At 38.0% G+C, this 288,358-nt stretch overlaps 2 protein-coding genes across 3 annotated transcripts; both read left to right on the top strand.

The window, feature by feature from the left end:
- Positions 1–15,745: 15,745 nt before the first annotated feature.
- Positions 15,746–17,749, top strand: LOC118893883 (putative RNA-binding protein Luc7-like 2). Its single transcript, XM_036849509.1, has 2 exons — positions 15,746–15,806; positions 16,054–17,749. The coding sequence occupies exons 1-2, from the start codon at positions 15,746–15,748 to the stop codon at positions 17,169–17,171; spliced, it is 1,179 nt and encodes a 392-aa protein (XP_036705404.1). The 3' UTR covers positions 17,172–17,749.
- A 36,282-nt stretch (positions 17,750–54,031) lies between these two features.
- On the top strand, positions 54,032–184,997 carry NECTIN3 (nectin cell adhesion molecule 3). 2 transcript variants are annotated; one of them, XM_036850016.1, is made up of 9 exons: positions 54,032–54,208; positions 100,031–100,372; positions 108,851–109,147; positions 112,274–112,391; positions 116,231–116,382; positions 135,287–135,425; positions 137,583–137,667; positions 183,856–183,918; positions 184,703–184,997. In XM_036850016.1, exons 1-9 carry the CDS (start codon positions 54,049–54,051, stop codon positions 184,880–184,882), a joined length of 1,536 nt encoding a protein of 511 aa, XP_036705911.1. In that variant the 5' UTR covers positions 54,032–54,048; the 3' UTR covers positions 184,883–184,997. The 2 variants fall into 2 exon arrangements, with proteins under 2 accessions (XP_036705911.1, XP_036705910.1); XM_036850015.1 differs by lacking the exons at positions 135,287–135,425; positions 137,583–137,667; positions 183,856–183,918; positions 184,703–184,997 and adding an exon at positions 123,089–124,047.
- Positions 184,998–288,358: the final 103,361 nt, after the last annotated feature.

Here is a 288,358-nt window from a genome sequence, read left to right as displayed (position 1 = left end):
TAGAACACTACATTCAACAATGGGAGAATATACATTCTTTACAAATAAACGTAAAGTATTCACCAAGATAGGGCATCTGCTAGACCTTATAGACTGCCACAGTTTCAAGGATGCTGGCAGAAGACATAACAGTCCAAAGTCAGAGATAAAGGACTTTATTACTCATGGCAATAGCTAAAGCTAGAGTATCCCACAGGATATCACAAAAAGGGTCAGATGATAATTGTATACACGGTAGAGTGCATTTACAGGAGAGGAACCCTGAGTTTAGGGAACCCAAATCTTTTTATAATAGGCAGTAAGCCTGCCTGACCTTTGCCTAGGAGGGAGACATTACTTTTATTATATTTATTGTACTAGGCAATAAACAAGCCTGCCTTTTATTCTAGAGGGAGACACTATCTCTTATCCTTGAAAAGATATTCCAGAGCAAAGGCCATCAGTACTTCTGCTCACAAGACATACAGAAATGCAAGGGACCATACAGATATCTTTTCTAACAGTGTATTGGCATAAATTTAGGCAAACAGATGAATGTAATAGAATAAAGCATCCATAAAGAGATACACACATTTGATCAATTGATTTTCCATACAGGTGCCAAAATAATTCAATAGGGGCAGAAACATCTTTTCAACAGATGATGGCAAAACAACTAGGTACATGGAAAAAAAGGACCTTTTGCCCTACTTCACACAATACACAATGATTAATTAGAGATGGATTTCTGACCTATATGTAAAAGCTAAACTTCCAATGAAAATGTATGAGAAATTCTTTGTTATTGATACTATGGAATAGGCAAAGATTTCTTAGGACACAGAAAGCACTAACCACATGCAAAAATTTGATAGAATGACTTCATAATTTTAAACTTCTGCCCATCAAAAGACACTATTTAAGAAAATGAATAGGCAGGACATAGATTGAGAGAAAATACTTTCAACGAGTATATGTGTTAAAGGACTTGTATGAACAGAAAAGCTAGTTTGTACATAGATCAGGAATTTTGGGAGTGGATACCTTAGAAGGACAACGGGCAAGACAGAAGAGAGTACTGCATGAGTGTTTGAAGTCTTGGATCACCAGGTGTAGACTGGATAGGAAAAAAGTAAGGAAAAGAACTTGATATATTGGAAGACAATTAAGCAGTTATTTGACTAGAGATATTAATGCTTTCTGAAAGCAAATATAGATACAAGAAAAGAATGAGGATGGAGGAAAAGGAGGCAATAATCAGAAAGAGCATTACTTGGAATTTAAAATTTCAGATGTAGAGCAGACCTAGGAAATAGTGAAATAAAACGGATATTACTGATACCAAGGCACAAGTCAACACCTGACAACATGATGCTGAAAATCAGTGAAGTAATAATGGCATGGGGATATTGACTGGATGATGTCAAGCCCTGAGGAGGAAAGGAAGCCAGTGAGCCAGGAGACAAAGCTTTCCATGATTACGGAATAATCAGAAAGTCAGCAGTTAAGAGTGACCAGAGGAGAGTGAGGCTAACTTGTTTATAATGGCATAATGGACACATATGCTATGCATGGTTAGACATTTTCATATTAAATTTTCACAGTACCCCTATAATATTATTACCTTATCCTCATTTCACAGATGATTAAACTGGAGTTCACAGATGTTAAGTAATTTGCTCCAGGTTATAGAGTTTGTGAATAACAGAGCTTGATTCAAAACCATATCTGCTTGAATCAAAAGTTAGTATCCTTTCTACCATGTCATACTAACAGCAGATAACCTGGGCTATAAGTGAGAGGGTATGTGAGGGAACAATGGTGCTGGTCAGGGAGGGACTAGAGCGTCAAAAATGTGGACAATTTACTCTCGGCTTGAGTAGGACCAAAAAGTGCCTACTACTGAGAGGGTTGAGAGAGCTTGGAAGAGATCTTTTACCTTCAAAAAACAGCAAGGTAGCAGTTAATTTAATCTGGGTGATGAATTGTTCTACAAATACCTTGGGTGTATAAGAGAGGTTTTTGTGATTCTTAGGGTCTACCATGGACCACTCAAGGACTTATTACTCCAAACCTAAATCGAAATTTTTTTAATAATTAGGTCTGTTATTTATAATTTTTTTAATTCTCTTTTCTTTTCTTCAAGCTCACAGTTCTTACTTCTTACAGTTGCCAATATCTCTGCGGGTAGAAGCTCCTCTCTCCTCTCCTAACGTGTTTCTTCTAACCTAGGAAAGAGTTATAAGCCAGATAGCCAAGCTTATTAAAACCGTAGGCTATATAAAGCTTAGTAAAACTATGTGCTACATAAGAACAAATTGTTTCTGACAGAGGCCCTGAGAAAGCCTTCTATAAATGAGGAGCAAGAGCTTTTGTTTAAGTGATCTATTTTTGTTTATTTTTAGTTTCAAGCTATGTTACAGGTGGGTAAGGTTGCTGGCTAACTAAATTCCAGTAGGTAAGGTCTTGCTATGCAGAAGCAGAATAATAAAATTATTAAATATAATTTGTTTAAATTTTATTTAATTAACCTTTAGTAAATGTTAAATGAATGATATTAAACTAAAACTTTTTCAATTATAAGTCTTCTTTTTGGCCTATATATTTGTTCATCATTTGGAAGGTAAAGATATCTTTAATGAGCCAAGATCTAATTCAAACAAAATGAATTTGTTTTGGGCAACTGCTGACAGCATCATTGGATCTTTGAGCTGAGCCTGGAGCTCACTGGATTGAAAATGGATTGAAAATGGTGGTATCATAAAAACAAATATCATATATTAACGCATATATGTGGAACCTAGAAAAATGGTACAGATGAACTGGTTTGCAGGGCAGAAATAGAGACACAGATGCAGAGAACAAACGTATGGACACCAAAGGGGGAAAGTGGCGGAGTGGTGGTGGTGTGATGAATTGGGAGATTGGGATTGACATGTATACACTAATATGTATAAAATGGATAACTAATAAGAACCTGCTGTATAAAAAAATACATAAAATAAAATTCAAAAATTCAAAAAAAAATACTTAATAAGTTTTCCTGAATATGTAAAACAAGCACTTTCACCTATTTCTGGAAAGCTTACAGCATTGCAGAAAGCAAAATCAGGAGACAATAAGCATACACCGGTGGTAAAAAAAAAAAAAGAAAGAAAATGGTGGTATCATAATTTATAATGTGAGAATAGACTCAGAATGAGGCATAAGAAGGATAGAAGAGATTTATTAAACTTTACAGCCACATATCTTGTGGTAACTTCTGAGAAACCAGAAATTCTATTTGTCCATATGTATTATCTTTCTGCATAACACAGACTGTCATCAGACCATTTTAAGCTGCACAGTAAAAGTCCACTGGCCTAAACTATTCATGTCTTTGGGAAAACTTATACGAGACATATTTCTGTAATGTTTGGGTTTTATATAATGAACATGTATTATTCCTGTGCTCAGAAAAAACAAAGTATGATAAAAATTTTTTTAAAACTATGAAAAATTTATATAGAATTTGCTAGTTGTTCAAATTACACTGGAATAAAATTGAAGTCCTACTAATCCAGAAGTGTTTAACAAACTAATTCTTGAAGCAAGTAGTGTTTATCACAAGAGCTAACTCTAAACTACTGTGTGGGCTCCAGCAAATCAATCTAAGTGCCTGCTGTATTTTTCTACATATATCTTAAAAAGAGGATCCAGAAAAATTAAATCCCTCTCAACACATGGGCGAGAAGTTGATCTGTGTACTTAGTTCCCGCTTCTCCATTCTGTGGCCACTGAATAAAGCTGTACTGTGTCAATCTCAAAAAAAAAAGAAGAAGAAGAAGATCCAAGGCTATTTTAAAAAGAAAAAAAAAAAAATCGACATAAAAAAAGACCATCCCTGCCCTGTCTGTGGAGGACATAAGAAAGGCAAGGTTTATAATCCCACCAACTTTTGTTTGGTAAAAGCTTGTATATGAAGGTAGGAGGACAGAGAGAATGGATGCCATGGGCTTTCCTTTTTTCCTCTCTTTTATCCTTCTGACTGTTCCCTGGCATACTAACAAATCATGAGATTCTTCCATCAAAGTTCTAATATAGATAGCATTTGCCCTTATTTTTAAGACCATCATCACCTACAAATGAAAGAACTGTTAACTTGCTTATGTTATCTTTTTTCCAGCGCCTCAAGAATATGAAGGAAATTGAGTTAAGACAGGCATTTTCCCCTACATTTCATAGAACAAGCCTATATAATTTATAAACAAACCAAACTGTCAGTTGCTTTTAACTCATTATGTAGGTAGAAAACAGTTGTTTGAGGTGGTTGCTGCTTTTTATTTTTTTAAATCGCATCTGTAACAAGTTCAAGGTAATCTTGAATTCCAGGTTTGATTCAGTAATCAGCTGAATCAATTTTCAGTTGAAATTCTGAAGAACTGTATGAATAAATGTTACTGTTTTTTTTCTCTTTTGAATATGTGTTATATTTAAATTTGAAGTTGAAATCTTGGGCACTTCATACGTGAAGTTATAGAAATTATATGGTAATCAACATATTCAAGTTTGTATTTCCTAACTGTGTGCAGTTATGTTTACATGCAGAATATAAAGTAGAGGGCCTTCTAAGAAGGCGTTATAAGTAAATTTAACCTTGAAAAATGAATTGTCTCTTCAACTATGCTATATCCTCTCGTTAATGTTTACAGTATTCATAGAAGAATTGATAGAGAATGTGCTGGAGAATCTAGGGAAATGTCGTTTAAAAAAATAAGCTTAACGTTTACCATTGCCTATGTTATATTGATTTTCTTAGTGGAAGTTTCATAAAGCCAAATTGCCTGTCCATGTTTTCCAGCATGTAGTATTTGAAAAAAATTGTCCCACTGGAAACAATAATAAATGAATTTTCCTATAATTACCCTGGCCACAACCACTTAGTCTAGCTGCACTAGCATGAATGTTGGTGCAAGGCCCAGGAGGTCGGTACAAAATCAAACCTCAACAACCATAGCAACAGGCAGGAGCAGGCATAGGACTCCTAAAATTAGATTCTTTCTTTCACAAAGGCAGAATAACTGCTCACAAAGTTTGACTTAGAATCATGGAATGTTACAGCTTATGGTAAATCTGAGGACCAAACAGATGAGTGCAGCGGTTAATTATTAATTGCTCCTCTCACACTCTGTTTTCCTACTCACCATCTCGCCACTTGGGCCACTCTCTGGAAGGGCCCTCACTGCTTTTGGATTACCAACAGTGGAGTAACTGAAACTCTCAAACGCTCATTTTGTTAAGATCAAAAGCCTTGAGCCAAGAGTAAGGCAGGAAAGATCGAAAAGGTGTATCATAAGATGTGTGCTTTCTCAACCCTTCTACAACCCATCTAAAAGGCCTGTTTGACCTTTATTGTTGCTATCGTTATCTCAGTGCACCACAGTCTTCATATCCCTCCAGTGGTGGTTTGTGCTGAGCGTGAGGCCTGGGGTGCTGGAGGGCTTCTCTCCGTGTTCCCGTTCCACCCTCAGCTTTCATCAGTCCCTGCACACCTGCACCTCAGAGGACACTTCTCTCCAAGCATTGGCCCCCTGCCTCAGCAGGAGACTGCTGTTGCTTATTGGGGGTGGTTCTTGATTCTCCTAGTCTAGCCCCAAAATTAGGCATTCTGTGCACCTGGGCCTTGGGGATGGGGCCTTTTCAGTGCTCCTGCTTCTCTCCCCATGGCAACCAGACCTTCCCTTGTTTCTGAGGCTCCAAGAACAGCTCTCTCTGGTCTCCTGCCCTACCCTAATCTTGTGAGCATCCAGGGTAAGCCTATGGAGAAGAGTTTGGAAAAGACAGTGAATTCCCCTCGTGAACCAGGCTCCCAGTTATCCTAAACTGATATGCTAGCCCACACATGGCCTATAGGAATTTACTGGCATTTTAGATGATTTCTTCTTAGCTGCTTCCCTGAAGGCCACCTCTTCCTCCCTTGCTCTGCTAAAAGTAAAAGAGTTTGTATGTCCCATTCCTCCTCAAAGGGGTTTATTACTCTTTGAGATTCAGTTGCCTTAGCTGCCTTGCAACTTGGTTCTCTGATAGGTTTAAGAAAAGATAGGCTCTTTTAGACTATCTGGATTATTCCTGTTGTTAGTACAGAGGCAACATTTTTTTGTGTGTGGCTTTCCCTGTCCTAAACAAAAGTAGAACCTGTAGTCTCTCATTACTGTCCAAAACAAAATATCCTTTAAAATTCCTTAAACTTTTAAAAAGTCAATAGTCTCAGTGAAATGAAAGAAAATGAGAAACAACAGTGCTTTTGCCTACAGCAATTTCTCTGGCTTTCTCCTCCAAGGGTTGGGAAAAAAGATTGCCTTAGGCCAAATATCTGCCTGGTGAGCTCTGAAAGAATGGTATGGGATGTGTTCCCTAAAGCTTCTCACACATAGGGCTACAGAACTCAGGGTCCCGATCACTCAGTGTTATGGACTGAATGTTTATGTTGCCCTACAATTTTTGAAGATGGGGGTTTTACGTTGGTAATTAGGGTTAGATGAGGTCATGAGGGTAAGGCCTTCATGATGGAATTAGTGCCCTTACAGGAAGAGACACCAGAGAAGCTTGCTCCCCCATTTCAAGCACACAAAGAAGAGGTAATGTGAGCACACAGCAAGATGGCAACCACCTACAAGCCAAGAGAAGAGACTTCAGAATGAAGCCTACCTTGCCAGCACCTTGATCTTGGACTTCACAACATCCAGAACTGTGAAAAATACATGTCTGTATCAAAGCCACATAGTCTACAGTACTTTATTATAGCAGCCTGAGCACAGACACCTAGTACTGAACAGTCTAGAATTATCTGAGAGATATTATTAGACCAGTGAAAACTGTTATGGTTTGTCACTGGAGTGTGGAGATCTCTAATCCAGAGAGGTTTTAGTTATGGAGTGGCTTTTTTTTATAGCCCCAGCATGGGTTTGTGTGGGTGAACCAAGCCATGTGAAGAGTTACAAAGGATGGACCTGTGTGATCTGAAGATCCAAAGTCACTGCTATAGGATGAACAAGAAAGAGGGCAGCAACATCTTCCAAAGGCTCTGAATAAAACACACGTTTTTCCAGATAGAGTACCCTAGTAGGGACTTCCCTTTTCTGTATCTTTCCTTTGCATACCTGAAGGTCTTCTTTTTAACTTAATTCATTCATCTAACAAATATTAGTGTTTACCGTGTGCCAGGCACTGCCCTGGAAGGTTGGAATACATCAGAACACAAAACAAACGAAGAGCCCTATATCTAGTATGCAGTTTTCATTCTAGCAATGGGAGACAGAATTAAACAATATATGAGATACATAAGTAGATGATACAAAATAAGGAAATTTATAGGTGCTACAGAAAAAAAAAAGTAAAGGGAGTCAGAAGTGGTGTGGGTGATAAGTTACAGTTTTAAGTAGGGTAATCAGTGTGGACTCCAGTGCAAAGGTGGCATCTGGGCAAAGAATTCACTGAGGTAAGGGAGCTATCCAGGCAGATAACTGGGGAAAGAATGTTCCCAGCAGAGGGTGCAGCCCACAGAATGGCCCTGGGTGGGAACGTGCTCAGTGTGTTCCAAGAACAGTACCAAGACCAGCAAAGAGGAGAGCAGTGGGAGTGGATGTTAGAGAGGCGAGGGAAGAGGTGGCAGGTTATAAAACTACAAGTAGCAGGGCTCATCTGGACATATTTTTTCTAAGCTCCATGCTGAATGCCCCTCCTATTGCTGAATGATCCCTCTCCTTTTGTATCTGGCTTCTTAAATAAAGAAGACTCTTATAATGTTCATGCTGGGCGTCACCAGACAGGGGTTGATTGGAGGGACGCAATAGTTCAGTCCCAGGTTAATAATACAGCAGTGAATAGAACAGTTGTTACCAGATCATTGAAACAGGTCCCAGTCTAGATGATCAATAAGTAAAATGATTTAAAAAAATCAGTATCATTAGTAATCACCAAGATATAATTTCCTACTATTAATATAGATTATTTCTATAAAATCTAGTTGGACATACTGTTATTTAGTATCATCAAAGGTGGGGAAATAGAAACTCTCCGATCAGGTAATGGGAAGCATAAATAGGTTACAACTTTACTGAATGGCAATTTGGCAATACATCAGCAGCTCCCTTAACTGGCCTCTTCTTAACCAGTTTTCTGAGTTAACCACCACCCACTGTTCTCTCTACAAAGCACACTGTCTAATACCATTTGCACACTGAATGCTTGAAGCTAGGGGGCTTCTCTCAAAACTACCTAAGTACTGCTGCTTTCTCAATGTTTAGTAACCAAAGGGGTTTATCAAGAGGATTATGTCTTCTCTAAACTTATCATTTCAGTTCTAGTCATTATTATAATTGTTATTTATTAAATATTATATAATCTGATGAAATGAAAATGATTTGTTTTTTCAGTGGGAACCATGTGCTTTGAAATGACTCAATGAATATACAGTTTTTAAAGAAAAAAAATTGCTATCAAATCAGATGTGGGTGAATCAAATGCAAAAGAAATTGTAAAAATTTTGAAAAGCTGCTTTTCAAGTGTTTTAAGTTCTCTCTCCATTTTAAGCAAAGTGAAACTAGAATCATAAATGATTTATTAATTATAGTTGTGATTTATGGAAAAAAGGTGGTTCAGAGTTCCAATCAATAAAATATACTATAAACAGAAAACAAAACAAACAGACAAAACTTTGGCCCAAAATTAAAATGCTGGCACATGAGAGTACATAAAGCAAGTAAAATAAATAAGGTATGTATGTATCATTTTAATAGATTTCCTGCCTTCAACAACTTCTTTCAACTAGCCTATCACTCATAGGCAACAGGGCTTCAAATGTATAGGTCAAAACCTTAAAATCATATGGTCACATTCGCAGTCTAATAATGAGAAAACATCAGACAAATACAAACTGAGGGACATTCTACAAAATAGCTAACTTGTACAGTTCAAAATTGTCAAGGTCATGGAAAACAATTTGAAAAAGATGAGACATAGTAACTAAATACAACATAGTTATATGGATTGGAATCTGGAACAGAAAAAGAAAGATGTTAATGCTGAAGCTCAGTTTAATATTTACCAATGTTAATTTCTTAGTATTGGTAAATGTGCCATGGTTATGTAAGATGTACGTTAGGGGAAGCTGGCTGAACGGTATATAGGAATTTTCTGTACTATCTTTGCAACTCCTCTGTAAATCTAAAATTATTCAAAATAAAAATCTTTTTAACTATATGGGAAAAATCCCCTTTACCCAGTTCTAGAAATTCTACTGCTGATAGTTTACTCTAAGGAAATAATTTAAGATGTATGCAAAGGTTTAGCCATAAGCTGTTAATTGAAAATAACTTATATGTACAAAATAGGTGATTGGTTAAATATAATTATGTATTACAATCAATAGCATATTTCCTAGCTATTAAAATACTATTTTAGAAGTATTTTTAATTATATGGAAAAATATTTATTATATAATATTAAGTGAAAAAAAAGGAGATTTGAAACTAGGCTGTAGAGTATGAACTCATTTGTATGTGTGATTATATATACACTCCCACAGAATGCACAAACACACACACACACACACACACACACACAAGCATGCACAGAAAAAATATTTGGAGGGACAAAGATTTTAATAAGGGTTATTGCTAGATTTTGAGATCAATGTTGCTTTATTTTCCCCAAATTTAAAAATGTATTGCATTTTATGATTTAACTATGTCCAATGAACTTCAATTTTTTTTCTTTCTTCCTTTTTTTAATGCCCAGTGCGGAGGTAGAACTTTCTATTTTTTCTTTCTCTTCTTCTTCCCTTTCTCTCTCTCTCTCCTTCCCTCCTTCTCCCCCTCTCTTACTCTTCCTTCCCTTCTCCCCTCCTTCCTTCTTAAGATAAACTACTGATATTATCAATATCTTTGAAACTGCCTGAGGGAACCACACTTGCATAAGATTAGTGGCTTCCTGGGATACAAGAGTACAGGAGCTCAAACCACTTTGCCCCAAGATTCAAGATTACTGAAATTTGTTAGAATAGATTAGGATAACCCCAACAGAAGCCCAGTGACAAGGAAAGGCAAAAAAAAAAGCCATGGAAATAAAGTCACCACAGAGGCAGGAAAAGATAGTACCAGATGACATGTCTGACAGAAGAGAGGTTCTACATAGAGGAACCTATCCCAAATCAGTCTTGCCACAGGCAGGCTGTGTCTTCCTGAAGTAATTATGTGAATGAATCTAAAACGCTAGAATATAAGGGCCCCGGGGTAATTTTACCATGAAAACACCTTTGTCCTAGTGCAGCACTGAGGAAGGTGTTGGGGAGTAAGAGGATCCTTCTTTGAAATCTTAAACCATCAGTGGACGATAAATGATCTGCACTGACTGATGCAGAAGCTGCTGGAGGATAAAGTTCATCCTAAACTTCATCTTCGCAGACACCAGCCGTTCTAAATGATTACCGGACTTCTGGTTGTCTCCAGCTTCAGCGGCAACATCACAAGGCAGCAGCACAGCACTGGAGCAGGTAGTGGCTTTTTAACAAGCAACCAACATCTGTTGGCAGTTTTGAAGTCTGCCAGCTCAAGGGGTGGCGTTGCCAGATTTAGCAAACTAAAATATGGGACTCCCAGTTAAATGTGAATTTCAGAGAAACAATAAATAATATTTTAGTACAAGGTTTCCCAAATGTTGCTTGGGACCTACTTATAATAAAAAGATATATATATATATATATATATATATATATATTATTGTTTATCTGAAACTTCATTTAATTGGAAATCCTGTATTTTATCTGACAACCCCATCAAAATGATGAGTCCAAATCCCCTCTGTAACAAGATAAGCATATATTACTTCTCATTTTTCTAACTTAATATGTTACTAAATAAAATAATATAATGAGAAACATTTTTGTTAGATTTTGTTTGTAGTAGCTCTAATGCCTTAGCAGGATGATATTACTAAATAAAATAATATAATGGGAAACATTTTTGTTAGATTTTGTTTGTAGTAGCTCTAATTCCTTAGTAGGCTGACATTATAAAGAAGAGAAAACAAGGGAGGAGGCAGCTGACCTCAGGCACTCTTCTAGTAAGTGGCGTCCTATTACCCTTGAGCTAGAAGTCTCTACAGATTGGATTGAAGGAAGAATTTTTAGCCACAGGAATTATTTATTTATTTTTGGCTGTGTTGGGTCTTCATTGTGACGCGCGGGCTTTCTCTAGTTGCGGTGAGCGGGGGCTACTCTTCGTTGCGGTGCCCGAGCTTCTCATTGCAGTGGCTTCTTTTGTTGAGGAGCACGGGCTCTAGGCGCACGGACTTCAGTAGTTGTGGCACGCAGGCTCAGTAGTTGTGCAGGCTCAGTAGTTGTGGTGCACGGGCTTAGTTTCTCCGCGACATGTGGGATCTTCCTGGACCAGGCTCGAACCCGTGTCCCCTGCATTGGCAGGCGGATTCTTAACCACTGCACCACCAGGGAAGCCTCTAGCCATAGGAATTATGTTAGGCATTGTTTGCAAGAAATATAAAAGCAATAAAGCTGGCAAGAAGACAGGAACAAGCAGGACTGGTCCTTGGAATATGAAAGGGAGTTTGGGAGGGAGATGAGTGTCAGGGAAAGAAATTGGATTTCTTGCTAACCTGCTATCTAAGTAGGTAAAGTCAAATATAACACTTGGAAACGTGGTTCACTGCTGGGGGAAGTTATTCACACCTCAACTGTAATTTGGGACACCTGGAACTGCATCTGCAAGAATCATTTGTCACTTCAGCAGTAAAGAATAATGATTATTAAGAAACAAAAGAAATAAGCCAAGCTTTTGAAGTCAGGAACTCAGGCAAGAAAAGTGACAGAAATCAGATAGGTTACTGATGTCAATCAAGGCAAGCAAATCTGGAATCTACAAAACTGTTATGATCAACACCCCTGCCATAAGGGACATGGAAGAGCCTAATTCCAAGGCCGGAAGTACTTGACCTCTTAATATTTCCTGCCAAAGGCGGAAGATGGTGGGCAAACTCAGGGCTCCCTGGGGCTGCAGGTGACTGCAGGGACATTAGAATAGTTACCCTTGTGTTCCTACCGTCTAGGCCTTTCTTGCATATAAATCATTCAAACTGTTTGGAAAGAACTGATATTACAACTAGAGTCCTAACATAAGATATAGGTTAAACAACATAAGATATAGGTTAAGTCCTTTCTTCAGTAACAAAAAGATACAGCCCTTTTGCACTAATCCACTTTGCAACCATGATTCCATTTGCAATACAGTGAATAACTAAGTGCTTAATAAATGCTTTTTGTTGGGAATGAGAATGTTTTGAATGGTAACAGAAGGGCCAGAAGGAGACTTGAAGGGAAAACTGACTGCCACCCATACAGAGACCAACTTGACAGAAAAAGTCAGCTGGGCAAATATTTGACTTACTGTACTTGTTTCTATCTGTCTTTGTCCCAAAAAGTTTTAAGAGGGCTTAGCTGGGCAAATGTGTTCTTGCTTGGTAGCCTAGCAAAGAACACACATGATGGGAATGAGTTATCCCTTTCTAGTTGTGCTGCGTTTTCTTCAGCAAGGGTTCAGTTCCTTCTGGGATGGGTAAATCCAATTAAACAATTACTAAGTCTCCACGTTACATTCCATCTACAAATATGTTCTTCATATTTGTTCCTCAGCACATATTTGCTAGGAAATATTAAAAAGACTTCAAATCAACTGTTAAATTATAGAAATTAACTCGCTTAAGCATTTCTCAGGTCCTACTATGTACAAGGACCTTTGCTTTGTGTTAAAAAAATATTTTTTGTTGGAACCAAGCAGTCCATCTTCTAGGCAAATAATTAAGAAGTTCATGAACATTCTCAAAAGCGGCAAAAAATGGAAGCAACCCAAAAATTCATCAATAGTAAAATTGATAAATAAATTGTCGAATATTCATACAACGAAATATTATTCATCAATGAAATGAATAAGTGCAACCTGTTCTCATCAACATGAGTGAATCTGAAAATCATTTGGCTGAAATCATGGACAAATTCATGCAGTATGACTCAACTGGTATAAAGTTTAAGATTTGGGGAAACTAAACAATATAATAATGTCAAAGGATAGATATCTAGGTGGCAAAATTATAAAGAAAATCAAGGGGAATAAAAATTTAGGATAGAGGCTACTTCTGTTTCAGAGGTAAAAGAGATACATTTGGCAAGGTGTCTCTGAAGGGCTGATACCATCCTATTTCCTAAGGCTGGATGGTGGGTACAGAGATATTTATTTTACTATTATTTAAACATTACATATAGGTTTTACACACTTCTTTGTATGTATGATATATTTCAAAGATTATTTTTAAAACAGAGGTTTAAAAAATAATTGAAGGGGAAGCCCCTAAGGGATATTTTTTCTATTTGGATATCTCAGAAATACCAAGTCTATAAAACATATTTTAATTAACTACTATGTGTAAAATAGATAGCTAGTGGGCACATGCTATATAGCACAGGGAGCTCAGGTCTGTGCTCCGTGATGACCTAGATGGGTGGGATGGTGCGGGGGAGGGAGGTCCAAGAGGGAGGGGATATATGTATACATATAGCTAATTCACATCACTGTACAGCAGAAACTAACACAACATTGTTAAAGCAATTATACTCCAAGAAAAAAAATTTTTTTAATTAAAAAAAAGAGCTTTCTCTAGGTTTTTATAAGTATTCAGATGTTGATGTACAATGGGTAATTTAGATGATCACTATTATGGAAGGAATGTGGAGAAATGAAGAATATCTCTAAGAATATATGTTCTCCATCTTTGGCTTTAAGATAGTCACATCTTGTTAAATAAGAAACCGTATTTATATTTAGGATAAATTTAAATAGAGACAATGAATTAACTGAGATGACATCATACTATACATGACTATGATATCTATTAGCTGAGAGTAATCAGTTGAATGCCAAACAAAATTAAGCCTCAAAACCAACTGGATAAGTCAACCATCCTATTATACAGATGGTGAGACTTTGATACAGAGCTAGCCAGTATTAAAAATATAATATTCGTGTTTTTTAAAAATTTTTATTAGAGCACTTAATTCAGAGACCAGTTTTTCTTTTGTAGTGAGAAAAAGAAAAAATAATTTTTAAACATATTTACCAAAGAAAAGGTAATGGAATTGGAATTGTTTTACCTGGAGAAAAACAAACTAAAAAGCAATTGATGGCTGGCCTCAGACCCATGAAGGGTTTATACAGGAGACCCTGAGCAGATGTTTCCTGTGTCTGGAGAAGAATAAACAAGAGACATTGTATCTAAGTTGAACAGGAGCAGATAGATAGATAGATAGATACATACATACACACACAGACATATATATATGTACGTTAATGTATGTTTGTTGTTCGTAAATACATAGATCTGGAAGGATATGTAACAATGGTTAACCGGAATTTACTTCTGAGGAATAGCATCAGGAGAGAGTCAGACTTAGGATATGAATCTTTAACTTTCTATACTTCTGTATTATATGATTTTTTTTAATTAACAAAGTATTACTTTTTACTTTTCTAATTTAAATTGTTAATAAAGAAAAAATTGTGATTGGGTTGGACAGCATGGTAGCTCTGATACTGAGTCTGTTATCCTTGTTACCCTATTATCCCTCCAACTGGAAATAAAGGACTCTTAACCATAAGCATTGTCTTAGTCAAGCATAATTTAGTTGTAGGAAATAGAAATTCACTTGAGCACTCTTAAGTAAAATTATTCCAGAGGACAGGAGTATATCTGGGATGGTCAGGAAATGGAAAGCTGACAGGAACTCTCCAGCTCAAATGTTATCTTTTCCCTGCTCCTCTGTGCTTATTTGCTTTACTCTTCTCTTTTTCTACATGTATAGATATGGTGTCCTCCATCTCTGAATCTACATTATTTTCCAAGACTAGCTTCTACAACCAACTACCTAAAAATCCTAAATCATGTTTTCAAGTCCCATATTGTCTCCTAAAGTCAATCATTTGTACCAGAGTGTTAGATTTACATGTCCATTTTGCCAGTTCACAGGGATGGAACATGAGCTCTGAGAATGAGAAATGGGCAGGTTTTCTGAGATTGAATGTGGGACAGGAAGGGAAGAATAGCATCTTTTCTAAAGGGTCCTAAACGATTGTAATGGCCTGCTAAGGTTTAACTTTTGGGAATATGCTATCTACTCCATATAGTCCAAGGTTTAATACTGTATATATTTATAATACTATACTTATATATGATTTTTTTTTAGTAATATTATCTTTGAATTTTCATCAGACTACTTTATCCATGAAATTTTATATCAAAATTATTCAGAAAAGATGCACTTAAAAGGATATGGGGGAGCGTGCGCGCTCACGTCGCGGCGACGGTGGCGGCGAGTGGCGTCAGCGCTTGAAGCGGGGGCTGACGTCTTCCGGCGGGTGGCGGTGTTGGAGACGAGAGCTTGGTTAGCCGCCATTGCTTCTGTCCCAGGAACCCGACGGAGAGTGAGGGAACGAGGGTCGCTTTCGGGGGCTGCTGCCTTCCACGTACGCTTCGTCGTGAGGAGCGCAGCCCGGACTCTCCTGCAACCCCTCCCGCTCCCTTTTCCGCACGCCTCCAGGCAGCGGCGGCAACCGAGACAGCGTCTCACCTTCCGCCACCCCTTCCCCTTGTCCCCCCGCCCGAGAGGGCCCGGGCTGCGCCCCACACCCGTCCGTCCGTCCGTCCGTCCGTCCGCTACGCCGCCGCCATGTCGGCGCAGGCCCAGATGCGCGCGATGCTGGACCAGTTGATGGGCACCTCCCGGGACGACTAAGAGGATTTACAAATGAACCCATGTTTACAAGTCCACGATATTATTTAGCTGAAATGACTGGATTTTCACTGCTGTGTTGGGGCAGAAGGCCCTGGTGGTGGCAACCGCCTGTGTGCCACTGAAAATCGTGCCGATGCCTGGCATACTGCATAAATGGAAGCAGGGTACCGCGTTCAATGTATCTATGCCTGCCTACTTCAGTCTGCAAGGGAGTGTCAGAAAGGCCCTGCATTCGCCGAGTCGAGGTACTACTCGTCAACGGATCAAATTCAGTGATGACAGAGTATGCAAGAGTCACCTTCTGAATTGTTGCCCCCATGATGTCCTGTCTGGAACTAGAATGGATCTTGGAGAATGTCTGAAAGTCCATGACCTGGCTTTAAGAGCAGATTATGAAATTGCATCCAAAGAACAAGATTTTTTCTTTGAACTCGACGCTATGGATCATCTAAAGTCATTCATTGCAGATTGTGATCGAAGAACAGAAGTGGCTAAGAAAAGATTAGCAGAAACTCAGGAAGAGATTAGTGCTGAAGTTGCAGCAAAGGCAGAACGTGTTCATGAGTTAAATGAAGAAATCGGTAAATTGTTGGCTAAGGTGGAACAGCTAGGAGCTGAAGGGAATGTGGAGGAATCCCGGAAAGTAATGGATGAAGTAGAGAAAGCACGGGCAAAGAAAAGAGAAGCAGAGGAAGTTTATCGGAATTCTATGCCAGCTTCCAGTTTCCAGCAGGAGAAACTTCGAGTCTGTGAAGTTTGCTCTGCCTATTTAGGTCTTCATGATAATGACAGACGACTGGCTGATCATTTTGGGGGTAAACTGCACCTGGGATTTATTGAAATAAGAGAGAAGCTTGAAGAATTAAAGAGAGTTGTAGCTGAGAAGCAGGAGAAAAGAAACCAGGAACGCCTGAAAAGAAGAGAAGAAAGGGAGAGAGAAGAAAGGGAGAAGCTGAGGAGGTCTCGATCACATAGCAAGAATCCTAAAAGATCCAGGTCCAGAGAGCATCGCAGACATAGGTCTCGCTCCATGTCACGGGAACGGAAAAGGAGAACTCGATCCAAATCCCGGGAGAAACGCCATCGCCAGAGGTCCCGCTCCAGCAGCCGTAGTCGCAGCCGCAGCCACCAGAGAAGTGGGCACAGTTCTAGAGACAGGAGCAGAGAGCGATCCAGGAGGAGATCCTCAAAAGAGAGATTCAGAGAACACGACTTAGCATCACGTGACAGAGACAGGAATTCAAGAGACAGATCACCTCGTGACAGAGATCGAAAAGATAAGAAGCGGTCCTATGAGAGCGCTAATGGCAGATCAGAAGACAGGCGGAGCTCTGAAGAGCGCGAAGCAGGGGAGATATAATTAGCTGTGTACATATCCTCAATCCTTAAGCTTCCTCTGGAGTTACATACTATTGTTTAGTTTACAGCTGTTCAGGGTGACACAGTGAGCAGTTCCAGACACCGATCCAGCTAGGCTAGGTGTACAGCATCTAACTTGATCTGAACTTGTTTTCTTTGATGAAGCCTAAAACTACATCCATAGTTTCTGGTGAACTTGTAATACACTCCTGAAGGTACAGTTTTATATAATAAGATGCTGATGTCTTTATTCTTTCTAGTAGGAGTGATAGTGAATGAATTGTGTTACTTGCCTTGGGATTTTTTGAACATTTGTAAAATGCTGTCTTCCTTTCTCGTCCAAAAAACAGCAACTTTGGGAATTTCTTTTTAATCCTTCTTCCTTTGACTCTGTATCCCCTGATACCTCTACCCTCTAATTGTAAGAGAAAGGGGTGCAGGGAAGCAATATAACTTCTGTTCTAAGGTTCTATTCCCATTATTAATTACTAGCTGATTACAGTTCAGAACATTTATACTGGAATGTGTGCTGGAGAAATTTAAAATACTGGGAGTTTTGTCTGTCTGATGGTGCCTATTTTAGAGTGGGAAGTTGAACAGCTGTTGTATTACATGCTTTGCTTTTTTATTGAAATTTTGAAATCAAACATGTCTTGATTTTTCTGTTCTATTGAATAGCTACGTTCAGGATGTTTTGAGATGGGGGGTGGGGGCAGGGACTCTTTCATAAGCACTTCTTGTTTTATTTTGTGTGTGTGAAGTATAAAGATTACACCCTTATTGTAAAAAATAATAAAATGAAAATCACCACCACCATCAAAAAAAAAAAAGGATATGGGGGACTTCCCTGGTGGCACAGTGGTTAAGAATCCGCCTGCCAATGCAGGGCACACGGGTTCGAGCCCTGGTCCGGGAAGATCCCACATGCCGCGGAGCAACTAAGCCCGTGCGCCACAACTACTGAGCATGCGCTCTAGAGCCCACGAGCCACAACTACTGAGCCCATGTGCTGCAGCTACTGAAGCCCGCGCGTCTAGAGCCAATGCTCTGCAACAAGAGAAGCCACCACAATGAGAAACCCACGCACTGCAACGAAGAGTAGCCCCCGCTCGCTGCAACTAGAGAAGCCCGTGCGCAGCAACGAAGACCCAACGCAGCCAAAAATAAATATAAAATAAATAATTTAAAAAAAAAAAAAAGGATATGGCCTGCTTTATAAATCAGAAGCATCTCTGCAAATTCCAAAACCTGGGAGAAGCCTCGTGAACATAAAATACCAGTTCTAGGGCTTCTCTGGTAGCGCAGTGGTTGAGAATCTGCCTGCCAATGCAGGGGACACGGGTTCGAGCCCTGGTCTGGGAAGATCCCACATGCTGCGGAGCGACTAGGCCCGTGAGCCACAATTGCTGAGCCTGCACGTCTGGAGCCTGTGCTCTGCAACAAGAGAGGCCGCGATAGTGAGAGGCCCGCGCACCGCAATGAAGAGTGGCCCCCACTTGCCACAAATAGAGAAAGTCCTCGCACAGAAACGAAGACACAACACAGCCATAAATAAATAAATAAATAAATAAAATAAAATACCAGTTTCAACAGGAAAGGTGCAAATAGCAAAAGTCACCTTGGGACGATAGAGGAAGACAGCAGGTCATCAGTTCCAAATAACTTTAATGGTAGTATGTCCATGGAAATGATGTCAGTTTCCTCTAGACAAGACAGACCATCTCTGGTGTTTTGGTGAATGTCTGAGGTGGAGAGACAGGCTGAAAACAAGTCATAACATCAGTTATATTGGTGAAGATAATGTGTGCAAAATGAGCAAAAGAACATAAAATTGAAAAGTTCCTATATTAGGTATAGACAGACAACGGCAATCAGGTCAAATTAAGGAAAAAACCTTTTGAGGGGATAATTTTTACTGCTATGACCCTGGAAGTGAATTTTCTACTCCTTTGTTTCTCATCTTTATTTCAATAGTACCTTCCTTCAAACTGGACATGTAACTGAGCAAAAGATAATTGAGATGTGAGGAATTTATTTACAATGAGAATATATCCATTGGGAATCATATCTTAACAGCTTGGCATTGTACATTTGATCATGCAAATTTTTTTTCAGGCAAGAAAGATAAGAAAAAGTACAGCCTAGATCAAGGACTCTTTCAAAGTAAGCTAGCTTCAATGTATTAATAAAGAGTTCCAGAAATTGGTTCAGTGTAAATAAAGTATTAGATAATGAATGAATATAATCTAAACTAGAAGATTTTTATTTAATATTATCTATTCTTAAGTCCATTCATTTGATTGGTATTAGGAGATGGAAGTAATGTGCCAATAGTTTTCTAAATGTATAGATTCTTCGCTACAGCTAGAACTTTAAACTTTGCTTAGGTATGCAATCTTGAGGATGTGTGCTATTGGTAAGCTCCAAATAAGATTCATTAAGACACAGTAGAGAGCTCAGTGCATTTTAAAAATCATATCTGAACAATCTATTTTAAACATTTTTCCTTGCATGATAAAAACATCTTTCCAATTAAAAAATAGACATAAATTCAAAGAAAATGATTTGTGGGGTAACCACTTGCCTTAATTTAAACTAGCAGTTCACTGTTCTCAGAGTATAATTCCCAGACCATCAGCATAAGCTCCACCTAGAGACTTCTTGGAAATACAAAATGTTGGGCCCCACCCAGACCTACTGACTCAGAAACTCTGGGGGTAGGGCCCAGCAATTTTAAAAAGCCTTCCAGATGACTCACATGCACACTAAAGTTTGAGAATCACAGCTTTTTATTACCATTCTACTCTGATGACCTTTACTGAAAAAAGGGAAAATAATCTAGGCCATTTATAGAAATGAATTCCCCATCAAAATGCCTGCAAATGTATTTTTAAGCCTTGATGGATTAATCATTCAGCCTGGGACATAAAGATTAACCAAAATAATTGCAATTCAGCAGCCTTTAAGCATTACATTATTTTAGATAAAAGAAGGCAAGTTTCCATTTTTCAGGTGAAAAGTATTACAATAGTATTAAATAATTTTTCTTTTGCTATTGAAGATTCTAATTATGGCATTCTCTGTAATCACAGCACTGCAGAAATGATAATCTGATAATGAGAATGTTTGTTTAATGAGGTTGTCTAATTCAGAACTTAAATTGAAATTTTTGGAGTAAGTTTCCCCTGGCCTGAAGATTTTTATACTGGTGTTTCATGTTCCAAAAGATCATTCTTTATTCATATCTCATTTTTCTCACCTTCATATTTTTCCCAGGCATGAAACTTCTAAGGACTTCAAAGGATGTTGTAAATGCTAGTTAACATAGGGAAGTGATTACTATCTATTTTATGGCCTAATTACTCTGTTTCTTTTTCCTACATCTCTCTCCATGCTTTGCAGATCACCCGTGTTGGTCTACAAGAGCCCTTAGAGGCTAGAAATATTGTCCAGGGATTAAGGAAGCTAATTATAGGTTGGGAAGCCAATTTGAGTTACTGAAGATATTAACAAAAATTTTACAAGACTTTCAAAAAAATCTCTTTGGATAGATTTTTAGGCCTAATCAAGCTTTCCTGCAGACAAATAGCCCATTTTAAAATAGCCTCATTTAAATTACATTATTCTGAAGGAAGGTTTTAAATTCACTGTCATTTATACAGAAAATAAATTATTACTTTGATCAGAAAGGAGAAAGACATTGTAGACAAAGGCAGGAAAACAAATCCACACTTACATTTTTTTTAAAAACTATGTAAGTTATGTAAAAAAAAAAATTAGTCCTGTTCATTCACAAATTTTTTTCCCTTTTGGGTTTACAAATAGAATAAGAAATTTTCTTTTTTTAGATCTCTGTTTCTCTTGAGTATATATTATCAGTTATTTAACTTTGAAAGAAAATGTATATAAAGTATAACTTGAGAAAAACCTTAGATATTATTGAATTAAAAGTTGATAACTAAAAATTATCCTTTATATAAGTTTTATGATGAATATAATTTAGATATAACACATCTTAAGATATTCTCATTACAGCTACCCAGACTTGCAGCCAAACCTTCCCTAAAAGGTAGCCAAACATTTGAGGCCACTCATTCAGTACCAAATATAGATTTCTTAATCACTGGTGGTAGTATTATTATTGGATATAATAGCTTGGAGTTATAGCAGGATATAATGTTACTACTATAATATTTAGTCAAAGATCCAGGAATACCAGAATTTTGTCCCAGTAGCATATCCACTTATTTAGTCGATACATATTTATTGAGCACCTACTACTTGCCAGGTTCTAGGGATATAGTTATGAACAAAACACAGCACATTGCTACTTTCATGGAACTGATGTTCTATGTGGAGTGACAGACCATAAACAAATATATTGAATAAATATTTAATGTATCAGATGTCAAAAAGTGCTGAGATGAAAAAGTCAGTTAAGGGACAAGAAAGTGGGTGGGATATAAGTGGACAGGGAAAGCTATTCTTTTTTTATAAGGGAGTCATATTAGGAAAGGCTTCCTGAGAAGGTGACAGTTGCAGAGAGCAGAAAATTAAGGAAGGGAAGAAGCTTTATGAACATATGGGTTAAGAGTGAGTGATGAGTTAGTGAGGGGGAGTTGAAGATGATGAAGTATTAGGTTAGCAAGCCCAATATCACTAAGGGCTGTGTAAAATAAGGTACATCCTTTGGGTTTCATTCTGAGTCAGAGAGAAAACATTGAAGTGTTTAGAGCAGAAGTGTGACATGGGTTTTTTAATAATCACTCTCGCTGCTGTATGAGTGGCAAAGCTGAAAGCAAGGGCATACATTGGAGACTATTATAATAGCCCAGGCAAGAGATGATAGAGACTTGGAGTAAGATGGTAGAGGTAGATGGAATGAAAACTGGTCACATTTTGGATATATTTAAAGGTAGAGCCAAGAGGGTTTACTTATGAATTGGTGTGGGATATGAAAAAAAAAAAGAGAAGAATCAAGGATGATTCAGGGTTTGAGACTTGAGCACTAGAAGGAATGAAGCTCAGCAGAAAATATACGTATGGCAGGAGCAAGAGAAGTTTCTTTACTATTAGTGGAAATTTTGACTTCTTAGAAGACTTAGCACATCAATTGAAGGAGAACCTAGTAGGAAAAGGAAATAATCTGACAAGAGAGAACAGTGTCCAGACAAAATGAGGGCCATTCCCAACAGAGCAGCCTGTAAGAGGTGAGCAGGACATTTGTGGGAGACAGAGACACTTGTGGACCATCTTCACGTGCCTTATAGACAACTGACCCCTCAGCATTGAGCATCCTCAGATTCAGGTCAGAGTTGGAGATAAGGAAAATGGATGACACCATATAATAATATGCAATGGAACTTAGCAATTATGATAAAACATCCCCAGGGATCCTTCAGAAATAACTGTAGGAAATTTTGCAGGAGGCTGGAGGTTCTGCAATAGCAGACGTGAAGAAGAGCCATCAAACAAAGGTTAAATTTAGTTTCACATTTATTTCATTTAAATAGAGTATGGCTAATCTAGACTTTCTTACATGTTTCTTTGGTTTTAGAGATTTTTATAAGCAAGAAATGAGAAATTGCTTTCATGCTGCCATTTTTCGCTAGTGGAAAGTTTTGCAATTATTTTTCTATATTATATAGAAAACAAAAATTCTAAAGTGGCATAAAATGTCATTTAAAATGCCTAAAACCTTTCTTTCCATATGATTTTATCAATAAAAGATATATACAACTATCAATACAATTTTCAACACTAAAAGAAACAAAGCGGATTTATATGTGATGTTACTTATGTTGATATTTCTTATGTATGCTATTTGTGCTCTTCTAGAATCAGATGTATAAAGATAGTTTACCAACAGCTTCATTTAAGATAGGTATGTTCTAAGATATATTACATCTTTATGTGGACAGGATACACAGTGCATGCTGCAACTGATATTTTAAATCACTATAAATATAGTGAAAGAGATATGATACTTTTCATATCATATCTAGGAATATAAACACCTCTTTTCTAAATATACAATAACAACTGTCAATAAGAGCTGATCATTATTTATGTAATAGAAAAGATGCATTTGGCTTTTGTGATACACACAGCTATTTTTCTCAATTATTCTTGCCACTTCACTCACCATACCAAGAACTACCTCAGAGATAAGAAACAATGACCATTTTCTTCCAGGAACAAAGTGAGAATTATTTTGTTTCATGATGCGATTTTTCTTTCACAGTTCTGAAAACCTTGCTGGTGTTGAGGAGTTATTTCTTAAAATCTTCTTCACACCAAAGATAGAGTAAAAAAGAGAGAGAAACCATCAATATAGTGCTATTTTCATATTTTAATGGGGCACTGAAGAGAAATTAAGATCCAAATGTCTAGGAACAGTTTTAAGATCATAATTGATGGAGTCCCAAATAGAAGACTGAGCTTCTGGCTTAATTCACTTTGATAGAAAAAGTGAACCCAATGAGTTAGGTGGGAAGTACAGATCTATTACAAAGCTTTGCTTTTTAGAGCAACCTTATGACAATTAGGAACAATTGGGAACCAAAGTATATTAAAAACCACTGCTTATGTGTTTATCCTGGATCATATGCTGGTGAGCTTGTCATTGTGAAAAGGAATATAAGGAACTATTTCTACAAAATCTCTAATTAACCCAGGGGACTTTCCACAGAATTTATAGCCTAACAAGGATTCTAAATGGATTTAAACATAGGCAAATATAGCTGTTGCATTTTCATGAATAACTCTCAAGGGATACAATTGACATGAAATAAGGATATCACTTCTCCTTTCCAAATACCAGCACCACTTCCAAGATGTGGGGAGAATTTCAGTGGGATACAAGAAGATTCCTTGAGTGCAACTTGGAACATAAACTCCATTAGAGTAGGGAGTCTATTGGTCTTGTTCATCACTATATCTTTAGCAGCTGCCACAGTGTCTGGTCCATAATAGGAGCTCAATAAATATATTCAGTACATGATTGAGCCTGTTCAGGAAACCATACATATTAGATGTATGATAATTATGAGTTGCTGTGATGTATGCATTCCCTGACGTGTGGGAGTGAGCCAAAAGGAAAGATTATCTGCAAGTGTTGGAGTAACTCTCTTCAGGGCCAATTAAAGAACTTCCTATGGGCTTCCCTGGTGGTGCAGTGGTTAAGAATCCGCCTGCCCATGCAGGGGACACAGGTTCGAGCCCTGGTCCGGGAAGATCCCACATGCCAGAGCAGCTAAGCCCATGTGCCACAACTACTGAGCCTGTGCTCTAGAGTCCGTGAGCCACAACTACTGAAGCCCACGCACCTAGAGCCCCTGCTCCACAACAAGAGAAGCCACCGCAATGAGAAGCCTGCACGCCGCAATGAAGAGTAGCCCCCACTCGCCACAACTAGAGTAAAGCCTGCGCACAGCAACGAAGACCCAATGAAGCCAAAAATAAATAAATAAAGTTATTTAAAAAAAAAAAAAAACCTTCCTATGATCTCATTTGAAAGGTTAAATTAATTACAGGAAAAGCTATCTACAGGTTAAATCTTTGAGCCTGTAGTGTTGGTGTCCCACCCACATCCCCTTGAGCTTTCACCAGTATAGTCCCCTCTACTCTCCAGCTACCAGCATCTTTATCTCTTTGCCAGAGGGCTCACCTGGCTGACCATATCAGGGCTAGCTTCTTGGGGGTATGACCAATGCAGTCTTACAGGTTCCTGTATTCAGAAGGGGACCTCATGCTTGGGGTATAATTCTCTGCTGTTGCTATATTGAAATTCTTAGTAAGTTTATCTTTAACTGTGTTCTATAAGTGAAGTCCAATGGGACAGTAGAACATGTACAGGAGTTTGGAGGCTCCACTCATATGCACTCCCTCTTCTTGTTGCTTCCTGCCTCTCCCCTACCCTGACTCAGTGACTTCTGCCACCTTCTGCCTTTGCCCGAGGGTCTGGACACAAGTTGGGTGAAAGTCAGGGTCAGGCACATGCATACAGCACATCCCACGTGCCCAGTTGTGGGATGGATTGGGGGAGGGACCAGGCAACTGTGAGCCTCTGCATTTGCCCTGTGAGTATCCCTGTGCCAGAGCGATATATTAAATAAATAGCAAGCACTCACACAAACTCACTCATATACACACATATGCATGCACACATGTACCATGTGGGGTAGGGGGCCTTTTCCTGGCTTTTTGAGCAAGGAGCTCCACATTCTTATTTTGCTCTGGACCATGCAAGTCCAATAGGTGATTCAGTGGAACTCTCTCTGCCCACAGACATGGCAGACCAGCAATGCCAGAGAATGAATTTCTATCCCACCACAGCCTTAACTAATGGCTGACTGCTGGAATTGGTGGGAGAATTATGTGTTCTACAGTGGCTCCAGAGGTCTCCAGCAGGATTCAGCTCCTTTATTATATGGTAACTTGCTTAATAAAGTGCTCTTATTGGCCACCTTCCCTTCTCTGTCTCCCTTCCTCACTCCCTCACTGGTGCTTCCTAAGGTCATCTTCCAAATATACCACTTGGATTTAAATCCTTGAACATGTTTCTGGAGAAACCCAAAGTAAGAGATTCCCAAGCCAATATTTGAGACGTTTCTAATACCCTTGACTAATTGAAAAATAAATATCTCCAAAAGAGTGGGGTCCTTTCTCTCACAGACTTCTCTGTAATTCAGAGGCTTTGGGGTTTGTATTTTTGTATACCTTTTACTACTCAGGATGTATAACCAAACTTAATCATTTCTCCTTTGTTTACTTCCTCCTTCTCTGGTTTGAATGCAAAGGGTTCAAGTTTCCTAAGGGTTCCTCCGCATTCTATAATTCTGTAAATCTCCTGTCTTCTTTCTGAAAGAAAAAGAAAAGTTGTTCTATACTTATTACCACAAGAGACAATAATTTTCTGTGGATTTCTGAATTCTGCTATGGTGGTGTTTGATTTTGTTAAATATGACCCTCATATGACAAAAATTACACAGTGTATTTCTGATCATTTGTTCTAGAAAACAAATATATTCAACTGAATCTGAAAATGTAATTTCAACATTACTTTCCAGATTTGGGGGAGAAATTGGAAATGGTGGAAAGGTGTAGTGGGTATGGAATTCTTTTAAGACCAAAATGTATTTTATATTTAACTTATTTCTGTTTTAAATCTTTACTTTAAATTTTTATACGATGAAAGTTGGTTATTATTATTATTATTCTGCATCTTCAGGCACTGCTGCTTTCTGCTGACATGAAAGCAGCAGTTTAGAGAAGGTGCTATCAGCGTATTGGTCAAACTTCGCATTTTGGGAATGCCTTAGAGAAAAAAATATGACGCTGAAATTTAGTAGTTAATTTCCATCTGCACCCTCTTCCCTCCAATGACTCATGGATTCTTGGCTAAAACTAGCTGCAATCATTGATTTTTTAAAAAGTTCCCCTCCCTTGCCATGTCTCCTTGACAGATGCAGAATGGATAAAACCAAACTAGGGCTGCTGAAGGAAATTCCAGATTATCTCCCAATGTAAGTACCTTATGCAGACCTCATCCTCTCTAGGAATAACACTGACTAACAAGCCCCTTGACTTTGAGCTATCTGCTCCACCTATCTCCAGTGGTTCTTCAGTTCTAACTATCCTCTATACCTATCCACTTCCTTTTCCCAATTCCTTGTCCTGGTGAAAAGTTCATTCATTCATCCAGGTGTTCATTCTTTTAACAAAAATTAATTGGTAACATACAGTGAGGTTCGATGATCTGTAACTCAAGTACAGCTGTGGTCTGCAGAATGCCAGTATCAGTATCACCTAGGGGTTTGTTAGAAAGGCAAATTCCTCATCCCTGCCATAGACCAATTGAGTCAGAATTCCTGCATCCAGGATCCATGCCGTAACTACCTGTCCAGGTGATTCCTATGCACCCACAGTTGGAGAAGCATTGGTCTTTTTCTGGATTGGGACCCAATAACTGCAGTTCTAGTAAGTTTTCAGGTGATGTTGTTACAGCTAGTCCAGGGACCACATTTTCAGAAGCACTGATCTAGAATTTCAAGTTATTATTCCTGCTACCTAACGAAAGCCTGAGTCTAAATCTCCTCAAATTATAGAGCTTTAACCTCTGCTTTGTCCAAACTAAATCCAATTTTACTGTGAATGTTTCAGTCCCAGCTTGCCAACTCCTAGCTTTTTAAATTTGGTAGCAATTTGAGACAGCTGCCCCTGTACCCTGTTAATATTATTACTCTCATTATTTTTGTTTCACTTGCTTTATCTGAAAATCTCAAGGTATGTTCAACTAGGCACAAACTTAAAATTAGATTCTATGAGTTTGAACTATAGATTTACCATATTACCAGTCTAATTTTGAACAGTGACTTACCATTTCTGAAACCTATTTCTTTATCTGCACAATGGAGATGAAATGGACTGGAAGAGATTATGTAATTGAAAGAAGCTAGCAAAAGGTCTGGTATATAGTAGGTGCTCAATAAATGTTATTTAAATTTTTATATCACAGTACTCTTCTTCTCTAATACCATCTAACACCAGGTAATGACATGAGATATGTTAAAAATCATTCAATTTTTCAATCTTATTTATGTCTTCAGAATGCATTTAGTTTCACTTAAAAATTGATTCAACTTTATTGTCTATATTTTATTCCTCTTTCATTTTGGACCCCTAGGAAGTGTAAAAATGCTAATTTTCCTTTGATTTTTAAAATTACCTGGAGTTGGGCTTCCCTGGTGGTGCAGTGGTTGAGAGTCTGCCTGCCAATGCAGGGGACACGGGTTCGAGCCCTGGTCTGGGAAGATCCCACGTGCCGCGGAGCAGCTGGGCCCGTGAGCCACAGTTACTGAGCCTGCGCGTCTGGAGCCTGTGCTCTGCAACAAGAGAGGCCGCGATAGTGAGAGGCCCGTGCACCGCGATGAAGAGTGGTCCCCGCTTGCCACAACTAGAGAAAGCCCTCGCACAGAAACGAAGACCCAGCACAGCCATAAATAAATAAATAAAAACAAATACTTTAAAAAGTAAAAGTCTATAAAAAAAAAATTACCTAGAGTTTTAAAAGTAAAGCAGACTATAATAGAATGTTATGTGTATAATAGAATGTGGTAGTTCTAATGTTCAGTTTCCTATATTTCCTCGTCATTTGATGTCAGATAAAAGTCATAGCTAAATGTACCCTAAAATTTCTCATTAGAAAAAAATAGCTTCAACTTTGACGAAACCTTTCATCCAAGCACCTGAAATCCCTTTATAGGCATTAGCTAATTAAACTTTAAAACACCTCCATCAGGAGAGTAAGAATTAGAACACATGGGCTAGAACCACATAGGCTAGTTAAGAAATAGGGGCTCATCTATCAGAGTAAACTGCAAAGATTACAGCACGGTCTGTTCATTTCCATCATTTTAATGACTGATGCGGAACTCCAACTTTAAAATGGATTTTAAAATCCTATTTCCATAAAAGTAATGCATGCATATGCTTACAAAAATCAAGTAGGATTGAAAGGGTTATAAGGAATATCAACAATTTCTTTCTCCGTATCTCCCCAACCCTATTCCCTAGAGGCAACCTCTCTTTAGCTACTAGTTTCTGTATTTATAAATAGTATGTTTATTTTGCTATTCTTGATTTACCTATGTTAGATACTCTTTATGCCCTTCTATGATAGATGAGGATTTAGCTATCACAACACAACCACCACCACCCCTCCTCCATTCCTCCCACTAGAATTATGTCACTTTTAATTAAATAACCTAACCGTGTTGAGAGTATTTTGAGTACATATAAATGTTCACTGCAGAGTCAAGTAATTGTACTATCAGTCAAACTGTTGCACTATGGTTACATTTTCTGTCTTACTCACCTTTTAAGTTTTGTTCCTGGAATCCCTAATTATTTTACTTTGTTCTTGCAGGTTCTTCTTATAACCATTCAATCTTTTTTTTTTCTGAAGTCCCGTCATATCAGGTGTTTATCAAATGAGTTTCCCCTCTCTCTCCCATCCTGACCACAGCAAGTTTCCATCTCAACTTTCTGTTTCCTGTGGGGCTGCTGCTCTCTAGACCTGCTGCATCGCTATCCTGGGATGATCCTTGACTACTCTCCTGGGTTGCAGCCCCTGGATTTCATACCTTTCTATTTCCTAGTTTATTCCCTATATTGCTGGAGGCAAATTTTCTGAGTCTTTGCTGACTGAAAATATTTTTCTTCTACTTTCTACCCCACACTTGATAGATACTTTATCTAGGTATAGAATTCTAGGTAGAAAATCATTTTCCATCAGAATTTTGAAGGGATTTATTTGTTGTCTTATAAAGAAAATAAATGACTTACTATGAGTAAATGCAAAGGTAATCGATTAAATATGCCAAGGTCTAGGATGGTATATATATGAGCATATTTTATATATATATATATATATATATATATATATATATATATATATACACACACACACACACACATACACACACACACACACACACACACACACATATATATGAACAAAAGAAAAATATAGATTACATGGTAACAACATTTGGGTTTAAGGCAGGACTGGCTACATAATTTGAGGAGCCCAATGTAAAATGAAATTGTGAGGCCCTTTGTTAATAAATTAAAAATTTCAAAGCAACAAAAGTAGAGCATTAAACCAAGCATGAGGGTCTTCTAAGTGCAGAGTCCTGTACAGTTGCATAGGTAGCACACCTGTGAACCTGGCCCCAGTTTAAGATCTGGCTTTATAGACCATTTTCTTAATCTCCAATCCCTCACTTAACTTCATGGAGCCTTATAGTGCCACTTATAAAACAGGAATAATAATATCTGTCCTTCCAACTATCCAGGGTTGTGGAGAAGTTATGCATAACATGGTAAAAACAATATGTGTGTAAGTACTATGTAAATCACAGCAGTGTAAAGAAGAGTAGGTATATGTGGAATATTTTCTTATATCATTGATAAAAAGTGTTAGGTTGGTGTGTGCTTCACTGTGTCCTCACTTATGCATGGATAAATGATGTGCAGAAATTCACAGCTTCAAATATATATTTTAGAGCCAATCCAACACTAGAGTTTTGTACCAGAGAAGCTACAACTCATTGTTGATTATCACATCATTATCTGAAACTCTAAAATAATGGACTTTTAGTTGAAACTTTCTACTAATTTCACCTTACAGATAGCACTTTAGAGTCAGCGCTTAAATCTGTCTTAAGTTGTGAAACATGGGTGGTAACTGAGAGTGTGATTTATTATTAGTCTGCCCTGTGTTTTACCTGGTGTCCCTATTAAAACTATGGGCCTTTACCCAATTTCAAGCTATATTCATTGGTAAATGCATACAGATGCTTGTTTGGGTGTTTGAATCCTAGATTAGTTACTAATCAGCACCCACAGTTTTATCATAACCCAGCCACATCCATTCATTTACATATTGTCTGGGGCTGCCTTTATACTCCAACAGCCGTTGAGTAGTTGCAACAGAGACCCTATGGCCTGCAAAGCCTAAAATATTTATTATACAGATCTGAAAAGTTTGCTGACCCCCCTTAGACCATCAGTCCTGACTTCTCAACACATCACCACAACCCAATGAAACTGTCCTAGCACCCTCAGATTGTTGCCCCTCTATCTGGAATCAGATCGCCCTGCAGTACCTAGCACTCCACCAGTCAAACTATCCTGTCTCCCCAGCTCCTAATCCCTCCCCCATCTCCTGATATCTGCTGCTGCTCTGGTGGCTCTGACCTCAGCTTCTTGTTAAACCACAACTCACACTTAACCTCTGACATAACATCTGCTCCTGACAATCAGAAAGAAGAGACCTGCAAATCCCATTCAGGTGCAACACCCCACCTCAGCAGCTAATCTAGTAAGAATTTTCAAGTGTTTTCTGGATGCAATTTTGGAAAATTTGGTGCATTTCTTCACAGTGTATATTTTTCACTCCTATCCACTCTGGATATTAAACATCTACTTTATACCTAGCACTCTGTTGTCTAAGAGACAAAGGGCTAGAGGATGGAGAGAAAGCTGATTTAGGGAAGAGGGAAGGGAGAAAGGAGGGTGGATGAGAGAAAACAATCAAGAAAATGATCCAGTTTAGTGATGGACTGTAAGACACAGGGTGATTGACTGACTGACTGACTAAATATATTAATAGATAAATAAATGGGGGGTTAATGAGAGTGATTGCAAAAGACTTTGCTGAGAAGATAGGATCTGAGCTAGCTAGGCCTTAAAGGATGGTGTGGATTTGGAGAGTGCATATAAGGAGAGAGTAGAAAAAATAAATAGGTAGGTGAAATGAGTTCTGTGTCTGAACACCCGCCACCAGGGGTCACAAATTGTGGAGCTGACTCCCTTCCCCTCTCCCACCCTCTGTCACCACTGACCCAGTCTCTGTAGCAATAAACTGCAAAAAGGTACTTCTAATGAGTAAACTAGAAAATGGTGACTCTCTGGCTGAACCAATTACGTAAAGGCACTCTCCTCCAGCGAGGCAGGCAGGCCTGAAGGGCACAAACCTGGGCAGACAGGGATGACTTTGTCTCCATTTGCACGCTCAGGACCAGACACTATCATGCACACAGTACTACTTGACCAATAATACATTGCAGACCAGAAAAGGGTGGATCCCTAGCTGCATCTTTTGTTTAGACATACTTTGTTGGAAACTTCCAGTGTGTTAAAACGACTTAAATTAATATCTGACAATATGCTCTGTTTGTGAGACCACGGCTAAACAGTTATTCTCATACATTGCTGGTGAGACAGCAAAAATCACACAATCCTCACAGAGAGGAATTTGACTAATTCTAGTGCAGTTACTTATGCACTTACCCTGCCTGACACAGCAATTCCAATTCTAGGCATCTGTTGTAAAGATATACTGGCAAAAATACAAAATGACTTGTGTCTAAGGCTATACTTTAAGAATATACTTTAGAATAGCAGTAAACTGGAAAAAACAAAACTTCTGTTAATAGTAGAGTGGCTGAATAAACAAGGCTTGGCAAACGTTTTCTATAAAAGGCCAAATAGTAAATAGTTTACGCTTTGTGGGCATACGGTCTCTATTGCAATACTCAACTCTGCCATCACAGTACAAAAGCAGCTACAGACGATAAACGAATGAGTGTGTCTATGTTTCAATAAAACTTTATTTGTGGACACTGAAATTTGACTTTTGTATAATTTTTGTGCCACAAAATATTATTCTTTTGATTTTGTTTTCAGCCACTTAAAAACATGAAACTCATTCTAGGCTTGACGTCCATACAAAAACAGATGGCAGGGACTTCACTGGTGGCGCAGTGGTTAAGAATCCACCTGCCAATGCAGGGGACAGGGGTTCCATCCCTGGTCCGGGAAGATCCCACATGCCGCAGAGCAACTAAGCCCGTGCACCCCAACTACTGAGCATGCGCTCTAGAGCCCGCGAGCCACAGCTGCTGAGCCTGTGTGCTGCAACTACTGAAGCCCGCGCACCTAGAGCCCATATTCAGCAATAAGAGAAGCCACTGCAATGAGAAGCCCGCGAACTGCAACGAAGAGTAGCCCCTGCTTGCCACAACTAGAGAAAGCCGGCACACAGCAACAAAGACCCAATGTAGCCAAAAAAAAATCAGAAAAAAAAAACAGACGGCAGGCTAGATTTGGCCCTCAGACTGTAGTTTGTCAATACCTGGAAAAACTATAGTATATAACAATGTTATCTTATATAGTTAGATAAAGAAATGAGGAAGATATCTATATACGGATATGGATCCAAACTGTGTTAAGTGAAAAAAACAAGGGGCAGACCAGTGTTTATAGCGTGCTATTGTTTATGTAAGAAACTGAAAGAAATATGAGTACATATGTATAATGTTTATGTTTTCAAAAAGAAATGATGGAAGGATAAACCAAACACTAAGCAGTTACAAGAGGAGGGACCGAACAGGGTGATGTGAACAGAAATGGGAGCAAGACTTCTGTGAATATAACTTATATTGTTTGGACTTTGAAATATAGTTTCGACATAATTGACAAACAAAATGAAGTCACAAAGAAAAAAATTGATTTAGTAATCCACTTTTTAAAATGGAGATATTTTACAAAGAATCTACATTTCCTTTCTCTTGAAGTATTGAAAGATCTGTCTGGCATCACTGAGTCTACCTTCCCACATGGCAGCCCTCCAGAGGAAGCCACGTTTTAGCAACTTCCTTTTCAGTAAGACATATATTCTGTGTAGGTATTTAAGTTTGCAACTTCTGCCCCAGGAGAAGCAACTGAATTAATACTTGATGCTTAGTATGGTGCTAATAGAAAACTATTCAGTATTTTGAGCACAAGCATGAAATGATAGAAGTAGTATTTCAGGGAGATTAACCTGTCAGTGTTATGTGTAATGATTAGGAGTGGGGAAGAGCCTGATTCCAGGCGACAGAGACAAGTTTCCGAAGGGACTGTCCACGAGGCCTGCCCCACTCTCAGACGTACTTAACGCTGCCCTGGGCATGGATCCCACGGGCCTGCGGCGTCAGATACATCGCTACCATTCAGGTGAAGCTCGGCCTCAAATCCTGGACCCCGAGGGCCTGCTGAAGCCAGTGGCTTGACCACCTCCTCCGCAGGAGCCCCGGCCGAGCTTGGGAAGGGGCCACTCTGCTGGGACTGGGGAGCCGGTGTGCCCGCCACCCAGGCCATGCTTGTTAGGACTTGTGGGTGGCCACGTAGCTCCGGGACGGGCAATGCATCGTGGCCAAGTTGGGGCATGGGAGTGACCACCTCAGGCGCCCAGGCGGTCAGGAGGGAGCCCCCACCCATGCCTCACTTTTCCCCATCCTGCACCCAGTGCTTTGCGGAGATGAGAGCTGGGGTGGGAGGCAGGCTCGGGGTGGGGGACTGAGCCTGCGGCTGTGAAGCTGCCAGGGCATCGCCGCGCCCTTGCCTTCTGAGGCCACGCCCACTGCGCCGAAACCACAGCTCGAACGCTGGAGGTGCCTGGGAGTCGGGCGTCCATCCTCAGAGCCGGAAAACAGTCAGTGTGCAGCGAGCAGCCTCAGAAAACCTCCACAAGGTGCCTCAAGCCTGATGGCCGCCCACCGCTCCTCTGCCAGGCTCGGGCTCAGATCTTGAACTCAGGCCACGGGGTGTGGATGGAATTTTATTTTAATGAAAAGACCTGTGGTGTGGGCTTCCCTGGTGGCGCAGTGGTTAAGAATCCACCTGCCAATGCAGGGGACACAGGTTCGAGCCCTGGTCCGGGAAGATCCCACATGCCGCGGAGCAACTAAGCTCGTATGCCACAACTACTGAGCCTGCGCTCTAGAGCCCGCGAGCCACAACTACTGAGCCCGTGTGCCACGACTACTGAGCCTGCGTGCCTAGAGCCCGTGCTCTGCAACAAGAGAAGTTACCGCCATGAGAAGCCCGCGCACCACAACGAAGAGTAGCCCCCGCTCCCTGCAGCTAGAGAAAGCCCACGCGCCGCACTGAAGACCCAACGCAGCCAAAAATAAATAAATAAATAAACAAAAAATAAATAAATTTATTTAAATAAAAAAAGAAAAAGACCAGTGGTGTGTCTCTAGCAGGTGGCGCGAGAGCAACACCAAGGTGAGATAAAAACCAGCTTGCTTAAAAAATAAAAATAAAAAAAAATTGCCCAAGCTCTCTAGGTATAGGTCCTGGACTTGAATCCATTTCTCCTGTCCTGTACCGCCTCCTTCCTCTCACAGCACGTTAACGTAGGTCAATTGATTCAGTTCTGTGCATCCTTGGCCTGTGTCAACAAAAAAGCAAATATGTTAAAATGGGATGATTTCTGTAGTCCCTTCCAGATCTCAGATTCTGTCAGCCAGGGAACTGTGCTTCCATGTGTGGGAGTGGGTCTGGGGAAGAGGTAGTAGTATTTGGTTCCAATTCTCCCCACACCCCTTTCCTTTAACTGTAAAGCAAACAAGGAAGTAGAATATATTTGATCTGGCATGCCTATAGAAATTAGACTGTAGCTGGTCCCAAAAATGACTTCTAGGGTCACCTTGTATGTCACTGCAGACACTGGAAGGCTCTCATGATGTCTCATCTTTTGCGAGTAGACTAGCCTACCACCTTTCACCTTACACCCAACTACTTCCCTAGGAGAAGGGTTTTTAGTTAACAAAATACATACACTGGCATAAATACTCAATCTTGAAGCTCTGCTTGTTTCCAGAGCATTAAAGCTGTTAGTAGCTGTTGGAGCCATCATTCCTACTTCATGTGAGTATAGTTTTAGATAATTCCCTTTGTACAAATTAAATAGCTTCTTTATGGATGTCTTACTTCTCTCAATGGGGATAATTAGATCACATTTTCCTTTCAGCCCGGGAGAAAGATCCTGGAGAAGCTTTAGAAAAATTGGTACGTCACTCTTTCTTTTGTATTTCCTCAACTCCATGGCTTATATTCCCCCTCATATAAGGAAGACTCCTTTTCAATATATTCTCCAATTTTGAGAAAGACAAACTGCCAGGAGCTGAATTGCTGTCCTGTGGCCAACAGGCAATTCCTGGCTTCTAAACTCTGGCTCTAACTTCTCTGTGTACCTCTTTGAATTGTGAAGATTAGTGACATAGTGGATCACTGTGGGCTGTCCTGCCTTATGAGACGACCTTTGGGTACATGTACTTTCCTCTTTATTCCCTGAGCCAATGACTACACAGAGCAGGAATTCTTAAGATCAAAGACATGCCTCAAACATCAAGTATTATAATCTTTGTAGAGTGTAACACGATATCCAGTATCCTAAGGACAAAATAAAATGGGAGGTACCATCCTCGAATATCTAGAACTCATTTGTTAAACAGGATCCCAATAATGGTTAACATATCTGAGGTAGTTTATTTTAAACCTAGGAGAGTAACTCAGAGTATGGTTTATACAATTAGAAATCACATTTGCAAAAATATTACTAATTCTACTTACTCCACATGTTCCATATACATGTGCACACATGCATATGCTCTAAGAGGAAAAAAAATCAAAAAAATATTCCTTCAACTACACTTATTTTTTTTTAATATATTTCACGGTAATAACCACAGCTATCAGGACAGGCTACTCGGGAACCTCAGACGCATCAATCAGTTTCATAGTTAGCATCACCACCTTTCTCCGGGGACCACTTTGTATGAGGTAGAATGTGCCCCTGTTCTCACCAGGGCAGACAAAGGGAGCTGAATAGAGAGGATGAGAGCGAGCCAGCCTGTTCTCCATGGAAGAGCAGGGAGGGGAGAATTACTCAGCACTCACTCTTCCACCTGCTTCCCAGATGCCTCTTAAGACTGTTTTTGCATTCTGTGTCTTTTCCTTCTAAACTTGGACTGTTTGCATAGATCAGCAAAAAGATGTCTCTAACCTTACCACAAACACTGGATAATTAAGTTGGATTTTCAAGAACTCCTTGACACCACTTTCTCTGGACCAGATTTTCAGGTTTGGGATCTGAAACTTCGCTTTTTAATTTTTTTTTTTTTTCCTCATCTTTTGGCCACGTAGCGCGGCATGTGGGATCTTAGTTCCCCCACCAGATATTGACATTGGAAGCGCAGAGGCTTAACCACTGGACCGCCAGGGAAGTCCCTGAAACTTCGCTTTTTAAATTGCTCTTTTCCTCTTCTCTTTTTCCCTTCTCTCTGTACCATTTTTCTACCTCCCAATTTATAGAAGAGGGAAATATGTGAATAAATATGGAATATATTCACTAAAAGCATTATCTGTTCTTTGCTTTTATTCATTTGTTCATTTAACAAATATTCTTTGAATGCATCTTTATATTAGCTAAGTGCTGGGTATGTATGTAGTAGTCAACGAAATAGATAAGGTCATAATGAAGCTTATACTCTTATAACACTAAATCAAATAAATATTTGCTATGTAAAGAAATAACCAGGGGTAACTAATTTAGGATGGAGGGTCAGAGAAGGCTTCTCTGAGGGAGTAACACATATGAACATCATATAAACAGTAACATCATATGAAACATGAAAAATATTTGATGATGATTCTAGATATTCTGGACAAATTATTCTCCTAATTCTTATGATATTAAAAAATATCCCTGAGCATATCTACATATTTGCGAAATAAATGTCATGGAAAGTTGTGAACATTTATTTGTAAGTAGAGGTCTATTCATTTTTCTAGAATTTAAACTGGTTTCATCCAGCAAACTTGTATTTTTCTAGTATTATGAGAGAAGAGCCCAGATAAAAATAGTTATTTATTTGATGTCAGTGGGGCTTACTAAATAGAGTACTAAGGGTAAAAGCAGTGAACCAGATGTACTTAGATGTGTAAGGAAAGAATTTAAAATCTCAGTATGAATGAGAGAGGGAATCTGCTTAATACTATAAACAGACTCAAACCCTTCTCTGATTACACCCTTGCAATCAATTGCCAAGGAAAGAACATATAAACATGAAGGAGGAGTTTTTCTAGACACTATCTTGGTTAAACTTTAGAACTTTGTTATAAATCCATGAAATACAGTCTGCCTCAATGTAGGCCCACAATTGGACCCACCTTCAACGAAATTACTGAATTAACAAGATAACACATTTATAACTTGCTTTCTCATTTATAAAATGGTTAATTAACATACCACCTGATTCTCAAAACAGATCTTTGAAGAAAGTATTATTATCTCCATTTTAAAGAAGAAATGGAAGTTAGGTGATATGCATATAGTGAATTAGTCAGTGGGGAAAATGAGCTTCAAAACTTGATTTTTCTGACACCAAAGCCTGTGGTCTTGGTGCTGAATCACACTGCTAAGCCTTATTGTAAGTCACAGAGTCTCTGACTCTGTCCCGAGAGCAGTGACAGGCAGATTTCATACAGTAAAATGGCAGTTGGACAATCATACTTTCTGCCATGTCACTTCATGGAGAGCAAGGTGTCAAAACCTCATCTCATCCTAGTTTTCTTCAGAGACCCATTAAAGGATCTCGCATTCAAGAGCAAAGGGGCAGATATATCTTCACTGTTAACATGATTCTGAGGCACTTGTGACTGGCGCCTGCAGAAGCAAAGTTGGCTCAAATGAGATCCACACCTGAGATTCTTAGATTCATTTCTGCCATGAGTGTCTTTTGGAAAGAAGGATGCAAAAGAAAGAGGACAAAGGTCTCTGAGTAGAGTGAGAACTTGCAAGCATGCTGAGAACTTTTCCTCCCAGAACAATATTTAGTGGAAAGTGTTCTTCACAAGCCTGATTTGCTCTTTAGAGACCTAAAATCCTAAAAAGAGGTAGGTGTGTCCCAATAATTTCAATATTTAAAGAAAAGCAAGTTCCTGCCGTCAAGCAAGATGATAATAATTACAGTAATAGTAATATAATAATAGCGATGTGGAAAATAGGACACTTTTACTTATTTTGTCTCCATTATTCTGAAATAATTCCACTTTAGGAAACTTAAGCATCCTTGAATTATTTTTCATTCCAGAGTATTTAGGTAGAATATAGCCAATTTCTAATTTTACGAAAAATGATTTTCTAAAATCACAATAGCTATGCTTGACTGGCGTTGCTGGTTGACCAACCCTACAATCATTTCTAAAAATGATTCTTACAGAAGGCTAAAAGGCCCATCCCAAGAGTAGATATTATACATGACCCAGTCCTAGCCAAGGAAACATGAGGAAGGTCTCTTGGAAGGTTTTTGGAAGGGGTTTCAGTATACTGTTGAAGAGATGTTGTTCACTTCCAATTCTCTCTTCTTCTTGCCTTTAATTTGGCTGTAATGTCTGGAGCTGTTGCAGCCTTTTTGTGACCACAAGCATTGAGGTTATGAGGATGAAAAGGCAGAAATCTATGTAGACCATGGCAGAAAGACTGAAAGAACCTAGGCCTTAGATGTTGTTAATTAGCTGAACTAACATCAGCAATTGGCTACTTCAGCCTTTCCATTACATGAGAAAGTAAATCCCTCTTTGTTTGAGCTACTGTACCTGAGATTATCTGTAATGTGCAGCTGAAAGTATTCAACGGATAACACTGTGTAGCTTTGAGCTAGTTACTTAAAGCGTTTGAACCTAAGTTTCTTTGTGTATAAAACATAAGAAGGTTGAACACTTTTAGATCTAAGAATTCTCTGATTCAAAAAGTTCATTGGCCCTATTGTATTCAGAAACAAATTTTTTTGTTTGTTTGTTTGTTTTTTTTTTTATACTGCAGGTTCTTATAAGGCATCAATTTTATACACATCAGTGTATACATGTCAATCCCAATCGCCCAATTCAGCACACCACCATCCCCACCCCACCGCAGTTTTCCCCCTTGGTGTCCATATGTCCATTCTCTACATCTGTGTCTCAACTTCTGCCCTGCAAACCGGCTCATCTGTACCATTTTTCTAGGTTCCACATACATGCATTAATATACGATATTTGGTATTCAGAAACAAATTTTTATAAAAAGATACTGTACCCATTTCTCGCTTTGTTTTCAATTTTATAAATAGCATTATCTTTGTAGTGCTATGGAGATATGAAACAGTACATATTTTAAACATATTTTTCTGTTGTTTAGTGTTTAAATGGTTATATCATTTTAATGCAAAGTGTTTCGTGTTTTCATAATTCTTCACAAGTGTGGGTCCTAGTCGATGTAATGGGAATATTCCACTGGACTCATATGGAAGGCCAAAATGCATGATTTATACTTTCCGATACAGACACATAACTATTGGCCTATCACAGAAGAGTGTCTATTTTAAGAGGACTAAGACTTAATTACAAAAGGCCTATCAATTAGGGTCTTACTCTGAGCCCAGCACAAGGAAAATACCTTTTCCAATGACAACTTCAAAGACGTCTTTCTATTGTTGCTATTTAAAGATGACTGGGAGGTCACACTTGGTCATTGAAAAGGAACAATCTCCCTAAGCAAAAGAATGAAAGTAAGGGATTTTAAAAGCACTTTTGAAGTAGATTTGCAACAACACACTTGCAAGGAGTGAATGTTACCTTATTTTCAATAGGAGACTGTACTATCATAACAAAAACTATTGTGTCTTCTCACACATAATTTTAAGAGTTTTAAATGATATGGGACTTCCCTGGTGGCTCAGTGGTTAAGAATCTGCCTGCCAATGCAGGGGACACGGGTTCGAGCCCTGGTCCGGGAAGATCTCATATGCCGCGGAGCAACTAAGCCCGTGTGCCACAACTACTGAGCCTGCGCTCTAGAGCCCACGAGCCGCAGCTACTGAGCCCACATGCCACAACTACTGAAGCCCACGTGTCTAGAGCCCATGCTCCGCAACAAGAGAAGCCACTGCAATGAGAAGCCCACGCACCCCAATGAAGAGTAGCCCCGTCTCGCCACAACTAGAGAAGGCCCGCGCACAGCAACGAGGACCCACCGCAGCCAAAATATTAATTAATTAATTAATTATTTTTTAAAAAAGAGTTTTAAATGATAGAAGGGTCTTAGCTCCATCTGAAGATTATATTCCTGAGAAATTACATTTATTTTCAATCTTAAAAATTTGGATTTTAAAAAAACAATTCTAGTGAGCAGAATTTTTCAGAGTATAATATTTGGGCTGGAAAACTTCATGTGTTATTACTTTTGTGGGCTCAATTTTTTAACAGGTTAATATGTCAAAAATAGCTAATACAGTCTTTCTGCTCTTAAACAGTTCAATAGTTACAAATCAGCATGATTCAGGATGTAGTTCCACTACTAATTTTGGCTTAAATGGTGGTAGAATAAAGATTCGGTTTGGTATACTACTCCTTTTTAAGTTCCTTTTAAAAACCTCTCAAAACAGATTCATATTATACTGGATTTAACATGAGTAATAAATAAGTAAAAAAGAGTTTACACTAAGCTGACAACTTGTTTAGAGTTTTTTATAGACGGAGCTTAAAGCAGTCAGAATCTCACAAAATTTCTGAGAACCAAAGAAAATCAAATAGAATTTGTGCTGCTTCTGTGTAAGCAAGTCCTTGTAAATTTGTTCTTGTCTCTGTTTGACAGATGATGGCAAACAGTAAAATGGTACTTACCCCTACTGGGGTGGCATTTCCAGGCAGCTTAATTACCCATTCTTTTTTTAAAAAATATTTTATTTATTTATTTATTTGGTTGCACCGGGTCTTAGGTGCAGCAGGCAGGCTCCTTAGTTGCAGCACATGGACTCCTTTGGTGCGGCAGGCAGGCTCCTTAGTTGCGGCATGCATGTGGGATCTAGTTCCCTGACCAGGGATGGAACCTAGGCCCCCTGCATTGGGAGCACAGAGTCTTATCCACTGCATCAGCAGGGAAGTCCCCTAATTACCCATTCTTAGAGTGTCCTCCAACTCACAGAGATCATCTCTTTCTATTGAAACAGGAGGGAAGGGGGCAGGGCACAACCTTTAAAAGAATGACATAGCCCTTGAGGATCAGACATAAACTGGTTAGAACTGACTAGGCCCAAGATGGCGGAAGTTTCCAGTAGTCCTTGAGCCTCATTATACACTCACTGTAATACATTAGCATCTAAATGACACACCCACCAGCGCCATGACAGTTCTGAGGCTGACCATAAAAGGACAAAAAGTAGGCAGTAGTCCAATTCCTGGAAATCCCTGCCCCTTCCCCAAAATAGCTGGAATAATCCTCCCACTCATTAGCCTCTGAAATTACCCAGTCCATAAAAATTGTCTCTATAAGAATCTCTTTTACCTGGGCCCTTTCTATCTCTCTAACCTCTTATACCATTCTCCTATTCTGTATTAGTCAGTATACAGCCAGAGAAACAAAACCCAAGGATCATTATAGTGGTGAGATATTACCTGAAAATCAGGAAGCTGCTCTCTTCCCTGCTCTGGAGCCCACCAGTCTTCACTTCTCTTTGATACACTGGAGATATTATACCTGTTTCTACTGTGGTTGGAACTAAACAGGCACTTGTCTTTCTGTAGATGCTGCTAAAACCTTTACTGACTACTAGGGCCCAGAACCTACTACCACTTCTGTTGCTGCCACCAGAGGCTCCACCAGAAGCGGAAAAAATGGCTTCTTCATTTCTCCTACTCTAAATGTCCTACCAATGCTGCAGGGTGTCAGAAATTAACGGGAAATGTGCTGAAAAAGGAGTCTTCAAAATGTAGTTTTCTGGCTTCCAGCCCCTGTGATTTAGAGAACACAGAAGGTCAGGAATGGAGCCAAGAGCTACACACAAATAATTGGCACATGTGGGCTTTACACCGAACCCTTTCAAGACACACATACACATTCATATGGTTTTCATAAGGTTAATACCAATTTATTTTCTGGGTCTCAGCTTAAATAAGAGTTCACCAATCAAGCTCTTTTTCACCCCACATATTGATTTGGGTCCCCTATTATATACTCTCAGGCACCTCGTACTTTTCCTCACATTAAGAAAATTGTCACAAAAAAATTGCATAATTTTTCATTTAATATCTGTGTCTCCTATTAAACCAAAAAATCCTTGAAAAAAAAGGACTTCTATGTCTTCTTTATTGATACCTCTCCATTGCATGGAGTACAGATCATCTGAATAAATATTTACTGAATAAATGAAATGTATCTTCTATCATAGCATTTGAAAGGGTAGTTCCTTCACTCATTGTCAATAATCCCTCTAGGATAAAATATTTAATAGTTCTGAAAGATTATTTTATCATTAGGCAAAGGGTCAGTTTCTCAGGGATTTCTCTCATGTTGTTATACATACAGAGTTTGGCAGAAATGACATTTTAGTTTCTCTAGGTGAGTTGCAATAGAAGTATGAATGCCTAGATCTTTTTCAATAATGTAGTATATTTCACAGTAATTTAAGTAACCATGGAGATAGTTATGGAATTAGATTAAAAAAAGACAAATTAAGGAATTAAATAGATGGAATTTCTATGAAATGTACAAAAGACAGAGTAAAAAAAAACAAAGAAAATTATAAAGCAGCAGAAGGGAGGGAAGAAAAAAAAAAAGAAAATTATAAAGATTCCCCCTCCAATCTTGAGGTTCTAGCCATCTAGTTATAGAATCACATATGAAAACAACATCAAAACATTTATTTACCCAAATATTCACGTACATTTTATACCAAAATAATATTTTCAAACACTGAATTGGAACAGCTTAGAATTAAAGTATTTGATCATGAAAGGGATAGAGCTGATTTTTCTTGACAAACTGGCTTGTAGCTTTCTAATTTAGTTCCATTCATTAGGTCAACACTTTTGTTTGGCGTTTTATTCCCATAACAGAAAGACTGTAGGGTACAAAAGGGCAGCAGAGTTATCAGCAGTCTGTTGTCTTTAAAGCTGGATTCCTGATTCTGAAACTGGATTTTAAGAATTCTAATACTCAAAGTGTTTGATCTTTTTCTAAGAGGTGAGTCGTATTTACACTCTTCCATCCTCAGCTGCTTAGAGTATAACAATCCATAGGTTCCATTTGTGGGGGAGGGAGGACATGAGGTTACTGTCAACAGACTTTTAAATTATTGCTCTGGAGAGGAAAGGGTCACAAAACAAGTTAAACTGGAAGGTGACTGATACAATTCATCTAGGAGCACTTCAGTTTTTTTTTTCAGGGAAATAAGCAAAGTTATCCAATGACAATGCATAGGCTAAGGAAAGGGATGGAGGCCTGAGGATAAAGGAAAAACATTGGAGCAATCACTGTAAAGGTTTCAATAAGGATGGTTATAAGACTGTTGAACAGCTTTGAGAACCCAAGGGGCAGTTTGATACCATGAAATTTCAGGAATTGTATCTTGTGCCCTGTTGAGATTTTATCAAGGAACTCCTGATCTCTTGAAATGGAGCAGGACTCTCTGGGGCCCTCCTGAATACAAATCCTTTCCCTTTCCCCCATTTCTTGTTTGTAGGAGATAGGCTTCATTCAGCCTCCTTGACCTTCCCTGAGCTCCAAAGAGCAGATTCAAACAGTTGCTTATCAGGGAAGGGAGGGAATGCAGAAAGAATGGAAGAGCAGTCAAGAAACAATAGTGCAGGAATGGGACAGGGTCCTGGTTCCTCTTCAAGGGATATACATAACATTTATCTTTGAGTTCTGCAGGAACTAAGGCCCCCACCAATGTGGAGGATGGTAACTTCAGCCTGAGCACAAGATTCATGGAACACCGCCCTGTTACCTCACCACCACCCAATCAGAAGGAAGTCTGCACACAGTGGAAGATAATGAAGACTGTGACCTCCTCCCCAAATGATTCTCCCTTCAAAAACTTTCATGGTCGAACAGAATCTTCAGAGTTGGTTTTTGGACAGAAGTCCACCTTCTCCCCAGGTTGCTAGGCTCAATAAAACAACCTTTCCTTTTCCAACCAACAACTGTCTCTTGAGTACTGGCTTTCGAGTGGTGAGCAGCACTTCGGTAACACGATGGCAGGAATGCTGAGTGTTGTTAGTGAGGGCTAGCGAAGCAAACAAAGGCTGGTGAGTGCATTATTGAGAAGTTTACCATGGAGTCCAGTCTGGATAGGAAGGCAGAAAAGTCAGAATGAGAGTAATGGATTTGGAGATAAGTGTTAGAAAACAAAACTTGGAAGATGAAGAGTAAATTCAATAATGATGGTAAACTGGTAGGAAAACAGTAAGCTAGTTTAGTAAAAGCTCTTCAGTGAGAAATTCCCACTGAGACCAAAGGTCCACAGGAGGTTGGAAAGTATTGATGTTGTCAAGGTCCTCAAGTAGTAGAATGTAAAAAGTGTACACAGAAATTCAAAAGAAGACAGGTTGTTAAATGATGTCTATAGAACAATGATCTAGAAGTAGATACACCTAGCCCTGTTCCAGGCAGCACAGGTTGAAGAAGTAGGAAAAAAAAGAGCTTTCTATAGAAGAGGATGCAAAGATTCTTAAACTTTAGAGAAAAATTCATGTTTTATTTAGTTCAAGAAGGTAGAAGTATTAAAAGTAAGGATATGGGGATGTTAGTTCATGATGGAACAGGGGTCCTAAAGAGTCTCATGAAGAAAACAAACAGACTGGTCAGGAATGGAGTGGGCCTAGGGTGGTGTTAGGGAAAGCTAGGTAAGGTGGTTAGAAGTAATGCTGAGTTTTATGTTAAGGTCTTTGAGTGTTGGTCAAAAGAATTAAGGTAAGGTGAAGGGGAATTGTATTCATAAAAGAAAACTCTTTTTCCTCTCTGCTCTACTCACACCAATTTCTGACATCAAGTGTGGTGGTGGAGGAGGGGGGGTTCCCAGACAAAACAATTCTCCAACCTTCCAGACTAACTCCTACAATTCAATTATGACACTAACTACCTCGTGTTAGCATAGGTCCTAAGGATTAAGGACCCAGCCCCACAAGACGGCCCCCATTTCAGATGCCCATCACAAGTTCCAGGTTGTCAACTGTACTTCTGACCAATCAGCTATAAATTGAGCATTTCCATGACCCCCTCCTGAGGTTCAATAATTTGCTAGAAGGGCTCTCAGAACTCAGAAGAAACACTTAATAGAATTTACTACTTTAATATTAAGGATACAACTCAGGAATAGCCAAATGGAAAAGTTGTATAGGGCAAGATCTGTGGGAAGGGGGACAGAACTTCCATGCTGTCTCTGAGTACATTACCCTCCCAGCACCCTCACATGTTCACCAACATGGAAGCTCTCAGAGTTTAGAGTTTTAATAGAAGTTTCATTAAGTTTGTTACCAAGTCCAAGCTTGCTCTGCTTGCTGCACAACAGGCCAATAAATCAGGAGATAAGGTGTTGAGGCAAGGAATAGCGACTTTATTCAGAAAGGCAGTCATCTGAGAAGATGGAGGACTAATGTCCTAGAGTACCATCTTATGGGGTCTGGATGCCAGTTTCTTTTACAGAACAGAGATGGGGAAGAGGTGAGGAAGTAAAGTAAATAGGCCATATGTCTTGCAAAACATCTCCTGGTTTGGCCAGCCTCAGGGAGGGGATGTGTTAATTTCTTCTTTCTTGCAGCCATTCACAGGTGGGCAGGGTCAGAATGTTTCCCTGTGAGCTAAAAAGGGCACTTTAGTTTAACATTTAGGCAGAGGGGCAGCGTTCCCCGAGGGAGGCCATTATGTATGCTTATAGCTATAGACAGCAGTCCTTTAGTGATTATAGTAACAAAAAGCAACGGAGAGCAAAGGTTAAAGTAAGAGAAACAGATCCAACATGGAGTCAGATTTTGTTCTTCCCTGTTACAAGCTGACATAATTGATGCAATCCTTGGCCATTGATGATTAAGTCAGTCTCCAGCTTCTCTCCCCATCCTGGAGGTTGGGAATGGGGTGGGGCTGAAACTTCCAACCCTCTAATCACTGGGTTGGTTTCTCTGGCAACCAGCCCAAATCCCCCAGTCACCTCATTAGCATAAGCACACAAATGGTTGAAAGGGGCTTATTATAAATAACAAAAAGCACTCCTCTCACCCATGTCATTCAGGAAATTCCAAGCATTACAGGAGCTCTGTGCCAGGAACTGGAGAGTAGAAGATCAAATGTGTATTTCTCATTATGTCACAATTAGTTTTCTACTATTGCTGTAACAAATTACCACAGACTCAATGGTTTACAACAACACAAATTCATTATCTTTCAGTTCTCTACATCAGGAGTAGAGTACAGGTCTGGCTAAAATCAAGGCATGAGCATTCCTTTCTGGAGGCTCTAGGGGAGAATCCATGTCTTTATCTTTTCCATCTTCCAAGCACTGCCAAATGCCTTGTCTTATTGTCCCTTTCCTCTATCTATAAAGCCAGTAACTTTGCATCTCTCTGACCATTTTTGCCCACTATGCAGCAAAGCCAATCTGCTAACACCAGGTTGTGGTGAAGGAAAGTACAGGCTTTACTGCAGGGCACCAAGTAAGAAGAATGGGCAACTCATACCACTCAACTCTTTTCCCTCCCTTCCATTCAATAATTATTTATTGATTAATCATAATATAAAAGAAATGGTACCGGATATTTCAGAAACCTGAGACACATCCATAAGAATCAAAGGAATAATATAAAGTGGAAGTAAATTATAAAATTTGCCCAATAATTAAAAAACACATCAGTTATGTTATTTCAACCTTTGCCATTTGAGCTTCCCCCACCCATTTTCTGTCTTCTTTTAATATCCCTCTGCTTCTACCCATATTTTCATTACTTTTTTTGAGTGTTTCTCTTTCCATCCCTTTTCATCCTCTTACTCATGTGTCTTTTGCCTCCTGTTTCCCTCGGTTTCCTATATTACTATCTTTTAGCACACATTCAAACCACTGTGGGAAAAAACTATTTTGTTCTAAAATACTAAAATTCCCCTGAATTCATTTTCTCCTTTCCATCCACTTTATCACTGCTCAAGTTCACACTTTCATTCTCTCTTCTCCCTACAACTTCCTTACTAAACTTCTGCTTCTAACTCTCCTAAATCCCCTGACAATCCATCCATCCTCACCCTTACACTGTTCTCTGACTTTTCTAGCAAACCTAATCTTGTCATTCCCCTACTCAAAGTTCTTCAATTGTTCACATGACATACCAGATAAAATCCAAACTTCTTTATAAGGTTTAAAAAAATTCCTTCCTACCTATCTAACTTCATTTTTACCTTTTCCCCTAATTTCCCTTTGCATGTTACCCTCTGGCAGCACAGAAATACTTGTGGTTTCATCATTCTCTGTCATGCCTCTGTAACCTTCCATCTGCCATTCTTATATCCCCTCAGCTGCTTTTATGCCATCCATAAGGCAAACTCCTAGTCATTCTTTAAAACTGTTCAAATACTACTCAGCCATTAAAAAAGAATGAAATCTTGCCATTTGTGACAAAATGGAGAGACCTTGAGGGTATTACATTATGTGCAATAAATCAGATGGAGAAAGACAAATACCATATGATTTCACTCAAACATGGAATCTAAAAAAAAAAAAATTGTATGGTGATGGATGGTAATTAGACCTTTGGTGGTGATCAATTTATAGCATATACAGATGTCAAATTATAATGTGATACACCTGAAACTTATATAATGTTATACACCAATTTTACCTCAATTAAAAAAAAACAAGGGGGGGGCTTCCCTGGTGGCACAGTGGTTAAGAATCTGCCTGCCAATGCAGGAGACACGGGTTCAAGCCCTCGTCCGGGAAGATCCCACATGCCACGGAACAACTAAGCCCGTGCGCCACAACTACTGAGCCTGCATTCTAGAGCCCGCGAGCCACAACTACTGAAGCCCACGTGCCTAGAGCTGGTGCTCTGCAGCAAGAGAAGCCACCACAGTGAGAAGCCCGCGCACCACAACGAAGAGTAGCCCCCGCTCTCCGCAACTAGAGAAAGCCTGCGCACAGCAACAAAGACCCGACACAGACAAAAAAAAAAAATGACTGTTCAAGTGTTGCCTTTGCTGTTAGGGTTTCTCAGTCTCTTTTAGGCAGACCTGAGACTCATCCTCTGCTCTTTGCTATATTGTACATCCCTCCACTCTTTGCAAGAATACTATTATTGGTATTTGGGGTCAGGACTTGAGTTTTTCCATTCCCAACACCTAACATAAACTTCAGCACATAAGAGCTCAATCATCTTTGCTCGATTGCCCTACCCTTTTATTTAACCTACCTGAATATCAGTGCCTAAAACTGTATTCTTTGGAACTCTAGTGCCTCTACAAAAGAGTTGTATATTATAAATAGAGTTAGCCTTTAGATAGCTATGTGATGTATGTTTTCATTGTAGGTTTAAGAGAGAAGTCCAATTCTTCTTTTCCCAAGTAATCCTCTTATCTTTTAGTTTCATAATGATTCTCAAGGGCAATCAAGGTCTGTAAAATAAATCTCCTAAACAACCTAATATTTCAAATTTCTATTTGTCTTTACCATGATCTAGATCAGGAACATCAACCAAAAAAAACCAAATCATATGTATATATGACTAACACACCAGCCTAATTATCTCCAAATTTACTTCTTTCAAACCCGCCTCTGCTTAACTTGGATTATTTTCAATGAAATAGAACAAATTTTGCTCATTTGCCTTGTTGCTTTTATTTCTAGTAATTGACAGATTGATGTGGGCTCTGTGATTTTAAACAGTTTGACTTAGAGAAAAATAACTGTTATAAGGGAAAGTTTTGGGAAATAGTCACAGAAAAATAGAGCATCAGTCAAAGTTCAATCAGGAAAACAGAAACTATATTATGTCACCTAGGGAACTTAATAATAGGGTATTGTTACACAGGGCATGAAGGGGAGACTCCATGCCAAAAAGGGGAACACTGAGGTGATTCAGAGATATGTAACGTAGGAAGCCGTTACCACCTTAAAGCTGGGGAAACAAAGGGAAAATTTGGGGTTATTAGAACTAAGAAACTCAGAGGACAGATCTCGCTGGCTAGGGCATGGATCTTTGGGAAGTAGGCATAGCCTAGCTGGTGCTGGTAACTCTGAGGTGTTGTGATGAGTCTGGTTCTTACAATGTAAAGGTGGGAGGCTGGAGCCAACTGCTGATGACAGGAAGACGGGCTATTGCCGCTGAGGTGATGCTGATAACAGGAAGCAAACAGAAAGGAACAAACGTCTTCTCCCCAACTCCTACCTACCACCCTCCCTCTAATGACTTCTGTTGATTGAACCTATCGATAGCTGGCAAAGAAGACATATGTTTGCACAGCCCCAGCCCCAGTATTAAGAGTGAATATGGGGTGGAGAGATGATAGCTTAATAAGTAGCACTAACAGCAATTAAATCAAGAGTGTTAAGCCATGGTCAGTTAGAGTAACCATCTTGCAGCTTGAAAAATTCAACATGATCATATACTCAAGACCTTAAAAAATTAATATTCTTCTGTTGAGTCTGTCTGCCATTAGATATGCACTGGAGTATGCTATGTCACTACAGTTATCATTTAATCATCCAATCTGGGAGCTATATGGCAGATATGGTTCTAGGTGGTTAGGTTTCAACAGTGAAAAAGTAAATAGGTCCCTGCCCTATTCTTTGGGGAACTTTCCTTCTAGTGAAGGGAAAACAGACAATATATAAAGATATAATGTGTCACATGGTGAATGCAATGGAGATAATAAAGCAAGTTGTGTGTGGGGGAAATAGGGATTGGAGATGGGGGCAGCTCTTTCATATGGGGTGGTCATAGATGATCTCAATGATAGAAGGCAATTTGAGCAAAGATCCAAAGGAAGTAAGAGGGAGAAAGCAGTATGAATATATGGGGGAAGATCTTTTCAGTAGGAAATAGCTGTATTTGATAAAAGTGGGTGGACTTTTTTGTGGGTTTGCAGCTTGTTTTTAACTATTTGCATAGTTCTGCTATAAAAGACTGTGATTCTAGCTGGGTAACATCAACTTACTGTCAAATATAGTACCAATTCAAATATTCCACAAAGCATTGCTCATCTCTTCCACTGAGGGAAAAGCTATACTACTTCACGTAGCAGGTTATAAAAAAAATTGCTGATGGTAAAAGAACTAGCTGAAGTACATACATAATAGCCCACCTCTACTAAAAAAATACTTCTTTTAGAGTCAGCTATGAAATTCTAATAGCTTCAAACCTTTAATTTGGATTATTTGAGTAAATGTAAAATGCCCAAAACTGTACATAATTATGTCTTTTTTGAGATGTCGACCTTCATTTTTTAGTTAAGAGCTAATGAACCTCAATAATTGGTCAACAGTCTTTAAGGCAGAAAGTGGGATGGACACCATCAGTACTTTTAACCCAAAACAATGAAATCACTGTTGGCATTAGGATTATGTTGCTTTTTGTTCAGATAATTTTTTTTCTTGGAAAATACGTGCATACTTTGGGTTCAGTGGTGCCAGAAATATTAATGTTAGCTATGATTAAGTTTCCTTCAACCAATTTGTCACTCAAACAATAAAGGTAAACTTATCTGTAAAGTCAGACGCCTGAAAATGGTATAACCCAGTTATACTCTCATGTTAAAGCCTTTTTAAAAAAATAACAGTAATTCTGGCCCTTGAAAAAAGTGAGTTGTACCACGTAATATAAAATCTTTTCCCGTAGCTAGTAATAATTTTCTACAGGAAAGCTTGAGGTGGGTATGTCTTCATTTGAGGAGAATGCAATTTGAGACTGGACACTTAGAAAGTAGAAGTTTGAGTTAACTCAGTCAACTTGTTTTTAACTTTTTAAAAGGAATCTTGAGAGGTCAGTGGTGTCTACTGGAAGGCAAGAACTTGGTTCTGGCGGGGAGACCACCACACATGGCTTGTAGTGTTTGCACTTAACTTCTGTACCTAGGTTCCTCTGGCTGTCAAGTAGGGATAATAGTAATTTCCTGCTTTGACTTCTCTGGCTGAAGATGATATATTAACACAAACTATTATTATTATTAAAACATAATGCATGCATGCACGTAAAACACCAGCGTGGTGTTCTTTTCATGCTTATATAACATGTATAAATACTGCTCTTCCATGCACTCTTAACTTTAGGTCAGAGGAGAATAGCATGCCACTAATCCAATTCTCAAAATATGGAGGAAATATATTCTTTAAAGCTCCATATCATCCTTTTGAGAAGCACTAAACCTGCTAATCCCTCATGGTCTCTGTAGCAATTGCATGATGGCCCCCATATTAAGCCTTTGGCACCTTTTCAAATGTTGGCTAAATTACTTTTTTCCTGGAGACTAGAACCATCAGGGAAAGGCTAGGGTAATGAAATTTGCTAGCGACATTAAAATTTTGGTTGTTTAACATTTAACTGAGTATCAACAACGTGTTAAAGTGCTATCTAAACAGATAATTAGCTACTCGCTGCGCAGTGGGCTCTGTCTAAATTTAACTGTGAAATTAGGTTTAGGGAATGCGAAAATAGGAAAAGAAATTTTCTCAGGGGAAACGGTGGTGTCAGCACAGCTGAGGAATGTCACAATAGCTACATTTCGTCAATTATTATCATCATCAGGGCATCTCTCGGAGCGACGCAGGACAAGGTTTCTTCATAAGTGCATCTTGAGACTAGGTGATGGAAAGGAGTGGTTGCAGGAGACAGGCTTACAGGGGACGACAGAGGCAACAGGCATAGACTGCGAGAGAGAAAAGGGGTGGAGGAAAAGAGGTATTTAAACCCAGCGCTGGAAGAGAGGTTGGGAGGCGGAAGTTAAGAAAGAAAAAAGAGCGGCGGGCAGGGGGTAGAATTGTCTGTAGCCTTGGAGATGAGTAAAACATTGTAAGTCAGTGGGTGGAGGTCGGGGAGACCCTAGTGATTGAAGGGGGAGGACAGCGTGATCTTGGCGGCAGACAAGCATTAGTTCAGCTGCGACAGGCGGCTAAATCCTTGTTTGACTTTCTTCCTATTGGAGCACATTTGTGGCTCTTTGGAGGCGACGGCAGGACCAACATAAAATGCTGTCAGGACTGAGAACCTGTGTCCTCTGCCTCTAGCCCCCCTCAGGACAGTCGAAACTGTCCACCACCCCCGCAGAACCGCCGATGGCTGTGGCTCCAAGGTTAAGCCACCAGGGCTGTGCGTGGCGGGCAAATAAATAAAGAGGGCAAGGCGAGCAGCTGCCGGGGTGAAGGAGGGTCGTGGTGGATCACGGACGCTCCCTCTCACGGGCACGTGTTTAGCACTTCCCGAGGTCGCTTTCCCGCGATCAGTTAATAGGAAAACAGGCAGTGAAAATAAAATTACACGTGCGAACATGCAAATGAAACAAAACCAAAGGAAAACACCACCGCACTACAGGCGCTCCGATCGGGGAAATCCAGGCCTCCTGTTGCCAGTCGCTGGGGGAGAATAGCGGACAGCCCGGCGGTCAAAGAAGAGAGAGAGAGAAAAGCAAACCTTCTGGGGCCCCTCTCTTTTCCCGGCTCCGTTGACCCTTTCACCAAACTGCCCACCCAGAGAAAGGGGCAAGAAAAACGCCTGTGCAAACGTGCCTCGGCGGACTGGGGGGGAAGTGGGGCTGGGAAGAAAGGAGGGATTCGGAGAACTCAGCTGTCCCGGGAAGCAGGAAGGAGAAAGTCTCTTCTTTCAGCCCTCGGCGAGGAGGGAGATGACTAGTCCGGCACCCTATGTCCAGCTTCCCAGACAGGAACCTTTCGCATGGGCAACGGAAAGGCAGCCCCAACGTGCCTTCCCCTCCCCCGCCTCTCGTCCGGTCCCCGCCAGAGGGAGAGCGCCGCTCGGGGGAGCCTAGCTGTGAGCTGGACTATCCCACCGCCCTCCGCCTTGGTCTGAGCAGGGGCCGCGGTGGACCAGCTAGGGGCGGAGTGGGCGAGACCATTGGAAACGCTGGGAAGGGGGACGAGGCAGGAACGCGAGGGGCGGGGCCTACTAACCTATTCCAGATTTTCCTGTCCTCTTTAAAGCCCTGCTTTCGGAGAAACCCCGTTATCAAAGAGGAGAAAAGAGATTTTTGGTTTTTTTGAAAGGGGAGGGGCGTGTGTAGGAGGGCGGGGTGGGAGGAGTCGGGCTTGCACTCCCGGATCAGACGGGAGCGCGAGTTGCGCGGGCGAGTCCCTGCGCTCTGAGGGTCGGCTTCCTCTCCCCCTCCTGTGCGGGCGGGGTGGTGCGTTCCGAGTTCCCAGGAGTTCGAGGCGGGCGGGTGCCGGGGGGGAGGGGAGTGGCGGCGGCGGCGGCGGCGGCGGAGGCGGCGGGCGGCTCCCGCCTCAGCCTCGGCAGTGGCGTCGGCGACGGCGGAGTCGAAGCAGCCGCGAGTGCTCGGCTGAGTGTCAGCCGGCGGTGACGGCTCAAGAACTGGGAGTTAGGGACGCGCGCACCGGACCTTCCGCCGCCGCCGCCGCCGCCGCGCCTGCCGCCGCCGCCCACAGCCTGAGGCGCCGGGGCCGGGGGAGCCGGGGGGCCGGAGAGCGAGCGGGCCGGGGGGAGGGTGGGGGATGGCGCGGACCCCGGGGCCGGCTCCGCTGTGTCCCGGAGGCGGCAAAGCACAACTTTCCTCCGCTTCTCCCCCCGGGGCCGGGCTCCTGCTGCCGCCCCCGACGCCACCGCCGCTGCTGCTGCTGCTCTTCCCGCTGCTGCTCTTCTCCCGGCTCTGTGGTAGGTGAACCTCGGCGGCCGGTGCGGGCTGAGGGAGGCGCGACCGAGGGTCCCGGGGCCGCGGCCAGGCCGGCGTGGGCCGCTCTCCCGGGCGGGAAGCGGTTGTGTTTGGCGGTTGGCTGCGCGAGCGGGTGCCGCGGACTTTGTCTGGAAACTTTTCGCCGCGCCTGGGGCGAGGCCGGGGAAGGGCCGGGGCCGGCGAGTGCGGCGCCGTCCGCCCGCTCTCCTCGCCCGCGGCCGCGCCGCTCGCCACGCTGCGGGCTGGGGTTCGGCGACTGCGCTTTCCGCCCGGACGCCGAGTGCTTCGTGCGCGGGGCTCCTCCGTGTTTGCTCTGGGGACCGTTACTTCCTCGCCTGTTCGCGGAGGAAGCCAAGAGCGCGGACTTCTGTGCTGGGGCTAAGGTGACGGGATGCACGTTTGCCGCCTCCTTTTTTCCCGGGTGAAACTTGAGCTGTGAGCTAAGATACCTTTAGGGACCGGAGCTCGAAGGAATGAAGCCTTCGGGTTCCCACACCTCATCGCCTTCCACCCTGGAGAAGCACCATGTTAGCCCACCCTGCAGCATCCCCTACAGTTTTCTTCGGTCCTCCGGCCCCTTCTGCCCTGGCAGCCTCTGGATCGCTTTGCATTGAGCCGGTCGCTGCTTTCCAGTTTGTGGGACGTTTTTCTCACTGTCTGTGTTTATTTTAGCAAACCCTGTTTGTCCTCAGGACTTCGATGTATGTGTAAAATACCTGATTGCATTGACCGTGCCCCAGCTGTTCCGATCAAAACAAGCCCCACGCCTCTTCCCTTTCTTCCCACGTTATCTTATAGTTTTGTCATATTTGGAAGGTAGTCTCTTTGTAAGTTCACTTCCTAGGTATCAGAGACTAGAAGCCTACTTGTTAAGAATAGCTTTAAAAAAACAAAAAAAGAAGGATCTCCGTTTTATGCAAGAGAGGTGGACTTAAGTCATCCTTAATGGAAGGCGGCGATGTGGGAAAGGGACTAGCTCTGTCTTTTGGTAATACCGGAACACTGCAGGATGTTATTCATTCGATGACTCTTACTTGGTGAGGAAAGTGCAGAAGCAAAACTTAGGCTTGCTCAAAGCGTGTTTTACCTGAGACATTTTTACTGGTACATAAGTCTGCGTTGGATCTCAGTGTTTAATGAAATCTTAAATGAAACCAGGAGTTTTACCAGTATTTACTACAAGGAGAGATGTGTGCGGATTTATTGGATGGTGTGATTTAGAAGAAAGAGAATCCTGTACCCTTGTACCGTGTAGGTGTGTCAGGGTAGCTGGTTATGAGGGAGGCAAAATTTTCAAAAGATTGAGTGCCTCTTATAGGCTGAGAATTTCCACTACCAAATCACCGTCACGTTTCAAGCACTGTAATGACACGTTCTGATTTACAGAGTATAGTGTGATAAATGGCATGTTAACTAAGCCACATTGTTTCTGTAGTCCCACTCCCCAGATGTTTGGTTCCACTACACAAGTCTTAATGCTGTTACCGCTTTAGATTGATGCGAGATTCTAGATTGAATTTGTGTACCGTTCTTCTCCTTTCAGGAGGGTTGTGGATTACAATTAGGTGGGAGGAAAGTGGGAGCGGATGTTAACAGTTTACTGTTCTGACTTAGATTGTGGTAAGGACTGAGAGAATATTTGTATCTCCAGTAAAGTTTTATCTAGCTAGGCAAAGCCCCGTAGAAGACTGAAGCAAGGTAATATGTACAGTTAATACAAGGAAATTGAACCTGGGTAATAATTTCATAGTGAATGTGCAAGTGAAGTGTTGATTACTTTTTGAAGGAACACATTGGTTTTCACATGGAAGAAGAAAAGAGTTTAAAAAAAATCTCGTTAATAATGTGCTGTTGGAGGGATTTGATATTTTAGAGTCCTAAAAATTCAAGTAGTATAGGCAAATGGACTGTGGTTTAGAGAGGTGTAAATTAAAGTTTTCAGAGTCAACTCAGCTTGTAGTTGTAGAGACAGACACTAGTTTTGTGTCACTGTGCACTGCTCATTTAAAGAGCTTCCTTTCTTTTGGCTTATAGTGTTATAACACCCTAATTTGTGAACCCTTATGACAAGTTTTTAATGTCAAGTTGTATTTTAGAAATCAGTCTTTGAATATGGCACAGTTGTCCTGATTTATGGATACTTAGTAAGTATGGAAACGGAATTTTCTTGTAACCTGTTCGTTGATCTGATATTCATACTACTATTTAACAAGGTTTGGCACTTACTGATGTTTGAGTTGTTTATTTATTAAAAAAATTTTATTGAAGTATGGTTGATTTACAATGTTGTGGGAGTTGTTAGTCTTAGAGTTGAGAAGATTTTTAGGCTTTAAAGAGATGATTATATGATTTGTTAATCAGAATGCTTTACTTTTTTTTACCACATACAGATTTATTATTATTATTTTTTTGCTGCTGATATTTTGACATTATGCTTATGTTTAGCATGACCTTAACTATGCTACACTTCTGCAATATCATCTATTAGCACAAGGTAATTTTTATGTCATGTTAATTTTACTGCTGTAAAAACCCTTGCAGTCAAACTGGTAGACATGATATTCTGTAAGCTATACAAAACTAATGAGATTTGCTGTTTTGAGGGTGTACATTATTTGTCTTATTTGAAGACCTGAAATTTTAAAATGAGAATTTTACAGGTTAACCAACTGTCAGGGTTGGTTGGTTTTTTGTTTTTTCGTGTTTTTTTTTTTTAAAGCCTCAGAAAGTCCTAGGTGTAAAGGTCAAGAGGACTAGATTTTTCAACACTATCTGACTTGATATAAACCTCATTTATTTAATTATGGAAGCCCATATTTCTTTATAATGGCAATAATCAGTTCATAGGTGATCAGATTTATCTTACTTTCCCTTCCAACATTTTTTCTTGAGGAGTAGAGAATATTAGGATACGGTATTGATGAAAGAGAAGGTAGACTATTTGACCTAAGTTCCAACTTTTTCCATTTTCAACAGGGTTATATCTTAAATGGATATTTAGAAGGTGATGGAAAAAAGATCTAATATGATGATTGAACATTGAATAGCACTTTCAGAACTTCCTATATTCATGGCACTTGATAGGAACTTGAGAACATAAAACATGAATAAGGCAGAGTCCTGGCTTCAGGGAGCTTACAGCAGTATGATAGACATAAAGTAAACAGATGGTTATAGGACAGCTCAGTGTTTATGATAGAGATCTGCATGAGGTGTACTGTGGGTGACCCAGAAGAAGGATACCTAACCCATTAGGTAGAGATACTAGTGTAAACTGAGAAAAAAAATTACTTAAAAAAAATCAGTTGAGTTAGATTTTCTTATTGAGATTAGACATTGTGGTAGGTGGAATAAGTTTGCTCTCTCTCTGCAGTTTATGATTTAGATGCTAAATAAACAGTTTGATGCTGAAAAATGACTGCCACTTACTAGCTGTGTGAATCGTTGGCAAGTTATTTAACCTCAGTAAACTTAAGGTTTCTCGTCTTTTCAAAAAAAGGGTAATATCAGTTTGCCTATAGAGTTCTTGTCCTCTTGCCTGTAGAGGATTAAATGAAAGAATAAAATAAAACACTTAGAATGCATGGAATGTGCATTCAAATTTTAGCATTTATTTCATTGCACATTATAAACCAACCAACCTAATATTTGTCATTCTTAAATTCTACCCTGATGACTTGAATAATTGAGTTTTCAAGTTGATTGACTTGCTGTATTTGTACTTTACCTCTTTCAGTGTATAGCCCAGTCAGTGCTCTTTAAATATTTTTTAACTTTATCTCGGGTAAATATACAGATGACCAACTTTCAGAATGTTAGGATATGGTGAAATTAACTCAATGGTGTAGCTGTATGGAACCTAGTTGAATCGTCCCTTAATGATGTAGAATGCATTTTAGGACTGGGCAGTTCTATACGATCACTCAGAATGTTAGTGGTTATATTGAAAAATGTGGAGTTGAAGAGGGAGTCATGATTTCACTTCTACCTTATCAAGTTACTGGTAGTTTCAGGTTGGAGCCTGTAATACATATTGCCCATAAGAATCTTTCTGCATCCAAAACAGATATAATTAGAAAGTGAACCAAATTTAAAAGGAAGCAAAAAAGACCAAATTTTCCTTTTTGCATTTAGCTACAGAATCAGAAATAGGAATTGGAAAAAGCTGGGCAATTATGTATTTGTGGGTGTGTATGTATTTACCGTTTTACCTTATGTCACTTACGCTTATATATATATATTTAGTGATTTCAGCAACTGATGTACATTTTGCATCTGTATAGTTAAGGAATAGAACGTACAGCTTCTTGCCTATTATTTGAAAATTATTGAAGAGAAGCTGGCTGTGATACCCTTGTTAAAAAATAGTATTTTGGCATTCTGTAATTTACCCCTTAAAAAATTAGTGAGTTAATAATACATTGCTATAGCATATTCTGTAATCTCTTAAAGTCCTCATAAAATTGACAATACTGGCTGTATGGTTTGTGAAAGATGTGGCATTTGATTAATAATGGCTATTAATGTGTAAATGTAGGATAAAATCAAATAACCTTTAAGTAAGTAATGGAATTATTTTGTGTGCCAGGAACTCAGATCTAAAAATCTAAGCACCATTAATGTCATACTTTTGATTACCTTTTATATTTTTATCTAAAATTGTCTTACAGCCATATGCTTTCCTAAACTTATGATTTTTATTTCTGTAAGGCTCTGACATAGCTTAATTATTTATATAAATAAAATTTGTTGTGTATTTAAAATTTAAAATTTTAGTGAGGGCTGCCCCCTGTTAAGTCTAGATACAGCCATATTGCAGGTACTGTAGTTGTTTTGGAAAGGATATTGTATTGCATACTTACATTATGACTTTTACATGTTCTCTTTAATATAACATCCAAGGAGATTAGTTTTCTTGTAGCCCTAATTGCCCAACATTCATTCTGCTAATTAAGATCAGTAGGAAGGAAGTACCTTGTAGCGTTGTGAGTAGATATTCATAAACTGGAATTTGAGGCATGTGTAAAAACATACCAGCTCATAACTGGTTTAAATGACTGAGAGTTGATAGTATGCTTTTCAACGTTTCTGACGATTATTTTGTAGGTGTGAGATAGTAAATTATACATGTGACTCTATAGATAGAAGAGGTTGTAATAGTTTTTTCTTTTTTTTTAACTTTACTTGGTTTCTTTTAACTTTAATAGTTAAAAAAAAAAAAAGGGATTTCCCTGGCAGTCCCGTGGTGGTTAAGACTCTGAGCTCCCAGTGCCGGGGGCATAGTTGCAATCCCTGGTGGGGGAGCTAAGATCCTGCATGCCACAGGGTGCTGCCAAAAAAAAAGTAAAAAAAAAAAGTCAAACTTGCTCTTTTAGATAGGTTGGCTATTGTACCAGTAGAGGCTCTTTACTTTAAGCTCTCAGGTTTCTTCAGAAGAAGTAAAATTTTTAAAAGGGGGGTGTCTATAAATCACTATTCTCAGCTAGTCAGCAAATGTAGGGTATGTGGATAGGTTCAGATCCTAGTTTCTAGGAAATCTTTTTCAAAACAACATTCCAGGCCCCGCTATGGACTTATTGGATCAACATTTTTTGCAAGAGGTTTGGAGAGTGGAGCCTGATGATTGGGGCATTTGTATTTTGAGTGACATCTTCAGATGATTGTTTCTTCCCTGGATGGGTGCTATTTTTACAGCATTTTTATATATGATTTGACCAGATGTGGTCATTATTTTGTTCACTGTTGTACCCTCATGTGCTAGGCATGTAGTGGGCACTCAAATTTCTTTATTTCAAGAGCTTAATAGAAAAATAAAATTTAATCTAAACCAGGACTGTCCAATAGAAGTAATGTGAACTATGTACATAATTTTAAGTTATGGTGCCACATTAAAAAAGTAATAAAAGAAACAGGTGAAATTAATCTTAATATACTTTATTTAACACAATATAACCAAAATGTTATCATTTCAGCATGCAGTTTATATTAAAGAATTGAGATATTTTACCTTTTTTATTTTTGTAGGAAGTCTTCGAAATCTGATGTGTTGTACACTTACAGATTATTGTTTGGATAAGCTATATTTCATGTGCTCAGTAGTCAGGTATGGCTGGTGGCTACCATATTGGACAGTGCAGGTCTAAACTATTTGTGGTCTCCAAAGTAGGTTATGCCCTTCTCTAGCTCTTACTCATAAGGCCTAAAATGTTATTACTCTTCCTACCTACTCAAATTCTGAAGAGCCCAGTTTAAAATTAATTTTCTCTGTGAAGCCTTGCCTTACCACTTCTTTCATACAGTGAGCTTTTCTTCTTTATAAAGTAGTTACTCTTTTTATTCATTATCTAGTAATTTAATTGTAAGTTGTTTTGTGGTGTGTGCTCTTTGCAGTAAAAACTGTGCCTCAGGCTTCACTGTATGTCATCAGCATGTATCACAGAATAAACACAAGTTATTTTGTAAACTGTATAGGTTTTAACATGTCAGGGAGGAAGAAATTTTTCTCTACCTTTCTAGGTTCTTCTGGCTGGTCTAAGGGTTACATTGACATGAGACAGATTAACAGGAGAAATCAAACAAAAGTTTAAGGGCATGTATACATGGAAGAGACCCAGGAAAACTGCCAGAAACCCTCACCTTAAATACTAACTTCCGCTAAAGACAAAAGAGGGTACTGGGGGTGGCGATTTGGGACTTCAAAGGGGAGAAAGGCAATTCACATGAAGATGGAAAAGCAAATGTTGGGTAAACAAATTTTTGCTGGGCCTTGCAGAGACTATGGGACACAGAGTGGACTCTGATCTCTAGGCCCTGCTGAGTTTCCCCACCACACTTAGCCTGTACTTTTTGCAGATATCTCTGACGATAGCTCAATTCCAGGAATAGGCCCACTATCTAAATTTTTTTAAGCAGTTAGGGGGAAGGTCAAAATTTCTTCCTGAGTCTTTTGGGCCTTGATTGTTTTCAGCTCAAAATAATCGTGTGCCAAAGAGACATTGTGGGGTGGTAAGTTTTGCTCCCAAACATTTGCTTTTTTTCCCCCTGTTTATAACTTTAGGGAATTGACCAAATTTGCTATACAACAAAATGGTATCAAGAGAATACTCGGTTTATGATTTCATCTTCCATGTTGAAATAAAATAATAACACAGAATAATAGCTGTAATAAATAACTACAAAAACTTTTCTGGATTTGACTTCATTTCCTATCTGATCCTAGCTATCTTTCAAATCCTTAGTCCCTCGAGCAAATTCTGTTCATTTTTTCATGCTTTTAAGGTTAGGGCAATGTTTGCCAAAGTGTTTAATAGAACACTAGTCTCAGAAGATATGTTTTTGGAAGGAAGAACTGTGGTTGAATACATTTGGGAATGGGAAAAACTAACCATGTAACCCCCTCCCTCATGGAAAGTCACTATGTGCATTAGTTTATTAATGGTTTAAGAAATTCTTTAGTAAAATATTCTTTTTTGCAGTCTAATTAAACAACCTGTTATGTTGCAGAAGCTTTGTTGTACAGAACACACTATAGGAAATACATCCTTAGAGAGCTTTGTATATTTGATATTATGTTTACGTTGTTTCTATCCCTACCTTCCAAGATAGGAGAGGAATGAATATATATATATATGTATATAATATACATATAATTCATTTATTTAATAAACTAGAAAAGGTTGATAGGCTTTAAAGACGTTACTTGGTGAGAAAGTTCTTTGTTGGCTTTTCTTTTTTCCAGAAATTCTTTTTGCTTTCTTTATCTCTGTCTCTTTATTCCCCGTTGCGTTACCCATTTTGAATCTGAGGTATTTGCAAAATTGACCTAGGAGGAATACAATTCTTCCTCTTTGGTATTGCAAAATTAGCAGTATATTATTTACCCCAGGATATATGTAGTTTAAGCAGCTTCTGTGGGGTATACCTCACTTTATGTATAACACATCACACTCTGGGTCTGAGTTTTAGGAATAGAGTGGGTTTATTTAAGATAGCTATTCTGTTTTGTAATGGAAGTGTACCAGTGCTGTTATTGGGAAGGACATGAAAAAATCAAGAGGCAGATATAAAAATAGGTGTACACAGCTAGGACTCCAACTTAGCGTGTGAGAACATTATATATAATCAAGAGCATGCTGGACTCTTCTAATGGCTTCAGTTCAGAGGAAATACAGAAGTATTAATGAAATAAATGTTAGTACTGGGAAACTGTGGTAAGATGAATTTCATATAGTGACTCTTTCTATGAGTTATTCATGATAGACATGATTGTTATTACTAAAATATCTGAGGCCATGAGTTTCAAAACTTATTAATATGATATCTAATTTAGTCATAGCTACTGTGGGGTAGATTAAGATTTTATTTCACAAGTGTCCTTGTCATTCTGAACTCCAAACTCCCTTCTAATTTGATGTAGATTAGAGATAATCATTCATGGTTATAAGTTCAATTTAATGTTAACTAAGTCAGACAATAGTCTATCTTGTATTTAAATCTGCTTACTGATACCCTGGTTCCTTTACTTTAAATGCACAATTTTTAAAAAGCCTCTCTATTTATTTATTGTTTACTGAAGAGATTCAGATGGGAGAAGGTACATAGCTAACAGTTCTGTCCTTCTCATTGAGGGCACAGGGCTAAAACGTTATAGCATTTTTCACTAAACCATGAGTCTGCATATGTTAATTGCTGTAGCAGCTACTGTAAATCTAAATCTCTGATTTCTGCTTGTTAAACTTAAAGGAGGTAAAACATTGCCACCAACAAAAACTTTGAGGAACATATGCAAATAGTGCAGATGTATTGAACATCAACTTTTATGGTAGCTTTCCTATTCCTATAAGCAATTCTGAGGTTATAAATATATGATTATTTTGATGACATAGTTTCATTTGCCTAGTCCACATTAAAACCAGAGTGAACTTTAATATTGAAATAACAGTAAGAAACTCTTCTTAAATTGTTACCTTCTGTTTGTTGTACAGTGTCAAAGATTTCGTTATTTTTCTTTTAAAGCTGGTATAGCCTTTTCAGTTGAATGACAAAAAGAAGGTATATCAGGGCTAGAATTAGTAATACTAATGAAAACATCTTTCCTAGCAAGAAATAAGACTGTTTAGACTGTTGACACTCTTTTCTGTATTTAAGATAGATTATTTTTACATTTTTCAGTGAAAAACATTGTCGACTTTTATTTAGATTTTTAAAAGAGTTAGCAATTATGGTGGCTATTTTGAAACCGTGCATTGTTTATCAAACTTATTTTCCATGTGTGTATAAAAGGATCTGGGCTTTCATATATTTTTGTTATGTTTATAACTGATAGTGAAAATGTTTAAATATATAAGTAGCTGGTGAAACTTTTATACAGCATGTTAAAAAGTCTCTTGTAAAAGCTTTAATGCTAACAGCATCTGTTAAAATATAAAAACAAATCGAAGTTCCCTAAGAAAAATACATTATTTTTCTTTGAGGATACTACTGTTGCTTTGCTGCCCTCTACAGTCATCTAAAATAGTCACTCTTGACTTTTCGCCCATGAAATGATTAAAATACTTCCTTGACTTGTGTGCTTTAAATTTCAAGAGTGGGTTGAATAATATTTACTGTCAAAATATGACAACGTTTTAATTAGTCACAACAGTTGATCTATACCTGTAATGCAAAAAATAAAAGGTTTACAGATTGAAGCAGGGGATGGATTGGGGACTAGTTGCACATCAATCAGGGAACAGATGATAGAGCACCAACCAAGTGATAGGTAGTATAGAGGATATCACAGTGGAATAAGATGTGATGGCTGCTCCCACGCTTATAAACCCATTTGTAAGACTAACTGCGTGTTAGATATCTGTAATAACATACCAAGTAGTATGATACAGACTTAAAAAAAAAGATCAGTAAGGCTTGGAAGAGTCAGGGAATGCTAATTAGAGGAATTGAAACTTTTGAGCTATATCTTCAAGAATGATTCGAGTTCAGACAAGTAAAACAGGGTTATTTCAAACAGGGGAGAGAATATTTATTAGAACACAAAGCATCTGTTACACAGAAAGGGCTATGCTAGGAGCCTTGGGGTCTTTGCCCTTAAGAAATGTAAAATTTAATTGTTAGCAGATTTGGAATTAGAAAATTGTGTGTGTGTGTGTGTGTCTATTTTATACCCAGTTACTTAATTAAGCTTTCTGCCTGTTTCAGTCCTTATACACTTAGCTAAATAATAGCTCCTTTATAGAGTTGCTGTGAAAATTAAATGAAATCCTTATTAAACTGCAGTAAAGTGCTTTACAAATACAGCTATCCATAACGCAAGGGAAAATGAATTGTCTCATGTTAGAAATATAAAGTGTTGTGAGATTGCAGAAGAAGGAGCAGTTTAACTGGGAATGGAGGAAGACTTAATAGAAGACCTAATTTTCTAGCTGAACCTTGAAGGAAGAGTTTTCCATTTCTGAGGGAAGTCAGTGGAAAAGAGAGCATTCCAGGCTGAAAAGATCACTGGACTGAGGACTCTGCGGAAGGAATTAATGTTTCCATGTGGTTCAAGTATGAGCTTTATGGAGGGAAGTCATAGATTTTAAATACTTTGCTGATGCTGAGGAGATTAGACTTTGTGTGGGAGGCAGTGAGGAGCTTTTGAAGGCAGGTAACTACTTTCTGTCAGTGATTTGAGAATATTTTATAGCTCTGATAGCAAGGTAAAAGATATATGGGAGATATGAGAGACAAGCGAAAGGGAAAACCACTGCTGTTGTCCATAGTGTCCATAGTGTTGTCCATCCAAACATGGTGTTTGGATATCATAGGTGAGGATAGAAGAGTTGGATATGAACTTATGTTTCTCTCTTGAATGACTAGAAAAGGATAGTAGAAGGATCGATGAATCAATCTGGTAACTTTTTGGAGGCATTTTAATTGTGCCTCTGGGGCATATTTTAGAGCTGTAGTTGGAAATTTGTTATGAGAGGGTAGTGGGGGAGAACGTGGAATTGGGAACTATCAGGATCGAGGTTTTTGGATTAGATGAGCTGTTTAAAGGAGAGAGGAGGCAGAGGGGGAGAAGAGGAGAGAGAAAGGAAGGAAGGGGAAGTGGGGAGGGGACTGGAAAAAATTTTAAATGTTGAGGTACTTTGGGGACTTCCCTGGTGGTCCAGTGGTTAAGACTCTGTGCTCCCAATGCAGGGGGCCCGGGTTCGATCCCTGGTCAGGGAACTAGATCCCACATGCCACAACTAAGAGCCCGCATGCTGCAACTAAAAAAGATCCCGTGTGCTGCAGCCAAGACCTGGTGCAGCCAAACAAATAAATAAATACTAAAAAAAAAAAAAAAAGGTTGAGGTACTTTGATTAGATAAGAGGGAGGGAGGGGAGAAATAATCTGGGAACAAATTCTTACTTGATAAATAGACCAATACATTTAGTAGTTAAGAGAAGTGCATTGATGACTTAGTAATTTAGTACAAGTGGTTAGGAAAAGGGTCAAATTCCAAAAAATTAACTAATGAGGGGATAGTGAAGAAGTAGTAGGGTAGGGCCTGCTCTTGGGAAAGAGGAACATGAGCAAATAATTTGAGGGGGAAGAATAATGTATCAGTTATTGTGGGCTGAATGTGTTGTCCCAATATTCCTATGTTAGAGCCCTAACTCCCAATCTGGTGGTATTAGAAAGGGTTCTTTGGCAGGTGATTAGGTTCAGATGAGGTCATGAGGTTAGAGCCCCCATGATGGGATTGGTGCCCTTATAAGAAGAGAAAGACACCAGAGCTTCCTTCCTCCACCATTTTGAGGATACAGGAAAAAGGTAGCCATCTGCAAGCCAGGAAGAGAGTTCTCACCAGAACTCAAACCATGCTAACACCCTGATCTCGGACTTCCTATCCTCCAGAATTGTGAGAAATAAATGTTTGTTGTTTAAACCACCCAGTCTGTGGTATTTTGTTATAGCAGCCTGAGCTAAGACATCAGTGAAGGTTCTTAATTACGAACACTTCAAACTTAACTTTGATTAAAACAAAATTTATTGAAGGATATTGAGTGGTTCAGGTATGGAAATGAAGAACCAAAGGAGGCTAGGCATCTAGAAACATATCCAGAACCATAGCCAAGATAATGTCTAGGGGCAGTCTGTCAAGGTCATTGCTTTCTGCCCCTTGAAACACTGGACATTGTAGCTTTGCCTATTATACTGACATTGCTGCTCTTAGAAACTAGATACGGTTATTGCCATAGCCCAAGAGTATATATTTTCCATGGGTGTCCACTACAGAAAGTTGAAGAAAAGCTTTTTAATTTTTATGATGAGACTTCTCTGTCTTTGGGAGGGGGATGGGAAAAGAACATTGATATGGCAGGGTCCAGGAACAGAAAGTAAGTGGAAACATTAAAAACACAGATGAGAGAGGCTAGTCTTAGAAATGATGAGGGGCTCTTCTTTCTACTAGGCAGAGAAAAAGAAAATGATAGGTGAAAATACAGAGACATTTCCAGGTATAAGAGGGAAGTTCTGGAGAGGATTTCATCTTTATTGATTTACGTGATAAATTTTGAGAGTGCAGGGTGATGTTGGGACTTAGTAGTAGAACCTGTGGGCAGAAATGGAATAAGACATCAATTAAGAATGAATAAAATGAAGTTAGAAGTCAATTGTTATTACTAAGGAAGAGAGAAGGATTTGTGATTAGAAAGTAATGGGAGAGGGGCTTCTAGAGTGCTGGTAAAGATTTATTTCTTGACCAGGGTGATGGTTTTGTGGATATGCTTACTTTGTAATAGTTCTTACCACTACATACTTACTACTTATACTTTTCTGTTTGTGTATGTATATATACTTTGTTGAGTCTTTTGGATTTTCCATCTATACAGTCATGCAATCTATACATAATTAAAGCCTTATTTCTCTCCAATCCTTATACTTTTTTTTTTTTTTTCCTTTTCCTTTGCTTATTGCACTGGCTAGGACCTCCACTACTGATGTTGAATTAAAGTGGTGACCGCAGGCATCATTGTCTCATTCCTTATCTCAGAGGTAAAAAAGTGTTCCACATTTCAAAATTAAGTATGATGTTTGCTGTAGTTTTTTTTTTTTAATAAAACTTTTTTTTATCAGATTAGGAAAGTTTCTATTCCTAGTTTGCTTAAGAATTTTTATCATGAATGGAGTTTAATTTTATCAAGTGCTTTATCTTAATTTTGAGATGATCATATACTTTTTTTTAATAATGTGAATTACATTTAAAAAATGTTAAGCCATCTTTGTGTTTCTGGAATAATCCCAGTTTGGTTTTGATGAATGTATCCTTTATTATATTATAGGATTCAACTATTTTTTTTTAATTTTTTCTTCACCATCTATGTTTATCAATTAAATTGGCCTGTAATTTTCTTTCCTTATAATGCTTTTGCCAAGCTTTGGTATCAAAGTAATGCTAGACTCATTAAAAAATATGAGAATTGTTGCATCTTTTTCTATCCTGTGTAAGAGTTTAAGATAGGTACTTTTTTTTTTTTTTTTTTTTTTTTTTTGACTGGTAGAATTTGTTGTAAAGCCATCCTGGCGTGAAATAATTTTTTTATGGGAAGGATTTCTAGTTACAGTTCATTAAATAATCATGGTACTGTCTAGATTTTCATTCTTCTTGTGTCAGTTCTGGCACATTGAGTTTTTGTAGGAATTTGTCAATTTCATGTTTTCAAATCTTTTGACATGAAGTTGTTCATAATGTTCTCTTACTACCTTTTTAGTGCCTGGAGGATCTGTAGTAATGCCCCCCTTTCTCATTCCTCATGTTTGTATTTTGTTTTTTGGTTTTCTGGATCAGTCTTGCCAGGAGTTTATCAATTTTATTAGACTTTTCAAAGAACCCATCTATGACTCATTCTTGATGCTTTTTATGTTTGTTTTCTGTTTCATTATTATCTGTTCTACATTTTCTATTTTTGGAGGGTTTATTTCCTATTCTTCTTCTATTTCTTGAAATGAATGGTTAGATTATTGATTTTTAGCATTTCTCTTTTTCTTATATATGCATTTGAGTCTATAAGATTTCCAACTACGATCATATTCACAGGTTAACACCTCCTAATTGCTCTTTCTGCATCTTTATTTTTTCCACTGTAATATGTGAACTTCTGCTTCATTAATTTTTCTAGATAATGTTTTTGGCTTCCTGTATTTTCACTCTTCAGTATTACTTATTTTTTCCCTCTTGCTTATTTACACTTTCCCTGACTTGACTTTAAGCTCCTGGAGGGCAAGGAATGTGCCTCCTCTTTGTCCTTTCTCAGCATAAAGCCTGGTCAACAGAGGTAAGTGTTAAATAAGTGTTAGCGAGAAATACGGATGTGCAAACAAACTGAATTAAGAATTTACCTTTTTGACTTCATCTCTGTTATTTGTTACCAATACTTGGATTTTTCTTCTCCAAACTTCCCTTGCATTTTCTGTTTCTGTGAATCTGTTTACTTTTGTACTTCTTCCCATAGTGCCCATTCTCTGCTTGGAAAAACTCACCTTGCCTAAGATCCAGCTTAAATTCCACTATTTTTCCACAGATTACCAAACAAAATTAGGAATCACTAGTTTGGACTTAGCTGAAGGAAAATTTCACTTTCTAGATGCAACTTTTCTCACCCTACACGCTTCTCTCATTCCTTCTCCCAATTTTCTGTTTTCACCCTTAAATATGGTGACTTTCATAAAGGTGATATAACCCAGTTTGCCTTGGAATGTCTAGGCTTACAACTGTTTTTCTGGCATAATTATCAATAATACTCCTCTACTTCCTTTCACTCTAAAAAATGTTTTGGCTTAGATGACAAATTATATGATCGCTGTACCATACATCCATTGCCTTGCATGTCTTATTTTCTCTTCTAGATTCTCACATCTTGGAAATCTCAGGCTATACTGTTTTCTACCTTATAATACTTAGTACTTAATATTCAGTGAATGAAATGCAGTAAGTATTTGAGCTCTTGCTATGTTCCATACATACTTGTATTTTTTTCATATTGGCTCACTTATTTTTTCAACCTAGACTTGTAATATCTAATTCCTTGCCCCAGCGTTTTTCACTTACAGTGAAAAATCTTGCAAAATCTTCACTCTAAATCAGTTCAGCTGTACAAATTCTTTATGCTTACTTCTCAGCTACTAGTGGGACTTGGGGAGAAAAGAAAATCATATAACCATGCAGATTGGTGCCCCTATAGAATCAGGCTTTAGCTTCAACTGGACCTCAAACAGTTTTTCTAGCAATCCTCTTTTTGGTTTAGTCAGTGCATGCTCCCATGTTTGAATTTTTTCTTTTAAATTTTACTGAAACCTTGTTAATTAGGTGATAATAGTCCCATTTTATAGGTGATAAAACAGGCTCTCAAGTACCCAGGGTCACACTGGTAATAATTTAGAGGTCTCTGTGTTCTTAAATCTAGGTTAGTCTGGCTCCGAAGTTCTTGCTTTTTTATTCCATCCTGTTCCACCATTCGCAATTTTAATTCTCATTCTTAGGTCTGAAAAGTATTACACTACTTAGCCATAAGCTCCATATACTTGTTTAGAGGTACCTCTTTTAAAACAGTAAGTTTGAGATTTTTGGATTATTAATGTATGTTGTGTAAATGTGTGTAAAAATTTTTAGGTGTATCATTGTAGAAGGCTGTCATTTATGAGGATTGATAATACATCAGTGTCTTTAAAGCACTAGTTCTTTACAGTGTGTGCTTTATCTGAGAATATTAACATGTTCACAGGCCTTCTGTTTTTTATGTATCATTTATAATTAGATTAAAGTAAATTTAAGGATCAGAAGTAAATTCATCAGTATGGTTAAAAAACAATTCCCTTGGTTGAAAATTGTTTACGGTTGATTATAAGTTTTTACTGCTGGAATAACAGTAAGGCCTAAGATAATATAATTATTATAGTATTTTGGGGAATACATTTTATAATGGTGATTGAAACTCATAATTTCATTAGTGTTTCAAAATTGCTAAAATTTCACAATTTGAAATGGGAATTGCAAGAGCAGATTCTTAGTAATTGTTATGAAAACCCATCTCCCATGCATTTTACCTCTAGTGGAAGTAGTGCTTACTTAAGAACTACAGCCCCCCTCTACTTTTTATTTTGAAAATCACTGAGCTTTTGATTGTCTCCATTAATAGCCATTCTAGGTTTTCTTTCTGTGAAATGTTTAGGATTTATTCATAATGTGCTCAGCATGATGGAGTTGGAAAGATTACTTTTCAAAGCCAAGAGGCTTCTTGTCTGTGTTTTGTCACTAGCCATATGATAAGGGCAAATCACTTCACAGTCTCTGTAAAATGAGATTAGATCAGATGTCCTGTAAATTCTCTTGCTGATCTAAGATTTTGTGCTTCTGTTCTGAAAATGTAAAGGAGTTGTACTTAAAAGCATAAGGTAAATTCAACTAAAGAGAACCTTTATGTGGGTTGATTAAATCAAGGTATTTTCCTTATTTGAAATTAAAAGGTAGTGACTGAGAATAGATGATGGAAACAGCATTTTAGAAAGAGCATTTTAGAAAGGCTGAAATTGCTACTTAAAGATTGGTGAAGATGTTGTACAGTGGCATGAAATTTATCTTTAGTGTTAATGTATAGGATATACTGTAGTAGAAGTTTGCTGTTTCTTGAACCTGTTATTTCCTGTGTTGGTTACATATAAATCATTTTTGTAGAAATCTAAGCCTTAAAAAAATTAACTCTTTGAGGCTGATTTTTTTTTAGCTTTGTGGAAAACTCAGACCTGTAGTTAGAAGTTACCCTTTATTGAATTCCGCTCTAAAACTGTGCCATCTAGAACTTTCTGCAATGAAGCAAATGTTTTATAGCTGTCGTCTTCAGTATTATAGTCACTAGCCACATGAGGCAGCTGAGCACTTGAAATATGGCTAGTGTAACCGAAAACATGAATTTTAAATTTTATTTAATTTTAATTAATTTAAATTTAAATAGCCACATGTGGCTAGCTGCTGGGACAGAGCTGTTCTAGGAAATGCTAAGCACTGTGCCATAGCATAATTAGAAGACTTCAGTTCTAGTTCTCTACTGTGTCATTTCTGGTTACTGCCCTTTACCCATTTTGGACTTAGCCTTCCCTTCAGTCTTATTTTATTTATATTTTGGCCTCATACTGGATCTTTGCGTAGCCTGGAATGGTCTTCCTAGCCAATGAAAATCTTAGCCTCGAAGGCACAGCTTAAATGCCACCTCCTGCAAAGCTTTCCCTGATCCTCTGGACTATAGCAAAGGCACTCTTATTATTTACATGACCTGTGCTAAGTCTTTTAACCCTTTTGATTCTTAATCTGTCATATGAGGTACCTATGTACCTCACAGTGTGGGGTTTTTGTTTTTTTTTTGTGGGAGGGGTGATGAGGTGTGGGGGTCAGATGAAATGGTGTATGTAAAAGCTCTTTGATAATTTTCAAGAATACACAACTGTAAGCTGATGATGAGGTGTGAAAACTGAGTCTCAGAAAGATTGACTTTCCCACCGTCTCCCATTTTCTGCCTCACTTTACTTAATACTTCAATCCCAGTAATTATTTAGCTACATTGGTTTCTGTAGTCCTCTAATCGTAATTTCCTTCTTGACTAGTTTCAAGTCTGTAGTCTACCGCTGAAATCGTTTCTTTGCCTGCTCATCAACTGCTTGCTCATCTCTCTTCTAATTGTGCTAGCCTGGTGAAACTCGCAACCTAGCTGAAATCTTTACTCTCTGCCTTGTCAGTTTCTCCAGTCAGGCAGCTGAATGCTAATTGATGTCACTGTAATTCAAGATTAGTAAGTACAAGTGGCTCTTGGTACTATTCTGAAATCATACATTTTCCTAGCTAGCGGTTCTCAAACTGTTTGGTCTTGGAACGTTTTTGTGCCCTTAAAAATTATTGAGGGGACTTCCCTGGTGGTCCAGTGGTTAAGAATCCATCTTGCAATGCAGGGGGTGCTGGTTCGATCCCTGATCGATCGGGGAACTAAGATCCCACATGCCAGGGGCAACTAAGCCCACGCGCTGCAACTACAGAGCCCATGCTCTCTGGAGCCTGTGTGCGGCAACTAGAAAGAAGCCCATGCGCCACAACGAAGAGCCCGCGCGCTTCAACAAAAAGTCCCACATGCCTCAGCTAAGACCCGATGCAGCCAAAAAATAAAATAAATATTTAAAAAGATTTTTAAAACTTATTTAATTAAAATTTAATTATTTATTTAATTATTTTTAATTATTGAGGACTACAGTGAGCTTTTCTTAATGTGGGTTTTATCTGTCAATATTTATTTGGTTAAAAATTAAAACTGAGAGGGCTTCCCTGGTGGCGCAGTGGTTGAGAGTCTGCCTGCCAATGCAGAGGACACGGGTTCGAGCCCTGGTCTGGGAGGATCCCACATGCCACGGAGCAGCTGGGCCCGTGAGCCACAACCACTGAGCCTGCGCGTCTGGAGCCTGTGCTCCGCAACAAGAGAGGCTGCGATAGTGAGAGGCCCGCGCACCGTGATGAAGAGTGGCCCCCGCTCGCCACAACTAGAGAAAGCCCTCGCACAGAAACGAAGACCCAACACACCCAAAAATAATAAAATAAGTAAATAATTAAAAAAAAATTAAAACTGAGAAATTTAAAAATGCTTTAATTCCTTCAAAAATAATAAACCCATTACATATTAACATATTTTTATGAAAAATAGGTATTTCCTATAAAAATTTAGTGGTAAGAGTAGCATTGTGTTTTATTTTGTGAATGTCTTTAATGTCTATCTTAATTGACAACAACTGTATTTTCATACCTGCTTCTGCATTCAACCTGCTGAGTATCATGTTTTGTAGCCTCTGGAAAATCCACCATATACTCATGATAGAATGAGAAAGAAGAAGACAAATAAGATCTTAGTATGACTGTGAAAATAGTTTTGACTTCATTAACCACCAGAAAAGGTCTTAAGTAATCTAAAGGGTCTCACTTGAGTACTGTTACTTCAGTCTATCTACTCTTTCCCCACAATTGTTTCACACCTTATTTCTTTTTACGCCTCTAGAACCTCCTCTTATTCTCATATGAAATCCTTTCTGTTTTTTTTTTTTTTTTGAATATAACCTCTCATAGCACTTCTTACTATTCCTTCTAAGCACTGAGTGATATTATAGTTACTTCTGTGATTATTTACAGAATGTCTTTTTTTTTTAATTATATCTCAAAGCTCTTAATTTTTATTTTTATTTATATATATATTTTTGGCTGTGTTGGGTCTTCGTTTCTGTGCAAGGGCTTTCTCTAGTTGCGGCAAGCGGGGGCCGCTCTTCATCACGGTGCGCGGGCCTCTCACTGTCGCGGCCTCTCTTTGTTGCGGAGCACAAGCTCCAGACGCGCAGGCTCAGTGGTTGTGGCTCACGGGCCCAGTTGCTCCGCGGCATGTGGGATCCTCCCAGACCAGGGTTCGAACCCGTGTCCCCTGCATTGGCAGGCAGATTCTCAACCGCTGCGCCACTAGGGAAGCCCTCCTTTCTGTTTTAAAGAGAGAAGAGAAGTAGTCAGAAAAGAACTTTCACCACCATATCTACCAACCTATCTGTCTGTACTGGTAGTCTCTGCCTGCTATAGCTGATGCACAATGAAGGACCAACAGTATCTCTTCTAGTCCTGTCCCATACTGCCTCTTCTCAACAATTGACCCTTCTCTTGTCTCATAAATTTTTTTCAGTCATTTCAGTCAGCTTAAAAATATGCTATAACATCTCCCATTAAAAAAATACTCTCCCTGACCCATCATCTCTTTTGAGCTGCTGTCTGATCTCTTTCTCTGCCCTTATGGTAAAAATTCTCACAAAAGTTGCATGTATAATAAATGTTTTCCAGTCCCTCTCCTATTCTCATTTTTTTTTTATAAAAACAGCCTTACTGGGCATAAGTGACATATAATAAGCTTCACATATTTAAGGTGTACAGTTTGATAAGTTTTAACAAAGGTATATACACTGTTGAGTCATCACTACAATGAAGATAGTGAATGTTATCCATCACCCCCAAAAGTTTCTTAGTGTCCCCTATAAACCATCCATTTTATCCCTTCCTAACCCTCTTCCCCCAAGTAAGCACTGATCTGCTTTCTGTCACTATAAAGTAGTTGGCAATTTCTAGAGTTTTATATAAATTGAAACATACTCTATGTATGTTTTTTTCTGTCTTCTTCCAACATAATTATTTTGAAATTCATCCAGATTGTTGCATATATCAGTTTATTTCCTTTTATTGCTGAGTAGTATTTGGTTGTATGAGTATTCCTTTTAAAATTTTTTAAGGACTTTATTTTTTAATAGCAAAATTGAATAGGATGTACAGTTTCTGTATCCCCCCTGGTCCATGTGTGTCTCCCCTTCCTCCCTGCAACATCCCGTACCAGAGTGGTGTACTTGTTACAGTCAATGAACCTGCACTGACATAAACCAAAGGCTGTAGTTTATATTAGGGTTCACGCTTAGTAGTGTACATTCTGTGGGTTTTGGTAAGTGTATAATGACATGTATCTACCATGATAGTACACCAGGATAGTTTCACTGCCCTAAAAATTCTGTGTTTCACCTGTTCATTTCTCTATCCCCTCTAACCCCTGGCAACCACTGATCTTTTTAGTGTCTGCATAGTTTTACTTTTTCCAGAATACCATACAGTTGGAATCATTTAATATGTATCCTTTGCAGATTGGCTTTTTAAATTTAACAATATGCATTTAAGGTGTCTCCATGTCTTTTTGTGGTTTGGTAGCTCATTTCATTTTAGCACTGAATAATACTTCATTGTCTGGATGTACCACAATTTAGTAATCCATTCTCCTACTAAAGGACAACTTGGTTGCTTGTGTGTTTTGGCAGTTATGAATAAAGCTCTGTAAACACCCATGTGCAAGTTTCTGTGTGGGCGTAAGTTTTCTACTCATTTGGGTAAATACCAGGGAGCACAGTTGCTGGATTATATGGTAAGAGTATATTTCATTTTGTAAGAAACCACCAAACTGTCTTCCAAAGTGGCTGTACCATTTTTCATTCCCACCAGCAATGAATGGGAGTTCCTGTTGCTCCACAACTTTGTTAGCATTTGGTGTTGTCAGTGATTGGATTTTGGCCATTCTAATAGATGTGTAATGATATCTCATTGTTGCAATTTGCAATTCCTTAATGATATGATGTTGAGCATCTTTTCATATACTTATTTGCCATCTGTACATCTTCCTTGGTAAGGTGTTTGTTAAGGTCTTTGGTCCTTTTTGAATTGAGTTGTTTTCTTGTTGAGTTTTAAAAGTTCTTTGTGTATTTTGGTTAATAGTCCTTTATTACATATGTATTTTGCAAACATTTTCTCCTAGTCTGTGGCTTGTCTTCTCATTCTCTTGATAATGTCTTTTGCAGAGCAGAAGTTTTCAGTGTTGTTGATGGCCAGCTTATCATTACTTCTTTTATGGACCATGTCTTTGATGTTGTATCTAAAATGTCATCACCGTACTCAAGGTCATCTAGATTTTTCCTATGTTATCGTCCAGGAGTTTTCTGTTTTGTGTTTTACATTGAGGTCTGTAATCCATTTTTAGTTAATTTTTATGAAGGGTGTAAATTCTGTGTCTTGATTTATATTTTTGCATGTGGATGTCCAGTTGTTGCAGCACTACTTGTTGAAAAGACTCTCTTTGCTCCATTACGTTGCCTTTGTTTCTTTTAGAGATTAATTGACTATAGTAAAATTAATCTATTTCTGGGGTCTCTGTTCTATCAATCTGTTCTTTCACCAATGTCACTGTCTTGATTACTATATCTTTATAGTCAGTCTTGAAGTCATATGGCATGTCTTCTGACTTTGTTCTTTTCTGTCAGTATTGTGTTGGCTATTCTGTATCTTCTGTTATTCCATATACGTTTTAGAATCAGTTTGTGAATATCCACAAAGCAATTTGTTGGGAGCAAGGATTGTGTTGAATCTCTAGATCAAGATGGGAAGAACTGACATCTTGACAATATTGATTCAGTATTCTATGGAATATTCCATGGAATATTCTACATTTATTTAGTTCTTTAGTTTTCCTTATATAGATCTGGTACATATTTTGTTAGATTTATACCAAAATATTTTACTTTTTGGGTGCTAATGTAAATGATATTGTGTTTTTAATTTCAAATTCTACTTGTTTATCATTAATATTATAGGAAAGCAATTGTATCCTACAAACTTGCTATAATTGCTTATTAGTTTGAGGAGTTTTTTTGTCTTCAAAAATCAGTTCTTTCTGATTTTCTACATAGACGATCATGTGATTTGTGAACAATGTTTTATTTCTTCTTTTCTAATCAGTATTATTTATTTTCCTATTCTTATTGCACCAGTATTATGTTGAAAAGGTACAACAGTGGGAACCTTCTTGACTTGTTCCTGATCTTATGGTGAAAGCTTCTAGTTTCTCACCATTAAGTATGGTGTTAGCTGTAGGTTTTTTAAATAGATGTTCTTTATCAAGTTGAAGAAGATTCCTTCCTACTTGAGTATTCCTTTTTATTGCTGAGTAGTATTTCATTGTACAGGTATACCACAATTTGTTTATTCATTCACTTGTAGATGGACATTTGGGTTAGTTCCAGTTTCTGGCTGTTAAGAATGAAGCTGCTATGAACATTTGTGTACAAGTCTTTGTATAGGCACATGCTTTTTTTTTCCCCTGCTGAGTAAAGATAAAGGAGTGAACTTGGTGGATGATATGGTGCTTGTATGTTAAAGAAACTGCCAAATTATCTTCCAGTGAGGAGGTACTGTTTTACAGTTCAACCAGCAATGTAGGACAGTTCATTTTTCCACATTCTCTCCAACACTTGGTGGTGTCAGTCTTTTTAAATTTTAGCTACTCTAATAGATATGTAGTGGTGTCTTATCATGGCCTTAATTTGCATTTCCCAGATGATGTTGAACATCTTTTCATGTGCTATTTGGTGATGTGTCTGTTCCAATCTTTTGCCCATTTTTATTGACCTGTTTTGTATTTATGGAGTTTTGATAATTCTTTATGTATTTTGGATTCAAGTGCTTTATCACCTATAAATCCTTTATCAGATTTCATTTGCAAAAGACATTTTCGCAATAAGTGGCTTGTCTTAAGAAGTGTCTTTTGAAGAACAGAAAATTGTAAATTTTATGAAATCCACTGATTGTGCTTTTGGTAACATATCTAAGAAAATATTTGCCAAGCCAAGGTCACAAAAATTTACATTTGTACTTCCATATTAATTTTAGTAATAGCTTGTCAGTTTTTATAAAAAGGTTGATTAGATTTTGATTGGGATTGTGTTGAATCTGTAGATCAATTTACAGAGAATTATGTTTTAAAAATATTGAGCACTCTCTCTCGCAAGAGCAACGGAATCACCACTAACTGCTTTACAGTCATTGACAGGAAAACACTGGAACTTACCAAAAAAGATACCCCACATCCAGAGACAAACGAGAAGCTGCAATGAGACGGTAGGAAGGGTGCAATCACAATAAAATCAAATCCCAACTGCTGGGTGGATGACTCACAAACTGGAGAACACCTATACCACAGAAATCCAACCACTGGAGCGAAGGTTCTGAGCCCCACGTAAGGCTTCCCAACTAGTGGTCTGGCAACGGGAGGAGGAATTCCTAGAGAGTCAGATTTTGAAGGCTAGCGTGGTTTGATTGCACGACTTCGACAGGAGGTGGGGAAACAGAGACTCCACTCTTGGAGGGCACACACAAAGTAGTGTGCGCATCAGGACCCAGGGGAAGGAGCACTGACCCCATAGGAGACTGAACATGCTACTGTTGGAGGGTCTCTTGCAGAGGCAGGGGGTGGCCGTGGCTCACCACAGGGTCAGGGACACTGGGAGCAGAAGTTCTGGGAAGTACTCCTTGGTGTGAGCCCTTCCAGAGTCCACCATTAGCCGAAGAGCTGGGTAGGCTCCCGTGCTGGGGCGCCTTTGGTAAGCACCGAAGAGCTGGGTAGGCTCCAGTGCTGGGGCACCTCAGGCCAAACAACCAACAGGGAGGGAACCCAGCCCCACCCATCAGCAGACAAGCAGATTAAAGTTTTACTGAGCTCTGCCCACCAGAGCAACACCCAACTCTACCCACCGCAAGTTCCTCCCATCAGGAAGCTTGCACAGCCCTCTTAGATACCCTCATCCACCAGAGGGCAGACAGCAGAAGCAGGAAGAATTACAGTCCTGCAGCCTGTGGAATGAAAACAACATTCACAGAAAGATAGACAAAATGAAAAGGCGGAGGACTATGTACCAGATGAAAGAACAAGATAAAACCCGAGAAAAACAACTAAACGAAGTGGAGATAGGTAACCTTCCAGAAAAAGAATTCAGAATAATGATAGTGAAGATAATCCAGGATCTCGGAAAAAGAATGGAGGAAAAGATCAAGAAGATGCAAGAAATATTTAACAAAGACCTGGAAGAATTAAAAAACAAACACCTAGAAAACTTAAAGAACAAACAGAGATGAACAATACAATAACTGAAATGAAAACTACACTAGAAGGAATCAATAGCAGAATACCTGAGGCAGAAGAACGGATAAGTGACCTGGAAGACAGAATGGTGAAATTCACTGCCATGGAACAGAATAAACAAACAAAAAAAAAAAAAATGAAAAGAAATGAAGACAGCCTGAGAGACCTCTGGGACAAAATTAATTGCACCAACATTCATATTATATACGGTTCCCAGAAGGAGAAGAGAGAGAGAAAGGACCTGAGAAAATATTTCACTAGATTATAGTGGAAAGCTTCCCTAACATGGGAAAGGAAATAGCCACCCAGGCCCAGGAAGCACAGAGAGTCCCAGGCAGGATAAACCCAAGAAGAAACACGCTGAGACACATAGTAATCAAATTGACAAAAATTAAAGACAAGGAAAAATTATTGAAACCAACAAGGGAGAAATGACAAATATCATACAAGATAACTCCCATAAGGTTAACAGCTGATTTCTCAGCAGAAACTCTACAAGCCAGAAGGGAGTGGCATGATATACTTAAAGTGATGAAAGGGAAGAACCTACAACCAAGATTACTCTACCCGGCAAGGATCTCATTCAGATTCGATGGAGAAATCAAAAGCTTTACAGACAAGCAAAAGCTAAGAGAATTCAGCACCACCAAACCAGCTCTACAACAAATGCTAAAGGAACTTCTCTAAGTGGAAAGCACAAGAGAAGAAAAGGATCTACAAAAACAAACACAGAACAATTAAGAAAATGGTCATAGGAACATACATATCGCTAATTACCTTAAACGTGAATGGATTAAATGCTCCAACCAAAAGACACAGGCTTGCTGAATAGATACAAAAACAAGACCCATCTATATGCTGTGTACAAGAGACCCACTTCAGACCTAGGGACACATACAGACTGAAAGTGAGGGGATGGAAAAAGATATTGCATGCAAATGGAAATCAAAAGAAAGCTGGAGTAGCTATACTCATATCAGATAAAATAGACTTTAAAATAAAGAATGTTACAAGAGACAAAGAAGGACACTACATAATGATCAAGGGATCAATCCAAGAAGAAGATATAACAATTATAAATATATGTGCACCCAACATAGGAGCACCTCAATACATAAGGCAACTGCTAGCAGCTATAAAAGAGGAAATCGACAGTAACACAATAATAGTGGGGGACTTTAACACCTCACTTACACCAATGGACAGATCATCCAAAATGAAAATAAATAAGGAAACAGAAGCTTTAAATGACACAATAGACCAGATAGATTTTATTGATATTTATAGGACATTCCATCCAAAAACAGCAAGTTACAGTTCTTCTCAAGTGCACACGGAACATTCTTCAGGATAGATCACATCTTGGGTCACAAATCAAGCCTCAGTAAATTTAAGAAAATTGAAATCATATCAAGCATCTTTTCTAACCACAACGCTATGAGATTAGAAATGAATCACAGGGAAAAAAACGTAAAAAACACAAACACGTGGAGGTTAAACAATACATTACTAAATAACCAAGAGGTCACTGAAGAAATCAAAGAGGAAATCAAAAAATACCTAGAGACAAATGACAATGAAAACACGACGATCCAAAACCTATGGGATGCAGCAAAAGCAGTTCTAAGAGGGAAGTTTATAGCTACACAAGCCTACCTAAAGAAACAAGAAAAATCTCAAGTAAACAATCTATCCTTACACCTAAAGGAACTAGAGAAAGAAGAACAAACAAACCCCAGAGTTGGCAGAAGGAAAGAAATCATAAAGATCAGAGCAGAAGTAAATGAGATAGAAACAAAGAAAACAGTAGTAAAGATCAATAAAACTAAAAGCTGGTTCTTTGAGAAGATAAACTAAATTGATAAACCATTAGCCAGACTCATCAAGAAAAAGAGAGAGAGGACTCAAATCCATAAAATTAGAAATGAAAAAGGAGAAGTTACAATGGACACTGCAGAAATACAAAGCATCATAAGAGACTACTACGAACAACTGTATGCCAATAAAAGGGCCAACCTGGAAGAAATGGACAAATTCTTAGAAAGGTATAGCCTTCCAAGACTGAACCAGGAAGAAACAGAAAATATGAACAGACCAATCACAAGTAATGAAATTGTAACTGTGATTAAAAATCTTCCAACAAACAAAAGACCAGGACCAGATGGCTTCACAGGTGAATTCTATCAAACATTTAGAGAAGAGCTAACACCCATCCTTCTCAAACTCTTCCAAAAAATTGCAGAGGAAGGAACACTCCCAAACTCATTCTATGAGGCCACCATCACCCTGATATCAAAACAAGAAAAAGATACTACAAAAAAAGAAAATTACAGACCAATATCACTGATGACTATAGATGCAAAAATCCTCAACAAATTACTAGCAAACAGAATCCAACAACACATTAAAAAGATCATACAACATGATCAAGTGGGATTTATCCCAGGAATGCAAGGATTCTTCAATATACGCAAATCAATCAATGTGATACACCATATTAACAAATTGAAGAATAAAAACCATATGATCATCTCAATAGATGCAGCAAAAGCTTTTGACAAAATTCAGAACCCATTTATGATAAAAACTCTCCAGAAAGTGGGCATAGAGGGAACCTACCTCAACATAATAAAGGCCATATACAACAAAGCCACAACAAACATCATTCTCAATGGTGAAAAACTGAAAGCATTTCCTCTAAGATCAGGAAAGAGACAAGGATGTCCACTCTCACCACTGTTATTCAACATAGTTTTGGAAGTCCTAGCCAAGGCAATCAGAGAAGAAAAAGAAATAAAAGGAATACAAATTGGAAAAGAAGAAGTAAAACTGTCACTGTTTGCAGATGACATGATATTATACATAGAGAATCCTAAAAATGCCACCAGAAAACTACTAGAGCTAATCAATGAATTTGGTAAAGTTGCAGGATACAAGATTAATGCACAGAAGTCTCTTGCATTCCTATACACTAATGATGAAAAAGCTGAAAGAGAAATTATGGAAACACTCCCATTTACCATTGCAACAAAAAGAATCAAATACCTAGGAATAAACCTACCTAGGGAGACAAAAGAACTGTATGCAGAAAACTGTAAGACACTGATGAAAGAAATTAAAGATGATACCAACAGATGGAGAGATATACCGTGTTCTTGGATTGGAAGAATGAATATTGTGAAAATGACTATACTACCCAAAGCAATTTACAGATTCAGTGCAATCTCTATGAAATTACCAGTGACATTTTTTACAGAACTAGAACTAGAACAAATCATCTTAAAATTTGTATGGAGACACCAAAGACCCCGAATAGCCAAAGCAGTCTTGAGTGAAAAAAACGGAGCTGGAGGAATCAGACTCCCTGACTTCAGACTATACTACAAAGCTACAGTAATGAAGACAATATGGTACTGGCACAAAAACAGAAACATAGATAAATGGAACAATATAGAAAGCCCAGAGATAAACCCACGCACCTATGGTCAACTAATCTATGACAAAGGAGGCAAAGATATACAATGGAGAAAAGACAGTCTCTTCAATAAGTGGTGCTGGGAAAACTGGATAGCAACATGTAAAAGAATGAAATTAGAACACTCCCTAACACCATACACAAAAATAAACTCCAAATGGATTCGAGACCTAAATGTAAGACTGGGCACTTTAAAACTCTTAGAGGAAAACATAGGAAGAACACTCGTTGACATAAATCACAGCAAGATCTTTTTTGATCCACCTCCTAGAGTAATGGAAATAAAAACAAAAATAAACAAATGGGACCTAATGAAACTTCAAAGCTTTTGCACAGCAAAGGAAACCATAAACAAAATGAAAAGACAACCCTCAGAATGGGAGAAAATATTTGCAAAGGAATCAACGAAGGATTAATCTCCAAAATATATAAACAGCTCATGCAGCTCAATATTAAAGAAACAAACAACCCAATCCAAAAATGGGGAGAAGAACTAAATAGACATTTCTCCAAAGAAAACATACAGATGGCCAAAAAGCACATCAAAAGCTGCTCAACATCACTAATTATTAGAGAAATGCAAATCAAAACTACAATGAGGTATCACCTCACACCAGTTAGAATGGGCATCATCAGAAAATCTACAAACATCATATGCTGGAGAGGGTGTGGAGAAAAGAGAACCCTCTTGCACTGTTGGTGGGAATGTAAATTGATACAGCCACTATGGAGAAAAGTTTGGAGGTTCCTTCAAAAACTAAAAATAGAATTACCATATGATCCAGCAATCCCACTACTGGGCATATACCCAGAGAAAACCATAATTCAAAAAGACACATGCACCCCAATATGCATTGCAGCACTATTTACAATAGCCAGGTCATGGAAGCAACCTAAATGCCCATTGACAGACGAATGTATAAAGAAGATGTGGTACATATATACAATGGAACATTACTCAGCCATAAATAAGAACGAAATTGAGTCATTTGTTGAGACGTGGATGGATCTAGAGACTGTCATACAGAGTGAAGTAAGTCAGAAAGAGAAAAACAAATATTGTATATTAACGCATGTATGTGGAACCTAGAAAAATGGTACAGATGAACCAGTTTGAAGGGCAGAAGTTGAGACACAGATGTAGAGAACAAACGTATGGGCACCAAGGGGGGAAAACCGCGGTGGGGTGGTGATGGTGGTGTGCTGAATTGGGCGATTGGGATTGACATGTATACACTGATGTGTATAAAATTGATGACTAATAAGAACCTGCAGTATAAAAAAAAACAAACAAAAAACTAATACTAAACTTTCTTTGGGTTATTTGTATGGAAATATGTTAATATAAATGTTTCAGACATTACATGAAATTTTTAAAAATCTTATATGTTCTGGTATAATGTTGTAAGTCATAATTCTAGTTATTACTTTAAAATGTATATCTCAGAAATAACTAAATTTCCGTGTCAATTGCATTATTATGAACTTCAATCAAATCTTTAACCGTGGTCATTTTTAAGTCTTTTGTCATTTACAGACAGTTCTGGGTGTACTCTGATGCTTTTGCAAAAATGTTCCTATAAAAGGGTTTCATCTTCAAGGAATTCATGGAAAAGACTCTGACAAGTACAGGTTTCTGGTAACTGAGTATACTGCTGAACTGAATGAGTAAGCATTTTCAGAACTCTAATGGAAAACTGATGAATTCATAAAAGTGCTAATAAAAGATCAAGATGAAAAACAAATTAATTACATGGGACTGAGTGAACTGATGAGGATGATTATAATTTTTGTGACTTTCTGTTTGAATAAAAAAAAAAAAGAAAATGGTAATAGGTATATACATATTGATAATTACCTTAACTGTGAATGGATTAAATGCTCCAACCAAAAGACACAGGCTTGCTGAATGGATACAAGAACAAGACCCATCTATATGCTGTCTACAAGAGACCCAGTTCAGACGTAGGGACACATACAGACTGAAAGTGAGGGGATGGAAAAAGATATTCCATGCAAATGGAAATCAAAAGAGAGCTGGAGTAGCAATACTCATATCAGATGAAGTAGACTTTAAAATAAAGAATGTTATAAGAGACAAGGAAGGACACTAAGTAATGATCAAGGGATCAATCCAAAAAGATGGTAGAACAATTATAAATATTTATGCACCCAACATAGGAGCACCTCAATACATAAGGCTAACGCTAACACCTATAAAAGAGGAAATCGACAGTAACACAGTAATAGTGGGGGACTTTTAACACCTCACTTACACCAATGGACAGGTCATCCAGATAGAAAATTAATAAGGAAACACAAGCTTTAAATGACACAATAGAACAGATAGATTTAATTGATATTTATAGGACATTCCATCCAAAAACAGCAGATTACACTTTCTTCTCAAGTGCACATGGAACATTCTCCAGGATAAATCATATCTTGGGTCACAAATCAAGCCTTGGTAAATGTAAGACAATTGAAATCATATCAAGCATCTTTTCTGACCACAACGCTATGAGGTTAGAAATCCATTAAAGGGGAAAGAAACGTAAAAAACACAAACACATGGAGGGTAAACAGTATGTTACTAAATAACCAAGAGATCACTGAGGAAATCAAAAAATAGCTAGAGACAAATGACAATGAAAACACGATGATCCAAAACCAATGGGATGTAGCAAAAGCAGTTCTAAGAGGGAAGTTCATAGCAATAGAATCCTACCTCAAGAAACAAGAAAAATCTCAAATAAACAATCTAACCTTACACCTAAAAGAACTAGAGATCGAGGAACAAACAAAACCCAAAGTTAGTAGAAGGAAAGGAATCATAAAGATCAGAGCAGAAATAAATGAGATAGAAACAAAGAAAACAATAGCAGAGATCAATAAAACCAAAAGTTGGTTCTTTGAGAAGATAAACTAAATTGATAAACCATTAGGCAGACTCATCAAGAAAAAGAGGAAGAGGACTCAAATCCATAAAATTAGAAATGAAAAAGGAGAAGTTACAACAGACACCACAGAAATAGAAAGCATCCTAAGAGACTACTACAGGCAACATATGCCAATAAAATGGACAACCTGGAAGAAATGGACAAATTCTTAGAAAGGTATATAACCTTCCAATACTGAACCAGAAAGAAACAGAAAATATGAACAGACCAATCACAAGTAATGAAATTGAAACTGTGTTTAAAAATCTTCCAACACACAAAAGTCCAGGACCAGATGGCTTCACAGGTGAATTCTATCAAACATTTAGGGCAGAACTAACACCCATCCTTCTCAAACTCTTCCAAAAAATTACAGAGGAAGGAACACTCCCAAAGTCATTCTATGAGGCCACCATCACCCTGATACCAAAACCAGGCAAAGATACTACAAAAAAAATTACAGACCAGTATCACTGCTGAATATAGATGCAAAAATCCTCAACAAATTACTAGCAAGCAGAATCCAACAACACATTGAAAGGATCATACACCATGATCAAGTGGGATTTATCCCAGGGATGCAAGGATTCTTTAATATACACAAATCAACCAATGTGATACACCATATTAACAAATGGAAGAATAAAAACCATATGATCATCTCAATAGATGCAGAAAAAGCTTTTGACAATATTCAACACCCATTTATGATAAAAAGTCTCCAGAAACTGGGCATAGAGGGAACCTACCTCAAGATAATAAAGGACATATGACATACCCACAGCAAACATCATTCTCAATGGTGAAAAACTGAAACCATTTCCTCTAAGATGAGTAACAAGACAAGGATATCCATTCTCACCACTATTATTCAACATAGTTTTCGAAGTCCTAGCCACGACAATCAGAAAAGAAAAAGAAATAAAAGGAATACAAAGAGGAAAAAAAGTAAAACTGTCACTGTTTGCAGATGACATGATACTATACATAGAGAATCCTAAAGATGCCACCAGAAAACAACTAGAGCTAATCAATGAATTTGGTAAAGTTGCGGGATACAAAGTTAATGCACAGGAATCTCTTGCATTCCTAAACACTAACAACGAAAGATCAGAAACAGAAATTAAGGAAATAATCCCATTCACTATTGCAACTAAAAGAGTAAAATAGCTAGGAATAAACCTACCTATGGAGGTAAAAGACCTGTACTCAAAAAACTATGACACTGATGAAAGAAATCAAAGATGACACAAACAGATGGAGAGATATACCATGTTCTTGGATTGGAAGAATTAAAATTGTGAAAATGACTATACTACCCAAAGCAATCTACAGATTCAATGCAATCCCTATGAAATTACCAGTGACATTTTTTTTACAGAACTAGAACAAAAAATCTTAAAATTTGTATGGAGACACAAAAGACCCTGAATAGCAAAAGCAATCTTGTGGGGAAAAAAACGGAGCTGGAGGAATCAGACTCCCTTACTTCAGACTATACTACCAAGCTACAGTAATCAAGACAATATGGTACTGGCACAGAAACTGAAATATAGATCAATGGAACAGGATAGAAAGCCCAGAGATAAACCCACACACCTGTGGTCAACTAATCCATGACAAAGGAAGAAAGGGTATGCAATGGAGAAAAGACAGTCTCTTCAATAAGTGGTGCTGGGAAAACTGGACAGCTACATGTAAAAGAATGAAATTAGAACACTCCCTAACACCATACACAAAAATAAACTCAAAATGGATTAAAACCTAAATGTAAGGCCAGAACTCTTAGAGGAAAACATAGGAAGAACACTCTTTGACATAAATCACAGCAAGATCTTTTTTGATCCACCTCCTAGAGTAATGGAAATAAAAACAAAAATAAACAAATGGGACCTAATGAAACTTCAAAGCTTTTGCACAGCAAAGGAAACTATAAACAGAATGAAAAGACAACCCTCAGAATGGGAGAAAATATTTGCAAACCAATCAACGGACAAAGGATTCATCTCCAAAATATATAAACAGCTCATGCAGCTCAATATTAAAAAAAGAAACAACCCAGTCAAAAAATGGGCAGAAGACCAAAATAGACATCTCTCCAAAGAAGACATACAGATGGCCAAGAGGCACATGAAAAGCTGCTCAACATCACTAATTATTAGAGAAATGCAAATCAAAGCTACAATGAGGTATCCCCCCACACCAGTTAGAATGGGCATCATCAGAAAATCTACAAACAACCAATGCTGTAGAGGGTGTGGAGAAAAGGGAACCCTCTTGCACTTTTGTTGGGAATGTACATTGATACAGCCACTATGGAGAACAGTATGGAGGTTCCTTCAAAAACTAAAAATAGAATTACCATATGATCCAGCAATCCCACTACTGGGCATATACCCAGAGAAAACCATAATTCGAAAAGAGACATGCACCGCAATATTTATTGCAGCACTGTTTACAATAGCCAGATCATGGAAGCAACCTAAATGCCCACTGAGAGACGAATGGATAAAGAAGATGTGGTACATATACAATGGAATATTACTCAGCCATAAAAAGGAACAAAATTGGGTCATTTGTAGAGACGTGGATGGACCTAGAGGCTGTCATACAGAGTGAAGTAAGTCAGAAATAGAAAAACAAATATCATATATTAACGCATACGTGTGGAATCTAGAAAAATGGTACAGATGAACCAGTTTGTAGGGCAGAAATAGCGATACAGATATGGGGAACCAATGTATGGACACCAAGGGGGGAAAGTGGGGGGTCGGGTGGGGTGAATTGGAAGATTGGGATTGACATGTATACACTAATATGTATAAAATGGATGACTAATAAGAGCCTGTTGTATAAAAAAATAAATTAATTAAAGTAAATTCAAAAAATATTGAATCTTCTAATCTATGAACAAGTATGCCTTTCCATTTATTTTATTTAGGTCTTTCACTTCTCTCAGCCAATTTTGCAGCTTTTATCTTTACTAGTTTTTCATAGCTTTTGTCAGATCTGTCCTTAGCCTTTTTTTTTTAATGCTAAACAACAGTGTTGAAAATTTCTTCCCAATTTTTCATTGCTAATTCATAGAAATATAATTGATCTTTGTATATTGATCTTAGGTCGTACATAAGACTACTACCATCCTTGCTAATTACCCTTGTTATAGTAGCTTTTTTGTAGATTCCATCTGATAGTCTACACAGATGGTTGTATTTTCTGCAAGTAAAGACAGTTTCATTCTTTCCTAATCTGGATGCCTTTTATTTTGCTTTCTTGGCTGATTTTACTGGGTAGAATCTTCAGTATGAGGTTGCATAGGACTCAGGGAGACTGCCTGGCTCTTTAGGTTCTCTCTCCCTAGTTGTGGCTCTGGAATTCACTATGGGCGGTAAGCTGAGGCCAGTCATGTGGCTCATCTGTGTGTTTGCTGTCTCCCGGGGGTCATTATCTTTTGTTGCCTGCTGCTTATTGTCTTGATCTGGTTGTTTCAAGCAGGTGGGTACATGCTGTTACTCTTCTTTGGCTAGAGTCAGAAGTGTCCATAGTATTACAAATCTAGTCCAATCAGGTTTTTATCCTCACCACTCACTAAAGACAGTTGCCAAATTCATTAGTTACTTTTATCAGTCCTCTTTTTTGGCCTACACAGCATTTGGAGTAATTGATCACTCTCTTTCTAGGTACTTGCTAACTTATTGTGCAGGATACTTCTTGGTCCTCTTCTTTCTTCCCTGGCCACCCTTTGCCATCTTTTTTGAATTCTATTTAACTTCCAAACCTTTAAATGTTTGAATGCTCCATGGGTGCTTAGTCTTTGTGTTGTTAATACTCTTTAGTGGTTTCATTCAGCCTAATAACTTTATATACCTTTTTACAGGTTGATTACTCTAAATTTACATTCTCAGTCCATCACTTTCTCCAGAACAGCATACTTTTATGTATTCAGCTGCTTATAAATATATCCATTTGGTTGTGAAATAGGTATCACAAACTTAACAAGTTAAAAACTGCACTTCTGAACTCTACCCCTTAAAATGGCTCACTTCCTAATTCTCATTTTGGTAAATGGCAACTCCACCATCCCACTTACTCAGGCCATAGCTTTGGAGTAATTTTGGCTTCTCTGTTTATCTTAGACCCAATATTTGGTTCCATCACCAAAAATCCTATTTGGTCTGCTTTCAAAATACAGTATATCCAGAATCTGACCACTACTTAACACTGCCACTTTGATTAGTATGGTCCAGACCCCATCTTCTCTCTCCTTCTTTAACAAAATACATTCTTAACTGGAATCCTTGGTTTAGTCCTTTTAAAAGGTAAATTAGAATATGTCATGTTTCTGCTAAAAACTGTCTAATTTTTCATTTTATCAGGATTAATAAAAGCCAAGTCCTACAAATGTATAGTCTGGTCCCCTGCTGCCACTGTGGCCTCATTTCCTGCCATTCTTCCTCTCACTTCACTATAGGGACACTGAAAGGTTCTTTTTTCTCACTTTTTCACTTTTTTCCGATCTCTGCTCCAGTGTTATTTTAAAAAGGCCTTCTTTTATCACTCTTTGATCAAAAAGTTATGGTTCTACCGTAAAGTAATAACTGTCCCTTTTACCTTCCTTTATTTTCCTCCATAGTTCTTACTATCTGGTATCTTTTTATTTTCTTGTTAATTCTGTCTTTCCAATTAGAATGTAAACCCCATAAGGACAAGGACATCTATCTGTTCAGTACTATTCCCAGCACCTAGAACAGTGCCTGGAAACAAAGTACATACTTAATACATACTGATAGATTAATGCCCTGGATTCTCTCAACCATTTTTGATATGTGATCCAAGCTTTTCCTTAGAATATAGGATCTCCTATGATCCCAGAGTTAGAGATTCTTTCATACTCTAATAGTATTTGAGTTTTCAGCTTATAAATAGTTTTCACATTTTATTAGTCACTTGGCTCTACTCTGTCTGCACTTATCTCTGTTTTGAGTGTTGTTTGGGGATATTGTTGAAAAGATTCTTGTTAAATATTTGAAGTTGACATGGCAAACATTTATCAGTTTAAAACAATTCAGACTAATTACTGAATATACTGGTGTTATATTTAATTCCTCTAAAATGTTTTTAAGTGTGCTGAAACTGTTGAGGATACCTAGATTCTCTGATTTTACTAGTCTCTTGAAAATGTATACTTACTTCAGTCGTTGCTTCAAAAAATTATTCTAAATTTTGAGGAGTCTGAAAGGATCCCTACTTTAGAGATGTTTGGAAGTGTTGTTTGTAGTTGGACACAGTACAAGTACAATCAATAAATGTTTCATTTGTATACTATTTGCATATACTTATTCTGTAGATCCTAACATTTGGAAGATCCTGGGACCTAAAATGTCCAAGATGCCTGTCATTTCTTGTAGGGTGAAAAGTAAAATGTAGTAAATGATAATATTAAAATATCAAAAAGGATAGTATTAAAGATAGATTTGTGATGACTTCTTTTAGTTCTTGGTTCATTTCTTGGACAATTGCCACTTTACTCGTACTTCCATTTCAATCAGTGTTCTTTAATGTGATCTCTAATATGAATGTCAAGTCTTTCTGTTTGTTTTTGTTTTGAAAAAATCCATAGACGTTACATCAGTCCTATATATATTTTTTTCTGTTAGAAGCTTCTTGATCAATATATATATATTTCCTGATGACTTGAATGCTCTGGATACTCTAATTACTCACTGAATAGTCATTCAGTCAGTACAGTCAAATACAGATGAAAATTCCGAATAGTTGTTTATTCTTGGTTGTTGTGTTTTCATGGGAGCCACAGGTAGGGGAAAAGCAATCCTTTCTGTCTTTCTCTTTGAAAGAATGATAAGTTCAGTTGATTAACTACAAAACTTTTTATTTGATTTATATCAAATAGACACACAGAGCAGAAACAGAACATCGTATCTTATCATGTTTTTTCCTTGGCTTCTAGAGTGTACAGTAGCCAGGATATTACAAAGTTAAGGTCTTGCCAGACATGATAGGTTCAGTTCTTTGCTGTTCTTAGCGTCTTTATATTGTAGGCTTTACATCACCATTAATGAAGAACATACTTCAAATAACTTAGATTTTTAGTAATAAACAGTTGTTTCTCCAGTACACTTCTGCTCTCCAGTCAAACGCTCCAGTGAAGCTTCAGATGGGAAAGTTGGTGGAAGAAGGCTCAATGTTTGGGAGATCTTGAGTAGTGAGGCATTCTAATATTGACCTTGGTCTAAGAACCACAAAGGAAAATCTGTTTTTCCACGGTTTTAAGATTCCATGGGGGAAAATCTTATTCAGAAATGGCTTTTAACTTTTGGGTTTAGTCTAGGATTGGAAATGTAATAGACACTTTTGTTTGCAAGCAACAGAAACTAACTTTGGCTAACTGAAAAACAAGGAGATAGGTCATTAGAAACTCATGGAATCTAAGGGAGAGCCAAATTATCAATACTTAAAGGGTAGTATAAAGCCTTGAGTAAAGGTTTAAGGGTTGAAACAAACAAAAAAGTTTTACACCAGAATTGACTTTTGCAACAAGCAAAAACTACTCAGAATGTTTCTGTAGAAAAATTAGAAAGTAAAAAACCACTCATAACCTCCTAGAAATTAAAACAAAAAAAATCGAAAAGAAAAACCTGATAGTTTCATTAATATTTGTTTATGAGTAAAATTGAACACATTAAAAAAAGCCATTTATAGTTTTTTGGTAAATATCTGCTCAGGCTCTTCAGTTATTAGAGGGTTAATTTTTTTGGTCAAATCTATCAACTTTTTCCTTGGTGGTTTTTCTTTGTTGTTGTGCTGAGAGTGGTTTTCCCCATTTAAGTATTGTAAAATATTTTAAATACATTTTTGACTCAGTGGATCCATTTTTTCTTTTTCCTATCTCCAAATATTCTCTTTAGTAATGGTGGCCATTAGCCATGGTTCTTTTTTCTTTTTTTAAAAAAGTTTTTCTTTAATTAAAGTATAGATGACTTACAATATTATATTAGTTTCAGGTGGACAACATGGTAATTTGATATAGAATATACCACAAAGTTATTATACAATATTGATTATATTCGCTGTGCTGCACATTGTATCCTTGTAACTTTTTATTTTGTACCTAGTAGTTTGTACCTCTTAAACCCCTTCACCTGTTGGGCCCCTCTTCACAACTCTCTTCCCTTCTCTCCCCCCTTCATAACTCTCTCCCCTTCTCTCCCCTCCCCTCTCTCCCATTAGTTTATTCTATCTGTGAGGTGATATCTCATTGTGGTTTTGATTTGTATTTGTATATGATGATACAAATGAAGAGATTCTGTGTATAAGAGAAAACATATAGTATAATATTTGTCTCTCTCTGTCTTATTTCACTAAGCAAAATATCCTCCAGGTCTATCTATTTTGTTGCAAATGACAAAGTTTTATTCTTTTTTATAACTAATAGTCCATTTTGTATGTGTGTGTGTGTGTTTGTGTGTGTGTGTGTGTATTACATCTTCTTTATGGATATTTAAGTCGTTTCTATGTTTTGGCTATTGTAAATAATACTGCTTGAACATTGGCGTGCATATATCTTTTCAAATTAGTGCTCTTGTTTTTTCAGGTAAATACCCAGGAGTGGAATTGCTAGATCATATGGTAGTTCTATTTTTAATATTTTGAGGAACCTTCATACTGCTTTTCATAGTGGCTGTACCAATTTACATTTCTACCAGCTGTGCATGAGGGTTCCTTTTTCTCCACATCCTCATCAATACTTGTTATTTTTTGTTTTTTTGGATGATAGCCATTCTGAGTAGTGAGGTAATATCTCATTGTGGTTTTGATTTGCATTTGTATTTGATAATAGTGATGTTGACCATCTTTTCATGTACTTGTTGGCCATCTGTTTCTTCTTTGGAAAAATGCCTGTCCAGGTCCTCTGCCCATGTTTTAATTGGGTTGTTTAGTTTTTTGATATTGAGTTGTATGAGTTCTTTGTTTAGTTTGAATAGTAATCCCTTATTGGATATACCATTTGCAAATATCTTTCCCCACTCAGTAGGTTGTGTTTTCGTTTTGTTGGTTTCTTTCACTGTGAAAAAGTGTTTAAGTTTGATTTGGTCCCATTTGTTTATTTTTGCTTTTGTTTCCCTTGCCTGAGGAGACAGATCCAAAAAAATATTGCTAAGACTAATTTCAAAGAATGTATTGCCTATGCTCTCTTATAGGAGTTTTTTTTTAAATTTTTAATTTATTTATTTTTATTTATTTATGGCTATGTTGGGTCTTCGTTTCTGTGCAAGGGCTTTCTCTAGTTGTGGCAAGCGGGGGCCACTCTTCATCGCGGTGCGCGGGCCTCTCACTATCGCGGCCTCTCGTTGTGGAGCACAGGCTCCAGACGCGCAGGCTCAGTAATTGTGGCTCACAGGCCCAGTCGCTCCGTGGCATGTGGGATCCTCCCAGACCAGGGCTCAAACCCATGTCCCCTGCACTGGCAGGCAGACTCTCAACCACTGCGCCACCAGGGAAGCCCCTCTTACAGGAGTTTTATGTTTTCAGGTCTTGCATTTGGGTCTTTAATCCATTTTGAGTTTTTGTGTGTGGGTTTGTTTCTGGCCTCTCTATTCTGTTCCATTGATCATGTGTCTATTTTTTATACCAGTACCATAGTGTTCTGATTATTGTGGCTTTGTAGTATAGTCAGAAGTCAAGGAGTGTGATCCCTCCAGCTTTTTTTTTGTTTAATTGCTTAGGCTGTTAGGGTGCTTTTGTGGTTCCATATGAATTTTAAGATTATTTGTTCTAGTTCTGTGAAATATGCCGCTGGAATTTTGATAGGAATTGCATTGAGCCTGTAGATTGCTTTGGGTAGTATGGGTATTTTAACAATCCATGAACAGGGATATCTTTCCATTTATTTGTGTCTTTTTTTATTTCTTTTATCAGTGTCTTATAGCTTTCAACGTACAGGTCTTCACCTTCTAGGTTAAATTAATTTTTTAATTTTTTGGCCACACCATGCGGCTTGTGGGATCTTAGTTCCCTGACCAGGGATCGAATCCGGGCCCTTGGTAGCTCTAACCACTGGACTGCCAGGGAATTCCCGTCCTTGGTTAAATTTATTCCTAGGTGTTTTATTCTTTTTGGTGCAATTGTAAATGGAATTGTTTTCTTAATTTCTATCTCTGATAGTTTGTCATTGTGTATAGAAATCCGCCAGTTTTTGTATATTGATTATGTAACCTGCAACTTCACTGAATCTATTATTTCCAATTTTTTTTGGTGGAGACTTTAGTTTTTTCTATATATAGCAGCATGTCATCTGCAATGACAGTTTTACTTATTCCTTTCCAAATGGAATGCCTTTATTTCTTCTTCTTGTGTGATTGCTGTGGCTAGGACTTTCAATATTATGTTAAATAGAAGTGGCAAGAGTGTGCATGCTTGTTTTGTCCCTGATCTTAAAGGAAAAGCTTTTAGCTTTTCACCATTGAGTATGATATTAGCTGTGGGTTTGTCGTAAATGTCCTGTATTATGTTTAGGTATGTTCCCTCTATACCGAATTTGTTGAGAGTTTATCATAAATAGATGTTAAATGCTTTTTTTTTCTTTTTTTTTGTATCTGTTGAGATGATCATGTGCTTTTTTACCCTTTGCTTTGTTAATGTGGTGTATCACATTGATTGATTTACAGATATTGGACCATCCTTGCATCCTGAAATACTGCTTGATCATGATGTATGGTCCTTTTTATGTGTTGTTGAATTCTGTTTGCTAATATTTTGTTGAGGATTTTTGCATCTGTGTTCATCAGAGATACTGGTCTGCAGTTTTCTTTTTTTGTAGTGTCTTTTTCTGATTTTGGTATGAGAGTAAAGCTGGCCTTGCAGAATGAGTTTCAGAGTGTTCTCTGCTCTTTAGCTTTTTGGAATAGTTTGAGAAGGGTAGGTACTGACTCTTTAAAGGTTTGATAGAATTGCCCTGTGAAGCTGTCTGGTCCTGGGCTTTAGTTTTTTTTGGAGTTTTTTGATTACTGATTCAATTTCATTACTTGTAATTGGTTTGTTCAGATTTTCTATTTATTTGTTCCTGATTCAGTCTTAGAAGATTGTAATGTCTAGGAATTTATCCATTTTTGGGGGGTTGTTCAATTTGTTGGTGTATAACTGTTTGTGGTATTATGATTGTTTGTTGTACTTCTGTGATGTTGGCTGTAACTTTTCTTTTGTTTCTAATTTTATTTGGACTCTCTTTTTCTGGAAGATTGTGACTAAAGGTTTATAACTTTCGTTTCTCTGTTCAAAAACCCAGCTCTTGGTTTCATTGGTCTTTTCTGTTGGTGGGTTTTTTGGGGTTTTTTTTTGGTCTCTATTTTATTTATTTCTGCTCTGATCTTTATTATTTTCCTCCTTCTACTCTCTACCTTTGGGCTTTGTCTTCTTTTTAAATTCTGTTAGATGGAAAGTTAGGTTGTTTGAGATTTTTCTTGTTTCTTCAGGTTGGCTTGTATCTTCCTTCTTGGAACTGCTTTTACTGTGTCCCATAGATTTTGGAAAGTTGTGTTTGTTTTCATTTGTCTCAAGGTATTTTTTGATTTCCTCTTTGATTTGTTCATGGACGCATTGTGGGGTTTTTTTGTAATTTGTTTTTAGTAGCATGTTGTTCAGTCTCCACATGTTTGTATTTTTTCCATTTTTCTTTCTGTAATTAATTTCTAGTTTCATACCATTGTGGTCAGAAAGGATGCTTGATATAATTTCAGTCTGTTAAATTTACTGAGACCTTTTTTGTGGCCTAGCATGTGATCTTTCCTGGAGAAAGTTCTATGTGCAGTTGAAAAGAATGTGTATTCTGTGTTGGGATGAGATATCTATTCTGTAGATATCTATTAAGTTCATCTGGTCTAATATGTCATTTAAGACCACTGTTTCCTTATTGGTTTTCTGTCTGGATGATCTATTCACTGATGTAAGTAGGGTATTATAATCCCATACTGTTACCATATTTTGTCAATTTTTCCTTTGTGTCTATTATTATTTGCTTTATATATTTAGGTGCTCCTATTAGGTGCTCCTATATTAGTTGCATATATGTTTACAAATATTACATCTGCTTCTTGGATTGATCCCTTTATCATTATATGATGTCCTTCTTTGTCTTTTGCTCTGGATTTTCTTTTAAAGTCTGTTCTGCCTGATACGAGTATTGCTACCCCATAAGCCATTATTCTTGAGGTTGTAAGGAGATATCATTAGCACTACCCCTTCGAGTTAATTCTGATACTTAATGTCTTAGTAAGGTGGGATTGCTATAACAAAACACTATAGACTGGTTGGCTTAAACATCTGACATTTATTTCTCATAGTTCTGTGAGTTTAAGAAATCCAAGATCAAGGTGCAAGCAGATTCAGTTCCTGTTGAGGACCCTTTCCTGACTTGTAGACAGCCACCTTCTTGCTTTGTCCTCACAGAGAGGGAGAGAGAGCCCTACTCTCTCTTCCTTTTCTTATGAGGACACTAATGCCAGCCTGTGGGCCCTGCCCTCATATAACCTAATTACCGCAAAAAGACCCCACCACCAGTTACGTATTCAATATATACATTTTGGAGGAACACAAACATTCAGTCCATAATACTTCTTTTATCTTATCTCTTTTCTGCCTCCACCTGAGGAAGATGATTCTGTTTATTTTTATTTGCTTTTATTTTGAACATTATTTACTGTGATTCTGACATCAAAGAAGAACACAAAGTAAAAACTAAAAGTTCTTTCTTTAATGCTTAGTAGTATCACTCCTTAGAGTAACTAATGTTTATCTTCCAGAATATGCAAAAAATTATTGTCAGTATATATGGAATATGTGGCTCATTTTTTTACATTTAGATCTTTAATCCATCTGGATTTGTGTGTATGTGTGTGTGTGTGTGTTTAGTAAAGCAGGGGTAGATGTGTTTCCAAATATTAGCTCTTGTCCTTTCATCATGTCTTGACTAATTCATTATTTCCCCACTCATACAACATATTACATATTGTATGTCATTCTACATGTTGATCTGTTTGTGTACTTTCAATTGTTTTAAGACATTAAGGTTTTTATTATTTTTACTTTAGTATTCTTTCTCCCCTTTACTGTGCTATTGTGGTTTTTTTTTTTTAAACATATTGTCCCTAGTTTAGTTTCAAGAATTTTTGTCATGGTTTTTACTGCAGTTGCATTGAATTTGTGTGCTAACATGGAGAGATTTGCCGTCTATATAGTGTGTATTACGTCTTTCTTCTCAGGAACATATCTTCCATTTACTCAAGTTAATTGCTCAGGTTTCTAGATTCTTTACAACATTATTCATGGGTGTTTTAAATGTTAATATTTTGCAAATATTGACTTTTTCTACAGTAAATTTGTAAAGGTTATCACCTGTTATGGCATGATGAATATACATTTTGTATACAGTTTGCATGGTTTGCAAGCAACCACATTATTTGTTCTAATAGTGCTTTACTTGGCCTTCTTAGGTTTTTCTAGTAATAGGTTTTTCAAATAATAATTTTGTCTGTTCCTTTCTTATTCTTATTCTTCCTTCTTTCCTTTTCTTGTCTCATTGAATGGGAATTTCTAGTCTAAGTTGAATGATGATAATGACAGTGCACCATCTTGTCTTGGTCTTTCATTAATAACCATGCCCCCTTTTAAATTTTAGCATTGTGATGGCCATTGATTTGAGAAAAATCTACTTTATTATTAAGAATCCTTTTCTCAGTTGTTAGTTATTTTTTTTAAAATCAGATAATGAGGGCTTCCCTGGTGGCACAGTGGTTAAAAATCCACCTGCCAATGCAGGGGACACAGGTTCGAGCCCTGGTCTGGGAAGATAAGATCCCACATGCTGCGGAGCAACTAAGCCCGTGCACCACAACTACTGAGCCTGCACTCTAGAGCCCGCAAGCCACAACTACTGAGTCTGCGTGCCACAACTACTGAAGCCCGCGTGCCTAGAGCCCGTGCTCCGCAACAAGAGAAGCCACCACGATGAGAAGCCCGCGCAGCACAACAAAGCGTAGCCCCTGCTTGCTGCAACTAGAGAAAGCCTGCGCACAGCAACAAAGATCCTACGCAGCCAAAAATTTAAAAATAAATAAACTAATTTTCAAAAAAAATCAGATAATGACTATTGAATTCTATTAAATGTCTTTTTGGCATCAGATGAGAAAGTTACGTGACCTTTCAGTGTGATGACTAGTCTAAAAATATCCTTACACTCTTGAATATCCTACTTGATCATTGTGTCTTTTTCTTTAAATAAAGAGCTGTGTGTTCTTTCATAATATTATATGAAATTTTCAATATTTGTAAATTGCCCTTTCATTTGCGTAGTTTTGGGTACTAGGCTTACGATAGCTTGTTAAAATGCATTAGAATACTTTCATATTTTATATGTTTTAGGTTAAATTTTAAAAGCTTTGTAATTATGCTTGAAAGCATGATAAGAGCAATGATGGTAAATTTGTTTGGACTTGATACTTTTTTGGTGGAGTGGCTAAAAGAAAGCCTTTTTCTTCCATAGCTGTTAAGTATGGTCAGTGTGAATTGTCGGTCCTTTTTTGTAATATCCTCAATCATCTCTTGGGTGGTAAAGTTTGCCCTCTTATCTGACTATCTATTTGTCTATCTATCTATGTATCCATGTATGTATTTATCTAATATATTCATTTATGGGTTTTTTTTCCTCCCAAAAAGGAAAAAATATTATTCATGGAGATAATATTGTGTAAAGGTTTTGTTGTTGTTTAGAACTGTTGAATATGTTTAAACACATTTTTCTTGGGTATCTTTTTAAGTGATACCCTTTTGCATTTTTGTGTTTATTTAAAAATATTAATTAGACATAACTCTAAACTTTAAAGGTATTTATACAGTTTCCATATTCAAGTGCTTATATTGGTTTACTTCTTAGTTTGAGCGTTTATTTTGCCAGGACATGTATGTGAGTTGTAAACTCTCCGAGGATTTGTTATATATGTTCTAATATACCTGTCAGTGAAGAGCATCTTGCTTGAGTTTAGTATTCATGAGTATTAGTCCTATGTTCCTTAAAATGATTTATATTTCGTCCATTGCTTTTAGGAAGGAAATCAGTATTATAAAAGTGAAGTTTGGTATCATTTTATTTTAACTTTTGCTTGTAGAATAGTTTTTCTTCATCTGTGAGATAGAAAAACTTAATTTCACATTTATATGTGTTTTTTAAATTCATGTTTTCTGGCAGTTGGTCTATCTTTAACGAAGTGTTTTATACAGATTTTTGGTAGAGGAACTCTCCAAAGGAAGAAACTTTGGTAGTATATTTGGTTTGGCAGATCCTAAATGTATTAGTTATTTGTTGCTGAGTAACAAAATACCCTAAAATTTAATAGTATTAAAACAGCATATATTTATCACCTCTCAGTTTCTTTGGGTCAGGAATCTAGGCATAGATCAGCTGGGTCCTTTGTTTCAGAGTCTCTCACAAGGCTGCAGTCAGGGTGTCAGCTAGGGCTGGGACCTTACCTGGTGGCTTGACTGGGGAAGGACTTGCTCTTAAGCTTACTCTTGGCCCAATCTAGTGCTTTTTCCACTGCAACACATATTGGTGATTATTTGATTCACTTAAGAATCATTCTTTGGGTCTTAAATCCAGCCCTGGGAACATCTAGCTCTTTTCAGCCCTTCCTGTTACTTGGTCATTAGTGTCTGTGCCTCTGTGTGTGTGTGTATACTTACACAAGGAGAAGAAGGGAGAGAGGAAAACAGGAAGGGAGGGAATTTCATCATATGTTAGTGTAACTTCTTTTCATTTTTAAGAACTATGCTTTTTTCTTTTTCCTTAGGTGCCTTAGCTGGACCAGTTATTGTGGAGCCACATGTCACAGCAGTATGGGGAAAGAATGTTTCGCTGAAGTGTTTAATTGAAGGAAATGAGACTATAACACAAATTTTATGGGAGAAGATACATGGCAAAAGTGCACAGACTGTTGCAGTTCATCATCCTCAATATGGATTCTCTGTTCAAGGAGAATATCAGGGAAGAGTCTTGTTTAAAAACTATTCACTTAATGATGCAACAATTACTCTACATAACATAGGATTCTCTGATTCTGGACAATATATATGCAAAGCTGTTACATTCCCACTTGGAAATGCTCAGTCCTCTACAACTGTAACTGTATTAGGTAGGTGTACTTGAATTGTATATCTTGGTGGTGGTGTGAGGATTATTGTAAAAGTATTTTCAAGATCTTAAAATGATTGAAGTTATATATAAATGTAGGTTTAAAATAAAAGAATTCAGATATGTTTTTTCAAGTTCTGTCATAAAATTCTATGATTTTAGACTCTCGGTTTAAACTAAATCTTGTCCCTATCTACCTGTGTATCTATATAAAGCTGTGTAATTTATAGCTATTTTACTTTCTTCATGAAAGATTGTTTTTTATTTATAATACTAAGTGCTGAGTTTCTTTGACATTTATTTTCATTATTTCCCCTCAAATTTTCAACCTTTAATTAAATTACCATCTTTAAATAAGCTCTTCCATTTTTTAAGTGACTGTGGTCTTAGAGCCATTGACATCTCATGTTTGTTTTTCAAATCAGATTTTATTTCTGCTGTTGTGGATTTGCATAGCTATTTGAATCTTGGTCTATTGCTTGCATTGAAAGATCTTCTGCCTTTTCCTATCTGATAACCATTAAAGTTTATAGCAGAATTTAGGAAGAGCTTATTAGCATTAAAATAGTCACCTGCAGTGACAGGTAAACCAATGTGGAATAGCTGGTGAGTACTTTTATAATCCTAGAAGGAGGATTAAGGAGTAAAAGCAACTGTAGCCATTTCCACCCAGAGTGGAACTCCTTTAATGGGTGGTCTTTGCTGTGACTCTGCCTGTTTGCCTATCAGGGACTTTGTAAGGTCTGCTGATAGCTTTCCCTACTCAATCCTTCTTCTTCACTTTTCTCCCAGATGTTGTTCCCTAATAAGCCTTTTGTACTCCTCATTTGATCTCAGTGTCTGCTTCCAGAGAACCAAATATCTACACAGCCTCTAATATTTAATGGCATGATTTCAGGGTCACTGATGTGCAGGAAAGCAATTTGGTCCAAATATGTTATATATTTTTTCATGTTGAGAAATACTATTTAAAAATAGAAATACAATTAAATACTTGAAGGCTTTAATGTTTAAGAGCCTGCCCTAAGAGCTGTGGGAAAAATATAACTTACGTTTACAAAATTGATACTTTTGAGTACTGTTTTGATTGGAAGGCAGGGCATAAATATCTGAAAAATCAAGTGCAAGCCATTGGGGTAAAAAAAAGTCACAGAAAAATTCAGTGTCAAGAAAAAATAGATAACTAGTTCGCATGTAGAAGAGAGAACTCGTGAATAAGACTTTTTGCTTTAAATTTTAGTAATTCCCCTTAAATTAACACAATACTCAATGGTTTAAAACTCGACTGTTGATAGTATAAGACTAGTCACACTTTTAGCTGGGTCTACTTCTCTAACTTCATCTATTCCACTCCTTGCTCTACTTCTCCCAGCAACCCAAATTTTATAATCATAATTAACTATTTGCACTTCATTAACACCTATGTTTTTACATGTGTGTTTTCTTATGTCTGGAATGCCACCTTTTTCCTCCTGTCTCTTTCTTCCAGATTCTTCTATTTAACGGCTACTCATCAAACCACATCCTTTTGGAAGCCATTCTTGAAATATCTACCCCTCTGCAATTTAATGGGGTTTTTTTGCTCTTTTGCCTTTGTATCTTGAGCTTATCTTTGTTGTAGCAATTAACATAGTGCTTATTATATGTCTTCTTCACTATAAACTTGTGGTGGACTGCAACTGTGCACTTTAAAATTTAACTTTATATCCCTAAAGCCTATAAGAGTTTCTGGTATGTAGCAGTAATACACTAAATGTTATCTAAGTAGGGTATAGGAATGGGTAAATAAACTCTGTAGTTTAGAAATGTTTTGTAGAAAAGTAGTTGAGCCAGTCCTTGAATGGTGGATAGGTTTTAGGTAGGCAAAAAGGAAAGAAGTATAGGGAGGAGGAGAAGTGAGCCAACGCAGGGAGGCAGAAAACAGCATATATTAGGGCAGAGTTTCTTCAGAATTGGCATTGTTGGACTTTGGGGCTGGAATTCTTGTGATGAGCTGTCCTGTGCATTGTAGACTGTTTAGCAGCATCCATGACCTCTACCCACTAGATCCTAGGAGCAGTTCCTTAAGTTTCAGCAAGTTAGAATGTCTCTCAACATGGCCAAGTGTCCTCTGCAGGACCACTGAGTAATTTGTTGATTGTTCAAAGGGTTTATATAAAATACAAGAATTAAAGGCTAGAAAGGTAGAGTAGGAGCACTTTAAAGTAATCTAAATATTATGATGGGGAATTTGAGCTTTATATTGCTGGAAATGCAAACTTAGTATACAGCATTGTACTTCTTCTCACCTCTCTTCTTTTATTCTCAGATTCTTGCTGTTTATTTATTTATTTTTTTTGGCCACGCCGCATGGCATGTAGGATCTTAGTTCCCTGAGCAAGGATCAAACTTGTGCCCCCTGCAGTGGAAGCATGTAGCCCTAACCACTGGACCACCAGGGAAGTCCCAGATTCTCGCTGTTTAAAGCATGGTTCATGAACCAGCAGCAATGGCATCACTTGGGAGCATGTTAGAAATACAGAATTACAGACCCCTCCCAGACTTGTTGAATGATAAATCTACATTTTAGCAAGATCCCCAAGTACTTTTTATGCACAGTAGAGTTTGAGAAACACTGCTGTGACCATCTTCTCACCTTGCTTAGAGGGATACCTAACTCGTAGACCTGATTTAGAAGTAATGTGATGAAAGTTGTGATTTAAGATGATGAGTCTGGTGTTTTTGATGGAGTGAAATGAAGAGTCCTGAAATCATAATGCCTCAGCCATGAGGCCATGAAAGCTTGAAGTTAATTTTCTAATTTCTGCCACTTGAGTGAGGAAGGGAGCTACTACAAAGGAAAAATTAGCAGAATGTTGTAACTGACTGTATATAATAAACTAGGGAGGTTTGAACAATAACAGGTTTTGAACCTTAGTGATTGAATAAATTATGTTACCATTAATTTAAATGGGCATATCTGAATGAAAAACATGTTGGGGATTGGGAGGATGAGATGATGAACTCAACATTTGGCTTATTGAGTTGGAGGATACATAGGCAAACAATACCAGGTAGGTGGTTAGAAACTATAGAGTCAAGCTTTGTATCAAAAGCAAATAAAATCAGGGATCATCCAGGTAGTAGTGTTTATCAGATAAAAGTTTTTAAGAGACTTACAAAAAGTGACTGAAGGCCTAAGACTCAGTACTTATTAGGGCAGAGATTGGAAGAAATAGAGATGAGTTCAAAAAGATGGCTTTGAGAAAAACTGTCAAAGTAATATTATTCATATCAAGAGAAGATAAAAGTTTTTAAGATTACTCTAGCAGCTTTTTCCCACAGTGAGAATCAAGCCATACAGAAAATGATTTCAGTGACCATTTTTTCAGTTCTCCGAAGGCTGGCACATAGCTACTGTCATTCTAAATGCATAGCCCAGAAGTTAATTCATTACTTACAGCAGATACCTGAAGCCGTTAGAACTTAATTCTTTTGGAACTGATTGGGAAGAACTGTACTAAGTATCAAATTTTACCAAATCAGTCAAAGAGAATAGGCAAAGAAAAGTATTGAGTGTATAGATTAGGCAGTGACATTAGAGTTTCAAAGGAGTAGTAGTAATAGAAACTGAATTAAGGGAATGTAATATAGCAAAAAGCTTTGGGAACACTGAACAACAAATGCCCCATAGCAGAAGAGTTGTACAATTGGTTACTTCCTCTTGATATATGGGATATTATATAGTTGTTAAAATTTCAAGCAGCAAGAGAAGTATTGCTGCTTGAAAATAAAATGAGCCACAAAACTATAGGTATGCCATGATTACATCTATATAGAAACTAGAAACAAATAAGAGAAGGAAATGGAAGGATATGATAATGACTGTGTTAAGATATTACAGTTGTGGATAAGTTTTCTTTGTTTCTCCAATTTTTAGTAATATTACTTCTGTAATTAAAAAAAAAAAAAAAAGATTTCCACTGCTGCACATGATGGAGTAACAGGGATTGGATTTACCCTTTCTCTCTCTAGCAACAAGAAAACTAGGCAACTTAATAGGCATGGTAGGATTATGATCCCTGAAAGAAGGAAAATAAACAAGATGAGTTCTACAATTGCTCCAGCCTCCTCCTTAGGCAGTTTCCAGTGACAGCTCAGTGACAAGGAATTCAGGTAGAGAATGCTAGTCTCACTGAGTTTAAGAGACAGATTGGACAGGTGATTAGAATTTGTGGAGCAGAATACTGGAAAGAAGGGAACATGAGAGAGAAAGAATGTGTGTGCTTTAGAGACCTACAGAAGGGCCCTCTGAAGTCTTTGGTTTAGTACTGATCTATGTGCATGTGAGAGGAAACTTTTGAGGTGGGTGAAAGAACCAACAGAAAGAAGTAGGCTTAACAATCCTGGCGTTAATGCAGGGCTGGGAAAACTTCATGTTCCCCCAAATCAGAGTATACAGGGCATTGGGCAGCATCTTAAGAGGAAGCAACAATAAAACCACTAGACAGGGAAGGGTACAGAGAAGTTAACTTTTAAATGTTGGGGAATATGAGAAAAGTAACTTTAGAAAGCAAATGAAGTGTACAACCAGGAGATTGAGTCCCTTCAGAAGAAATAGAAATAACAATTTAAAATTGACTTTAAGATAATTTTTTAAGTTCCTCGAAGATAAAAGCCTCTATTGATGGCACAGGTTATTCACACCAACTCTCCCATGGTGGGGGATGGGCAGGTGAAATGTTAAAAAACCATTGACAACTTCAAAGAAATAACAACATAGTGAGGAATATAACTAGACCAAATCTAAGAGAAGGTAGAAACAGAAATAAACCTAGTACCGAAAGCTGAAATCTATATTCAACCTTGGGGACATTTGACAATTCAGAAGAGACACTTAAGATGATGAACTAAGATTTCGAGAACCTTGAGAAGTGAGAGAGATGAATATCTGAATGCAAGTCTGCTCAAGATGGGATGTCTAATAACCTTTCTTATATGCTCCTGGTACCCAAAGGCTTAACGTTTTCAGAGTAATAGTACACCTGTAGTAAACCAGTCTTCTTAGAGACTTCTAGGCCTGGTTTATATTGCTTGGGTAGTCTGAAATTAAGGAGATCCTGCACTGGATAGTGTTCTCAGGAGCTAGCTTAGCAGAAGAAAACACAGAAAGGTACTGCATTCTAAGCCTCAAATTATTTCTACCTTAATTATTCAAACTCAAGGATATCATCTGCGTGAATAACCAGGCATACAAGTAAAGAAGACCCCACAAGCAGCAGCCAGCGCAAACAAGACAACAGAAACAGACCTGCATGAGATGTTGGAATTATGGGACACAGACTGTTAAACAACAGTGCTTACCATTTGAAGGGATAAGTCAATCTCTTAAATTTCTGCAGAGGACAAGTCAATCTATTAAATTTCTGCAGAGAACAAGAAATTTGGTCTACTTCAAGGCCAAAGTACTATGTGATACATATAGTAATTTGGCCTCGAAGTAGACAGGTAATTCTTAGTACAAACATACCTTGGAGATATTGTGGGTTCAGTTCTAGACCACTGTAATAAAGCTAATATTGCAATAAAGTGAATATCACAGTAAAACAGTCACGTGAATTTTTTGGTTTCCCAGTGTTATAAAAATTATGTTTATACTATAGTCTGTTAAGTGTGCAATATTATTATGTCTTTTTTTTTTTACATCTTTATTGGCATATAATTGCTTTACAATGATGTGTTAGTTTCTGCTGTATAACAAAGTGAATCAGCTATGTGTATACATACATACCCATATCCCCTCCCTCTTGCGTCTCCCACCCTCCCTATCCCACCCCTCTAGGTGGTCACAAAGCACGGAGCTGATTTCCCTGTGCTATGCGGCTGCTTCCTACTAGCTATCTGTTTTATATTTGGTAGTGTATATATGTCCATGCCACTCTCTCACTTTGTCCCTGCTTACCCTTCCCCCTCCCCATGTCCTCAAGTCCATTCTCTACGTCTGCATCTTTATTCCTGTCCTGCCCCTAGGTTCTTCAGAACCACTTTTTTTTTTAGATTCCATATATATGTGTTAGCATACAGTATTTGTTTTTCTCTTTCTGTTACTTCACTCTGTATGACAGACTCTAGGTCCATCCACCTCACTACAAATAGCTCAGTTTTGTTTCTTTTTATGGCTGAGTAATATTCCATCGTATATATGTGCCACATCTTCTTTATCCATTCATCTGTCGATGGACACTTAGGTTGCTTCCATGTCCTGGCTATTGTAAATGGTGCTGCAGTGAACATTCTGGTACAGACTCTTTTTGTATTATGGTTTTCTCAGGATATACGCCTAGTAGTGGGATTGCTGGGTCATATGGTAGTTCTATTTTTAGTTTTTTAAGGAACCTCCATACTGTTCTCCATAGTGGCTGTATCAATTTATATTCCCACCAACAGTGCAAGAGGGTTCCCTTTTCTCCACACCCTCTCCAGCATTTATTGTTTGTAGATTTTTTTTAATGATGACCATTCTGACTGGTGTGAGGTGATACCTTATTGTAGCTTTGATACAATAGTATTATGTCTTTAAAAACAATGTACATACCTTAATTTAAAAAACATTTTGTTGCTAAAAAATGCTAACCATCATCTGAGTCTTCATCCAGTTGTAACATTTTTACAGTAGTAACATTGAAGATCACAGATCATCATAACACATATAATAATAAAGAAAAAGGTTGAAATATTGTGAGAATTACCAAAATGTGACAGAGACAGGAAGTGAGCAAATGCTGTTGGAAAAACAGCTGATAAACTTGATCAATGCAGGGTTGCCCCAAACCTTCTATTTGTGAACAATGCAATATTAATGAAGCACAGTACAGCAAAGTGCAATCAAATGAGGTGTGCCTGTATATAAAAGCAGTTAACTGATAAATTTTATGCATTTGAATTAAAAACTTCTGCTCATCAAAACACACCATAGGGTAAAGAGACAAGCCCTAAACTGGTGGAAGATATTTTCACATATAATCAGAAAAGGACTCTCCCAAATCAGTAAGAAAAAAACAATTGGCTTTAATAGCTATTTTGTAGAAGAAGAAATTCCAAATGGCTCATAAACAAGAAAAGATTCTTAATGTCATTCATAATCTGAGAAATTAGAAACAAGGTTTCAGTGATATGCTGTTACATACTTACAAGATTGGCAAACATTGAGAAATCTGACAGTATCAACTGTAGTGGGTATGTTGGACCAACCAGAGTGCTAAGATTGGGAGTAAATTGGTACTTTGGAAAGCTTTTTGGCATTATCTGGTAAATAATGGAAATAAACATAGTACCAAGGGATAAACTACAGGAACTTTTATACAGATATACCAAGATACATGAATGAAAATGTTTCTTATAAAATTGTTTGTACCAAACAGGAAATAGCACCAGTGTCCAACAGTAAATGAACCATACAGTAGTTAAAACTAATAATTTATACAATTGCATGCAAATCTAAATGATCTAAAAGTAAAAAGTAAAAAAAAGAATTGCAAAATAATAATCTAAGGCTAAATGATCCCACATAAATCTCAGGAACAGAAAGTTGAGACAAAAAATATTAAAAAAATGAACAAATTAGAAATTTTGGAAATAAAAAAAGTCTTTTAGATTAAAAACTTAATGCACACAGTAACCTATAGGCTTGAGCCAAAGAATTCATGATGGTGAGTACTCAGGAATTTACACAGAAAGGAGCATATAAAATTTGCTGGAAAATATGAAGAGATAGCTAGCATATATATGGAGGGTAGATTAAAGGGGTCTAACATTAAGGTTACTTCCCCTGCTGAGGAGCTTTCTTATACCAGATAAAGGTAGGTAGCATGTACATTTCAATAAACTGTTAGTGACATTACATTTTAACAGTACCTGTATTAAATGTGTTGTAAACATTTTTGCTGCAAATTGAAGCATTATATATTAAAACCGCATTTTCTTTTCCCTGGTGGCGTAGTGGTTAAGAATCCACCTGCCAATTCAGGGGACACGGGTTCGAGCCCTGGTCCAGGAAGATCCCACGTGCCGCAGAGCAACTAAGCCCGTGTGCCACGGGCTTAATAGTGTAATAGTAATAGTACCTTTAATCTCCTTTCAGAGTAGTAGTACCTTTAATCTCCTTTCAGAGTAGTAGTACCTTTAATCTCTTAATGGAAATTATGATCAAATTTGCAGGAATTTTTTTTATATACTAATTTTGGGGAAAACTCATTTGTCCCTGTAAAGAAAAGTGTATCTTTACCAAGGAGAGCCATCTTTGTGATGGCTATGTAAAGTCTTGCTTTTTGTTTGGCCTGGTTCATGATCTCGTTCCAGGAATCCAACTGGTGTTGTCATTTAGTGTGTGTGTATTTTATATGCAGTTGTCTCTAAGTTTATGAAATATGGCTAGTTGTGGCTTGGAAGGAGTAAATATGCTTTTGATTGAAATGTAACTAATTTTTTTAAATTTAAACAGTTGAACCCACTGTGAGCCTGATAAAAGGGCCAGATTCTTTAATTGATGGAGGAAATGAAACAGTAGCAGCCATTTGTATCGCAGCCACTGGAAAACCAGTTGCACATATTGATTGGGAAGGTGATCTTGGCGAAATGGAATCCACTACGACTTCTTTTCCAAATGAAACAGCAACAATTGTCAGCCAATACAAGCTTTTTCCTACCAGATTTGCTAGAGGAAGGCGGATTACTTGTGTTGTAAAACATCCAGCCTTGGAAAAGGACATCCGATATTCTTTCATATTAGACATACAGTGTAAGTAAAGAGTAACATCTGCCTTTTAAACATCATGCATTTTATTTTAATTTTCTCCCTTTGACATAATTCTGTATCAAGCTGTCTTTAGTTTGAATATTTAATATTCAGATATTGTTATAGATTTTCCTTGTTGACATTTTTTCTTAATTAAAAAAGAATATTTTCATGGAAATTTCATTTAACCAGAACATATTTATGTTTGTAAAGACTGATTTTAAAGTTGCTGTCCAACTTAAAATTATTTAGCCTTGTCCTTTTTAGACCTTAAAAATAAGCTAGACTTAGGTGAATTGTGGAAATTTATACCTCAGAATGTGCAATACTTGGCGAAAAACAGCTCCTTCTCCAATCCAGTTAATTTAGCTGTTATTCATTTTTATTGATGCTACCCAAGGATCTTTTACTTCCTAGATGCATTTTAATTAGTTTGAAAATTTGTGTTTTTTCAGTATTATTTCTAGTCTGATTTTATTGATCATGTTGTAAGATCCTCATAAAGGTAAAACAGAGTCATCGTTGGGATAATAATAATCTTAGATAAGGTTCAAACCTGGCCCATCTTGTGCTTTTATTTTTTGGTTAAGGGATACTCTCTTGTGTGTATGTTTGTGTGGATATGTACGTGTGTGTGTATATACTTTCCCCTCTTCTATAAAGTTTCTCATTTTTGATACATTCTTTGTGTAGCATTTTAAAATTTTGAGCAAGAGAAAAAGTGATGGTGCAGATAGCATATAGCAAAGATAATGAAAATTAAGTAGGTTAAAGATAAAATTAGGAGAAGTGTTTAGGTTCTGGTGTCATTTCCATCCATGCACAGATCATAAATCTAGGTAGGTTTTTGAAGGAAATGTCCTGTTTTTTGTTGTTATTGTTTTGTTTTTTTTGATATGACATTCATGGCATTTTAATTTACACATATTCATTACACTTGATATAATTAATGGTTTTTAAAACTAATTCTAAGGATCTTTTTAAACATTTATAGGGTTAAACTTGAGAAGCTGTCTTACATGGATGTTATTACCATTGTATTCTTGAGTGCAAATACAGTCCTAGTAGTAGTCCCTCGGTATACATGAGGGATTGGTTCCAGGACTCCTTCAGTTACCAAGATCCGAGGATGCTCAAATCCTTTATATAAAATGGCATAGTATCAGTATTTGTATGTAATCTACACTCATCCTCCCATGTACTTTAAATAGTCTCTAGATTACTTATAATACCTAATACAATGTAAATGTTATGTAAATAGCTATAAATTCAATGTAAATACTATGGAAATAGTTGCTGGTCTGCAGCAAATTCAAGTTTTACTGTTTTGAACTTTGTAGAATTTTTTTTTCTGAATATTTTTCAACCACAGTTGGTTGAATCCACAGATGCTGAATTCATGGATACAGAGGGCTGACTGTACCTTCTTTTCTCCTCACTTATTTGGAGAATCCAAATAAAATTTTTCTTCTTTTTCTTTCTTGCTTTTACATACTTTTAACTTTTCCTTTTTCTTTTAAAATTTACATCCCGGTTGTAAGTACCATTAATATTTTTCTCATATATATTTTTTATTCCCTGTGTCTAATAATGACTGAACTTTTCTTCAGTTATTTATACTATTACTTTTTGTTTGCCTGAATGAAATTCTAAATGTGTAAAAATATTTCTCCTTATGTAAAACTTTATAATTATGGTTTAGGTTTAGTGGCCTCCTCCTAAAATGTTCTCAGAGTATTCTTTTTTCCTGTTAATTGGGCCCTCTGAAACATGTAAACAAAGCTTAAGGAGATAAAATCTTATATCCAAAATTCATATCTCAAAATTTGGAGGTATTCTTTGGGGATACTTTACTACCTATTTTCTCCTCCTTTGAAAATAACTTAAACTCACAGATATCTGTACTGTTCTTTCAGTAACATTTTTTATTACCAATTTTAAGGTAGAAAAAATGTTTGTTAATTCTTTGTATTTATAAGAGGCAGACATTTTTTATTTTTAATTATTAAGGTAATTGTACCTTAGTATAAAAAGTTTAATTTTTTACTACTTTTTCTGTAAACCTTGCTTGATTGACTTCAGGCTTCCCTGCAGAGTTAAAGACTGACCTGGTCTCTCTCTAACTTCCCATCTGGCCATGTACTCTTTATCTAGTTTACTTGTATAGCTCACAGAAGGGTGGAACGTCCCTGTACCATACACAAATAGCATTTCTTTATCTTTTCTCCTAGTATCCTTTTCTTTTCCTTCTTGGCCCTCATAACGGATTTTAGTTAAATTTTTTAAAATGTCATCTTTCCTGTTACCCTTAGAATATAGGTTTTGTGAATACAGAGTCTATATGTATACTAAACATCTAAAACAGTGCCTGTAACTTAATAGGAGCTAAACAATGGTGGTTGAATGAATGATTAGTATTGGATTTTACAGTTTGAAGGTATAAATTTATATTGATGGTAGATGTGGATAATTGCTCATTTAGCTAATTATATTACACATATGCTAAAAGACCTTTGGGTACTTTTAGACCGTGAATAAAAATTTAATGTTTTAGAACAGTTGAGGCCTCAGATAATTTACTTTAGTTGTGATTATAGTCTTAGAAAGTTTGTCACATCTCTACATGCCCAAAGGATATTAATTAATTGTAATATAAGGAATCTTAATTTTTTTTTTTTTTTGTAATTGACTTGATATCTCTTAGGGGATATTTCCTTTTGAATTAAACATTTCTTTAAAGAGAGTTTTATATAGTGACTTGGTACTTAAATGCCATGTCTCATCCAACTATATTTTCTTTGTTCATATACCTCTGTGTATTTCATAACAGGACTCTTACATTTTGCTTTTGGTGATTATAGGTTTGTGAATATTCTTACATTGTGTCCATAATAACTAGAATTGTACATGCTTATAGCTGCCTAGTGTTTGGTGCTCATTGTCCGTTCATTCAATCATTCTTTTAGTCAACCAGTATTTACTGAGTATTGTATTCCTTATTTCTTACGTATATGAGAGAAGGAAAATACACTACTTCTAAAGTTGTGTATTATGTTAATGCTTTATCGTTGTGTATTGCATCTATCATTAACAAAAGATAATCTGTTGTGTAATGCATTTATTTTATAGACGCTCCTGAGGTTTCAGTAACAGGCTATGATGGAAACTGGTTTGTAGGAAGAAAAGGTGTTAATCTCAAGTGTAATGCTGATGCAAATCCACCACCCTTCAAATCTGTGTGGAGCAGGTAATAATGTTAGATACTTCTAAAGAGAAATTATTTAAAAGTCAAAAGTATTCTTAAATGCATATTGGAAGTTGTTTTTATCAGTGTAATATATGATTACACTAAGAGCTGGAAATTAAATTAAGAGTTTCTAAGTGTTTTTCTGCCCCACCTCTCCCCACCTTCCGGCCCCCGCGATTCTGTTCCTCGGAGGTTGCTTTGGCGACGTTAGCAATTCCTTCTGGTGTTTATCATCATCGGTCTTAAACTGCTGCTGCTTAATTTACTAATCTTTAACACTGTCTATTGACTTCTTATTATGAAAATGAAAATTTAATTTTATATCTATCCCTTCACACATAAACATACTCATATACATATTCCTGACCTTCATCGTCCCAATGAAATTAAGCTACTTTGAAATAAACGGTGTAATCGTTGCCTCCCTATGACAGGTAAATATTATTTACTGAGAGTTAAGTAGTATACTGGAATTTTGTTTTCTTTTGTTTCTAAAGCTGTTTGTTTTTCCTGAGGCTAATAATTGCTTCTTTTTAGTTGTGTAGTTTACTATCTGAATATCCTTAATTCTCTTTATCTGTGGAATTTCAAACTGCTATACTGAGGTTTGCGTTCATATTTCTCAGTGTTTGCACCCCTCCCCCCACGCCCCACACCTTCTCAGTCTAGAGAATCGTATCTGTCAACTATGGATTCTCTTCGCTTCTCTTCTCTTCTTTCTTATTCTTTTCTTCTTTTTTTTTTTCCCTTGGTCATTAACGCTGCTTTTTTGTTTGTTTGTTTGTACTGGAATTCCTATTTATTGTATACTAAACATTCTTTCTTACTTAGTTTTCAGTTTTTGTTGTTCTTCCAAGATTTCCTCGATCCCTCTGCTCCACTGATTGAAAATTTTCTTTTGACATATTTTCGGTTTCTAAGAGTGTTTTCTTATTCTCTGTTCATTTTCATAGCATCCTTTTCGTATTTTATGGATGTAGTATCTTCTTGTTTCTTCCTAGAGATACTAGAATTATTTCCTCTGCAGAGTTTTTTCTGCTTCTTACGTATTGTTTCTTTTTTCCTCCAGGTTCTTTTTTTTGTTTGTTTGGTCTTTCATTTTGTAGATATTTCTTAATTTTCTCAGTTGTCCAGTCATTTCACAGTGATGCATTAAAATAAAATGCTGAGTGGAGACTCTTCAGCATTTTATTTTAAATGGGGAGTACTTACTGGGTAGATCACTTTGAGTGATCAACTAGAGAGGAGTTTATTTCACTGGGGGAGCTTCAGATATCAGTTACTGAAGAGTAGAATTCTTTTTTTCATGGCCATTCAGTTTACTTATTGAATTAACCTTCATTATTTTGCCTAAAACATAAATGCCTGGTATCTGTACAGAGTTGAGAGGAGTCTGTTTTTTTGCTTTTTCAACTTTCAACTGATCTCCTTATTTTTAGCCCTCTGCCTCACTCTGGCCTTCTGCAGTACAGTGAGTCAAAGTCCAGATCTTGGGTTCAGTGGACCACATTGGCTGCTTCCTCATTCATTTGCCTCCTGCAAGCACTTCTTCAGCCAAAAGCAGAGCTTTTCAGTCTTGGCACTGTTGACATTTTGGGCTGGATGAATCTTTGCTGTTGGAGGCAGTCTTGTGAATTGTGGGATGTTTAGTGGCATCCCTGGCCTCTATTCTCTACAGCTAGCGGCACATACTCCCCCCACCCCCAGATGTGACAACCAAAACTGTCTCAGGACATACCAGGTATGTCCCCTGGAGACAGAATTACTCCTGATTGGGAAACATTGGCCTAAAGCATATATTGTTTTCCCCATCTGTTTTCTGTCTTCTAAAAGTTAGTTGAAACATCTGATGAATTCTACCTCCTGTTCTCTTTCTCCGTGTTGGTTTTTAATAGTTTTTTCATTCCTTTAATCTTACTTTAGGTGGTATTTTGTGGGTGCAAGGAAAGAGTATATTTGGTCAATCTGTTGTCTTTAAACAAAGATAAAGTTTTAAAAGTAGAGAAGACCTTCCATTTACATTTTCTTCAAAGTGGGAAGAAGGCATTGGTTAAGATGTGTGATAGGGTATTTCTAAAAGTCATACAATTCTGAGTTCTTATCCTGGTGTCTGTACCTGGAGATGTCTTTTTTGAATAAGTTATTTAACCTTTCTAATCCTTTGTATCCTCATTGATAATGGTACCCCATAGAGTTTTTGTGAGGGTAGAGACATTGAATATAAATCATGTAACATAGGTACAGGAGCATGGAAGGTGCTTAGCATGTCATTTGTTGTGAGTTTAATATGATATTTAGATTTTTCTAGCTTATTTGAATAAACAACTTTAAAGGATTATAAGCCATTTTTATATTTCTCAGAATTAAAGGGGTTAGAATTTTGGGCCCAAAGTACAGAGCTAACTGGTAAGATACATAGACTTCATATTCATTCTTATACTCCTAGAAAAAGGGTTTACCTTTTGAAAGCTGATGCTTGTAAAAATGTTCTTTCCAAAGTCCTCTTAAGAAGAAGATATGGGGTTTTTGTTTTTGTTCTTTAAACCATGTAAGAATATTATCTTTATCCTTCAATGCTAAAGTCAGAGCAACTGTAAAAGATTTTACTGATTGTTCTTTTATGCACTTGAGATCACAGACCAAAATCCTTCCATCTGTTCTCCAGTGTTGATTTGCTTCTTTCTACCTTTTCATTGTTCTATGTTCTTATTCCCTTTGCAATTAGTTGTTGGTCTCCTACTAATGTGCTTAGATCATTGAAAGCAAGGACCAAATCTTATTTACCTGTGCATTTCAGCAACACCAGCAGAGCAGAGTATGGTAAATAGTAAGTTCTTAGTAATTAAATAATGGATGGCTGAGTGAATGAGTGAATGCACTTTTTGAAAATCTGCTTAGCTCAAACTATAGTAGTAGTTGAGTGCCTGGGTTTACTTCACTTTTTATCCTCTTATCTTAAAAAATAATTTATGGGCTGTAAAAACACTTTCAAAATAAAGACCTATTGGTTTTTTTCCCCCCATGGGGTATACCCTAAGGTTGGAAAAATGAGGTATAACAGTATACTTAGTTCCATTGCAATGAATGGTTTTAGAGTTCTTATAGTGGGATTTTATTCCTATTATGGTTTATAATAATATGTACACCAGATAGGACCTTTTAACCCAATTAGTAGAGAAACCATTTAAAAAGAGTTATTATTGATACCAAAGTTGCATTGGTTTTTGTTGTCACAGATGCCTACCTTATGAATGAAATTATTTTATAAGAAGACCCTTGTTGGTGCTTTAGAAATTAACCATCTTTGGATAGGGCACAGTATAGATTTATTTGCTCAGTATTAAATGTTGCTCTTTAAATATGTTACAGAAGGTGCTGAAACATTATCATGTACTAAAATGATGACTTTTCATTAAGAAAGTTGTAGATATATCATGTATAGATTCATAATTCACTGAGAATTATTTTAATTCTTTTGATACTATGGGTATGTCTTCAAATAATATATATTTCTAATTTTCCAGTTTTCCAAATATAATTCTTTAAAAATCACATATTTTTTTCTCTCCTTCCCTCCTATTCCCTCTAATACGTTAGCCTAGCTTCACTTATATGAATTGATATTTTGAAAGAATGGGTATTCTTAATGGACTTTATCAATTAATTCATCTCTATTAAAATGAAAATTCATAACGTGTGCTTTTATTTCATAGTGACTTTTACCTAAAGGATACTGATTCTTTCACTGACAACTAGGAAGTATAATGTCTTATTTAAATAGCTGTCAATGAATAGAATCTGAAGATATTTAAAGTAATTTTGTGCCTTTTAAAATATAGGTTGGATGGACAGTGGCCTGATGGTTTATTGGCTTCAGACAATACTCTTCATTTTGTCCATCCACTGACTTTCAATTATTCTGGTGTTTATGTCTGTAAAGTGACCAATTCCCTTGGTCAAAGAAGTGATCAAAAGGTCATCTATATTTCAGGTAAGTTACTATTTACTCACAAAATGAGTTACTTAAATTATTTCTGTAACAACAATCATAACAATAACACTATGATATAGGCAGTAATTTGTACTTGTGAAGATAGATACATATTCCTCAGTGTGAGGTTTTCCAAATAATCTAAAAGAGATATAATAAAGCAACTCTACCTGAAATACATATGTAAAGTGGCATTCCATTACTTAAAAAATGTCAAAATGTCTCTGCAATAAGTTCATATACATTTTAAGACCTTATGCCTATAGCTAATTTTTCAGTTAAATAGTATTAGATATTCTTTTTATTGGTAGTGTGTACCTTTCTAGGTTCTTTCGTGTTTACACCAAGAATAAATGTTGGATTTTTTTGTTTGTTTTTGGTAAGCTACTCTGCACATGTGTCTAATAAATAAAATAGGATATCAATTTTGATGACCTTCTTATTAAATATCATTGTCACTCAATATGAGGCTATACCGTATAGAGTTACTGAGAGGTGAAGTAGGAATGCTACTGAAAATGTTCCAATGAAATAAAATTTAAGATGTGTTTTATGGTCAGTCCATAAACCACTAAGAACTTAGATTTTATGCATTCCATTTGTTTCACTGTGAATGTTTTTATCAGTTTGACTGAGTATATATTTGGGTATTTACAAAACATAGTTGGAGCTAAAAATATATTTTTCCTGGGTGTAGCTATAAATAATAAATTATCAATGGAATGCTTATTTATAAAAATTATATAAATATTTTAAACGTCTCCCTCCTGACTATAAGAATGTAGCAATCTTTGTGTCTAACAAATGGGAAGTTAGAGGAAAAAGGAAGAGAATCTTGAGAAATGGAGGTTTGTATGGTAATTAGATAATAGGTAGTTAAGATTTTTTTCTCTGTTCAGTCTAAAACTAAATTTTCTTAAATCGAAGTATAGTTGATTTATAATGTTTCATGTATACAGCAAAGTGATTCAGTTTTATATATGTATAGATATATATTCTTTTTCAGATTCTTTTCCATGATTTTAGAGAAATTTTAAGCTTGCATTAATGTTACATTCTTAGTCCTTCTGTGATCACTGAATCTAAGAACAGTTTCCCATATTATTTTCTCATGGTATTTACCACAGTTTGTAGTTGTATGCTTATTTATTTACCCATTATCTATCTTCATATTTGAACAATTTGTGTTTGCTTTTTTTTATTACTGTATACTCAGCACTTAGTGCCTGGCACATGATAGAGACACAATTTTTTTTTTGCATGTATCTCACAAGAAGATTAGAGCTTTGTACATCTCTAGCTAGTCCTTTCTGCCAACAGCAGTGCTTTGGTGTAAATCTATTAGTATATTAGTCTCTCTTTCTTCCCTTAGAGGTTTTTTTATTTAAAAAAAAAAAAAGGGAATCTTAAAGCCACAGGAAATCCATATTTAAAATGTGGCTACCTAAGGACCGATTACTTTTTATTTCTGTTGTACAAAATTTGGTGTGGGATATTACTTGTAAATCCTAGGCTCAATGTGTTCTAATTATGTAATCATTTAAATATCAAGGCTCAATTTTGGCATCTTATCTATTGGTGATATGTTAAATTTATATCTTTGGTATTCAGGGTCCATTTCCCAGTACTCGTGACTTGTGTGTCCCACTGCCTCTTAGTGATCATTAACCTCCTATGTAGAAGTATAATATGTATTCAGAACTGAGTTCCTCATCTTTCTTCTGCCTCTTGCCACCGAATCTCTTTCTCCAGCAGTCTTTGTTTGCCTTTTCAGTTATTGGTAGCTCCATCCTTACATTTGCTCAGGGCATGAAATCCTTGATACTTACTCCTGATTTTGATTTTCCTCTCATACCCCACCCCATCCATCAACAAATTGATGTGAGCTCTCTCATTATGTTATATACAGAACCTTACCAATTCTCCACTTTTGTTGCCAGTATTCTGGCACAAACCATCAGGCAACCCTTACTTCACTATAGAACAGCCGTTTAATTTTCCTACTTTTCAATCTGTCATCAGATGAGCAGGCAGAATAATCCTTTTAAAGGGCATGTTGGATCACGTCAGTCCTCTCCTCCAAACCTTCCATGGACTTCCCATTTTGCCCACAGTGAAAACCAAATCTTTACAGTGATTTATAAGCTCTGTACATGTTATGGCCCTAGATTATCTCTCTGAGCTCACCTCTTGTTATATCCCTTGTACACCTGGCTTCAGCCACCCTGGCCACTTTGCTGTTCTTTGAACAGAACAGGCACATTCCTGCCTCAGAGTCATTGCACTTTCTGTTTCCACTGCCTAGAATGTTCTTCAGATACCCTCATACCTCTTTCCCTTCAGGGAAAGAGATATTTGTTCAAATATCACCTTCACAGCCATATTTAAAATTGAAACCTCTCTCTTCTCACCCCTTTACTACTGTCTGTCATTCTTCTCTGCCTTATTTTTTCTCTACGGTACATATTACCATGTGACATACTACATATTTTATTTATATGCTTGCCTGTTTTTACCCCCACTAGAACATATGTCCTAAGAGGGCAGGAGTTTTGTGTGCTTTAATCAATACTATATTCTCACCCTCTGCAGCAATCTTTAGCACATAGTAAGTGTTCAGTAAACTTTTGTTGCATGCATGAGTACATTTGAGAAGAAAATAAATTTACATAAATGCAGACTCTGAATTTTTTATTCTTTCCTGATTATTTTTATTTATTTATTTTTGACAAAGGTACTAATATACCACTGATGATAAACTTTACATATTTTAAAATCAACCTCTACTAAGTCTTATAAGAGTGGAAGCAAAATTTTGAGTAAATATGAAAAATCACAGTTAATTACCACTGAGTACTTCAGAAAAAGATAGCATTATATGAGATGGTTTTCTTTAAGTAATCATCAAGAATTAGACTTTAATTTTCTGTCCAGAGTCTTTAATACAGTATACTGTACTGAGTTTAGTTAGCTCCTCTACGAGCTTCTTAGTGTATATCATGTATCCTAGATACAAATTGCTTTCCCCAACTGACTATTAAAGCCTACTAGTAGGCTTTTATCACAATAAAAGGCCATAACTTATACAGTAAATGATCAGAAAGTTAATCTTTTTCATTGTGAGTTATATGTACCCGTTTTCTTCTAGGAAAACATTTTAATCTCAATAATAAAATTTATATTTTAAAATTTCATAAGTGATATTTTAAAATATTTGTCAAAGGAACGTATGCTATGACTGGAGGCTAAAAAGTTCTACCCACAACAGAATAGAATTAGCAACTCTGAGGGAAATTATTTGAAATTTTGTTATATATTTTCCCACATTGGCATAAGTTATTGTGCAAGAGGTACAATATTCAAGATTGCAATATTCAACTTCAGTTATTACTCATGGTGATACAGTGGCTCTTTGTCCAGGACTAACCGACTGCTTGAAATTGTGTTTTTCTAGTTACTTTTGGTGTGTGTGTTTTTTCCCTAATACCTCTTACATCTCTGAGACTAGAGAAGCAAATTTTCATATATCACTTAAGTTCCTCATGCCTAAAAATCAAAGTATATTCCTATGCAAATCTTGAATTTCAAATCATATCATTTGAATGAATTTCAATCCAGACATATCAGACACACTTAATTTAGCAATCCTTCAACTTTAACATTTATAGATTTTGTTTATTTAAACAATTTATATAGTCTAAAAGAAAAGGGAACCAATTCATTCAGTTTTTTTAACACAGTAATTATTAGGCTAAAATATACTTTATAGCTACAGAGGTTTTACTGGACTGTTCATTTTCCTATTTGGCAGAACTCGTTAATTTGAAAAAGAAACTTAAGAAGCTGTGTGTGGAGAACTCAGAATCTACTAGTTTATTACATTTGTTATATATTTATTTATCACATTTAGTAAAGAATATAAAAAAAACTGAATAAATAAGGAATGCTTATTTATTTATGGGAAGGATTTGTAAATCATGATAAATAAGTAGCTATTAGTGATTACAAAATTGTCCTCCTGCCTCCTTACACAAAGAATGACTCTCACTGTAATTATCTTGGAGCAGAGCAAGAATTGGAAAACATGAATAAATGTCTCATGTGAATCGTGATATGTCCATTGCTTAAGATACAAAATATAACGTTTAACAGTAGTCCCTCTTATTAATAGTGAGGCTATGCTATTTTTTAAAATTTATTTATTTTATTTTTGGCTGCGTTGGGCCTTCATTGCTGTGCGCGGGCTTTCTCTAGTTGAGGCGAGTGAGGGCTACTCTTCGTTGCGGTGCGCGGGCTTCTCACTACAGTGGCATCTCTTGTTGGGGAGCACGGGCTCTAGGCGCATGGGCTTCAGTAGTTGCAGCACGCGGGCTCAGTAGTGGTGGCTCGTGGACTCTAGAGTGCAGGCTCAGTAGTTGTGGCGCACGGGCTTAGTTGCTCCGCGGCATGTGGGATCTTCCCGGACCAGGGCTTAAACCCGTGTCCCCTGCATTGGCAGGGGGATTCTTAACCACTGCGCCACCAGGGAAGCCCTATGCTGTTTTTTTTACACTAGTTGAGGAGGGGCTGGTAAGTTTGAAAATTTCTAGAACTGCTGACAAAATAAGATTTTTAAATAGATTTTTTTGGGTTACTCTTTTTTTGTTGTTAGATTTTCTGAAAGTTGTATTTTGTTAAATCTCAGTTAAATACACAGTAGATGTCCATTTGTGTTCACATAAAGAACATTACAAGTAGAAGTAAATGTCAGTGATTTTTTCTTTTTAAGAATACTTCGTAAAAATGTACAGTTATGTATCATATTTGGTGAGAGCTCAGGTGTACATGTACTATTCTGAGAAAAATACCATTTCATTAAGAGCTATCAAAAACTTTAAAAATTTTATGTGCACAAAAATGTGTGAATTTTAAATCATTAATTAGGTGATTTGTGCTTTTGTTTAAACATGCTGATGCCTGTTTATTATAACACTTTTTCCTTTGGGAATCATTGTAAAGATGACATTTAATATGTAAAACTTCCATTAATCCTCCTCCTCAGAAAATACATGAGTTGTCTTATAAATGATTAATTTTTAGTCTGTTTCTTTAATATCCTGGTTCTGTGAAGTTGGATTATATGAGATTTTACTACTTTTATAGTAGAAATGATCCTGCAATTTCACAATTTTTTTTTTAAGATTGAATTTGTGCAGCTAGTGAATTTGTTCTCACAAATTAAAATTCTTCTTTGATTTATTTACTTACATATAATATGGTAACTAATTCACTTCAAGGTACTTGACTGGATTGCCTGTTATATTGGTTTAAACTCATAGGAAATTACTTATAATGTACTTGTTACATTTTACACTGTACTTGCTAAAGTTTTACTACATTCTATACATATGGCATTCCGTGATGAAACCTGTTTCAGTAAGTATTTTTCTTTAGCTTGTAATTTTAGAATAACTTACCCCATGTAGATTTAGTATTTTTCTAACAATCACTTTTTAAAAGCTCTGTCAGTACCACTCATTTAAAAAATAATTATAGGAGATTACCATTTGGGTCATTTATTTTTTATCAATGAAGACATTCAAGATTTTTAAAGTCATCCTTTCTTCAAACTCTAGAATTTTGTGTAACATGACCTACAAATACCACTTAATTGATAATTAACCAATCTTTAATTTTTACTATTTATGTTTAGTTGCTTTTTAATATTAATGGCTATTTACTCTGTAATCTAATGGCAATACACAGGATCATTTGCATCTAATATTTAAGTATCATTAGAATGTTCTCTCTAAAATATTAGCTGCTCTTTCTGAGACTCCATCCTAAAGCAATGTGACATTGAATTTTGCAGACATGGTTGAAATTTCTCAATTTCCTAAATGTTCAGATATCTTGCCCATGGAGTATAGACATGATGATGACATTTTTATAACACTATATAGTTTATAACATGTTTTTACTTTGTCTATTGGTCTCATTTGATAATAATAGCCCATCTGGCTAACATAGTTTAAATATGTGCTTTTTATTTTTTAAATCACTAAATAATGGTATATACTACATATGTCCTTTCTAAAAATTAAAGAGTTTTCTTTATTTAAGGAAAATATTTTTGAGAGAATTATTAAGTCAACAGCTTATACTATGGCCACTTAACAAGAATCTATAGTTTTTCATTCTTTTAAAGATAAGTTTAGCTCTTACAAAAATAAACTATATTAGGTAAAGATGGATATCAAGAAAACATATTTTAATTTTTTCATTCTTTTATTTTATTATTCTGTTATTTCCTTGTGCTACTGGCTAAGAAAATGTACATTTGAATGATTCGATTTAATTTTTTAGTAATGATAATTCTTAAGCCAGCTGTATATAGGACACTTAAATAATAGTCTTAATTTAAAAGAAAAAGTATTTCTTAGAATACAATATCACGCTTAAACTTGGAATAGAATAATTTAGGATTTACGCCATACATAATTTTTCATTCCCTTTACATAATTGGTAACTGACTAAGTCAGTTTTGTTATTTTTTTTTACATATAGAAGTATCACTACTTTCTAATCTTAAATTAAGAATGAAAAACTATTGTTACTATGAATATATTTTCATTAACTGTGCTGTCTTTTCAACTTGCTGCTGAATCAGCCTGCATTGACATTCTTTGCCTTTCTGTGTCTTGTCTATCTTTACCGTTTCCATTAGATCCTCCTACTACTACCACCCTTCAGCCTACAATTCAGTGGCATCCCTCAACTGCTGACTTCGAGGATCTAGCAACAGAACCAAAAAAATTGCCCTTCCCATTGTCAACTTTGGCAACAATTAAGGATGACACAATTGGCACAATCATTGCTAGTGTAGTGGGTGGGGCTCTCTTCATAGTACTTGTAAGTGTTTTGGCTGGAATATTCTGCTATAGGAGAAGACGGACGTTTCGTGGAGACTACTTTGCCAAGAACTACATTCCACCATCAGATATGCAAAAAGAATCACAGATAGATGTTCTTCAACAAGATGAGCTTGATTCTTACCCAGACAGTGTAAAAAAAGAAAACAAAAATCCAGTGAACAATCTAATACGGAAAGACTATTTAGAAGAGCATGAAAAAACGCAGTGGAACAATGTAGAAAATCTCAGTAGGTTTGAAAGACCAATGGATTATTATGAAGATCTAAAAATGGGAATGAAGTTCGTCAGCGATGAACAGTATGATGAAAATGAAGATGACTTAGTTTCACATGTAGATGGTTCCGTAATTTCCAGGAGGGAGTGGTATGTTTAGCAGCCACTAAATGTGACTTAACTGTGTACAATGTTTCATTCATACTAGTTGATCATTTTCAGATTGTTCATACTTTTTCTTGAGGAATAATAAGCTTTTCAACTTGATTTTCAAGCTTACTTTTTATATTCTAATTTGACAAATGGAAATGTAAAATCTGGGTTCAGTGTATCTGAGCTGCTTTACAGTTTTTTTTTCAATGCTGTACTACTGTCTCAAGATTTAAATTTTAATGCAGAGTACTTTATTGGTCTGAGGCACACAGGTAAGAAGAAATGTCAACATTAAATGAATGACTTTTTTGGTACAAAAATTAAAAAAAAAGGAAACTACCTTGGCATTGTGTATTAAATGTTTACCTAAGACTATAATCTCAAGTAAAATGTTTGTTAAACATATACCTCTCAAAATTTATCACCACTAAATGATACTACATCAAAATTGACTATAAAACTAATTCAAGAAATGTTTCTGTATATTTTTAGTATACCAAAAATTCAGCCTGATGAAACACCTTTTCTTTTCAAACATTATTTTCTCTGTTTCTATACAAATGGAATCTTTACCTCTGCATTTTAATGAGCCTTGCCATAATTACTGTAGAGTGGCTTTTCAAAGGTATTTTGTTGCACTAAAAACTGTGGTAGTAAACTCAGTGAACATGATGTGTGGAAGAGCATAATTAGCTGATCAATATTTTTGTCCAAAATACATACAAGAGTAATAAAAACATGCCTTTTAAACATGATAATTACTATAATTTTTTCATCTCTGGAGGGCAATGCTTATATTGTCATGTGAACATAGGTTTTGGTACATGAAGTGGTAGTTTTGTTTTAATGATTTATGTCCTAAATATAAGAATAATAATGAAAAGATGGTACATAGTTTAATAGAGTACAGAGAGAGCATTTCAGTATATGGAAAACCATGGGTAAAACAAGCATTGGAGTACCATTTTTAGAAATGAGACAAATATTTCAGCCAAGAATCTGTGCAGAGAATTTTGTAGACCATCTTGTTTTAGTCATTTATTCTTGATGTTGTTCAAATGGATAAATATATAGGAAAAAAATAGAATAAACTTGGAAATTTGAGATTTAACAAGAAAAAATCTGAATTATAGAACCAATCACTAGCACTTGCTGATGGATATTGACAAACCATCCCCCTTTTCCTCCTAAATGTATGTATGTGTTTCAAGATTTTTGTTTTTTCCAATTAAAACTGGAAACATCATGAGGTCCTTTTGTTTTGTTTTTTGTTTTTTACATAATTAAGTATATCCTTTCCAAAAATCATGTATCTTTTGAAAAAGAAATCTTACCTAAATCTTCAAAAGTGGATCTTCTTTGTTAGGTAATTAAATTGCTTCTACAGTGGAGTCCTATACAATTATAATGATGACAACTATTTTGAAGACCAAAGAATATGTTTTATCTGTTGATGATTCATTTGAAAAAAGGATTGTGTAGAATTGCCTTAGGTGTTTTGCCAGGGAGTTGAAATAGAAGTTAGCAGGAGAATCATAAATTAAATAACTTATTTTGTTAATAAAATGGCAAAGTAGGTCCTTTTTTTTCACCTTCCCAATCCTCATCAAATCTAAAAAAATGGTTTTATAAGGCAAAGTTCTAACATGTTCATAGAATTTTGCAAGTAGTGAAGGCTTTATTCTCAGTGATTATAACCTAGTTTCCTTTATTTTAACTAGCAGTATTTTGTGGAAGTTTGAAATCTATTTTATTTCTCTCCCTCAAACACTTAGTATAACAGTAAAGTGTTGGTTAAGGATACAGTTAAGTTCACTGATGTCTTGTTAAAAATATTTGGTTTAAATATGGCTAACCACTGACCAATATTAAGACTCTTTGGTCCCAATCATCGGAAGAAAAACTTTCTTGATAATACCTTACGATCGAAGTGACTTTATTTTTTTATTTAAATGTTAGCAATGATATGGCCATAAGAAAGATGAGTCTAAAACTTTTTTCCATGGAAGATGCAAATTTGTGGCTTCTTTGAGCAAAATATGCTCTTTAGAATAGTGGTTTGAAGTGTCATATGAATCTGAGAACGGTAATCCCATTTAGAATATTGTACAAATCACAACTTGAGTCTAATCTTAAGGAAATTAGCAATGTATTCCAAGAACTGTATTTTAAAATATAAATATCTACTTAGTGATCATGAACTTTCTTTTAAATAGTGGCCATTGTGTGGTTAGGGTTTTTTGTTTAGTTTTTGTTGGTTTTTGTTTTGTTTTGTTTTTGGCAGTAGAGAGTGACATGGAACACTGCAAGTGAGTATTTGATATATTCTGCATCCTTTCTAAATCATTTGGCAAGCTACTAAAAGACTTCAGAATTTTAAGAATATGATATGATACTAGTGCTTAAGACTTTCTGAAGCATTGCACTGTTGTTTATTAGAGCTTTATGTATGTTTACTGTACATAGAGACTTGTTTGTAAACATAGTCATATTAATAAACAGTTTTTTTAATTACTTTTTGAATATCAGTAATGTGCACAGCTAATTGATGTATTGAACTCCTGCTCTCTTCTTTGAAAAGGTAGAAGAATAGTTTTACTTTATTTTGGCCGTGTTTATATTTATTACCTTTATATTTGAACTGGTTTTTCATTTTTGTGTTCACTTTAGAGTTTTCTTTCACAGTGGTTAAAGTACTTCAGTGATACAGTGGAGATGAATTCAACTCTTTGTTTTTCCCTTTTTTGCATTTTTATTAAAATATGTTGAAACTTTAATAGGCTAGGGGTTGACTTTAAAAGTGGTATTTGAGAAGTACTTTATAGTTGAAAGATTTAGTATTTTACCATGTGCCTGAAAGGTTTCTGTTTGATAAGTCTAACATTAAAGAAACCATTAGGGTTTTTCAGTAGTAGGTATTGCTTCTGATAGCCATATATAGGAAAGTAATAATGGTAACCTGGCTGAATGTTAGCATAAGGGGCTATAGGAAGTACAATGTATAGGTGCAGAAATTGAGAGAAATATAGCAATATTAGATGCAAAAACATCTGATTTTAGTTTGATTTTGCTTTTGGTAAATACTGCTGAAACAAAGTATGAACAAGAAGTTGTTAATGTGTGGAAGTAATCAATGTAAAGTGTAAGAAAGGAAGAAATGGTACCCATATTGATTCTTTAATTCTAACAGGGGAATGATTTACAGATTGGATTGTTTTTCCTATTTACTTGTTAATGTATCATCCATAAAAAGCTCTTTTCTCAAATTTTTGATATATTGAGATATATTTAGTTTTAATTTGTACCAGGGATTTTTTTTTTTTTTAACCAAGTTACTTATCAGGTGGTAGCCCCAATAGCCGTTCAATAAATCTTTAAATAAAAGTTTTTTTAAAAAATTCTTAAGAGGCATATTTCTGTTACAAGCCTATGGCTCTGGATTACCTTCTTTGTCCGCATTATAATTTTTGCTGGAGAGAGAGAGAGTGTGTGTGTGTAACCTAGTTTCCTTTAATTAATGATGTTTTGTGGAATTAGAAACCTATTTTATTTCTCTTTCCAAACAAGACTATATCAGGTTAAGGATACACTTAAATAAAGTTTGAGGAAGCATCTAAGTTGGCATGTTAACCATTATAAAATTTACTTTTAATTAATCATATAATTCCTCTCATATATACATATCATCAGTATGTATATACATTCTCCACAGTCATGAATTATCTTCTCTCTCTAGTCCTAGCAGTTAAAATAAATTTTAAATGTTAGCTGTGACTTTGACGTAAGTCAAATTTTTATATATTAGCTTTCAGTTTGGAATTAACGCATTTCATAAAATATTTTTTAAGTTGGCGTTTAGTGTTTTTAACTTGTTGCTTGTGAGCTGCTTTGAGTAGGAATGACATTGTTTCTTATTGTTTGTAGTTACCTTCTCCCTGTTCCTCATTTCTGACATTTAAAATTATGGTACAGGGACTTCCCTGGTGGTCTGTTGGTTAAGACTCCACGCTTCCACTGCAGGGGGTGCAGGTTCCATCCCTGATTGGGGAACTAAGATCCCACACGCCACGCGGCTCGGCCAAAAAAATAAAATAAAATAAAAATTAAATAAACACTGTTATAAAACCTAAAATATTTTAAGATAAAATAAATTAAAATTTGATACATTTTTCCCCCTAAACTTTAAACTATTTTAGAGCAAGCAGCAGTTTTTTTCAAATAACGTACAATTTGACTGGATTAAGTTTGGTTTCATTCTTGTTATACCAATAAAAATTCATGCATGAAAGAATCTTTGGAATAGTGTACAGAGTATACCAACTTTTCTGTGTTTTTTTAAAAAATTGTTTCTGTTTATGCATTTCTGTTTTCTTCTATTCCAGTAAGCTGCACTTTTTTAAAGTACATGTCTACTTTGAGTTGAGTAGTGATAGGTTTCCATCAAGAGCTTGAAACCAAACATTGCTTACAAAAGCTTTTGCTATATATACCTACCCTTGGGGTCATTTCTTTTCTTGAACCTTGATAATAGTTATTTTATCATGTTCATTTCAATTTTGAAGGATAAAATATGATTTTTGTGATGTTTTATTTCACTTGCCTTTTAGTTAATAGCTGCTGTTTGTTCTGGCTGGGCACTATGGATGAAGCCTAATGAAAGTGAGTTTAGCAGAATAACTTTAAAGTATAAATCTCAAAACTTGAAAATAATTCAAGGCCTTATTTCCTTTCATGCATAATACTTCTACATAGACATGATACCTAATTTCACAGTCTCAGTTATGAGAAATATCTCAGGGAAAACCTAGTCTTGAAGGGACAGTTTGATCTAAAAGCTAGAGGAAACAAGGCATAGAGGCTTTGACCTTCCTGTTTAAAAAAAAGTTATTATTAAAAAATATGCAATAGTAAGACAGAATAATGAAATGAATGTTCATGTACCTGCTTCAGTTATTGTCAGTTCATGGTCAGTCTTGTTTTATTTAAATTTCTGTCTATATAATCCCTCCTGCCATTAGTTCATCTGTAAATATATCAGTATGTAGCTCTAAAAGTTAAGGAACATTTAGAAAAAGTAACCACAGATTCATTACCACACCAAAAATGAATAATTCCTTAATATCAAGTATCCAGTGAGTGTTCAAATTTCTAATCATATATTTTTGCAGTTTTAGCTAGTAACCAAATGTGATCCATACATTGGTTGGTTGAGATGTCTTTTAATCTGTGTGTTCTCTGTGTGCTGTTCCCCACTCCCGCACTTTTCCCATGCAGTTTTTTTGGTGAAGAAACAGCTTCATCTGTCCTGCAGTTTTCCAGTTTGGATTGTGCCAGTTGCTCCTCTGTATTTTCTGTAAGTTGACAGATCTAGAGCCTTGATAAGCTTAAGGTTTAATTTGGGGGGCAAGGTTACTTCAGTGGTGGTATGTTCCTCTATCAGAAGGCACATAGTCTTTACCTCGTTTTCTTTCAATATTAGCAGGCATTTAATGCTCAAAGCCTAGATGTACTAACAGGGAACCTACATAATTTCTAGATCTATTAACTGTGTTTTTTTACCGTACCATGTGCTTTGATGTCTTAATAATTATGTTCAAGCTGCTCCCTTTACCTGAAATACCCTTTCCTCCTTTTGCCATATTGGGAAACCAGTCCATATTCAAGGTCCAGCTCAAATTATAGTTTTATGAAACTTTTCCCTTTAGAATTAATAATTGCTGTTCATAATTCTTTTTTATCAACTTATATCTCCTCTATTGTAACCTCACATTTTATTCTAGTTATTATCTTCTTTAGATCAGTGCTCTTCAATACTCTTGACTGTGCCTATCAGTTAAAAATTAGTATGTACTCCTAATACGTATAAGTTTATAAACTATATATGTGCTACCATAGAATTTTGCTATATGCATTATAAAATATTCAAAAAAGACAAATTTTTAATCTGCTGAAATAACTTTTAAAATACTAATTATTTTCACTAAAACAGTAATATTTGGGTAAACAATATAATTGTGCTTCATTTTAAAAGTTAACTTTTTTTCTTGCTAAAACATTTTTGAGAAAACCATACAATTGAATGTGCTTCATTTTTTTTTAATCTTGGTTTTATACTTTTTGATTCAGTGATTCAAAGTTTTAAGTCCACGTTGAGTATATGTTAACACTTGTTTTTAGGTATGAAAGCTAAGCTACCTCTTGAAAACAAGTAGATTCAAATGAAAGAAGTTCATTGTTGGGAACCTTAACAGTTTTCATCCCAACTACTGTTTTTAGAGCTAGTCTTCATGTTCAGGGTGTTTGGTTTTTCAGTATCATGATAATCACCACTCACATTAGCTATTTCAGCACAGTATGGGTTTAGTGTGAAGTTTGTTGTTAATAAGAGTGAATATAAATTTGTTTTATTTGGTTTCTAAATGTATTTGATTGGGGGGGGTTTGATTTGTCACATCTGATTAGATTGCCATGGTTTTATTTCATAATGTAACTGGTAAAGTTTATGTATTAGGAAGAAGTTATTTGCATTGCCATTTTTGTGGGGTTTTGTTGTTATTTGTGCCTACATTATTGGTGTTATCTTACATTCTGTCAGTTCTTTGCAGGAATGGCATTTACTTGGATTAAATGCCTACTAGTATATAACACGGATTAACAGATACCCTCACTTGGTTTATGAGTCAGATGTTCACCTGTCAGAGCACGCATGTCATGCCTCCTTTACATTTTTGACTTTTAGTTAAATCTAGATAAGTTTTTAGTTCATTCAGCTGAGCTCCCATACATCACAATATGTCTGTCACAGGATGCTATGTTGAGAGGGACAACCAAGTGAAGATGTAACTGTTTACTTACTTTCATTCTGGAACTGTCCCACTCCACACTTCCTATAGGAAATTTTGGGTGCCCTGTGTGGCAGGGTGCCACCTGACAAGTGGACCAACTAGGGCTACCAGTGCCTATCCGTACTAGTACAATGGTAATTTTTATTAAATGCCCTCTCCCTCTCTTTTTTTAGAAAAGTGATGATTTCTTCCTATACTTAATTGGAAAATAAATATTTTTATGGATTCTCTGACCCTACCTTGAGGCTTTTGCTCTATTGTGAGGACAGGAATTGTGTAAAATTTATCCTTGCATTCCTAGCACAAGGCCTGGCACATGTTCGGTTACTATTGGTAATTTGTTGGATGAGAAGCTGAGGAGACTGTCCTGACCCAAATAGAGGACTTTTATTAAAAAATAGTGAGATAAATATTTGGATGGATATAAAGGCTTAGATGTCATATTGTAAAGATAAGCATTAAAACAGCTATTGAAAAATAAAACAGTGGGACACATGGGGAAAATTTGGTAATACGGTAACATGTATTATGGGAATATATGAATTTAAACCCAAATGAAAGTTGGGAAGATAAGTTTGTAGGGTATTACATTAAGCTGTGAATCAATCCATGGCATCACAGAAGTTTTGGTGGAGGAAATGAAGAAAAAGAGAGATGAAACTTAACATCTCAGTTGTTGGGATTTGGTGTTTTAATGTAAGTGTAAAAAGGGACTATGGATTTCTGTACTCACCCATTTTAAATGGTTTTAGCAAATTGCCAGAAACACGTATTTTAGTGTATGGAATAGTATTTAACTTTTTTTTTTAATTAATTAATTTATTTATTTATTTTTGGCTGTGTTGGGTCTTCGTTTCTATGCGAGGGCTTTCTCTAGTTGCGGCGAGCGGGGGCCACTCTTCATCGCGGTGCACGGGCTTCTCACTGTCGTGGCCTCTCTTGTTGTGGAGCACAAGCTCCAGACGCACAGGCTCAGTAGTTGTGGCGCACGGGCTTAGTTGCTCCGCGGTATGTGGGATCTTCCCACACCAGGGCTGGAACCCGTGTCCCCTGCATTGGCAGGCAGATTCTCAACCACTGCGCCACCAGGGAAGTCCAGTACTTAACTTTTAAAAACTTTATAATGCCTCAGTTTCAGATGTGAATCAGGTGAGCACATATTTGAATAGCCTTTACGTAGGCTTTATTCACTTGTATCAGAGTGATAACAAAGATAAACTTTAATTCAGTTTAATATCTGTAATATTTGTGTATATTTTTTCAAAAAATAATGAAAGTTATTTCTCATGTCTGTATTAAATTTTTTGTATGATTTGTAACTGATTTTTGATAGCTTTCTCCATAAGACATATGCATGGTGTCTTTTATTATGGATAGTATACTTTGGTTGTATTGAGGAATGCTGTTTTTCTGTTTTTGGAGGTGAGTTTCCAATGTATATGGGTTAATAAGCAGCTGTGATAACAGAAAGATGTTCTTTTGGGAGACATGCACCAATCCTTTAATACTAAATATTTTAATGCTTTTGTCTTTTTGTTTTCTGCTGCTTGGAAGCATACAATTAGATTTAGTAGAACATCTCCTTAGGTGATGGTAAGGTAATGTTGCTTCATGTCAGTCACTCAGTAAACTATCTTAATGTTTAAAAATGCCAAATTTTTATACATTTGCTTAGTTAAATTTTTTTTTTCCTTGTGGTTTTGTTGGAATATAGAGTCTATGTAGATTATGAGGACAGGGATGTGGGGAGGCAGTGATGGGGCTAAATTCTCAATTTTCGTCAAAATTCTTTGGCTTGAATGCAAGAAACTTGAGCTCTTCCTTTGCATTTCATACTAGTGTTCATCACCCTTTAATACTTTTAAAATCTTAATACTCTTGAATATATTATTTCTTCTTTTCTCAGTAAGTTGAAGAATCAGAAAAGGAAATATGATATATATGTCATATATGTACTTAATCAGTTTACCTATGTAGAGTAAGATATCCAATTGGTAAATGGACTCTACCTAACTTTTCTTCCACTTCCTCATTTCAGCACTTACTAGCCTGTTCCAGTACTAAGAAGAGTTGTGCAAAAAATGTTAGAGATGAATAAAGAATGAATGGAACCAAGTGAAATACATATGCTCAAATTAAGATAGAAGGAAGAGTTACAGTATACATACAGTCAACTCTCAGTTATGGAATTCTAGAGCTAGAAATTAGAAGACTAATGGGATAGAATTGGATAAGTAGACCGTAATTTAAATGTTTAAAGAATAGTATCTATATAGACTTGAGAATTACTTCAGGATATTAAAAATAGTATATATTCAGAGTTGGGAATTACATTAGGATATTAAAAGTCTGATTTTGATTTATTACTTACAAAGCACTACCAAATTAAATATTATTGCTAAGATTAAATGAAAGGCTTTCTTGTAGGAGGTGTGAGGTTTGATGAAGAATTTATAATGATGTGTTGGGATTGAGTGATATATATATATATATATATATATATATATATATAATGATGTGTTAAGATTGAGAATCTTAATTTGGGCTAATTATATTCAAAGAGTAACCTGAGTTTCTGAAAAATAATTTCAGAAGTATTACATAAATATGGTATTAACTTTGTCATTATCATCAAAATAAGAACACCCAAATTTAAATTCTCCACGCTTGGGCAAAAGTGATAGGACCACTTTATTCCTTAGCAAAAGAAAATTTTCCATTAAAGGGAAATCTTTAACTAGTGTAGAATAGGTAGCATACTTGATACATTGGGATTTTTTATTTTTGCCACTGACAAGGTGTATGACCTTGGTCAAATAACCTTGGTCATGTAATCTTAATAGGTTTCAATTGGCCTATTGTTAAAAACCGAATACAAAACTATAACTTACATGGTGGGAAAAGTGATAGTGTAGAAGAGAAGACTGGCCCTACATCATCCCAAGTCTTTTTTCTACATTTATAAGAGCAGAGTAATACTTGACTGGCTTGGTTTTCAAATCTTTTTCTCATGTAGCACATATTCAAATGGAGTTAGTAGTGATTAGAGAAATGAGCAACAACACGAAGATAAACCAGATATGTATTAGCAAATGAGGGTAACATCCTGAACAATGAAGCTGGTTATATTGTTTAAAATAATTGTATATTTTTAGATTCTATTCAGTATTTGAAAGATTATCAGATTGGGTTCCTTGGCGCTCATTGGTATAAGATTTTTAGTCTAGAATGAGGCTAATAAAATGAACCATTAATAAACAAACCCAAGATCATTAGTTTGCTAAAGAAATTTTTATAATTGGCAAGAAAGTAAAACATTGTTTTTAGCAATCTAAAACACCACATGAATCACATTTTAATATGAACAGTCGGGAAATGCTTCTAAATACACTATGCATGTGTTTGGAAATACCATGATGGTAAGTAGGTGAAACATATTTCAAAACTGATAGTGCTTAATTCTATTTAAATTTGTCATGTATGGATTCCAAGAGTAATTGTAATTATTTAAGGGTGTATATGAATGTCAATTTAATTGAAGACTAAGAGCTCTGCATTTCCAAATAGGGGACCCAAAAGGAGAGACTACGTTAGATGTTGCGAAAAACCATTCTTTCCCAAAAAGGGCTTACAGGTGGAGGTTTCTATCCTGCCCTAACCTAGCTTTATTTCACCCTGTGTTCTCTCCTATTCATTGACTCAGTGACCTTGGGCAGAATATTTAACTTTAGAATAGCAGTATCTTCATTTATAGAATGTTACCTTTAATATCTTTCTTACTGGTTAGAAAGATAAAATCGTGTATATTGAAGGTTCTTTGTAACTGATGGGTCGCTCCACAAAATTCAGTTATTGGATTTAATATGGCTGAAATTGTCAAAATAATACCTACACATAAGGATTGATGGTTTTGTCATATCCATAATACTTATATTTGAAAATAATTTTAGTAAATTCCTTTAATTGGGAGTTCATAAAGTAGGGTGACTTTTTTTAGAATTGTGTGAAATGCTAAGTACTAAATATGTTTTTAACATCCTTCCTTATAAAATTTTGTGGTGCAGACTGGAAAAGAGAAATTGGTATTCAGAAATGATAGAGTGTGTCTATAGCCAGGAGACAGGGAAGAATTTACATAATTTTGTAGTATAGACACTATCTTAAAGTGTAATTTGTATTAAATGTGTGTGAATTAAGGGAAGTTATCTGCAGCAAGTACCGTTTTAATAATACTTATATTTTAAAATCTTAGATTTTGCAATGTCACTTTTTGACTATTAGGTCTGGGATATTTTCTGTTTTTTAGTGTTGTTTTCCCTTTCTTGAAGGTTTTTGGTTTCTTTCATAGAATTTCTTTTAATAGAATGAAAGGTAAAAATCTATTCAATACATTGTTGGCTAACTCCATTAAGGAATACTGAATTTTTTGTTTTTTTTATCACCTTTTAGAGTAATAACTTAGTTTTCATCCTTTTCTCTATCTTCTTTTCTCATCCAGACATTCTTTGCCCGTTGACAGTAGATTCACTCATTGATACCTGACTGGGGATATTCTTTTCATAACTTTAAAAAAGTAAAGTTGGAGTGCTAAAGTGACATCTTGCAAGGAATAAATGTGTTAGCATAATGCTACAAAAAGTAATGAATCAAATTTGGGGTCTTCTAAGCTTGTGGTTGGATAACATACTTAATCAGTCCTTGCACATTGTAGAGATCAGAGGACACAAACTCAAGAACTCTTAAAATTGTTTGAAAAACCTAATTTTTGTTACTTTACAGAGGTTCCACTTAAGCAGACCTCTTCTATAGCTGTAGCTGGAGCTGTAATTGGAGCTGTCCTTGCCCTTTTCATCATTGCCATCTTTGTGACTGTGCTGTTGACTCCTCGAAAAAAGAGACCATCCTACCTTGACAAAGTGTAGGTAAATTTTTTGCTTGTGTTCAACTGTGAATATTCAGTATGTGGCAGTCTTTATCTTTACAGCTACTCATATGAGAAGTGTCTGAGGGATGGAAGTAAAGATACTGTTAGGTCTTTGTAAGATGACTGGTTTTGTCAGAAAGTCTGACTACATTTTGGTAAATAAACAGTTGCAAGGGGCTGCTAGAGACAAATATATTAGACACCTTTTTAACCTACAGTATATTACATATCTTTCCAAATGGTAACATAATGACTCTATGTTGTCCTGCCTTCTGAATAAAAATGCAGGTCTTCCATGAAGTAGTTGAAAGACAGATATAAAAAATCTTAGAAGTTTAAATTACTTCTTTAAATTGTTTATGCCTGTCTTATGTATAGATATAACTAACTTTCAACTGCCAAAAGTTATTTAATACATTGAGTTTTAAAGCTTTTATCTTAAAGAAATTTGGTTTTGGTGTATTACAAAATGTGCTTTTATTTAAAGAGAAAGCAATGTTTTGGACCTAATCATGAGATAGAATTATAAAACAGAAATTGCACTCTGTTGTATAATCAAAAGACCAAAGTCCCAGTTCACTTAATTCCATCAGCAGCTTTTGTTGCTTCATCTGTGAAATGTGAATAATACTTTTCCTGCTTACCTCATATGGCTGTGATAAGAGTAGAATAAGATGATGTTTATGAACTGTGAAGTTCTATACAAATGACATTATTTCTTGTGTGGTTATTAATGTTTTTATATGAGGACATGAGGCTGGCTCTGAAAGAATGTATTTCTTCTGTCTTCATAAATGCTTTGTGTATGTCTCTGCCTCTCTAATCTGGCACAGTTAGAGCACTGATCTTTTTGGATTAAGGACACCTGGGTGTTAGCTCTATTACGATCAAATTAGTGGTATGATCATGAACGAGTCACATCACCTCCATGAACCTTGGTTTTCTCACCTAAATAACTTATGGCATCTTGGAGCTATACATTTGCTGTGATTTTTGTCACATTAAAGGAAATAATTACTTCAAATAAAAGGACTATAAAATACCCTTTTAGTCTAATACCTGTAAGACCAGATTCCTCTAATATTTCAAGAGCATCTAGCTTATGGTTAACTTCATCTTAGTTGCCAAATTATCTCAAGCTTTTCTATAATTTCGAAAACATAATTTACTAGTAGGCTAGTAATTACATCCATGTAATCATTTTATATATTGTTTGAATTCTGTTCATTTAAAATATTATTTCATGCCCACATGGAGAAGTGAGAATTTGTAATTTCTTTGGCCTCTATAGCTTTCATCCTCTTTATCTTTTAATATAGGTAAAATTTTTATTTGATTTACTGATCTCAATTACTGAAAATTAGTTATCTGTGATCTTCAAAAGTAGGAGAATATATGAAAACTTATTTTCTAAAATGCAGAGAGCTACAAGATATATTTAATTCTATTTTTGTTGTAATGCAACAATTTAAAAATATATGAAAATACTTTTTTTTAGTAGATTAGGTCATTTTGGCAAAGATAAATGCATTCCCCAAGGATGTAATGGTCTCTTTATTTATTTCAGGTGCCAAGATTTATAATGGTTTGTAGATTGAAAATCTTAATTTACATGATGAATATTCTAAGAATGACCATGGCTTTTGAAAACTAATTATGGAAGTATTTCCAAAATATAGTATAAACTTTTTTTTTCATTATCATTTTAAGATATAGTCTTTTGAATCACTTTTATGATACTTGGAGGAAAGTGTTTTCCATTACACATGTTTGACTATATTTAAAATGTTGGTAGGCATAAGTCATATATAAAGATGTGCAGTACTTAATTAATCATATACTAGATTACTTGCTTAATAATAATGTTCAAAAAATACTTCTATTTGCTTCTTTTTTTAATTTTTCAAAGAATTGTTTATTTCAGATTAGTCCTAAACATTAGAACCTTTAAAACCAGTTCACTTTTTTGTTCCAATTATGATTGATTAATGGAAATGTAAGAACTGAATTAAACATGTATGCTAATACAAATATTAGTATGAGGAAAATATTCTCAAAACTTAAGCGAATCTTGAATGTTTCCCCCACCCACCTTTTTTTTTGTTTTTTTGCTAAAAGTGGCAATCGCATTTTTTAAACTTTTTAATGCAGGATCGACCTTCCACCCACACATAAACCACCTCCTATGTATGAAGGACAGTCCCCCCCTTTGCCTCAGAAAGACCTTCTATATCAGGTAAGTGTTCCCGAGTACACGTAAAATAAAATGAAATAAAAAATATTAAGCAACGTATATTATTTGTTTCAAAATATTATCTAGTCATTATACATTAAATATTACATAATAATATATAATCATTTCTCTGAAACATTCAGGGGATCAAATTTAGTCTACAGATTGGTAAGAAAAGAAGTTATGGCCAGTATAGGTAAGACAAATCAACACTGTCTTAGGAGTACAAATATTTACTAAAAGCTTATGGCTGAAGACTTATTGTTAATAAAGTTTTACTGACGTACAGATCCATTGTAAAATATGCATTTTTATATAAAATAAAAGGTAGAAAAATTGAATGGTAGGGTATAATGTATGATGGAGAGGTTTTTCCTTGGCATATGTATTTTATTTTTGTTTATTTTTCAGTATATGCAAGGTTTTCAGTATATGCATCTAAGTTTTAGCATTCCTTTATTTAGCAACAAAAGGTTTATATTCCAATTTAAAATTCTGGGCATGAATATTGGGCCCCATTTTACACTTACGATAATTTAAAATTTCTTTTGGAATCAGTTTACACTAATTCGTGTGAAAGTATTGATTCAATGCTTCTGTCTTAGATTCTATATCTAGATTAATATGCTCTACTTGGGAAAGTTTAAGCCATAATGCTTTTATTCTTAACTTTAATTGTCTTGTTTTTGCTTTTTTCCTCTATCACCCATGCAGCCTCCTGGGGCTCTAACCCTGTATTGGGGTTTTATTACCTGTGACACTATAATATTTTTCTCCTAAATTATGTCCTGTGTCTTCAGCTTGAGTAAGGCAAAGGAATATTTCTGTTAAGATGTTCTCAGCTTCCGTTCCTAGGTTGACCATATAATCAGTCTCCTGCCTGAGCATGGGGCAGGGAGGAGCATTCCGTGGCATGTGCACTCACTGACAATGGGCACCACCTTTGTCATCTTGCACAAGTTTGGTGTCTTAGGGATGAAGATGCGCCATCTTTACAGAACTCTTGTTTTCACATAAAGAATATAGCCTCACATCTTTTTTGGCAAATAAATTAACTTGACAAGTAGTGTGAAATGTCAACAAAATATTTAGCTAAAGGTGTTGTTAACTGCTGCAGATGGATAGCTGTCTTTCTTCCTCCACAAAGCTAGTCACTAACTGGAGGATTTCTAGATTTAGGTGTGGGAATTTTTTAAGAATGTTATTAGTAATTTTTTAGTACAACTCTAATTGCATGTAATTTTATTCTTGTCCTTAAAATCAGTTTATTTACTTGTTATTTAATATTTTCAAATTAAATATTTACGAAAGCTTATGAATTGAAAAAAAGTTATTTGGCTCAGATCATGTGTCCTGGGTTTTAGTTAAGAAAATTTAATCTCTATATATGTAAGCGCTGCTAAATAAACACAAAAGGAAGATTTTTCTTGGATGACTTGACAGTGGTACAAACTGCAGTTTTTATCCTTGGAGTCAGAGAAGTCTTCCTGGATGGATCAATTTTGCAAGTAGGATTTTGATACATGTGATAAAATTACTCAGTTGTTGATTAGAGTAAATTGCATAATCACAAGCATAAATCTAGGTAGAAATGAACAGTTATGTGAAAGAGTAATGGAAATTTTAGAAAGGAAATTGGTGGGACAGCATCTGCAGTGGATAACAAACATTGGACTTTGGGAGTCAGAGACCATTTACATTTAGTACTATTGTGACTTTTTCCTCATCTGTTAAATTAAGGTGAAAAACATGACTGATTGTTTCCCTCTTCTAGCTATAAAACTGAGTCTATAAAATATTGCTAAGGGTCAGCTGGTTGCTGTCATTTTGCTTAGGAGAGTCAAAACTTGAGTTGGAGATGAAATAATTCTTAACTCTATAAAGATTTTGAGAATAATTTAGGCTAAAATCATTATCCATCAGTAAGATAATTTGTTATGATTCATGTGTTATAATGTCGTATGTTAATTATATGGCTGTCTGCGTTTTAATTAATGTTGTGTTATCAAAATGCAAAATACATAGGACTGTTTCCTGGTTACCAAGAAATCTGTAAGTGTGTAATTACTATCTAATTATTTTCATGCAATGGTAGCGTGCTGTAATAGTAAATGCCTTCATAATGTTCCGCTTCAGTAGATAACTTGTCAACTTTAAACTCATGAGGTAATTCCTAATTGAAGTCATTAGTCCCTAGCCCTCACAGCCAGGCCATGCTCCCAAATATTACCATGGCTTTAAGGAAGAGAGTCCCACTTGTTCTACCCCATCAGTGTTCTACCCTTGGGAAACCACAGAAAGAAAGAGTTCCTTACTACTTAACTTTTGTCTCCCCTGCTTAACCATTACTTTTGTGATGATAGTGCCAAAACTCATACCTGAGAATTTTCCCTCTAAATATAAGTTAGGAGGATGAGGCCTGGTATTGTGAGGAGGTGATTTCCTTGAGTGGGAATGGAACTATTACCATAATGCAGAGAAGATGCATGGAGGCACACATTAAGTATGAGGGAAATAGAAAGAAGAATGTCTTGCCTGAAGGCAAAGAATAATTAATACCACCAGGTTGTCATGTTATTAGTTGATAATCCTAGAAAAGTGAGTCTTCATTTAGGAAACAAATACTAACTCAGGACATTTTATTTTCTTAACATTATAGGTAATAAGTAGATATATTTTTGGTACAAAAAAATCCAAATACTACAGAAATTTAGAGTTAATGGTTAAAGTTCTGTTTCATCCCCCTATCCCCCAATGTATTATTTCTTTCCCTAGAGGTCACCATTGTTAGAAATTTAAATATCGTCCCAGACTTTTTCCACAAGTTTACTTTGAAGTATACATCGTCCATATTTACATCTACAAGTAGTTTCTTTAAAAACATAAATGTGGTCATAGAAATTGCTTTTTCCACTCTATTACCAATATTTTTCAGAGTGACTAATGTTGCCACCTTTATCAAAATCCTCTGGGTTATTAAAAATGAAGATTCTTGAACACACATTCAGTTTTACTGAATCAGTATCCCAGGGCTTGGAGACAATGGGCATTTTACCTAGCTCACCAGGTGAATTTTAATGCACATTCAGGTTTGAGAACTATTGCTATTTCTCTGTCTGGTTCTTAATGGCTGTAATAGTATTCCATTGTGTTGATATACCACAATTACTTAATGATATTCCTAGGTTTTTTCCCTTTTTTTTTTCCTATTACAGTAATTGCTGCATTGAGTGTACTTTTATATACTTTATTGTACACATGTATTTATAAAATATATGCAAAGAAATAGAATTACTGTGAATATTTTTTACATTTAAATATGTGTCACATTGCTGGCCAACCTAGCTGTATTAATTTATATTCCCATAAACAGTATATTAAAACCCATTTCCCTCTCTAATACTGTTTAGTAGAACTTTTGTTGTTGTTGTTGCCAGTTTGATAAAACTGGAAAAATAGTTCATTTAAAAGCTTCATAGATTCCTGGAAGAAGTTTCATAATTGATTGCCTATTTGTAGTTCTATAAACCACCTATTTGCATCTTTTTTCAAATTTTCAGTTACTTTTTGAACTTTCCTTGTTAATTTTTTAGCAGCTCTTTGATATGGACAGTAATCTTTTGTCTTATATTCGTCTCTTATTTTTTAACTTTATATTGTCTTATACAGAACGTTTAAGTTTTTATGTAGTTAAAGTCTCTTTATCTTTTTCCTTATAGTTTCTGGAAGTTATATATTATCTAAAAAGACAATTTCCCCCTCTCTCCCTGATCTGAAATGTTAAAAAATCATACAAAACTCTTCACAGTTTTATGGGATGTTTTATTTTATTTTAAATAATTTAAAACTTATGTTTGCTTATGATATAAGGGAGCGACCTACGTTTTTTCCCCAATGGTATAACCAGTTGTCCAAAAATTATTGAATTGTCTGTCCTTTTCTATGATTTGAGGACACTTTTATCCTAAAATAAGTTCCCATATATATTAGGTATATTTCTGAACTCTTAGTTCTGTTATGTTGTTCTGTGTTTCTCTTCTTAAAGCAAGACAACACTGTTTTTTTTAATTTACTTTTTATTGAAGTATAGTTGATTTCCAGTGTTGTGTTAGTTTCTGGTGTACAGCAAAGTGATTCAGTTATACGTACATATATATAATATATATATATATATATACACACACATATGTGTGTGTGTATGTATATATATACTTTTTCATATTCTTTTCCATTATGGTTTATTACAGGATATTGAATACAGTTCCCTGCGCTATACAGTAGGACTTTGTTGTTTATCCATTCTATATATAATAGTTTGCATCCGCTACTATTTCAGCAGAATTTACTATCTGGAAAAATTATGATTTTTTTTTCCCCAGTAATTCACTATCATATATCATAGTCTTTAGTAAATTTTTGTAAATGTTCATCGCAGAGTGTTGTGGAGGAAGAGTGTTTCTACATTTTTTTTTTTGAGTGGCTAATACATGCAAAACAGTATAAAAGGGTATTTTCTGAAGTCTTACTACCATTTTCCATTCCTACTTACCCTACCCCCACCACCTCCTACAGAAAACCATTTTTATCAATTTTTTGTTTGTCTTCATATGGTTTATGTAAAACATAGACAAGGAAACACACACACATTTTATCTTTTCTTGAATAAAAGGTAACATATGTACACTGTTACATACCTTGCCATTTCCTCTTAAGATATACTGGAGCTCTTTCTTTTTGGGGTAAAAATCATTCTCATTCTTATGTCTACTAAGATTCTAATGTGTATATATTACATAGTTTGTAATGTCAAAATATTTTAATAAACCAGTAATACTGCAGTGAATAGCTTTGTGTATATGCTATTTTGTATCTATGCAAGTATAATCTGTAGGATACATTTTTAGACTTGATCTTGCTACATCAAATAGTAAATGTGTTTATAGTTTTTATAAGTACTGTCAAATTGTCCTCTATAAATATTGCACTGTTTTGCACTCGTGTGAGTAATGTTTGAAAGTGCCTGTTTCTCCACATTCTCACCAACGGTATATGTATTCCACTTGATTATTGGTAATCTGATAGGTGAAAAATAGTAAATATATAATTGCAATTTTGCAATCTCATTATTAGCGAGTTTCAGCATCTTTTCAAATTTTAAAAGATCATTTTTTTTTCCTGCAAGCTGCCATTCTTTTGTGTGCTATTTAAAAATTTTATAAATAGATATGAAAATTTTTTGTTTTGATTCCAGCATGAATAATATGTACATTGTTCATTGGTATCTAAATTTGTGGTATACAGTGTTAAGTAAGATGACTCATATTCCCATAGATTTATGTGATAAAATAAGATTGAAAAATTAAGAAACTATGTTATGACTAGAGCCCTAATATTATCAAATTGTGTGGCTTTAGAAACATGATGGTCCTACTTGTTATCAAGTTGTGGAGTTAGAGATATGTCCTCCAGGTATCTTAATTTCAGTTACTAATCGTACCATATTTCATTTATGGCTTTCTTGAACCTGTTCACCCTACTACTCTTTATAGTTTTATAGATTCTCATTATTTCTCCTCAAAACTCATCTTTCCAACATATCACTGCCAGTTTCCAATAGTATTTTTAGATAAGCTGTTTTTGCTAATTATTAATGGTCTGGTTTTCTCCCTGGATCTGAATATTTTAACGTGTTTCCAGATACCAGATATCAGTAGTTATGGGCTTTGGGGTCTGGGAGAAGGGAGAGAGGAAGATGATAAAAGAATTAACATTTTTCTTCCAAATTCAAGGAAACTAAATGACTGAGTGGAATATTTAAGTAAATGAGTCCTGAGTATTTCTAGGATGGTTTTGCCCTAGAGTAGCAAAGTTTTCATCTGCATATTGCCTCCAGTTAATAGGTGGTAGTAATTATTGAGATAAGTAGTGAAAGAATTGTAGGGCCTTGTTCTGGTCTGAGGAGGGAAAAAGTTTTGTGATCAATGAAGCTTGGATGAAATATTGATTTATAATATTTATATTTATAAATGAATAATATCTAAATAATATATTCAAATAAAATATTAGTACAACCTCTGAAGTATAAAGGATTGGTATTTTTACTAAGAGCTCTACTAATCAATCTTATAAATGAGAAAATATAAACCTACTTGATACGGTTTCATAAAGATTAATAAATTACCATATGCTACATCCTTAGAACAGTGCCTGGCACATAGTGAATACTATGTGCTTGCTGTTATTATCATTATTGTTAGTTAAAAAGAAGCTATGTAATTCTTAGAAAGTTATTAAAGAGACCAAGCAGTGAAATTATTTCAGTAGAAGGATAAAACTGTTACTATTTTGGCTTTTGGAAATTATTGATACTTTTATTATAAGCTTAGTAGTGCTTGAAATGAAATTAAAATGGAGTTTGCATCTTTTGATTCATAGTTCTGTTTTGTTTTTTCTCTGTCATCCATTTATCAGACATATTTCTTAGGCTAATATGTCAGTATTGGGAATACATAGTCAATAAAACAGTTAAAAATTGTTGTCTTTATGGAGCTTACATTTTAGTGACAAATAGATAAATGCCTATGATGACGTTTTTTCCCCCATTTTTTGGAAAGAATTTTATTGAAGTATAATTGGCATACAGCAGATACACAAACACATACATACATACAGACCCTAGAAACATCACCACAATCAAGATAATGTACATATTCATCATTTTCAAAAGTTTCCTGGTACCCCTTTGTAATCTTCCTCTCTTGTCATTTCCCTGCTCCCTTTCTACATCCCCAGGGAACCAACTACTAATCTGCTTTCTATCTATATACATTAGTGTAAATGTTCTTGAATTTTATGTAACAATCATACAGTAGATTCTCTTTTTTGGTCTTGCTTCTTTCATTCCACATAATGATTTTGAGATTTCTTCATGTTGTTTTGGTCTTTCCTTTATTCCTTTTAGATAGGTGTACCTTGTAGAGATACTACATTTTGTTTATACATTTACCTATTGATGGATATTTGCATTATTTCCAGTTTTGGGCTATTATAAGCAATGCTGCTATGAACACTTATGTATGTCTTTGTGTGAACATATGCTTTCATTTGTCTTGGGTAAACATGTACATGTGGAATGACTGGGTCATATGGTAAATGTAACTTAAAAAGTGTAACTTTTTAAGAAAATGCCAAACTGTCATCCTAAGTGGTTTTACCATTTATGTTCCCACCAGCAATGTATGAGTTGCTCCATACCCTTGCTACCATTTATTATGATCAGACTTTAAAAATTTTAGTTACTAATAGGTGTGTGGTTAGTTCATTAGTATTTTAGTTTTTTCCCTAGTTACTAATACATGTAACGTTTTTTTCATTTGCTGATTTGTCTTCTTTAATGAAGTCTCTGTTCAAATATTTGCTCATTTTTATTGGATTTTTAAAAATTATTGGATTTTGAGAGTTCTTTATATGTTTTGTGTTATGGAATGCATGTTTGTGCCCCTCCCCCTCATTCATACATTGAAACCCTCATCACCAATGTGATGGTATTTGACAGTGGGACCTTTGGGAGTGATTAGGTCACCAAGGTGGAGCTCTCATAATGGGATTAGTGCCCTCAGTAAAAAGAGACAGGTGAGAGCTTATTTCTCTTTCTTTTCTCTGCCATGTGAGATTACAACAAGAAGGTAGCTGACTGCAAGCTAGGAAGAGGGCCCTCACCAAGAACCAAAATCTTAGACACATAGGAGGTTTGGACTTCCATAGAACTGTGAGAAATAAGTGTTTATTCTTTGCTTAAAGAATGGCTTCACCTATATGTGTTAATATACGATATTTGTTTTTCTCCTTCTGGCTTACTTCACTCTGTATAATAGATTCTACCATGCATAAAATAGATAGCTAGTGGGAACATGCTATAAAGCATAGGAAGCTCAGCTCCGTGCTCTGTGACGACCTAGAATGGGTGGGATGAGAGGGGTGTTGGGAGGGAGGTCCAAGAGGGAGGGCATACAGGTATACATATAGCTGATTCATTTCATTGTACAGCAGAAACTAACACAACACTGTAAAGCAGTTATACTCCAATTAAAAAAAGAAAAATAAATTAAGACAGATTAAAAAAAAAAATGAAAAAAGAAAAAAAAAGAATGGCTTCACCTAATCCATGTTAATTTGTTATAGCAACCTGAGCAGAATAAGACATTTTGATACAAGTCCTTTGTTAGATAATATCATTTGGAAACATTTTCTCCCATTCTCTTGGTCGTTCATTCTCTAAACTTATTTTTGAAGAGCAGTTCGTAATTCTGAGGAAGTCTGATTTATATGATGGCAATGTAATGCCATGCTTTCTTTCTGGAATGTGGGTGTGTTGTGGTAATACCTATTTTTATTAGTTTCTATTCATTTGGTTAATATATTTTTATGATACATCATTTTTATTTTTCCTGTATAAGCATCAGCAATTAGGAAATTTAATGAAATATTTCAAAGACAGTAGATTTTCTTCGTCACTAGCGTTCCTTCAGTATCTAGTATCCTCAGGAGACGTAACTAGTGTAAGTAATTCTAATCTCACCTGAGAAATAAAGAAATTAGGAAGATTCGGCCTCTGTAATAGTATTTTGTGGCCCATGGTACTAAAGTAGCCATTATCTCTTTATATGTTCTGTTCATCTCTGTATCAAAAACAGTAGTTAGCACAGAGAATAACTCTCGTTTTTAGTAGAATCAAATGGGACCTAACAGTGTTGTTATAATAATTAAGAAGATTCAGATTCACTTATTTTGACTTGCTGTAAATTATAGAAATACTCTAAGAAACTTTATTTCAGATTTACTGTATACATGTAAACCAGCACAGGTCTGGGGAACCTGGAGAGATGATTTCTAGGCAATAAAGATTCTGAGTTTAATTGCATTTTAGTATTTTTAAATGGTTTTGCCAGCATCAGTGCATTCATTATGTGATTTTTTCAGAAAGGAGTTGAAATCCTCTGACCCCGATTCTGATTGTTTCTGATTTGTAGCTGAACCGTCTGAGTGGGAAAGTTAGGTCTATCTTAAGAAAAAAAAAAAAATTAAGTAATGCAGTATTTCCCTCGGAACTATTTCTAATACAGATTGAATTATTTTATGTAGATTAAATGATAGAAAAGAGCTGGCTTCATCCTAGTCACCAATACTCACTACCAAAAAAAAAAGCAGTAGATGATTAAAGTAGAAGAACTAAATGTTGGCCTTTTAAGATGTTCTGAGCAATCCAGAGAGAATACTTAATTCACACCTTTTCGTAAGACTTTTTATAGTAAAATTCCACTTGGTTCTGTCTATGTTATAAACATCTCACCTTCTTTCTTCCTTTTAAATCCTATCTATGTTATAAACATCTCATCTTTTTTTCTTTCTTTTAAATCCATAAACGAGTTATAAGAGCTGATTCATTATAAAAATTATACACTCACTATTTGTTCTTAATAGATGTGTATTTGTGAGTTTCCTGTTTTTCTATTTTCTTAATTATAAACTCTTTAGAAATAGAAACCATGACTTACTACTGCCTTTGTAACCTTTCTTGGTGTCTAATAAACTGCTCTGTACAAAGGCTACTCAGGAATTGTTGTTGAGTTGCTGTGATAGTGAAATTAATTGTTTGCAGAGTCAGTTTCCCGAGCTAGCTGAGGGTTATTCCATGAGTTTGGGGGAACAAAGAAGACAGCAGAATCTATAATAGTGTCACCTCATCCTTCTGCCTGTGTAATACCTAGAAAGTTTATTTTAAACAACTTGGAAGTTTTATAGCCAGTCCATCATTAATTTTGAGTAAGATGGTGTAACAAGGTGCCAATCTATAATATCTTATCATTTCCAAAGATTTAATCACCATACACTCCTAATAACTGGAAATGAACCTCAACTTTTTGACATTACCACCAGAATACTTTTAAAGCACCTCATAAACCATGTTAAAGTCTGAAATATTAACTCAGATTTAATACTAAACTTTGGGGAATAAAACTGTTTTAATGGCTCAATGCTACTTGGGAACTCCTGAAAAAAGTATTATCCTAACCATTAATTTACTTAACTTGTGTTTTTTGCCTTGGTTTTTGAAGAATTAAATTTAGTCTATTCATACCTGAGAAGCAATCAGAATATTCAATTTCGAGTGGTTTGAGATCTGTGTTAAATTCACACTGCCATCAGGGAACTATAATTCTTAATTAGAGGTGACTCTTGATTGACTCATGAGTAATGAGAAGTAAAAGAAATATTGAAGTTAAGTACAGTAAGCTAAGTACAATGAACTTTCCTCCCAAATTTTAGGGCACCTAATAGCATTCTTTATTTAAAAGCACTCATGATTTCCTTTATTGGGAGAGATTCCTTTTTAAGTACAGAGACAGAGAGCTGAGTTATTTTAAATGTTCAAAGCAACTAAATTTTTTTCAGAGAATAGACTTCTTATTTGTGAATTAAATTTTACATAGACATTATCAATCAAACTTTACTTTGAATTTGGCTACTTAGTCGTAATTTTCATCTTGGCAAATTGTTGTTTTGAAATTATTTTGACATGTTAAATATAAAAAATTAGTAAAGGCCACACATGAACTTTTGAGAGAATAATGTAAATAATATATTGTTTTAGATAATTGTTACCCATATGTCTAAACTTATAATGTTCATTCATTCATTCAGTGAATTACAGTAAACTATGCTGAGTGATTTTTTTTTTTTTTTTTTTTAGACTCTTCCTAAGCAGATTCAGTTATGGAGTCCTTGGTTAAATTAAGCTGACCTAAATGGAGTGTTCCTTCAGGCAGCTGCTATCATATTGTGACGTGTGCAGTGCTAGTGTGGCCTCCATGCCTGCCACAATGCCTGACTTACCATCAGAGAATAATAATAGAGATAAAGAGATTAATAAGAGAGATTAGTAGAGATTAATTTAGTGATATCTGTTACTACCTGTTAACATGAAATCACTATGGGGAGACTAACTCAGACTATTGACTATTATCAAAACATTCCTAACATATTGGGACAGCAGTCTTGTATCCTAGAATTTCCAGGATTGTCCTAATTTCACATATTCGTGCTTTAGTGTCAGTATGTATTTAAGTGCACCTATCCCAATTTTGAGACTTCTTGCACTTTGCCAAGCCTTTTCTCCAATTTCTTAATAGCCTCTTTCTCCATTTCTGATCATTCTAATTCAAAGTACTTTCTTCCTATATTTAAAATGGCTCCTATATCTTAACATCTGAAAAATATTCCTAAACTAATTAGAAGAATATCTAATTCAGAATAAAATATGCAATGTGAACTATAGGAAAAGAACTTGTCACAGTGATAGTCACTTTCAAAAGTAATAGGAGACATTAATCTTACAGAACTTCAAGAGGTAGAGAGTAACATGGGTTCTAATTTTCTGATCTGCTACGTATTATATCATTTATTTAATATTTCATTTTTATTCCCTATTTCATAAAATGATAGAGTAACTAGAAAACGCATAAGATACATTTAGGAAGAGCCAGAAAATGGGGAAATTGACCCTTTCATTTAGTTGATTCAGATTTCTTAAATAAAATGACATTAGAGTGAAGATTTTCATTAAAGTAAAATTTTAAGTTGGAAACCTCTTAAATTTGAAGAAATCATGTTTGAATGAACCAATTTAAACATTTCTAAATAGTCCATTGGCTTTTTTTTAAAAATAAAAAACCTCAACGATAAAGCATAGGCCATATATATTTTTTTAATGCTACAAGTTAGAAATCAGAAATACTAAATAAAATTGTATTACACTTTGTGTATTACACTTGTCTAACACTCGGAAATTAAATTCAAGATGCTTTTTGGTTTAGAAATCTTTACAATGCCAAAAATTAAGAAAAATTTAAAAAATCTAATAGATAGAAAAACATTCAAAAGGGTTTGTTTTGGATAAAGTAGTCAAGACCCCAGTTTATCCTTGGGTGAATTAACCTTAGTCATTTGACCTAGAGCCACTAAGTTATTCCATTTTTTTATGAGTATGGGACTCTTTCACCCAGTCTGCCTTTGCAATTTGTCAGATGAGTTTCCATAGTTACCAACCTACCATAGTACAAATTTCCTGTTCCTGGGCATGATGGTAGACATAGTTAGCACTCTCTTTCCCCAGAGACATGCTGTCACCACTGGTTAAGTTTAGTTGCGGCATGATTCCAGATTTATTTTGTTGATTCTTTGGCACATGTTCTCAAACCAAGATGTTTGTCCCCTCAATTTTATGTACTCTGCTTTACTGATGTTTGCTTAATTAGGAATATGTGCAGGGCAAGCAATTAGCCTATTGTTGACTCATTGTTTTTTAATGTATTGCTTGCTATTTGGGAATCTGACTCTGAAAAGGTATAAGCCCCAAAGCGATATACGTGTTTCCTTGGGCGTATAAATTAAAAAGTTAATCTTATAATTCAGACTAAACAGTATTTTATTACTGAGGAATTAGTAAGACTCGTTGGGGGAAAAGACTTATCTAGAGTGGTACTTTGGTTTGAATCATTGGTGCTGCCTTACAAATATTTTTCAAAAATCATTAGGCTTGTTATCATTCCCACATTTATAAAAATGCACAACTCACTTTCTTTACCTTTGTGTACTGAGTACTAGCAAATATGTATGTAATATCACCTCTTATGATGACCTCCTGTATGTCTATTTTTTTTTTTATTCTTCAATTTGTTAATATGGTGTATCACATTGATTGATTTGCGTATATTGAAGAATCCTTGCATCCCTGGGATAAATCCCATTTGATCATGGTGTATGATCCTTTTTTTTTTTTTTTTTATTCAAACAGAAAGTCACAAAAATTATGATCATCCTCATCAGTTCACTCAGTCCCATGTAATTAATTTTTTTTATCTTGATCTTTTGTTAGCACTTTTATGAGTTCATCAGTTTTCCATTAGAGTTCTGAAAATGCTTCTTCATTCAGTTCAGCAGTATAGTCAGTTACCAGAAACCTGTACTTGTCAGAGTCTTTTCCATGAATTCCTTGAAGATGAAACCCTTCTATAGGAACATTTTTGCAAAAGCATCAGAGTACACCCAGAACTGTCTGTAAATGACAAAAGACTTAAAAATGACCACAGTTAAAGATTTGATGAAAGTTCATAATAATGCAATTGACAAGGAAATTTAGTTATTTCTGAGATATACATTTTAAAGTAATAACTAGAATTATGACGTAACATTATACCAGAACATATAACATTTTTAGAAATTTCATGTAATGTCTGAAACATTTATATTAACATATTTCCATACAAATAACCCAAAGGAAGTTTAGTATTAGTTGGTTTTTTTGTTTGTTCGTTTGTTTTTTTATACTGCAGGTTCTTATTAGTCATCAGTTTTATACACATCAGTGTATACATGTCAATCCCAATCGCCCAATTCAGCACACCACCATCCCCACCCCACCACGGTTTTCCCCCCTTGGTGTCCATACGTTTGTTCTCTACATCTGTGTCTCAACTTCTGCCCTTCAAACCGGTTCATCTGTACCATTTTTCTAGGTTCCACATACGTGCGTTAATATACGATATTTGTTTTTCTCTTTCTGACTTACTTCACTCTGTATGACAGTCTTTAGATCCATCCACGAATCAACAAATGACACAATTTCGTTCCTTCTTATGGCTGAGTAAATATGTACCACAGCTTCTTTATCCATTTATCTATCGATGTGCATTTAGTTTGCTTCCATGACCTAGCTACCGTAAATAGTCCTGCAGTGAACATTGGGGTGCATGCGTCTTTTTGAATGATGGTTTTCTCTGGGTGTATGCCCAATAGTGGGATTGCTGGATCATATGGTAATTCTATTTTTAGCTTTTTAAGGAACCTCCATACTGTTCTCCATAGTGGCTGTATCAATTTACATTCCCACCAACAGTGCAAGAGGGTTCCCTTTTCTCCACACCCTCTCCAGCATTTGTTGTTTGTAGATTTTCTGATGATGCCCATTCTAACTGGTGTGAGGTGATGCCTCATTGTAGTTTCGATTTGCATTTCTCTAATGATTAGTGATGTTGAGCAGCTTTTCATGTGCTTCTTGGCCATCTGTATGTCTTCTTTGGAGAAATGTCTGTTTAGGTCTTCTGCACATTTTTGGATTGAGTTGTTTGTTTCTTTAATATGGAGCTGCATGAGCTGTTTATATATTTTGGAGATTAATCCTTTGTCTGTTGATTCATTTGCAAATATTTTCTCCCACTCTGAGGGTTGTCTTTTCGTCATGTTTATGGTTTCCTTTGCTGTGCAAAAGCTTTTAAGTTTCATTAGGTCCCATTTGTTTATTTTTGTTTTTATTTCTATTACTCTAGGAAGTGGATCAAAAAAGATCTTGCTGTGATTTATGTCAAAGAGTGTTCTTCCTATGTTTTCCTCTAAGAGTTTGATAGTGTCCAGTCTTATATTTAGGTCTCGAATCCATTTGGAGTTTATTTTTGTGTATGGTGTTAGGGAGTTTTCTAATTTCATTCTTTTGCATGTAGCTGTCCAGTTTTCCCAGCACCACTTATTGAAGAGACTGTCTTTTCTCCATTGTATATCTTTGCCTCCTTTGTCATAGATTAGTTGACCATAGGTGTGTGGGTTTACCTCTGGGCTTTCTATCTTGTTCTACTGATCTATGTTTCTGTCTTTGTGCCAGTACCATATTGTCTTGATTACTGTAGCTTTGTAGTATAGTCTGAAGTCAGGGAGTCTGATTCCTACAGCTCCGTTTTTTTCCTTCAAACTGCTTTGGCTATTCGGGGTCTTTTGTGTCTCCATACAAATTTTAAGATGATTTGTTCTAGTTCCGTAAAAAATGCCATTAGTAATTTGATAGGGATTGCATTGAATCTGTAGGTTGCTTTGGGTAGTATAGTCATTTTCACAAAATTGATTCTTCCAATCCAAGAACATGGTATATCTCTCCATCTGTTGGTATCATCTTTAATTTCTTTCATCAGTGTCTTATAGTTTTCTGCATACAGGTCTTTTGTCTCCCTAGGTAGGTTTATTCCTAGGTATTTGATTCTTTTTATTGCAATGGTAAATGGGAGTGTTTCCATAATTTCTCTTTCATATTTTTCATTATTAGTGTATAGGAATGCCAGAGATTTCTGTGCATTAATTTTGTATCCTGCAACTTTACCAAATTCATTGATTAGCTCTAGTAGTTTTCTGGTGGCATTTTTAGGATTCTCTATGTATAGTATCATGTCATCTGCAAACAGTGACAGTTTTAATTCTTCTTTTCCAATTTGTATTCCTTTTATTTCTTTTTCTTCTCTGGTTGCCGTGGCTAGGACTTCCAAAACTATGTTAAATAATAGTGGTGAGAATGGACATCCTTGTCTCTTTCCTGATCTTAGAGGAAATGCTTTCAGCTTTTCACCATTGAGAATGATGTTTGCTGTGGCTTTGTCGTATATGGCCTTTATTATGTTGAGGTAGGTTCCCTCTATGCCCACTTTCTGGAGAGTTTTTATCATAAATGGGTTCTGAATTTTGTCAAAAGCTTTTTCTGCATCTATTGAGATGATCATATGGTTTTTCTTCTTCAATTTGTTAATATGGTGTATCACATTGATTGATTTGCGTATATTGAAGAATCCTTGCATCCCTGGGATAAATCCCACTTGATCATGGTGTATGATCCTTTTAATGTGTTGTTGGATTCTGTTTGCTAGTATCCTGTTGAGGATTTTTGCGTCTATAGTCATCAGTGATATTGATCTGTAATTTTCTTTTTTTGTAGTATCTTTGGTTTTGGTATCAGGGTGATGGTGGCCTCATAGAATGAGTTTGGGAGTGTTCCTTCCTCTGCAATTTTTTGGAAGAGTTTGAGAAGGATAGGTGTTAGCTCCTCTCTGAATGTTTGATAGAGTTCACCTGTGAAGCCATCTGGTCCTAGACTTTTGTTTGTTGGAAGATTTTTAATCACAGTTTCAATTTCATTACTTGTGATTGGTCTGTTGATATTTTCTGTTTCTTCCTGGTTCAGTCTTGGAAGGTTATACCTTTCTAAGAATTTGTCCATTTCTTCCAGGTTGTCCATTTTATTGGCATAGAGTTGCTTGTAGTACTCTCTTAGGATGCTTTGTATTTTTGCAGTGTCTGTTGTAACTTCTCCTTTTTCATTTCTAATTTTATGGATTTGAGTCCTCTCCCTCTTTTTCTTGATGAGTCTGGCTAATGGTTTATCAATTTTGTTTATCTTCTCAAAGAACCAGCTTTTAGTTTTATTGATCTTTGCTACTGTTTTCTTTGTTTCTATTTCATTTATTTCAGCTCTGGTCTTTATGATTTCATTCCTTCTGCTAACTTTGGGTTTTGTTTGTTCTTCTTTCTCTAGTTCCTTTAGGTGTAAGGTTAGATTGTGTATTTGAGATTTTTCTTGTTTCTTGAGGTAGGCTTGTATAGCTATAAACTTCCCTCTTAGAACTGCTTTTGCTGCATCCCATAGGTTTTGGATTGTCGTGTTTTCATTGTCATTTTTCTCTAGATATTTTTTGATTTCCTCTTTGATTTCCTCAGTGATCTCTTGGTTATTTAGTAACGTATTGTTTACCCTCCATGTGTTTGTGTTTTTTACGTTTTTTTCCCTGTGATTCATTTCTAATCTCATAGCACTGTGGTTAGAAAAGATGCTTGATATGATTTCAATTTTCTTAAATTTACTGAGGCTTGATTTGTGACCCAAGATGTGATCTATCCTGGAGAATGTTCCGTGCGCACATGAGAAGAAAGTGTAATCTGCTGTTTGGGGATGGAATGTCCTATAAATATCAATTAAATCTATCTGGTCTATTGTGTCATTTACAGCTTCTGTTTCCTTATTTATTTTCATTTTGGATGATCTGTCCATTGGTGTAAGTGAGGTGTTGAAGTCCCCCACTATTATTGTGTTTTTGTCGATTTCCTCTTTTATGGCTGTTAGCAGTTGCCTTATGTATTGAGGTGCTCCTATGTTGGGTGCATATATATTTATAATTGTTATATTCTTCTTGGATTGATCTCTTGATCATTGTGTAGTGTCCTTCCTTGTCTCTTGTAACATTCTCTATTTTAAAGTCTATTTTATTTGATATGAGTATTGCTACTCCAGCTTTCTTTTGATTTCCATTTGCATGGAATATCTTTTTCCATCCCCTCACTTTCAGTCTGTATGTGTCCCTAGGTCTGAAGTGGGTCTCTTGTAGACAGCATATATACAGGTCTTGTTTTTGTATCCATTCAGTAAGCCTGTGTCTTTTGGTTGGAGCATTTAATCCATTCACGATTAAGGTAATTATTGATATGTATGTTCCTATGACAGTTTTCTTAATTGTTTTGGGTTTGTTTTTGCAGGTCCTTTTCTTCTCTTGTGTTTCCCACTTAGAGAAGTTTCTTTAGCATTTATTGTAGAGCTGGTTTGGTGGTACTGAATTCTCTTAGCTTTTGCTTGTCTGTAAAGCTTTTGATTTCTCCATCGAATCTGAATGAGATCCTTGCCGGGTAGAGTAATCTTGTTTGTACGTTCTTCCGTTTCATCACTTTAAGTATATCATGCCACTCCCTTCTGGCTTGTAGAATTTCTGCTGAGAAATCAGCTGTTAACCTTATGGGCGTTCCCTTGTATGTTATTTGTCGTTTTTCCCTTGCTGCTTTCAATAATTTTTCTTTGTCTTTAATTTTTACCAGTTTGATTACTATGTGTCTCGGCGTGTTTCTCCTTGGGTTTATTCTGTATGGGTCTCTCTGCGCTTCCTGGACTTGGGTGGCTATTTCCTTTCCCATGTTAGGGAAGTTTTTGACTACAATCTCTTCAGATATTTTCTCTGGTCCTTTCTCTCTCTTTTCTCCTTCTGGGACCCCTATAATGCGAATGTTGTTTTGTTTAATGTTGTCCCAGAGGTCTCTTAGGCTGCCTTCGTTTCTTTTCATTCTTTTTTTCTTTATTCTGTTCTGCAGCAGTGAATTCCACCATTCTGTCTTCCAGGTCACTTATCCGTTCTTCTGCCTCAGTTATTCTGCTCTTGATTCCTTCTAATGTAGTTTTCATTTCAGTTATTGTATTGTTCATCTCTGTTTGTTCTTTAATTTTTCTAGGTCTTTGTTAAACATTTCTTGCATCTTCTCGATCTTTGCCTCCATTGTTTTTCCGAGGTCCTGGATCATCTTCACTATCATTATTCTGAATTCTTTTTCTGGAAGGTTGCCTATCTCCACTTCACTTAATCGTTTTTCTGGGGTTTTATCTTGTTCCTTCATCTGGTACATAGCCCTCTGCCTTTTCGTCTTGTCTATCTTTCTGTGAAAGTGGTTTTTGTTCCACAGGCTGCAGGATTGTAGTTCTTCTTGCTTCTGCTCTCTGCCCACTGGTAGATGAGGCTATCTAAGAGGCTTGATGGGAGGAACTCTGTCTATTTCTTGTTTTTCAGGAGACCCAGCTTTAGTTCATTTAGCATTTCTATGATTACATAGTTGCTTATCTGGTTTTTCCACAGAGCTGAACAACTTGATGATTTCCTACTGTTCTTTTGATTTAGGGAGTATAATTTTTCTTTGTAGCTTTAGAAAACAGAGCTAGGACTAGAAGGTGAAGGACATAGGAACATAGATTTGAATACTCAGTGTAAAGAAGACCTTTCCATTAGTTAGGTCTGTCTGATAATGGGGCTGATATCTCAAGAACTAATAGTACGTATTTCCCAACTGGCCTTGTTTAAAGGACTTAGCTGATGTCTTTTGTTGTATGTGATAGGAGGCATTTCTGAATTGGAAGTAAAGTTGAGTTTCAAGGCCCATTCTAGTCCTATTGTTGCAGGAAGGGATACCCCTTCCAGGGCCCGAGAGTGGGCTCTTGTCTAACACTCTGAAATGAATTGTCAGAGGAGACACACGTGCTGACAAAGCAAGAGACTTTTTTGGGAAGGGGCACCTGGCTGGAGTGCAGGAGGGTAAGGGAACCCAGGAGGACTGCTCTGCCACGTGGCTCGCAGTCTCTGTTTTTGCTGTGATGAGATTAGTTTCTGGGTTGTCTGTGGCCAATCATTCTGACTCAGGGTCCTTTCTGGTGGTGCGCACAACTGCTCAGCCAAGTTAGATTCCAGCAAGGAGGATTCTGGGAGATTGGTAGGACATGTGGACTGGCGTCTCCTCTCTCTCCTTTTGACCTTTCGAGTAGTCTTCTGGTTGGTGGTGGCTTGTTAGTTCCGTGTTCCTTACCACCATCTCCTGTCATAAAATAACTCATGCAAATTGTTACTGTCTTTGCCTGGCTAGGGCGGGCGGTTTCAGTCAGTGTTTCCTGTAACACTATCTCTTGATTCTCTTTTTTTTTTTTTTCCCTGAGTAAATAATATTGGTGGTAGATAACATTGATGTTACTTGGGACCCAATGTTCTGCATAAATATTTCAATGTGATTCTGAGCATAATATTTAACTATATAATTGATTAGTTAGTTAATGAGTTACTAAAAGCAGTCACATTAGAGGTAACTGACTCTATTCTATCCATGTTTCCATTGAGTGTAATTTCAAGACCTATTTCCATGTAGTATTATTGAGTCTTCATAAAAAGCAATTTGACATATGCAAAAATTACTTAACATTTTTTTCACCTTTTTTTTTAAAGAAGAAAAAGATTTTCTTCTTAAAATGCAAATTATACCTTGTTTTATGGTTGGTTTACAATTATGATTGTTTGACTGCCCACATAGACACTAAAGCTTAAAATGCACTTTGAATGAAATCTTTACAGTAGTTTTAAATACAATGAATAGTAGATGAAATATAGAACTTGCCAACTGCAGAATATTTCATGTGCATAAGTAACTTTGGAAGAAAGAGAATTGAAGGTCTTTGAAAGGAAATACTTAGCTTTATAATAATTCCTATTTTAAATTCATTGGCACTTTACAAAGGTAATCTCAATTTCAAATGTTTAATGGGCATTAATTATTTAGGCTATCAATCCTGTTTATTAAAAGAAATGCCATGTAAATGTATTTGTTTGAAACATTTTATATGCCTTAATACTAATGTATGTGTTCCCATGGAAACCACAAATACCCCTTTAGAAATATGATGTAAAAGAGTAGCTTTACTTTTAACTAGAACCTGAGAAATTGCAGGCTATATTCAAGAAAAGATAGCTACAAAGTTGAAAAATTTTGCTGTGGTTACTTCTTGCTGAGATATGAACTGCATGTAAAACTGTAAAACCATACGTGTGTGTGCGTGCAATTTGCAAAACAAATTAATTGTACTAGAACACAAAAATACAGAATAGAAAAGGAAAAAAGTGGTAAGTTAGACTTCATTAAAGTTAAAAATGTTTGATCTTCGAAAGACACCAGTAAGAAAACAAAGGCAAACCATAGATTGGAAGAAAATGTTTGCAACATATATATCAGACAAAGGAATTATATCCAAATACATAAAGAAGTCTTGCAACTCAATAACAGGAAAACAACAAACAACCCAGCTTTTAAAAAAGTGGACAGAAGATGTGTGCAGTCATCCTTCAGTATGGGTTGGGGGTGGAGGAGATTGGTTCGAGGACACCCTGCAAACACGAAAATCTGCAGATGCTCAAGTCATTTTTTTTTTTTTTTTCAAGTCATTTATATAATATGGCATAGCTGAATCATATGGTAGTTTTTTTTTTGTTTTTTTTTTAACATCTTTACTGGAGTATAATTGCTTTACAATGGTGTGTTAGTTTCTGCTTTATAACAAAGTGAATCAGTTATACATGTACATTTGTCCCCATATCTCTTCCCTCTTGCGTCTCCCTCCCTCCCACCCTCCCTATCCCACCCTCCCTATCCCACCCCTGTAGGTGGTCACAAAGCACCGAGCTGATCTCCCTGTGCTATGCAGCTGCTTCCCACCAGCTATCTGTTTTACGTTTGGTAGTGTATATATGTCCATGCCACAAAAAAAAAAATTAAAAAAAAGAAAGATAAAATAAAATATATACAAATATTGAATTATTATGTTGTAAACCTGAAACTAATATAATGTTATATATCAATTATACTTCAATTTAAAAAATTAATTCATTAAAGTAATACAAGCTTATCTTGAAAAAAAAAGATGGCATAGCATTTGCATATAACCTATCCACATTCTTTCATATACTTTAAATCATCTCTCAGTTACTTATAATTACATTGTACCTAGTACCTGTAAATGCTTTGTAAGTGTTTGTAAATACAATGTAATGCTATGTAAATAGTTACCATTGTGTGGGGAAATTCAAATTTTTCATTTTGGAACTTTCTGGAAAATGTTTTCAAATTGTTTTTCAGTCTCTGGTTGGTTGAATCCTCATGTGGGGAGCCCACAGTTATGAAGGGCTGACTGTATAGACTTTTCATCAAAGAAGATACGCTAATGGCCAATTAGAACTTTAAATTTTATAATTCTACTTTTGTATTTGTTTAGTTTATATAAAAGCAGCTTATACTTAAATTTATTTTCCACTTTTGCTCTATTAGGTTAATTTTCATTATTATTTTCTGTCCTTATATCTCAAAGTACTGTATGTAATTAAAAGTCCAAATACCAAACTTGTTTCAGAGCGTATTCCCTCACCCTCGTTACGATTCTTATGTACAAGAATTTATAATGAATAGGTAATGTGGTTCTGCAAGAAGTGACTCAAGTTTATATTTTTATTTTAAAGTTCTCTACAACTGAGTAATCCTGTTTTTGATGGTAGTTTTTTCCCATAATGAACTAATTGCCTCTGATCCTCATTTTAAAAAATGAGGAATGTGATATTATGGGTTACCTAACTTGCCACACTTGCATTAATAATTTTACTAACTCCCAAGGCATTGTATTTTATTTTTGATAGCCAGCCTTGCTAGAAAATTAGAAATCTCTAGCCACCTTTCAACCTAATTAGTCCCAATTCTGACTTCTGTAATTCTCAAAATTCTTTTAAGCATTTTAAGCTGCAGCTATTAAGAACAGATTTCTTTTACCCCAGCTACTTTTCATACATACCTCAAATGCTTACAACAACCCTTCAGGAATTGTTTGGTAGCTTTTTCCAATATTTAAAGTTCTCTGACTTGGTCTTACTGTTTTTAAAAACCAGCTTGAGTGTTTACAGTGTTTTTAACCATTCCTTATATGATACAGTTTATCTTCCCTCTCTGGTCCCTCTCCTCTGTGAAAATTCTAGTTTAATATTTCTCATGAAATACGTTTTCTGGAACAAATTGCAATACTCCAGATTTGGTAAGTGCCAAATGAACTTGAACCTCCTCTTTTCTAACATCTGTACTTCTGTTAAAATGGTCTGCTTTCGTGTGTGTGTGTGTGTGTGTGTTTGACAGCCAGTCCTGTCAATCCAAATGTCTTCCTTTCAGTTATATTGATTTTCTAACCTAATTGTGTTTTTCTCCATTACATTTAACCTTTATTTTAGATAAAATTCCAACCCATTGCAAATTTTTTAACTAATACAATAAAAATTAAGAAATTGTGATTTTTTTAATGCCCTGAGCTGGTGTGAGAAAAAATAGGTAGCCAAAGTGATATGACTCAGAATGAGTGAATGAGATGTCAAGACCTAGTTGGATTATCAAAATCAGTTATTGTAACATTCATGCCTCCTTACTTGAAGACAATCTCCTGCTTATTTTCCCCATGCTCCGCATCAACACCTTTTTGTGTCACTTTTTTTCTTACTTTATATGCTTTACACTGTGTAGATTTTTCAAATGCTGGGCACATATTCTAATTTTAAAAACTTTCTGATTAAGAAATTAGAACTATTAGGAGAAAAAAATTAGAATGGGGTATAGCAGGAAGCAATGTTGAGAACAGAAGTAGATAAAGAATGAACTTGCATCTCTGGTAATCTTGAAAGTAAGAAAAACTGTGATGTTGTAGAGTAGAAGTGGAGTGGGGAGAAAATAAAATATGTATGGATTATAAAGCTTTCCAGATACAATCTGATGGCATAGGATGTGTTATACCTATGAGGTAATTAGAGTTTCAAACAAAAATTGGTGCCCAAGGGTTGTTAGTCTGGGACTACACCCACCTTTTTCTGGTGGTTAAATGCTGCCACTTGGCTTCTGCCATCCCAGGATGCCATTTTCTCCATTTAGTGCAGAGAGCCAGTTCGTTGGCAGCAGTACCCATTCATTCTTGGCTTACAGAGAATCGCTACCCCAGAGCTCTTCAGTGATGCCAGAGCTTCCCTCATGAATGCATTTCATACAGAATTGATCAAGAGAATGTTCTCAGGACTCTACTGGAGGTGCACAGTTAAGGGATGGCTAAACAGGTCTTACATGATAAACCCACCCTTAACATTTGGTTTCCTTAAGTCTTTGGATACTTTCCACTATAATATATCAAGGAAATGCTAGAATTTCACCTTCATTTAGGGTAGTCCACGTTTGGGCCTGGATTTCGGTCATCTAACCTGACTATTAGAGCTACTACCAGCTATTCAATATATTGAATCAAGAATCTTGATTTAGTACATCTTTATAAACATGTTTTGTTTGATTCAACATTACATTCCTTCTAGCTGATCCAAAACCCTTAGTATCTGTTTTCACCTAGGTTCTAAAGGTTCCTATCTCCATAAACTGGCAAAATCTTGCAATTGCAGGGTGCGGGGGCACACTTAGTAGTTTACCCTAGGGTATATTGATGTAGAAAATTAAGCAATTCCTTAAAAAAAAAAAAAAAAAACTATAAACAACTAAAAGAAAATAGTTGGCACTTACAGCATGTTGCCTAGAAATCTCCTAAAGTAAATCTACCATTTCATTATATAATTTTTCTCCACATCATCACAGGCAGCAGTGCTTCTAAACTTTATCCCACTGTATAATAGGGTTCCCTTTCCTTCAGCTTCAATAGCATTTGCCTAACCTTCCTTTTAGTGCACAGCAAAAGCGTCCTTGAAAGCCATCAGGCTTCATTAGCTCTCTCTTCAGTATCCTTCTAACTGTTGCCTGTAGCTTTGTCCCAAAGCCACTGCCACATGTTGAAGATTTTGTTACAGTAGTACCCCACTTTCAAGGACCAAAGTCTGTTGGTTTTCTGTTGCTGCATAACCAACCACCCAAATTTAATGGCTTAAATAAACAATAGTCATTTAATTACTATCATGTTCTGGGATTGACTAGGTGCCACTAGGTGGTTATTGCTCAGGGTTTCTCACAAAGTTTCGGGCATATGGTGGCTGGCTGTAGACACCTGAAGCCTCATTGATTTTAGATGGAGACACCTGAAGACTCGGGTTCCTGCTCTGCGAAGGCTTAAACAGCCAGGGTCCCCAGCAATGTATACTCCTGCCCCCACCCACACCCGCCGAGGGTCTCTGTCTGTCTCTGTCTCTCTCCCTCTGTTTTCTCTCTGCATGCTCTCTAGCTTGGCAGCTTCTGGGCACCGAGACTTACTACATGGCAGCTCAAGATTCAAGGATACAAGGCAAGGTGGTGATGCAGACTCTTACTTCTTGTTGGGGGACTATATTCTGTAAGACCATGTGTGACTGGAAATTAATGTTGCAGCAATTTTTGGAAAATACAGTTTGCTTCTTCTTTGTGTACTCTTGTGTCCAGAGCCTGTTGAAGGGTGTAAATATAAAACTAAATGGTAGATAGCAATATAGGCATGTAAATCTTTGCAAGACTTGTAATGTCACTTTACAATCTACTTACATTATATTTGCATTGTAGTTGCCATACATTGTTGGAAGGTCACACCATTTCGTGACCAATGAGAGACTGAAGGCAAAGATTTTAATGCTAATGAGAAGAAATTAAGTAGGAAAAGATATTTGAGTGGGAATTCATTAACGCATATTTCCATGTCACAATGACTTTTTCTTCCCTGTGCAATGTTTTGCTTGTAGTTACTTGTATAAATAATGTTTTGAGAAAGAGTATTTCCTATTTTTCATATATGGATAAAATAAGTGGGATAACTCAAAATCAGGAAAAGATTGCCCGATGGAAGGAATAAAATCTAGGAATACTGTCAAAGTAAATCTTTTTTTAAAGAGAAAAAGTCCAATAAGAATACAGAATTACTATCTGTGAAACAGAAAAGGAACTTAAGTACAAAAGTACAAAATGGGAAAGGAAATTGTATTTCAGAAGTGACTGTGCTTGACATCAATAAGTTAATAAAACTAGAATGAATATTGGACAATTAGAAAAATACCATAGTTTCAAGAAAGACATCTGAAATCTAGTTTTCCTTGTATTTATTATTATTTTTTTAATCTTAAACTTGTATCCATTTTTGGGTCACTTGTAAACATCTGGTTACCATGACATTTTATTTATATAAAACTTAAATATTAAGGGAATTCCCTGGCAGTCCAGTTGTTAGGACTCCGCACTTTCACTGCTGAGGGCCAGGGTTAGATCCCTGGTCAGGGAACTAAGATACTGCAAGCTACGTGGCGTGGCCACAAAAAAAAAAAAAAGTTTAAATATTTAATTTTATGAAATAAAATTATATTAACTAAACATTTAGATGCTATGTCTTAAACCTGTCTCCCATGTGGAGTCCTTTGGCTTTATTTCTCTGAGCTGTAGACTGTCAGGTACTGCCCTGAGTTTTGCAGTTAGCCTCCAAAGGGGGTTTCTTACCCCATATTCCCACCACTAACAAAAGCTATGACTGAAGTATGTGTCCATGTATATTAGTTTGCTAGGGCTGCCTTAACAAATTACCATAAACTGAGTGTCTTTAAACAACGGAAATTTATTCTCTCACAGTTCTGGATACACAAGTCCCAAATCAAGGTATGTGCAAAGTGCCTGAAGGCTATAAAGGAGCACCTCTTTCCGCACCTCACTCCTAGCTTCTGTGGTTATCAGCAATTCTTGACATTCCTTGTCTTGTAGTTTTCTTCACATGACGTTCTCCCTCTCTGTGTCCAGATTCCCCTCTTATAAGGACACCAGTCATTGGATTAGGGCCCACCACAATCCCATATGACCTCATTCTAAGTTGATTACATCAGCAAAGACCCTATTTCTAAATAACGGTCGCATTCATAGGTACCGGGATTAGGACTTGACCATATCTTTTGGGGCGACAATTCAACCCACAACACCATGTAACTCAAGCACTGGACTTACGCAAAGGAATGTTTAAATGACAAGACATTTCATGCTTGTTTCATCTTTCATTATCAAAATTTTTACTATTAAAACAGCTTAGTTTAACTTTAATCAGGAAGCAGGTAATTCTTTTAAAGAATTATTCATTGGCAAAGATACCAGAGTATGGATATCCTGGTATCTTTGCCAATGAAGTTTTCAAAGCTAAATCGTTGTTCACATAATTTGTTAGATCTTTTTTTTTTTTTTTAATTTGGTTGTGCTGGGTCTTAGTTGCAGCTCACGGGCTCCTTTGTTGCAGTTTGCTGGCTCCTTAGTTGTGGCATGTGAACTCTTAGTTGTGGCATGCATGTGGTATCTAGTTCCCTGACCAGGGATCGAACCCAGGCCCCCTGCATTGGGAGCGCGGAGTCTTAACCACTGCGCCACCAGGTAAGTTCCTGGTTAGATCTTTACTACTTAGAGAATGAGAGGGATTTCTTCAAAATGGTATTCCTAAAAGAACCAGAATAACATACAATGGACAAAATGTTTGAACCTGACCCATATTGCCTGTTTGTTATGTAGAATTGACAGACTAGCCATTGGCAGAGCAGAGGAAGCCTTTGAAATTCTGGTTTTCCCAGAGGGCTGATTTGGATGCTTCACACATGCTTGTAAAATAAAAAAATAACATAAACAAATAAGTAACTTGGCTACTTTGAATGGACATCACTACCTCATAAGCTTGTTAGCTGCACAATGGAAGATTAAAATTATGGAATAATGAAGTTGTAATGATTAATATACTCTATTTCAAGAACAATATTTAGGAAATTGCCTGGTCTGAGTTATAGACAAAGGTGTTGAATAAAATAATTTTAAAAGCTCTTCTGATACTTAAACTACATCTATATCTATATATGTAAGTATACATATCATATATAAACATACAATAAAAATATATATTTGTTTTTATCTTCAGGTAGGATTTTTTAGGGTGGTCTTTTTTTTTTTTTTCCAATTTCATAGCTTTATTTTTTTCAGCTTTATTGAGGTATAGATGACAAATAAAATTGTAATATATTGGGTTGGCCGAAAAGTTCGTTCAGGTTTTTCCATAACATCTTATGGAAAAACCCGAAGGAACTTTTCGGCCAACCCAGTACTTAGAGTAAACAGCAAGACAATTTGATATATGTATAAATTGTAAAAGGATTTCCACCATCGAGTTAATTAATTCATTCATCACCTCACGTTTTATCTTTTTTATTTTTCTTGGTGTGAACACTTAAGTTCTATTCTCTTAGCAAACTTCAGTTGTGCAAACAGTATTATCAACTATAGTCACCATATTATACATAAGATCCTCAGACCTGAAGTGAAAGTTTGTACTCTTTTACCAACCACTCACTGTTTTCCCCAGCCTCTGGCAACCACCATCATTCTTTTCTCTGCTTCTATGAGTTTGACTATTTTAGATTCAACATATAAGTGAGATAATGCAGTATTTGTCTTTCTGTGTCTGATTTATTTCACTTAGCATAATGTCTTCCAGGTCCAGTCATATTGTCACAAATGTCAGGATTGCCTTCTTTTTAAAGGCTGAGTAATATTCCATTGTATTTTCTTTATCTATATATCCATCAATGGGCATTTAGATTATTTCCATATCTTGGCTATTGTGAATAATGCTGCAGTGAACATTGGAATGAGGGAGATATCTCTTTGAGATTCAGATTTCAATTTCTTTGAATATATACCCAGAAATGGGATTGCTGGATCATATGTATGGTAATTCTATTTTTAACTTTTTGAGGAACTTCCATACTGTTTTCCATAGTGCCTGTACCAGTTTACATTCCCATCAGCAGTGTACAAGAGTCCCCTTTTCTCTGCATCCTCGCCAGTATTTGTTATCTCTTGTCTTTTTTATAATAGCCATCCTAACAGGTGATATTTGTTTTTTGCTGTTGAGTTATATGAGAACCTCTTCTATTTTAGATATTAACCCCTTACTGGACATGGGTTTGTCAATATTTTCTTTCATTCCATAGGTTGCGTTTTCATTTTGTTGATGGTTTTCTTTGCTGTGCAGAAGCTTTTTAGTTTGATGTAGTCCTACTTACTTATTTTTGCTTTTGTGGCCTTTGCTTTTGGTGTCAAATCTAAAAAATCATTGCTAAGACCAATGATTTCTTCTAGGAGTTTTATTCAAGTCCTTAATTAATTTTGAGTTGATTTTTGTGTATGGTGTAAGATAGTGGTCCAGTTTCATTCTTTTGCACGTGACTGCCCAGTTTTCCTAACACCATTTACAGTTTTCCTAACACCATTCTTTCCCCATTGTATATTTTTGGCTTCTCTGTCAAAATTAATTGACCAGACATTCATGAATTTATTTCTGGGACTTCGAGTCTATTCCATTGATCTATGTGTCTATTTTTATATCAGTACCATACTGTTTTGATTACTATAACTTTGTAATATAGTGTGAAATCAGAAAGTGTGATGCTTCTTGCTTTATTGTTCTTTGGCTATTCATGGTCTTTTGTCGTTTCATACAAATTTTAGAATTTTTAGAAAATTTTTGTGAAAAATGCCATTGGAATTTTGACAGGGATTGCATTGACTCTGTAGGTTACTTTGGGTAGTTTGAATGTTTTAATATTAATTCTGATTCATGAACATAGGATAACTTTGCATTCATGAGTCATCCTCAGTTTCTTTCATCAGTGTCTTGTAGTTTTCAGTGTATAGATCTTTCACTTCCTTGGGTAAGTTTATTCCTAAGTATCAATATTTTTTTTGTTTTTGATGCTGTTGTAAATGGAATTTCCTGTATTTCTTTTTTCCGATAGTTTCTTGTTATTGTATAGAAATGCAACTGATTTTTGTATGTTGGGTTTGTATCCTGAAACTTGATTGAATTCATTTATTAGTTATAACAGTTTTTTGGTGGAATCTTTAGCATTTTCTATATAAAAGATCATGTCATCAGCAAACAGAGATAATTTTACTTCTCCTTTCCAATTTGGATGCCTTTCTTTTTTTCCTTGCATTGCTCTGGCTAGGACTTCCAGTACACTGTTATAGAGGAGTGGTGAGAGTGGGCACCCTTGTCTTGTTCCAAATCTTGTGATTTTAATTGAAATATACTTCTTTTGTGTTGTGAATCCATTAAGAAATTATTGTAACTATTTTTAATACTTTTGTCCTTATCCTTTATACTAAAGTGTTAACACACCACATTACAGTAGTACAGTATTCTGAATCTGACTTTATACTTACTATTACTGGTACATGTATATATTCATGTTTTATCTTGCCTTCATTTCTGGTGGACAGCTTTGCTGAGTAAAGTATTCTTGGTTGGTAGTTTTGTTTTGTTTTGTTTTGTTTTTTCTTTCAGCACTTTGAATATATCATCCCACTCTTTCCTGGCCTGTAGAGTTTCTTCTGAGAAATCTACTTGTAGCATTATAGGGGTTCCCTTGTTTGAGAGAAATTTGTTTCTCTTGCTGCTTTTAAAATTCTCTTTTCAATTTTAGGTAGTTTTATTATAATGTGACTCAGAGAAAATTGTTTTAGATTGAAATTATGGGGTGAACTATTATCTTCATGAATCTGGATGTCTAAATTTCTCCCCAGGTTTGGGAAGTTCTCAGCCATTATTTCTTTAAATACGTTTTCTGCCTCTTTCTCCTTCTCTTTTCCTTCTGGGACTCCAGTGGTGCATAGATTGTTTCCCTTAATGGTGTTCCACAAGTCCAATAGGCTTTCTCAATTCCTGTTCGTTAATTTTAGCTCGTCTGAGTGAATAATTTCTGCCTTCAATTTCACTGGTTTCAGAGTGTCAAGTGTGGGGGCATATTGTGGCCCTGATACAGGCCAGGCATGATGTCTGCAGTGTTGAGGTCTTCAGCAGCACATCTAGGTCCAGCAGCTAGGGACCAGGGCAGGCAGAAGTGGTGGCCAGAGAAAGTAGTGTGCATACACTAGGCTGCAGGGGGCCAGCTGCAGGTACCTGTGTAGCAGACACTGGTTGCAGACACATACACAGTGACAGGGGCCAAGGCAGCCAGCAAGGATTGGGGCCAGCTGTGGGCACACTGGCAGCTGTGGAGACCTTGGCTCTCAGCATGTGCTACTGTGGCCACTGGGTCTTGCCATGGGCACATGTCAGTGGAGGCAGGTGACTCGGTTTGGGCTGGAGGTGTGCAGGTACACAACTAGAGGGCTAGCTGCAAGTGAGCCCAGTGGTACGGGCCAGTGACTAGAGAAGGCTGAATCTGGTCCCCCAAACAGCTGTGGGGCCCTTGGCTTCTATGACTGCAGGATCTTGCTACAGGTGCATCCAGGGCAGTGGAGGCGAGTGATGGGCATAGACTAGCAGCATGCAAGTGCGCAGCCAGAACAGCTGGCCCCAAGCACATGCATGTGGTGGGAATCAGCCAAGGGAGTCTAGCCTGGTGTCTTGCACCCAAGCAGCCACAGAGGCCTGGGCTGGCTGCTAGTGAGGATCCTGGGCTACAGAGGGGGACAGGGAGGGGAGGGAATAGGGCAGAACTCAGGTAGTTGGTGGTCTGCAAATGCAAACACCTTGAGGTGAAAAAGGTAAAATCTGCAGGGATTTCATGGCAGCCACGTTGACCGTTGGTTTCTTCAGCAACAAAAGCTGCTGGATTCCTCTGCAGAGTGGTTTACAGGGAACCGTGGTTACTCCCACTGTGTGGCTCTTTTTGGCAGCCCCTGCTCTTTTTCCTTGTTCCTAGGCATCTCCATACATCTCAGCTGTGCTGGTCTCTGGGTGGGGTGAAACCAAGGTGGATCCTTCACGTGGTGCCCCGAAAGACGGGTTGTTCACCCCACCCTGTTTTTCCCAGTCAGTGGAACTCTTTCTAGCTGGAAGTGCGCTCTTGGCGCTGAGCAGTGCCAGCCTGGGGGATGGGATGATGCAGGCAAAATGACTTTATTCTTCCTTCCTTTTCCTGTAGTTATTTTTAGGTTTCTTTGTTCCACTATGTTGCTAAAGATTCTTAAGTGGACTCCTGAGCTCTCTCAGAACTGTTTTTGTTTGTGATTATCTGTCTGATTGTTGACTTTTGTAGGGGGCTGGAGGCTGGGTTCTCCTACTCCAGCGTCTTGGTGATAATCACTCCCCAAAATGTTTGATGTTTTAAAATCAATATTTGGCAAATACAGCATGATATTGTGATATTATCAATGAGCATTTTTTCCCCTCGGAAACTGTGCTCAAGGGTAAGTAAAATACACTATCATAGAAAATTAATAGATGATAAGCATGGTTACCAGAGCATATTTTAAAGTTGTTTATGATTATTCCATTTACTTAACTTATAGGGTCTAATGTGAAGATATTACTTTTCCATTAAAATCCTCAATGTATAGGTACATATGACTGGGTACTGGAGAGATACCTAGAATCTTGAACTAAGAATTAGGGAAATAGTTTCACACTCAGCTGCAGTGATTAACTTGTAAATATATTTTTTATACGTCTAGAACATATCTATTAGATGAATCCCTAAGAAGTAGAAATTAATGGGTATGTGGAATTTTATTTTGATGGTTATTGCCCACAGATTTATACTTTATACCAAGGTACTCTACCACCAATAGTATATGAGAGGAAAACACGTCTTTTAGTTCATTTATTAGCTTGTTCTGTATTTAACAAAATTACTGCTCTACTTCGTTAAGGCCCTAAATGGTATTCTGGTGAGTTGAAAATGTTCTCATGCATACAGTTTTCCTTTCTCCAAAGTGTCAGCTCTCATGCACTGATATATTGGAAAATTTGGCTGTTTATATATTGGGCTGGCCAAAAAGTTCGTTCGGGTTTTTCAAAACCTGAATGAACTTTTTGACCAACGCAATAAAATGAATCATCCTTTTAAACTTTTTTTTTCCTTCTTTCCCTTATTTAATGTTGAAAAATAAATCCCCTACTCTTTTCTTCTTTGTTGGGCATAGGGATGGAGAAAGTTGAAATGTAGAAGGAGACAGTATTAAGTAGGGAGGAAGTAGGTTGGTGATAGAGAGTTATAAGTTTTCATTGAATTATTGTTTGTGAATAATATCTATTATTTGTTGAGTGCTATTCATGTGCCAGGCACTGTTGTAAACATTTCACATGAACCATCTCATTTAATCCTTATAGTCACCTTCTCAGGTAGGAATTACTATTTTCCCCGTTCTATAAATGAGGGAACAAAGGCTTTGAGGGGTTAATTTCCCCAAGGTAATTTCTAGTGAAGGGCTTCTAGGTTTGGACTCTTGTTCCTTGCTACCTACCAACTGAGATTACACCTGTTAACACTAATTAGAGCTCACATTTAGTTAGCACTTGTTAAGTGCAAGGCATTGTCCTAACTGCTTTATATGTATGAATTTATGTACCCCTCATAACAACCTTGTGAGGCACATGCTAGTATGATCCTCATCTTCCATGTAAGCAAACTGAAGCTCAGAGCGTTAAATAACTTTGACAGTGTCCCCAGCTATGAGAGCCGAGATTAGAACCCAGGCAGTCTAGCTCGAGAGTTCACACAAATACTGGAAAAATCACTGGCATGGGAGTCAAGAAATGTGGATCTGGATTTGTGTCCCAGTTGTGTCATGAGTGAACCTGTGGGGAAATCCCTTTACCTCTCTGGAACCCTGTTCCCTCATATGTGAAAGGAGGGCATTTGTTCCTGGATAATTCCTGAGGCCCTTCTTACACTAACATTTTAGAATTCCTCAGATGAAAGGGACTAAGCCAGTCTGCTGCTTCTGATTCATCAGTTATTAAGGACAGTCTTAGACTTTAGCAGCTATGTTATCCCACAGCCTCTGAGACTGTACCTAGAAGATGCTCAGCTGCTGCAATTTAATACATCGTCCTTTCCCAGCACATCAGGTGCCTTTGCATCTGTACAGAACAGAGCTCCGTACTCCAGTGCATATTGCCATTTGAAAGCTATTTATAAGGAGATATCACATTACCCCACTGCACATATGGGTGGAACCTCATAAGGAGAAAAACTCTTAAATTAAAAACAGTTGAAATATATATATTTCATCTCCTGCTAAGTTAAGGAAAAAAGTTTAGCTATAATGTGAAGTGCATGCATTTTCTCAGAACAACTCACTTCGTCATCCAGTTTGCCCTGTTAAAGATCTGTTGCACAGATTTGTAGCCAAGTTCTTTTTTTTTTCAATCTTAAATTCTTTTTTTTTAAATTTTTGAATTTTATTTTATTTATTTTTTTATACAGCAGGTTCTTATTAGTTATCCATTTTATACACATTAGTATATATATGTCAATCCCAATCACCCAATTCATCACACACACACACCTCCCGCTTTCTCCCCTTGGTGTCCATACATTTGTTCTCTACATCTGTGTCTCAATTTCTGCCCTGCAAACCAGTTCATCTGTACCATTTTTCTAGGTTCCACATACATGCGTTAATATACGATATTTGTTTTTCTCTTTCTGACTTACTTCACTCTGTATGACAGTCTCTAGGTCCATCCACATCTCTACAAATGACCCAATTTCGTTCCTTTTTTTATGGCTGAGTAATATTCCATTGTATATATGTATCACATCTTCTTTATCCAGTCGTCTGTCGATGGGCATTTAGGTTGCTTCCATGTCCTGGCTATTGTAAATAGTGCTGCAATGACCATTGGGGGTGCATGTGTCTTTTTGAATTATGGTTTTCTCTGGGTATATGCCCAGTAGTGGGATTGCTGGATCATATGGTAATTCTATTTTTAGTTTTTCAAGGAACCTCCATACTGTTCTCCATAGTGGCTGTATCAATTTACATTCCCACCAAGTAGCCAAGTTCTTGAGGTAGATTTTTTTTTCAACATTTCACAAAATAGGGAAACATTCAGGCATTTGCTGGCATTAATCATCTAAATATTCTGAGCCATCTCTTCTTGTTTTGAACTGAATGCAGATTCAACTGAACTGATATTTTAAAATAAATAAGTTGAGGACTTTGTACTGTTACAGCTCCTTTTTCTTTTGGATACTTGCCAAAATCTAGATGAGGAGGGATGAATATAAAAACAAGATCCTTTTCATCTACTTCTGCACACTTAAAAGGTCTAAAGTGAGCCTGGATTTTATTTCTCAGAAAAGAAATTTGGATTACCTAGCTTATTTATGTATTTATTTTTTTTTAATTTATATTTCTCCAAACCATACTAAAAATAAGATGATATGGTATTCAAAATTGATTTTAGAAGGAGAAAATTGAAGTGGGTCTTCAGGTTCATAAGAAGTAAAACTTTCACCCTTAATGGTGCCATGGTATCTGTTAGAAAATTCTCCACCCACAAATTGTTATCAGGAGGACATTTTTCCTGTTGGCCTTTTCCTTTGATCTGCCAGGTACCATGCATATTGGTTGGAGGCCTCATTTGTTCTATGAACACAGTAAAGCACCTAGACTTACTGTGAAATCCTGCATAAGTCTCTCTGAGAACCTTTGTCTGTTCTAACCCTTACTGCTGAGCTTCCCCAAATCCTTTTGGAAGTAAAACTGAGATTCTAGCAAAGCACTCTGAGCTTCTTTGGGGGGAAAGTGATAGAAGATTTTTGGAGCTTTTGAATCTACTTATATTGAGTATATTCTTTTCCTCCTCTCTTCCAAGCAACTTACATAGAAATGCAACATGAAAAAAAAAAAAAAAAACAGGCTACAATCAAAAGCAAACATTATGCCCTTTCCTTGCATACACAGATGGTGCTTACTCTGTTTGATCTGTTACCCATTCTGAGTCTGTTAGGAAAACACGACTCCTTTTCCAAGCGCATGCCACTCTTCTTTAATACAACGTGCTTCATCTCTGTGAGCATGGAAGGTCTATTTCTGAACCTGCAGCTGCTCCTCATCTTCACATGAGCGGCAGTGTATTCCTCCATGTGATAACGTTTAACCCCTCCCATTTTGTTGCATCTTGTCGTTGTCAGGCCAGCGGCTTTCACCTCTTCTGGATCTTCCACCTGTAATCACACATGATGCTTTCGGTCAGAATTCTTTGATTCAACTCTGATTTGCCTTAATCTTTCATGGGGGCCCATAAAGTGTTACCCATGTTTTGGGGGCACAGCAGCCCTTTTCCTTCTGCTCCTCCTCCCCAACCTCACAACTGCTTCAGTGTCTGTAACATGAGCAGCTCACTCCCCACCCAGGGATTTTACAGCCTTTGTGCTCTCGTTAAGAACTATCGTTCTCAAGTCTGTGATCTGTTTTCCTGGAGAGAATGTGATTTTTCTCATGATTCGACTCAATCTGTAGTGATAATCTCTGCTATTATCTACACTGTTTCTCTTGTCATGGACAAATATACCTTCTGTCCCATAAACCTTTAATGAAGTACGTGGCCTACGTTTATTATTTTTCCCTCTTATTTTCTCTTTTTGTACATGCTTATAGCATCTGCAGACTTGGTGTATAGCTATAGGTCTGTTGGTGTTTTCTGCCTTCTCTCACTTCCCCTTCTCTGCTCCCTGCTATTAGTGGTCAAATCCTGGATTTTCCTGTGCTCTAAAAAGCCACACTCACCATCATCGTGATCATCACCACTGTCTAGATTGATATTTCTCAGGCCCTGCTTTCACTGTGTTGCTCACATAGCCTAGAATCTGGGTGGCTCTGGAGGCTTGGGACTCTCAGCCTGATGCTCTGTGGTCAGACCCCCCTTACCCTCACTGCGGTCAGATGAGTCCTCCCACCCCACCAATAGAGTCTGGGTTCTCCCTAATACTGTTTCACCTTCACCTCTCCACAGCTTATCTTGATTGCTCTAGCCTCTGAATTGCTGTCATTCTTATGATGTGTGTTATAGGTCCACAATCTGTTATCTACATTTATAAAAATCTCTAGGCATCTGAAGTGGTTTTTTTTTAAAAAGTTATTTATTTATTTATTTATTTATTTATTTAGGCGGTGTTGGGTCTTTGCTGGGCGCGGGCTTTCTCTAGTTGCGGCAAGCGTGGGCTACTCTTCGTTGCAGTGTGCAGGCTTCTCATTGCAGTGGCTTCTCTTATTGCGGAGCACGGGCTCTAGGCGTGCAGGCTTCAGTAGTTGCGATGCTTGGGCTCAGTAGTTGTGGCTTGCGGGCTCTAGAGCGGAGGCTCAGTACTTGTGGTGCACGGACTTAGTTGCTCCGCGGCATGTGGGATCTTCCTGGACCAGGGATCTAACCCGTGTCGCCTGCATTGGCAGGCAGATTCTTAACCACTGTGCCACCAGGGAAGCCCCTGAAGTTTTTTTTTTAAACTCATTTTGCACCAAAATCTGACCTGAACTGCTGACTCTCATGAAGCTATACATAGTCATTACTTTCTTTACTTAATGTGAATGCTCATATTTCCATTGCAGAAATATTTATATGCTAGATTATGGGATTCTGTATGGGGTTTATATTTATAAAACATCTCCAGACCCTTCTCCAGAAGGGTCTGGAGATGTTTTATAAATATATGGAATAAGTGCATATCACCTTTCTAAAAATCTGAAAAATTCTGAATTCCAAAATACATCTGTTCCTAAAACTTTCAGATAAGAAATTGTGGATCTGTAGCGCTTTGAGGTTATAATCAGATTAGATCAGTAGGTGTTTATATACCTACGGCATTGTAGGTACTGTGGTAGAAGAGAAAAAGTAGAAGCATAAGACAGGTTTCCCGCTTTTGAGTAGTTTGCATTCAAACTGTGTTGCTTTGTTGTTTAACTGTTTGGAAGACAAGACACATGAAACAAGGTTGTAAATTCCTGGAGGGCAGGGGAACAGATAAGTTCTTTGGCATTCCTATTGGTAGAGTATTACTAATGATGAGGTTATTTCAGAGGACAGACTATTGATTTCCAGCCCATTTAGAGAAGACTGAAGTTTACCTCTGTGGAGCTCAGTTCTCATAAACAGCAGCACCAAAATTCCCATCAGCTCTCAGACCAGGTATCCCAAACGTGATGGCACCTCTCACGAGCACTGTGTCTGAACTAATTGCACAGGACTAAGGAAAGAGCTGCTGCTGCTCCAGTGGCACCTGCTGGTGGCTCCCAAGGAGGCCCCTCTAGGTAAGATCCATTCCAGCCAGGGTCACCCACAGCCTAGGGCTATTCCAGCTTGGGCAGGGACTAGGTAACTATGTCACCTTAAATGCCATTAATATGGAATTAATTTAAATATCTTTTAAGTTGATATTTTAAAAATGTGATTTACTCCTTCTGCTTTTTCCCCCAGAAGTTCACATTTAGTTCTTTGTTTTAAATAATGGAAATAATCATGTCCTAACAGACCAACTCCTTTCAGTATCCAGTGAAGGAATGTCAGTTGAAGTGGTATTTACAGATCCCAGACTTGGCGGATGACCTGTTATTTGTAGTTGTTAGCCTGTTCTAGGGGCTAACAGGAAATACTCAGGCTTTGTTTGGCCATTTAAACTATGTGGGCATGAAGACGAAATGCTATGTTAACTGTCATTTACTTTAGTAAGCAGTGTTTCTTGCCTGATAGAGGAGCGGCATCTAATAAGAGCATATATTGAACACTCAGTCCTGACTCTGTTGAGTAAACTGAAGGCAAACAAAAGATCCTTGACTCATTTTCTTATCTCCACTGGAAGGATTCCCCTCCTTTTGTGTGAAGAGACTTCACTCTCCTCCTTAAACCACTGGTGCTGTGAACTTTGTTCCAGTCACTGACACGTTCTGGTCATGCTTAACCCAGGAGCTGGATTCCAGCTCACGGTACCTTTGTGCAGGTTGCTCAAGACGTTAGTGCCTGTGGGCAGGGAAATGCCAAACTGGGATTACAGCTACTTCTCTATTTCAAACAGAACTGCCTACTTTGGGCTTTATATTTACAAAATTGCTGTCCCTGAAGGTTAATATTAGCTTTCCATAGCAGATGATTTCTCTTCTGTCTCGCCTTCTTTACTGTTATTAGGTTACCTTCCTTTAGAAGAAGAAATAGTGTATGTTACCTAGATTTTCTTTTTTCTTTTCGAGAAAATGATGAAAAATGCCTTTCAATTAAATGTAAGACCCCAAGGGAAAAAATACATGTAATTATTAACTAAATATATTCAAGGATCCTTTAGATTGTTCATGGGATAGTAATCATTAAGCAAACAGATAAAGACCTATTCATATTTTATTTTCTACCTTTTAATTACACCCTCAATAGAAACAGTAGATTATTGGTAAGGGAAATGATTCCTGTATTATCTCACCTTTCAGTAGGAAGGAATATAAGAGTAGTGGTGCTCTACATTTAGTATACTGCATTTTGTTTCACAATCTAAAATATGTTTAGTGTTAAAGATTTTAGGAGGCTTTTTTTACTTTTTTATCTTTTTGCTAAGAATAGCGTAACTTATTAAGAACAAAGAAGTTCTTATTAGAGTATCTTTTTCCAGTGCCATGAGTTCAGGAACATTGGATCAAATATGAGATTTGGGAAGGCCCATATTAATAGTTTCTAGAGAGGAATTAGAATTTGGTTTATGAAGATAGTATTTCTGCACATAGTGGCTTGGAGTACAATACTGTGCCTGATACAAAAGAGGTAATTAACACCTTCTTTGAGGGCATCTGTGTGCATGGATGAAAATACATTAACGGCTCTGGATTGAAGGTTTACCTTGTGGGCAAATTTGGAGATAAAGTGATATGCGTGGGTAATTTGGTGCAGTGTTAAGGCAAGGGGTTGAAGAGCAAAGATGCCCATTGTGACAAGGGCAGCACAGCATTCTGATGTTAACATGTGCAGGTATTTATTAGTTGTGGAAAATAGCACATATGAATGCATAATCATTTGATTTGTGTACTTTAAATGGGTAGGATTTATGATTGGGGGGACCTCTTAGTATTGTATGTGGGTGTCTCATTCGCCTGCAGATAATTTTCCATCATCTTTATCATCTGTCTGCCTTAATTAGGTACTTTGCTTTGCATACATATTACAATTTAGGTGAAGTATCATTTTCTTGTGTATTTTAAGGTAAGCATTAGTGAGACCATAGCCAAGATAAGAAATTTCATTAAAATGTGTCATACCAAATTTTACATTGAAAAATTAAAATCTAGAATGTATACTCAGTAGAAGTAATGAAATTTATTTACCAGTGATAAGAAGGAGCACTATCTTCCTTTTGGATAAGAAAATGGTTTCAACAACAGCTAGGCAGTTATAATTCTGTGGTGACTTAAGAAAAACCCAATGCTGCCTTGTAGGATAAGGTATCTAATATTCTTCTGTCCTATAATAAGCCTCATGATTAAGCATACATTTGAAAAGTTTGCCATGAGGACATTCTGTAGTCATTTCTGCTTGTAATTGCGTCATTGCAATCTTTGACATCATAAATTAGGGGACTGGACATTGCTCTCAAGGTACCAACTATCAATATATCACTGATAGGTATAAACCACCAATAAAACAGGAGAGGAAATGCCCTCTAAATTAATTTTATAAAGTATTATCCTACAGCAAATGACCATTATGTGTTCAGCCCTGGGCTGGGGCAGAGGTAAAACTCTGAGAGTCCTAAACTGCTCAGGAAAAGCCCTGCCTTTGTTTTTCTTTAATTGAGGCTGGAGCGCAAGCAGGAGGGGAAGTGACTTAGGCCATAGCTTCTGTTTGACCAGCTCAGATGAAGAGAACTCAGAGCAGCTGGCAAAATTGTCGAGTACTGAGCATCGCAGTCTCTCCCCTCAGTTTAATGCCCTCTCCCCTTTCAAGTGCCCATTGTGTTCTTGCTTTTGAGTCCCCTTCTGCAGTCAAATTAGGAAGATAGTGGATATACTCAAGGTAGGAAGATAGGTAGCTTTGTGTGATGGTTTAAGACACAGACTTTGGAATTACATAAATATGAATTTGAATCTTAGCTCTATGAACTGGGAACATTGCTTCAACTCTCTTGAGTCTCAGCTTCCTCATCTTTATTATAGGAACAATAATAAAATTACCTTTAGGACATGATATAAGAATATGAGGACATTTAAAGCATATTGTACAACACCTACCTTAAGGGGCAAGGAGTAGGGGAAGAATCTTTTGTCAGTCCTTACAAGTTACAGTTGTTCTTTTGTCTACGCAGAGCCTAATGATGTCTATTTTAACCATGTTGACATTATTGAGCCAACTTCTTTGTTCCCTTTTTCTCCTCCTTTAACCTTAGACCCTCTCCTCCAGTCTTTCTTTATAAGATTTCTGAGTACTAAGGATCTAGAACCTATTTTCATGGTGTTCACACCCTTCTCTTGAACCTGTTCAGACCTAACTTTGCCCTATTCTTTGCAGTTAGGAATTTAGACCCCAAGGTTTCTAGTCCAACTGGCACAGCTTTCACAACCATACTCTAGCACCCAAGACTTTTGTGGTGACCGCTGACTGAGAGTCATTGAACATCTACTCTGTGATAGCACCATGTGAGGTTTGGGGGAAACCTCCCAGTCTCCTTCTTAGAGTGTTAACCGGAAAGGATTTATAGTATGGAGTGCATGGACGGAACACAGAAATGAACCTTACTCTCCCAGAAATTGGGAAAGAGGAGTTATAAGCAAATAAAATCTCAAGTCTTGGGGAATAACATCCAGGTAGACTTTATACATCGAATCTGTATAATGTGTAGTGGCAATCTGCATTGATCATGTTTGATTCTAGATATTAGAAACCTAAGAATTAACTAAAAATTAGTAAAAAAAAAAATTTCTAAATTTGAAAGGAAAAGGTTGATTAATAACACAGCACAGCATCCCTTTGACATTCACAGAGGAAACTTCACAGGCTTTTGAGAAACCCTACATTCTTAAATACCCCTATCTTTTATAGAATTCATATATGAGTTGAGAAACCCTACATTCTTAAATACCCCTATCTTATAGAATTCATATATGAGTTGAGAAACCCTACATTCTTAAATACCCCTATCTTTTATAGAATTCATATATGAGTTGAGAAACCCTACATTCTTAAATACCCCTATCTTTTATAGAATTCATATATGAGTTGAGAATAACAGAGACACAGCTTAACAGTTGCTATGCTCATTAACTAGCTAAATGACTATTCCACGTCAGAAATCTCCTCAGTCTTCATTCAAGTTTGTGTCTCAACAAAGTTACAAATTACAACCTGTCATAACCTTGTAAAATTCACTCATGAATGGTTAAAACCAGCAAAGTTAAATCTGTGAATGCCAAGGGTCTACTGTAATAATAAGAGACATTCATGCGAGTAGCTTCGGTAATTATCGTGGAGAACAGTAACAATTATATATCTCATTAAACAAGTGCCTAATTAATGTTGTTGTAAATTTTGCTTGATTAGAACACAGTCTCTATAGTTGTTGCTCATACAACATGGCTGGCTGCTCTCACAACTATTAATAAAAGTGAAAGGGAAAATTGACTTTTGGTTCACAGTTTTAGTCATGGCTTAGAGAGGTACTTAATGGATAGGAATGTAATATCCTTTATGCCTTGAGGAATCCATACTTAGTGAATGATGTATGATAACCATTTATTCATGTGTTATTCCTTTAGTGTGGTGAAATCATATATCTATGGATTAGGAACTCAGTCACTAGAACACAAATAAGCAATTGAATATTGGAGTCGAGAAACTCCTGCATCAAGGACGATCTGTTATATTTATTGAGAATTTACTGTGTCCTTGCATCATGCCAGATTCCAGACTATGTTGGTGAATTCCCATTTGAATTCACCTCCACGTGCATGCTCCTCCAAAACGGAATGACTGTGATAAAATGGAAAGGTATAGTGGTTTTTTTTTAGACTCAACTTTATTGAGATATAATTGACATAACACTATGACCCATTTTAAGTGTACAGTTTGATAAGCTTTGCCAATTTTATACATTCATGCAACCACTACCTCAATCAAGAACATTTCTATCACCTGAAAAACTTGTCATACACACCCTCTACCACGACCACTCCTCCTTGACACCTCAGGCAACCACTAATGTGACTTCTATCACAACATACTAGTTATGCTTTTTAAAAAGAATTTCACATAGAGGGAATCACAGCATGCTTTTTTGTGTCCAATTTCTTTAGCATTATATTTTTGAGATCCATGTTGCTTGAATAAATTTCCTTTCATTGCTGAGTAGTATTCCATTTTATGAATACACCGTAATTTGTTTAGACATTCAACTGTTGAGGGCTGTTTTGGTTTAAGGTTTTGGGATATAAGGAATAAAAACTTTAGTTTTCTTTTTTTGTAATATCTTTGTCTGGTTTTGGTATCAGGGTGATGCTAATCTCATAAAAGTAGTTACAAAGTGTTCTCTTTTCTCCCATTTGCAGAAAGAATTTAAGAGTAGTATTAATCCTTTAAATGTTTGGTAGAATTTACTAGTGATTCCATCAGGGCCTGGAGTTTCTCTGTAGAAAGGACTTTGTGTCTTTCAAGACATTACAGGTGGAATCATAGTAGTTTACTAATAAATTCATTATTCATACATTCTTCATATAATCTCTACTCTGAGATTCTCTGGCCTTATAAAAATAATGAACATTAAAATATTTGGGTATGTCTGGTGTGCTATAAGTGGCAGTGTAAAGTTACCCAAGGATGTGATGTGGACGCTTAGCAGATGGTTGAATTGGGAAGGTAGCAAAGGAGGAGAGACCAATTACAAACTAGATATGAGGTTGTGGGGTGCTTAGTTTACCTTCCCTTATTACAACCTTAGGAACTGAGGGAAGATGGATGGTCCTTCAGCAGGTTATGAGTTTTAGGTATCTTGTTAAGTGGAGGTTTTAAGAGGTAAGTTAATAATGACCTTTTAGAATTTAAGACAGTTTTAATAGATATTTTCATTTATCTCTTAAGATGCCAGATTCTTGAACATGTTTGCATGCCAGGAGGTAGGAATCCATGGCAAAAAAAAAAAAGAGAGAGTTGAAAAATAAGAGAATGATATGGAAGTTCTTGTAGATGTGGGAGTGATTTGCACTAGTTAGAAGAAATCCTGCTTCCTCCAGGCTTAAGAAAATTCTGGAAGAGGCAGATGTCAGTTGGGGCTAGGAATTGGAGGGAACATTTTAGAGAAAAGTTTGGGAAGGTAGGAGAATGTGTTTAAAAAGAACAATGTTTATGGTCTATAAATCACAATGAAAGAGTCTGAGCAAAAGGGAGACATGGAAGGAAGTACAGAGCATTTTGGGGGTAAAATTATGAAACAAGAGAGAAGACCAAAAAGACTCCAACTTGGTAGTAGGGATAATGGTTCCAAATGGAACTCTAGTTTGAAGTTCTTCCACTGCCAGAGCAAGCAGAGTATCCAGGGTGATTGTAGACTTGTTGACAAAAGCAACTTGAAATCTTGGTTCTGTCATCCCCGAAAATAAACCTTAGTAACTCTAAACGCTCTGTTTATGGGGTTTTAAAATATTATCTACATGGAAACAGATTAAAATATAACACATAGTAAAATGTAGAGGTTTTGGTTTATTTGTTGAGTCAGAGAAAGTAAAAATATTTATTAAGAAAATATATAATAAAACTTCAAAAACTAGTGTCGTTAGCACCTTGGAAGACAGGAATGAAAGTCTACATGACTTTAGTAAATCAGGAAAGTGAATATGGGTTTGTAGCTCAATAGAAATTGTTACAGTACATGTAAGTAGGGAAATCAAAATACGTATTAGAGATTCAGAGTATCCCAAGGCTTTCTGGGAAAAACCACAAGAATAATAGAATAATATATATCATGTATCCATCAGTTAAAATATTATAGGTAATTCAGTTTATATATACCAAGCACCAACCATATGAAAGGTATCATGCAAGACACTGTTCTGTAAACTGTGGTGATTAACTTTATTAAAAAAGTCAGAATATGCAACGTTTAGGGTAGTTTATGGACTAGCGGAAAGAGAGCACATGTACCAGGAATTTAGGTTAAATTTAGTTCCTTAGGTATCTTGTCAGAAGCTAAATGGCCACGTAGTGCAGAGGCAAGCACAGCATGCTCTTGCGTAGCCCTGGTCCCTAATGCAGGGCCATCCCTAGGATGTGTGGGGCTTCTGTCTATATAAAGAATTTGATTAACTATTGTACTACAAAATTCATGGGCTCATGTGAGGTATAATGATTACTGATGAAGGGTTACAATACTGGGTAGAGAAGAAGAACTTAACATTTGCTAATTGCCCAGTCAGTGCGAGTGAAGACTGTTCATGGTGTCCAGACACCATTTCTTCCTGCTCAGTCCTAGGAATTCTCTTTTCTTGTCCAATATTTTCAAGTGTACCGCTTCGGGCTGATTTTATATCTCAGGCCATGAGAAAAGGTTTGCAATGCTGTTACTGCTCATAAAGCCGTGGCTCATCTAAAATCGCCAAGAAACAAAAGAAAATGCTAATTTTAATTTTAGGTTACTTTTTTTCTGAGTCTATTTTCCTTGGACCGGCACCATCTATGTAATTTGTGAGGCTCAGTGCAAAGCAAAAATGCAGGGCCCCTTGTTTAAAAATTAAGTATGTCAGGATGGTGATACAAGGTCCATGAAGCAGGCCCTGCCTTGGACTTTTACCAGTGTGTACTGTCAGTATCAATAGTCGTGTGGGAAGCACCCTAGAATCGTGCAGAACGTGACAGGGGGAATGAATTTGTCACAGATAACTTATAATTTGGATAACATGGCATATGATATAGAATATCAAGAGTTGATAGTTCATATTTCAATGAAGTTATTGGTTAACTGTTGAATTCTTACTGTTGCAGAACCACAGGCTAGGGTGTGGGGATGGAGGAGGATGGCCCAAAGAGGTTCACTGTTTACTAGGTTGAAAGATACAGACATTAGGAACCATAAAACTGACAGAGCATGATGTCTGCTTTAATGGAGGTATAAACAAGAACAATAGGAAAAGTAGGAGTAAATAAACTTTGGTGGGTAGTGTGGAAAAGCCTTTTAGGAAAAAAAAAATGACTTTAGTCAGGCCAAGATGGGTAGTATTTCAAGTGCCAGAGGTTAAGTGGCAGACCTTCCAGACAAAAAGGACAGCATGAGCAAAGACAGTGAAATGAAGAGCGTGTTGATAGATACGCCTACATGCTGGGACTTTCAGGCATTCTTTTGTTATATTTATTGAACATCTATTTTCCAGGCACTGAGCCAGAAGCATGGGTATAAAAGTATAGGTTTAGGAATCAGACAGGGCATCTACCACTCACCAGCTGTGTGACTGGAGACACCTTACTTAACCACTCTAAGCCCCAGTTTTAGTCATCTGTAAAATAAAGACATTGGTTTTACAGAATTATTATAAAAGTTAAATGAGATAATATCTATAAATACTCCAACCAGCACCCTCAATCCAGTGAAGGAGAAAGCAAATAAATAATTGTGATAACACATGCTGTGAAAGCACAGAAAGGAGAGTGGCTCTCTCTGTCTGAGGGTTTTGTGCTTCACTTCCTGAAAGGGATGATATTTGAACTTGGGGCTGAAGGGTAAGTATGTGTTTTTAAGCGAAAGGGAAGCTGAGAAAGATTCTCTTAGGCTGAGGTTTGAAAACGATGAACCCCTTTATGATCTGTATGGGGTTGGAAGACAGGGAGTAGCAACAGGAAACGAAAGCAGACCATGTATACATCTATAAAATCTTTCATTACCACTCCAAACCCCTTTTAGTCAATTCAAAATACCAGACTCTTCCACTGAGAAAAGGCAAGAGACCTGTGCTGAACGTTACCTCAAGTAAGATGTAAACAAGTTTGCATGAGAGCTTCTGTAGCAGATGTTCTGTATATTTTCTTCCTTCTACAAGAAGTTTAGAGCCAGGAGATAGAGACAACTCTCAGGAAATGTAGTTACTTTTCCCATCCTCATGTGGAACATTTTGCTTAGTTGGCAGACATTTAACAAGACATGATTGGCTCTTTTAAAAACAGGAGTCTTAGCGGTCTTGGTTGATCTGTCTTATCATGTGCTTGGTGCTTTAAATTGCATGTCTTTTTCTGTCTTCTCCCTCCAGACTGAACACTTGCCTCTGCAGACTCAGTTCAAAGGAAGAGAGGTTGGCAGTCTCCAGCACCCTGTAAGTAACATGGTCCTCTAGTAGGGTCAGCCCAGGCAGAGCCGGGGACCACCATGTTTATTAAAATACTGTTTTATTTCCATGAAATTTTGTTTTATTCACCTCTGCTATCTGAGCATCGGTGGTGTGATTTTGTAAAGTCCTTGAGATTGCTTACTCCTCTTAGAAGTAATCAAGTTTTATGAACCCAGTAACCTGACAGAGGCTCAGTACCAGCCACACCATAGAGCATGAGGGAGGTTCATTTTATGGTGTCAGCTGTGACCCAGCGTCAAGGAAGAAAGGTCAAGACAAGAGGCTATTTTTTGACAGCATTTCTTATCCTCAGCCACGTTGGGCATACAGTCAAATACCAGTTCATTTCACTGTGTCTCTTCCCTAATTCCCCAGTGCTGAATCCTGAAGCTTCTTTTGGTTTTGTTTTGGTTGTTTTAGTTCTCTGTATTATCTCATGCATGGATTCCAAGCTTGAGCCTTGCTGAGAGACTCCTGCAGTTCACAACCTTGCTTTTCTCCAGTTTACCTTAACTGATACCAGTTCCAAATTTTGAAACCTGAAACTGACTACAGTCCTCATTAGTCACAATTTTCTATTTAGGAGATGCCACCACTCTTGTACAGGTATTGTAAGCAACAAGTGACTGGAAAATGATAAGTTGTTGAACTTTACCTTGCCATTCAGTAGCTTATGTGTAATGAATTCTGTTCTTGCCTGTTTTTACCCAAGAGCTAGAAAAAATACAAACAGCTGCTCTGATAATGTAAGCAATGTTTGAATTTTTAGAATGGACTGAATAGCAGAAGATTTGACTATGAAGATGAGAATCCAGTGGGGGAAGATGGGATTCAGCAGATGTACCCCCTCTACAATCAGATATGCTACCAAGACGGGAGTCCTGGCAAATATCATCCAAGCCGTGACCTGGAGAGAGTCTACATCAACCCACGGGAACATTACGTGTGATTGTCCTCTTTCTCCAGTGGTGTTCTAACAAATGTTTATTCTTAGATTGAGGGAGAGAAACTGAGGCCAATAGGTATGATTTTATTCTGTCTCATATAAAACAATCCCAGTCTAAGTATATCAGAAGTCGTGATGAATGACTTGGAGCCAATAGCACATTTCTTCCATTTATTAAGAGTTTCTTAATCACCAGCTGTGTTTGTGAACTTGACTCTAGCTTTGTGTGTTTCTGTGATGATGGTGTTTAACTACTAACATTTGGCCTACAATGGCATGTTCATTTAAAAGTAGAGCATCTGCCTGGGATGACAGCAGTGATTCTCCAGAACGAAAGGCCCCAGCTGGGAGTATTAACCTCACTGGGTCTCAGGCAGACCAGCCTGTTCATCTGTAACTCAAATGGGCAGGAAAAGGAGCTCAAAATCCATCTCACTAATTATTTAGTTGGGATTTGGCTTTTCCTGACATGCTTAATACAATTACAATACCTACTTACAAACAGGAGGCCTGAGAAAAGAGGCAGAATTTGTTGTTTATCCCAGAAACAATAACAAAAGGCAGTTCAGACCTTCAAGTCTGTTGGTTTCTTTTAGACTCTTGTGATATTGTAATATGCGTTCCTTCTTGATCACCAAGGTCCTGAGGGATGCATATTTCTTGCTATTATCGGCCTAGTCTTGATGAGCTGTGTGCTAACCAGGGTTCTTCTCTTACTCGGTCATTGTTCCCACAGTTGTGTTCTTTATAGTCCAGATTAGCCTATTTCCCACCTATTAAATTCTAGAAGCCCTGTCTAACTGGTGGACAGCCTTGAGCCTTGAGCCCTCTTTTCTGTGGTGTTGTATATGACAGGCTCAGCTTTCACTACTGAAACTTCTTTCAAACTAATCCTATCCACACAGGCTTTGGCTACCCTTTGCAACCTTCAGACTTTTTATTGTCTGTGTTTTATCTACCTCAGAAAAAAGCCTGCTGGAAAATCACCATGAAATAACCCCTACTCTTAAAACCCAGGTAGAGAATTTGAAAGCCTAAAAAAACAAAAAGCGCCTTTAATATGGCATATGTGCTAAACCCACATGTGGTCCTTGATCCCTCTTCCCCTACTTTAACTGGTCAATAATAAGAGTAAAGAGATACTAAAACGCAAATAATACAGTGACTGACTTACCAGTCTGGAGTTGTCTCACTTCCCTTTGCCAGCTTTTCCTTGATGAGCTGGAAGGTAGCAATTATAGTGGGGTGAGCAGAGGAAGGAACACAGGTACATGTGCAAGTGTCAATCATCTGCCCTCATATCTTAAGAAAAGCATTGCTTTACTATGTGTTCTGGAAGATTATGGGTCTGTCACAGATATAAAAAACACTGCAGACTTGTCATGTATTAGGAAAGAGTGACATAAGCACTAAAATAAAATAGTACACATTTCCAACCTAAGCTTCAAGGGAATAGGAGAATATTAACATAGATTTCTAATGGGATACCAAAGATACATTATGATTCATGTTTTGCTGGCTCTAGTTCTTGCTTGTGTGTTTGTTTCCTTTCTTCAGTTACCATGCTTTGTCAGACAAATTATCCAGGTTGTTCTACAGTAGTAATACACCACCCCCCTCCATTACCTGGGTGACCAGCAATTCTGTAAAAGATGATAGTTACATGGAATCAAAGGGTAAATTCCAAGGACCATCATTGCTGTTTCACTGTGTTACCTCAGAGTTAGTGTACTGCCCTTGCTAGCAAGCTGACACAGAAAGATACCCGACTTTATTACTTGGAATCCCATCAGTGAGTTAATGTAACTGAAGGTGTAGGGATCCTTGTTTTCCAACAGAAAGATGACTCTAGTCAGAGCTCTCCTTGATAAGGAAGTGTTTTATACATACTAGATGTTACAGAGGAGGATACTGTGGTGCATTGCCTCCTTTAGTGAGCTTTAAAAATGTCTTACATATTGGGGATGGTTTCTAGGTGCTGCTGGGAAGCAGGTTGTTGAATTAGTGTCACAAAAGTAGACCCTGGACCTAGAGGGGAGTTGAGATGTCTTCATTTGCACTAGGGAAAGAGAGTTGGAAGCACTGAGTTTCAGAGCCCTTTGACCTGTCTTCTACCCTCCCTACCATCAAGAAGCCACTATTGCAATTTTTAACATTCTCAGTGTAGTTATAGAAAAGAAATCTCAGGATGTAGACACTTCTCTCAACAGCCAGCTAGTTCAGTATCCTCTTTGCCTCTCTGTCAGCTATGATATTTCTTTAACAGACTGGTAGATTTTATAGCTGTTGGCCCCTTACATGGGTCACAGAAGGTATATAATTGCTTATCCTGGTGGCTCCCATCTGTTCTCTCTAAATACTGAGTGGAATAGAGCTCAGTATTTTAAAGGAGCTTTAAAGGGCTTTGATCAGCCAGCCCCCTCAAGGAAAAAATGCCATCCAAAATTAGCCTGTTGATCTCTAAATTTGGAGGCTAGACCACTTGACGATGGCCATTTAAATTTGGAAGTTAGACTCTTAAAGGTCAGTGAGTGAGGCTTAAGGATATAAGCCACAGCTGCTACTAGATACTCTTCCCATAACTGGTTTATTAAAACTCACTGAAACAGAAATAAATCCCCGGAGTGCTTATCCACTTACGGTTGCAGTTTTGCGTTTCGAGGGGGAGTGTGCATGCTCCATCTTAAACGCACAGCCTTGATTGCCTGTTTCGTAGGCGGCCCAAGCTCCAGGGGCGTGCGTCATCGCTGCAGTAGCAGATCACCAGGTCCTTTGCACACCACACTAAAATAAAGCATCTGTACCAGTTAGGATTGCCCTGACATAATGGGATAAGAATTTAGGTTAATTCTTAAATGGCAGTGATTTATTTTCTATGAGGACTCCCCTATCCCTGGCCACCTTATATGTTCTAAAATTGAAGAAGTCCATGCTCTTTAGGACATGTAATATAAAATTCTTACCTGTGCTAGGCCTCCCTGTAACATGCACATAGTAGATACTAAAGAAATGTGCTGTAAACTAAATGAACTGGTCCCCTCATTAATTTTTTATGGCCTTGTTTACTCATAGGGATAATGTATTTTTTCATCCATCTTTTTTTTTTTTTTAATGCTATTCTTGTCTGCTTACATTCTTTTTATGTATGTATGTATGTATGTATGTATGTATGTATGGCTGTGTTGGGTCTTCGTTTCCGTGCGAGGGCTTTTTCCAGTTGTGGCAAGCGGGGGCCACTCTTCATCGCAGTGCGGGGGCCACTCTTCATCGCGGTGCGCGGGCCTCTCCCTATCGCGGCCCCTCCCTGCCGAGCACAGGCTCCAGACGCGCAGGCTCAGTAATTGTGGCTCACAGGCCGAGTTGCTCCGCGGCATGTGGGATCCTCCCAGACCAGGGCTCGAACCCGCGTCCCCTGCATTGGCAGGCAGATTCTCAACCACTGCGCCACCAGGGAAGCCCCTCATCCATCTTTTGAGAATGATTTCCTAATTCCTCTTTCACAGTAGTGTAAAATTTACTATTTTGTTTTTCATTGTGCAGTTTTCCCCTGCAGTGTGCTGGTCTCTCAGTGCTGTTCTTTATATCCAATAGAGCCTTTCTTCAAGCCTCTTTTTCCCTGGGGCATAGAGGATAGACCATTATACCAAGAATCAGAAGAATAGGTTCTACTCCCACTTAATCTGTCTAGGACATCAGGTGCCCCTATCTGTAAAAGCAGAGATTGTAATACTTTCCCTGTCAGCCTCTCAGAAATGTGGGGAGAGTTAAAGAAGATAATAATGGATGGGAAATTGTAAGTTCTCTTCAAATGAATATACCCATGACTCTAGTACTGTTGCATATTGAACCTGAACTCCCAGCACCCTTGCCAGCATTTTGAGTACCATAGCGTCTCCCCAGGGAGAACCAAGTGGCAGATGAAAATTTCAGTTCGAGCTAATTTGAGTATAGCCAAGTGCAAATGGAAGACATCCCTTTTCTATAATAAGCATTTGTCATATGGAAAGCTTGATATCTGGATTTTAGCCTTTTAAGCTCTGTTGACCTGTGGTTGCTCTTGTTTAACAGATTACTGCTAATAATAGCTACCATTATTGAGTGTGTAGTACGGACTGGATTCCAGGGCAAGCACCTTACGAGAATCATCTCACTGACTAGAACCAAACTCCTGTTTTGTCCCCTTCCAGGAGACCCTGTGGGGACAGACAGCCTCCCATTCCTATGCTGCACACCCACAGACCACACTAATCATCAGTCAGCTGTTACTTCTTTTAAGTCTGCTTTTGGGGAGTGGTGTTAGGGAAGAGGCTTAATTGATTTTTTTGGAAAACAGAGGTATAAGAGGGTACATGGAAGAAAACCATAAAAAAAATGTTTACTGAGAAGAAAGCAATTGCATGTGCTCGTTTTTACTTACTTTTCGAACTTCTCAAAAAGCTCAGAAAGAGTCTCATGCCCATTAGATTAACCATCTCTGGAAAAATAACCAACCGAATAATTAAAGCCACTCCATCCCAGTTGGTTCGGTCTTAGAGGGCACAAACTTCTAACATCTCTTCCTCAGCTGAGTAATTTGATATACTTACTGCCCCTTTGAGTTTGTTTCACCTTTATTGAACTCCCAGGGGGTGGTGGCACTCTTACAGTGGACAGAAAGAGAGCTGGCTCTGGTAGAAAGCCAGAAGAAGAGGAGGAAGGGTGTGAAAGTAGAAATGTCAGGGCCCCCACCTGTGGTTCAGCTCTATGCTTCTCTTGTTCCTGTGCTGAACTGGCAACACCCTTCATCCTTGGGCCATTTACAGACTACCTAGGAGGACCAGGGACTTCCGGTTCTTCTGTTAAACTAGAAACTGCTATTTGTAAGCCTACTCAACTATGGACTATGCCTGGATGAATCTTATGGCCCCTGAAAGGTACTTGTGTTCCCTCCATTAAAGAAAATTGTTGTAAGTTGGACTTTGCCAATTTGGTCACTTGCAATTATTAGGTGGTTTAGTGGCCTTCAGTAGGTAGGGGTTGGGTGAGGGCTGTACATCTCCTCCCCACCAACCTTACCAGGTGGTATATTACACTGAAATCAGATTTTAAGCCAGTGTCTGCATCATTCATCTTTATAAACACTCAGGCACCAGAACAGACATCCTGTACTAGTCAACCTGTCATGTAAGCTTGAAAGAGTCCCCACTCCATTCTTTTAGAGAACCCAATGATATCTTATGTAAAAGGGTTATTAGAAATGAATCGAATAATATTACAGCAGATTTGGTGTCAGGCAGCCTGATTTCTGTTCAACTTCTAGACATAGAACAGGTTACTAATCTAGGAATCTTAGGGCTAGTGGGCTTGCTAGAACTTTATGCCCTCTTTGTGAAAGGGATGGAGTGCCCTATGGTATTTGGGCCAGTCCACATACATTTAACACTACTAACTTGACCACTGAAAAAAATCACTTATTAACAAAGTCTTTGGCGCTGAGTTCTTGTGGTAGTAGCCTCTGAAGTGACTTGAGTTTTTCAAATGCTAACTAACAACTTTTGGAGGGTGTATTCCCAACTAGGGAACTTTAAATGTTAACTAAACACTCCTAGGGTGTATATTAAGACCAATTAACATGTGCCAAAATAATTCAAATTACATTCAACATAACAATTTCTTAAGGATTCCTTGTGTTATCACACCTTCACAGTGGGGTGAGGTATATTCACTGCTCTAATGTCAACCACCTGCTGGCATTTCACCTTAATAGTGACAGCCTTTTCCTTGTTAGAGGTGTGTGTGTGTATGCATCAGGGAGAGAGAAAGACAGGCAGGGGGGAGAGAAGCCGACTTAAAATTCACAGTTGAAAAACATTTTGGAGTTCACACATACAACAGAACCCTCACATCTACAAACATCTCACTATTTCAGGCCCATTTTATTATCTTTGCTTTTGCATTATCTCTGTAAAAAGGTTAGAGGTAGGAACAGAGGCCATATTTACCTTGACAGTGGAAATATATAAAATATTAGGTTTATTTCTACTGTATTTCCACTTATTAGGTTAGTTATTCTCTACTCACGTTTGTTTGACTGTGGAAGTTTGGAGCTGAGTAGACTAGAATAAAAGAGAATGTCAAAAATTCAGATGACACTAAACATCTTTTTATCAAACATTATCAATTGAGACCATGATGTGGAAGTTCCTTCTATATCTCAGGGAGAAGGGAAACCACCACTGACAAAAAGATTCTCCATTCCATTGGTTGGGAATAAATCACTTCCATTGGTCCATTCCCCAGAATAGTCAGTGTTTGGGGGCTAAAGCCATGATATATATCAAATTACATACCTACATACCTCCCTACACCAAAAAGCTCTAGTTATATGCAGTATCTGGTACCTCTAGCTGTGAGGTATAGGGATAAATGCCTGAGTTTCAGGGGAACAGATGTTGTGAATATTTATGGAAAAAAGCAGCATCTCCGTGAGTTAAAGGTTGGCAGGGCCCTGTCCTCTAAGTGCTCCCATTCTAGAGCTGTGTTGTTTACAGTTGCCACTTGCACATGATTTACATGGCATGTCCTTTGGACCCAAGCAGATAGACTAATGGACTTGAAGTTATTATTAGATTACAACTGCCATCCCAAACAATCTTCAATAAACAAAAACCAGCTTCCTGAGATGTTTCAGTGTTTTACTCCATCTAGAGGCAGGAGACTGAACAGTTCCCTTCTTGAGGTTTTTCCCAGCCTTACCATTTAAAGATTTTATGATCAGGTTCCCTGTGGCCCAGCAGGACACTTGGTATCATGGCCTAGACCGTTTGTATTTATTATCATGGCACAGGACTGAACTCTAAAGTCGATTAGAGGAGGCCTCGAGGGAAAGCCCCCCTGGGAATCCAGAACATCAGATTGGCTACACTGGCTTAGAACTGTGGCCTATCCTGCTACAAATATGTCTGACACCCATGAAGAAATGTTTTATGTGTCTCCTCCAGAGGTTAGGAATGAACTTCAAACATTCGTTATGTCCCTTAATAACTCACAATGGGTCTATAAAGCCCAGGGTTCCACTGATTCCCAAATGCATGGGCATCACTATTTTGGTTTTCATTATTCTTGCCAATAATGACCAGCTTTTTTTTTTTTTTTTTTAATCCACCCTAACACATTGATCAGGCTAAGTTAATTTCTTCTCACAAGTCATGTTGATGGCTCCATGTCCATCATATTTTAACTACAGGCAGCAGTATTTTGTCCTAAATGCATTGGTTTGCACTTACCCACACTGTGGCTCATTAATGCCTCTTTTTTCACATGGTTTCATGAGAACTTATTGCTGTATTCCCTTCAACTGAGCATTTCAATACCCAGAAGAGCATTTGTCATCTTAGGTTTCACTGTGTACTTGAAATTCCACGTCCTTTGTAAAAAAATGTTAAGTAGGTGGTGTTGCTACTGAATCCCTGGATTATTCCACTTGTCTATCCAGAAAAGTTCCTGTTTATCCTCTACCTTCTTTTTCTATTCCTGAGCCGAAGCTTAAGACATAACATCTGCTCCTGCCTATTCATTTTCCATGTGGTCTTAACCTCTTAACTTCCTTACTTCTCAGTTTCATCCCTGTAAGTTAGTACTCTCCACCTCACAGAGGTTTTATGGAGGGGGAAAAATAAGGTATTTAAAGGTTGTCTTCAAGAGAGCTCCTACTTTTAAAGTGATTTTATAAAAGCCCCTTGGCTTAGAAATGAGAAACTCTATAGCTATTATTTTTTCCTATCCTTGTTTTGCTGTTTTTATTTCTGGAAAGTGATCTCTGTCTGAATAGAGTCTGTACCCTGGTTTTAACTTTCTTCCCATTACCCCCTTTCACACTGAAATTGTCCTCTCTACCTTGTCCATCCTCTGAACTTTTTACCTACAGAGCCAAAACTAGTTATCCCACAACAAATCCCACATGCTCTTACTTCCATGATTGAATAAATTAATGTCCTCCAGAAAGAGGCATCTGGCTCTGGACATAAGAAGTCAGAAGGTAAATGAGGTCTCACTCTGGCACTGGCAAGATCTCACCATGGTGCCTTGGTTCTCCCTGTATAAACTAAGGTTAATTCTGCTATTTCACAGCACCTGGGTGTTATGAGCCTTGACAAAAAAAAAAAAAAAAAAAAATGATGAAAAGTATTTTTCAAATGTCCTGTACTATATAAATGCGTAGTGAATGATCTGGAGAGTCCTCAGGTAGAAATGTGTTCTTGTGTAGCTCAATTCAGATTACTAATCCACCCATTGTTTTCAAAAGAAATGTTTTACTAACCTGTTCTTTTTCTTTTTAAAGTGAAAATTAGTTTCTAATCATTTGAACTATTTTAATTTTTCCGTATGGGAAGAGATCAATAGTATACAGAAAATACCCAAATTGTATTTTAAGTGTTAAAACTGAAAGGGTTTCATAACAATGTAGTGGGATAAGGAGGAGGATTCTAGCTCAAATGTGGCAAGAAATAGAAATACTAAGATTAGCTTTGATTCTGAGATTGTATTATAAATAGATGTTAATGTGGTTGTTTTTAGATACTCTTTATTTTTAAGTTACCAGAAATCGTCTTTTATTTTTGAAGTTTTGAACTATGTGGTTCTTGACATGTTTTGAATAAAGCTTTTATCAACTAAACTTTTTCATTATCAATAAATCAGATATTAAAATACATATAAAAATTAATAGCCTAATTATATGACTGTAAAATTCAAGATTTAAAGAACATCTTTTATAGAAATAATAGATTTCTATACTGGAGTCCTTTTAAAAAATGATTTTAAAAATAGTAATAGGAGTACTTTTATACTTCAAGCAGTATTAGAAATATTTTTAAAACATGTGACAAGTTACATATTATTGTAATTGCTTGTGGAAAACAATACTTTTTGAACGAAACTAAATTTATTCCACTTAAATAATTGTTCTTCATTCCTGATTAGTCCTTAGGTGTTAAAATGTCCCTTCTTTTATGAAATGATATCGATGCTAGATGGTAACTTTTTAAATGTTCTTATTTTAAAGAAAGAGTTGGCATCTCTGATGGATCCCTGTATTTTGTTTTAGGGATGGGTGCTTTATTGGCCTGTGAAATCTCAAAATCTAGGAACCATTTTAAAACAAACAAACGTTTTATTGAGATACCATAATTTTCATCCTCTTAAATTGTAAAACTCAGTGCTTTTTAGTTATTCAGAGAGTTGTGTAATCATCACCAAAGTCAATTTTAGAATATTTTCATCACCCCAGAAAGAAACCCACTCCCAGCTGCTCCCTGCCTCCATTCCTCCTTCCCCTTCCCAGTCCCTGGCAACACCAGTCTACTTTCTGTCTCTTGTGAATTTGCCTGTTCTGGACATTATATGTAAATGGAATCCTATAATGTGTAGGCTTCTTTCACTTAGCATAGTGTTTTCAAGGTTCAACCATGGTGTAGCATTTATCATTCATTTCTTTGTATTGCCGAATAATATTCCATTTTATAGATACGCCACATTTTATCCATTCATCAGTTGAGGGACATTTGGGTTGTTTCCACTTTTTGGAAATAATTATGAATTATTCATGTACAAGTCTTTGTGTGAACATACGTGTTTATTTTTCTTCCATATATACCTAGGAGTGGAATTGCTAGATCATATGGAAGCTCTGGCTTAACGTTTGGAGGAACTGCCAGACTATTTGGCAAAGATGCTGCACCATTTTACATTCCCACCAACAGTGTATGAGGGTTCCAGGGTTCCAGTTTCTCCACATCCTCACCAACACTTGTTGTTGTCTGTTCTTTTTGATTATAGCTGTCCTAGTAGGTGTGAAGTGCTGTCTCATTGTGTATTTTATTTTAATTTCCCTGACTGCTAAGATGTTTGTTTGTTTTCTACAACCCATTAAAAATGTAAAGCCATTCTTAGCTCATGGGTCATATTGAAGGCTGGATTTGACCTACAGGTAGCCAACCTCTGACCTAGAGGGTAGAATTAGTAAACAAAAACATTAAAGCAGTATTATAAATACACTCTGTATGTTCAAGAATGTAGAGGAAAGTGTGAGCCATTTAAAGGGAGATGTGGGATATTAAAAAGAATACATGTGGTAGGGCACTGATAAATCGGCTTGCTGGATTTTAAAAAAAACAAACAAAAAAAAACTTGGTTTGCAACATTTGTTGATTTCCATGGCCAGTGTTAAGCTATTGACATGACACCACTGAACTTGAAGTTGGTAAGGGACATACACAATTGGCACCTGCAAGCTGGTGCCAGCTGACTGTAGCACGTTGCTGACGTAAACCGTCTCTAACTGCACATATGACATAGAGTAATCAGGAACTAGAGCTACCATCTACCTGGCTGTCATCGGCCTTGTCCACTCCTACAACCATTAGGAGGGAGACTGTCTCCCTTCCTATTATATTATTAGACTCCCAAATAGCCTTTGACTCTTCCTCAGCCTTCATTACTCTGGAATCATGGCCACATTTCCACAAGACAGATAGGTGCATACACATGCACACTCCCCAGAATGTCAAAAAAGTGTTGGAATGAAGTCAGAGCAACAAAGGGGAACATGTTACGATCCATCCAGAAAACTTATTGGAAAATATACTTTAGTTAGGTGTTGAATGGATAGGAAATGGCCGGTAAACAAAAGAGCAGACATATTCCACACAAACAGATGGTTTGGGCAAGAATTCAAAAGTGGGAGTCAAAAAAAAGTTGGATGAGTCTTCATGTTTAGATACAGAATCGTGAATTCTTGCAATCGGATATTTTGCCTCTGAATTTCTTCTCCCCAAAGGTTCTGGGCAAAGCCTCAACTTGAGATTTATGCTTTTACCAAAAAGCACCACATAAGGAAAAAAAAATTCCTTCTACACCTGAAATTGCTGCAAGAAAGCTCTAGAGAAATTAGATGGCAAATCATCCAGAAAATAAGTAGTTCATATCTCAGACTTTAGCCCTTTGAAATTCCAGTCTAACATGTTTCCAAATTGGCATTAGTTCATGAACCATGATTAAGAACAAACCAGCCTTCTTGTCCACAATCTCCTGCCTCCCTGCTTCTAAACACTTCCTTTCCTACTGATGGTAAAGCCCAAAGTTACAGTGTGGGATTGATGCTGTTGACCAGTATTTGTCAGCTCAAATCAAAAGCGAAGCAAAAAGATGCTTTGCTAGGCAGAAGTGGTCATTATGTTACCTCACCTGGCTGCTCATTAGGATAACTGCATCCACCTGCCTTGCTAGGCAGTTGCACACCTGGCCTTTATTATGTGGGATTCTATCACATGGAGTACTATCCTACCCCCATTTGTGGTGCTTTCATCATTGCTGAACACCTTAGTGATGCCACAGCTCCTCGCTAGCATATTCCTGATGGCCTTGGTACATGGTATTTCCTCCAGGCCTTTCTTTGGTTGGTTTTCAGGCCTCTCATAATATATAATATATCTACTCTGGTATGTTCACATCCTGAGCCCTTTAATTCTTTCCTCCTCAATCTGCCAAGACATTCTGGCATTCCAACTTCACTTAGTATATGGGCCTTTGCTTTTTCCATGCTTCTAGGTACCATCCTAGACACCATCTCCTGGGGTTCTTGCCAAACTGTAAATCCTGTATCTCTGGAGTGTGTTCCCAAATCAATAAACTCTCCCTCATCCAGTCTTACGTTCCAGCTCCTCTCAGTCAAGCAGCCTCAGAATCCAGTCCCACTGGTACTGCCCTGCGTCTGCCAGGGGATGTTGGCTAGGCCTTGCAGCTTCTTTGGAGTAAAGTCCCTTTTCTCCCTTATCAGGTCCAGCATGACCCTGGGTGATTATGTTGGAACTTAATCCTGCTTAGAGGCCTAATAGCCATGAGGAGAGGTAGGGGTAGATTTTGAGTAGGGCACTTGCTGTCTTGAAGGGAGGCAGTGGTGTCTGTATTGATTCCAAGCAAGAGGGAAGTGCTAACAGGCTCAGAGAATTCAGAGGAATTAGAGAACAAACAACAGCCCCAATTTGCCCAGGACTGTCACACTTTTATCACAGCAAGTCCCACATCCCAGGAAACCCCTCAGTTACTGGAAATCAGGATAGTTGGTCACCCTAGGATTCTGGGGATTCAAATTTTTCAGGGGAATCTTCCTAGATATTCCCATCCCAAGTGTCAGGACCTCCTTTTCCCCCAATGAGTAACAGGTCTGCTTGGATAGGTATTTAACCGTCTCTGGAGATCAGCACTAGATTTACTCCTGAGCTTGGGCCTCAGCTGCAGGATATGAGAGCCTCTTTGTCAACTACCAGGGAGATCCTCTGACTTTCATATTTGACTTTCCATTGCCTATTAATTGCCTGCAGTTTTCCATTATCTTTTTTGTATCAGCGGCTCTTAGCAAAACTCATGTAATCCCACTGCCCTTATAGTTACTATTTCTCCCTTAGGACTGTCACATGGGGCCAGAGGATGCCCGTGTTCCATCTGTCATCAGTTGGGTCCTCATTTCCTGCCGGGGGGCTAGTGATTCAGCTCCCAAATCCCATATTATTGATAAACTTTCTAGGACCGTTCCTGGATGCACTGTTGCAGGTTGGGTTCTCTGGAAGCAGATGCTGAGATGGATTTGGGTGTGCAGGGTATTTTTTTAGAGATGAGCACTTGTGGAAGGGAAGGGGCTGAAGCAATATTGGGCAGAGAAACGTTAGAACTGTGATGCAGTTCTGCAAAACGTCGATCCACCCCACGGGGAGGTCTGGAGCATAATGTCCCGCGCTGAGCAGAAATGGCCCGTGTCCATGCTCAGCCTCCCTCAGTCAGTGGGTGTGGGCAGCCCGGGAGGGGCGTGACCCCAAGAGGGTCAGGAGGCCCTTTGCAGCAGGTCAACCCTGGAGCTAAGGGCTGGGGCGAAAAGTCCTTCCTTGAAAGGGGATGTGGGTAGTGCTTTTCCACTGCCCACGCCAAGAGAGAAATTGGAGGAAGCTGATTACTTTCATTAGTTTGGTTACTATTAATTTATTTGTGGACTAAGGAGGCTCTGTGAGTGGAAAGATAATGTTTAAGTTTCTATGCTTTCTCTCTGTATTCTGCCCCTTTCTCCTTCCCCATTCAAGGGGGTAGTTTCTTCATCTCAGGGGAGGTTTGTTTTGTTCTTTTCCGTGTTTTCCCCAGAAGCCTAAAACCATTGTTCCGAGAACAGAGTTTGAAGAGAAAGGCAATTTCTCTCAAACTAAAAAAAAGATGCTCTAGGATGGTCGGTCTCAAAAGAGATACAGACATGCATGTTGTTTCTGGCATTTTTGTGTATGTAGCAGAGCCTCGGAGGAAATGGTTCCCCAGGAAATATGGGAGGCAAGACTGTTCTGTGTCCTAGTCCTGGCGAAGAAGGGCACAGTGGTGAACCTGAAGAGACACTACCCGCACCTCACCACTGTGTCAGACCCCAGGACTTTGAAATAACCTTGAGACAGAAAAGGTAAGAGAAGAATGTTGCAAGAATAACTTCAGATTTCCAACTCACCTGTTGGGATGGAAGCACGGTTTTAGAAAAAGTTGACTAGAGGAAAAGAAAGAGATGTGATATTTATTGTACTCTTATGCATAGGGACTGATTCTTTCCTGCTTCGCACATGTGAAAGGCTGTCACATCAGTCTCCCCATCCCTCCCCAAACCCTGTTAATTGCTCAGGTCCTTTAAGCCTCCCAGTCCCTCCACACATGCCTTCTGTGTCCTTAGCCATCTGGACCGCATGTTACCAGATGGGTGTGGAGAGGATATGAGGCCCTTCGTGCAAAGCCTCCCTCCAGCTCCTCTCTTGTCCATCTCAGAGTGGGAGCAAGCCAACCCCATCCCCGACCCCAAACCCATTGGCTTGTGCTTGCATTGATCTAACCTCAACTCTAGTCCTACCAGTATTTCTTTATAGCGGCACTTTAGAAAATGCTTGACTCCACCCATTTCTTATTTTTATCCTCTTTTTTTTTTTTTCACTCTCACATTCATGTTCCTTTCCTTCATATCACTCATCTCATATCTTTTTTCTTCCTTATTTTCAATTTCCACATATCTGAGGTTCTTTGAGGCTTCTAATTGTAAAACAATGGATTATAGTATTTGTCATAAGAAACCTCAAAATACTCTTTTAAAAATAAACTCTTGAAGTGAATAAAACATTACTAATACTGATTTCTGACCAGTATTAAAATGGATTTTTTTTTTCAGTGATATCAAGCAGAATTAAAGATAGAGGGGGAAAAGTACATGTTTCAAAACCTCATTAGGAATATCCTGGAAAGAAAAGGTTGAGATTTTTTCATATAGCAGGTCACTTAATGGGTCTCAATCAGATGTTCACCGTGCTTCAAAGATGATTCCCCTTTATGAAACTGGGCCTTATCAGCCCATGGTTCAGACACTCTGAGTAACAACAGGGCTTCTGAGGAGAGGACATGCATTTCCTTATTTCCTCCTCTGGCACCTTCGTATAGCTCTCTATAGTTATCCCCCATTTCTCCAGAGCTCCCATCCACTTTACACCCTCAACACTTCTCAGCTTTCTGTGATGTTTATTTATGCATTCATCCATTCATTTATTTGATATATGTGATTGGGTGCCTACTGAGTTCTGCTCTAGGTGCTGAGAATATGGCAATGAACAAAACAAACAAAAAACTCTGCCTCGTGGGTGTAGAGGGTAAGAGAGACAGGAAACAGTTTAATTGAGAAAGTTGTATGTTAGAAAGTGATATATATGAATGAAAAACAAAGCAGGGAAGGGAGTTAGAAAATGTTGGGGGCATAGGGTTTACAACTTTAGATAGGGTGGCCAGGGAAGGCCTCACTGAGAAGGTGATATTTAAGTAAAGGTGGGAAGGGGGTGGAGGGATATGCATCTGGGGAAAGATCTATCCAGGCAGAGGGAGCAGCAGGTGCCAAGGCCCTGTGGCAGGAGTATGGCCACCATGTTTAAGGAATAGCAATGAGTAAGTAAAAAGTAGAAGATGAGGTCTGAGAAGGAATGGGAGGCAGGCGCTGGATCAGGTAGTACTTTGTGGGGCATTAACAGGACTGGGCTTCTCCTTGTGTGGTTTAGGAGTCATTGGAGGGTTCTCAACAGAGGAGTGATATACTCTGCTTATATGTTAACAGGATCACTCTGGCTGCCATGTTGGGACTGACCAAAGAGGGAAAGGACTCCAGTAGGGTGTCCAGTTCAGAGAACAGTTCAGACATTTAGCTGAGAGGCTGTGTGGCTTAGATCAGCGTGGGGGCAGGAAAAGTGATGTTTATATTGAAGACATACCCTCCTAACCGTCTGTCCGTGCTCTAATCCTCCCCGAATTCTCCAAGGCTGGACCTCTTTCTGTAAGTTCACTCTTCTCATGTCACTCTCTCACTCAAAAACAGCAAAATAACTCCTTGCTGACCAAATCATGTTCTGTTCTTTTTTCGAGGACTCTAACACTTTGCAAGTTGGCATTCTTCCTATCTGTTGTACTTGAGCCCCTCCTGCTTCCTAGCTGAGCTCTCTATTCCCATCAGCTTATTTACTACTCCCCCAACGCACACGACCTGCTATTCTAACTTCTGCAAGGGCAGCTCACGCTCTCTTCTTTGCCTAGATTCTTCTTTCCCCTCCTTAAAGCCCATTTCAGGTGCCCCCTTCTTCATGTCTTCCCATTCGGGAAGTCCACTTGAGCACCTCTGTCCCTGGGCCTGGCCCTCAGGTCCTGCACCTCACATGCTGACAGTTTAGCTTACACCATTTTGCACTATTTTCTCATTTGGTTTGGGTGCTTCCATGAGTTCATAAGCTTAGTGGGAAGCAGCCGCATAGCACAGGGAGATCAGCTCGGTGCTTTGTGACCACCTAGAGGGGTAGGATAGGGAGGGTGGGAGGCAGACGCAAGAGGGAGGAGATATGGGGATGTATGTATGTGTATAGCTGATTCACTTTGTTATACAGCAGAAACTAACACACCATTGTAAAGCAATTATACTCCAATAAAGATATTTTTAAAAAAACAACAAAGACTAGGTATAATATATTTTTGCCACCTTCATCCCCTCCAGCACAGGTGAGGCATGTAATATGTATTTGGCAAATTTTTACTGGATTGAACAAAATATAACATATGAACTTCAAAACTAGGGTAGTTCTTCCAAAAAGCGCCTTTCGTTGCATTTCGTGGCAAACCGTCTTGAACTTGTTAAAGACACACAGGAAAACATGGTGATGTTGACCACCACCTACAACTCCTTCCCCATGTCCCTAACTAATTTACCCTGAGGTGTATTTCCTGGCGTGGTGACACGCTTTAATGCCTGCTTCCCAGGACTGTACTGAGGACATCTCACATACCTCTTCTCTAATACCCATCTCCGCCAGCATGCTGCAGGGCACTCTTCTAACAGGCTGCCTTCCCTCCTTTTTTCCAGTCTCCCGGCCCCTCCCCACTTTGCCTACCCTTTCCCCACATTGTGTGGATTATTTGCAGGCATCACTTCAAGGATGAATCTCATCAGGATCTGCTGAGCTGCATATTTATACAGTCTCCAGGTTTTTCTTACCAGCTGTGGACATTTTTGCAAACTCTACATTACCACCTAATTGAAACAGCGGCTTGGTTCCATTTCTCTTATTAAAGACAGATTAAGAAAATCAGTTCAATACCTTAGCCATTTTAAAATCATCAGTAGTCTCATGCTCTTGATTTATAAGCTGGCTTTTTTAAAAAATGCATCCCTGCAAATCCTTCTCCTGCTAAAAAGTCCCCCCCTTGCTGGTGTCACAATACACTTCATTTTGGTTGCTCATTTCATTCCTTTTAGCCTACTTTAACAGTTATGGGTTTTGTTAATTCCCCACTGGGCCTCTTCAAGTACTTTTTTTTTCCCCTCACCTGTGAATCTCTTGCAATTTATCATTTGAAGCATCCAGTTGTTCATGAACTTGAATGGTGAGAACGAAATGCAATATTTTGAGTTTCATTTGGGGAGTTCTCAAGGGCTCTCTGCTTGTTTTCTCTGATGCCATTCCTGGCTCCTTGCCCCCTCCGTCTGCCAGTCCCCGTAGCTGAGACCTCTCAACCACATCTGGAGGCAGAGTCTGGGCTCAGTCCCAGGCGTCACCACAAGAATGCGTGGAGTCGGTATCCCAGCTCTTGCAGATCTCTTTGCCCAGCTTGCACCTTGCACGTGAGCTCTAGAAACTGGCCTCTTGTCTGGATGTCTAGGCCCAAGGATCTGACCTAACTTGTCCAGATTGTCAGATCATCCAGGGTCCCCCTTACCTTTGCTGGTCCTTCCCCGAACCACAGTTAAGAGCTGGGGGGGTCTGTCTTTGCATGTTGCAACGCCTTGATCTAGCCTCACGTTTGAGCTGACGGTGTATTTAGCTTTGCATCCCTGTCAAGGTCAGGGACATGAACCACGGATCACCCAAGGGACTCCCAATGCCAAGTGCCATCTGCTTGGACAAGAGCTGTCACCTTGGGATGGCACGCTCTACCTTCCTAGCTGGATGTCCTTCAACTGTGTGCTGCTTGACAGGAGGCTGCCCACCAGATGGGTAGGTCTGACCTCTTCCATTTCTAGCAAGCGTCTCCATCTGACACCCATGTCTATAAGAGTGTTTAATGATTTCTGCCATTCCAGCATCCTCTCAAGGCTTTCCTCTCAGTAGGAACATCCTCACAAGACAAGTTATTAGACAGTGTTTGTCTCAATACCTTCATATCCTAAGATTCTTTTCTATCGTCCAGCACCTCCTTTCCCAGTGTCCAAAGTCCTCCTGCTACAGCAGCTCTGTCAGGGCTGCCCTTCCTGCTCGGCTCCAAGCTTGAAAACAGCCCCCTTCTCAGCCCTGTCCCTTTTCCCTCTCCTTTTTGCAGCCGGTGCTCTGATGTGTTGATTCCATAAGGCACAGCCTCAGAGACTGGTGAGTTTAACTCTATATTGAGAATATCATACTTACCACCAAATAGTTCCATTTGTGATAGTTAAGGACGGCCCTATGGGTAGAACTACTATAGATGTTGTGAAGAAAATATGCCATACACAAAATCATGCTTCTTTTTTTCCTAGAAAAATGAAACCTCTTAAAAACTGAGACTTGGCTGTTTTTCACTCCTTATAGCAATAAAGAACTTTTAAATCATACTATTCAGTATTGGAAACAGGATAATGAAATAATACTCTCATACACTGCTTCTAGGAAAATAAACTAATACATTTTTCTAAAAAGAAAGCCCATACTCTCTGACTCAATAATTTCCCATTTAGCAATCTACTCTATGGATATAGTAAAACAATCTATCAAGATGTTTATTAAATTACTATTTGAAAGAGCAAATTGGAAAAAATACAAAAACTCATTAATAAAGTTAATATATAATGGTACATTTATTCTATGGAACATTATGCTGCCATTGAAATGTTTTTGAAGAATATTTTACAACGTAGGACAATATTAATGATACATTATTGGGTGAAAACAGTAAGATTCAAAATACTATATCCTGTAATCTCAATTATGTCACAAGTGGTAAGGCGTGTAAATGTGTATGTGTAGGTGCATATTGTATAAATAACGCTGAGATAAATACATTAAAACATTAACAGCACTCCCTTACGAGGTTAAAATAGATTTTTATATTTGTTTTTGTGTGTTGTCAGATATTTTACATTTCAGTAAATATGTATTAGTTTTATAGTCTCAAAAACAGCATTGAAAACACAAGTAGTTAGGCCTGATTTCAATGTAAACATTTCTAGCAACAGGAGGGGCTGCCGGGATCACCCTCCGCGTCAAGAGGAGGGACATTCAAGCAGAACAGTGATGTGCACGTCAGTGAGTTTGCCTGTCACGTTGCTTGAGAAATTACATCCTTTCAGCTGTTTAGCTGCCGTGTGGAACTCATATTTTCTCATGTTCAAGAGGAACAATTAAGGGGTGGAGCGTGACAATCATAATGGTATAAATTTGTGTTTGTTGACATGAACCCCATGCGGCAAAAATGCTGGAACTTAAACTTACCGTTGTGTCCTGGTGATTCGTGCCGGAGTCACAGAGAGGAGAGTGCAGGTTTGGCCTACGTGCTGGGCCCTCCCCAGATGCAAAACGTCTGGCACGCGCGCGCTCGGGAGACGTTCGCTAAAGGAAGTGCCAATAAACTCAGAGCATATACAGGAAGATTGAAAGCAATTTTGAACTCCTAGAACAATGGGTGTCTTCTATTAAAAAAAAAAAAAAAATTTTTTTTTTTTTTCTTTTTTCCCTGAAACAAACTTTGAGTAGCTTCCTAGAAAAACTGCCCCAAGTCTTACGCTTGAGGAGGGAGAGGATGGATAGCCGGGCGGAGGAGTCAGGCACACAGTGAGGAGGGACGCAAACCTCAGCCGCCTGCCTGGGCTGGGCCCACATGTGGCTGTGTCTTTTTAGGCCACAGAGCAGCTGTAGTGTAAAAGGCTGCTTTCACCACCTTCCTCCCTGTTCCAGCAGACCTGCTCCAGGCGGCAGGCCTTGCAGGCGGTCTTTGTGACTCCTTGCCTTGCCTTCCCAGGTTCCAGCGGGCGGGGCACGGCCCTGCCCCCGCCGCCCTGCACTGCCTTGGCTTGGGCTCCGCCGTGCTCCTCTTACCGCGTCACCAAGTCGCCCAGCTCTGACTTATGCATTCCTTACTATCAAGGCTGTATTTTCCTAACCTCAAACCAGAACATGTGGGATAAGGACACTTCTCCCCGATTTGTCTTGGAAAAGTCTTTTCAACATAAAAATTAGATCATATTTAGTTACAGTTAGCAAAATGCCTCTTTTGAGGAAAAAAATGCATGAAATTGAGCTGTCCCAGGACATTTGGTTCTTATGGTCACTGTACTTCTGGCTGACCGTTCTGAAGACGCCCTGGAGAATCAACGGGGTCTTCCTCAGCCTCCCTTCCAGCCCAGGTCAGGCTACTCCAGCCTAAATGGGAAGCAGCGCTTTCTTCCTTCTGACGCTCCTGTCCCATGAGAATTTTATGCACAATTACTTGGCCACCTATGAACTAAGAGGCTAGCAGTTTGCAGCCAACGCCAAACATTTCTAAAGGAGCTTTAGTATTTTCACTGCTAAGTTTTTACAACAGTCTCTATGTCTGATAAGCAATAAAAAAAATTAGATCTGTCCTCTCCTATTTTGCATAGTTTCATTTTTCCAAAGGTCAACGAAAGATAATTTATCTCAAATTACAAATTATTTGCCCCAAATCTGCATAATCAGTTCTGATGGGAGCATAGCCAGGGAGGGAGGAACTTCAGGGGGCTTTTCACAGCCCCTAAAGCCACACTGGGTGGGTGAGCACTCCTTCTGTATAAGGTCAGATTTACTGCCAAGAAAGATCTTTTTCACTGAAGTGGGAACTATCTTAAGTTCTGGGAGGGTTCCAATGCCTCATGGATATTGTGATGTGACTCCGGATCTGAAATAGGATGAGAGTGCAGGATTTTTTTCTTAGGGAAGAAGAGAAAAGTCTCAGGATGTTCTTTTAAGGATAGTCCCCTGTCTTGGCCCCCTTATTTTAGAAGATAGCCAAACTGAATGAGATGAAGTGCCACTTCTGCCCTCTCTGGTTAATGCTGACTTTGCATCTTTGGCTGGTCAGTAAAGAACAGAATTGTCACCACCAACTCAGAGCTTCAGGGTGTAGCCTGACAGCTGCACTTCGTGCCATGGCTGTGGAGAAAACATATGTTCCCAGCCTGAGGCACCATCTTACCCTGGTCAAAGAGAAGCAGAGAGTAAGAGTATTCAGGAAGAGTGCAAATCCATCACCCCAATGTCAATTCACCCAAAAGATTTATCCTGCCCTTGGAGAATAGCAGTGGCACCTTTCTCTCTGAAAAGGAGACCATTGCTATTATTCTGGTTTGTAGGTTTTTATTTAATATAATTAAATATGCTGTTTTATAAAAATGGAAAGCAAAAAGGAAGTTTTTTTTTTCAAGCTATTGTGATAGAATTGCCTTGAAATATATTAATGGACTCATCATTGAAGAAGAGGAGGGAGTAAGGATGTCTTAGTCCCATTTGTATTATTCAGTTCTTTCCCATAGAGATTTAGATAAACTTGTTTCTTTCTCCCTAATCATCTCCATGAGTGGAAAAGGATTTCTTCACAGAATTTTAATGCAGGAAGGAACCCTAGAGAATGTCAAGCCTGAGGGTAGATTTACCAGAAGAAAAAAACCAAAAAACTTTTATTCAGATATTCAAAAGAAACTTCGAGCTGGCTTCCCTTCCTGGGAGAGACTTATAAAGGTCATTGATCCCGGATTTGAAGTATACTGTTATCCAGGAAGACTTGATGAGGCAGTAAGGAAGAGAGCCAGATTTACCCAGGTATTTTTTTTTAATAAAGTTATTTATTTATGTATTTATTTTATTTTTGGCTGCACTGGGTCTTCATTGCTGCACGCGGGCTTTCTCTAGTTGAGGCGAGCAGGGGCTACCCTTTGTTGCGGTGCGCAGGCTTCTCATTGCGGTGGCTTCCCTTGTTGCGGAGCACGGGCTCTAGGCACGCAGGCTTCAGTAGTTGTGGCACGTGGGCTCAGTAGTTGTGGCTCGCAGGCTCAGTTGTTGTGGCACACGGGCTTAGTTGCTCCGCAGCATGTGGGATCTTCCTGGACCAGGGCTTGAACCCGTGTCCCCTGCATTGGCAGACAGATTCTTAACCAGTGCGCCACCAGGGAAGTCCCTTACCCAGGTATTTTTAATATATAACAATGGAAAATATTAGGTTTATTAAATGACCAAGAGAAAAAAATGGTCTTTGAGAGTAATAAATGCAAGCCATGAAATATAAGTTTTCAAACAACCCATGGTAATAATAATACTGATAGTTAACCCTTATCTAGCACTTGCCAGGTGCCAGGTGTTGCTCTGCATGCTTTATGTTAACTCACTTAGTCCTTAGGAGGTAGGTGTCCTATTATTATCCACACTTTACAGATGAGGACACTGCGGAATAGAGACATGAAATAACTTGTCCAAGGTTTTTTAAGTAGAAAGTGCTACAGCTGGTGCTCATAGCTTGGCAGTCTGGCTTCAGCATCTGCACTCTTCACCACTTACATGCACTGCCTTGAATTGACGGGCACTCTGTTATGGAGAAAATCTCAGTAAAGGACTAGAACAAGCATTTATTGAGACCCTACTCAATTATTGAGCCAATTCTCACACCTCAAGGAAATCTGTTACCCAAGAAAATCTCAATAAAAGACTTCAGTGAGAATTTATTCAGCACCTATTGTGTGCCAGTTACTGGGTCAATTCTCATAAAATTTGAGGGATAGTTTCCCTTATTCCTGTTTTACAAATGAGGAAACAGATTTAGAGATGTGAAGTAACTTGCCCAAGTTACAGCTGGTCAAGAAAGAGAGTGGACATGTGAAAAGGTGTCTGTTTGATTTCAAATTTGTGTTCCTTCCACTAAGAAGTACAGGCAATATCTGAATTTGTTTTGTTCTCAGATTTTTAGTTTTAAAAATACATAACTGTGTACAGAAAAGAAACAGACCCACAGACATAGAAAACAAACCTATGAGGGCTTCCCTGGTGGCGCAGTGGTTGAGAATCTGCCTGTCAATGCAGGGGACACGGGGTCGAGCCCTGGTCTGGGAAGATCCCACATGCCGCAGAGCAACTGGGCCCGTGAGCCACAACTACTGAGCCTGCGTGTCTGGAGCCCGTGCTCCGCAACAAGAGAGGCCGCGATAGTGAGAGGCCCGCGCACCGCGATGAAGAGTAGCCCCCGCTCAACGCAACTAGAGAAAGCCCTCGCACAGAAACGAAGACCCAACACAGCCATAAATAAATAAATAAATAAATAAAAATAAAAAGAGCAGCTCAGAAAAAAAGAAAACAAACATGGTTACCAAAGGGGAAAGTGTTGGTAGGGTTAAATTAGGAGTTTGGGATTAACACATACACATTACTATATATATAAAATAGGTAGCCAACAAGGACCTACTGTATTGTATAGGGAACTCTACTCAATATCATGTAATAACCTATAATGGAAAAGAATCTAAAAAAGAGCATAAAACTGAATCACTTTGCTGTACACCTGAAACTAACACAATATTGTAAATTAACTATACTTCAATAAAAAAGACAAACTTTACAAAACAAAACAAAAAAATACATAATTATTAAATTTACCAGACTGCCCTGGTGGCACAGTGGTTAAGAATCCGCCTGCCACTGGTGGTGGGAATGTAAATTGATATGGCCACTATGGAGAACAGTATGGAGGTTCCTTAAAAAGCTAAAAGTAGAACTACCATACGACCCAGCAATCCCACTACTGGGCATATACCCTGAGAAAACCATAATTCAAAAAGAGTCATGTACCACAATGTTCATTGCAGCTCTATTTACAATAGCCAGGACATGGAAGCAACCTAAGTGTCCATCGACAGATGAATGGATAAAGAAGATGTGGCACATATATACAATGGAATATTACTCAGCCATAAAAAGGAACGAAACTGAGTTATTTGTAGTGAGGTGCATGGACCTAGAGTCTGTCATACAGAGTGAAGTAAGTCAGAAAGAGAAAAACAAATACCGTATGCTAACACATATATATGGAATCTAAAAAAAAAAAAAAAAAAAGGTTCTGAAGAACCTAGGGGCAGGACAGGAATAAAGACGCAGACATAGAGAATGGACTTGAGGACACAGGGAGGGGGAAGGGTAAGCTGGGATGAAGTGAGAGAGTGGCATGGACATATATACACTACCAAGTGTAAATAGATAGCTAGTGGGAAGCAGCCACATAGCACAGGGAGATCAGCTCGGTGCTCTGTGACCACCTAGAGAGGTGGGATAGGGAGGGTGGGAGGGAGACACAAGAGGGAGGAGATATGGGGATGTATGTATGTGTATAGCTGATTCACTTTGTTATACAGCAGAAGCTAACACACCTTTGTAAAGCAATTATACTCCAATAAAGATGTTAAAAAAAAAAAAGAATCTGCCTGCCAATGCAGGGGACACAGGTTCGAGCCCTGGTCCGGGAAGATCCCACATGCCGCGGAGCAACTAAGTCCATGTGCCACAACTACTGAGCCTGTGTGCCATAACTACTGAAGCCTGTGAGCCTAGAGTCCATGCTCCGCAACAAGAGAAGCCACCACAATGAGAAGCCTGCGCACCGCAAAGAAGAGTAGCCTCCACCCACTGCAACTAAAGTCTACACGCAGCAATGAAGACCCAATGCAGCCAAAAATAACTAAATTAAATAATAAATAAATGAATAAATAAATTTACCACATGAAATTTTTATCGAACAATATAACAATAGTCAGTTAACACTAACTACTCTGTTTCAACCTACGATCATAAGCACCTCTGCTTTGAAAGCAGTAGCATGAAAAACAGCTGAAAGGATAAACAGTGTAATTCACATTCCCAAGATAATACCTGGTCATATCATACAAGCACCAGAGACACACATATAATTGTCCACCCTAACTTGAAGGACCTTCTAGGAGGAGAGACTTTAAAAATAGAGCCCAGAGCCTGCTGTTTCAAATCAGCCCTTTGCCACTCTACTCTGATTAAGGCTTCTTGCTTGACCAGGGATGAGCAGAAACTGAATTACAGACTTTGGCCTTCTCTGAAGGCCCCTCTTATGCCAAAAAGCAGCTGATTTATCCTTCAGATCTGTGTACTAAATGAATTCACCCAGATAAACAGATGGCCTGACCAGAGTGGCATTTCACAGCAACATGTGTTTGTTTGAATAACATGGTCACAAACCTTTCACTCTGGGTCTAAAATTAAATTGTGGCTTTTGGATGTTACCTGGGGTAACTCAGGAGAGAGCACTCAAATGTCAAATTTATGGTTTAGTTTCATCAGTAAGTTCTACATAATTTTTACAGTCATTTATAAGAAGAACTTAAAACATGTATACGTTTTGAGTACATGTGTGTGGTGGTGGGGTATTGTACATAAAGATCCAAACTCTGTGATTCTGAGTACAGCTAAACAGACAGATTCATGCATGGGTTTGTGCTTTATCAGATGAAATATATACTTCACTGCCATTCTGAGCCTGAAGTTTTACTTTCCAACATAACAGCAGGCCAAGACTCTGGGATCTACTCTGCTATAAAGTTGCTGATTGTCTCTGTATAATAGAAAATTAAGAGAAAGGTAAAGAAAGAAGCATTCCATTTGTACAGCAATTCTGCCCTGAATGGCAATCTGATGTTCCTCCTAACATCCTCTCAGAAGAGCCAAGGATGACATATTTATCAAAGGTGGAATAGGATGAATAAGAGAGGAAACTGAGTCTGCAATGCAGTTTTGTACTGTTTTCTTCTCATATTTCATATTAACAGAGAATAACTAAGACTGACATTTTTGTCCTACTAGAGTTATGTACTATTAGTTGAGATACTCTAATAAACCCCATCCTATTCTGTGTGTTTATCCAACTACTACCCACAAGAATACAAGAAATGGCCATTATTGTTTTAATGGTGTGATGACATTATGGAGATTATTTTTTCATTCCTATTCACTATTATGTTATACTTTTTAAATAAACATTTTATTTTGAGATAATTATAGTTTCACACGTAGTCAGAAGAAACAATGCAGAGGGTTCCCTGTATATCTTTCACCTAGTTTCTCCTAATAATAAAATCTTGAAAAAACTATAGTAAAATGTCACAAACAAGAAATTGACATTGATACAATTCATGAGCCTTATTCAGATTTCACCAGTTTTACACGCACTCATTTTTGTGCGTGTGTGTGTATTTGTGTGTGCATTTAGTTCTACACAATTTTATTGCATGTATAGATTCATATCACAACCACTACGGTCAAGATACAAAACAATTCCAGCATAAGGATCTCTCTACTATCCTTTTATAGCCACAGCCATCTCCCTCCCTTTTCCCACTCACTAACCGCTCATAACCACTGATCTGTTCTCTATCTCTATAGTTTTGTCATTCCAAGAATGCTATATAAACAGAATTGAATCATACAGTATCTAACATTTTGAGATTGGTTTTTAAACTCAGCATAATTCCCTTGAGATCTCAAGTTGTATTTCATGGCATAGATGTACTACACTTTTTTAAGTCATTCATTCCATTGAAGGGAAAATGGTTAGGCAAACTGGGTTTTTGTTTTTGTTTTCTTCCAGTTTGGGGCTATTATGAATAAAGCTGCTATGAACATACATGTACAGTCTTTTGGGTGAACATAAGTTTTCATTTTTTCTGGGATAAATGCCCAAGAGTGCAATTGCTGGGTTTTATGGTAAGCACATACTTAGTTTTGTAAGAAACCTCCATACTCTTTCCAGATTGGCTAGACCATTTTACATTCCAACCAGCAGTATGTTAGATTGTTCTTATAATAATAAAATGACATTCCACACATCTTTGATAGCCCAGATCAAGTTCTCAGTGACATCTTCCCTCCCTCATCATTTTTATCTATGCTTACCTCTCTCCATCTTACTGCTCATTAACGTTTGTAGTCTTCCAATTTTTAAATATTCCTCCTCATTCCAACTACACTGAAAACTGAGTCCTAGGATTGCTGTTTTCTTTTGGCATTTCCCTTGCTGAGCTTGGCACAATAATTAGTAATCAGAAAGTAGGTTTTTGAATGTTTAAAATCTTTTATTTTAAATTAATTAATTAATTAATTTTGGCTGTGTTGGGTCTTCGTTGCTGCGTGCGGGCTTTCTCTAGTTGCGGTGAGCGGGAGCTACCCTTCGCTGCGGTGCGCAGGCTTCTCATTGTGGTGGCTTCCCTTGTTGTGGAGCACGGGCTCTAGGCGCACGGGCTTCAGTAGCTGTGGCACGCGGGCTCAGTAGCTGTGGCTCACAAGCTCTAGAGCGCAGGCTCAGTAGTTGTGGCACATGGGCTCAGTTGCTCTGAGGCATGTGGGATCTTCCCGGACCAGGGCTCGAACCTGTGTCCCCTGCATTGGCCGGCGGATTCTTAACCACTGAGCCACCAGGGAAGCCCTTGAATGTTTAAAGTTGAATAGATAAAAAGTAATATGAATCAATGAAATGTGTTGTAGTTTTCAAAAAATGACCAACTTTTTGTTTTCAGAAGTGATGTTATCACACTTAGGTAAATTCTAGAACCATTGTTATTAAGCAACTTACTACAGATACAGCAAATATGTGCTTATTCTATTTTGTTCCCAAAATAACCTTGATACTTTCTCTACGAAGATGTTAAACCATTAGAGAAATATCAAAATATTGTATCAGATTTTTAATTAGAATGGCTTAAATTACTGGTTTTCATTGCCTTTCTCTGGGTGTTTCTTGCCTAGCCATCCTGGCATTAGTTGACATAAGAGCAATGATATGCTGGTAAATGTTTAACAACAAGCTCTCTAGAAGGAAAAAAAAAATGCCATGATGTGTAGCCTTTGACAATTTCCATGATGTAAAGACTCTGACCATGGCCAATTTCAAGCTACCATTTTGACATCATCAAATGCAGATTCGGGAAGAGATATTTACAATAGGCTCTAGTGAGCCGGTGCGAGCTAGCTCCAGCACACCAGTGCTAGAGATATATTACATTTAATTAATGGAAAATGTTTTACTATATATCAAATTCAAATGAGTCATCTGCACATGGGAGTTTTTCGGTGACTTAAATCTCCAAAACCTATTTTCTCACCAGTAACCTCTAATGTTTAATGCTTTCCTGGATTTAGCCTACTCTTCCCCCAGCTAACATCTATGCATCCTTTGTGTCGTGCTCAGATGTCTCTTTCTTAGTTTCCACGGACCAGCGGCCTCCATCCCACCACACCCAACTTATCACAGGACCACATGTATTTTCTCACGACAGTCCTGACTTTCCCTTCAGAGTACGATATACAACTTATGAATATACGTTTCTTTTTGTTCCTCTTTGTCTGTACTAGACTGGACACCACGTGAAGGCAGGGACTGGGTCTATTTTGCCCCCTCTAGCCCCAGCAGCACGATGAATGAATGGATAAATTCACCTCCTTCTGCACTGGGGTGGCCCTTCCTCTCTCACTTGGCCCACGAGCTTTTCAGTCTGTTAAGATATCACAGGGGAAAAGAAGCTATTGCCTTTCCAGCCATCCTCATCTGTTAGAGGAGGTCACGGAGAGGACGTGACTGTCGGTTGATCCACGAGCTGGACCAGGGCAGTCGGAGGCTCCTCACCCCCGCCCCTGTCCTTGGAATGTACAGTCTGCCCACCTTTTTCCACAGCCGGAGCCGTTTTCAAGGATGCAGCCTTGAGAGAGCAAGGTGGCATTGAGACCATCTGGATGGTAGGTGTGACCGAACCCAGGTAAAGCCTTTGTGTAAACGTTTAAGAGTCTGGCCAGGGATGCAGAGAGCTCCTCCTCCGTGTACGAGCGCCAGTTTCAGATTTCAGCCGGAAGACTTGGCGAGGTTCCTAATCATCATCATCCCAAGTCGTACTCACATCAGCAAAACACTCTGCACTATCACCATTGGTTGGTGCAGAGGCTGTTACGGAGCAAAGCGCTCCTTGCCGAAAGCCACAGGGAGGCCAGATATTGTGGAGGCCTTCCGCGAAAAGAAAAAGCTTTATTGCCCGGCGGTCAAGCAAGGAGACAGGAGGCAAGGCTCAACTCTGTCTCCCCATGGCAGAGTGAAGTGGCTATTTAAGAGTCAGGGTTCTGGGGCGAGGAAGAAAACGGGTGAGAGAGGTTCGGTCCAAATATTGACTTGCTGAGTTCTTAACGCGCAGGCGCACGCACACTCCCTGTCTCTCCGTGAGTCGCGTCTGCGAGTTTTAGGCGAGCGGGTATGAAACAGGTGGGGAAATTTTGGACTGTGATGTCAAAAGGTTACCCATTGGACAAGCAAGCTTATTCTGCGCAGACTCTGATCGGCCACATAGGTTCCATCCAGTTTTAGCCAGTTTTGTTGCGTTGTAAGCGGAGAGGTTTTTCACAAGCTGTTGCTTTATCTGCTGTTCTGTAAGACAAGCTCAAGAAATTCTGTTAGTCGTCAGTTTCTGTTAACCCAATGGGGCACGTCTCAAGGTAGGGGGAATTTATTTCTTTCATTAACATTTACCAACTTTTTTCTTTTCCTCTGTTATTTTTTTCTTTCCTTACTATAAAATCACTTCCTCTTCAGCTGGTTCATTCGGCCTTGCAAATGTTCTCACCGCCCCATGCGCCCTTGCACTCTCTCTCTCTCTCTCTCTCGTCTTTATTAATAATCATGTATGCTTGTTTTATCATTATAGAGGTAAAGGGGCATTAAATGGTTCTGTTTCTTTCTTCGCTTTTGTATCACTCACAGAAATTGCAAAGCTAGAAAGATTTTCTTTGCTCTGTTTTCTCTCTTCCCCCACTAGCTCTCTGAAAGCATGTTTTTGTTTTTTATTGTATATTCTATAATCTGGGACATAGAACAGTGCCTGCTACACAGTAGGCATTCAGTACGCATGTGTTGAATGAGTGAATTTATTTCTGAATCATTTTGATAAATTAGGAGAGTGTGCAGTGCATTCTAGAAAGAAGCCTGAGGACAGATGTTTTATACAAGAATGATATTTAAATATTTTAAAAAGTAAACCAATCTATGAATAGATAACTATTAGTTAGTTATAACTAATTTAGCAACTAAATAAATATCTGAAATGAAATAACTGTAAATTTAACAAAAAAAATCAGTATATTATGGGATTGATCTTTGTCTTGTCCTATAACACCTCTCAGGCTCTGGGTTTTGAAAGTACCAATTTCCTGAATTAACAGCTAGTTGATTTTTGTCTCACAGATAATATTTTACATGTATGTGGCACTTTAGAGATTACAAAGCTGTTTCTTATATTGTCACACTTGATTATTATTCAAACTAAATGGAGAATTTCCTATGCTTTAAGTCAGGCTGTGTGCTGTTGGATATAAAAGAAATAAATACTATGTCAGAATATGCTAGTTAACTTGGAAGATCTGTTTCTCTTTCCTTAGAAATAAGAACACTACTTTTACACTGGGCACAGATCAGCCACCTAAGAATCTATTTTTCTCAGCTCCCTTACAGCGCACTGTGAATATGTGGCTAAGTTTTTATCAATGAGATTTAAGTGACATTGTGAACAAGTCCTCCCTTAAATGGAGGAGACATGCTCTTCTTTATCCTTTCCTACATCCAAATACCTGAAATGCATTTGTGATGGCTGGAGCTTTCGCAGTCATTTTAGACCATGAGGGAAAAGGCCACAACCATGTCCATCTTATCCCCCATTGTATTTTCAACACTTAGCACAAGACACAGCATATAGTAGCTATAAAATTTAATATTTACCAAATAAATGAATAAACATTATTTCCTTGATTATATTCTTTCCTGCCTTTATTTTCTTCTTGGAGAAGCTTTGGCTTCTAAGGAAATATTCTAAGGAAGTAGTTATAATACTAGAGGTATTAAAGGTCCACGTTTGCACAGTCCTGTGCCATGCCATAAATCATTTTTAGCCATTTACACAATTAACTAGTTTTTTTTTAAAGCTGTATAATTATTTTGAAGTCCCCATTGTAGTTCTTGGGAGAGTTACTGCATATAAGGCTTTACCATGACATAAGGAGCTTGTGCAAGAGAATTTATATCAGCTAAGAGATCTATAAGGTTAGGACTAGATTCTCACAAATCTCCAACAGTTTCAATACGATAAGTTGGGGAAAGTATGCAGGTGACCTAAGGAGACATTAAGTGCAGTTGGAGCCAGAAGGTAAAGGAAGATTAATCTCTGGAGGGAACTGAGGTCTGCATTGAGGTGTGATTCAGGGTGGGCTTCTGTGTCCTGGGCTATTGCATATGCAGTAGCTTTTACCCTTAGAGTTCTTACAGGTGTCATTCAGTCACTGGTAATTCCTGTGATATTATGACTAACTTTACTTAAAAACTACATTTTGATAGTAGCTGTCTCTGGTTGTCATTACATTATTGCTTTAAGATGTAAACTATATTAAAGCTTTTGGGAACAGATATCAATACATTATATGGTTATTATATTTCCAAATGATCATTTAGAATATCCTAAACTTACAAACTTCCAAAATTCCTTAATAAATTGCTTGGTTAGTGTAGTATCAAAAAGATCTCAAGGCAATATTTATACAAAGTAATAGCATATCTTTCCTACCTTACTGGTTTGAAAGATAGAGTTCAGCAACGTGCCATAAAATAGCTTAAAACATTATGCATACCCAGTCTTACTGGATCCCAGGTGGACTCACTGCCTAATCTTTATAAAGGATCGATTTTTTTTGATGTGTGTTTAATGGTGGTATTTTTTTGTAGTAGCTAATTCTGAGATTTCAGGAGAGAAATTTGGTGCTGGAAATATATTTACTATACTCCGGCACATAAACCAAAAGCTATTAGACTTTAATGCTTTTTTTCCCTAAACTTTTTATAGCCTTTCATTTTTAATCGCTGCCAATCTGCTGATTTTATTTTAAGTAGATACTTCAAGACTGTGCTTTGTCAAAACAGACAGATGTATCATTAAATTCCCTCCCAAATTACACATTAGGCAATGTCTTTGTGTCTTTGTTCATGTACTACTGAGGTATTTGAATTTGTTATAATCTGGAGTAAAAAGGAGGCCAGAGAGGTGATTTACAGAGCAAAGAGCTCTATAATTTAAAATTAATTGTTCTGATTGCAAATGACTTTGTGAAATGCATATTAGCCAAAGTGAGGGTGGCCACAGTTCTGTGTGCTCATGTTTGCAGGTCACTGTGGCACAGTTTTGCTGCAAGAGGCTAGTGGAAGAGCCCACACCAGAAGTCTCTGGAGTTGTTTTCCTGTCTATTAATCATCTCTTGATAGAAACGGGTGAGGGATAATTTGGGTAATTCTGAAATGTGCCTTTTCAATTGGGTTATGTAGTAACTTCCTATTAGTGCTGTAACAAATTACCATAAACAAGGAGGTTTAAAACAACACAAAATTTAGTTTCTTACAGTTCTGGACGTCAGAGTCTGAAATGGGTCTTACTGGGCTAAAAGTAAGGTGTCAGTAGAGCTGCATTCCCTATGGAGGCTTTAGGGAAGAATTTGTTTCCTTGCCTTTTCTGGTTTCTAAAGGCTGTCTGCCTTCCTTGGCTTGTGGCCCTTTCTCCATCTTCAAAGCCAGCAGTGTAGCATCTTCAAACTTTCTCTTACTCTGACCTTCCTGCCTTGTGATCACATTGAACCCACAAGAAAACACAGAATAATCTCCCCATCACAAGATCCTTAAGTTAATCACACCTATAAAGTCCTTTTTGCTATGTAAGGAGACATTTTCACAAGTCCCAGGGATTAGAACATAGACATCTTTACAGAGGCCATTATTCTGCCTTCCACAGATTATTTAAATCTAATAATGCATATTAAGGGACTTCTGTATGTAAGCCCCTTTTCTAAAGCTGAGAGCCCATGATAGATTTCCAGAGTGTTCCTGGACAACTCTGTCTGGAAAGCCATCTTTTTACCAAATGAGTCTAGTTAATGCCTTTAGTAAATGAAAAGAAGTAGAGATTATCTTGAGAAGAGGGGCCTACCTTCCAATAAGGGGAGCATCTAAGTAAATTGAAGCTCCATGAGAACGACATGCATATCGTTGCCCATTGCCCCCACCCCATGATACACAGGACAACGATGTCACATCCTTGTTTTCAGTGACCTTTTGTTTTCTCATCCCGTGAAGAAAATTTGAATCCGTAATCTCAGAATTGGGTGAGAAAATGTTCCATGAAAGGATGTCTGGTATACCATGGTTATCATGTTTACGGTTCACCTGCGTCAAAGATTGAGGTTAAAAAGGCAATTTGGGGATCTTCAGATAAAGCATCTCTAGATGGGAAAATATGAAAACTAGCACTGGAAGCCCTCATAATGGGGATGATGGAGAAATTCCATCAACTCTGGCAGCTGCTGTGTTCTGAGAGTGGTGTGGTTTACCGAGTTGTGTGAAATGACTGTGCCTCTCAGAGTAAGCAGAGCTACTGAGGAGAATCTAGCTGGTTCGAATGACAGGAGACTGACAGAAGAAACGCAAGCCCTGCATTTTATGTGCAGCCTGTCATTGGAGAAGCCTTTGCGTCGTTATTAGTAAGCCGTACTAAATCCTGAAAACGTGCTTTGTTTCTAAAACTGTCCCCACTTTTGGGACTAAATGTTCTTTCTGTTCCTTTTACTGCCTCCAGGTACATTTAAACGTCCCTTTAGTACCTGAGGTTTGTCATGTGTTGGCCACTTCGGTTTTTGCTGAGCTGAGCGATATCCTGTTGGGTTTTGGAGGCTCCTCAATCAGTTGCTTACTGGAGCTCCCTTGTGGCCACTGAATGAGATTTTCTCTTTACCCACCAGGAAAAGATAGACATTTTTACATTTCTTTCCAGTTTCTTGGGACCTTAAACCCAAAGAAGGATCTGTGCAGGCCTCCCTGTGCGTTGCCATCACCAGAGTCATCTTAACTTTCTTTCTGGGGACAGATTCAGATACCTGATGCCAACACGGGGGGCAGACAGTTGATGTTCTACTCTTTTTTTAATAAATTTATTTATTTAATTTATTTATTTTTGGCTGCATTTGGTCTTCTTTGCTGTGTACCGACTTTCTCTAGCTGCGGTGAGCGTGGACTACTCTTCGTTGCGGTGCGCGGGCCTCCCATTGTGGTGGCTTCTCCTGTTGCGGAGCACGGGCTCTAGGCGCGAGGGCTTCAGTAGCTGTGGCATGAGGGCTCAGTAGTTGTGGCTCGCGGGCTCTAGAGCACAGGCTCAGTAGTTGTGGCACACGGGCTTAGTTGTTCTGCAGCATGTGGGGTCTTCCTGGACCAGGGCTTGAACCTGTGTCCCCTGAATTGGCAGGCAGATTCTTAACCACTGTACCACCAGTGAAGTCCCAAGATGTTCTACTCTTAAGGTAGTTTTGTCTCTGCTTTTTCTTTTCTCATGTCAAGTTAAGAAAAGGAATTGATGTTTATTTTCAGAGCCTCCTTTTTCTCCATGTAAAATACTGATCATTAATGTTCAAAACTTAAAAAATTTATTCTTCTACTCTTCCAACCTTCATTTGTTGAGGGTCTACTACATTACAAGGTACTGTGCTTAGAATTCATAAGGATTCTATATCTGAGTCCAAAGGATAAGCAGAGAACGGAGAGAATACAGGTTCTCTCTGAGATTCTAGACCTGGGTTTGTTATGATGTCACCAACATGTTGTAACCTTGAGCAAATCCTTTCCTCTCAGGAATTCTGTTTCCTCCTCTGTGAAAGGGGTTGGTGCTGGTTGATCTCCAAGGCCACTCAGCTGTGTGTTCAGATGAGTGTAAGGCCAGGAGTGCCGCTCTCCTTACCTGCCCTGTTTCCACTAGTGAAGGGGAAATCTTAGGGAAAGGCAGGATGGCAAGATTCCTTCCAAAAGATGACACTTTAAGGGGAGCACTCCCTTTACCATTCCAGGACAAAAACTTTCCCCCTCTTAGTATATATAATGCCAGGAATCATAGACAAAATCTGTTTAAAATAAACCCAAGGCAAACAAACAAATAAAATGCTTAGTTATTGCAAAAACAGGATGGTAGCAATTTTTAGAAAATTAGCCAACCTGTTTTTAAATTAAAAAGGTAGCCCATACTAAAAAATTTAGAAAATAATAAAAAGCAAAGAGGGGAGGGATAAAATTTAGCAGTAATCCCACTGTTCAGAGATATTCATTGTGAGCATTTTAGTGTGCTTCCTTAGAGCCTTGCGGTTCTTTGTAGTCCTGACATAGACTGGATGTTTGTGTCCCCCCAAGATTATATGTTGAAGCCTAACCCCAATGTGATGGTATTAGGAGGTAAGGCCTTTGGGAGGTGATTAGGTCACGAGGGCAGAGTCCTCATAAATGGGATTAGTATCCTTATAAAAGAAAACCCACAGAGCTTCCCCGACCCATTGTGTGAGGACACAGTAAGAGGACAGCCATTTATGAACTGGGAAGCTGGCCCTCACTAAACGCCAAGTCTGCCAGTGCCTTCATCTTGAACTTCCCAGTCTCCAGAATTGTGAGAAGTAAATTCCTATTGTTTTTAAGCCACCCAGTCTATGATTATCTGTTATAGCGGCTCAAATAGACTAAGACAAGTCCCAATTAAAATTAGGAATGTGTTCCCTCTAATACATGTTTTTTTTTTTTTACATAACACTATATTGTCAGTAGTTATAAAATAATATACATGTATTGTTATAATTTTGGAAATTACTTAATAACATAAGGAAGAAAAAATAAACACCTTAAACTTCATCTTAATTCTTAGATAGTGGTGATTTTTTGTCTCTCTCACTTTCTGCTTCATGCTTTATTTTTCTCAAAGATCTCATTTGAGTCTTGGTACTATTTTCAGACAACATTGTTTCTTAAGAGAGGCATGGCATTTTTCTTTTTAAGCACAAGTAGAACAGCATGTGGTTCCTGCCCTGTGGACACTTCCCTTGGCTGGCAGAGTGATTAACCTGGCGTCAATTACACTAAGTGCTATTTAAGGAGGGAGGACATGCAACCTGGAAGTTAAACCATTAGAACTAAATTAAGGCCACCGTGAAACAGTCAAGGCACCTTTTAGACACAAATACGCTTTGTTCTCTTTCTGCTAGACACAGAGATTTGGTGATTTCATCCAAGTTAAGCTGAGTTGGTCAGGTGGCTATTTGAAGAAACATGGTTACTAGGACCACCTTTCCTTGCAGGAGAAGTGTCTTCTACTTTGTGCTAAGGCAGTGGGTGCCATGCTGTTCAGGGTTCACAGAGAATTCACTCCCTCCCTGCAACAACACATTTATGGTGCATATTATTTGTACTCTGTATTAAGCTTTGTGTGTATGTGTGTATGTGTCTGTGGATGAATGTGTGCCCACAAACACAGGTGACAGTTCATAGACACCTAGGCATTTTTAGGTACAGAAACTCAAGTTATAAGTAGTATAGAAGGAATTTATAAAGGGATTTGAAGTCAGAATGCTTTTTTTTGGTAGTTTATATGTGCATTAATCTGGCTAATTGTGATTATTTTCTTATATAGAAGGTTTTAATATGTCACACAATTTACAATAGCCATTTATTATTTTTTGAGGGCCTACCATGTGTCAGGCATCTACTAAGCATTGGAGCTGTAGGAGTGAACAAACAGACAAACTCTCTGCTCTCTCAGAATTTATGGTCCAGTGAAGGGAGGCAAAGAAAAAAGCAAACAAATAAATAGATGTTAATAGCTGCTTGGAAGAGACAAAAAAGCAAGGAGAGACAATAAAGCAGGGGCATAGGGAGTGTGTATGAATGTTGGTGGGTGTTGGTGCGGAAGGGTTAGAGGGTGGCTATTTTAAATAGTGTCAGGGGGCTTCCCTGGTGGCGCAGTGGTTAAGAATCCACCTGCCAATGCAGGGGACACAGGTTCGAGCCCTGGTCCAGGAAGATCCTATATGCAGCAGAGCAACTAAGCCCGTGTGCCACAACTACTGAGCCTGCTCTTTAGAGCCCACGAGCCACAACTACTGAGATCACGTGCCACAACTACTGAAGCCCACGTGCCTAGAGCCTGTGCTCCACAACAAGAGAAGCCACCGCAATGAGAAGCCCATGCACCGCAGCGAAGAGTAGCCCCCACTCGCCGCAACTAGAGAAAGCCTGTATGCAGTAATGAAGACCCAACACAGCCAAAAATAAATAAATAAAATAAATAGTGTCAGGGAAGGCCTGACCATATATGGGACGAATCATGCACATCATAAATGTGAGTGATAAGGAGGCATGTGAGTGGAGACCTGCAGCACATGAGGAAGGGAGTCATGCAGCCATCTGGAGAAGAGTGATGTAGACAGAAGGATCATCATGTGCAAAGGTCCTGAGGCAGATACACGCTTGACGTATTTGAGGAAAAGCAAAGAGGCCTGTATGGCTAGAATAGGGGAAGTGAGGAAAATAATGGTAAGAGGTGAGATCAGAGAGGAATCATGGTTCTCAACTTTAGTAAGCATTTCTTTTGGATGCTGTGTGCATATCATTTCACTCATACTTTGACCCAGTGTGCTTTGATTCCTGGGGGAAATCATACAAGGGAAAGTCCAGCCAAATGGACTGGTGGTCGTTTGCTCTCCTGTTTTGGTAATCTGAGAGGGTGTATTAGTGTGTTCATTTTCCATTGCTGCAAAACAAATTACCACAAATTTGGTGGCTTAAAACAATGCCATTTATCACCTATAATTTCTGTGGTCACAAGTCCAGGCATAGATTAACTGGATTCTCTGCTCATGGTCTCACAAGCTAAAATCAAGGTGCTGACTGGTCCAGGTTCTGATTTGGAGGCTCTGGGGAAGAATCCAATCACGAGCTCATTCAGGTGGCTGGCCACATTTTGTTCCTTGCAGTTGGAGGACTGAGGTCTTTATTTCCTTGCTGACTATCACCCACTCTCAGTTTCTAGAGTCCGCTGCAGTTCCCTGCCACATGGCACCCTCTGTCTTCAAAGCCAGCAATGGAGAATCTTCCTCACATCAGATCCCTCCCATAGTTCTAATCTCTCACGTCAAGAAGGGCCCAGTCTCTTTTAAGGGTTCATCTGATTAAGTCAGGCCGGTTAAGGGTAATCTCCCTATCTTAGAGTCAACTGATTAGGGAATTAATTACATCTGCAGAATCCTTTCATAGCAGCACCTAGATTAGCATTTGATTGAATTACTGGGAGAAGGTGTACGGGTGTACATATACCAAGGGGCAGGAATACTTTCTACAGTCTTAGATTTCTGCCTACCACAGTGGGGAAACCTACAACTAGAATAGACTGTATGTAGGAGGGGAATGTTTGTGGCTAAATGTCCTTAGGCACACTCAGACCCAAGTCATCCACATTTACGTTGGAAATGGGTGAAGTGGGTGAGGTTGAGGAGAAGGGGCATTTTACAGGTGCTGACTTGGAATCACCACTGCTGAAGGTGTGAGGAGTGGGGAGAGGAAGCTGGCATTCGTTCAGTATGATTGTGTGCCCCCTGCTGGAGGGTGTGAACACTGGCATAAATAGGGAGGGGTAAGAGGCGGTAAGGGGTAGGGGCTGCATAGGGAGACTGAAGATTAGGGATCAGAAACACAGAATTATGAGTAGCCTCGACAGTGAGTTTTATCTGCAGGGGCTATCTGGTTCGAGCATATGAGGAAAGTGGAGTTCAAAGAATAACATTTGAGGAGAGGTGTGGCCAGGACGCCAAGCCAAGCCTTTCCAAGCCTCCTATGGGTCTGCTAATGCTGGTCAAAATGTGGTCTATGAATTGACAACGTCAGCATCACCTGGGAGCTTCTTAGACATGAAGAATCTTAGGTCCCACCTCAGACCTTCTGAATCAGAATCTTCATTTTATCAAGATCCCCAGGCGACTCCGTGTGCGTTAAATTTTGAGAAGCGCTGCTCTACCCTATTGGCCCGAGGAGGAGACCTTTTGTCTAGACGTCTCAATAATCTGGCAAACGTTCTGCAACCAAGGCAACCCCCGAGTCTCCGATAAACCAGGACAGTTGGTCCTCCAGCCTTCTGTCATCGAAGGCACAGTTAGTTATAAGTATAAACACCTGCTAGATGTCACTGCTCTGGCCCTGTGCCATCCCCTCTGGTGCTCCCACTGTCACCCAGGGATTTTGTCACTCCTAGAAAAGGCTTCTCACAAGAGGAGAGCTATAGAAAGTAATTTGAGATCCTTTGGGCTGATAGAACTTCTTACAGATATCCAGCCAGAATAATGACCCTGGCTGTCATAAACTCATTGAGTGCCTGTCGGGGATGAGAACTCGTGAGGCAGGACTCAATCTGCGCAAGTCGATCTAGCAGAAAGGTTCTCCCTGGGAAGCCAAACGCTCTGAGGGTGGCGCCGTGGGAGCCGGCTGGACGGGCAGGAGCCATCAGTCTTGTGAGCTGCTTCTCTGGCTCTTTAGAAATAGTGAGTCTGTCCAGTGGGATGTGACTAAATGTCTTGAAGTTCCCAAGCTGCGTGCCAGCTGAGGGCCTGTCCCTGCTCAGCAAACCTGCCAGCAGCCTCCACTCAAAACCCCTCGAACAAGATGAATGGCCAGGCTACTTTGGAACCTCACCGAAGCTCCTCCCTCTCCCAGGATGACGTGTCAGGCGTCTGCTATGCTGAGATAATGATAGAAACAGTTGTGGATGAATGGGGGTAGACTGTGGGCCAGCTACAGTGCTGAGTATTTGACTGCGTCTTCTCTTGGAAGCCTCACAACAGTTCTAGGCAATAGTTTATTTCACAGATGGGGAAACCGGGGTTCAAAAAGGAAAATAACTCAGAGAGCGAGTAGCAGGCCCAGCATTCTCACCTGGCTCTTTCTGACCCCAAATACATGTTCTTAACATCGCTCTAATCTGAACTTGCCTTCGCGATCCTTTACCCGCTGCAGAAACAGTCCACACAGGGGCACGTGCTCCGGCAGAGGGGCACTTGTAAGCATCGCATCTGAGCACAGCCCAGCCCACCAAACCTTAAAAGTTGCTCTCTCCTAGAGGAGGCAATGAATAGGAAGTTTATTTCAAAATTTGAAAGATCTATAATCATCTGTGTTCCTAGTACCCGATCAACAACTGTGTGTGGGCATGCTACATTTGGTAAATACAAGAATGACAATATCCAGCATTTTATAATATGTTATAGTTTACTCCCACATACTATCTTCATTTGTCTTCACAATTATTCGTTGTATACATAGAAGAGAGATTATTTCTACAGTAAAGGAAACTGAGGCTGAAAAGTGAAACTGGACTTGCCCGAAGTCACACAGCTAAGATACGGGTGAAAAACTCAACCCTGTGTGTCCTGACTCCGCATTCTGTGCTCATTCCGTGAGACCACAACTGTGGTGACAAATACAACTACACGTGGCAGCGTGTCCTGATCACAGCTCACTGTCTTGGAGGAAAGTACTACTGGGCAATAGAACCCGTGATAGTTGGCATAATACATGACAGACTCGAGTGGTCTTTGAACCTATGAGTTCCATCTGGATGACAGCATTTAGAGCTTATAAGGTGTGTTCACAGAAATTATCTAGTCATATGCACCCATCCTGTGAGGTACATAGGGCAACACTGAAGCCACTCACCACAGGTGGCCATCAGTCACTTGAAACGTGGCAGCCCAGATTGAGATGTAAATGTAAAACACACACTGAGTTTCAAGGACAGAGTAGGAAAGAAAATGTAGAACCTCTCTTTGATAAGTTGTTATATTGACTACATGTCGACATAATTATATTTTGTCTATGTTGGGTTAAATAAAATATAGTGTTAAAATTATTTCCACCTATTTCTTTTTACTTTTTAACGTGGCTACTAGAAAATGTAAAGTCACCTACGCAGCTTGCCTTTACATCTCTTGGACTTGCCTGAAGTCCACAGTAAGTTGATATCACAGTGAAGAGTAAAAGAAGTCCCACAGCCCTCTTTCCAGTTAGAACACTTAAGAGAGCAGTACCTTTAGTCAGTGGTTGACTCTGCACGGCTTAAAATGTGGGACCCTGTGGAGCAGTGCTTCTCAAATTTCATTTGCAGACAGAACACGCGCAGGTCTTGTTAAAATGCATATTCTGGTTCAGTAGGTCTGAGGGTGGGACCTGAGGTTCTTTATTCATAACGAGCTCGCAGGTGATGCTGATGCTGTGGTCCATGCTCCTGCTTTGAAAAGCAAGAATCTCTAGAAGATGAGCAGAAACCACACTTCTGCACAGGGGGCTTTCAGTGCTTCTCAAATCATGCCACGAACACAGTAACTGAGGCCAAGACTGCCCCGGTGCTGAACACACCCATTCAACCTGTGTCAGGCACTGAAGTAGCCGAGGGCAACAAGCTTGTGTATGGATTTCAAATATGTGATGCCCAGAGCCGTGGGAGGAGTGAGAGGGGTGTGGTGTGCATTGTGCGTGCGTGTGTATTTGGGGGTGGGCAGGAGGAGCTTGACCAGGTGATCTGTTAGAGCCAGGAGCGCCTTTTCAAAATTTGGGTTGTTTGTGTGTTAACAGCCCTTTGAATTCTGCTGTACAATTTTCATGTCTACATAGAGCTAGAAGTTTTTTTTTTTTTTTAAATGACTATATGATATTTTCCTAAATGAGGCTTTAGGTGAGAAGCTTACTGGGGAAAAGTTTTGGTTGAACCAGACCGCAAATAGAAGCTGTAATAACCTCTCTCATCCTTTTAGTTAAAAATGTTTCTAAAGTCAGCCTGGAATTCCTCTTGTGTTAGTCCTAGTTAAGTTCAGTTAACGAAACTCAGATATTTTCTCTCCTTTGTTTCCCAGTGTTTTGTTGGGAATTTTTCTTTCTCAGAGCCCCTGAGTATTACCTGAGACAGTCTAATTCTCCTTTCCCTTTCCTTTTTTTTTTCCCTTTCCTCTCCCATCCCTTCCTCTCCCCTTCTTATCATTTCCTTGCCATCTCCTTTGGCTTTCAGCTGCTTGTCTCAGGGGCTTGTTTTTGTGCTGGAGGCTTGGGCTTGGACGAGGCTGTCTTAGAGCAGTATCTGTGTGCAGCCCTTAAGACCTGAGGTGCGCTCCTTGGAGCAGAGTGCCTCTGTCTTGATGTCTTCCTCAGCGTGGTGGATCTGGAGTGCAGCTACGGGAACTCTCATGTTCTCGTTGTGCTGGAGCCCCCTCCGTGAGACATTCTCCAGTATCAAGTGGGCATTCTTCCCGGGGAAACCATTTCAGCCAAATTACGTACAACTTTCTCTCTTAGCATTAAGTTATTGTTATTTTTTAGCCTCTTGCCTCTCCTTAAATCCAACATTATCGTGTAGCCATCTGGGGAACTAAGCCTTTATTTTGCAATTTGCAGAAAATTCCGGTAAGAGCTTGGTGTAGAGCTCATAATCGATTTATAACCCAGGTTGTTAGGATGGCAAAAACTGGTGTTTGCAAACCAAAGCCAAGAAGCCAGTAGATTATATCTGAGGAGTAATTGGCCAGTGGGAAGTATAGTGCAGGTGGCTTTCGAGAATAGAATGCTGTGTCTGTGTTTTCTCATGCTTTATGTTTTAATATACTTTATTTTTTAGAGCAGTTTTAGGTTCACAACAATACTGAACAGAGGTTCTGAGATTTCCATTTACCCCCCTGTCCCTACACATACAGAGTCTTCCCCATCATCAACATCCCTCACCAGAGTAGCACATTTTGCAACTGATGAACCTACATTGATACATCATTACTATCCAAAGTCTGGAATTTATCTTAGGTTTCACTCTTGGTGCTGTATATTCTATGGGTTTGAAAAAATATACACAGATGTGTATCCACCATTATAGTATCATACAGAATATTTTCACTGCCCTAAAAATCTCTGCTCTGCCTATTCACCCCTCCTTCCCTACAACCCCTGGCAATCCATTGATCTTTTTACCATCTCTGTAGTTTTGCTTTTTCCAGATCTCATATAGTTGGAATCATACAGATTATTATTTTCAGATTAGCTTCTTTCACTTAGTAATAGGCATTTAAGGTTCCTTCGTGTCTTTTTCTGCCTTGATATCTCATTTCTTTTTAATGCCAAATAATATTTCATTGTCTGGATATGTCATAGTTTATCCTTTCACCTACTGTACAGCATCTTGGTTGTTTCCAAGTTTTGGCAATTATGAATAAAGCTGCTATAAACATCTATGCAGATTTTGGTGTGGACGTAAGTTTTCAACTCCTTTGGGTAAGTACTAAAGAGTGTGATCGCTGGATCGTGTATGTTTGGTTTTGTAAGAAATGAACAAACTGTCTTCCAAAGTGGCTGTACCATTTTGCATTCCCATCAGCAGTGAATGAGAGTTCCTGTTGCTCCACATTCTTGCCAGAATTTGGTCATTGTCAGGATTCTGGATTTTGTCCGTTCTAATAGGTGTAGTAGTATCTTCTTATTGTTTTAATTTGGATTACCCTGATGGCATATGATGTGAAGTTTTCTTTGTTTTCTCCTTAGTATGAACGCAATACATGCTGGAAACTATCCAGCAGTTTCCCATCTCATTCTGTGCTTTTATTACTCAGATGAGGGTGTGGCTTGCCGGGGCTTAGTTTGGGTCAAGGACCCAGAGATGTCAATATTTGCAAACATTCTTTAATCAGAAGCATATAGGTTGTGTATCAGTCAGGGTTTGGTCAGTAAAACAGAAGCTACCCCAGGTATCTGAAGTAGGAAAAGGTTGAATAAATGGTACTGGAGTCAGCATAATTGGAAGGCCTTAGGTTGGAAGCAGAGGGTAAAGGGAAGCAAGATTTCTGTCTAGAAACCAGGAAGAACAGGCTTACGAGAAGCCATCACTGTGGCTTTAGCTGACTTCCACATGGAAGAGTGGATGGCTCTCGGGAGGAGGCCTGATAGCCTCACGTGAAATCCTTGCCATGTCTGTCATCTGCTGATACATACCCACATCCTGGTCTGCAGCTGCCACTTAGAGCATAACTGGCTCTTCTTCTCTTCTGCCTCAAAGTCTCAAGCAAATGCTTCTCACTGGCTGAACCTAACTGGGTCTACTGGCAAGGGAGCCTGGGAACGGTGGGTTTTAGCTTCTCATCCCCGCAGTATAGAGGAGAGCTTAGAAAGCTTGGAAGGGTGTGCTTTTCAACAACAATATCCAGTGCGGACTGTGCATTCATTGATTAGGGAATTTCTGCCAATCATAAACCGCCTGACATACTGCAACAGCAAATTTTAAAATCTGAACCTAGAGTAACTAGTGGGTATCCTGGCTAATGTCACTAGATCCACCCTACAGGCTTCTTCCTTGTCCCACGTTGCATTTCCAAATGTGCCTCTGGAATGAGTGTCTGGGAACATGCCAGCCACTGGATTCCCTTCTCCTCGGAGTGCAGTGCGTTTGTTTTTCCTTCACTGGAAAACCCAAGAAACTCTTCCCTCCAGCCTCCTGCGCTATCCCTTTCTCTCAGGTGTACCCCGCCCCCGCCACCTGACAGGTGCTCTGGGAATAACCTTGGCTTCACTTGCTTGCAGATGTGCCTGCAGCCAGTGGGCCAGTGGCCCCAAGCATCCACGTCTCAATGTTTCCCTGACCATCCAGACACAGGCTGAGGTGGGAGGGCAGCAAGGAGTGCTGAGCCAGAGGGAGCCTTGATAATACTCCATGGAGGTCAGAGCAGGCAGAGTAAGTATTGTCCTGAGTTCCCCATTAGAGCAGAAATGAGGCAGAACAGCTTGCCGGTGATGGCATGATTGCTGTGGCGCTCGTGGCCTCTCCTGGTGAGTCAGCAGCGGCCCTGCCACGAATAGATCTTCGGACAACGGCTCCTCTTCCATTTTGCTCAGACGGCTTGGAGACATTGGTCTCAGATAGTTTGGGGAAACATCCTGCAAACCAGTGTTCCAAAAAAGAACCAGCATCATCTATGAATTGCTCTCAGGCCTGTTTCATAGTCCTATTATGTAATGTTGAAAGGCCTTCAGACAGATACAGTCATATAGTTGGCTGGAGATTGTGAAGTCAGGCCAGTGAAAGGAAATCTCGTGTCCTCCTGGGTCATAGGAACATGAAGATAGTGGCACTCTCGTTAGCCTGGAGTGGTCCAGTAACAGCTCGGAGCATCAGTGCATCATACTTCTCTTCCAAGAGACAACGTGCTTCCCTCCTCTCCTAGTGACCCCAAGAACTTCCACTTCCCCATTGGACATCATGATTGGTCACTGAGAAGTACCCTAAGACACTCAAAGCCATGGTCTTGAATTTTACGTAGGGTGTCAAATTCTTTCTCTCACCACAAAAACTGTAGAGCTCTTTGGATGCATCTCTTCGTTGGATGTTTGACTTTTCAGAATCCTATTCACTGTAAGGAAAACAGAAATTTCACAGGCAAGTATGTAATACTCTTTCATACCCCCGTCATTGCTAGCAACACAATCTGAGGATTTCACCGAAAAAATGCTCCTTCCATCTGTGGCCTGTTGATTCAGGAACTGACTTCAGTTCCTTTATTATGTCCCCTTGGAGATTGCAGAATCACTTAGTTTATGCTCTGTGCTGTACACCGTTCCTCTCTTGATGTCTGGGGACCCTTCCCTCCATATCGAGGCTCTCCTGCTCCACAAACACCAGCCTCCCTATCCCCTCCACCCGCACCCCACAGACTCCTTCCCTGTGCTTCCAGATAACGCACAAGCCACTTTGATTGGGATACGATCTTTGAATATCCTGCTAATAGTTATCCTCTATATTTTAACCTCAAGGCTTCTCATCTAAGTGATTTCTGCTTACGAGTGCATTTCCTAACTCTTCCCACTGTTCTTTATTCCTTGAAATCTAGTTTTTGCACTTGCAGTTTGCCTATAACATCATCACTTATTTATTTATTTATTTTTGAGAGACACACATTTTCACTGTCCATCATAAGATATTTCTTTGGAGCCATTTCAGACCATATGCTCTTAAATAATAATTCTGCATTTCTAAAGAATTCTGTACCAACAGCACTGATTCAGAAGTACAGACACATTTTATTCAAGATAGCTGATGAAAAAGGCTCTATCATCAGGTAGTCCAGCCTGCAACAACAATATGTGTTCAGCTAGCAATATGTTCAGAGCTCACCCCGATGGTATGTTTGAATTCCAGCTCCCTGCCCCTCTCAAAAGCCTAGTCTTCATACACTGCCAGCCTATATTCTCCTTACAGTCTAATGGGACTGTGTTTCATTGTCAAACAAATGCTACAAACTACATCATCATTTATTCTTAAACATCTCTATGGGCTACCCTGTTTCCAAACTCAGTACTGTTTTCTCTATATCATCTTTGACATATTTGCTCAGGTCAGCTATCCTGATGCTTAGCCGTAGCTGCGTAACAAACCAACCCCAAACTCGTTGTAAAACAACCATCAGACATTATTGCTCACACATTTTGCAGGTTGTTAGGGATTTGGCTGATAGAGGATGGATTTGGCTGGTGGCTCTTGCTTCAGGCTGTGGCTGCTGGGGTAGCTCTGACGTACACTAAGGTCAGCCAAGGAGGCTCTTCCCCACATTTCTCCCATCCTCTTCCCATGATCAGTGAGCAAGCTGGGGCATGTTCTTCTCACGGTAATGGCAGAGACACAAGAAGCTGAGTGGAAACATGGAAAGCTTCTTAGAGCCTAGGCTTGGAGCTGCCACCTTGTCACATGTTCCCACACGCTGTTGGTCAGAACAGGTCATATAGGTAAACCCAAAGTCTAGGGCAGAAAAGTACATTCATCTCTAATGAGCCCATGGCAAAGGTTGGATGCAGGGAATTGAAGCCAACCATTCAGGGTATCACACCTGAGACCATCTCTTACTTTGGCTTTTGTGACTCTACACTACTCTGAGACTCTTACAGGGTTTCCAGTGACCTTTCACTGGATCCTCTAATTATGTAACTATGGATTTTCAGCAATACTCTTGTTTCTTGTACTATGCTCTTTTCTTCATTAATAATACCTTTAAATTCAATTATTACCTCAATGGTGAAGTACCCTTCAGATATGTATTTCAAGCCCAGTTTTCTCACTAGTTTTAGTTTGTTTCCTCTACTGAGATTTTAGTTTGTGTAATTCACTGTCATCTTAGGTTCAACAATTCTAAAAAGAATTTATCATCTTTCACCTAAAAGCATCTTTTCCCCTTACTTTCCTTTTTTTTAAGTATTTATTTATTTATTTGTGCCAGGTCTTAGTTGCGGCACGTGGGCTTCTTAGTTGCAGCTCGTGGATTCCTTAGTTGCAGCTCACAGGCTCCTTTGTTGTGGCATGCGAACTCTTAGTTGTGGCATGCATGTGGCATCTAGTTCCCTGACCAGGGATGGAACCCAGGCCCCCTGCATTGGGAGCATGGGGTCTTAACCACTGCACCACCAGGGAAGTCCCCCCCTTACTTTCTTTTGACCCTTGTCAGTGGGACCACCATTACACTTTGGAGTTGTCATTTTTTCTTCTATATTCTTCACACTCCATATCATGCACCACACTAGGTCTTAACAAATTTTCTTAAGAAATGGTTCTCCTATCTTCCTACGATGGCTTCTGTTTTCCTTACCCTCTCTCCACAACGAGTCAAGTTCTATACCCATCTTGTAAGGGTCAACACATGGTCAAGCTTTCTGTGAAGCCACCTTCTCTGACATCTCTAGATTTCTTTGGTTTTCTTTGCTTTTGAACTTCAAAACAATTTCTAATCTGTGCTATAAAAGTTATCAATATTGTCAATTATCAGTTCAGTGATAGCTGGCATAATTTGATTTTTTCAGTTTGTATATATCTACTCTCCCCAAATAGACTGCAACCCAAGGAGGCAATGTGTTGCATTGAGGGAGTACAGGATTTAGAGTCAGGCAAACCTGGTTCGAGTCATATTTGGCTTCTTATTACCTATAAGCCTTGAGAAAATTACCTCTCTCATCTACAAAAAGTGGGTTATTTACACTAAAGAATCTTGGGAAGGAATGAAAGAGATCATGTATGGAAAGCAGTTAGCACACAATAGGCTCTCAATAATGTTTTGGTTTCCTTCCCACTTTCCTTTTATTTTTTCCCATGGCTTCTTGTTGCTGTTTAATATTACTGTGTTCTCTTTACATGTTTTCATTCACTCTTCTTAATTCTAAAACAAATTCTTCAAGTTAAGAAATCTGTGTCCTTTGTATCTAATAGTTATTTGCATTTGTGGAAGGTATAAATCATGTGGTCTGAAAGTCTTCATCTACAAGATAAAAAAAGCCTTTTCCTCTAGAGTGTCTAGGAAAGAGAATCTGCTTTTATTAGGAAAGCTCACTGAACTGTGAACTAATTGAAGTTTCCATTGAATGCTTCCTCTTTTGGATAACTTTTTTCTACCCTGTTTAGGAATCCATTCACTTTTCTCCAAAAAAAACCATTTTCTCAGAGAGTATCTAATATTGGTCATTTCTTGTTCAGTGTGAATTTTAGCCTGGGTATTTCTTCTCCTGGGCCTCTCCTTAATGATCGATTGATCGATTGATTGATTTTTCTGTGATCAGCAGCTTTTGTCTCCTTGCAGAGATTGCGTCACTCCGGGCCACACCATCCATGGGTATGTCCAAAAGATGCCCAGTACCCTTGTTTCCTTACGCACTGAGATGGAGTAGTGCTACTCACTTACTAGCAGCAATTTAAGAAAATGCCCTTTTCCACATGACTTGGATGAAAGCTTCTTGTTGGTTTGTAGCTTTGTAGCTGACACAAAAGTGGGAAAAATAGAAAGAATTCAAAGTGCTATTAGTAGGATAGAACAGCTAGAACACTGGCATCATACTCATAAGATAAAATCCAAGAGATAAAGACCTATATTTAGTACCAAATAAACTTGACCTTGTAATATTACAACAAAACAAAAATGAAGAGACAAAAACCCCCAACACAATGTGATTCTGTCTTGGTAAAGGTACAGAGTTACTCTTTGTTAATGGAAATCTTAGTCCCATTTTACCAGCCACATCTGGAGTACTGAGTTAATTCTGCATGACACACCCCAGAAAGATCGCTGACAAACTGGGAGCAGTTAGAGGAGGTCATCCAGGGAATGGAGGGTCTGGAAACGCTTCGCGACAGGAGGCACAGTGCAGAGCATGGCTCTAGCTGCCTCAGTATTGGGAGGTCTGCCTCTCTGGATGGAGTAGCCTTGCTTTATTCTGTCCCAGAAGACAAGACCAGTGCTGTCAAATAGTGGAAGGTCTGCCTTGTAAGGGGCTGAGTTTCCTGAAGTGTCAAGCTAGAGCTCAGTGGCCACTTGAAAATGACAGTGACCACTTACATTTACTGATTACCAGGCATTAGTATAAATAGATACTGTTGATACATATGTATATTATATATATGTTATAATATAAGCTTTCTTTACAAAATTGAAAAGATAGAGGATATAATGAAAAGCATGTGTCCCTTCCATCCCTAATGCCAAGCTGTTCTCCCCAGAAAGAACCAATGATACCAGTTTCTAATGAATCTTCCAGAGATGTTCTGTGTGTACATACATATGAGTGCACACAATAATTGCATTTTTTACGGTGAACAGATTATACAAACTGTTTTGTACCTCATTTTTTCACTCTAGATACAGAAACATTAATTCTCACAACAACCCTAAGAGTCAGGTCCTATATTTATTCCCATTTTAGAGATGAGGAGATGAGGCTCAGAGAGTTTGTTGCCCAAGGTCACACAGATAATTAGGGGCAGAGCTGGGATTCGAATCCAGGTATTCCAGTACCGTTCTGTCTCTAAAAGGTGGTCTGGATGGGATTCCCATGTGGAGTGTGCACTTAGCCTGCATGTGCTCTAAGTTCCCTTTCATCTCTAAATCTTTTTCATAGAGCTAGTCCTTGGTCTATAAGTAACAGTTAAACATTCATATAGGCTTCATATGTGCTTTGGATAATTTCATAAATTTATTTGAATCCTGTGTATTTTAAGTATTATCTGGAGGTGGAGCAAAAATAATATAAAAATTAGGGCATACAAATGATTTCCTCTTTCTTGAGAAGTGATTGTACATCCAGAAAGGTTATAATATAACCTTTTTCTTGAATCGTGCAATAAACCCTGGAGTTCTTTCTAAATCTCTGGGAGTTATTAGAGTTGCTCTGAATGATTCAGATGGGAGAACAGAAAGAGAGAACATCAGTATTTGGTGAGCATTTTCTAGATTCCAGGAACTGTGTTTGGAGATTTATGTATACTATCTTACTTACAATAAGCTAACGAGCTGGACATAATTCCCATTTTATAGATGAGTAAACCAAGGCTCATAGGAATTACTCACCTAACACCACTAGTAAGCTGCAGAGAATACATCTGCAGCTAGAGGGATCTGGTGGCAAAACATGCTTTTCCAACTCTACTATATTGCTTCTCAGTCACAAACACATGGAAGCTACTGTGGGTTTGGCCAAGTTTAAGAACACCATGGGGAGTAGATATTTTCCTCTTTCTACACTGACGTGCTCACACTCTCTCCTCTGTTTAGAGCTTCTGAGAAATTTGAGGAAGGAGGAGTGGCTGAAAAGTCTGGGCATTCAGAGGGAAGAATTCTTACATAAGGTTTGGGTGCTTGATAAATACTTTTGCTTTTACTGTTTATACTTATTCTCCTATTGCCACCTTTCACAGCCAAATTTTATGATATTCTACTAAATTTTAGGCATTCTGTATTCATATACATCATATATCTCATTCTGACAATAAGTCTGTGAAGTAAATATTAATAATCTCATTTTACAGACGAGAAACAAAGGCTTGGTGAGAGAAAATAGCTTTCACAAAGTCAGAAACTGTGGAGTGATGGGAAGAGAACTTAAACTCAGGTCTGTCTGACTCCAAAGTCCATGCTCTTTCTACTGTACAATGCACCTCTCCCCAAAAGATAAGACCTGCACTCAATACCAATTACAAAACACCATAGGTAGGAGGCAACTTTTCTTTATCTGAGATTCAGTCCAAAGACATCTTCCACTAATCAGAGTAATCCACTGCCACTAACCTATCATACTTGAACGTCATAGAAATGCAACTGATTTTTTACACGTTACTTTTGTATCCTAAAACCTTACTAAATTCATTTATTAGTTCTAATACATTTGTGTGTGTGTGTGTGTAGTCTAAAGTTATCTACATATAAGATCATGTCATCTGTAAATGGAGATAACTTCTTTTCCAATTTGAACCCTTTTTATTTCTTTTTCTTGACTGATTGCTGTGGCTAGGACTTCCTGTATTATGCTGAATAGAAGTAGTGAGAGTGGGCATCCTTATCTTATTCCTGATCTTAATGGAAAAGCTTTCAGTTTTCAGCGAGATGTTAGCTGTGGGCTTTTCATATGTGGCCTTTATTGTGTTGAGGTAAGTTCCTTCTATACTTGGTTTGTTGAGAGTTTTATCATGAACTGGTGTTGAATTTTGTCAAATGCTTTTTCCTGTATCTATCGAGGTGATCATGTGGTTTTTATCCTTTTTTCTGTTAATGTGGTGTATCACATTAATTTATATATGTTGAACAGTCCTTGCATCCTAGAGATAAATTGCATTTGGTCACAGTGAGTGGTCCTAAACTGTTAGAAATAATCAACAAATTCAGTAAACCTGTAGGTTACAAAATCAACATTAAAAAGATCAGTTGCCTTTATATACACTAATAATGAGCTCATTATTTCCAAAAAGGAAATTAAGGAAATAATACCATTTATCAAAAAGAATAAAATACTTAGGAATAAACTTAACCGAGGAGGTGAAGGACTCTGGTGGAAGCAGGAGAAGGAGAGAGGTGAAAGCAAGGGTGGATGGGACAATTTGATGTTCTAGGATATAAGTCAGTAGTGGGTTCACAAGCATTCATTCTCTTATTATATTCTATAACATGTATGTTATATTCTTTAGTAAGTATCAAATATTGCATAATAAAAAAGTGAGTATTGAAAACAAGACAGTCACCTTGTTGGGTGTAAGGTTGGATTAGGCCAGTGGTTGATCAGCCTGTCTGCACCTTGGAGCCACAGAAGGAAGAGTCAGTTCTCCTGAATCAGAATCTCTGATGTAAGCTTCATTCACGCAGGGATATCTGACTCATTTACTTCTGTATCCTTGCACCTATACCAATGCCTGAAACCTTTTGACAACTATATATTAAATGAATGAATGCATGAATAGGACTGAGCAATCCGCATTTTAGTAAATGCCCACGTGATTCTGCAAGCTGGTCCACCGAACAAGACTGCCATCTTCCTCTCTCACACGCCCCAGGTCCTTTCTCCTAACAACTGGGCAATCATCCCACTAAAGCTCATTTCAGGCAAAAGGAACAAGATGTGTATCATCACCTCAAAGGAAACCTTAAAGAAAGGAGACACACACCTTGGCAGGGATCACGGGAGACAGGCGGGCTGCCGGAGAGCAGCGTGTAGCCAGTCTGCAGCTGAGCCCGTACCCTCCAGGAGCAGCTGGTTTGTGCTTACCTTGACCTCAGTCTCAGTATTGAAGGAATCCTCAGTCTGGCATCCAAAGTAACTGATGTCCCTGCCAGTCCTAGACCTCTTCGCTGGGTCCTGGTTCTGGCCCCAGTCGTCTGCCATGAACCTCAGAGGGTCCTGGTTCATGTCCTGAGACCTGCTGTTCACCAGCCTCACGGTGGCTGAGGCCTGAGGAAGAGAGAAATGGTGGGACAGAGGAGGCTTCAAAGCCTAACCTGACGAGGGAGAAAACCTGGACTCCTGAGCAGTCACCTGTTTCCTTCTCCAGCACCTGCTGACTCTGCCCAGCAACATTCCTCTCGTTCCCACCCTCCCCTCCGCATGTGACGCTTTTCTCGAAGTGTCTGCTCTCCTGTTTTCTTCCTAGAAACACCCGGAAAATGGTGCTCAGCTCACTCTACTTCAGCAAGTCACCTCTGTGTGCTGCTCAGTGGGAAAAGTTTGGGAAAGATCCAGACTTTCTGTATCAGCTCTCTACTGCTGCATAACAAATTACCCCAAAATGTAGTGGCTTAAAGCAACAATATATTTATGTCACAGTTTCTGTAGGTTAGGAATCTGGGAGCAACTTAACTGGGTGGTTCTAGATCAGAATCTCTCGTGAAGTCACAGCCAAGCAATCAATAAAGTCTGCAGTCTCTGAGGCTTCACTGGGGCTGAGGGAACCACTTCCAAGCTTACTAACCGGCCTCTTCACTTCCTCACTACGAAGGTCTCTCCACAGGGCTCCTACCCTGTGGTTTCCGCTACAGGAAGTAATACAAGAGAGAAAAAGAGAGAAAACCTAAGATGGAAGTTTTTTTTTTAATAACCTGCTCTTGGAAGTGACGCAGTATTACTTCTGATATGTGGTATTGATCACCCAGACCAGCCCTGGTAAAATGTGGGAGGGGATCACATACAGGTGTGCATACCAGGAGGCAGGCATCATTGGGGCTTTCTCCGAGGCTGGCCACGCCTTTCCATTGATGGGCTCTCAAGCCCTGTGGGCCCTTCAGTTAAATGTAGGTGTTTCCAGAGATTAACATAGTAACAGGCCATTAACTAATTAACCAAGTAGCTGCCACTCTGAAAAGCAGAAAATAGATGGGCAAGTTGTGTGTGGAAGGGGAGTAGGAGAGATGAGAAAAATTTCTCTGTGGGGCTTTGGAGGAGGGTCAGTGTGGAAGGATCTACTATTTGTGGGAGGAAGTCAGCCCAGTACGATAATAAAGACACTAAAAAGCAGGATCCCTGTCTAAGAGGAGAGGACAGGGTGGGAGTGGGGAATGGAGAGACATTCCATTCGCTGTCTTTGCAAACATCACCTACTGAGACCTTGGCCTCTGCAGCCACGGTATCTGTGCAGAGATGGGGGGAAAGCGGGTGCTGCGCCTCACTGCTGGTTAATTAAATGTTCCTTCCAAGGCAGCTGGTGGAGTATGTGCCTATATACCATCCTCAGTTTGGTTTTTCCCCTTTTCCCTAAATCACACTTTTTTTTTTTTTTTTATAAATTTATTTATTTAGTTAGTTTTGGCTGTGTTGGGTCTTTGTTTCTGTGCGAGGGCTTTCTCCAGTTGCGGCGAGCGAGGGCCACTCCTCATCGCGGTGCGCGGGCCTCTCATTATCGCAGCCCCCCCTGCCGCGGAACACAGGCTCCAGACGCGCAGGCTCAGCAGTTGTGGCTCACGGGCTCAGTCGCTCCGCGGCATGTGGGATCTTCCCAGACCAGGGCTCGAACCCGTGTCCCCTGCACTGGCAGGCAGATTCCCAACCACTGCGCCACGAGGGAAGCCCCTAAATCACACATTTTAATTAACCTTCAAGCCCTTGCTGGGGCTTTGAAAGAACTTAATTGGCCTGCAGGGATTGAAACACACAACATCCAGAAAAAGGCTACATCTCAGTTGTTTTCACTCTGAGGACTTGTAAAATTGAAATTATTGTTTTATTTCAGTCTTTGAAGCCCAGAGCTACATGTGCATTCCTATTTGGAACTGGCAGAAGCATCTTTGAATGCTTAAGTGAGGATTGCAAAAAGGTATTGAAGCCACAGTGACATGTGAGTATTTAATACTTGCGTCGTTCATTCATCTTGTGTCTTTGGGTTGACAATAAGAGTTGTACTCCTACTGGCTTTTTTTTTTTTTTTTTTGGCTTCCTCATTTTGGATGGGAAATATTTGGACCTGAATTTAATATGCAGACTTTCACAGTCAGGTGGGAAATCTCTTGAAATCAGAACCAGTTAAGAGACTTTCAGATGTTTTCAGTTTTGTCCAACATAATTCTGGGATCCACAGTCAATGTGTGTATTTTATTTTCCATATGAAACCATATGAAAAGCAACTGACAGGTGCTTATTGAAAATCAATGATGTGCAGAGATCAGGCAATAGATAAACACTTGTTTGACTTCAGAATAGAGGAGATAATTGTCAGGGGAAACCCACACGAGTGAGTGAGCTCATCAAGGGAGTGAGACGGGGAGAGAATAGCAGAGAGTCAAGAACTGGGATGCTGAGAATCTAGAGGGAAAGAAGCTGGCAAAGGTGGTGGAGAAGGAGGAGACTGTGAGGTCGAGGGTGGGGGGAGGAAAGTAGTGAAGAAAATCCAGGAGGCATCGCACAAAAAGGGTGATTAGTCATCTTAAAAGTTGCAGAACTACCAAGGAAAAAAAAAGAAGGGAAAAAGAAGGCAACTGGATGTAACAAAAATGGGAGGTGGGGGTGATTGGTTTTCTGTGCTTCACTTTTATTTTGTATCAAAAATTTGCCACACTAGGTCCTTTCACCTAGTGTGTCAGTTATCTATTACTGAGTAAAAAACCAAGCCAGAAATTAGTAGCTTAAAACTATAACTGTGTATGTGATCACAATTCTGTGCATTGGAGATTTGGGCTTATGATTCCGCACCCATTTACAGTGTGTGGGATTTTTCCCCACACCACCAAGCAATTCTCTGACACCAGCTCGGTGTCCTGCATGCCAACTCAATTCTGACACTGTCTACCTGGAGATAGCGTCATGTGCTGCATGGTAAGGGCTCAGTTCTATAAAGCTGCAGCCCCCCCTTCAGACGCCAATCACACGTCCAGGTTGTCACCTGTGCTCCTGATGGGCCAGCTATAGGTTGAAGGTTCCAGTGACCCCCTCCTTGGGTTTGCTGATTTGCTAGAGTAGTGCACAGATTTCAGAGAAACATTTACTAGATCACCAGATTACTATAAAAGGATATAGCTCAGGAACAGTCAGCTGGAAGAGGTGCTTAGGGCAAGGTATGGGGAAGGGGCACGGAGCTTCCATGCTCTCTCCAGTGTACCATTCTCCCTACATCTTCACACGTTCACCAACCTGGAAGGCTCTCTAAACCCCATTCTTTTAGGTTTTTTATGCAGGCTTCATTACACAAGCATATTTAATTAAATCATTGGCTGTTGGCAGTTGATTCAACCTCCAGCCCTTCTTCCCTCCTGGGAAGTCAGGAGGGTGGGACTGAAATTCCTAATCCTCTAACCAACATGGTTGGTTCTCCTGACAACCAGCCTCCATCCTTAGGTGCAGTTCCAGCGTAACTTCATTAACATAACAAAAGACACCTTTGTTACTCTCATCACTTAGGAAGTTCCAAGGGTTTTAGGAGCTCTACCAGAAACATGAGGCAACACCAAATTTCTTACTATAAATCATAGTGTCACAGGACTAGACTCAGCTGGGAAATCCTTTTGCTCCTCTGTTATTGGCTGGACTCATTCACGTGTTCTCAGAGAGTTAGTCGATGAGCTTGGGGCCAGGCCATTCCTAGATGACCTCATTTGCTTGTCTGATGGTTGGTGTTGGCTCTCGATGGGTACCCTCCACAAGCTGCAAGGCATCTTCAGGCTTAGCCTTGGAAGTCACACACTCACTTTACCACATTCTATAGGTCCAAGAAAGTCACAAGCCCAGCTAACATTCAAATGATGGGGACATAGATTCTACTTGAGAGGAGGAGTGGCAAGCCACACTGCAAAGAGAAGTGGACGCAGGAAAACGTCATTCATTAGGGCCATTATTGTAACAACGTATCATACATGCCAGGATGGATAACCAGAGACATACAAAAGGATCAGAGTTTTCTGACCGTGTACTAATTCATGCACATTATTATTAACATTTTTTCATGTCAGAATACATCCTACAATGGTACATTGCTTCTATTCAATTAGGAAAAGGTTAAGGCATAAGGAAGTGAAAGCATAATGGATAAGTAATCAAAGGAGACTTCAACCTTGGCTTAAACCCAGATTCCTGCTTCTTGGCCCATGAGAGACCCACCTAACTTTGCTCTTTCAAGGAGACAACCACTTTATCAATTTTCTGATTTTTTGGTCGCTGAAACTGGGTTAGAGGCAGACCTTCAAGCTCCTCTGCATGAGTCAGGGGCCTTCACTTCAGGTGATGGGAGAGACCACTCACTTAGCAAGATTATGGGAATGAACCCATGGATCTATAAAGTGCCTCCTGTCAGTGGAGTTGAACTCTTCTCCAACCCCTATTCCCTTTATCTATTTCTCTTTCCTTTTTAATATTCCAAAGAATGAATGTTATGTGAACTTTATTTAGCATGTGTGGATTGAAATTGATTCAGAAGGATTTACTTGTCAGTAGTAAGCTGGAAATGGAATATCCAGACTTGACAGGCATCACATTTTCCTTCAGTGTTGCCATGAAAAGTCAGGGTTTGGTCCTTAAGGAACAGTTTCATAATCAGTAGTGGGGAGTAACTTGAACCCAACAGTAAGCCACAATAACAAAAGAAACAAAAGATACAAGAGCAAAGAGGGAAGGGATCTAACACTATCCTCAGCTCCTGTTGTGAGCCAGGCACTGAGGTGGGCATGTCATCCACGTGCTCTAACTTGGTTCCAGGGCCACCAGCAAGACAGCTACTTTAACCCCAGTTCTACAGATGAAAAACCTGCAGCTTGAAGAGGTTAGTATTGGGTTGGCCAAAAAGTTCATTCATCTTTTCCGTAAAATCTAACAGGAAAATCCAAACGAAAATTTTGGACAAACCAATAACTTGTCTAAAGTCGCACAGCAAGTAATTGGTAGAGCTTGGTTTTTTAATTTTTTTAAATTTTTTAAAACATGTTTATTGGAGTATAATTGCTTTACAATGGTGTGTTAGTTTCTGCTTTATAACAAAGTGAATCAGTTATACATATACGTATGTCCCCATATCTCTTCCCTCTTGCGTCTCCCTCCCTCCCACCCTCCCTATCCCACCCCTCTAGGTGGTTGCAAAGCACCGAGCTGATCTCCCTGTGCTATGTGGCTGCTTCCCACTAGCTATCTATTTTACGTTTGGTAGTGTATATATGTCCATGCCACTCTCTCACTTTGTCCCAGCTTACCCTTCCCCCTGCCCATGTCCTCAAGTCCATTCTCTAGTAGATCTGTGTCTTTATGCCCATCTTGCCCCTAGGTTCTTCATGACCTTTTTTTTTTTTTTTTGGTTCCATACATATGTGTTAGCATACTGTATTTGTTTTTCTCTTTCTGACTTACTTCACTCTGTATGACAGACTCTAGGTCCATCCACCTCACTACAAATAACTCAATTTCGTTTCTTTTTATGGCTGAGTAGTATTCCATTCTATATATGTGCTACATCTTCTTTATCCATTCATCTGTTGATGGACACTTAGGTTGCTTCCATGTCCTGGCTATTGTAAATAGAGCTGCAATGAACATTTTGGTACATGACTCTTCTTGAATTATGGTTTTCTCAGGGTATATGCCCAGTAGAGGAATTGCTGGGTCTTATGGTAGTTCTATTTTTAGTTTTTTAAGGAACCTCCATACTGTTCTCCATAGTGGCTCTATCAATTTACATTCCCACCAACAGTGCAAGAGGGTTCCCTTTTCTCCACACCCTCTCCAGCATTTATTGTTTGTAGATTTTTTGATGATGGCCATTCTGACCGGTATGAGATGATATCTCATTGTAGTTTTGATTTGCATTTCTCTAATGATTAATGATGTTGAGCATCCTTTCATGTGTTTGTTGGTAATCTGTATATCTTCTTTGGAGAAATGTCTATTTAGGTCTTCTGCCCATTTTTGGATTGGGTTGTTTGCTTTTTTGATATTGAGCTGCATGAGCTGCTTGTAAATTTTGGAGATTAATCCTTTGTCAGTTGCTTCATTTGCAAATATTTTCTCCCATTCTGAGGGTTGTCTTCTCGTCTTGTTTATGGTTTCCTTTGCTGTGCAAAAACTTTTAAGTTTCATTAGGTCCCATTTGTTTATTTTTGTTTTTATTTCCATTTCTCTAGGAGGTGGGAGGATCTTGCTGTGATTTATGTCATGGAGTGTTCTGCCTATGTTTTCCTCTAAGAGTTTGATAGTGTCTGGCCTTACATTTAGGTCTTTAATCCATTTTGAGTTTATTTTTGTGTATGGTGTTAGGGAGTGTTCTAATTTCATTCTTTTACATGTAGCTGTCCAGTTTTCCCAGCACCACTTATTGAAGAGGCTCTCTTTTCTCCACTGTATATTCTTGCCTCCTTTATCAAAAATAAGGCGACCATAGGTGCATGGGTTTATCTCTGGGCTTTCTGTCCTGTTCCATTGATCTATATTTCTGTTTTTGTGCCAGTACCATACTGTCTTGATTACTGTAGCTTTGTAGTATAGTCTGAAGTCAGGGAGCCTGATTCCTCCAGCTCCGTTTTTCTTTCTCAAGATTGCTTTGGCTATTCGAGAGCTTGGGTTTTGACTAAAGTTTGTCTGATTCCAATGTGCGTGTTCTGTTCATTTCACCAGGGTAATAGAGTCATCCTCACCAATAGTAAAACCTCATTAGGAAAATCATATTCTCCATGTTCTGCCGGGTTCTTTTGTTCTCTATTTTAAAATTTAATTTTTGTCTCCTATGAAGTCTTTTTTTAAAATAAATTTTATTTATTATTTATTAATTTATTTATTTTTGGCTGCATTGGGTCTTCATTCCTGCCCGTGGGCTTTCTCTAGTTGTGGCGAGTGGGGGCTACTCTTTGTTGCGGTGCACGGGCTTCTCATTGCAGTGGCTTTTTCTGTTGTGGAGCATGGGCTCTAGGTGCACGGGCTTCAGTGGTTGCAGCACGTAGGCTCAGTAGTTGCGGCACATGGGCCCTAGAGTGCATGGGCTTCAGTAGTTGTGGCTTGCAGGCTCTAGAACGCAGGCTCAGTAGTTGTGGTGCACAGGCTTAGTTGCTCTGTGGCATGTGGGATCTTCCAGGACCAGGGATTGAACCCGTGTCCCCTGCATTGGCAGGCGGATTCTTAACTACTGCGCCACCAGGGAAGTCCCTATGAAGTCTTGAATCCATGATGGTTTAAAGTGCAAAGGCTGCATGGTATCCTCAACTCTACAGACTGTTTAAATTTTATCCTGACCTAGAGTGTTTCTTTTCCTTCCTTTTTAGCAATTGGTGATCAGGTCAAAATAAACATGCAAATGCTGTTCAGTCCATATGGTTGATGGTTAGCTGCTTGTTAGGGAAGAAGGTAAAAATAGTTGCTAAGACAAATTTACGTTTTTTTCAAGGGACTTCAGTTGTCTTTGTTATCTCCATCCACCACTATTCCGTAAAAGAGAGGGTCTACATGCTCTTACAGCCTCCCCTGATTTTGAAAAGCATACTCCTTAAAGGAAGAAAGCACAAAAACCTGGGCAATTGAATTCATAAAAGTGTGAACATCGCAGAAATTCTTTTCCAAGGAAAAGTTCATCTTAGGAAAACTTTAATTGATTTTAGTTATTATTGTTAGCAATTTGGGAAACTAGCAAGGAATTATCTTTATCACTTTTGTGCCTCTGTTTAATGCTAATTCAAACTTCTACTCAGGCTGTTTAATTGGTTCTCTGTTTCATAAAAAAAGAAAAAGGAGATGCATAAACCTGGGCAGTGACTTTGTTTCTAGTTCATAAAATTGCTTAGTTTAATTATAACTGCATTTGTGTCTCATTATAATTTACGCATTTGAGATATTCACACTAAGTCTTTGCTCAGCTTCAATGTAAAAAAAAAAGTCTTCCTATTTTTATATCTTGTTATTTCTCCTCTGTTCCTAAAATGATGCTCACCAACTGTGGACTGTATTGAGAAAGAGAAAATGTGAAGTAATAATTAGGAATGGCATCTTTGGAGTTACCATGTGCCTGGCTTGGGGATAAGACTTTCTATACCTTAATTCATTGAATCCTTGCATATCCCTATGGGATAGGTGCTATTACTAACCCCATTCAAAAGACAAGGGATTTCTGTTTCAGGGAGGTTAAGACCCCGGCCAAAATCAAACAACTACTAATGATGGAATTGGGACTGGAAACTTGTTCTGTCTGACAACAAACTCTGTATTCTAATACTTGACTCTCAACTCAACTACTATATTTGCCTCTCTAGAGATTTTTAAAATTAAACCTTTAATTTTGAAATAATGGTAGATTCACATGCAATTGTAAGACATAAAACAGAGAAGATCCTATATACCATTTACCCAATTTCCCCAATGACATCTTGCAAACTATAGTACAATACAATAACCAGGATATTGATATTGATACAGTCAAGATACAAAGCAGTTCCATTACAAGGATCCCTCCTGTTACCCTCTTATAGGCACGCTCACTTCCTTCTCACCCCCATCTCTAACTCCTGGGAACTACTAATCTGTTCTCCATTTATATAATTTTGTCATTTCAAGAATGCTATATAAATGGAATCATGCCCTATATAACTTTTGGGGACTGGCTTTTAAAAGTCATAATACGTCATACCAAGCATTTTTTCTGACCACAGTAGAATGAAACTAGAATTCAATAGAAGAAGAAGAACTGGAAAATTCACAATTATGGGGGAATTAAACAACATACTCTTAAACAACAAATTGGTCAAAGAAGAAATCACAAGGGAAGTTTGAAAATATCTTGAGACAAATGAAAATGAAAACACACATCAAAACTTATGGGATAAAATGAAAGCAGTAAAAAGAGATCATTGACAGTGGAAAGTACATCCATTAAAAGAGAAGAAAGTTCTCAAATAAACAACCTAATTTTATATCTCAAGGAATTAGAAGAAGAACTAAACCTAAAGTTAGTAGAAGGAGGGATATAATAAAGATTAGGGTGTAAGTAAATCAAATAGTAGAAAAACAATAGAAAAAATTAACAAAACTAAAAGTTGGTTTTTTGAAAAGATCAGTAAAATTGACAAACTCCTAGCTAGAGTATGTAAAAAAGAGAGAAGACTAAATAACTACAATCAGAAATGAAAGAGTAGTCGTTATAATTGATGTCATAGGGGAAACTAGAACAATGATATGCCAATAAAGTAGATAACTTAGAAGAAATGGATAAATTCCCAGAAATTTATAACCTTCCAGAATGATTCACAAAGAAATAAAAATTATGAACAGAACTATAACCAGTAAGGATTATGAGTTAAGTAATCAAAAACCTCCCAACAAAGAAAAGCCCAGCATCAGATAGCTTCACTGGAGAATTCTGCCAAACATTTAAAGAAGAATTAATATCAATCCTCCTTAAATTCTCCAAAATATTAGAAGAGAGGGACCACTTCCAAACTCATTTTATGAAGCCAGCATTACCCTGACCCTGATACCAAAGCCAAACAAAGATACTACAAGAAAATGAAGATACAGACCAATATTCTTGATGAATATTAATGCAAAAATCCTCAACAAACTAATAGCAAACCAAATTCAACAGCACATTAAAAAGATTATACACCATGGGACTTCCCTGGTGGTCCAGTGGCTAAGACTCCACGCTCCCAGTGCAGGGGGCCCGGGTTCGAGCCCTGGTCAGGGAACTAGATTCCCACATGCCACAACTAAGAGTTCATATGGTGCAACTGAAGATCCCGCACGCCACAACGAATATCCCACATGCAGCAATGAAGATCCTGAATGCTGCAACTAAGACATGGTGCAGCCAAATAAATAAATAAGTAAATATTAAAAAAAAAAGATTATACACCATGAAAAGGGGGATTTATTCCTGGAATGCAAGAATGCTTCAACATACAAAAATCTATCAGTGTGATATACCACATTAGCAAAATGAAAGATAAGACCCACATGATCGTTTCAGTGGATGCAGGAAAAGCATTTGACAAAATTCAATACCCTTTCATGATAAAAACACTTAACTAGGACTAGAAGGAAACTACCTCAGTATAATAAAGGCCATATATGATGAGCCCACAGTTAACATCATATCCAGTGGGGAAAAACTGAAAGCTTTTCCTCTAAGATTAGGAACAAGGCAAGAATGCTCACTCTCACTGCTTTATTTAACATAGTACAGGCAGTCCTAACCAGAGCAATTAGACTAGAAGAATAAATAAGAGGCATCCAAATCGGACAGGAAGAAGTTAAATTATCTCTGTTTGCAGATGACATACTCTTGTTCATAGAAAACCCTAAAAATTCCACCAAAAAACTGTTAGAGTTAATAAACAAATTCAGCAAAGTTGCAGGATACAAAATCAACATAGAAGAATCAGGTGCATATCTATATACTAACAATGAAAAATAGAAAAGAAATTAAGAAAACAATCACATTTACAATAACATTTTAAAAAGGCTTATGAATAAATTTAACTAAGGTAAAAGACTTGTACATTAAAAAGTGTAACATATTGTTGAAAGAAATTAAAGACACAAATAAATGGAAAGGCATCCCATGCTCATGGATTAGAAGACATGATACTGTTAAAAAGTATATACTACCCAAAGCAGTCTATAGATTCAATGCAATTCCTATCAAAATCTCAATGGTATTTTTTGCAGAAATTCATATGGAATCTCAAGGGACCCCAAAGAGCCAAAACAATCTTGAAAAAGAACAAAGTTGGAGGTTTCACATATCCTGCTTTTAAAACATATTACAAAGCTATAGTAATCAAAACAGTATGGTGCGGGCATAGAGACATACATATAAACAAATGAAACAACAGAGAGCCCAGAAATAACCACCCCCCTGCACATGCATGATCTTCAACAAGGATTCTTAGACTGCACAATGGGGAAAGGAACAAATGGTGCTGGAAAAACTGGATAGCCATGTGAAAAAAGAAGGAAATTGGACACTTTATACTATATAAGAAAATTAACTCAAAATGAATTAAAGACCTATATGTAAGACCTAAAGCTATGAAATACTTAGGACAAAACAGAGGGAAGCTTCATGACATTGGCTTTGGCAATAATTTTTTTTCAGCTTTATTGAGGTATAATTGACAAAATTGTTAGCTCTAATGTTCTGGTTGAATAATTTATTTGAACTTTAATGCCTAAAGAGGCTTTCTTAATTTTCTTCATCTCGAGGACCTTTGTAATATGAATATTGGAATGTTTTAGAGACTGGCTCTTTGTTTTCCTTTTTTTCAGCTTCATTGAGGTATAACTGATAAATAAAATTATAAGATATTTAAAGTGTACAACACAATGATTTGACATACATATATACTGTGAAAGGATTCCCACCATTGACTTAATTCACATATCCATCACCTCACATATTTACCTTTTTTTTCTTTTTAGGTGGGAACATTTAATAGTGTTATCAACTATAGTTAACCATGTTATACATTAGGTTCTCAGACTTTATTCATTCTATAATCGAAAGTTTGTATTCTTTTACCAACCTCTCTCTACTTCCCTCCCTCCCCAGTCCCTGGAAACCACTTTTCTACTCTATGTTTCTATGAGTTAGACTTTTTTTAAGATTCCACATCTAAGTGATACCATGTAGTATTTGTCTTTCTGCATCAGTTGATATCCTTAGAAAATTTTACATAGTTCTGTGCAAGATAAGGATATTTGGAAGTCCACATAGAAATGAAAATTTGATTTTGACAAATTTCTTCTGATGGCAACTTTTAAAATCATTTACCCAAGTCTTCCTCCCTTCAACTCAAATCACATTGTCCTAAGTTTCCCTGCTTGTTAGCTTCATTGTCTCCCTTTTTTCTCCCCAATAACTTTCTAGCACTGCTCCAAACCAGGCTGATAGACACATCCCTGTGATTGCGAAAAAGTAAGTAGTTTAACAGTGACTTGCTAGAAATTACATATCCACCATCATCATCTTCCTGAAGGTGTCTCAGCAATGGGAGCCTGTCCAGGTGATGGGCCTGCCACACCTCCTCTCAGCAGAATCTGTCCTTCCCTCCACTGCTAAGGCAAGCCTCACCTTTGTCTTCATGAATTCGGTGTAATTCTGTTTGAAGGGAGAAGCTAGGTTAAACAACTTCTTAGCATCTATTCCAGGTCTATAAATCCATGATACTTTTACTTATCAGATAGAAACCTACTACAGGTAAAAAAATGTTTTCCTACAATGATACTTAGTATGTCTTAGCAGCTTAGCAGTTTCAGTAATTAACCAGGCAGTGATCATTAGCTTCCCCCTTCACAAAGAGAGGTACTACAACTGACGTCATTTGCTTTAAGAAATAAAGTGAATACCAACCATCCTTCCCTCTCTACTTTTCCTTCTTTCCTCTTTTTCTGCCTTCAGCTAACATTGAATAAACACTAGATATTAGAGTGACAGAGAGGTAGGCTTGGGCAATAAAATGGTGTTAATACTTATTTGTGTCTTTAAAGATTCACATTCTTTGACAAGACATGTTCTCAAAGTAAGAGGATAAAAAGCAAAACAGGAACCTGAAGTAATATGATCATAATCACAAACTAATAATTGAAAGAGCTGGGGTTTGAAACTAGATATGTCTGATTCCGAAGCCTGAATCATTTCCACTACACTGTGCCACCTTGATACTGAGTTTAGAGAAGGGAGAAATACCCATTTGTTGGAACAATGGTGGAAGGGTTCACAGAAGGGGCAACCTATAACCTGCACCTAGAAGGATGGCCAGGATTCTCTGTAGATGGAAGGAGCTGGAGACCCTAAGAGTGTATTTCAGCAATAGCAAAACAGATTCTGGATACGGCTTGCAAATTTGTCTTCAGGTTGAAGCACATGGTTGTTTTTGCTACTGTAACATTTCTGTTGGACAACAAAAAGGTGATTTGGGATAAGAATATGCAGAAATGCCAGGCTAAGTAGTTTGTACTTTATTCTTAAACCTTGAGTTTTATGTTCAACCTCAAATATGAGTTTTAATGTACTGTTACATTAATAGCCCTGTGAATATTGACTTCTGGAATTTCACAATTTTGTGTGATTTCTCTCCCACATTGGTTCTGGGTTTGGCTGTGTGACTTGCCATGTGATTTTGGCCAACAGAACATCAATAAAAATGATGCAAACAGAGTCTTAATATGTACTTGAATATTGGGGTTGCTGTTTTGGAAGGCTGCTGCCTCCATGTTAGAAACATGGAAAGGTCATGTGGAAGAGAACTGAGGAACCGCAGATCTAGTTAAATAAGGCCATTTTGTATCATCCACCCCTGGTCAGGCCACCATGAGTGATCTCAGGAAGATGAGAAAAAGAACTGCCCAGCTGTGGGGGCTTCCCTGGTGGTGCAGTGGTTGAGAATCCGCCTGCCAATGCAGGGGACACGGGTTCGAGCCCTGGTCTGGGAAGATCCCATATGCCGCGGAGCAACTGGGCCCGTGAGCCACAACTACTGAGCCTGCGTGTCTGGAGCCTGTGCTCCGCAACAAGAGAGGCCGCGATAGTGAGAGGCCCGCGCACCGCGATGAAGAGTGGCCCCCGCTTGCCACAACTAGAGAAAGCCCTCACACAGAAACAAAGACCCAAACACAGGCAAAAATAAATAAATTAAAAAAAAAAAAAAGAAAAAGAACTGCCCAGGTGAGCCCAGCCCAAATTGCAGAATCATAAGCCAGTAAGTTGTTTTGAGTCCTTAAATTTTGGAATAGTTTGTTAAATAGCAATAAATAATTTATTCACAGATATGTAAACTCATTGAAGGTAGGGCTTATATCCTGGGTGCCTAGATAAGTAACTTCATGGCTGACCCAGTCACTCTGCAGCAACGAGGGCAGAGCTACAGTTACCTGGAAAAGGTAAGAATAGTGAGTGTCTATGAGGGAAGGATATACAGAGATACCCTAACAAGCCCTTGAATTATAATGATGGGTCGTCACTTAGACAAAAACTCACTTTGCCCCAAATAGTAGATTGTTGGCTAATTCAAAATCCCTCTCAGTGATTCTATGATCACTCAGATGTTGTTGAGATTTCATCTTGCATATTATATCTTAATTTGAAAATACATTTTCATTGAGAGATTGTAGCATTAAAATGAGCAACTTTATGATCCATTTCATTTTGCTCCTTGCAGTCTGGGTAGCCATCCATTTTAATAAGCAAATGTCTGTGGAACTACTGTCTGCACATGTAAATGAGAAGGTACACTTATCTTTATTCTTCACTGTGATTACCTTCTATTTATTTTTGAAAGCTTCCTGGATTTCAGCTCATTGTTCAATTGGGAATCATATCTGTTTTATTCAGAGTAGTATTTTAATTTTCAGATTCTGAGCAGACATTTGTGTGATTCATTTCACTCTGCCTTTTTGCTTTGGCTTCGCTGAATGTAACTTCTGCCATTTTTAAAAATATCCTGTGCCTGTTAGAAATCACTTTATCTGTGAAGTCTTTGTCTTTTTCTCTCCCCCTTCTCGCTTCCCACTCTAGTTCCCAGTAGAAAACTTCCCTTGGGCATAGAGAAAATGGGAATTTTGTGAGGTAAATTTTTGCTTTTGAATGTTTTTATTTTCATGTGTGATTACCTTGGGGCTTCAGTGAATGGTATATTTTATGAACCAAAAAAAGAAATATTACAAACCAAATGAAATTATCAATAGCTCCTAGGGATATGAAGTAATGAGAGAGCATTTTATTCCATACTGTTTTTCAAAGTAACTGGTGTCCAGAACAATATAACATGTGTCAAGAATGACTCATTGAAAGTCTGTAATAGGGTGGAGAAGGAGGGGAAAATGAATACATATTGCATGGTGTAAAATTGTGCGCTACGAGTTACAAACTCCCTTTTTGGAAAATACTGTGAATCATGTTCCAAACCAGTGGTTCTCAAATGTCATCTATATCTTCCCCTCCCAGCAGTCATAAGCAGTTCTGTCCCTCATTTGCCCCACTGTCCCTCAATCAGACCCAATCTATCCTCTTGGAATTCCAGCACATCCACAGATGAGAGGTGTGTGAGGAGGATTCCCCGAGTGTGTTTTCATACGCTCCGTGATCTGCTCTGTTCATGTGAAGTGGGGCTTTCCAACATCAGTCTGAACTCCTGCTTATCAGGAGTATGGAACTGGGACAAGTTGCATGCTGAACCAGCTTCTTAACTGTGAAACAGACCAAGTTCCTGGGGATGATCTATGGTGCAAAGTACACTTAATTTTTTATATGCAGATACTTGCACTCTGAGCCACATAGGCTGACTGGAGTCATGGTTAATCTGTTTTAATCTGATTTCTGCCTTTTTTATGCATAAAAGCATATAAAACAATCTCTGTCATTGAAATTAGCGCATATAAAATGGAATTTCAATGGGAGGATTTCAGTTGCCAATGCTGCATATAGCTGTCCGTGTTCTTAACTCAAATCTCATTCTGTAACTTAGATCCTCCATCTTTACACTTGGGATGTCTGAATTTCATTCCTCTTCAGTCAGGGCTATCTCATTTTTAAGGAACAAAGACCTAGTCAGATCAGATCCAGTAAAGGTGGGAGGACATTATAAGAATACAGAGCTCACATAGGGATCTGAGGATTGGAACCACTATAACTAGGCCTTGTGGAAACAGAAGGCACCAGGTGTCAAAACTTCTTCTCTGTTACTCGGGCCCTGATAAAATACCGGCAGTCCTCCTCTGCACATACACTCTATTCTCCTTTCTTTAATACTTATTTTATCTTATTAATCAGCTTCTCTGTGACTGCTTAAATTGTAAGGTATCCTCCAATATTCATGATCTTCCTACTCTAACATTCACTGTTGACTAACAATGTATTTTGTATTTAAGAGAGAATCTTTAAATAATTAAGGTTTTCTAGTTTTATCAAGAGGTAATTGATATACATAACTAAGTTTAAGGCATACAGCATATATTGTGAAATGATTACCACAATAGGTCTTCAGAGAGAGAGAATCTTATGAGACCATTTCCTTTAAGTAATACAAAGCACTCAGGTCATGAATTGGTGGCCTTTGGTTGAGATATTTATCTGTATTCCAACCAGTCATGGTCTAGGTTGGGGTGGAAGCACATATTGAATAACATGGACCTTTTAGGAACTGTAGAAGGGCAGGCCCGCAAAACATTTGGATTAAGTTCTCACCACAGGGGGAAGAAGAGAAGTGTTAAGTCATTAGAGAAGAATTACATATGCTGTTAACACCACAAAAAGCAATTGTGCTATGAGCTTTCTGTGTTGAAATGATATAGGTGCACTACACATCACTATGGGCAAAGATGAGCTTTTAACCCATGGCGTAATTAAAATGTCTGTATGGCAGTGATTTGAAATGGATATTTTCTATTTATCATGCATATCCTGCATGCATCAGAGGGCAGAAGAAAAGACTGAAGGTAGAAATTAGGCAGAAGTAAATTTTATAAAAGAGCATTATGTGAAAGTACATTCTCACATTTAGAGTGTTTTAAAAGCTAGACAAGCTGTCTCATTTAGTAGTGAGTTACCTGTCACTGAATGTGTTCACATTCCAATGTTGAAGGAGTATTTTACAATTTTAAGATTCCAATTCTCTGACTGTAACTTTGAGCTAATTGGTCTTTCAAAAAACAAATGAATTATTGACAAAGACTGGATGCTTAATACATACTGTGTTAAGACAAAAATTGTAAATTTTTTTTTTTCTTGGTGGTGTTCAGTGTAGTCGGTAAGCTAAATCACTCTCTTGAACAGGGATAGCTCATTCTGGTTGTGGTACCAGAGGAGCAGAGGGTGTCAAAGTTAGTATCTTATAATAAACATTAGGGAACCTCATCTATACTTTACTTAGCAAAAGTCCATCTCATGGTCACAGCACTGTTATCAGTCAACAGCACAAAAAAATCAGCAGTTTAGACACCTTTAAAAGATCTCAGTCTTGAAGTGGCCCCTATAAAGCATCCACTCAAAGTATAACTGACAAATTGTGGTTAAAAGAGACAGGCTAAGCAGTACCTTATCTAGGTTCTTCAAACTCTATCCTTGTAAAAAATGAGATCATCAGGATGTTATATACCAGGACTGCTATCTTAACTTCCCACAGAGTTATATTCATGTCAAACTTTTCTCTGTGTTGTTGGGTTTTTATTAAATTTTGATATAGGGAAGAACTAGTTGAAGACTATTTCATTATCACCTCCAAAATTATTATTTTTCATTGTACTTACTCTATTGCTTACTGTTTCATATATGATGTAGAATGGAAAACCATTGTCCAGGAATTTAGTGCCATGAAAATGCCTCCCCAGGTAACATTGTGGGCTTCCTTTTAATATAACTATATAATATTACATTTAATGTTAGCCTTGACTACTAAGAAGCTGGTGGATAAAATAAGTGTTTAATTACAGTAATGATCTCATTCTAGGTATGGATAGAATTATTATTTTTTCTCCCCTAAATTGTTTCTTTAACCTTCATTTTAAGTATGTGTATTTAAATCATATAATATTCTTTTTAGAAGCAGATAAAATTTAAGTGAGTAAAAGTGGGGGAATAAAGGAGACAGCTATGGAACCACATAGGCTGTTGAGTTAATATAAGACTCCAGAGAATCCTTGATGTTTGAAATATGGGTGTTTTGTGAGTCTGACCTAACCCAATCTTCCCTTGCTCTGCTGAATATGCTGCAATAAATTACCAGCAATAAACTTCAAAGGCACTGTAACTTGGAAGAAAATGTTCTAATAATCCATAGGGCTATTACCGATATCAGATCAATGTAGTTATTTACCATTCAGAAAAAAAATCTCCTATGGACAAAATGAAAACTTTAAAGTACAATCTGTGGTGCACTGCCAGGAGGGCTGAAGCTGCCAACAGATATAAATACCTACTTTATTACAGTCTAAGATTTTATTCCACATCATATATTTTATTTATGTACTTATTATTAGGGTTCCTATATGTTTAATTGTGCCAGATTTTGCACTTTAATCTAAGCACTGACTACTCTTCTTGGGGGGTGAAAGGTAGGGAAGTGTTTATAGTGGCACCTTGGACAGAGTCACCATATCCATTCTTTTATTGCCCTGCAGCATAGCCATTTGCAGATGGATTTTTATAAAAGGGTGGGGAGAGGGAGGCAATCACCACGGTGAAGTAGGAAGACCCCAAGCTCACTTCCTTCCAAGGGCATACCAAAATTACAACTACTTACAAAGCAGCTATCTATAAGAACAACCTGAAGACAAGCAGAAAAGATTGTCCACAACTGAAGATATAAAGAAGGAGCCACATCAGAAAGAAAGGTAGGGGAGTAGAGACACAGTCTAGTCAAGAACCACACACTTGGGTTGGTGACCCACAAATGGGAGGGATATCGCAACTGCAGAGATCCTCCCTTATGTGGATCCTCCCCAGCTCTACACCTGGCTTCCCAGCCTGGGGATCCTGCACCAGGAAGATAAGCCCCCAGAAAGATGGGCTTTGAAAACAAATGGAACTTGTGTTCAAGAGAGCTGAAGGGCTATAGGAAACAGAGATCCATTCTTAAAGAACACACACGAAATCTCAATTCTCTGAGTCCCTGAACAGAGACAGTAGTTTGAAAGGAATTGGGGTCACACCCACTTGCTGATCTTGAAGAGCCTCTCAGAGAGACAGGAGGCAACTGGACTCCCCCTGGGTATGGAGACACTGGCAGCAGGCATTTTTGAAATCTTGTTCTACCACACTGACACCTGCACTGGCAAGTGCCACTTTGGAATCCTTCCTCTAGCCTGTTAACACCAGGGGCCTGTCCCATCCACCAATGAGCCAGCAGCAGTCGGGCTTCACCAGGCTACACAGCCAGGTGCTTGGGGAGCCATCCTTGCTCGCCAGCGGGCCTGCAGCAACCATGTGAGGCAGAGCCTCACAGCCAGCCAGGCCAGGGGCCAGGCCCACATACCAGTTCACCCACAATTAGCAGCACTAAAAAAAGCATGCAGTCCACGTAGGGGACACTCCTGGAGCATCTAGTACTGGTGGTCAGAGGGAGTGTGCTGCTGGTCCCCATAGGTCTACTTCTCTAAGATTAGGAGATGTAACAAACCTACCTTATGTATAGAAATAAACACAGGGAATTGGCAAAATGAGGAGACAGAGGAATATGTTCCAAATGAAGGAATGAAACAAAACCTCAGAGAAAGAACTAAACAAAATGAAGATAAGCAATCTATCCATAAAGAGTTCAAGGTAATGATCATAAAGATGCTCACTGATCCCAGGAGAAGAATGGATGAACACAGTGAGAACTTCAACAAAAATTTAGGAAAAAAAAAAAAATCAGAACTGAAGAATACAATACCTGGAATGAAAAATCCATTAGGAGGAATCCACAGTAGATTAGCTGATACAGAAGAACAGATCAGCAATCTGAAGACAGAGTAGTAGAAATCACCCAAGCTGAACAGAAAAAAGAAAAAAAGTTTTTAAAATGAGGATAGCTTAAGGGACTTCTGGGACAACATTAAGCATACTAACATTTGCATTATAAGGTCCAAGAAGAAGAGAGAGAGGAAGCGGCAGTCACATATATGAAAAAATAATAGCTGAAAACTTTCCTAACGTAGGAAAGGAAACCAACATCCAGGTCTAGGAAGCATAGTTCAGAGTAAGACATATTATAATTAAAATGGCAAAAATTAAAGATAAAGAGAGAATCTTAAAAGCAGTAAGAGAAAAGCAACTAGTTACATACAAGGGCACTCCCATAAGACTATCAGCTGACTTTTCAGCAGAAACTTTGCAGGCCAGAAAGGAGTGGCACAAATAAATATATTCAAAGTAATGAAAGGAAAAAACCTACAACCAAGAATGCTCCACCCAGAAAGGTTATCAATCAGAATTGAAGGAGAGATAAAGAATGTTATAGACCAGCAAAGCTAAGAGAGTTCATCACCAATAAACTGGCATTACAAGAAATGTTAAAGGGACTTTTCTAAGTGGCAAAGAAAAGGCCACAGCTAGAAATATTAAAATTATGAAAGGAATAATCTCACTGGTAAAAGCAAACATATAGTAAATGTAGTAGATCAATCACTTATAAAACTATTAGGAAGGTTATTAAAAGTAGTAAAATCATGTATATCCACAATAAGTAATTAAAGGATATGAAAAATAAAAAATGTAAAATATGACATCAAAAACATAAAACAGGGCAGGGGAGATAAAAATATAAGGATGTTAGAATGTGTTTGAGCATAAGAGATCATTAACTTAAAAAAGATGCCAATAGATATAGTTTTTTATATATGAACCTCATGATAACCACAAACCAAAAACCTGTAATAGATACACAAAAAAAGAAGAGAAAGGAATCCTAACATAACACTAAAGATAGTCATCAAATAACAACTGAAGATCAAGAGCGGAAAAAAGGAATAGAGAACTATAAAACCATAAAACAATAAAATGGCAATAAATATACACCTATTCATAATTACTTTAAATGTAAATGGATTAATTCTCCAATCAAAGAACATAGAGTGGCTGAATGGATAAAAAACATGACACCCATATATATGCTGCCTAGAAGAACTCACTTCATATCTAAAGACACACACAGACTGAAAGGAGAGTGAAAAAGATATTCCATATAAATGAATATGAAAAGAAAGCTGGGGTAGCAATATTTATATCTGACAAAATAGGCTTTAAAACAAAGACTGTAACAGGAGACAAAGAAGGGTATTACATAGTGATAAAGGGATCAATCCAAGAAGATATAACAATTGTAAATATATATGCATCCAACAAAGGAGCACCTAAATACATAAAGCAAACATTAACAGACATAAAAGGAGATATTGACAGTAACACGATAATAGTAGGGAATGTTAACACTCCACTGATACCAATGGACAGATCATCCAGACAGAAAATCAATAAGGAAATATTGGCCTTAAACAACACTTCAGATGAACTCAATAGCTGTATATAGAACATTCCATCCCCAAACAGCAGAACATACATTCCTTTCAAGTGTACATGGAACATTCTCCAGGATATATATCACATGCTGGGCCACAAAACAAATGTCAGTAAATTTAAGAAGATTGAAATCATATCAAGCATCTTTTCTAACCACAACGGTATGAGACTAGAAATCAACTACAAAAAAACCCCTAAAAAGACATAAACGTGTGGAATCTAAACAGTATGTTCCTAACAATATGGGTCATTGAAGAAACCAAAGAGGAAATTTAAAAATACCTGGAGACAAATGAAAATGTAAACACAACATTCCAAAATCTATGGGATGCAACAAAAGCAGTCTGAGAGGAAAGTTTATAGCAATACAGGCCTACCTCAGGAGACAAGAAAACTCTCAAACTATCTAACCTTACATCCAAAAAAAAAAAAAAAAAAAAAAAAAACCTAGAGAAAGAAGTCAAACAAAACCCAAAGTTAGTAGAAGGAAAGAAATAATAAAGATGAAAGTAAAAAAAATGAAGTAGGGAATTAAAAAATAGAAAAGATCAATAAAAGCAAGAACTGGTTGTTTGAAAAGATAAACAAAATTGATAACCCTTTAGTCACAGTCATCAAGAAAAAAAGACAGTGGGACCAAATAAAATTGGAAATAAAAGAGAAGTTATCACTGACAACACAGAAATACAAAGGATCATAAGAGAATACTGTGAACAATTACATGTCAATAAACTGGACAACCTAGAAGAAATGGATAAACTCCTAGAAATGTACAATTTCCCAAGACTGAACCAGGAAAACATAGAAAATATGGACAGACCAATTATCAATAATGAAATTGAATCAGGAATTCAAAAACTCCCAATAAACGAAAATCCAGGGCCAGATAGATTCACAGGTGAATTCTACAAAACATTTAAAGAAGAGTTAACACCTATTCTTCTCAAACTATTCCAAAACATTGAAGAGAAAGGAATGCTTCCAAATTCATTCTCTGAGGTGAGTATCACCTTGATACCAAAACCAAAGACACCCCCCCCACACACACATACAAACTACAGACCAATATCACTGATAAACATAGATGCAAAAATCCTCAACAAAATATTAGCAAACCAAATTCAACAATACATTAAGAGTCACACAACATGATCAAGTGGGATTTATTCCAAAGATGCAAGTATGGTTCAATATCTGCAAATCAATCAGTGTGATACACCACATTAACAAACTGAAGAATGAAAATCATATGATCATCTCAACAGATGCAGAAAAAGCTTTTGATAAAATTCAACATTCATTTATGATAAAAACTCAATAAAGTGGGTAAAGAGGAAGCATGCCTCGACGTAATAAAGGTTGTGTATGACAAAACCACAGTGAACATCATACTCAACAGTGAGAAGCTGAAAGCGTTTTCTCTAAGATCAGGAATAAGATAAGGATTCCCACTGTCACCACTTTTATTTAATATAGTATTAGAAGTACTAGTTACAGCAATCAAACAAAAAGAATAAAGGGAATCTAAATTGGAAAGGAAGAAGTAAAACTGTCATTGTTTGCAGATGACATGATACTATCTACAGAAAATCCAGAAGACACTACCAAAAACCTACAGAACTAAATTATGAATTCAGTAAAGTTGCAGGGTAGAAAACTAATATATGGAAATCTGTTGCATTTCTATAAACTAATAATGAGCTATCAGTAAGAAAAAAATCCCATTTACAATTGCATCAGAGAGAAAATATATAGGTATAAATCTAACCAAAGGGGAAAAAGACTTGTACTCTGACAACTGTAAGATATTGATGAAAGAAATTGAAGATGACAGAAACAAATGGAAAAATATACCATGCTCATGACTTAGAAGAATTAATATTGTTACAATGTCCATACTACCCAGAGCAATCTACAGATTCAGGGTAATTCCTAACCAAATTCCAGTGTCATATTTCACAGAACTAGAACAAATAATTCTAAAATTTGTATGAAACTACAGAAGACCCCAAATAGCTAAAGCAATCTTGAGAAAGTAGAACAAAGCTGGAGGTATCACTGCCTTGATTTCAAACTATACTACAAAGCTACAGTAGTTAAATAATATGGTACTGGCATAAAAATAGATGTATAGATCAATGGAACAGAATAGAGAGCTCAGAAATAAACCCAAGCTTATATGGTCAATTAATCTAAGACAAAGGAGGCAAGAATATACAGTGGGGAAAAGATAGCCTCTTTAATAAATGGTGTTGGGAGAACTAGACAGCTACATGCAAATGAATCAAACTGAACTACTTTCTCATACCATATCAAAAATAAACTCAAAATGTATTAAAGGCTTAAATGTAAGACCTGAAACCATAAAACTCCTAGAAGAAAACATAGGCATTACACTCTTTGACGTGGGTCTTAGCAATATTTTATTTGGATATATGTCCTAAGGCAAGGGAAACAAAAGCAAAAATAAACAAATGAGACTACATCAAACTAAAAAGCTTTGCACAGCAAAGGAAACTATCAACTAAATGAAAAGGCTGCCTACTGAATGGGATAAGATGTTTGCAAATGATATATTTGATAAGCATTTAATATAAAAAATATACAAAGAATTCACACAACTCAATATCAAAAAAGCATACAACTCAGTTAAAAATGGGCAAAGGACATTTTCCAAGGAAGACATACAGATAGCCAACAGACACATGAAAATATTCTCAACATTGCTACTCATCAGGGAGAGGCAAATTAAAACCACAATGAGATACAACCTCATACTTGTCAAATAAGTGGTACACCTGAAGTGAACAATGTTATATGTCAACTGTATTTCAATACAAAATAAAATGGTTAGATTTAAATCAGCCATTTTGCTGTTTAAAAAAACAGGTATAATGAGTAGGAACGATTACTTTTGATGCTTTGATCATTTTTGTACCCTTGGTACCTAACATGGTATATTCTCAAAAAATATTGTAGTAGGTGTGCTGACTGAAGTACTGATGAAAAGGCATATTTCAGTTTGCAACAGCAGAAGTAGAATAACATGAGTCTGGTTTCAGATGGATGGGCAGAAAGCTAAGTAATGGTGAGGGGGTTTGCTTAGGTGAGTAGGAAGAAGTGCTAACCTAGGGGTAGGCTCTTTCTTGCAGAGAACTATTAATTATCTAATTTTCATAGGTCATAGGAATAGGGATATAAAAAGCTATAATTGCTTTCTTCCCCATTTATCAAGCATAAACACACAATCATCTTTAATTACGATGAGCATAACTTAGAAAACGCTAATATATTGTCCACAGCCTTAAGGTAATTTCAGCCACTAAAATGTGCACTGGTTCACTTCATTTGGGAGACTAGGAAATCTGTCATAGCTCCTTTTTTCATCCCATTAATTTAAAAACAAGGACACCAAGATTTTTTTTTGCATAAGTAGAGATTCTGCTGCTAATATTTCCCAACCCCCAATTCTTGTTTTGTCTTATTTCCTAGGGCCAGGAGATTTATCTTCAGCCACATTTCCTACTTATCTTTTGTAAATTAAAACTTATTTATTTATTCATTTATTTATTTACTTAGGCCCACTGTCCAACCCAAAATGGTGTTTTCAGAGCAGCTAGGCGGGTCTAGTTCTTCTATAATGTGAGAAACCTGGATTCCTGGCCCAGAATCCCTTCTTACTAGGCATGCAATCTTGAGCAAACCACTTATCTCTGAGGCTTTCTTCACCTAGGGAAAGCAGAATGGTTAGAAGACCAAATAAGCTAATATATGTGAATGTACTTTGAGAACCGAAAGGAGCTGTTACAGAGAAAATTGTAGCTGTTGAGGGGTGCAAGGCATGACCTGGTCACCTTGGAGATTCCACAGAGGATACAGAGGGGAGAGCTTGTCCACCCAGGGGTCTGCGAGGATGCAGAGTTGCCTTCCCCTTGAGGAAGGAGGCAGCGTGTAATGGGGTTTGGTGCACCATTTCTTGAGTTGCTCACCTGCCAGTGAGAAGGGCAATTGTATTATTGCTTCTTCCCCAGCCCTGTGAGTGTGAACACATTCCCTATTACTATGGACTAACCAGTATTGATCCCCTGATTATTCCTGCCGTTCATTGTGGACCAACTAACAGCCTGGGACAAAAAGAAATTAAGGGGAAGATGGATCAATGTTTCTCAAAAGAAAAGGACGGCAGCAGCCTATGAGAAGATTTGAGTTTCTAGGAGTGATAGACCGTTTTTTTCTATTAGAGACATTTATGTTTTCTAAATACTTCTCAGGAGAAATGAGTTCCACAGAGTGACTCAGTGGAGCTGTGATCACATCCCACCACATCATTCTTTCATGTCCTCTGCCTCCACTAAATTTGAATTGTGCCTTCCCACACTGCAGTGTTTTCTGTGCACTTACTTTTCAACTTAAATAATGAATGATGCATGATTTAAGAGGACAATTATTCTTTGAGTGCAAATCTTAAGAATAAGCGTGATAATTATCCAGAGGAACGGGGCACAGCAGAGCATACCAAGAGAGCAATATTCTTTCATGTCATTTTCCCTCTTGGTTAGAAGGAAATCTGCTATACTTCCTCATACTGCTTTTCCATAAACAGACAAATACAGGTATGCTGTTTCTAAAAGAACTTCACCCCCTCGCAGACCATCTTCTTGCCCAACCTCCTCTCCCAGCTTTCATTCTCTTTCTTTCCCTGTGCTTTTCTGTTCCTTCCTTCCTCTCTCTCCCTTTTGCTGCCTGCTCCCTCTCTCCCCACTTTAGGCACCATAATATATTTCCTTTTATCAATATGGAGTATCCTGAAAACTAAGGTGAAACCAAAATCTGGCTCAGAGCCCAGACATCACTTTCTGAAGTGACAGGCTCTGGTAATAGGGGAGGGTTTGCAATTATACAGATCATTGCTTCGACCTGGTGCAAAGTCAACCAGGCCACAATACAAGAACAAAAAAGCTTAATTTCTGCAGCTTCCAGAAGGGCTGTGAGCAGTGCCTCTGTGTTCACTGACCTGCCCGCTGTGCTGGGCAACCGCCTGTGCTCTTCTTCCATTGAAGCCCTTTGGTAAACAGCTCAGCTCATTTGCTGCTCCCCTTGTGAGCTTCTGCCTTATAAAGTAAAAATTAATGTCCTCATTACATATGTTTTTTTCCCTCACCATCTACTCAAAAATGATTTGCGCAAATGAAAAATATACCCTCTTAATGATGCAAGGCTCTATATTCTAAATATCTGATTGGCTGTACCTTTCACATCTCAGCATCAGCTTTGATAGCATTCGACAAGGCACTTTCTAATCTTTCTTTGAAATAAAATTTCTTCTTACAGGCTAGCTTAGCATGTGGTCTGTGAAGAATATAAGGGCGGGGGAGATACTTTTCTTTCAAAATATATTAAGACCTTCTAATCACTTTCAAAGTAAAATGAGGGCAGGAACTCAAATTACTTGAGTGTGTTTGTCACCCAGATAAGGGGAGTGCATGGTCTGTAATTGAACCCCTTTTTCCTATTCACTTTGACTTTCTGAGTTCAGCTTGTCTTGAGGCATCCATTTTTTTAGGCCTTGGGGAATTAGAAATTTAAATGAGATGTGGGAGAGAGAAGGGGCGCTCTCTAGTGAGAATGCAGCACATTTCTGGACTCAGCAGTCTCCAGGTAGGGAGAGAGCTGCATCAGAGTCAGGAGGAAGGAATGAAAGCATCTCTCAAGGCAAGAAGGAGCGGACAGCCTTTGGCAGCTTGCAGAGTCTTCAGAAGTCAAAACATGAACAGTTGAATCATTTGCAGTTTTAGCATTTTCTTATAGATTTTTCATGCCCCATTACATTACTTTTTTTTTATTTCTTGTTTTTTCCAGCTTCTCAGACAAAAAACTTTTTTAAGCATCTGAATTGATTTGGCTTCATCATTCTACCTAGTTCACCTCTTCTTTATTCCATGTCTCGAGAACATAGATACTTGTCCTTCAGCCTTGCAGTTGTGCCGTGCTGGGTGTCTCTTCTCAAGGAGTAGCATCTACCGTGGACACGACTTACATGTTTCCCTGTCCTCCCTGCCTCGCTCCCTGGAGCCTGCGTTAGAGCACGTCTGTGTCTACCACACACTAGGACTTCTCCTCAGCCTCAGCCTCACTTTTTGCCCCTGCCCAAGGTCAACAACAACGACAAAGCAATTCGGAGGTGACCTGGGTGCACTACGGCTTTAGATGACAAGCATGTCCCCCAGTGTCTCTGTCCTTTCCACTCATGTCTTGTTGCCGTGTGCACAGAGTCACTGGGGAGCAGGTCTGGGGTGCCAAGTAGGGAGGAGCCTTTACCTGCGATAACTGAGGTTTGATTTCGGAAAGGAAGAGATGGAAGAAGCCAGTTGTGTTCATTTCCTAGCACTGTTATAATAAATTACCCAAGCTTGGTGGCTTTAAACAACACAGATTGATTCTCAGAGAGTTCTGGAGGCAAGCGGTCTGAAATTGGGGTGTCCGCAGGGCCTAGCCTCTTCTGAAGGCTCTGAGGGAGACACCTGCCTTGCCTCTTTCAGTTTCTGGTGTCTCCAGGGATTTCTTGGCTTGTGGGAGCCTAACTCTAATCTCTGCCTTTGTCTTCACATGGCCTTCTTCTCTGTGTCCTTTCTTCTTATAAGGACAGCTGTCATTGTATTTAGGGCCCATCCTAAATCTAAGATGATTTAATCTTGTGATTCTTAACTGACTACATTTACAAAGACACTGTTGCCCCAAAAAGGTCACATTCTGAGGTTCCAGGTGTATATGAATTTGTGGATAACACTATGAAATTCAACCCATTACAATAGTAGAAGCATGTAAAGTAAAAGCTGGAAGGGAGAAAACTAAGGGTCATCAAGTCTAACCCCTTTACTATGCCATTGAGTTAACAAAAGACGCGTTACCAAAGCTTTATGCAGATGAATTAACAAAAGATACATACCAAAACTTACGCAGATTGTAAGAGAAATTTTTATTAGCCTTTATTAGTGGTAGATACACTAGGCTGCATGGAGAGAGGAGCATATTTAAGAGGATAGGAGAGTGTAGCATTTTAAAAAATTGGCTGCAGATTTTTTGACGCTCCTCCCATTGAGAGCTGAGGTCTGTCCCCTCCCCTGAGTGTGGAGGGCCTGCTTTGACCACTGAGTGCAGTGGTGATGATGTTGTGTGACGACTGAGCTTCTGACTCAGAAGAGGTGAGGCAGCTCTGCCTTGTCCACTGTAACGCTCTCTTTTGGAGCCCTGGGCCACCGCCTGAGGGGTGTGACCACCCTGAGGCCGCCATGCTCTGAGGAGTCAAGTCACGTGGACAGACCACACTTCAGTGCAGTCCAGGCACCAGATATGTGAGCGAAGGAGCCTCGAGATGATTCCAGCCCCAGCCATCAAGTCATCCCCGCTCTTTAAGTCCTCTCAGGTAAGGTGCCAGACTTCATGCAGCAGAGACAAGCCGCCCCCTCTTGCCTGGCTGCTGCTGTACTTGTGAATCCAGGCACGTCATAAAATGGTTGTTGTTTGAAGCCATACATTTTGCGATAGTTACACAGCAATAAACAGTAACTGGAAAAAGTCGCCTGTGTGGTAATAGGGTAAGAAATGTATACGCCTCTTTATTCTACAAGGCAAAGAAATAACCGCCAAGATTCCGACCAGTTTAATTCCAACAAGGGTAGAATCTCCAGGGGTGCACTCTGATGAAAGCTGACCCCACTGAGAAAATGAGCCCAGCACACTGACTCTGGGAGAGGCAGGGTGGTTTGTTCGTTGTCATTTGTAAATTTAGCTGGGGGGTGTTTCGAGGTCCTGGGAACGGCCACATAATTGTTGTTGCTGTGATCACTCAGCTGGAGAGAGCACAGATTGAAAGGACAGAGTTCACAGTTGAAGAGCAGTTGAACCCGAAAACTTATAACCTCTTCTCTCTGGGTTTTCAATGCTGAAAATAAATGAAATCTGGAGCCTGGTGTGACATGACCATCCTGAATTCTTTGGCAGAGATGAAAGTAAACCAGAGGTCACTGGCTTTTACAGAGAGACCAAAAAAATTTATAATTTCTAACTTGTCTCAAGCAAAGGATAGACCTGTCTTCATTCATCTTTTCAGGCAAGATACCATTAATTGGCTAAATGTGAAGAGTACCCCTGGTCCAGGTACTCTTCTAGGTCCTAAGGATACAAGTACCCATATACAGCAGTAATGTGGATGTGTGACAAAGACATTCCTTTATTATGTAACCTACATTCTGGAAGAGAGAGAGAGATAGTGACTATCTGAATAAATACTATTTGGGTAATGTGAAGTACTTTGAAGGCAATTAAATAGGGGAATGTGTAAGACAATGTGTGTGTACGTAGGGGTTATTTAAAAGGAGTGCTCAGGGACTTCCCTGGAAGTCCAGTGATTGGGGCTTCACCTTCCAATGTGGGGAGTGCGAATTCGATCCCTGGTCGGGGAGCTGGGATCCCACATGCCTCCCGGCCAAAAGGCCGGGAACAGAGGCAGTATTGTAACAAATTCAGTAAAGACTTTGAAAAAAAATGGTCCACATACAAAGAGAGAATCTTCAAAAGGAGTGCTCAGGAAGGCCTCTCTTACAAGGTGAGTTGAGTGAGGCCTTAGTGATCTGAGCAAAGAGCATGACCCACAGCATCAGCTAGCATGGCTCGGTATCTTCAGGTGGCTGACCTATTTGAAGGTCAAATGGATGGAAGATTTTCCAATTCAGTGATTACCTGTTGAGCAGAAGTTGTGAAACCCTCCTGGTTAGGAATCGCTGCCAACCCTAATACTTCTTAGTGGTAAGTACTCCAGTAGGCTAGAATTTCCCAATTCTATTATAGGCAGTTAAATTCTGAGGAGGTGAAATGCCAGTGTTGGGATTGTACCTTGGTGTTAAAGTGCCTCCAGGATCTTTTAAACAAAGTTTAAAATTAAGCCCTAAATATCCTGCTCTATGAAAGGGATGGCATTTATAATGCATGTAGAAAAAAAAAAAAGGAACTACCACCAATCACCTTCTGTAAAGAAAAGAAGAAAGAAGACAGGAGGTAAAAAAACAGATGAGTGAACAAACAAATACATACAGAAATATGACTGGATAGAGACTCCCAGATGGACTTAGGCAAATGTGATAAAAACATATTTTAAATTCTGTGTCCGATAATTTGGGTATCTATATTCTTGGTAGGTTGGATTCTCTAATTAGTTATTTCTGTTATCACCCATGCTATCTTATTCTTTGAATGTTAGTGACTGCCTCTTTAAAAAGTGAACTTTTATTCCTTAGAACATTATCTGTGGAATTCCTTGAGGTTTGTGTATAAAGTTTGCTTACCAGAGAGCATTAGTGTTTGCTCCTGCCAACCTGAGATCACTTTAAACCAGCGGTCGGCAAACTTTTGCTGTAAAGGGCCAGAGAGTAAATATTTTAGGCTTTGGGCTATACAGGCTTTGTCACAATGACTCAACTCTGCCATTGTAGAGTGAAAGGACCTATAGACAGTGTGTAAACAAATGAGCGTGACTGTGCAGCAGTGAAACTTTGTTGGAGACTGAAATTCAAATATCATGTAACATTCCTGTGTCATGATAATATTTTCTGATTTTGATTTTCTTTCAATCATATAAACCTGTAAAAACTATTTTAGCTCATGGACTGTACAAAAGCAGATGACAGGCTGGATTTGGCCATGGACCATACCAATGCCTGATTTAAACTAAATTTTTAGCATGTGGTTTATTTGAGTCTTACAATCGATGTGAATTTTAGCCCTAAATTTGTGTGAGGGCAGAGATGTGGTTAGGATTTCAGAGGAATCATTTTCTTTTTTCCCCTTTTCCCAGAGGCAAGGCCCAAACAGATAAATATCCTACCAGCTCTCAGTGTGAGGCGGTTCTTTTCTTAGTTGACCCACGGAAACTGCCAGTGGCCCTTGTTTGATACAAACATCCCTGATCTGCACTCCCACGAGGCCTGTACCTCAGTGGTCTCCTCATCGTCTGCCAAAGCCAAGTTAGAGTCATCAGGATTGGCAGAGGATACAAGCTAATGTTTCATTTCTGGGTGACAAATTCTGATAGTCCATGTCTGGATTTGAAACTTCGTTTTTATTCTGACCTCTAAGGGTATTTCTTACTTTCCAGCCAGGTTAGCCATGCATTTTTTTTTTTTAAAAGGCTTTTACATATTGCCCAGAATTTTTAGGTGTTCTGTGTACCTAACAATATTGCTGAAAACAGAAGTGTCTTTGGGATCCCTCTCTTGTACTTTTTTCCAGGATTGCACTCTGGTTTATGTTTCATGCTACTCCAGGAGGTTGGTTGTGGTTAGGAACAAAGCTATGGGAGAAAGGAAACTTTTGCAGAACGTGTGCCTTCTAGAGAGGAAGCAGAGGTAGAGCCACCAAGAGATGGAGTGGTAAAGAAGTGGAAAACCTCCAGAGAAGAAAAAATTCCTGAAAAGTAGCTGAAAGTAAAGATGAAGTGGTGAATATTGAAGTGGCTGAAGTTACTTTCCCACTGAAGGAGGCTCCAGAAGTGAAGTGTAATTATTTGGATTAAAGAAGAGGAAAGGTAATATTGCATCAGAAAACAGAGCAACAAATAGCCTGGAAGTAAGAAGGCAGGAGGCAAATTCAAGACACGGTGAAATGAATGTGCAGTGGAAATGGAGCTGTGTGTATTCAGAGGTGGAGGGATATGAACACCTGCACGAAATAAGAACCATTGTGTGTTTGCAAATGGGTAAGATGTGATGAAAACTATGACTCAGGAAAGATTAATCCTCTAGCACAACACAAGCTAGTTTGGGTCATAAAGAAATTGCTTGCAAAGAAGGCCAACAAAGAGAATGCTGAAATATTTGAGATGTGAATGTTGAAGAATCTTACCTGTGATGGAAGTGAAAGGAACAGGCAGATCTGAGAAAAGTGGAAGAAGAAGGGCAGCAGAACGCAATGACCAACTAGAAAACAGAGCAGATGTGAGAGAAATCTAAAGCGGGAGAGAGCGCGTGGATTCCATTGTGGCTTCTAAAGTTCCCTTTGTTTTGAATCAACCTCCAAAAGTATAACATTCAAGCTCATTCCTGGGGAATCAGGTAGATTCCAAGAAACAAGGGTCTCACAGGTTCAGTTTGAGTTTCATGTTATTGTTTTTCCTTCCAAATTGATCAAGTTGGGAGTACGGTTTTCTCAGATCACTTTTATTTTTATATCTGAGCGTTGACAGTGGTATGAGCCAGCTCCCTCAGTGTTTTCCATAGTAGCACAAGGGATGAGCTTCCCTGAAAGCCTTCGTGGCAGCTGAGCCAACTGTTGGTCCGTGCACTGCCTTGACCCAGCACACTGATCAGTGAGTCAGAGGTGACAGTTACTCACAGTGATGCAGATCAGAAGAGGAAAACTCATTTTGTATGAACCAGAGTCAAAAATTGAAAATGTTCCACCTTAACTGCTTTTCGTGCTTGACACACTTCAGAAGCTATTCTTTCTGACAACATAATCAAGGTTAGTGGTGGGCTTAGTGTTTTGTTTTGCCTTCTTTATTATGAAGATGTTGGTGCAGTTTCTAAATGAATGATCCCAAGAATAACCCTTTGGAATGACAATGTCATTTTTCAGAAGGAGGCAGAGTGGCCTTCCCACTTCATGTTGGAGCAGCTTTCTACACCCTAGATGTCTATTGCCTTTTCAGAGAGCATAATTAATTTATGAAATAGATGCTCTTGGAGACAGAGGTACAAACTGTGGCCAACTGTGTGGTCAGGAAGAAAATAGGCAAGAAGTTAGAGGGGGAAGTAGCACCAACGTGGCATTACTGCAGTGCAGCTAGAAATAACACAAGCGGTTTTTTCTCCTCCGGGGAAATGACCCCACCCTTCATTTTGCTTCTGCTGAGACATTTTGGAAGAGCCACCTTGAAGGAACAATCATTTCTTAACTCACTTCTTCGTGGGAGTGAAGGAAATACAATACAGAAGAAAGGAAATATATTTCTTTCTAGAGCAAGAAGGCCTAGAACTTTGATGGTAGAGCTCTAACAACTGAAAAAGTTGTCCAATGTGATAAAAAGGGATGAATCTTGGACTGGAAGTCAGGATTCTTGATTCTAGTCTGGCTTCTGTCAATAGTTGTAATGGTCTTCATTTATCAAGTGGTCACTGTGTCAGACATTGGGCTAAGAGCTTTTCATGCATTATCTCATTTGATCCTTTTCACATTTCCGAGAGTACTATTCCTATTTCTGTTTCAGATGTGAAAGTTGAAACTCAGAAGGTTAACTAACTTGCCCAAGGTCCCACAACCAGTAGATGTTGGTGCTGGAATCTAAACGAGTGTGTAGGACTCTAGAGCTGGAGCGCTCCATCATCGCTTCCCCAACAAAGAGTACTGGGCCTTGGAAGAGTCAGCCAACCACTTTGAGCATCGGCGGTGTTATAAAATAAGGAAATTGGCCTTGATGACGCATGAGGTTGCTTCCAGTTTCAAGATCCTGTTCAACTCTGTCTTCTGACGGACAGAGTATTAAAGAGGTAACATGACATAAAAGATTAAAAATATGAGCTCTGGGGCTTCCCTGGTGGCACAGTGGTTGAGAGTCTGCCTGCCAATGCAGGGGACACGGGTTCGAGCCCTGGTCTGGGAAGATCCCACATGCTGCGGAGCAGCTGGGCCCGTGAGCCACAAATACTGAGCCTGCGCGTCTGGAGCCTGTGCTCCGCAACAAGAGAGGCCGCCACAGTGAGAGGCCCGCGCACCGCAATGAGGAGTGGTCCCCGCTTGCCACAACTAGAGAAAGCCCTCGCACAGAAACGAAGACCCAACACAGCCAAAATAAATAAATAAATAAATAAATAATTAATTAAAAAAAAAAAAATATGAGCTCTGTGGCCTTGAGAAAAGCCAGTGAGAGGACAGGCAAATTCTTTTGGGGAAAAAAAGCCACCACCACAAACTGAGTAGTGAAGTCCTAGAAGAATCCTGGAAAGATTTCTAAAATAGTGAATATGTGTTGGAAACAGAAGGGTGAATCCTAATTTTGGAGAAATGACTCATAAGGGATTGAAACATATTATGTAGCTTCTTTTTCCCCCTTAATTGGATACTCAGAAGACAGGGCCTGAAGCTATGCAAAAATACAAAGCGATTCCATTTTGAGGGATGCCCAGGTAATCTGCCTTCGTCTGGGATCTTCTGCTTTCTGAAATCCATTTATCTCATTTAGGGGTGGATTATTAAACATTCCCTTCTCCATACTGAACCTGAGTTGAAAACTAACCAAAAACCTGTTAAGGCCTGTAGGCAAGAAAACTCAGAATTAAATGAAAATCCAGCTGTACCTCCTTAAACATGGGCAGAGGCCTTAACATGTGCTCACTTAATCTACGTAGCGTTGAAAGTCATTTTAGTCCTGATGAAGTGCTGTGGACAGGTATGCCATTTAAGTTTCCTTTCTCTTTCCTTCCCTCAGTCTCCCGTACATTTTGTTTCATTATAAGCAAGGTTATTACCCTTTAAGCACAAAAATAGATAAGGTAATATTAACAGCCAATCTGATTACAGGTATCCTCCACTTCTCTTTCATCTTCTGATAGTAATATAAAGCTGGCTTCTCCACTCCAGATCATTTCCATTCAAATTTCATTATTTGCATGATTTATAAAAAACATTCCAGGCAATAAAGTTATTCTGGTAATCCTATGGCTAATTGTGTACAGGCTAACTACAGTTTAACCAATATGAAATTTTTTTTGGAAGGAGATGACCTCTGAGCTCTTGTAACTGCAGTGTAGGACCCAACCAGCTGCTGTGATGCATGAAAACCATCTTAGTTCATTAAGATTAAAGGAGCTCTTCTTGTTCGCAGGGCTGATTTCTGCAAAATCAGAAAAGTATTTACACCAATTAACAACTTTTTAAACCCCTCTGTCTGAATTGTTAACCTTCAAATAAACTATCTCTGTGGAAACGGTTGATGATACAACCACTGTCCCAAAATTCATCTGCCTGATCTTTATTGAACTTGATGTGCAAACATTTAAAGGGTAATTGAAACACTAATTAAATACTGTGTCTGGGCACTAGAGTCAGGAATTCAGAGAGAAAGGCTGACTTATTGTTGACAATATCAGGAGACAAAAGCCCAAGGTGCTGCCAGTTTTTAGCAGGAGCAGTCTAGACCCTGTCTGGGTTGCCCTGATGTCTATTGACGTGTGAAAGGCACTTCTAGCTGTGCCATCAGTGCAACACAGGGAATACATACAGTTTGTAATCCCAACCAATCAGCAAAAAGATTCTCCATCTGTTCTAGAGATGTGGTATCAATGACTTAATCTAGTCATGAGTGACGATTTAGACTGGGGTACAGAGGACTAGGTGAAATTGTATTTTTGGATCAGGCCATTGTTTAGATTTTTATTTTTTTTTTGGTTTTGTTTCTTTGTGTTCAGGTGTACATTTTTCAGTTTGAATTTGGGAGTACTGGGTGTTTACTCTTTTCATTCGATGGCTTAAAGTAATGGTTCTAAAATCTGACTACATATGAACATCAACTGGAAGATACTGATGCTAGGGCTGCATTTGATGCCAATTGTATCAGAATCTCTGGACATGAGGCCCGGGCACTGGCAAGTTAAAGTAGTTCTGCAGGTGATAATGATCTGCAGTCGTGATTAAGAACCACTGCACTAGCTGTAAGCTCCATGAGGTCAGGGACTATGTTGATTTCATTCACCCTTGCGTTTGTAGAATGTAGCACAGGGCCTGACACATAATAGTTATTTAACACATATTTTTGAAGACGTGTGCTGTGTAAGAATCCTGGGTAACAGCCGAACTGGCTAGGGCTTCTCTGAGGGTTACAGATGTACCAGGTAAATGAGAGAGGCAGGCAGTGTATTACCACTCTGATTCTACTGTTGCTCCCCAACACCAGAAAACAAGGACCCTGGAGCAAGCCCTGGGCCCTTGAATGTTTTCCAAGCTGCAGGCTTTCTCTCAATCCCACCAGCTGTGCTCCCTTCCTGTGACTCCCGTGACTGGCTCCGTCTCGATTTTCGTATTGCACTTCAATTTCCTGCTGGCACTGGCACCTCGTCCTGAATCTAACCTAGGACAGGACATGTTCCCCAGCTGCTGGACTGCTGCTGACAGACACTCCTTAGCTATCAACTACCTATCAATAAGAGAATCACCTTCTCCAAGGCCATGCCCCCATTTAAGGGCGGCCCATACATAATCAAAGATGTGAGGGTATAAAGACTCACACTCAGGGCAACTCTGATGGTCCATCTCAGCTCCAGAGCTCCTGTGGGATAAGCTGAAGCTTTGGTTGGGACTGTATCATAGCTAGACTTCTTCCTCTGCCAGCCCTTCTTGCTTCCCTTCCTCCACAGGTATTGATAATAAGAACACTTCCCAAAGAGCTCCTTCACTCTAATCTCCACACCAGTGTCTACTCACTGAGCACACAGTGACGATGGCATGAATTACTTGACCTCAGCTCTCCATGCCTCTCAGACTGAGCCTGGGCTCCTCACACCCCTCTCTGCCATGTGCCAGACACCATGGCAGTAATGATCAAGACAGACAAAATTCCTGCCCTCATTGAACTTATATTCTGGTGGGAGAGAGAAGCAAGAAACAAATATCTAACTCTGGGTGATGATGAAAGCCATTTAGAAAAATAAAGCAGGGAACAGGGTAAGAGAACAGAGAGTTATAGGGGTGAAGTGGGGTGGTGGTACGCTGGAGCTGCTGCATGCTGGCTCATACGAACCCATTGTTAAATTCACAGGAATCTTGAAAGGCACTGTTAAAACAGAGCCATTATAATTTTTTCCTTTTTTACTGAGGTATGGTTGATTTAAATATTATATTAGTTTCAGGTGTACAACATAGGAATTCAAAATTTTTATGAATTATGTTCCATTTATAGTTATTATAAAATATTGGCTATATTCCCCATGTTGTACAAAATATCTTTGTAGCTTATTTATTTTATACATAGTAGTATAAACCACTAGTGTGTTCTCTATATCTGGTTCTGTTTTTGTTGTTGTTATATTCACTCGTTTGTTTTATTTTTTAGATTCTACATATAAGTGATTATATAGTACTTATCTTTCTCTGACATATTTCACTAAGCATAATATCCTCAAGGTCCATCCATATTGTTGCAAATGGCAAAATTTCATTCATTTTATGGCTGAGTAATATTCGGCTGTGTGTTTGGGTGTGTGTGTGTACCAGATCTTCTTTTTGTGTTTATCTGTTGATGGACACTTAAGTTGCTTCCTTACCTTGGCAATTGTAAATTATGCTGCTGTGAACATTGTGATGCATGTATCTTTTCGAATTAGTGTTTTCATTTTCTTCAGATATATACCCAGGAGTGGAATTGCTGGGTCATATGGTAGCTCTGTTTTTAATTTTTTTGAGGAACCTCCATACTGTTTTCTACAGTAGCTGCACCGATTTACACTCCCACCAACAGTGTACAAGGGTTCTCTTTTCTCCACATCCTTGCCAACATTTGTTATTTGTGTTCTTTTTGATGATAGCCATTTTGACAAGTGTGAGGTGATATGCCATTGTGGTTTTGATTTGCATTTCTCTGATGACTACCGATGTTGAGCATCTTTTTCACCTGCCTGTTGGCCATCTGTATTTCCTCTTTGAAAAAATGTCTATTCAGTTCTTCTGCTAGTTTTTTAACTGGGTTGTTTGGTTTTTTGATGTTGAGTTGTATGAGCTGTTTATATATGTTGGATATTAACCCCTTAGCAGTCTTTTTAAAAAATTTTATTGAAGTTTAGTTGATTTACACTGTTGTGTTAATTTCTGCTGTACAGCAGTGTGACTCAGTTATACATATATACATTCTTTTTCATATTCTCTTCCATTATGTTTTATCACAGGATATTAAATATAGTTCCCTGTGCTATACAGTAGGACCTTGTAGTTTATATATTCTTTATGTAATAGTTAGTATCTGCTAATCCCAAACTCCCAATACTTCCCTCTCCCATCCCCTTTCCCCCTTGGCAACCACAAGTCTGTTCTTTATGTCTGTTTCTGTTTTGTGGATATGTCCATTTGTGTCGTATTTAGATTCCACATATAAGTGATATCATATGGTATTTGTCTTTCTCTTTCTGATTTACTTCGCTTAGTGTGATAATCTCTAGGTCCATCCATGTTGCTGTACCCCTTAGCAGTCTTTATCATTTACAAATATTTTCTCCCATTCATTCAGTATGTTGTCTTTTTGTTTTGTCAGTGATTTCCTTTGCTGAATGTGATGTAACACATTTATTGTTTTGTGAATATTGAACCATCGTTGCATCCCTGGTATAAATCCCATTTGATCATAGTGTATGATCCTTTTAACGTATTTTTGAATTTGGTTTTGTTGAAGGTTTTTGTATCTATGCTCATCAGTGATATTGGCCTGTAATTTTCTTTTTTTGTGATATCTTTGTATAGATTTGGAATCAGGGTGATGCTGGCCTTATAGAATGAGTTTGGAAGCATTCCTTCCTCTGCAATTTTTTGGAATAGTTTGAGAAGGTTAGGTGGTAACTCTTTTAAATGTTCAGTAGGATTCACCTGTGAAGCCATCTGGTCCTGGACTTCTGTTTGTTGGGAAGTTTATTTTGTTTGTTTTTTACTACTGATTCAGTTTCATTACTGATAATTGGTCTGTTCATATTTTCTATTTCTTCCTGGTTTAGTCTGGGGAGATTTTACATTCCTAGGAATTTGTCCATTTTGTCTAGGTTGTCCGTTTTATTAGCATATAGTTCTTCATAGTAATCTCTTATGGTCCTTTGTATTTCTGTAGTGTCTGTGGTAAGTTCTCCTCTTTCATTTCGATTTTTATTGATTTGGGTCCTCTCTCTTTTTCTCTTGATGCATCTGGCTAAAGGTTTGTCAATTTTGTTTATCTTTTCAAAGAACCACCTTTTAGTTTTGTTGATCTTTTCTGTTTTTGTTTTGTCTCTATTTCATTTATTTCTGTTTTGATCTTTATGGTTTCTTTCCTTCTACTAATTTTGGGTTTTGTTTGTTCTTCTTTTTCTAGTTCCTTTGGATGTAAGATTAGGTTGTTCATTTGAGATTTTTCTTGTTTCCTGAAGCAATCTTGTGTTACTGTAAGCTTCTCTCTTAACACTGCTTTTGCTGTATCCCATAGATTTTTGAATCATTGTGTTTTTGTTTTCATTTGTCTCCAGGTGTTTTTGGCCACATCGCGTGGCTTGTGGGATTTTAGTTCCCCGACCAGGGATTGAACCTGGGCCACTGCCGTGAAAGCACTGAGTCTTAACCACTGGACCACCAGGGATTCCCCTCCAGGTATTTTTAAATTTCTTCTTTGATTTATTCAGTGATCTATTGGTTGTTTAGTAGCATGTGGCTTAGCCACCATGTGTGTGTGTTTTTTGCAGTTTTTCTTGTAGTTGATTTCTAGTCTCACAGTGTTGTGGTCAGAAAAGATGCTTGATATGATTTCAGTTTTCTTAAATTTACAGAGGCTTGTAATATGACCTAGCATATGATCTGTCCTGGAGAATCTTCCATGTGCACTTGAAAAGAATATGTATTCTGCTGCTTTTGAATGGAATGTTCTGTATGTATCTATTGAGTGCATCTGATGTAACACGTCATGTAAGATCAGTGTTTCCTTATTGATTTTCTGTCTGGACAATCTGTCCATTGATGTAAGTGGAGTCTTAAAGTTCCCTACTGTTATTGTATTACTGTCAGTTTCTCCCTTTAATATTTGCTTGTATGTGTTTAGTTGGTCCTATGTTGGGTGCATATATATTTATAGTTGTTATATCTTCTTCTTGGATTGATCCCTTGATCATTAGGTAATGTCCTTCTTTGTCTTGCAACAGTCTTTGTTTTAAAGTCTATTTTGTCTGATGTAAACATTCCTATCCTGGCTTTTTTGGATTTCCATTTGCATAGAATATCTTTTTCCATCCCCTCACTTTCAGACTGGTTTCTTTAGATCTGAAGTGAGTCTCTTGTAGGTAGCATATATACGAGTATTGATTTTCTATCCATTCAGCCAGTCTGTGTCTTTTGATTAGAACATTTAGTCCATATACACTTAAAGTAATTATTGATATGTGTGTACTTACTGACATTTTTTCATTGTTTTGGGGTTGCTTTTGTAGTTCTTTTTGTGTTCCTTTCTTCTTCATTTGTTCCCTGTTCTTCTGTATCATCTAATCTACTGTTGATTCCTTATAGTGTATTTTTTATTTCAATTACTGTATTCTTCAGCTCTGTGTGGGTCTGTTTTCTAACACTTTGTTCAACTTTTCACTGTGTATGTCCATTCTTCTCCCTAGGTCTTGAGCATCTTTATGATCATTACCTTGAACTCTTTATTGGGTAGATTGCATCTCCATTTCATTTAGTTATTCTTATGGGTTTTTTTCTTGTTTCTTCATTCGGAACATGTTCCTCTGTTACTTCATTTTGCCTAACTTGCTGTTTTTATTTCTATGTATCTGGTAGGTTGGTTATGTTTCCTGATCTTGGATAAGTGGCCTTTTGTAGAAGATGTCCTATGTGTCCCAGCAGTGCACTCCTTTCTGGTCACCAGAGCTATATGCTCTAGTGGTGCCTCTATATGGGCTGTGTGGGTCCTCTTGTTGTGGCGGGTTGACTACTGTGGGAGGTCTGGTAGGCATGGATGGCCCCTGGTCTGGTTTGTTGCTAGGCCCCGCCTTGTGTGGCGGCTGCCATCTGTTGGTTGGCAGGGCTGGGTCATGAGGAAGCTGACTGTGGATCCCTGGGAGGCCCCAGGGCTAGAGCTGGCTTACTGGTGAGTGGAGTCAGGGTCCAGGAGATCCCGGGGCTAGTGCCAGCCAACTGGAAGGCAGAGCCAGGTCCTGGGATCTGACTGCCAGGCCCGGGGTCCCAGAGCTGGTGTCAGACCACAGGTAGATGGGATTGGTTTCTGACACAGCTGGCAGTGGTGTCTGGGGTGTCCTGAAGCTTGTGTTGGCCTGCTGATGGGTGGGCTGGGTCCTGCCATGGCAGGATGTGGGGCTGTGGTTTTGCTGTGGCTGGTGTCCACCCGCTGGTGGGTGAGGCTGGTTCCAAGGATAAAGCAGGCTCACTGGTGGGGCTGGGGCCCAGGGCATTCTGGGGCTGATGCCTGCCCACTGGTAGGCAGAGCTGGGTCCTGGGATCCCAGGTCTATTGCCTGCATATTGGTGTGTGGTGCTGGGTCCTGGGCCTTCTGGTTGGCAGGGACATGTACAGGGATTACTGTGGGTTCAAGAGGTCTTAAGGCAGCCTGTCTGCTGGTAGGCTGTGTCCCCACCCATTTAGTTGCTTGGCCTGAGGCATCCCACAGCTGGTGCCTACAGGCTGTTAGGCCAAGGCAGGGCTGGGTCCTGAGGCTAATAACCTGGAGGAAGGATTCCAAAATGGTGATTGCCAGCACCTGTGTCCACATGGTAGCCTGAGCTCCCCAAAATGGCTGCCACCAGCGTCTGTGTCCCCAGGGTGTGCTTCACGTGCCTCTTTCTTTTCCAGGAGACTTTCCAAGATCAGCACATAAGTCTGATGCAGGCTCCTTTCAAATTATTGTTTCTGCTCTGGGTCCTGGAATGTGTGAGATTTTGTGTGAATCTTCACCTTTAAGAGTGAAGTCTCTATTTCCCACAGCCCTCTGTGTTTCCCCAAAATAAGCCCTGCTGACCTTCAAAACTAAGCGTTCTGGGGCTCATCTTCCTGGCAAAGGACCCTGAGTTGGGGAGCCTGATGTGGTGCTCAAACCCCTTACTCTTCGGGGAGAACCTCTGCAATTATAATTATTTTTCCATTTGTGGATTGCCTACCTGGGGTTATGGGTCTTGACTATAACATAATTCCATCCCTCTTACTCATCTTGTTGTGGTTCCTTCTTTATATGTAAACCTAAAGATGTGGAAGATCTTTTCTGTTAGGCTCTGATCTTTTTCATTGATAGTTGTTCTGTAAATAGGTGTAATTTTGGTGTGCCTGCGAGAAGAGGTGAACTCAGGGTCTTTCTACTCTGCGGTCTTGGGAATTCCACCCCCCCCCCAACGCCGCAAACAGAGCCATTATTAAACAAAAATTATATCAACTTAAAAATCAAATAAGTCATATTAGAAACAAGAGTATGTAATACATATTCAAAACTCATCGCATTCTCATTTTACTGGATTTTGCTGTTATATATGCTCTGGTGATTATTTATATTTATTTTATCTGTTTGGTGGAAATATTATACAGGGGTGCAATACTGTACATCTCCTCCTAATTAGACATTCAGTGACATCAGTGAGTCTGGACTATACTCATTAAATTGCAACCATACGTTGGCTATGGCCACAAAAGTATGGCAAAAATCAGCAAATGCATTCTATGAGAATCAGCTGACTGTGTAGGGTTTACAATAAAAAATAATGCATGTTATTTTTATTTCTAAATTGTGTGAAATACATCTTTTATATCAGTAAAATTTATAATAAACATATGTACGTATATACATGCATACATCCCCAACCCAACCCCCCACACCCCCCCACGATCTGATTGTAAACATTAACTAGTACATCACTGCGTAGAGGGCTTCATTTTCAGGTGTATTAGGGAAGAATTATATAATATTTGAACTGACTGAATCCAGGGAGCCTGTGTTTATTACTCTTTGTGAGAAAATATGCTGTCCCAAATCCTAGGTGTCCTCATTTCTAATTCTCAGATGATGGTCTCTAGACAATTTTATTAGCACTTCTCCCATATGAATGATTTTTCTCTCTCAACCTCTACTGATATCTTTTAGGATTTTGAGGACCTCTATTAGGTCACAGCTCAAGGTATTATCTTTTCCAGTGAGGATAAACTCAGCTTAGTTGGTTCATTATTATTTACATTTTTATAGCACATTTTCTTTGTAATTGCCTAGTTGTAAATGTATTTAGTCATCCTTAGTTGTTTATATGGTTATTACAGGTATTTTTGTAAAGTAAAGAGTCACTCTCTTCATTATAAATTTTATCGCTTCTAGGAATTTAGATACTTGAGTGTTGAATTAAACTTTTTGTTAGGCATATCTAAAAGATACTGTAGGTATCAAAGTGCTGGTATTATTTTAGGAAAGGTGTAACATAGAAAAGAAGTTGGGTGTCCCAAACCACTTTTTGGCTTTATGACCGTGAACAAATCACGCAACATCCTTAAGCCTCAGTGTCCTAATCTGCACAATGGGAATTTACTTTGGCAAACTTATTGACTATTAAGACAATTAAGGCATGGTTCCTGCCCTCAGGGTGTTAACAATTAGTCCTAAAACTATTCCTAATTTCGTGTGATGAACACTAATAATAGCTGTATCATGAATACAGAGTTGTGTGAAAAATCAGAGGAAACGTAAGTCATCATGTTTTGTGAACAAGGAAAGTATTGTACCATAGATATGTAAAGTACAATGGCTCATAGAGCTTTTGGGTACCTGGTGCTGGATGCCTTATGGCACTTGATAAATGCCTACTGAAGGAATGAATTTAGTAGTATGCCAACAGTGGTATGCCAGTTGAGTTAAAGACTACCATGTCTTTGTAAATCAACTATATTCCAATAAAAATTTTTTTAAAAAAGACTACCATGTCTTTAGGTAACGTCTAGATCTGCTGCTCTATGGTTATGTTTAAGCTTCTTAATGAGCACATGGTCAACTTTGGTCTAAAATGAATATGCAGTTACAAAATTTAGTCTAATCATGGTATAAGATGTTCAAGTAAACAAAATATTTCTTTAATAGAACCAGATCATACTATTTTATTAATCTGTGACTTTTCTAGGTGTTTAATCTTAGCATCTGTGGTTGCTGCATTTGGTCTCTTCTAAAGCCTTCAGAGTGATGGTAACTACCCAGCTGCTTCATGTTACAGATGAGGCACCATGCAGGGAAGCGATCATAATTTGAGGCTAATAGAAGGAATTCTTTCATTGGTTATGAGAAAATGCTTACATGTAATTGAGGTTTTTTAAGAAACAAAAGAAAGCGTTTCTCATTACTGCAGGTTATACCTGTTCATTAAAAAAATTTAGACAACACTGAACAGTAAAAATATAATCACTTGCTGGTCCACCACCCAAAGACCATCACTTTTAACTTCTTGGTATCTATTCCTCCAATCTTTATCTATAAGCATTTTTATGTGGTTGTAATAATCTGTGATGTATAATTTTATACCCTGATTTTTTCATTTAATGTTATAACAAAAGCATTTTCTGAGCTATTAAACATCTTTTCAAATGTCCATTTAAATAACAGTGTGTATTTCATTGGGGGAATGTGTCATACTTGTGGCTGGTCTTTGAACCACAATACCAAAACTTATTTGAAGGAATGAATGTTGACTCTGCTTTAATCACTTGGGAAGATTATATTCTTATTCCAATGATATCGACATTCCTTAAATTATTTTTGAAATGACATTTTTGGAAACACCTTCAAAACAATCCAGAAAATTGGTCTTTATCAATATACAATTTTTAAACAAAAACATAATTTTACCTGCCTTGTTCCTTTTAATTAACTAAGAGTGTGACTTTTGGCTATTTCTAATATCCAAATCCACCTTAAGGAAAAGCATCTATTAACACTGAAGACCCTCAAAAGAAAGCTGAATAGGCTTTGATGGCAATTTCCAAAGAGAAGTTCAAAAATATTTTGTGAAATGACTATATGTTAGGATAAAGTATACTTTCTTACAGAGTGACTACTTGAGGTGAAAAAAAAAAAAAGAATACTAATTCACTTGAGCAAGTTTCACCATGTTTGCTAAAAATCAGGTATTTTATGTTACAGTCATCACGTCATCTCTGAAGACCCTCAAGAGTTGATTGTTGATGGAGTCTTAGGAGTTTAAAATCTCTCAAGCTGCTTTGTCCCTCAGGTGTGCCCTTGAGTTTCAAGGTTCCAAATTTGGACACTGTTGTTAGAGCACCACTCTTAAAGATGTTTCTGCTCTGATGTTAGAAGTAAAGAATCCTCCAAGGTCTTGAGGCAGAAGAGAATCCATTCTTGGTCATGAAAAGAAAAGAAAAGATAAACAGAAACAAAAACCACTGCCTCAGGCCTTTCTTATCCAGGAAACTTGTCCTGTTGGAGTGTCACTTCTTTATTAACGACTGCTGAGTACGAAGTCCTGTGCTGAGCACCAAATTCCGCCTTGATGAGAGAGCCCTCTGGGGTCATCTTTAGTAGCTTGAATATCATTTGCTTGGATTGGTGAAAAGAGGAGCGGCTTAGTAGTCAGGGGCCTGAAATGCTAATAAATTTTATCTCACCTTCTAACTTAGACAAATCTCTTTCTTTTTGCCTCATTTTCTCCTTTTGTAAAATGGTGAGAATGGCTGTAGGGGACTTCTTATGAAATGATCTCTAGATTACCATTAAGCTCTATGCCTCCTTAGCTCTGCAGATGTGGTCAGGAGTACGGGTCAGGGGAGATCAGGATGATTTTAGCCATAGTGATGTTTGTTTTACTGAGGTACGAAGACTCAGGAGTGCTTTCAAAGGCAGAGAAACGAGGACCAGTGTAGTATCAAGGGGATAAAAACTCTTCCAAATGAGTTGTCATATTCTTTTATTTTTTCCCTTTAAGAATTATTCTTTAACTGACCTCTTCTTATTTTGATGATTCTTTTACAGGGGCCCCTGGGATGTAGATTTATATACTATGTACTATTTTTCTGAATTGTCATACTCTTGACCTGGCTCCTTGAAGTATCAACTGGAATTTTAACTATCTTTGAAGTGTTCTTCTACCTATGAGTAGAGAGTTTGAAATGCAGAGATTACCTGTACCTAGTTCTCTTTTTTGCATCAACTCAGTGAGGGTAGGCTTAGTCTGGGTTGGTGTGGGAGGTGGTAAGAAGGGCTTGTGATCTCTGGAGGGGATTGTCCAGGGCCTCTTACCTGCCAGCATGATGAGAGGATCAAATGCTCAGAGAGGGTGAGGCTAGAATGGATTGGGACAAGAGGGAAGTTTTAGTAGTTGTCCAGAATAAACAAAAGGACAGAAGTCTCAGGGAGCGTTAAGAAGCACTTTTGAAGAATGAAAGGAATTTTGACAACTCTGGTTCATTCCCCAGTAGTCTGAGGATGCAAGGATGTGAGGAGCAGGATGAGACATGGCTTGCAATGTGCACCGTAGAGACCATATTACATGGTGTTATAGTGTGTTGAGATGGGGCATAATGAAACAGGGAACAGGATTCTAGAATATGGGGTCAGCAGGAGTAATGCTGGAAAGCAGTCCCTCACATCTTACTTCTGAGTAGTGGACAGAATTCTCTCAGGTAGCAGAGACTCTTGGCTTCTATTGGCTTTGAAAAGGAGAACAGATTGGCTTCTGTACAGGGATTTCTCGTACAAAGTCAAAACACCAGAGGGCCAGGTTGATGGCCCATTTCGGCCCTTGGAGCAGTGACAGGCTTTCGTGGCATAACTCCATTAGCAGTGGGGGGAACAGCACTGCCCAGCAGCCCGTAACGTGGCGGACAGGGGCATCGCAGCCTGTCGAGTTTGGTGAAGCTGGCATTTGGGATAAGGATGGAAACCACATTTTTCAGCTTGGCTTTTGGGAAAGTGGTGATGGATGGGGTGGATGAAGGGACATGGAAGGAGCAGAAGCAGCAGCCTCCTTTCACCCTCTTCTCTGGAACATCTCAGATGGGGCTGACTTCCTTTCTTGTCTGCGTATGCCTCCGAGATTCAGTTTCCGCATGTGCAGGATGGAAGCCTCAGGGTTTTTGCATTAATAAGCCCCTTTAAAAATGTCAGACGAGAAGCGCTAAAGACCTTTCCACCAGCCACTTTTCAATCTTGTTATTTTAATACTTGCCTCTACCCTAAGCTTCGTCGAAATGTAAAAGGTAATGAAGTGTTTCACATGCTGTTCTCTGTCTTTTTATTCTAATTTAAATCTATCATTGAGCGTGTGCTTTAAAAATGATGTTTACTGGAGCTGGAGTATTTATTCCATGCAGCCCAGAAATGCATATGTGGGCTTGTATCTTAGACATATTATGTATGGTATCATTGTACACAATCAGTACAGTGAGAGGAGAAATATTTTAAAATCTTTAGTCCTCAGTTTTAACCTGGAAATCTGTGGGTTTTCTGTAATGTACCCCATTGAGTCAAGGTGCACCTGCTATCCTATCCTCTCTTGAGCTGGAGGGCGGGATCACATTCCCAGCTTCCTGAGTCAAGTACTCCTTTGCTTTGCCTTGAGGTGGTGACTCTTCCCTCCCTTGGCTTTATCCTTTTTAGGTATAAAAGATGGGGGAAAATGAATACTCATTTCTACATTGTGTTGCAGAACAGTTAAGTATCTTATTAGTATCAAAGAGATTTCTAAATGATCATTCTGATTTATTGAGCATATTCTCCATGTCTAATGGTGTGAGGTGTGAGAGAGACCAAGTCCCTGTCCTCCAGCAACACTCAATCTGATGAGACAGGCTAAGGGGTAAAGAACAATACAGTGTCATGTGATAAAGCCAAGTATGCAACAGAGAACCCTGTACCTACCGTGAACTACCAGAAGAGGGAGCAATGGGCACCACCTAGACATTTCAGGAAAAGAGAGAGGAGATTGTAGTGTCTGTTGATAGTTTGAAAAAGGAATAAAGGAAGGTTAGGACTCTCCAGACAAAGGAAGGAGCATATGTACAACAACCATTAGAGAATGCTCAGTGTATCGCGGGACCAGTGAGAAACTGAGAGTGGCTAAAGCATAAAGTGCAAGGCAGGGGCAACAGGAGTGTGGTATAAGCCTGGAAAAAGGGTGAGATTGAGAATGCCTTGAACTGCTGTGCAATGCATTTAGACTTATCCTTTAGCCATCTGAAAGCCGCATAGAACCTGAATCTGGAAGTAATATCAATATAAATGTTTTAAGGGAGTCCAATCTGGTGTCGGTGTGGATGAAGGGTGAGGGGGGCATGAAGGTGATTATAGCCGTTTAGGTGAAAAAAGGTGACGGCGTGGATTAAAGTAATGGGGGTGGAGACAGAGAAGAGGGGCTGCATCCAGGAAATATTTCTGAAGTAGAATTAATAGTATTTAGTGACATTTTAAAGCACATGGTGAGAATAAGAGCTGGTTTTAGGAAGAAAAATTGTGGATATGAGTCAAATTTGTTTCTAATCCTCTGGAATGCACTTTGTGGGCTTTGGCATCGCTCTATGAGACATTCAATCAAAATCTTCTCCTAGACCCTTAATTCACATAATGTGAACTTAGTGATTACTGATGACAGCTTGAAGTACTACTTCTGAATGGTGGGATTTATGTTTTACTTGTAACTTTTAATATTATTTGTAATTCTAACTTTATATTTTACTATGAACACAAAAATTTGTCCACAAAGATATTCATGAGAGTGGGTTTTATATAACGGAATCATTATAATCGTAATGATTTGTTGAATCAACACTGTATGTCCAAAGGTGATTATCTAGAACAGCCATCTAAAAATATGTAGAAATACATTTATTGACTTGGAAAGTTGTACAAAATATATTAGGGTAAAAAAGAACAGTTTACAAGTAGTATGGACAGTATAACCCCATCTTCGACAAGTATGTATTTTTATTTATTTATTTTTATTTATTTATTTATTTATTTTTCACACACACACAGTGTATTTTATTTTTACAAGAGATAAATAGACTGACACGAAGCATTGTACATGGATGACCACAACAAAAGCAACAATGATTGCAATTACCAAACCTGAAACACACTCATACTATGTCATAATATTGACATTCAGTCCAGTAATCCTCCACTGTAACAGCTCCTTTACTTTGCAGTGAAAATTGATTTGTATATTCTTTGCCTCTGAGTCCTTGTGGGATTTTTTTTTTAAATTCAGACAGAAAGTCACAAAAATTATACTCATCCTCATCAGTTCACTCAGTCCCATGTAATTAAATTTTTTTTTCATCTTGATCTTTTGTTAGCACTTTTTTGAGTTCATCAGTTTTTCATTAGAGTTCTGAAAATGCTTATTCATTCAGTTCAGCAGTACAGTCAGTTACCAGAAACCTGGACTTGTCAGAGTCTTTTCCATGAATTTCTTGAAGATGAAACCCTTTAATAGGAACATATTTGCAAAAGCATCAGAGTATACCCAGAACTGTCTGTAAATGAGAAAAGACTTAAAAATGACCACAGTTAAAGATTTGATGAAAGTTCATAATAATGCAGTTGACAAGAAAATTAGTTATTTCTGAGATATACATTTTAAAGTAATAACTAGGATTATTACTTATAACATTATACCAGAACATATAAGATTTTTAGAAATTTCATGTAATGTCTGAAACATTTATATTAACATATTTCCATACAAATAACCCAATGAAAGTTTAGTATTAGTTGTTTTGTTTGTTTGTTTTTTTATACTGCAGGTTCTTATTAGGCATCAATTTTATACACATCAGTGTATACATGTCAATCCCAATCGCCCAATTCAGCACACCACCATCCCCACCCCACTGCAGTTTTCCCCCCTTGGTGTCCATATGTCCATTCTCTACATCTGTGTCTCAACTTCTGCCCTGCAAACCAGCTCATCTGTACCATTTTTCTAGGTTCCACATACATGCATTAATATACGATATTTGTTTTTCTCTTTCTGACTTACTTCACTCTGTATGACAGTCTCTAGATCCATCCACTTCTCAACAAATGACTCAATTTCGTTCCTTTTTATGGCTGAGTAATATTCCATTGTATATATGTACCACACCTTCTTTATCCATTCGTCTGTTGATGGGTATTTAGGTTGCTTCCATGACCTGGCTATTGTAAATAGTGCTGCAATGAACATTCGGGTGCATGTGTCTTTTCGAATTACGGTTTTCTCTGGGTATATGCTCAGTAGTGGGATTGCTGGGTCATATGGTAATTCTATTTTTAGTTTTTTAAGGAACCTCCATATTGTTCTCCATAGTGGCTGTATCAATTTACATTCCCACCAACAGTGCAAGAGGGTTCCCTTTCCTCCACACCCTCTCCAGCATTTGTTGTTTGTAGATTTTCTGATGATGCCCATTCTAACAGGAGTGAGGTGATACCTCATTGTAGTTTTGATTTGCATTTCTCTAATAATTAGCGATGTTGAGGATCTTTTCATGTGCTTCGTGGCCGTCTGTATGTCTTCTTTGGAGAAATGTCTATTTAGGTCTTCTGCCCATTTTTGGATTGGGGTGTTTGTTTCTTTAATATTGAGCTGAATGAGCTGTTTATATATTTTGGAGATTAATCCTTTGTCCGTTGATTCGTTTGCAAATGTTTCCTCCCATTCCGAGGATTGTCTTTTTGTCTTGTTTATGGTTTCCTTTGCTGTGCAAAAGCTTTGAAGTTTCATTAGGTCCCATTTGTTTATTTTTGTTTTTATTTCCATTACTCTAGGAAGTGGATCAAAAAAGATCTTGCTGTGATTTATGTCAAAGAGTGTTCTTCCTATGTTTTCCTCTAAGAGTTTTATAGTGTCCAGTCTTATATTTAGGTCTTTAATCCATTTTGAGTTTATTTTTGTGTATGGTGTTAGGGAGTATTCTAATTTCATTCTTTTACATGTAGCTGTCCAGTTTTCCCAGCACCACTTATTGAAGAGACTGTCTTTTCTCCATTGTATATCTTTGCCTCCTTTGTCATAGATTAGTTGACCATAGGTGCGTGGGTTAATCTCTGGGCTTTCTATCTTGTTCCATTGATCTATGTTTCTGTTTTTGTGCCAGTACCATATTGTCTTGATTACTGTAGCTTTTTAGTATAGTCTGAAGTCAGGGAGTCTGATTCCTCCAGCTCCATTTTTTTCCCTCAAGACTGCTTTGGCTATTCGGGGTCTTTTGTGACTCCATACAAATTTTAAGATGATTTGTTCTAGCTCCGTAAAAAATGCCATTGGTAATTTGATAGGGATTGCATTGAATCTGTAGATTGCTTTGGGTAGTATACTCATTTTCACAGTGTTGATTCTTCCAATCCAAGAACATGGTATATCTCTCCATCTGTTGGTATCATCTTTAATTTCTTTCATCAGTGTCTTATACTTTTCTGCATACAGGTCTTTTGTCTCCCTAGGTAGGTTTATTCCTAGGTATTTTATTCTTTTTGTTGCAATGGTAAATGGGAGTGTTTCCATAATTTCTCTTTCAGATTTTTC

The sequence above is a fragment of the Balaenoptera musculus genome, chromosome 4, assembly GCF_009873245.2.
Source record: "Balaenoptera musculus isolate JJ_BM4_2016_0621 chromosome 4, mBalMus1.pri.v3, whole genome shotgun sequence".
In the NCBI taxonomy this organism is placed as follows: domain Eukaryota; kingdom Metazoa; phylum Chordata; class Mammalia; order Artiodactyla; family Balaenopteridae; genus Balaenoptera; species Balaenoptera musculus.
The sequence above is the reverse complement of the archived record's forward strand: the minus strand, read 5'-3'. Positions and strand labels throughout refer to the sequence as shown.

Excerpts from the sequence above, each read along its gene's own strand:
- LOC118893883 (XM_036849509.1), top strand. The coding sequence starts at position 15,746 with ATGTCGGCGCAGGCCCAGATGCGCGCGATGCTGGACCAGTTGATGGGC. Across the intron at positions 15,807-16,053 it reads GATGGGCACCTCCCGGGACG|GAGGTACTACTCGTCAACGG; the intron begins ACTAAGAGGATT and ends ATTCGCCGAGTC.
- NECTIN3 (XM_036850015.1), top strand. The coding sequence starts at position 54,049 with ATGGCGCGGACCCCGGGGCCGGCTCCGCTGTGTCCCGGAGGCGGCAAA. Across the intron at positions 109,148-112,273 it reads TTTCATATTAGACATACAGT|ACGCTCCTGAGGTTTCAGTA; the intron begins GTAAGTAAAGAG and ends TTTATTTTATAG. Across the intron at positions 112,392-116,230 it reads TTCAAATCTGTGTGGAGCAG|GTTGGATGGACAGTGGCCTG; the intron begins GTAATAATGTTA and ends TTTAAAATATAG.